This window comes from Carcharodon carcharias, chromosome 2 (assembly GCF_017639515.1).
Source record: "Carcharodon carcharias isolate sCarCar2 chromosome 2, sCarCar2.pri, whole genome shotgun sequence".
In the NCBI taxonomy this organism is placed as follows: Eukaryota; Metazoa; Chordata; class Chondrichthyes; order Lamniformes; family Lamnidae; genus Carcharodon; species Carcharodon carcharias.
Genome location: NC_054468.1, coordinates 161870121 through 162158478, shown reverse-complemented (window position 1 = coordinate 162158478; position 288358 = coordinate 161870121). Strand labels below are relative to the sequence as shown.

At 44.2% G+C, this 288358-nt stretch overlaps 2 protein-coding genes and 1 non-coding gene across 9 annotated transcripts; all 3 read right to left on the bottom strand.

Annotated features, from left to right (window-relative positions):
• Positions 1-39928: 39928 nt before the first annotated feature.
• On the bottom strand, positions 39929-45488 carry tbxtb (T-box transcription factor Tb). 3 transcript variants are annotated; one of them, XM_041180962.1, is made up of 8 exons: positions 45286-45488; positions 44639-44903; positions 43742-43876; positions 43363-43424; positions 43219-43280; positions 42945-43121; positions 41295-41427; positions 39929-40196 (listed from the first exon to the last, which is right to left on the bottom strand). In XM_041180962.1, the coding sequence occupies exons 1-8, from the start codon at positions 45486-45488 to the stop codon at positions 39929-39931; spliced, it is 1305 nt and encodes a 434-aa protein (XP_041036896.1). The 3 variants fall into 3 exon arrangements, with proteins under 3 accessions (XP_041036896.1, XP_041036901.1, XP_041036908.1); XM_041180967.1 differs by having other exon boundaries at positions 42945-43118; XM_041180974.1 differs by lacking the exon at positions 42945-43121.
• A 28450-nt stretch (positions 45489-73938) lies between these two features.
• si:ch211-130h14.4 lies at positions 73939-275816 on the bottom strand. Of its 5 annotated transcripts, none has more exons than XM_041180101.1 (14): positions 275503-275816; positions 270775-270871; positions 236841-236966; positions 215101-215259; positions 193851-193949; positions 192547-192685; positions 188778-188872; positions 152607-152702; positions 119163-119261; positions 98149-98258; positions 95086-95143; positions 82288-82454; positions 76560-76671; positions 73939-74191 (listed from the first exon to the last, which is right to left on the bottom strand). In XM_041180101.1, the coding sequence occupies exons 2-14, from the start codon at positions 270844-270846 to the stop codon at positions 74039-74041; spliced, it is 1485 nt and encodes a 494-aa protein (XP_041036035.1). In that variant the 5' UTR covers positions 270847-270871; positions 275503-275816; the 3' UTR covers positions 73939-74038. The 5 variants fall into 5 exon arrangements, with proteins under 5 accessions (XP_041036035.1, XP_041036043.1, XP_041036049.1 ...); XM_041180109.1 differs by lacking the exon at positions 275503-275816 and adding an exon at positions 275289-275387; XM_041180115.1 differs by lacking the exon at positions 119163-119261.
• LOC121275580 lies at positions 108618-108808 on the bottom strand. The gene has a single exon (XR_005942524.1). It is a non-coding gene; the product is annotated as a U2 spliceosomal RNA (small nuclear RNA).
• Positions 275817-288358: the final 12542 nt, after the last annotated feature.

The window sequence follows — 288358 nt, the reverse complement described above, 5'->3', positions numbered from 1 at the left end:
GGGAGGAGGTCGGGAAGTTTGGTCATCAAGCAGGAAGGAGGTCGGGAATTTTGGTCATCGAACAGGGAGGAGTTCGGGAAGCTTTGTCATTGGGCAGGAGGAGTTCAGGAAGCTTTTTCATTGGGCAGGAGATGTTTGAGAAGGTTGGTCGTTGGGTGGGAGGAGGTCGGGAAGTTTGGTTGTTGGGCAGGAGGAGGTTGGGAAGCTGGGTCATCGAGCAGGGAGGAGGTTGGGAAGCTGGATCATTGAGCAGGGAGGAGGTCAGGAAGTTTGGCCATCGAGCAGGGAGGAGGTCAGGAAGTTTGGCCATTGAGCAGGGAGAAGGTTGGTAAGTTTGGTCGTCGAGCAGGGAGGAGGTCAGGAAGTTTGGTCGTCGAGCAGGGAGGAGGTCAGGAAGTTTGGTCGTCGAGCAGGGAGGAGGTCGGGAAGTTTGGCCATCGAGCAGGGAGAAGGTTGGTAAGTTTGGCCATCGAGCAGGGAGGAGGTCAGAAAGTTTGGCCATCGAGCAGGGAGGAGGCCAAGAAGTTTGGTCATCGAGCAGGGAGGAAGTTGGGAAGTTTGGTCATTAGCAGGAGGAGGTTGGGAAGCTGGGTCATCGAGCAGGGAGGAGGTCAGGAAACTTGACCATTGGGCAGGAGAAGGTCAGGAAATTTGGTCACAAGCTGGGCGAATGTTGGGAAGCTTGGTCATTGAGCAGGAGGAGGTTGGGAAGCTGGATAATCAACCTGGAGGAGGTCAGGAAGTTTGGTCTTCGAGCGGGGAAGAGGTCAGGAAGTTTGGTTGTTGAACAGGGAGGAAGTCAGGAAGTTTGTTTATTGGCGGGAGGAGTTTGGGAAGCTGGGTCATCGAGCGGAGAAGAGGTCAGGAAGTTTGGTTGTCGAGCAGGGAGGAGGTCGGGAAGTTTGGTCATTGGCAGGAGGAGATCCAGAAACTTGGTCATTGGGCAGGAGAAGGTCAGGAGGTTTGGTCCCAAGCTGGGAGGAGGTAGGGCAGCTTGGTCATCGAGCAGAGAGGAGGTCGGGAAGTTTGGTCATCGAGTGGGGAGGAGGTCGGGAAGTTTGGTCATCAAACAGGAAGGAGGTCGGGTAGTTTGGTCATCGAGCAGGGAGGAGGTCAGGAAGTTTGGTCGTTGAACAGGGACGAGGTCAGTAAGTTTGGTCGTTGGGTGGGAGGAGGTCGGGAATTTTGGTCATCGGACAGGGAGGAGGTCGGGAAGTTTGGTCATCGAGCAGGGAGGAGGTCAGGAAGTTTGATCATCGAGCGGGGAGGAGGTCGGGAAGTTTGGTCATTGAACAGGGAGGAGGTCGGGAAGTTTAGTCGTTGGGCATTAGGAGGTCGGGAATTTTGGTCATTGCACAGGGAGGAGTTCAGGAAGCTTTGTCGTTGGGCAGGAGAAGTTTGAGAAGGTTGGTCATTGGGTGGGAGGAGGTCGGGAAGTTTGGTTGTTGGGCGGGAAGTGGTCGGGAATTTTGGTCAACGAGCGGGGCAGAGGTCAGGAAGCTTTTTCATTGGACAGCAGGTGGTCGGGAAGCTTGGTTATGTTATCCCTTTCTTAATGAAATTTTGTGTGAGCATTACTGTTTTGAAATTGAATACTTCCTCTATTAATGGCTCTAGCTGTGGTATACAATCCTCCAATACCTCACTTAAATAGTTATTTGGAATTCACTGCACAGTATAGTGGGGATGCCCAGCCATTGAATGCATTCAAGATGGAGTTCAGTAGATTTTGGACAGTAAGGGAAATGAGAATATGCTGATGTAGTAGGATAGTGATTTGAGACAGAAGTTCAGTCATGATCTAACTGAATGGCGGAGCAGTCTTGAGGGCCAGTATAGCCTACTCTTGCTCTTATTTCTTATGTTTTATTGTTCTCATTGTTCTTAGGTGATATTAGACAATGGGCAAGATTTCACAGTAAGTGGCAAAGTGACTTGCTCGCTGCTGACCTAAAAGAAAGATGTCCACAAAAATCGAATGATGTCTAAGTTACAATTTCCCTTTTCCCAGTGTTAATTTGAATCTGGCACCAAATCTCAGGAATATCCAAGTGTCCGGCAATAGCGATGTCATCAGGTAGGGGTGAGAAGCTAATCACATTAAGGCATTCTCACAGACAGCAAACCAGGAAGTAAAATGCACTGATATTCAATTCTAATTAAAATTTTACAGATAGCAAACTAAATGATTGCAACTGACACATGGGATTAAGGTAGAAGCTGAAATATCATAAGCAATTTTAAAATATATATTATTTTAAAGATGTGCTTTTTTTTAATCAACATGGAGTAATTTGGAATTCCATAAATATACAATTAGTTTATCAGGGACAATGAGGTAGTTCAGCAGTAATTATGAAGTTAGTATGCCATTAAGGCTTTAGTACACATCATTCAACAAAGTGTAACGTTTTCAAGGATTTTTACAGTGAGACTAATGGTAAAAGGGCAACTTCTCATCAATTCAGTGATTTCTACTTGTTCAAAACTGGGGGTACTCCAACAGTGTACCTGAAAGGGGAGCATAGAACCATTGTCAGCAACTTCTCAATTTCTGCATTTAATTGTGCTTCTGTAGTTTTGCCATCATTACCACAGCAAAATCTGGGCCATTGAGTGTTGGCAGGCTATTTGATCATGAAGGACTTCACAGTCACATCAATCTTGGCCATGTCCACTGTGTACGTATACACACCTCCAAGCAGGGGTTATTGAATAGTGGTAAGGTGCAGGACCTAGGGTTTTCATCTCCAGAACCAGAGGTGCTGAAGTCTTCCCGATGTGTACAGCAATATTTCCATGCGATGGACTTAACACTTTCAGTGCATTAGTGCAGTATCTCAGACGTGAAGTATGGCCAATGGGTCTTGTACCAAATGGCTGATGCCTCCCTTGAAATTGTCATCAAATTGAATGCAACTGTTAAATGAGATGGGCAACCATAGGAGGGGCAAGAAATGATGGACTTGTTCGTGATGGTCATACACTTAGGATGAATTTAAAAATCATAGCCCATATGAGTGGTGCCTTCAAGAGAGTAGGAGAGAAAATGGGGGAATGTTTGAGAGAAGTAACATTGTTGAAAGGTTATTGCAGTGACATTGGAACAATGCAGACACATATGCTAAGCACTTTTCTTTTTGGACTTTATTTGCATTCATTATTTTCTGCTTTGTGTTCACTGTGTTGGTGCAATGCGTCAAGTGTATTAGTGTAGTGGCTTGGTCAGCTCTCACCACTGGCTAGTAGTACAGGCATTGCAGAAAACACAGCCGAGTGTGTAAGTCTCTCCCTGCCAGTACATAGCCTCTCCATCAGAAAGCCCTATGTACTGTCTCCCCATGGAGACATGCATAAACTGGTCCCAGATTAGCTACAGGAGACTTGAAGGAGGCCTAGCTCCCAGATGTATGGCATGCAGGCCCACCAGCATGTGGCAATGATCTGGTGCCCATGAACCAGACCCTCAGCCACGGGTAAATAGTCTCACTGCCTTTGGGTATCTTGGGAGAGAAGAGGCTAAGGGAATAAAGCTTGACAGAAATTCCAAAGCAGAGTACCGTGGGCGGTTACTTCGATGAAGATGGTGGTAATGTCACTGGACTAGTGATCCAAAAGCCCAGGCTAATGCTCTGGGGACAGGGGTTCAAATCCCACCATGGCAACTGGTAGAATTTAAGTTCAATTAATAAATATGGAATATAAGCTAGTCTCAGTAATAGTGACCATGAGACCAGCATTGATTGTCATAAAGGCTTATCTGCTTCATTAATATCATTTAGGGAAGGAAATTTGCCTGGTCTGGCCTTCATATGACTCCAGACCCACAGAAATGTAGTTGACTCTTAAATGTCCTTTGAAATGTTCAATTGAAGGGCAAGTAGGGATGGGCAACAAATGCTGGCTTTGCCAGTGATGCCCACACCCCATGAAAGAATTTTTAAAAAGCAGCTTCCCAGCAATTCCAGCAACAGAGCTGGCACCAAACAGTACCGCTTTCATCCTTTACTTTGGACAATACTAGCAATGCTGAGAGGGGAGGTCCTGATGCTTGGGCAACTCAGAGTCGCCGTACTATTTGCCTAGGGGAGGATACTCCAGCTTTGTGGTTAATGTTGGTACAATTGCTGTTGCTTGATTGGGTTAGAGTATGAGCACTATATGATTACTTCCCATAGTGTGAGATATCATTGCACCTGATTGGATAGCTACTGCTGGCCCCAAGCTGGGCAGCACCCAGTCGGTTAAGTGCTGTCCTGCCATGACCTGCTTGCTTCAGTTGGTGCTTGTAGCTTAGTTATCTTTTGACAGGCAAGTCAATGTTCTACACACCAGCCAAGACAAACTCAACAAAGAAGGCATCGGTTTTTCACATTGCAAGCTGGAATGTAAGGACCATGCACCCTACGCTTATTGATGGCCTTCTGCAAGTTGATGACGTGCAAGACAGTTGTGATCGACAAAGAACTTACCATGCTCAATGTGGTCATTGCTGCACTGCAAGAAACTAGGCTCGCGAAATGTGGTTCCCATAAAGAGAAAAATTACATGTTCTCCTAACCGGGGAAAGCCTAAGAGGCAACACGGAAGCATGGAGTAGATTTCACAGTAAGAAACAAGCCGCTTGCAATGATTGAACCTCCCACAGAAGATTCAGATAAACGCTTTGCTTGTGAGCAACTACAGGCCCAGTTAGCTTTATGTGCATAAAAACAAAAAACTGCGGATGCTGGAAATCCAAAACAAAAAATAAACTGTTCTGTTGAAGGATCATGAGGACTCAAAATGTCAACTGTACTCTTCTCCACCGATGCTGCCAGACCTGCTGAGTTTTTCTCTGAGCTGACATTCATCTCCACCGCAGATGTCAAAGATCAGTTCTATGAGGCAATTGACGCTGACATCAGTAGAATTGCCAGCACCAAGGGATTGCAACTTCCAGGGGGCCTCAACACAAGGGCAGGCACTAACTAAACAGCAAAAGAGTATGAGAGAAGCTGGGCCATTGACAGTGAGAGTGTGTGAGAGGAGCAGGAGTATTAACTGTGAGAGAGTGTGACAGGAGTGGAGCAATTAACAGCAAGAGAGTGCGAGAGGAGCTTGGCCATTGACAGGCAGAGTGCGAGAGGAGCATATGCATTAACAGCAAGACAGTGCGAGAGGAGCGAGGCCATTAACAGTGAGAGAGTGCGAGAGGAGCGGGGCCATTAAAATTGAGAGAGCGTGTGAGGGGTGGGACCATTAACAGCGAGAGAGTATGAGAGGAGCTGGGTTATTAAACGTGAGAGAGAATGAAAAGATCAGGGCCATTAACAATGAAAGAGTGGGGGAGGAGCCATTTGAGCTGGTCAATGGTCAGATACAGAAGGGTGTGACTGGCAGGCAGGTATGGGCCCCAGCATATAGTGATGGAGGAGCCTCAGCCTCTGACTTTGTCCAACAGGTTCAAGTTACTTGCTTTCTGTATGGATGAGGAGAAGGACTGCAAAGTGGATGAGTGGACTGACCATAGCACCATGGTGAAGGATACCATTCAAGTTGGTGGAGCAAAGAGGAGATGTGGTAGTGATAGGAAACAATATAAGTCAAGGGAATAGATACTAATCTCTGCTGCCATGACAGGGAGTTCCAAAGAATGTGTTGCCTGCCCTGTGCCAGGGTTAAGGACATCTCCTTGTGGCTGGAGAGGAACTTGGAGTGAAGGGAAGGATCCATTGGTCATGGTCCATCTAGGAATCAACAACCTAGGTGGAACCAGGAATGATGTTCTGTTAAGAGAAGTTGAAGTGTTAGGGTTCAAATTAAAACACAATACATCAAAGGTAATCATCTCTAGATTATGTTTCAGAATAAGCTGTCTGGTATAACTGTTTTAAGTCTAGATCCAGCTGTTGTAACTCCACTAACTTCAATGAACTAATCATCTCATCTTCTCTAATCTTCTCTCCCTGAGTAACTTTTCCAAAAATAGATCCAGCCAATTGAATTTCACCATCCTTCCCTGTCTTTTAGTTTCTTCCTCTTCCCGTTTAAACTTGTGTGTCTGTCACCCTGTCACCACACAATCTGGAAACAATCCATGATGCTCTTTCTGTAAAACTTCTATTGATTGTGCCTCAACAAGCTGCTCTACTACATTAGGCATAATCAATATCTGTGATCCAGCTATACCATTCCCTAGAATAAATTGAACCTCTGCAATGGGCAATTTCTCTACTGCCCCAACAATCACCTCTTCTGTTTTCAAATCACTTTTTAAACTTACTTTATACAATGAAATAGATTTGACTCCTCTATGAATCCCACTAATCAAGATTGTCTCCTGCAATAGCCCTTCTGGACAACAGATGGCACCATCCCATAACATTAAGCACTGGCTAGCCTTTGTCCCTTAAAATGTTGACATCCTTTCCTGCTCTTCTTGTAAACATGGGTATACTTTCCCTTCACATATGAAATCTTTAAACATGTCTACAATTGTCCTTCAGAACTTCCTTGGATAGTTTGTGAACATGTTTCATTTCTCTAGTTACCACAGATTCTTCCTTCTCCAGCTGTACAAAACTACTAGCCTGTCCTGCCCTTGGATCTCAGAGCCCACAGTACTCTTACTTACAGGACTCTTCTGAATTCCTATCACTGCAAACAGTCTCCTGTTTAACCTCCAACAATTTGATCTCATATGTCCAGTCTTATTACAATGGTGATATATCAGTTTCCTTCCTCAACTCTACATTTCGCCTTCCCATCTTTATTAGACTGGAATTCTTCAGTTTGATCCTTATTATTAACACTTTTATGATCACTAGGTTTTCTGTATCTCCAGTTTCCTTGCTGATTTCCATATGACCCTTTTCAACACTAAACAGATTGTGTGATATAACACACATATTGGCTAAAACAGCAGCTTCCCTGATCTTGTTGCTTTGTCTTTCATCTAAATATGCATTGATGTTTACTGGAATACACCACACCAGATTTTAATTGCTGAGTAAACCAAATGCCAGAGGGAAACTTGGCTTATGGGCTTACCTTCTTTTTTTGTATTCTGCAAATGAGAAGAAAACTACTGATCTCAGCAGCAAGAAATCCAGTGACACTTATGGGTTTCAAAAATTAAAAGTAAAAGTTTTATTCACATGAAGAAAAGAAAAATTAAACACAGAAAATTACAATTACACTGTTAAAATTAGCCTTACAAAACATCCCCCCAAAAAAACTCCCCACTTGGTCAAACGCACAACTAAATAGCTTTTAGGCAATACTCCCTGATAGATGTTTAACAATAAAAATACAGTAATATGACCCAAGGCAAACTGTTGAAGCTTTAATAAAGATATATCAAACGACCTCTTAAACTCTCTTCCACTCTACTGTGGAAATCCAAGACTTCAGAACAAGATTGCTTTTTGCAGCTGAAGACTTTTCAGGCTTGACTGCATGGCTGGTACAGGTTGTATCTTCTGCCAGCCTAGAGCTGGGAGAGGATACAACCTGATTCAGGAGATCTTCCTCACATAGCCAACAGCCAACCACCAATAACCAATCCCTAAGTTCTCCACAGTAACTCTAAAATACTTTTATCCCCACTTTCATCTGATGTTCCATTGTTCTCACACCTCTTCAAAATGCAAACCCTTACATAAAATCTTTCATGTTTCTATTTTGTCTCTGCTTTTGTATCAATAAAATGTAATATCCTCTCTTCTATTTACCCATGGAACTCCTATAAGATGCAAAAATGTTTCTTGACACCTCTGACTTCCCTTTGATATTCAAGCAAACTCTCAACTTATCTAAAAATGCACATGTTAGATCCAACTTATTCACTTGTACCTCAAACCCACCATAACATATTACTACAAATGCATACCTAATGTTTCTACCCTTTCATGTTTTAACCTCCCAGACAACCAATAACTTAAGAATAACGCTGACAACTAACTTAAGATTGTCAGTCAGGCTCGCAATGTGGTACATGTGCATGTACTGGAAGCTACATATTTAATAAACAGGGCCCTGCTCTTTGCAGACAAAAAGAACATGTACATACATTGTCCCTTTTCAGCTAAACTAAATAAGTGACAGCGATTTGCTGACTCATTCCTCAGGTCAATGACTTTACCAGTAAGGGTGCCTGGTTTAAATTTCAAACAATGCTTGGCAGTTAACTGTATGTCACCATCAGTGGTGCATTATACATGGCTATGCCAACTGCCAACCAATCAGCACTCTCTTCACATTCAGTATAAATTATTGCTTTCCCCCTTATTTTGGTATTCTTATGAGTGTCCTGATGAGTGCAAGATTTTATCTTTGATATGTCTCTTTTTCCAGCAATGCTCAAGTTAAGGATAGCATTAGATTAAAAGAAGAGGCTTAAAATGTTGCAAAAAACAGTGGCAAGATTGAGGATTGGCAATGTTTTAGAAACCAGAAAAGGACCACCAAAAAGTTGATAAAAAGGGAAAAATATAATGAGAGTAAACTAGCTAGAAAAATAAACACAGATTGTAAGAGCTTTTATAAGTATATAAAAAGGAAGAGAGTAGCTAAATTAAACTTTGGTCCCTTATAAACAGAGGTAGGAGAAATTATCATGGGGAGCGAGGAAATGGTGGAGGCAATGGAAAATTTAATGGACTAAATGCGACAAATTCCAGGACCTCATGACATACACCTTAGGGTTCTAAAAGAGATAGCTGCAGAGATTGTGGATGTGCTAACTATGATTTTCCAAAATTCCTTAGATTCAGGAATGGTCACACTCGATTGGAAATTGGCAAATGTTACATTTCTTTCCATAAAGGGGGAAGAGAGAAAACAATGAACTACAGGTCAGTTAGCCGAACATCAGTTGTTGGAAAAATGCTGGGATCTATTGTTAAGGAAGGCTTAACAATGCACTTAGGAAAGCATATTATGATTAGAACAAGACAACATGGCTTAACCAAAGGGACATTTTCTTTGACAAATGTATTAGAGTTTTTTGAGAATGTAACTAGTAGGGTAGATAAAGGGGAATCAGTAGATGCAGTATACCTGGATTTCTAAAAGGCATTCAGTAAAATGCTATGCAAAAGATTAATGGGCAAAATAAGGGCTCATGGAGTTGGGAGCAATATATGAGCATAGATAGAGGATTGGTTAATGGATAGAAAATAGAATGGGCATAAATGGGGCATTTTCCAAGTTGGCAGTCAGTGAATAGTGGAGTGCCGCAAGGATCAGTGCTAGGGCCTCAGCTATTTACAATCTACATTACTGACTTAGATGGAGAGCCAGAGGGTAATGTATCTAAGTTTACTGATGATACCAAATGATGTAGGAAGGTAAGAAATGGAGGGGGACAGAGAGGCTGCAAAGGAATATTGATAGGTTAGGTGAATGGGCAACAAGATGGGCGGGATGTATAATATAGTATAATATCGGGAAATTTGGTCATTGGAATAAAAAAGCAGAATTTTTTTTAAAGGTGAAAAAGTTGTAAGTGTTGGTGTTCAAAGAGACTTTGACGTGCTACTACAAGGAATGTTGAAAGTTAGCATTCAGTTGCAGCAAGCAATTAAGAAGGCAAATGGCATGTTGGCCATTATTGTAAAAGGATTAGAGTACAAGAATAAAGGAGTCTTGCTACAGTTGTACAGAGTTTTGGTAAGACTGCCTCTGGAGTACTGTTTGCAGTTTTGGCCTCCACATTTAAGAAGGGATATGTTTGCACTAGAGGTGGTTCAGCAAAGGTTCACTGAACTGATCCCTAGACTGAAGGGGTTGTCCTATGATAAGACCCTGAGTAAATTGGGCCTATATTCTCTGCAGTTTAGAGGAATGAGAAGTGATCTCATTGAAACCTACAAAATTCTGAAGGGGCTTGATAGGGTGGACACTAAGAAATTGTTTCCACTGATCAGGGATTCTAAAATATAGGGACACAGTCTCAGGATAAGAGCCAATTATTTAGGACTGAGATGAGAAGAAATTTCTTCACTAAATGTGTTGTGAATCTTTGGAATTCTCTACCCTGGGGGTTGTGGTTGCTCCGTTGCTGAATGCATTTAAGGCTGGGATGGACAGATCAAGGGGTATGGGGAACAGGTGGGAAAATGGAGATGAAGCCCAAGATCAACAATGATCGTATTGAATGGCGGAGCAGGCTTGAAATGCTGTGTGGTCTATTTCTTATGTTCTTATGTTTCCATGAGAACGCGCACAGTTCTACCAGTTACAATGGAGCCACATCAGATGCTTTCAAGATCAGCAGTGGGATAAAGCAGGGTTGCTTCCTGGCGCCAACTCTCTTTGACATATTCTTCTCCATGCTGCCATTGTATGCTTTCAGCATCTCAAATGAGCATGTCCACTTGCATACCAGAACTGATGGCAAGCTGTTCAACTTGGCAAGACTGGGCACCAAAATTAATGTACATAAAGTCCTAATCCATGAGTTGCTGTTTGGTGATCACACTATGCTGACATCTGATACTGAAGCTCATTTGTAGTAACTTGTAGATTATTTCTTTTGGTCTGCAATAGTTTGGACTGGCAGTTAGCATCAGGAAGACCATGGTTATGGACCAGGGCGTAGAGACTCCACCTTCAAATAGCATCAACAACTTCACTCTGGAGGTCGTCAATTGCTTCATATATCTTGGATCAACAATCACCAGCAACCTGCCCTTTGGTACCAAAATCAGCACCAGGATTGCCAAGGCTGCAGCTTTCATGTCAAAGTTGAGAAGCTGGGTGTGGACCAACAGCAAACTAACTGAAAATACAAGGCTCCGTGTGTATCAAGCTTGTTCTCAGCATCCTCCTTTACAGGAGTGAAGCATGGGCAACTTATGCAAGCCAAGAAAAGTGGCTGAACAGCTGCCACCTCTACTGCCTCAGACAAATATTAGGCACTTCATGACAGGACAGAGTGCCAAATACGAAAGTACACCAGCATACAGGGATCCCCAAGCATGTTTGCCGTCTTGAGTCAATGGCAACTCTGTTGCTTGTATCATGTAAGCCAAATGAGTGATCCCTAAATTCATGCTCTATGGTGAGCTTGCTATCGACAAGAGACCAACAGGTCGCCAATGCCTGCGATACATGTATGTCTGCGAGCAAGACTTCAAGTTGATCAGGAGTCGATACATGGGAAGGCCTCGCTACTGAGCAGGGTGCCTGTAGACAAGCAGTTAGGAAAGGTATAGAAAAAACAGAGGGCAAAAGAAATAACCAGATGGCAGAAAAGAGAGCCCAGCGGAAGGAAAGAAAGGCATCAGTTGACCTCAGGCCAATGCTATTCATCAGTGCCAGCTGTGGAAGGGACTAGCACTCTCAAATCAGACTTTACAGCCACAACAGACTATGGTCAATGCAGAAATGACATACAACCTGAGCACAATCCATCATCTCCCAAGACAAATGGATACCAACCATTGCTAAAATTTTTTCTGCTTCTGTCAACTTATTTTTTGCTTGCTTGCTGTGTATAGTTGCAGAGGCAATTGTGGCCCCTATAGCTCATCTTAATGTCAATCATTAATGTGTGAACCTTGACAGTAAGTGTCTTCAGACAGTTGCAACCAATCGTATTCTCACCAGAAGCCCCATGGCACATTTTTAGAATTTATTCTTTCGTGGGGTGTGGGTGTTGCTGGCTAGGTCAGCATTTATTGCCATACTAACTACCCTCACAAAGGTGGTGGTGAACTATCTTCTTGAACTGCTGCAGTCCATGTGGTGTAGGCACACCCACAGTGCTGTTAGGAAGAGAGTTCCAGCGTTTTGACCAGCGATGGTGAAGGAATGGTGATACAGTTCAAGTCAGGATGGTGTGTAGCTTGGAGGGGAATTTGCATCTCCTGTCCTTATCATTTGAGGTGGTAGAGGTCACAGCTTTCAAGGTGCTGTCAATGGAGCCCTGGTGAGTTACTGCAGTGCATCTTGTAGATGGTACACACTACTGTCACTGTGCGTCGGTGGTGGAGGGAGTGAATGTTTAAGGTGGTGGATGGGGTGCCAATCAAGCTTTGTTCCGGATGGCGAAAGCATCTTGAATGTTGTTGGAGTGGCAAGCGGAGAGTATTCCATAACATTTGAGCCATGTAGATGGTGGACCGGCTTTGGGGAGCCAGGAAGTGAGTTACTCACCGCAGAATTCCCAGCCTTTGACTTGCTTTTATTGCCACAGTATTTATATGGCTAGTCCAGTTCCATTTCTTGTCAATTGTAACCCCCAGGAAGGTGATAGAGGGAGATTCAGCAATGGTAATGCCATTAAATTTCAAAGATTTTCTGTTGTTGGAGATGGTCGTTGCCTGACACTTATGTGTCTTGAATGTTACTTGCCACGTGTTAGCCCAAGCCTGAGTGTTGTCTAGGTCTTGATGCATTTGGACATGGACTGCTTCAGTTTCTGAGGAGTTGCGAATGATGCTGAACATTGTGCAATCATCAGCGAACATCCCCACTTCAGACCTTATGATGGAAAGAAGGTCATTGATGAAACAGCTGAAGATGTTTGGGCCTAGGACACTACCCAAAGAAACTTCTGCCGCTTGTCCTGGGACTGAGATGATTGTCCTCCAACAACACAACCACCTTCCTTTGTGCTGGGTATGACTCCAACCAGTGGAGAATTTTTCCCTGGTTCCCACTGACTCCAGTTTTGCTAGGGCTCCTTGATGCTACACTTAGTCAAATATTGCCTTGATGTCAAGGGCAGTCACTCTCCCCTCACCTCTTGTGTTCTGGTCCTTTGGCTATATTTGAACCAAGGCTGTAATGAGGTCAGGAACTGAATGGTCCTGACAGAACCCAAACTGAGCATCAGTAGAGCATGTTATTGCTTTGCTGATGATCAAGAGTGGACTGATGGGACAGTACTTGGCTGGGTTTGATTTGTCCTGCTTTTTATGGACAGGACACACCTGGACAATTTTCCACATAATCAGGTAAATGCCAGTGTCGTAGCTTTACTGGGACAGCTTGGCTAGGGGTGCAGCTAGTTTTAGAGCACATGTCTTCAGTACTATTGCCCTATCTCTGGCAGTACTGAAGGCCTTCCACCATTTCTTGATGTTACATAGAGTGAATCAAATTGGCTCAAGACTGGCATCTGTAATGATGGGGACCTCAGGAAGAGGCTGAGATGGATGAACCACTTGGCATTTCTGGCTTAAGATGGTTGCAAATGATTCAGCTCGCCATTCGCACTGATGTTTTGGTCTCCCCCATCATTGAGGATGGGGATGTTTGTGGAGCCTCTTCCTCCAGTGAGTTGTTTAATTGCTCACCACCATTCATGCCTGGATGTGGCAGGACTGCAGAGCTTAGATTGGATCCATTGGTTGTGGGATCACTTAGCTCTGTTTATTGCATGCTGCTTTCACTGTTTGGCATGCAAGTAGTCAAGTAGTCCTGAGTTGTAGCTTCACAAGGTCAACACTTCAGCTTTAGTCTGCCTGGTGCTGCTCCTGGCATGTCCTCCTGCACTTCTCATTGAATCATTGCCATTAAGACTGAAATAGTGACAAGGAGCAGGATTCTTAGAAAATTATCCCCACAATCAAGTTATTTGTGACCCTACTGCCTCTCTGCTCCCCAAACAGATTGACTCCTTCATTATGTGCCGTTTTGTGGGAAGCAGTTGCCTATTCATAACCCATGAAAATTTACCATTATTTATGTGCTAGCTATCAGAATGGGCATTGTGCATGAACCAACTGTAGGAGACCTCACAGACAAGCACAAACCCGTCCCCATCCACCACTGTCCACAGCAGTGTAATTCCGGTCGGAGTTGTTGTGTAACGAGTACTAGAAATCTTGACCAATGTTTCTAATTTAAGGATCCTGAGCCAATTATGGCACCCCTACCACTTTTCTAAGGAGTAACCATAAATGGAAAGTTGGAGAAGGCAATAGAGCAATTCTGAGATTTAGAGGTGGAGATTGTGAAACAATCCATGCAGCAAAACATTTGGGTAGGCTAGATGCCCTCTCATTTCTCCTGTGGCTATACCTACACTACTTCACTGGCTGAGACATGCTAACTCAGCAAGACTGATGGTGAAACCTGGTCTATATGGCTCCAGAGATAAGTGAGATGAAAATTGGGCATAAAATGGAGGCAGACGATCTATGCCACCAGGTTACCCTCTAGTCTGTCAAAATGATAATTACCCGCTTTAGCTCAAAGGGAGCACTAGAAGGACTGGTCGAGTGAGGCACCAGAGGACACACCTGGTAAACATGTCTGACACTATCAGTCCCTACAGGGGAGAAAAAGAAATGATGCAGCAAAATTCTAGCATGTTTTCTTGCAAAGAAACTGTAAAGTTAGTGTTGAAATAATATTTTCCCATCCAGATAAGACACACATCTCTGTCTCTCTTTCAGCAACTCTATGAAAACAAAGCAATATAATAAATAAATATTTTAAGAAGTGTTGAGTTGATTGATTAGAGTCAGAGACATAAACTTGTTTAATCGCAGGTAAATGTGGAAAAATGTAAGACTTCTTTTTTGGAGAAGCAGTGGTTGTTGTCTGAGTGTGAATTAAATTCTGCCCGAGGATGCTCAATAAAGGTTAATCACTTGATATTTTCTGGCAGTAAAGGGCCTGTGTGGGGCTGGGGCCTGCATTTTTCTCATTGGCAATGCTGAGCATTCAAACAGGCTGTGGGGATAGCTGCCATTCCTCACCTAAGTAGCAGAATGTGCTCATAATGCAAAGTACACAGAGTGGAAATGTTGCGTGCCAGGCAGTGACTAAAACTCTTAACCCTTTCAGGAGTCCACTCCTTTTAGTTGGTTCTAAAATACAATATATGTAACACTGTTAATACCTGGAGGACACTTTTAATTTTGGGAGGGGAGAGTGAATGATCTGTGGTACTTAAGGGATGGATGTCATTGCTGAAAAATTAAGCACTTTTACACGTTTGCCACATCATATTAGCATTAATCATTCACCTGACTAATATAGCACTGTTAGATATGGAGTAAAATTCTCCTATATTCTCCAAGTTCCTCCTTTTCCCTTCCTTTTTCTTCAGGTTTATGATGATTGGCATATTGAAGCTAATCTGTCAAATATCCTCACTCCCCCATTGTGAAATCGAGTTGTATCTTGAGCCAATGTTTAACTAACTATACAATGGAAAGAAATGAAGACTTACATTTACATAGCACCTTTCACAACCTCTGAATATCTCAAAACACTTTACAGCCAATGAAGTACTTTTTGAAGTGTAGTCAATATTGTAAAGTGGTAATGACCAGATAATCTGTTATTTTGGCAATGTTGATTGAGGGATAAATATTGGCCAGGACACCGGGTGGATCACTCGCCTACTCTTCTTTAACATAGTGCCATGGGATATGTTATGTCCAGCTGAGAGGGTCTTGATTTAACACATCATCAGAAAGATAGCACCTCCTTCAGTGCAGCATTCCCACAGTATTAACCTAAGAGTGTTTGTCTAGATTTTTGTGTTTGAGCCTCTGGAGAGGAGCTGCTTCAGAAGTAAGAGTGCTATCCACTCTTAGTGCGAACAATAGCTGACACCAAACAGGTTGATAAAGTGCAAGGGAACCTCCATTATTTGTGTTTCTCTTCATAATTAACCAGTTGATTTTTTTAAAGGAGAAGCCTTGTTTGAGATGTTGCCTCATTTCACTATCAGTGATATCAAATTGGCACAATTCATGACATAGGAAAGACTTAGAGTTCAGCTGTTTGTATTACATTTGCCTTCATCCCTGTGACTGAAATGTTGCACTGTTACACATGTAAGACCAAACTTTGGAGCATCTTGATTATTTGCCAGTTTCCATCAACAGGTCCTCTTAATATAAGTGGATAAATCGACTTTACAACTGCATCACACCTCTGAAATGACCTAGCCACTCAGTTGTATCAAACAGCTGCAACAAAGTCTAATGAGAATAAAACTGTATCAACAAAGACAGACCCAGCCCAGTCGATCCTGTAAATTCCTTCTCATAAACATCTGGGGGCTTGTGCCAAAATTGGGAGAGCTGCCCCACAGACTCGTCAAGCAACAGCCTGACATAGGCATACTCACAAAATTGTACAACAGTTTGTATTTATATAGCACCTGTAATGTAATAAAATGTTCCGAGACACTTCACAGGAGTGTTATCAAGCAAAATTAGACACCAAGCCACATAAAGCGATATTAGGGCAGATGGCCAAAAGATTGGTCAAAGAGCTAGGTGTTAAGGAGTGTCGGAAAGGAAGCATGAGAAGTGGAGAGATTTACCGGGGGCTTAGGGCCTCAGTAGCTGAAGGCTCAGCCACCAAAGGTAGAGAAATTAAAAATGGGATGCTCAAGAGACCAGAATTGGGGAAACGCAGATATCTCAGATGGTGGTGGGACTGAAAGAGTTTACTGGGATAGGAAAGGATGAAGTCATGGAAGGATTTGAAAACAAAAATGAAAATTTAAAAGTTAAGGTATTGCTTGACCGAATGCCAATGTGAACACAGGACTGAAGAGTGAACAAGACTTGTTGCAAGTTAGGGCGTAGGCAGGAGTCTTTTTGATGATATCAAGTTTACGGAGGGTAGACTGTGGGAGGCTGGCCATGAGTATGTTAGAATAGTCAAAGGCATTAGCTTCAATCTTCCCAATATTTAACTGGAGGAAATTTCTGCTCTTCCAGAACTGAATTCCAGAGAAGCAATCTAATAATTAAGAGAAAGTGGATGAGTTGAGAGAGGTGGTGGTGAGGTAGAAATAAAAACAGAAAATGCTGGAAAAAACTCAGCAGGTCTGACAGCATCTCTGGAGAGAGAAACAGAGTTAATGTTTCAAGTCTGCACAACTCTTCTTCAGAGCTAAAGAGAAGTAGAAATGTGATGGAATTTATGCTGTTTAAGGGGCTGGGGCAGGTAAAGCAGGATAGAAGGTCAGTGCTAGGTGGGAACTAAGGAGAGACTGACAAAGTTGTCATGGACACAAGACAAGGGGAGTGTTAATGGTAGTGGTGAAGACTAAAAAAGGTGCTGATAGTGGCAGAAGACAGATCGAGAAGGATGAAGAAGTATAGTTTACCTTTTCCTTTGTGACTGTAGCAATCATTTGTGACTTCCGTAAGAGCTGTTTCAGTACAGTGGCAGGTGGCAAAACCTGAGTGGACTTTAACATGGAGTTCTGGGAAAGATAGACACAGATTTAGGAGGTGACAGCATGTGTAACGACTTTGGATGTGAAAGCAAGATTGGAGGTGGGCCAGTAGTTTGCAAGAATGATGGAGTCATGGGTTGGTTACCTTTTAACCAACATGATAGATTCCTCCATCATCATCCTTGGGTACTTCCTGTCTCATTGACTGGACAGATCCATCAAAGGTTGTGTAGTGATATTGAGGAGTCCTCAAAATTGTCTCTGGCCCCCATTTAAGTCTCATGGTTTCATGTTAAACATGGGCAAGGAAACCTGCTGATTACCACCTATCACCTTCCCTCAGCTGATGACTCAGTGCTCCCACATGTTGAACACCACTGAGTAGAAGTACTGAGGATAGAAAAGGAATAGAATGTACTCTGGGTGGGAGACTTCAATGTCCATCACCAAGAGAGGCTCGGTGGCACCACCACTGATTGAGCTGACCAAGTCTGGAAGGGTATATCTACCAGACTGGGCCTGCAGCAGGTAGTGAGAGAACCAACACAAGGGAGAAACCTACTTGATCTCACCCTACTTGACTACCTGTTGCAGATACATTTGTTCATGATAATATTGCCGACTGTACTGAATGACATAGATTTGGAACAGATCTAGTAGCTCAAAACTGGGCATTCATGAAGGGCTGGGGGCCATCAGCAGCAGCAGAATTCCATCACAATCTTTGACCTCATGGTCCAGTATATCCCTCATTCGACCACTACCATCAAGCCCAGGATGTCAATCCTGGTTCAATGAAGAGTGTAGAAGAGCATAACAGGAGTAGCACCAAGTAGACATAAAAATGAGTCACCAACTTGGTGAAGCTACAACACAGGATTACACACAAGCTAAACAGCAGAAGCAGAAATGCTATAGACAGAGTTAAGCAATCCCACAAGTGATGGATCAGATCAAAGCTCTACAGTCCTGTTACAGCCAACTGTGAATGGTGAGTGGTGAATCATTGGCAAAGTCTTGGAAGGTGACATTGACAATGCCATCAAGCAACACTTACAAATAACCTGCTCACCAATGTTCAGTTTGGGTTCCACCAGGACTACACAGCTCCAGAGCTCATTGCAGACTTAGTCTAAACACGAATAAAGAGCTGAATTCAAAGGGTGAGGTGAGAGTGACTGTTGTTGACATCAAGATAACATTTGACCAATTGTGGCATCAATATTATCTAAATGGTGAGAGATTGCTGAGCTCTGGGATTCAGGGAGATCAGGGTGTCCAACTGCTCGAATCACGAAAGGCTAGTATGCAGGTACAGCAAGTAATTAGGAAAGCTAATAGAATGTTATCGTTTATTGCAAGGGAAATTGAATATAAAAGTAGGGAGATTATGCTTCAGTTGTACAGAGCACAGTTGAGACCGCATCTGGAGTACTGTGTGCAGTAATGCTCTCCTCATTTAAGGAAAGACATAAGTGCATTTGAAACATTTCAGAGAGGATTTACTAGGCTAATACCAGGAATGGGCAGGTTGCCTTATGAGGAAAGTTTGGACAGATTAGGCCTGTATCCACTTGAGTTTAGAAGAATAAGAGATGACTTGATCGAAACCTTTCAGATCCTGAGGGTTCTTGACAGGGTGGATGTGGAGAGGATGTTTCCTCTTGTGGGAGAAACTAGAACTAGGGGGTCGCTGTTTAAAAATAAGGGATTGCTCCTTTAAGACAGAGATGAGGAGAATTTTTTTTCTCTAAGAAGGTAGTGAGCCTTTAAAAGTACGTTCTTCAAAAGGCAGTGGAAGCAGGGTCTTTGAAAATTATAAGGCAGAGCTAGATAGATTCTTGATTAACAAGCGGGTGAAAGGTTATCAGGGTAGGCGGGAAACTACAATCAGATCGGCCATGATTTTTTTGAACGGTGGAGCAGGCTTGAGTGGCCGAGTGGCCTAGTTCTGCTAGTTTGTAAGTTCATTTGCTCTTAAGAAGCCTTAGTAAAATTGAAATCAATGGGAATTGGGACTTGAGTCGTACCTATCACAAAAGAAGGTTATGACTGTTGGAGGCCAACCATCAGCCTCGAGGGAGTGCCCTGTATCCAACCATCTTTAACTGCTTCATCAGTGAACCATCATAAGGTCAGAAGTGGGAATGTTCGCTAATGATTGCACAATGTTCAGTTCCATTTGCAATTCCTCCAATAATAAAGCTGTCCGGGGCTGCATGCATGAAAACCTGGACAACATTCAGATTTGGGTGGTTAAGTGGCAAGTAACATTCTTGCTGCACAAATTCAAGCAATGACCATCTACAACAAGTGAAAGCCTAACTACCTTGCCATGACATTCAATGACATTACAATCACTGAATCACCCACACCCTGAGAATTACCATTGACCAGAAGCTTAACTGAACAAACCACATAAACACTGTAGTTACAGGAACAGGTCAGATGCTGGGTTAGCTGCAGTGAATAACTCATCTCCTGACTCCCCAAAGCCTGACCAACTTCTATAAAGAACGAGTCAGGAGTGTCATGGAATACCCTCCACCTGTCTGGATGAGTGCAGCTCCAACAACACTCAAGAAGCTCAACACCATTCAGGCCAAAGCAGCCCACTTGATTGTCACCCCATCCACCATCTTAGACATTTATTCCTTCCATTTCAGCACACCATGGCAGCAATGTGTACCATCTACAAGGTGGACTGCAACAACTCACCAAGGCTTCTTCACCAGCAATTTCCAAACCCTAGAACTGCAAGGGCAGCAGACGCATGGGAACATAAGAACATATGAATATAAGAAACAGGAGTAGGAATAGGCCATTTAGCCCCTCCGGCCTGCTCCACCATTCAATAAGATCGTGGCTGATCTGATTGTGGTTTAACTCCATTTTCCTGCCTGCCGCCCCATAATCTTTGACTCCCTTGTTGATCAATCATCATCTGCAAGTTCCCCCCCAGGTCATGCACCATCTCGACTTAGAAATATATCACCGTTCCTTCATCATCACTGGGTCAAAATCTTGGAACTTCCTACCTAACAGCACTGTGGGAATACCTATGAACTGCAGCGGTTCAAAGAGGCCATCACTACCAACTTCTCAAGAGTAATTAAGGATGGACGATAACTGCAGGTCTTGCCAGCAGCACCCACATGATATAAAATTTGGAAGTGGTCAAATAACCAATACAAATGCTCTATACAGTACAAATCAATACCAAAAAAAAGTGGCTGTGTTCAAAAGTCAGCATGACAGAATTATGTCAACAACCGAGATATTCTCTTGCTTTATTGCTCCCTTTATGGAACAACCAGACACTCTCTGTAGGCACTTGTTATAATATTACTGATCTTTTTTTCATTTATTAACCTGATTACTAACTAGGTGATCTTACATCTGATTTTGCACAAGATACATATCTGATTGGTTTTCTCAGACTTTGGAGTGAAATTGGGCTTAGGTGAGGACACACAGCAGGCAAGATCATTTTTGTTGCTTGTTATACAATACATCTATTATTCAGTGGTTTGCGGTCAATGAGCAGAACACCCATTCCAAGTTCTGCCTGTCCCCACCTATCTCAAGTTCCAACTTTCCTCATTCCATTTCCTCTAAATTCCGTCTTTCCCCACCTGCTTCAAATTCTGCCTCTTTGCCATAGCCCCTAGTTGGTCATACATGAAGTATTCCTTCCATAGCTGCTCCTCAAGTTCAGCTGCTGGCCTCCCCAAGTTAATAATGAGGATGTTCTGGTTTAATTGTTCTGCTTCAAGAATATATTTATCTTTTAAAAAAGTCTTTCCATCCTCAAACTTAAAATGTTCAAGCACTGAGCTTTGTTTGTTAGAATCTACTTGTTGTATGCTAAGAGGTGACTAAATGTATCTGCTAAAACTGGAGATCCTAGTTTCCACAGCTTTGTGAGGATTGTTTGGTTTTGAGATCTTTGTTATGTTTTGGGAGGGGAAAAGCTTATCAATTTGTTTTAACCAGTTTCTTGTCACTGAGCCCTTTCCTGTATCACAATGCCAAAAAAATCTGCATTTGAATTGGCTAATGGAATTTTTTAAGCATGCAATCTAATCCCCAAAACACTGGTAACAGTACAAAATGCTACACTGCAAAATGCAATTTGACTTATTAAGTCACTGTAACCAATTTCCCTGTTCATAAATTGAAGCCTTTATCTCTCAGTTCTCAATATCCAGGTCTTGAGAAGCAGCAGCATTTGATGTTATTTAATTTACAGCACTCAATCGCTTTATGATTACTGACACCAGTTGAGGAGATGTTTGTGCTCCTAGTTGTCCCACAAAGGACAAGGAGCCATGCAGCATCAATGGGGAAGGGAAACTTAAAAAGGGACACAGATTACATATGCTAAGCAATTACTGTTGTGACCCCACAACAGAACTTCAAATTGCCTCAAAACAAAAACAGAATTACCTGGAAAAACTCAGCAGGTCTGGCAGCATCGGCGGAGAAGAAACGAGTTGACGTTTCGAGTCCTCATGCCCTTCCACAGAACTTCTGTCGAAGGGTCATGAGGACTCGAAATGTCAACTCTTTTCTTCTCCGCCGATGCTGCCAGACCTGCTGAGTTTTTCCAGGTAATTCTGTTTTTGTTTTGGATTTCCAGCATCCGCAGTTTTTTTGTTTTTATCTTCAAATTGCTTCAGTTCCCTTTGCTTGGGCTAAGAATGAAAGTTCCAGCATGTCTCCAAATCTGTAAGAGATAAAGCAAGAAAAATGGAGGGATTCTTTTTTACAAGCTTAAATCATTGGATAGTAACATTTTGAATGTACATGGGTAATAAGAATAGGACAATAGCACCCAAGTAGTAACTCATGCTTTATTAATGCAGGGCATGTGTTTTTGTTCTAAATGCAACAATATCCCTCTTTGTGAACTTAAAGGTATTTGAGCACATAGTCGGAGTCTTACTTTACCAACAACTGAACTTCAGTTCTGCCTGCAAAGAATGGGGTTGCTTAAAAAATAAATAAATTAAAATAAAAAGTAATTAGTTCCTCAATTCAACTAGCTAAAGCAACGAGTAGTGGAAGCACACAATCAGGAAAATGCCAAGCTCGATCCATGGTCTACGTTGAGTTAGATGATCCAAGATGGGCAGCACCAGGGGTTTTGCTTGAGCTGAGCAACCTATATTACTACCCGCACAATAAGCATTAGTCCTGCCACCATCCCCCCACTGCACAGAATCCTGTAATATGCCACAGCCCTTCAGCAAGGTGAATTCCATAGGCCTCTTCCTAGATGCATTCTGATGCGCCTGTTGACACGTATCCATTTGTACACCTTGCTTGCCTCCAGGAGAAAGGAAACATGAAAATTCAGAAGAAGGTCAAAGGGTAAGGTTTATGCTGCCAACTAAAGGAGAAAGAATAGCAAAGGAATGGAGTCACCTCCAGCAAAATGTTCAGAAGTCAAAAGCCATTGAAAGTATCATTCACAATGTACTCCTCACAAATGTCACTGCATTGTACTGGATGACTGTTGCTATACCCAAATACCTTCCTTTACATATTATTGTCATGTCCCCAAATTCAATCATTCAAAGGTCAGAAGGAGCATATCATATTTTATCATTCTTACAGACTGTGTTATATGCCTTCTGGGCTTATTTACTGGAGAACAAGTTCCCCCTATACCATGAGGGCTAGCATAACTTTATTGCTAGCTGCAGGATGGGTAACTCCCATAATGGGAATTCATAACTCCTACAACAAACATCTAGTTGAAGCACAATGGGATTTATTCCAAACAGAATCTTGGGTGATAATCAGCCTCCTTCTGGAAGTGGAAAACTACCATCCTGTATAGAAATTAATCCTGGATCCATACAAATTTTCTAACACCCAAATCATCTCAGAAGAAGATATAACAGATCAGATGTCCAATGGAGAGGAAGTGTGCCCATTGTCAGTGCACCCAAAGCCAAGTATGAACAGTGGACCTAGAAAGCACTGCCACCAGTATTCAGAACCCCTTCTCTCACCACCACCCATGACTTCCACTCATATCCAACTTACCACCAATATAAACAACTCGCTACAACCTTTAACCTGCATTGTATTTAGCATCAGGACATCCATGCTAAGGAACCCAATATATCAATGTACAATAATAGCAACAACAATAATAATTTCCATTTATACAGTACCTTCAGCATAGTAAAACATCTCTAAGGTAACTCACACATATAATCAGTCCAAAGTTCACTCTGGGCCTGTCATGAAAACATAATAATGTTCATAATATTATTGTGGTATTTTTGTAAAGTAGGCTAATAGTGGGGAAAAGTGAGGTTTGAATTAGTTTATCTGTGTGAGGTAGTGTGTGGGTGGGGTTTAATTGAATTGCAGACAGCTAGTCTGGAGCATTTGAGTTATCAGAAGAGAAGCTAGGTTTGAAGTGCTAAATGCGTAAACATGGCTGACGTTTAAGAGTGTGAGGTGGGAGGAACATTTGCATTTTTAAATAAACCAGAGTTGTGAATTTCAAAGAGATGGTAAGGTGTTACACCTAGCCAACAGAGACTAAACCAAACTGTGTATTTATTTTTCCCAAAAATTACTGATAATATGAGTACTATGGAAGATTTATATTATGGAAAAAGTAAAGTTACAAAGACAAAATGGGAAAATGGAATTTACATTAAAAAGGGAGAAACCTGTATAAAGGAGATGAGGTTATGTGTAAGGAGAAGGCATTCTAAGATCTAACAAGTGTGAAAAGCCTCCAGCTTCTATGCATCAAGCTGCTGTCTACAGGGACTGATGCAAAGAAAACTCAGTGTGAATACCCCTGTCCAGGGTATTGTGTATTTTGCCTGGGTCTGTTGAAAGCTATCTTGTTTTACTGTTGCCTCAAATGAGGTGTAACTGGAAGCTAGATTCATTAGGAGATTTAGGAGTGATTATAGTAGTAATTTGTAGACCTATGTATGTGCTTATAAACCTTTTTCTTCTATTAATAAATGTTTAATTTAGTTTTGTAAAATACCTCTAAGTCTTGGTGGGCTCATTACTACTGAATTCAAGGCACGCATCTCAAAATAAAGTACAAATTGCAAACAGTTGTCGCAGCTGTTTCAAGTTTCCCTCTGGGATTTGAGCAGCTCAGCATTTACCATCCGCTGTGCCATAACAAAATTGGGATATATTTGAAATTTCTTGATTGGTTTGGAGTTGGTAAATCTTATTGTTACAAGTACGAGAAGAACTTTGAATTCATGTGTTGGTGTGAGGCATTTTAATAGGGGTAAGACTGCAAAAATGGCTGTATCCATGGCTAAAGCTTTTTTGGAAGTAAAAGATATAACTCTGATTGGGTTACAAAAAGTATCTCAGGATAAGTTAACAAAGATGGCGGATAAGTTGCAGTTGAGATTATCTGTAGGGGCAAAGAAAGCAGACACAGTTGAAGTGATAGCACAGTATTTAAAGTTGGAAGTGATACCTGACACTAGTAAGTCACAGCTGAAGATAATGAGACTTCAGTTAGAAATGAAGAGGCTTGAATTTGAACAAGCAAAGGAACTGAGAAAACTTGAGTTGAAGGCAAACAAAAGGAAAAAGAATTGAAAATAAAAAACTGGACCTGGAGGCAGCAAAGAAAGAATGGGAAAAAGAGAGATTATTTCAAAATGGAAATGCGAAAACTTGATCTCCAGAGGGAAAAGATAGCAATGGAAGAAAAAATGAAGGAACAAGACAAAGAGTACTGGCTTAAAAAGCTGGATTTTAAAAAGGAGACATCAGATGCTGAGGAAAGTTCTGATAATGAGCAAATCTAAAACCCAATGGGAGATATTTATATTTGTACAAGCACTTCTGAAGTTTCAGGAAAGAGATGTTGAAGCATTCTTTATCTCATTTGAGAAGATAACTAAACAGGTGAAATGGTCACAGGACATTGCTGTTACAATTCAGGTTGGTGGGTCGAACACTTGAGGTTTATGCTTCACTGTCAGAAGAAATGTCGGTGAACTATGATATGTAAAAACGGCTATTTTGAGTGTGTATGAGTTGGTTCCAGAGCTGTACAGGCAGAAATTTAGGAATATGAGAAAACAGCCTGGGCAAGCTTGTATTGAGTTTGAGAGAGTAAAACAAAATAATTTTGACCAGTGGGTATGGACATTAAAGATGGAGACAACATATACAGCTTTTAGAGAAGTAATTATTTTGGAAGAATTTAAAGATTCAATTTCCTCAGTAGTTAGAACTCATGCAGAGGAACAAAAAGGTAAGACAAGCAGCAGAGATAGCTGATGATTATGAGTTAGTTCATAGAGCTAAACCTTTTTCTGTCAGCCTTTTACAGGATAGAAAGTGGGAAGGTGAAAGGAAGGTGGGTAGTCAGGGAACAGGAGTAGGTGGAAACTCCCAGAATTTTTTTTTCTCAGACTAAAATGGAAAGTGTTGAGGGTAGATATGAAACTCGAAAATTGAGGTGTTTTCATTGTAATAAAGTTGGACACAAAAATCAGTGTTTTGGAAATCTGTTGGGATTATTGGGGTGCAGAAGTGTTCTGGAAGTGAAAGTACTGTGAGTTCTGAGGTTCAGGTACAGGAAAATCCAATGGTTTGTGTACAGGTAAAAGAGGAAGAATCAGTGATAAGGAAAGAAGTGGGAATGTGTTCACAATTTACCCAAGGGAGTTCTGAGGAGCAGGTTGCAGAAATGTTTAAAGGTTTTATATGTGAAGGGAAAGTCTTTCCATGTGTACAGGTTGGAGTAGGTAAAGATATTAAGAATTTAAGAGACACAGGGGCTAGACAATCCTTAATGTTGTGAAATAGTGATATTTGTTGTTCAGAGGGAGAATGCAGGAACAGGTGATAATAAGTGGGATTCATGGAGATGCTAAACCTATTCCATTGTGGAATATAAATGTACAGAGTAAGTGGAAAATAAGTGAGGTGATTGTTGGAATAGTGGAAATATTGCCCATTGCTCAGGTTCAATTTATTTTAGGTAATGATATAGCTGGGTCCAGATGTGGGTGATGCCTATGGTAGTTAGGCAGCTTATAGAGGTGGCTTCAACAGAAGTCACACAGGCTGACAGGTTGAAGCAACAAGAACAGGAAATTAAAAGGCAGGGAGAAGGCATGTGGAAGTCCAATTAGCTGACACTGTTTTTGATAACATTGTTCAGGAAGAAAGAATGGAGGATAATATAACTGAGGTATTTAGCTCAAAGTAATTGGCAGAGTTACAGAAAAAGGATACACAAATAAGACAGTTATATCAAACAGCTTACTCAGAAACAGAGGAATGTATTCCAGAATGTTATTACCTTAAGGATAATGTTTTAATGATAAAATGGTAGCCCTATCATGTTTCAGCAAATGAAAGCTGGAGGGGAGTGCATCAGATTGTTATACCTTTTGGATATAGAAATAAGATTCTAAGAATTGCTCATGAAATTCCAATGGGGGGACATTTAGGAATTGGAAAGACACAGACAAAAATGCAGAAACATTTTATTGGCCTGGATTGCATAGAGACGTAGTCAAATCCTGTACAACATGTCACACATGTCAGATGATAGGGAAACTACAAGCAGTGATTACGCCTTTAATTCTAATTCCAGAATTTGAAGAACCTTTTACCAGAGTCATGATTGATTGTGTAGGACCCTTCCCTAAGACTAAAAGTGGAAATCAGTACTTACTGACATTAATGGATGAGTCTACCAGGTTTCCTGAAGCAATACCTTTGAGAAATATTACAACAAAGAATTTATTTCACAAGATATGGTTTACCAAAAGAAATACAATCAGATCAGGGTTCAAATTTCATGTCACAACTGTTTAAGGAAGTAATGAACAGTTGGGGATAAAACAGTTTAAGTCAACAGCTTACCATCCTGAGCCACAAGGGACTTTGGAAAGATGGCTTCAAACTTTATAAACTATGATGAGGGCATATAGTCAGGACTTTCCACAGGATTGGGATAGGGGAATTCCATTCCTACTATTTGCTATTAGGGATGCTCCTAATGCATCGACTGGTTTTAGTCCCTCTGAACTAGTTTATGGCCGTGAGGTAAGGGGACCACTGAAATCATGAGAAATTGGTGGGCCAAAATTCAGAAACCACTCTCCTGGATTTTGTATCAAACTTCAGAGAAAGGTTGGACAGAGCTTGTGAGTTAACTAGGGAATGTTTAAAGATATTACAGGAGGTGATGAAAGTGAAGGCAGACAGGAAAGCTACAACTCGTAGTTTTGTTGTTGGGTAAAAAGTGCTAGTTCTGTTACCGGTGCTGGGTGATTCATTAAAGGTAATGTTTAGTGGGCCTTACAGGATTGAAAAGAAACTGAATGAAGTTAATTATTTAATAAGTACTTCAGATAGAAGAAAGATGCAGAGGGTGTGTCATGTAAAAATGCTTAAAAAGTACTTTGACAGGGAAGAGGACCAAAAGGAGGTGTTAGTGGTGGTAGATAAGGATAAAGAGGTAGAAATGCAAGATTCTGAAATTGATTTTCCTCTAATCAAATTGGATATGAGGGGGTAATTGAAAATTTACATGTAATATTGAGTTATCTTCCAGACAAATGTCAAAGTGATTTGGTGAATCTGTTGCAGTCACACAAAGCTATTTGTTGGAATAAGCTGGGGAGGACAAAATTAGCTATACATGATATGTGTGTAGAAGTTTCATCTTCAATAAGGCAACACCCTTATAGATTAAATCCAGCAAAGTTATCACAAGTACAGAAAGAAATTGAATTCATACTTTAAAATGATATCATTGAGTCTAGTTGTAGTAGCTGAAGTTCGCTTATTGTTCTGGTACCGAAACCGGATAGAATGCAAAGACTGTGTGTGGACTATCGAAAGGTGAATGCAGTGATGAAAGCATATTGATATCCTATACCACAATTGAAAGATTGCATTGAGAAAGTGGGACAATCAAAATTTATCACAAAGATTAGCTTGCTAAGGGAATATTGACAAGTACCGTTATCAGAGAGAGCAAGGGAGATATCAGCTTTTGTGATGTCTGATGGGCTATAGCAGTTTAAAGTTATGCCATTTGGTATGAAAAATGAACCTGCAACATTTCAAAGACTGACAAACAAAGTAATTGCAGGACTGAGCAATTGTGCAGTGTTAGTTTTCAGTCAAATGTGGGAAGAGAATTTACAACATCTGGAAGAAATGTTTTGTCGATTACAAGAAGCTAATTTGGTGATGAACTTGGCTAAAAGTGAATTTGCAAAAGCACAAGTTACATATCTAGACTATACCATTGGACATGGTATCGTGGCTCCGAGAGATGTAAAAGTCAAGGTTATTGTGGATTTCCCTGTGCCTACAACAAGATGAGAAGTTTTGAGATTTCTGGGCATGAGTGGGTTTTACTGGAAATTTGTACCAAATTTTAGGGCCAGAATTTTTACCTCGTTGGGCGGGCGTGTGTCTGAACCGAACAAGCTTAAAATGAAACACGATGATGTCGGGCAAGCATCCCAACTGCATCGCACACTTGCTTAATATTTTAGTCGGCGGGCACGCCCAGGAGTCGGAAGCGCACCAGCCAACAATTAACAGGCCTAATGAAGCCATTAGAGTCCCAATTAAATATAATTTTTCATTGCTCGTCCAATCTTGTGGTTGGTGAGGTTCCCAACAGCAATTAAAAATTAAATAAAAATGTTAACTTTTCATTAATAATATGTCCCTGCTCATGTGACAGGATCACATGAGGGGACATATTTTATGACATTTTTAAAACCTTTGTTTTTATTTCTTAACTCAGAGAGTTTTTCCAGCGCGTATGCATGAACTTGCATGCTCACCCTCTGCCTCCCTACACAGGCAGTGCTGAGCACTGCAGTGAGTGTTTTATGCTGGGCAGGCCTTAAATGGCCCACCAACGTGAAATTGCAGTCCAGCCCCAACCGCGGGTGGTGGTCGGCTTCCTGACCACTCCCACCCGCTCCCACCAAGCCTGCCCGACTTGCCCAAAATCCTGGCCTAGGAGTGTGGTTGCTCCATTGACTGAACTATTAAAAAAAACAAGAACTTTCAATGGACACAGGAATGTCAGAAGGCATTTGACAGTTTGAAAGCTGTATTGACCACAGTTTTGGTATTACCCAATTATGCCAAACAATTTAAGTTGGCCATTGACACAAGCGATATTGGCATTGGGGTCATATTGCCACAAGAAGATGACACTGGAATTGAGCAACTGATAGGGTATTTTTCACTGAAGTTGAATGTAAAACAGAGAAGATATTCAACGATCGTAAAAGAGACTCTGAGTCTGGTGTTAGCATTGCAACATTTTGAGATTTGCAAGGCAAAGAATTCGTCAGATTTATACAGAACACAATCCTTTAAAATTTCTGGACAAATTTTGAGACAAAAGTGCAAGGCGATCCAGATGGAGTTTATTACTGTAACAATTTAATATAGAGATTATACATATGGCTGGATGAGGAAATCTAATTGCAGATGCATTGTCAAGAGTTTGAAGCTGAAAGTGAAAATTGGACATTTAAAAACCTGGCCACTGGACTGGAATAATTTCTGTTGATACAAAGGATTTGTATATATATTATGATAACGCATGCAACTGGTAACGTTGCTAGTGTGGATATATAAATAAGGATATAAGGTAATATAAGATGGGTTAAGAAAATGAAGCTGTCTTTTTTTAATTATGATGGTTCATTTTCCAGTAAGGAGGGGTGTGTCATGAAAGCATAATAATTTTCATAATATTATTGTGATTTATTGTAAAGGTAGGTTAATAGTGGGTTTTGGATTAGTTTATCTGTGTGAGTTGTGTTGTTGGGGGGGGGTGCGTTTTTTCAATAGCAGACAGCTAGTCTGGAATTTTTGAGTTATCAAAAGAGAAGGTAGGTTTGAAATGCTAAATATGTAAACATGGCTGATGTTTTAGAATGTGAGTTGTGAGGAACATTTGCATTTTTTGGTAAACCAGAGTCATGAATTTCAAAGAGATGGTAAAGTGTTACACCTAGCTGACAGAGGCTAGGCCAAACAGCATGTTTATTTTTCCCAAAGATTACTGATAATATGAGTACTATGGAAGATTTATATTATGAAAAAAGACATATTGTGAAAATGGAGTTTACATTAAAAAGGGAGAGACCTGTATAAAGGAAATGAGGTTATGTGTAAGGAGAAGACATTCTAAGATCTAACAAGTGTGAAAAGCCTGCCGCTTCTGTACATCAAGCTGCTGTCTTCGGGAACCGAAGCTAAGAAAACTCATTGTGAATATCCCTGTCCAGGGTATTGTGTGTTTTGCCTGGGGATGTTGAAATCTAATTACTGTTGTCTCAAATGAGGTGTAACTGTGAGCTAGATTAATTAGGAAATTTAGGAGTGATCATAGTAGTAATTTGTAGACCTATGTATGTCATTAAAAACCTTTTTATTCTATTAATAAATGTTTCATTTGTAAGGAAGATATCTTTTTATTTCTTTGGACTGTTGTAAAGAACATATCACTTCATTTTTTGTTGGGCTGTGGATTAATATTACAATGGCTGCTGTTTGAAAAGCATGCCCACTGAAACAGGATGAGAGATATATACAATGTTGCAATCCTGGATCAGAGTGAACCATGAAAGCCAGGATGGTGCCAAAAAGGAGTCCTAGACCAAGGAAGTTGCCTGGCAACAATGTTTTAATTGGCTCCTGACCAGGTGACCAGGTTTTGTGTGAGGGCAAGAATAGCTCCTAGCCTGGAAGGAACAAGACTGAAAAACAATTTCTTCTGTGTGGAAGATTCCAGCAATTCCACAATAATAGCTGGCTAGCTTTTTCTCCCCATGTCTCTATAATCTGCTCTCTCTCTGAAAACCCCTGTCAAGAGGCAAAGGGGAAAATCACTGTTAGAGATATAGAAAGGCAAGTGCTTAACCAGTGAACAAAATACTGAAAGTGCAAGAAGACCACCTCATGTCATCAATAAGAATTGAAATGAATTTGGAAGACATCGATCAAAATCAATCCATCGAACCCTCTATTCCAGAATTACTGCTATTGAGCTGTTTTATCCCACCCTTAAAATCCATATTTTTGTGTGTCTTATGTGTCTTGTATGTGTGTATAGGGACTTAAGAAGGGATAGAGTTTAGGTTATAGAGTTAGAAATTAGCAGTTCATATTTCTTTCTTTTGCCACTGGTTAATGACTGTTCAATAAACAGTTATTTACTTTTAAGTTTACAAACCTGGTGCTATATTCTGTTAACCTAAATTAAAAAGTTAGGTAGAATTGGGGCAATCTGGTGGTTTGGTTGAACTTTTCACATTTGTCGTGGCTCAGGGAACATTGGGGTTTGATATTGCAGCGCACTATCCCCAGTGAGTTGTGACAAATTTAGTTTTGTAAAAAAACCTTTAAGTCTTGGTGGGCTCATTACTACTGAATTCAAGGCATGTATCTCAAAATAAAGTACAAATTGCAAACAATTGTGGCAGCTTTTTCAAGTTTCCCTTTGGGATTTGAGCAGCTCAGCATTTACCATCCGCTGTGCCATAACAGAGCCAAAGAAGGAAACATTAAGACAGCCAACCAAATGTTTAACCAAAAATCAAGGTTTAAAATAGTGTTGTCAAGGAGAAGAGAAAGGCAAAGAAGGCTTTAGGAAGGAATTCCAGAGCCTTGGGTCAGACAGCTGAAATTATGGCCACTAATAGTTGAATGAAGTAAGTGGAGGATGGATAAGAGGGCAGAGTAGGAAGAATGCAGAGTTCTCAGAGGATTGTGGGTCTGAAAGTCATTGGAGAGGCAAAGAGGTGTGAGGTCATGGAGGGATTTGAGTGTCAGGATAAGAATTTTAAAATTGACATGTTTTTGGGTAGGGAGCCAATGTCAGTAAACAAATGGATGAATAAGATGGTGTGAGTTAGGATTCAAGCAGCAGGATTGTGGATGGGCTCATTTTAATACACTCATAAGTAACATGCAATCAGAAAATAATATGATTTTATTAAATATTAGATTATAAGCTCCTGAACGTAAATGTATTTTGGAAGAGTTGAGTCCTGTTCCAACCATCATCAGTGTATGTCAAGCTTTGTTGATTGGGTGATCTTTTCCTGTCTAGCATTTTTGTATGTTTAATAGCCATTTAAGCATCACCCTCATTTTTTAAATAGAAATTACAAAGACAGCCGCAGTTTGGTACTGGTTTTTACCAGAACTGCCATTTTGATTTCATTATTGTAGGAATGCAAGGTTATGTGATATTTATATTAGCCAAAGCAGGGCTACCATTCTGGTATCACGTTCACATCTGGTTTGTGAAGCACAGTATAGAACACTTAAGAGTGTGTTGCATAAAAGTGACATTTTTTCATGAAAAAGAGTAATTTTCAACTCAAATATTTCTACAAAAATAGATCGGTGCTATTTCTCTTTTTTTAAAAAGCTTTATTTTTAATATATTTAATTTTTTTTCTAAGATTTTCCTAATTTTATTTAGCTTTATCTCCATTTAATGTGGTTCCTGTACAATATTCTGAAACAACAGTGTATACATATATATTACTTGATCAGCTGAGGCTACAGCAAAGGGACCCATACTCTGCATCTGCCTATATGTGCAGAAGGCCCAAGGCTCAATTCCTATTCTGTGCTCAGTTACTTGATCCTGTTTAGTTCATTAGCTGTTTTCTGCACCCCTGAGCTGGTGAAGAAAAAGTTAAATAGGGTTCCTGTTCCCAGTCGTTATTCATTTACTCAACCCTTCAATCTAGCCCCCTCTCCCAATCCCCGGTAGACATTGCAAATATTGAGTCAAGACAAGGTTTGGTGAGAGAAAGATTGCCTCGCATACCTTGACTGGCACAGGATCCGTCCAAAAATTGGCTCCATATATTCTGTTTCATTTTTGTCCTGGAACATTTATTGATACCCAGCAGGTACATATACAATTCTCAGCTGTATTACAGCACACTCCTCTCTACTAGAGGAGAGGATAAGCTTCGGAACATCTAAAGGAGACTTTAGTGCACACTGAAAGTAAAAGGCGGCACAGATGAGATCAGTGGTTTGTTTGTTTGCTTGTGAATTGAAACGTTATTCGAAAGTGTTGCAGCTGAGTTAATATTTACTCAGAATCACCGATGCTGTACAGTGCCAGCGACCATGAGTTTACAACAATCCCCTTCTCATACTCCACTGCGGGAATAGGAACCACAATTCAAAGTGTACCATTCCCTGATCTGGTGTGAGTTACATTATTGAATTAACGTGTATGAAGGTAACAAAATAAAATTGTTAAATTATGATCCCAAGAGCCCTTGCTTTCATGAAAAGTGTTTGACAAAGCTTTTGTTACGTTTGCTTCCAAACATGTTACATACAATGACACAAATCAGATTGAAACATGTCCGTACGTAAAGCGTACTGACTTCTCAGTCGGGCTTATTGAACACTTTGGCCCTATTTCGCCCAAGGCTGAGGCTAGTTGTAGCCAGAGGCTGTTCTGGCGGAAATCAGTTACCTCAGTGCGGAAGTGATAGCAGTTTGCATCATAAGTGTTGGAAGAATGTCCCTCAGAGTCGCTGTTATCTCTCCTATTTGCTTCTCGCGACCAGATCGAGGCTGGAGAAACCTGTGACTGTTGCTAAAATGAAGAAAATTCACCATTTAAGATATCAATAGGAAACCCAGCAGCAACTCGTAAAACCTGTCATAATGTTCCCTCTGATGACACTGAGACTTCCGATGCCAGAGTAAAGAGTACCTTTCAAACTGACCAAGCAGGAAACAACGTGATAGCCTTGCTGCGCAGCGTTGAATTGAACAATATCTGGGTTTGAAGTGAAAAGAAATAGCCTTGTTATCATTCCAAATCCGCAGCTCTGTCAGGCCACAGACCAATCAATTAACAAATATGCTTAATCAACTACTAAAGATACTTGATTCCTAACTGTTTCATTTTGGAAATAATTACATTCCAACATCCGTTACATATTAAAAAAGATTCTTCGAATATTATATTAGTAATTGTTATCTTTATATCCTATTATGTAGAATTTTGATAGCACCTTCCAAACCCGAACCATTACCCTCTAGAGCGACAAGGGCAGCAGGTAGATGGGAACACCGCCACCTGGAAATTCCCTTCCAAGCCACTTACCACCCTGACTTGGAAAATATCATGGTCCCTGGGTCAAAATCCTGAAACTGTCTCCCTAACAGCCCTGTGGGCATACTAACTACAGCGGTTCAAGAACTACCTTCTCAAAGGCAATTAGGGATGGGCAATAAATGCTGGCCTAGCCAGCGACTCTCACATCCCATGAATAAAGAAAAGTTCTGAGTATATAGAAATAAACTATATTTTCAGTCTCCACGCAATCGGGATGGAGCCGGTGTCGAGAATAATTTGGGATGTGGCTCTGGTTCAGGGTAGATTATTTCAGCATTTCAAAGGATAACTACTCCGTTTGAAATGTTGAGAACATTGATGCTGCAATGTGTGTGATCGCAGCAAGTGCCCGGCGTCACCGAGTGGAGGCTAGCTCCTTGAAGCTGAACTGTGATCATTATAGAACATGCAATGTTGCTACAGAAACTGCTCATCCCATCCATTCAGCATCCCATCCATTAAGTCTGCTTTTCCCTGCGTGAGTCTAATCTCACTGTCCTGTTGGCTTCCTGCAGCCTTTAATAAGCTGTTTTCTTTCAAGCAACTAACCACTTCCTTAAAAAAATCTCCAACAGTTGGTGGTCAGGACTTCTACAACATAATCAACGGTGTAAGGGAATATTCTCTTTTCACCTGCATTTTAATATATTTCGTGAGCATCTTAAATTTGTGCTCTCTCATTATCATGCCACCAACAATCTGTCAATATTTATCCTTGAAACTGTTGAGAAACCTCCATCAAGTCCCTATTAATTTTCTCAGCTCTATTTTTTGACCGATAGAATCCTGATGTCAGTCTGCCAGTCGGGAGGGAGATATATGGACTGATGCAATTCTGCTCTTTAGTGTCGGTTTGGGGGGGGGGGGGGGGGGGAAACTTGTCTCAGAAAACATTCCCTCCAGATGAGGTAAACACCATGAGTGTACATTTCGTGCCAGTTGTCTTATCTGTAAAACAAAAACAGCCTGACCCCAGAATTCTCCAGCAAGCACTGGGCAGGGGACAAAAGCGCGGGTTAACATTAGCCCCATTCTCTCCTGGCGTTTATAACATGTTAATCACAAACTTATTTTAACGGGGTTGCAAAAAGGGAAAATGCAGGGGACACTGAGCAAGACAGACCCAGCACATATGCAGAATATGCAGATTCGGTGTCTGACTTGCTGAGTGTCCAAGAATCCTCCGTCCTTCACCCCACCCACCCCCCACCAACCACCACCCCACCCCACCCCCCCCCCCCCCCACCCCCCCACCCCGCCAGATTTCCAGCACTGGCAATATATTTTTAAAAACTTTAATACGGGGGTGAAAGGTTCAATTTGCTAATGTTTTGTAGTGTAAACCCAGGAAAGGGCCTAAATCCCCGCAGAAAGATTGACTTTGTCAGATGGGGCTCTCCAGCAATAACAACCAACTTGCCTCTAATACTTTGAAATAGAAGAGGCTTTACAGAGCGAAAAAAATGACTAAAAGACAAGACAAGGATTGCCAGTGGGAGGGCTGTGGTGAGTGACCTGTCAAAAAAGACGGGGTTTGAAAAATTGTTAAAAAGTGGAGTCCAGTATAGAGGTGGCAAGGGGTTTCACCAGGAAATTACAGAAAGTAAAGGACCCAGGCGGCCGATCTCTGAATTTACACTACAAAAGTTCAGTCAGTACGACTCACGCCATTTAACGTAAATACAGGAGATCCCCAAATATTGCAATAGAACCTGTGTCTTCAAATGACTCCACTTCAGTGTCCTAATTCCATGAATTCCATGGGGCAGAGTGGAAAAGTGAACATTGGAGAAGTGTAAAGATATCTTAACTACAATTTATGGTTATGAAATATCGCTGAGCTGAAAAACAGCGCAGCACCAAATGGATTGATAAAGTCTTTGATTTAAGCAGTTCAGAACCGGTGATACCGATGTAAAAAGTAACCTCAATGAATGACCGGTATTGCGGTTAGTTTTAAACCCGTACGATTAGCCAATTCTACTTTTCCAGAACTTATTTTATTATTGCCCGAAAATATGTGTGTATGAATTGCAAATGCTTGCCAATGTTTTGTTGAGAGCCTAGACCTTTGGATATTATGCATAAAAGTGTTTTCAGTAATCATTGCTTCTGAAGTATGCCGCAGTTAACGATTCTGTGATTAAAAGCGAACTGCTTAAAGTGAACATTCAATTCGGCGCTGAGGAAATTAATCCGAACATTCAATTTCAGGACGTTAATGAATGTGAAATGTTGAGGCTGCTTTTAAATCAGTATGACCAGTCAATATTCTGCTCTTTTAAGTAATTATATCTTTATTATTTAGTGGTCCGCCGTAATCCAGTTCAGCAATTACTGTCAACTGTAATCAGGGGCAACCTTACACTTCTATAGTGTGAAGCTTTCAGTTCTGCCGATCTCATCCTGATGCGCATTATTTATACCAGCAGCTCACACCATCTTTTCCATTTACAGCATTCCTGCTTGAAAGCTCGGCTGCTTTTTGTTTTGTAAATAATGCAGCTCCCTCCCTGTCTACCGGCTCCCGTCGCATTTACTCACATTCCACCTCACTCTTTCTCACGTCAAGATCTGTGCAGCTTTTATTGTTCCTGTGCGGCAATAAACAAAACGGAAATGATGCCTATAAAAAAGTGCGGCAAGACAGGCACCGCATCGAGTTTCCCCTCAGAGAGAATAGCAAGCAGAATCATGTCGAGACTCAGCATTTTTGGTGCGTTTTACTTTTACTGGGCTCGAACTTAAAAGCCATTAAAAATAGTAATAATACCTTATTCGCTGCCCATCCTATCATCTTTTTTAGTATCTGCGCAAAAATATGCCAAACATCTCGCACTGTGACTCAGAAAACTGTCCTCGGATCTTTGGGAATCGGTCACGATAAAACTATGTTCAAACGGAGCTCTGTTGAAAACTTGAGACCGTCTCGAGGTGAAATGACAGAGGCGAGACTAGTGTTTAAAGTGGCGGGGTTTGCGGCGCTTGGCCCCGGGCTGTTTGCTCTCGCTGGCCTCAGATGTTGGGTCTGACAGTTCGGTGGGTTTGTTTGGAGCTGGAAAATAGCGCGATCTGACTGAATGTTTGCTTTGCGTGTTTAACAATGACATTCTCCTAATGAATACTGCCTTTGTGCACTTTTACTGCATCAGACTCTCATTTAGTGAGGAGTCAGTATCCCAAAGAAAGGACAACTGCCCACTTCAGCTCCCTCTTCACCGGAGAGATCAGCGTTGTTTGAAGATGTAATACTTGGCGTGCAACCCTGGGTATGATAAATCGCCACTTTACTATTTGGAAATTTAATTCGAGCCTCACTATATGAACCCTGGCCGTGCATATCTCTAATTTGAACAAAGCTCTTTACTGAATAATGAACTCGTTGGGGATGATGAAACTTGTGTAATAGGAACTAGGGGACCGGTCCCCCGCGAGTTTGTAATAACGAGGCCAGTTGTGGCCTCAGATGCAGGGACTAATTTACAGCAACCCTTTATCACACACCAAATTTTCTCCCACAAGGACTCCCTGACCGGCCCCCACCACCCCGCCCCCCACCCCCCCATCCATCATCAGTCATGTATTGTGCTTTTAAGATATTCATATGGTACTTATGAAAGTGACACATGCACAAGTGTGGGGTATAAACTTGAAGTCCAAAGCAAGCCTGGCAAAAAGTCCTTAAAATCCATATAATTTCCTTAAAGAAACATTCCAAGTCAACAATTTAGTGCTTAGGGAATGAAAATTAAAATATATTCCATGAATGGGAGATGATTTAACAAATCAAACAGTTCAGAATACAGAATGGGAAGTGCAAACAACGGTAAATTAAAGTCGCATTCATTAGCATTTAGGCATTTTTCAGAACTAATTTATAAAGAAACAAATTACTTTAAGGTGAAAATTGCGCATAGTTTTTTAATGCTGTGCTGATTAATGATTCTGATACTGACCAGCCATTCAATTCCCCAAATGTTCAGTCAAGAACTGTTATAACCTGTCATCACGACTACCTCGGCATCAGTTCCCGACCATGGTGTTGCTAGGATTAGCCTCTCCTCTGAGCTGTTAAGATGTTTCTTTTGGTACCTTACACCCCTTTAAATGTTTTATTGACCAAGTGCTTCGTCATAAACTTTCCTTTTGTTATCCACAAGGTTATCAGCCAAAGTAAACCAACACTGCAAATTACTTTTCTATTACAATTTTTAATGTTTTTTCCAGCGCTGCGTTCCTTCGATGCATTTTCAAGATAACATTTAGGAGGGAAAACAAGAAAGCTTATGGCGACCAAGCATAACACAGTCGTTAACAGAAAAGAGAGACGGCGGATACCTCGAAAGTCAAATGGCACATGTACAATGTTGATCAGTTGAATTTGGTACAGCTAGGGACAAACTACTGGGGCTCAAGTGAGAAAAGTCCAAAATAATTTCACTGGAAAACTGAAATGAAAAGCTCCTACTCAGCAAAGCAATGGTCTGGTCATTTACCGATTGGCAAATTATTTCAATGCAATTCAGAAGATTGAGGGTTTGCAGTGAAATTAAGCCCCATTTTACTATACACTTGACTTGTATATGCTATACGAGTGCAACGCTCGGTTCGTGGAGGAAACGATGAACAGAATGTTGCACACTTTGTACTAGGCAGCTACAATTCTGCATCCCTCTGGGTATCAGAGTTACATATTCGGCTGGGGCTACCTAGTAAAACGCAATTTTAATTTCGAGACCTCCGTCTAAATCATCTATATTTTCAACTAACAGGTGGGAAAAAGTTTCACGAGTCAAAATCAGGTCCGTGAGAAAGGACAGCTTTCCTCCATCTCTAGAGGGACGGAATTTGTCAGCGAGTTTCTTTCTCCACAGACGCTGAGTGTTTCCAGCATTATCTGTCTTAACCTGGAGTTTCAGCGCCGCCGGCATTTTATTTTTAATTGGAGTTTTCTGTCACTTTAAAGAATCTTGCTACACTTATGCATATGCCTAACGCAGGCCAAGTCAATGACAATTGTCAAACAGTGTGGCGCATGGGACGCTTTAATACTCCATCTATTATATATTTGATCCTCTATCTTGAATTTTCTGCGCCCTCCTTTCAGGGCAGGTTGGTGCTTCTGTGATTAATGACGGACCCCAATACTACACCTGCACCTGAGGTTGGTTTTAAGTCACTGTCTACAGCTTACATGACTGACGATTAATTAATTGCATGATTTATCTTCCCAAGTCCTGATGTAGGTTTACGTTTCCTTTATAAGAATTATTTTACAATAATTTCTTATTTCCTCTAAATTATAGTTATGAACACAGAATCATTCTCATTAAAGCATTTGATCATGCCACTTCCGACAAAAACCCAAGACAGGAGGGGCTTTGTTCTGAAGAACACCCATTTCTGACCACCTATACAGAGAACTTACAATCGATCTAAAAAAACAAGTTCGCTTTTCTTGCCATTCTTTCGGATTTCCCACGGAGTATAAACATCAAGTCCAAAAAAGAGTCGGAGGGGGGGAAACTCGCAAGAAGTCCTTAAATTAAATAAATGGCTTGAGAAAGGCGACCGGAGTGCAAGTGCTGTCACATGGATGGGGGAGTTACTGTAGTCCATGTGGAAGTGAGTCTGCTGTGCGGAGAAGCATCGTACTGGCTCTCCGACAGCTCGATGCCGGTTCCACTGTCGTACAGGGGCGACCCCGAGGAGGTGGCGCTCACTGAATGAGCCAAAGACGGATAATGAGCCGGGGAACCCCGCAGGAACTGTGAGCTCAGGCCGCTGGACATGCCCCCAGACTGGGACACTGGGGTGATGGTGCTGTTACTGACTGACCACAGGCTCGGATATTGGCTGCAACAAGAAAGAAAGAGCCGTTAAAAGTTATGAAAAGTCGTTAAACATTTCAATAGCATCGTTTAGGGGACGGAACTTGCTTATAAAATATCCATAATGAATGGGATCAGTAATAATAGCGGTGAGGTGATTCAGTGTAAATATCCTTGCAATTTTGTTAATATGAACCAAGTAATATGTGAACGCTCATTAAGTCTTCAATTCGGTTGAAGATATTCAACTATCAAGGTTGACCATCAAGGCACAACCTACCCTCTCAGCAGAAGTTTGATTGCTAGAGGGATATTCCAATAAGGATTAATTTCTTAACTACATTCCATGCTCCTGTGTCAGTCATTCTCTACTGGACGACAATAGCAGGGTTTAAAAACAATCTAGAAAAAAAACAAAATTTAATTCAAGGAAATGAGTCCACGACTGAAACTGGAGGAAGGCTCCAGGTGAGATGTGGGCTGTACATGGATTGTAACAAGTTTCAATTCCGCCTTATGCATTAGATATCAAGTGAATTTGAAATTTCATGTCAGCTTTTCGACTCGCCGACTATAACGCCACAGGACCCTCCTGCCGCTTAAGAAACCCTTCATTAGAGTTTTCAACAAAAGAAAAAGCTCATTCGTTATTTAATATCCAGGCTACATGGATTTTATATTTACTAGAAAGTACATTTGTAACGTATGCCCGTTGAAAATAAAACTTAGTTGTCAAGACAGATATGCATTTGCATCTTGACTTAAGAGATGTTTGCTCTGATGCCACATCTACCCATCACATTTTTCTCCAATCATTTTGTGGGGAAGTGCAGTGAATTATATATATATTTAATTCACGTGTCAGCATGGATGAAATGTGAATCAATCGAACCGATGCTTAGGTAATTTCGTGGTTTAATTTATATTTGCTTTAGGCAACAGGTTGAGGTCTATGTCAATGAAATGGTTTGAAAAATAGTATTAAAGTATTAGCACTGGGGATTTGGCAACACTGGAATTTCTAAATCTCCCCTGAGAAACAGACGACATCCTCGTTACGATGGAAAGGCCCCCCCGAAGTTGTGATACATTCACTGAGATCTTCCTGCCAATGGTCTCGTACCTAGAGCTGGTGGCAGTACCGGTGTTGTGTGTCATGGGCAGCATACCGGTATGCGTGGAAACCTGCAGACTGGACCAGTTGTCATGGTTGGGAAGCATGGAGAGACAGGCCGAGGAGTTATCCGGATAGCCAGCTACAGAGAAAACCAGAGCAAATTAGTAACGGCACAGATGGCAAAACTGAACATACCACAGAGTGCAGCAAGCCTGCATTCAATGAAATCACCTATAAATAATGACACTGAACATTTTACCTGCCACTATAAAATTGTTGTACTAAAAGTCACGTTTATACGTTTGTAAACAAAAAGCAATTTATTTTAATAATACCATGACTTGCATAAAATCGGCTTTACAAAATAGCGCACATCTTGTTCTGTTTCAAAATAAATTGTCAAATAAATTAATATCCAAATAAATTGTCCACTTGAAAGATGCGTGTATGTTTAGAACTTATATTGAGTATTTACCAAATCATTCCTTACCCCAATCATTAGGTACTTTCATTTTTAAACCTTTGTAAAGTGCAACTGAAGTATGTAGTAAATAATGAAGGATATAATAAAGCTACTGCATACAAATAATTGTCTACAGTCAGTAAAATTAAAACAGTGGAATCACTATTGCTTCCTGACTACCAACCTCTTTATCCATCACAATCATTACGTATATTTTATTGGTATTACAATAGTTAGTGTTTCTAGAACTTTCCTCTCTTTCTGCTACATGTTCTTCCTCCATTCCATACATCGCTGTGTTGAAAATAGGTCTTGTAACACAGTCTTCTGCACTAACTCTTTTTATTCCCTAGTCCCTCAAAATGGTTACATTTCCTTTCTCCCTCAGTCCTTCCACAATCAGCGGGTTTTCCAAACCAAAGTTTACTCACTGCTTAATTTCCCTCATCCAATTTCTCCTCATAGCCTTGGTTCTATAACACCACCACCCCCATCCCCCACACCTCTAGCAAGATAATAACTTTGGATCCTCACTTTAATTTCTAATTTTTTTTTCTTCTTTCATGGGATTTGGGCGTTGCTGGTAGGGCCAGTATTTGCTGCCCATCCTTAATAGCCCTTGAACTGTGTGGCCATTTCAGAGGGCAGTTAAGAGTCAACCACATTGCTGTGGGTCTGGAGTCACAATGGCCAGACCAGGTAAGGATGGCAGATTTCCTTCCCTAAAGGACCCTAGGTGGGTTTTTTTTTAAGACAATTGACAATAGTTTTGTGGTTACTGAGATTCGTTTTCAATTCCAGATTTTCGTGAATTAATTGAATTTAAATTCCACCTGCTGCCATGGTTGGAATTTGAACCCCTGTCCCCAGAGCATTAGCCTGGGCCTCTGGATTACTAATCCGGTGACATTGCTTAAATCCAGTGGCCTGGCCCCCTAAAAATACTTGCATAACAGGTGACTAAAGTATTATAAATCAGGACCAAGTACTGTTAGGAGTCACGTTTTGAAGGAGAGCAATTTAAGTGTTCTATTCAGATAGGATATCATGAAGTTTTCTAAGTGCACTAGTATGACAACAGGCACTATGGCCTTTGACATCCAACGTTTCTACAGTGAGCGACGTTTTATGAATATCCTTCACCAGTCGCTGAAAATTATATCTAGTATATATTAGTGCAGTATTCCACTTACTGGGGGAGTTGTTTCTGTGTGTGTATGGGCTGGGATATGGTGCAGAGCGGTGGTTCCTAAGGGTGGAGTAACGTTCGCAGCCATGAGGAGTAGAGAGTGAGAGGGGTCCTCCGAACTGAGCGTGAGGATTAGAAGGAGGACACAGAGTACCCGTGCCAGGCAGAAACCAGCTACCTACTGGGGGGAAATAGATATCGAGTCAGAGACAAGCAAAACACAATGCGGCCAGGCGACATAGAAAATCAGTGCAAAGCAAATCTCCCAAAAAACTTACATTGGGAATATCCAGATTGTTGACTGTCACTCACATCATCCAGCATTTCCTTGTGATCGCTTCTGGACAAGAAAAGTCCATTAACACAGCGCACAAATTTGTCCTTACACAAAGTATTGTAACATAATATTTTCTTAGTCTCACCTCTCTTTGGAATCGAGGAAGGCTTTTGCAAACGGGTTGTACTTAATTTTAAGAGCTGTGATCTGTAGGCGGGAAAATAAGGTTCATCAGCTTTCGTTCAGTGTTGAGCTGCTTCGTGTAATGTTTAGTCGTTTAATTCGTAAATAATGTAATTTGCGAATGTTAGTCTTCAGTATTGACAAAAGATGGTGAATAAAATTGAAATGGCCTAAGATGTTAAGGATTGAAAAGAACTTTAAGGATTGAATTAAACAGCGACATTTTCATATGGTCACAGTTGAACCTCAGGACGATTTGCCTTTACCGGTAACCTTCAATAATTACATTTCCGTCCTGGTTTTGTGAAGGTGCAGTGTCAGGTTATTTGTAAGATGTTTACCTCTTCATTCTGGTAGGCTGTCACGGCTATGAACTGAGTTTCCGGGAACGAATGACTGCTGATCATTCTCTGGGGTCCCCCAACTCGCACGATGTGAATTCTGGGCTCGTATTTATGCAGCGAGTTCAACATGATCTGCAATTAATATTTAAAAGCAAAATACAAGGTCGTTCAGATGTCACTTCCATTTAAATAATATCTACATTGAAATGTTCCTAGTTACTGTAGAAATGTTTCCGCGTAAGGATAGTGTGCCATTGCGTTTCACCATCCCGAGAGTGCGCCAAAATCTCAGTATCCTGTTGATTCTACGAAATATTTTGAACATTCGACACCATTTAATGTTTCGACATTTAAGCTAATAACGCCATTTGATCCTGTTATGTTGCCTCTTGTTTTACACGGCTTTTTAAAAAAATGTTGAAATAACTTGCTTTAGCTCATATATCATGAAGCAAATGGCCCGTTAACTCGATAAAGTTCCGTCCACTCAGTTCACGCCTTTCTAGTTCTGTTTCCACTATCTTTTGGAGATAGTGTAAAACTCAGGCCACTGCGGAATATCGCGGGGCAGCGTCGAGAAAGTTAAAACCATCAATTTAATTATCGGTATTATTTGCTATCTATACGTTGGTGTTAAATAGTTACTGTTACGCAATTGACGAGACAAAACTTATAAAGTGGTTGTCACAATAATCGAAAGAGTGGCTATTTTACATCATGATTTCGTATCTTCACAGATAATGTGAATCGGTGGGGTTTTAAATAGCTCTGAATTATTTATCAATCCAAGTAAATATAATATCGGGAGGAATTTGGTCTAATTCAGGCTTTGAAAAGCTGGTGTGCGCGGAGTGATTGAGCTGGTGAGTAATGAGTTATATCTACAAGATGTACCTGCCCTCCGCCGTTGAGTTTGTTAGTGAGTTTGACTTTACTGAAGGACACGGGCGCCTTCATCCAGTGCGCCCCGAAGTTGGGGGAGTCTGGGTGGATGTAGACACAGCTCGGGGCCTGAGGCTCCGGTTTGCCACCTGGAACCCACTCCCCATTCACATACTTCCAGCGGTGGTTGTCGGCCGCCACAAAATCCAATACAAACGAGTACATGGCGTTGGGATCCAGCCCTGACACATTCACTTTCAGCACAGGAAACATCCTCCTGAGAACAGCAAAGAAATCAAACCAAGTGAACAAGGAAGGGGGGAGGGTACTCATTATCCATTGCCACAAACTCCCGAGTAATGTGCCTTCTACATGAGCCTGAAAAACGTGCTTGCAAGAGTCACTCTCGTTGGTCACATCGGTTATTGCAACATTTAGAAGAAAGATAATCTCATTAGGACATGGAGAAGGAAACACCATCACTGTCAGCTTTGGGGTGCTTTGTACCGCTCTAATTACAGAATGTACAAAATAGAACCGGTTATAATTCAGCCCCTTCATTTTCTAAGAGTTTTCAAACCTATGTCTCCCACGTCCTGCATAGCGGGGAGGTCAGATGAGAATCCCCAGAGGAAACTCGCATCTCTGCTCGTACCTACCTGCCATTCTTTGTAACGATCATTTCGTTGGTTAGCTCCTTAAACTTCAACCATAGATCCAATTCTTCCAGGTTGACTTTCAGCTCTCTCTCGGTGGGATCTCCTTTCTCACTTCCAGCCTGTAGTTCACTCTCCACCGCACTTAGAAGGTGGTCCACCCGGTACTGGCCGCTCTTCCCACTCTCTGTTGCACTGGAACTCATTGTCCTGATCTCGAGAGCCCAATTATTTCTCCCGGTTGGTTCCTACTGTAACAGCAGGGTAGCTAGTGGCTGCTTCTGGTCACTATAATCCCTTTTACAGTCTTCTCGTTGCTTCTCATCCATCCCAATAAATACTAATCTATTTGGATGCTGACGTCAGGTAGCGGGTTGGATGGGCTCGGATTGGTTGTGTAGTGCTTTGATCTAAGTGATTCTGACTGTGATTGGCTAGTGGCGGCCATATCAGTGAAGCTGGTGAAAGCCTCTGAAGTTCCAGCCAGATGTAATTACCAGAAGTTAAATAGAGCTATTTTATGCAAATCTGCAAATGTTTACACCTATATCAAAGCATGGGGTTCAATGAGGAAATGGCTTCTAGGATATAGAGCCCCAGTCTTCTCAAGTGTCTAATCTGTTTGTCATACAATTTTCACACATGTCAGGACTCATTTCAATTGAAATCGGAATATACCAGTAATACGATTGTTAGAAATATTACTCAAATATTAATAATTGATCAGTCAGAACGATTTATTTGTAAGACAATAGCTCCTTACCAAAATAGCAAAAGATTACTCAACTGACGAAGTATTTGATGGATAAATTACTACTTCTATTGTGAATGGCAACTTTCTCTTTGTTAATCATGCAATATGACCGAAGGTAAGATTTTACAGATATGGGTCATAGGCGAACACACCTCAAAACTGAAATAAAACTCCGGGTGGGCCCCAATCGAGTTTCACATTCAAGAAAATTATACCAGTCTCGCGTTTGAGGGGACATGCAACTGCTGCGCTCCAAAGTACAGTACCGCTGGGCTAGTGTCCAGGCTTTATTACCTTTCTGTGAGAGAGATACATTCAGAGGTTGAGGTGACAATAACCAGGAAATGGTTAAATGGAACCGTTAATCGGGTTGCTCCTAGAACAATACTCTTTGAACTGACCTACACAGTGGACAGCAAAACAGTCACCAAACCTTTGGCCGCAATTATTTGGAAGGAATTGAAGAAAATCTGCAGCATTCCGTTTACAGTTTCTATATTATGTACATGTTAGATCAGTTGAAGCATCAACCAAAACGTTAACTCTGTTTCTCTCTTCACGGATGCTGTGTTCCCAGCATTTTCCCGGTTTTATTTCAGATTTCCAGTATCCGCAGTATTTTATTCTTTCTCTATATCCAGATTATGAGAAGATTCCTCTTTAATATTAGTGATAAGAGAGAAACAAGTGAAATTGGGAATCTATAAGGCAATAATTCTTGAAATGTCCGAGTTAAAATAATTTATTAGCATCGTCATAACTTCTTGAATTGGAAAGTTGGGGAAATATTACCGCACACCACGGTGTGCTTTCCATATCTAACGCACACCGGATGGGCGAGCCGGATAGGATAGGGTTTTGATGACGTATGGCCTTGGGAGGAAAATGATGGATTAACCATGATGGGGCAGAAAGAACGTCTGGAGGTTCACTCGGCATCAAATGAAAGCGAAAAAAAACAAAAAAAGCAAAAAACTGCGGATGCTGGAAATCCAAAATAAAAATCCAGATCTGCTGAGTTTTTCCAGGTATTTTTATTTTTGTTTCAAATGAAAGCGGTTCATTGTGAATAAAGACGGAGGCTGCCCCTCAGGTATAAAACCAAAAAGGCTCTTTTCGATTGACCACCAAAAAGAGAAGCAATTTGTTTTGGGGTCCGATGGTAATTTCAGGCTGGTTCTCATGAGCGAGTACTGCAGGGACAGCTATAGAGCTTTTGACTGTGGGCTGCAGTGCATGACAGTTTACAGCCAAAAAAAACTTCCTTCAGCCCTTCCAGATCATCGCTATAAACATTGGCCAGAGAGAGGGCGAAGAGAAACATTTATCTTGCTGAATTTTATAATACACTTCATACCCAATCTGATACGTCCCTGTGTACCGGATTCCACTACATTATTTTAATGGCGGCACAATGTGAAGTGAAAAAAGCTAACAGACATTTCATATTGGAGTGTGAGTAGTGATAAAAACAAAAAACTGCGGATGCTGGAAATCTAAAACAAAAACAGAATTACCTGGAAAAACTCAGCAGGTCTGGCAGCATCAGCGGAGAAGAAAAGAGTTGACGTTTCGAGTCCTCATGACCCTTCAACAGAACTGACTGTTTTGCTGCTTTTGATCGCTCTAATTTTATTTTACTGAGACAAATCAATGCGACTTTGATCTAAGAATGTCAATGATTTGCATTCCACCATCAATGTTGCTTCACGTTAAAATGATCCGAGAGCATCGATTGCTACAAGACAACCGGTTCACTGTCTGTACAGAGCACTGTGTGGATCATTTCAAAAGAAGATCATGTGAATTGTTTTAATTCAGCGGCAGATTACTGGAAAGTAATTGCACAGGTTGACCGAAATATATGAGATCTTCCGAAAATTTGGAATTATTTGTTTCCCCCGGAAGACAAGGCCACAAGATGTGTATTTAAACACAGACATTTGTATTGTTGCTACTTTGAATTGTTTCTTCGATATCAGCCTTAGTTAGAGTTCTGCCCCTGAAGATTCCCCGTCTGGACAACTCCCATCATTGTCTTTAAGAAATAATATTTTTTAAAAACTCGGCGGTGGGGGGGGGGGGGGGGGGGGGGGCGGGGTGGGGGGGCGGGGGAGGGATTGGGACTTATACCTTATTCATATCACATCGCATAAATTTTTGTATTTAACCAACCATCAAGTGTATTTAGGTTTAATGATTAAATAAAGTGTAATACACTTCATGTTTATTTTTTACTAGTTTGGATGCTCCCTTTTTCTGCCCATGTTGGGTTAGTAGACTGAAATGTCTGCATGAGATGTGACAATGTCCAAATATTGCAATTAATTACAGACCAAATCCACTTGGCTGTGGGTCTCTATATCAAGGGATCAGACATCTCAAAGATCCTTTCAGGCACCCAACAATGACATCAGCGGATTCCTTCCACCAAGATTGGCATAAGATTTGGAGTGATTGAAATAGTTACCGAGTATATGTCAAATTCAATTTGTGCTCAAGTTTCGCTCTAAACGTTGGCAAGACTCACTTCTTGGAACGCGAGAACCAGGAAAGATTGCGCGGTCCACAAACCAGAGTGAAAAATATTTTAAAAAACACAAACAAAACGCTTTTCAAAACGTTTGAAGTAATTGATGTATTTGCTTCCAATCTAATGACAGGTTTTGGCGCTCGTTATTAAAATGTAAATCACTCAGCAACTTGTGGCGAGGCAGAGATGCCTTGTGAATTGAAGTACACTTAAAACGAACACATTTACTCGATTGCCTGAGTTCTGTACAGCGAGCTGTTCCTGGTCTTCTTCGTGAGCGATATACTTTGGAACATCTGAACTCGAACAAAGTTATTGGTGTTATAACCGGCTTCATTTCATTGAAATGGTGGCATAGTCCAATTCTTTAGATAAGGCCCAGAAAGTTACATATCTCCCTTTCTCACTCTGCGGGGTCAGTCAAAATTATATTGTGCGATTACAGGGAAAAAAGCTCTGATATTAGGGTTCGACTCACCAGCAATAGATTTCTTATTCGAAAGCTCTTACAAATGAAAGATAAATACTTTATAGTAAAAGCCGATCTTAATGTACTGTGCTACACTTAACCAGAAGTCACAATTCTGAATGGTGCCGCAGTACATTACTGCTGATGCTGTTAAGTGAAGGGCCTTTCCTCAATTTACCTCACCGAGGAGCCAGATATTATTAATTCCTGCAATCCAACACCTTAAGATGTCGTGTTGTGAGAGCAGATTGTGTGGAAAGCCATTGGGTTTTACCATGCTGCCTTGGAGGGCAGCAGGGCTTCCTTTAATATCAGAGATGTCTCCATATAGAAAAGTGCTCCATTACAACATTATAATCATGGAAATCTGTGGGTCAAAGGATCAAATTCTACATAGGTATCTTAGGGAGAGAGAGATGGTTATCTAGAGCCACTCTCAGGTAACTCAACCATTGGCTTCATAGCAATACTGTCAGAATCCTGAGGGCAGATTACCAGGGATGTTGCGAATGATTCACCAATGAGAAAGGACAGAGAAAAAAAAAACAGACATAGAATTTACCCATCTCTCTAACCTAACATATATGCATATGCACGAACCGTCACACCTCCAGACGTCCATAGCACTCTGATCCAAATTTCTGTCAATGTTTCTTTGGTTGTCCAGTTTGGGGAGAATTTTCGTGCAACTCAAACATGATCCCTGGTGGGCCGAGGAGAAGCTCGACTGCCAATACAATCTTCTACTGAAATTGATTCTTTTTTAAAGGGAGACCTACTTTAATGGGCAGCTAAGTAATCTCCATCAACCATCATCATCACGTTAATGAATTGATCTCCCCGACCCCAAATATTAGCTTGGATTAAAAACCTGAACATCACTCATACACAGAAGAAAATATTATAGGCAAGTTTAAGCCTATTGTTCTGAAATATGTAATTTTAACATGTTTTTTTATTACAGTATTAATCTCAAGATGGATGCTTACGATTGTCTGAGGTTGGAACTCTCGCTTTGTAGATATTGTGGCTCTGATACTTCATGTCGGTTGGCAGTGTTGCTGTACTTTGCAAATAACTGACTTATAAAATGACTTATTAGACTGATGGGGTCAGAAGGGGAGATCTTCGATGGCTAATCTGCTTCATGTCTGCAGATTATTGAGACTGAGGGTTTTCAGCCCCAGAAAGTCAGTTGTTATTGCCAAGCAACATGAAGCATCGGAGCCACAGTATCTGTAAAGTTAGAGTTCCAATCTCAAGCAATCGTAAGAATTCATCTTGAGGTTAATATTGTTTCTACTGTAATAAAACCATTTTATAAGGGCAGATTTCAGAACAATAAGATTACATTTACCTATAAAATTATCTTCTGTGTCTGGGTAATGTTTTTCAGGTTGTTATTCCAAGCTGATGTTTGAGGTTGATATTCCTGCCAGAACTGTCACTTGAAGTGAATTAGCAACTGCACCTGGATTTTCACCACACAATGCTGCAGTTTACCCGTGTACAATGCGGGGAATCTCTCATCTGTGTAACAACTGAAAATGTGTTTTTAATATAATTTATGGCCAAGAATTTACTGTCAAAATAATGGCGAGGCTATTGGTGTTCATCTTTATTTATGCGCAAATACTACAGAAATTTCAGGCGAAGACAGATGCATGGCTAAACATGGAAATCCGAAAGTTGCCTTTATCCTTTAGGTTTTATAGAAACGGATCTTGTTGACCGGTTCCGTCAATGACGTGCACTGGCAGCATGAAGTTCCTGCATTTGCACTGTAGATATGAATTAAACACAACTCAGAAAATTAAATTGTATCCATGTTGGTCTAAGTATCCTTTTAATTAATTCGCTATTACAAGTGTGGAATCTCATCCCTGCAGGTTTTATTATTGGAAATTTTTTAATGTAAATTTTAAAATTAAACTTTTTTTTAGCTTTCCATCCTGTCTTTTCTTGCCAGATCTTAATCCAATCTCTCTCTCTTCCCCCCACACCACTCCCCTCCACACACACACACACACACACACACACACACACTTTATTTCTCTTTCTGTATGAGCAGCTAGGGACTAAATTAAAAAGCAAAATCTTTGGATCACCATGTGAGTCACAAACAAATTGGCAAATAGAAACATAGAGAAATGGAAGCAGGATAGGTCACTTGTCCCTTCGAGCCTGCTCTGCCATTCAATATGATCATGGCTGATGTTCTATCTCAATGCCAAAATCCTGCTCTCTCCCCATACCCCTTGATTCCCAAATGGTAAATAAGATTAGAGAGTTGAATGAATGGCTCAAAGATTGATGTGGGAGAATAGGGTTTTGATTCACAGAACCCTGGCACCAGTACTGGGGAAAGAGGCAGCTGTACCATGGGGATGGCCTTCACCTGACCAACACTGGGACCAGTATCCTGGAAAATCATATAACTGTAGAGAGGGTTTTAAACTAAGTGGTAGGGTGGGAGAAGGTTCATGTGAGGGGATATTTAGAAAGTTAAGAAGAAAGGATAAGGTAATAGTATAGGGGAGCAATATGGATAATAATAATTAAAGTGTTTCAGAAAGAGACAGAGCATACAAACAGAAATGTGATCCAGCAAATAAGGTCAGAGTAGGGAAGAAATGGTAAAAAGAATTAAAGGCACTTTATACTGAATGCTTGGAGTATTTGTACCAAGGTGGATGAGTTGCTAACACAGATAGAAATACATTAGTATATGATAGCTAGTACACAGGTATGGTTGCAAATTGACCACTGTTGGGCCTGAATATTCATGAGTATTTAATATTTCAGAAGGACAGGAAGAAAGGAAAAGGAGGTGTGGTAGCTCTGTTAATAAAGGATGAGATCAGTACAGTAGTGAGAAATGATCTTGGTTCAAAGGATCAAAATATAGAATCAGTTTGGGTGGATAGGGCCGGTACAAGAGTATTAGGCACCCCTAGGTGAACCTTCAGCCTTGCATACACCCTCCCCCAAACAAATTAACTTTTGAAAATGAATACAGTAAAATGGTGCAAACACTTATTCCCCATCAGTCCCGCTGTCACACAAATGCTATAAGTTGTCAAACTCATGAGTTATTCGTGACCTGCCCTCACTCTGATCTCAGCCTCCCACTGTTCTGCAGCACAATGTTCCCTTGACACCCCTCACTAGATTCACGCACTCCATTCCCGCATCTCTTGTGATACCTCAACACTCACATCGCCATGAGATCACGCAGGAACTTTCTGATTGGATGAAAATGCAGAACTTTTAGCTCACTGGCCTTTTTGATTAACCAGCATCACCCATTCTCCAAGCCTATTTGTTTACTTCAGTAGTTCCATGAATAGACAAACTTTTCAACAACAAGAAACTTTTACACTAACCTTTTTAGATTTATATTTTCTAATCTATTTTGATCTAATGTATGAATAATTTCATTTGCATGGTGAACTTTAAAACACAGTGCTTATTTGAAGTTAATATCAGAATGTCATTATTTAAATTTATGGATGAAATATTAATTTGAATTCATTTTACCTGTGTGATTGAGCAGATGTTCACTGGCATTAGGGTGAGGGGAGACAGGAAGATGCAAATGCAGATGAAGTAACTGCCCCTTGCCATTGTTTCTCAGCTTCAGTATATTTTCAAGCATGGTTCTAATATTTTAAACGTTAACTGTATTTCGCTAAGAATCCATTAATTAATGAATTCAGCTGTTTTTACAAAACTCCTTGTTTCACATGGAGATTTCTGCTCTCATGGAGCTGGCCTATAGCTTTTCTTCCCTCTATCTCTCTCCTAAACTCTGTCTCTGTTTCTCTCTCTCTCTCTCTGACTCTCCCTTTGTGTGTGCCTCTCTCCTTGACTCTAGCTGTCTTTCTGTGCTGTCTCCTATATCTCCTTCAGTCCTGATTGTGCTCTATGTGTGTCTCTATCCTCATCTGTTTGTGTTTCTCCCTCTTTCTGTTTGTTCTGTGTGCGTGTGTGTCACTCTCTCTCTCCCTGTGTGTGTGTCTCGTTCTGTCTATGCTAATAACTGCTTATCCATTGGTTATTCATTGACCCCAGGTTAAAGTCTCCTCCCCTGTAAAGTTTGTTTTTCTCTCCCTCTAGCTCAGTTCCAGCCTCCTCCAAGCTGCTAACTTGTAACTGCAAACCTGCAGCCTCTCTGCATTCATTCAACTTTTCCAACATGTTCAAGTACTGTATATTCATGAGAAGCTCTGATAGAACAGGCAACTCCTTCCAAACACAATCACAAGACACTGAACCTAGAGAGACAGAATCTGTGATTGGAAGAGAAGCTCTGTCTCTCCTGCAGTTGCTGCTCCTCCAATCACAACCCTGCAGTCAGTTCCCACTCTCAGAAACTCACTGAAACTGAGGGTGGGCGTTGCTGAGGGTGGGCATTGCTGCTTCCCTTAGGGCAGCTTTATGGTTGTCTGGCTTTTAAAGAAAATTGAACGGTCAGTTTCACTGACAGTTGCTCTCAGTAGTAACTGCTGCCTCCAATCTTTGGGCACCTTTGTGAGGTTCTGGCCGGCTTTCAGTTCTGATTTTTTTAAAGCCTACAGTTTTTTGCTTAGTTTCATGAATAGACAAGCAACTTTTAAGCAACAAAGGTGAATACCTGGTTTGCCTAGTGCTTGCATCAGCACCAAAGTAGGTGGAGATAAGAAGAAACAAAGAAGTTATTGGTGGGAGTGGTTTGTAGGCCACTATAGGAAAGAGTATAAATCAAGAAATAATGGGGATAGAATGGGACTACAAAGGGACTGAAATTATCATTGGGGATTTTAATCTTTGTATAAATTAGACAAGTCAAATTGAGAAAGGTAGCCTGGAGGATGTGTCATGGATAGTATTTGGGATAGTTTTTTAGAACAATATGTTCTGGAACCAACAAAGGAATGGGCTATCTTAAACCTGGTATTGTGTATTGAGACAGGATTCAGTAATGACCTCATAGTAAAGGATCCCCTAGGTAAGTGTGATCAAAATATGATAGAATTTCATACTCAGTTTGAGGGTTTGAGAAATGTGGGTTTGAAACTAGTATCTTAACCTTAAATAAAGGCAATTATAAGGGCACAATGACAGAATTTGCTAAAATGGAATGGGAAAATAGGTTAAAGGTAAGATGGTAGACAAGCAATAGCAGACATTTAAAGAACTATTTCATGCTCTCAACAAAGATATATTCCATTGAGAAAGGAAGACACTGCAAGAAGGATGCACCATCTGTGGCTAATTAAGGAAGTTAAGGACGGTATCAAATTGAGAGAAAAGATGTACAATGCAGCAAAGTTTAGTGGTAGTTCAGAAGATTAGGAAAATTTTTAGAAACCAGCAAAGGATGATTGAAAGAAAAGAGAGAAATTGGAATATTAAAGAAAGCCAAAGAAATATAAAAACAGGCAATAAAAGCTTCTACAGGTATATAAAAACCAAAAGAGTAGCTAAAGTGTATGTTAGTCCCTTAGGTGATGAGACTGGGGAATTAATGGGAAACCAGGAAGTGGCAGAGATGTTGAATAAGTATTTTGTATCTTCTTCACAGAAGAAGGCAAAAAAGCATCCCAAGAATAGTAGGAAAGCAGGTTGCAAAAGGGAGGGAGGAACTTAATACAATCATGATCACCAGAGAAAAAGTACTAGGAAAACTAATGGTATAAAGGGCTGACACGTACCCTGAATGTGATTGCTTGCATCCTAGGGCCTTAAAAGAAGTGGCTGCAGAGATCGTGGATGCATTAGTTGTAATCTTCTATAATTCCCTAGACTCTCCAGTTATTGTGATTGTATTAAGTTTCTCATTCTTTTAAACTTCAATTTTTGCAGGTCCAACCTGTTAAACCTTTCCTCAGAAGGCAACCCCTTCATCCCAGGAACTAGTCCGATGAACCTTCTTTGAACTGCTTCCAATGCAAGGATATCCCTCCTTAAGTAAGGTCCCAGCAGATTGGAAATGTGACACCACTAAGCAAGAAAGGAAGGAGACAGAAAGCTCAAAACTATAGGCCAGCTAGTCTAACATCTGTCATCGGGAAAATTATAAAATCGATTAGTAAAGATGTAGTAGCAGGACATTTAGAAAATCATAACACAGTCAGGCAGAGTTGACCTGGTTTTGTGAAAGGGAAATCATGTTTGAGGATGCAACAAGCAAGCGGATAAAGAGGTGGATAAAGGGGAACCAGTAGATTTAGTGTACTTGGATTTCCAAAAGGCATTCGATAAGTTGCCATAAGAAAGGTCTCATGATGGTTCACAGGAGCTCAAGGCATTGGGTGTGATGTATTAGCGTGGATGCGGACTGACTAACTAACAGGAAACAGAGGGTGGAATCATCCCAGATTTGCACTAAGTGCAGTAGCAGATGGGGAAAAGGACATTCTACCCACCAGCTGCAATGGCAGCTTTTCACACCGTATCAACCCAATCCTGACTTATTAATTATGCAGCCACAGGAAACACACTGTCTCACTGGCGAGTAGTCTCTAAATCACTCACCATGCCATTACCACACCATTTCCTCACTCCAGGTGCCATATTTAAACTGCAGCCGTTCATACAGTTCTCAATGCTTGCAGCCCAGGACTGCTCCAGTGACAACATGGCCCCGAAAACCAAGAAGAGTTCAGTGGCTAATCACTGGAAAGCCTTTAGAGGCCCTCTATGATGTCCTCCGCCCCTCCGCTCTGGCCACAGCTAACTCACCACTCCAGCTTGAGAGGCAGTGACAGTGGTGGTCAATACCAACTCTGCACAGAAGACGTTGGTTATTGAGTGCAGAAAGAGGATGTATGATCTCATCCATGCTGCCAGGATAAGGCAACCATCTCATCACTCTAAACTCACTCACTCACAAGCCCATCACAAATTCACTGGCATCTCACTCACTACCAGCTCAAGGGGCATCGCCACTCACTCTCTCATACACACCCTCACATCTCTAACTGGCCTCATCTCCTCGGGAGGCTGCCTCCTCAGCCCCTACTATCTTGAGGCCACTTGCACAGATCAACATGTGCCCCCCCCACACACACACCCTGCGATACTCCGCTTCTCCAGTGCAGCCCTCGCACTGCAGCCTCTTCTCTTACCTGAGGCTTCTTCTTCCCCCTTCCCCAAGCAAATCCTAGCCCTGCAGCCATTGAAAAGCTTTACGCTTAAAAGCCTTACCAGGTCTTACGCCTGATCTGGTAGGTAGGGACCTGCCCATGAGCCCCTCTAAAAGTTATGTGTTGCTGCCTGTGAAGCCTGGTGCTGATGACCACGAGTGCTGCCCAAAGCAAGGTGGGGGGCAAACAAACCTCGAAGTCCCGAGTGAAATGCAGCCCAAGAGGTGCACGTTGCTCATGTGCAATTGTGAAACACGTTGGTCTTTGCCCAGATGATCCAGCGTGGGGGGATAATTCTGGTGGGCAGGGGTTACAATGACATGCAGATGTATTAAAATGACGTTCCTGATGTCCAGCAGCGAGAAACACAGGATGGTTGGGTGGAGATTGATGGGTGGAGCAGATGATCGCAAACTAGATTCACGACATCGTGGAACCGATTTTTGGCCTTCCCACCATATTGTCTGCTCACGCCCGCCATGATGCCCAACGCCAACGGGAATGGAAAATTCCGGCCAGAGAATAGATGGATAATTTTCAGATTGACAAACAGTGGCTAATGGAGTGCCACAGGGATCAATGCTGGGTCCTCAACTATTTACAATCTATATTAATGACTTGGATAAAGGGACCGACTGTATTGCTGCCAAATTTGTTGATAATACAAAGATAGGTGTGAAAGCGAGTTGTGAGGAGGATACAAAGAGTCTGCAAAGAGATACAGATAGGGTAAGTGCATGAGAAAAAATTGGCAGATGGAATATAACATGAAAATGTGAAGTTGTCCACTTTGGCAGGAAGATGAGAAAAGTAGAATATTATTTAAATGGAGAGAGACTGCACATGCTTAATACTTCCAAGGATGTGTACACTGGCAATGCCCAACTTTACCCCACAATCACTTCGCTCAACTGCCCATGAGTCATCTCCCTATAGATGACAGAGTGCTGGTGCTGGAGGAGAGTGTGCCTATCCAGGCAGATTGCCTCAGGTACTTGTGCTATGGTGCATAGTGGCCTAATGCATTGGGGCCCCCATGTAGTCCCCTACTTGCATCTGTCAAGGTTACTGTGGCCCTGCTTTTTTATGCATTAATGGCATCAGGCAGGTTATGGATGCCCTATTCTAGAGGGTGGGGAATACATCCATTTTGATATAGAGGCGCCAACACAGGCAGAGAGAGCATTGGCCTTTGTCGCCAATGATAAATACCCTCAGAGGGCCGTTGATTGTACCCATATAGCTCATCAGGGCACCGATGGACCAGCCAACAAGATTCCTCAACAGGGAAGGATTCCATTCATTGAATGTGCAGCTGGTCTATGGCCATAAGGGGCACATCTTGCAGGTCTGCATTCTGTGCCAGGGCAGCTATCATGATTCCACATCCTGCAAGAGTCTCGGCTGCTGCACCTTTTCAGGCCGACATCCAGGCTCTGTGGCTAGCTGTTGGGAGATAAAGGTCATCCTCTGAGGAAATAGCTCCTGATGCCTGTCTGGTACCCAGACATGGAAGCAGAGAGGTGCTACAACCAGAGCTATCTACTTACAAGAGCCGGCATCAAGCAGACTATCAACATGCTGAAGATACGCTTCCATTATCTTGCCCCGGTGGGGTGTTGCCCTCCAGTATGAACCAGCCAGGATCTCCTGCATTGTGGATTTGTTGCTGCACACTCCACAACATGTCTACATGGAGCTGGATGTGGAGAAGGGAATGATACGCCACTCTCCCTCTGAGGAGAAAGAAGAGGAAGAAGACGAGGAAGAGGATGATGAAGGAGGAGCTGCAGAGCAGCCCAGCACCCACACATTGGAGGGAGATTGCCAACAACATCCCAGGCCTGATGGCAGTCGACAAGTTGTCATGGCTGCAAGGACCATGCTAATTCATCAACGCTTGACCTGAGTGGCTCCCAGGCCTATGTCACATGGCTCCTATTCTGAACTTGAAGCACTGGCACAAGTTTTCTATCCAGCAAACACATCTGGATAATCCCATTGCCACCCGCAGATGTGGGGCACCACCATCACCCCACTTCCTAGACCTGGCACCCACTACAAGACAATGGATCCCCTGGCATCCCCCTTCCCCCTAACCTTCCACTCAATCCCCACCACAATCTATGAACACACAGAAATCTGAGCGATACCATCAAACAATATATTTATAACCACATAAATCAATGAAGAAACAAACAGAGCAAACATCACCCAGGCGTCCCATGGAGCAAAACTAGCAGCGTGGGGCCTTGCTCTCACACGCACTCTGCCTCGGTGTTCTTCCTTTGGCTGAGAATGAGATGAAGGCAGCCTGCTCCATTGTATCTGCACCTGGCAGAGATGCCTGTGGCTTCCATCCTCGCCCTTGGAGGCTCCTCAACAGGTTGCTGCGCCTGTGTCACTACAGGGCCTTTGTCACAGGGTTCTGCAGCAGCGATGCTTCCTGAGTCAAAGAGGCTGAGGAGCTGAAGGATAATGCCAGTGCCCCCAGGGGAGTGATGCCCTCATCAACCTCTTCGACTGCCCCAGTCCTTTCATGATGTCATTGATAGCAGGACAATACCACCAAGTGGGACGCAGCCGGCGTTCACTTTTCACATCTCTGCCCCATCAGCAGAGAGTCTCACAGTATGGTGATCTCCTGTGCATACGATCATGTGCAGAGTTGGTGGCCTATTACCCAGGTGTCAATTGCCTCTCATCTTCCCAGATCTGATGAGGTCATTGAAGTGCAACAGCACTGGACCCTCATTCTCCTGGTCACAGTGTGGCTGTTCACCTCCTCCACAATCTCCAGCCTTTTGGTCTCCTGCGGGGAATTTTCCATCTAGATGCCAGGAAGAAAATCTGCCACCTCTCAGCCATAACCTTGGTGAGGACCTTTGGGGAGACATCAGGAAATCTGAGGGCTACCCATATCCGTCAGCCCTTGGCAGCGCCAGCCTGAGTCCATTCTTCTCCTTGGGCAGCTATCTCCACAGTAAGTGACAGACCCAGTCATAGCTGCCACTCACCTTTTCAAAAGGCCTTTGGTGACTGGATTCCTCCAAGTGACTTTTGGTGCTGCTGATTAGGTGCCAAAACCGCCCCGGACCAATTAACCTATTTCCATTTGAAAATTGTGTTGCATGAGTGGCGCTGACTGATGACACAGTGTCAGGAACTGGAACTGAATCGGAGCTGGGTTACTGATCCATAAGTGAAAATTCACATTCCTGGAGGACATTAATAAACTTGTAGAATGTGTAAATAATTTGCAAATGAAGTTCAACATAGATAAATGTGAGATAGTACATATTGTTAGGGGGAATAGGGAGGTCACTTATTACTTGGAACGTGGACGTCTAGGTGAGGTAGAAAGACAAAGAGATCTCGGAGTACAAATACATTCGTCACTAACAGTTGCACTACTGATTATCAAAACCGTAAAAAAGGAAACCAAGAATGAGTTTTTATTTCTAGAGAGATTGAATTAAAAAAGAGGGCAGTTATGCTAAACCTGTATTGAGCTTTGGTTAGACCACTCTTAGAGTACTGTATGCAGTTCTGGTTATAAAAAGGATATAGAAGCACTGGAGAAGGTGCAAAGAAGATTTACAAGGATGATACCAGAAACATGTGGATATACACATCAGGATAGGATTGACAGGCTGCGTCTTTTCTCTCTTGAAAAAAAGACTGAGGGATGATCTAATAGAGATCTTTAAAATCATGAAAAATGTTGATAAGAGTGGACACAGAGAGAATCCAGAGGCCATCAATATGAGATAGTCACCAAGAAATCCAATAGGGAATTTAAAAGAAATCTCATCCAAAGAGTGGTAAGAATGTGAAACTTGCTACCATAGGATGTGCATGAATTGAATACGACAGGTGCATTTAAGGGGAGACTAGACAAACATTTGCGGGAGAAGGGAATCTATAACGGTAAATTTAGATGAGAAAAGATGGGAGGGGGCTCGAGTGGAACATAAACATCGGCATGGACTGGTTGGGCCGAATGGCCTGTTTCTGTGCCATACATCCAATGTAATCCTATGAGAGGATGGTAAAGGGAATATGAAGACAACAGTGAAGACATCAAAAACAATTAGGAAGATGAGAAACAATAACATTAAGTTATCAAAGAATATAAAAATAAATAGTATTCTGCAGGCACATAAATAACAAAAGACAAATGCACAGGGCCACGTACAGGGTAAACGCGCCGGTTATGTCAGCGAAATGGCAGAAACATTGAACAATTACTTTGCCTCAGTGTTTACCTGGGTGACGAAGAAAGTAAACCTGCCATTAGTTGGAAAGATCCAAACCCTTACAAAGACACTTAGGGCAGAATTTTTTGCTCGGTGTGCTGGTGATGACATTGGGTGAGCGTCCTGATATTATTATCACTTGCGTGATATTTCAGTAGGCAATCATGCATGGGTGTGGGAGCTGCACCCGCCATTAATTAAGAGGCTAGTTAAGGCCATTAAAAAGTCAATTGACACTGATTTCTCGTTGCCCATGCGATTTTGCCACGGGCAAAACAAGCAGGCGGCCAGCCAACAATTTCAAAAACCTCATCCAAGGGTGGGATAAAAAGGGTCAGCAGCATTGTCACTGTGAGTAGTGAGGAGTTTCGTAGATAGTCTGCTGCTGGTGGCTTATTGGTACTTGGCAGCTTCATCTCTGTTTGAGGCTTCATTCTTAGCATTTCCAGGCTTCATTTCAGGACTCCTTGGTGTGTCCAAGGACCCCAGAGAATTCAGGCCATGTGGGCCCTTCCAGGTTATCAGACAGCCTTCCCTCATCCTGGTAATGGAGATTGCGGTCTCCGCTGGCGGCATCTGCTCTGAGGAGGAAGAGAGGGGCAAAAGGGAGAGGAGGTCAGGTTCCCTGCACAGCTTCCAGGGAAGGTGGAAGGAGAGGCACAGGCACATGGGACACAGGGCCATCTGGAAGTCCAAGGTGTTAGGGGCCGCAGAAGATGCCACTATCCTGCTGCCGGGGTTTACAAGCGGCGATGCAGCGACCTCAATCTGAGGTGCAATGCAGAAGGAGGCTCCGCCTCTCAAGCGAGTGCGTGACCTCCATCTGTCAGATGATTGGGCCTGAGATCAGCTCCTACTGTGTGAGTGGACGCCCCATGCCAGTGGCTCTGAAGGTCACAGTGGCCCTCAACTTCTATGCCTCAGGCACTTTCTAGGGGTCAGTGGGGGATCTTTGTGGAGTGTCCCAATCAGCTGTCCACAGTTGCGTCACGCTGATGACAGAAGCTCTGTTCAGGAGGGTATAGACTTTCATTCATTTCAGTACGGACGAGGCCAGGCTGGCTGAGCGAACCAGAGGCTTGCGGCAATTGCTGGCTTCTCCTGTGTCCAGGGTGCAATAGACTGCACACATGTGGCCATCAAGGCACCAGCAGGTGAGCCTGGAGCCTTTGTCAACAGAAAGGGCTTCCACTCCATGAACGTGCAGATAGTGTGTGATCATAGGATGCAGATTCTGCAAGTCTGTGCAAGGTGTCCTGGCAGCTCCCATGACACGTACATCCTGAGACACCCCCATGTGCCAAGGTTCTTCAGTGCTCCAGCCTGACTGGATGGATGGTTGCTGGGTGACAAGGGATATCCCTTGAAAAGGTGGCTTATGATGCCTCTCTGCCACCCAGGAACAGAGGCTGAGCAGCGGTATAATACCCCCCAGAGAGGGTGTCACTGATAGTGGCTGCATGATGCACTCTCCACAATCTGACACTGGCATGAGGCTCATCATCAGCCTTCTTCTGAGCATCATCCTGGTCTCCAGGAGTCCTCTGACTGCCGGTGCCCTGGGCACTCTATCTCTGCCTGCACTTCAAGTGAGTGTGAAGTGCCCTCACCGCTGTGCACTGACATTTTAGCCAAAGATCTGACGTCCACCGAGATGCTGGTATCTGCACTGGTGCGACGCAGCTGCATGTGGAGCCTGGCAGTCCTCTGTCATCTGGTGGTGCTCTGGTGTCAGGGGTGGCTTTTCAGGGCCCTGCCATTGGGTGCATGGTGGGGGAACAACAACATGTCATTAGTTTAAGTCATCACACTATCACTGTGCACGCCAGGCTCCCTAGTGAGACCATGGAGATCTGCACCATGGTACCATCATCTTTTAATAATCAATGGGGACTCCAGTTTTGAGGCTCCCATCAATGATGAGACTACACAAGAATGTTTGCACCATCTGAAACTCTCACCTCTGTGCACTGCACTTATACCTTCGTCTGATACCCCAGCCTCTCCGCAGCCGATTGACTGAGGTGAGTGGTGCTTCTCCAGCTCCAAGGCGTCCTGCCCGTATCTGGTTAGGATTAGTAGGTTAGCTGGTGCCTCCATTGGTCTGTGACCTTTCAATGTTGTTATGGGCCTTCTAAAAGGTAGAGGAGCATTGATTAGTCCATTCTCTGCAGCGCCATTGCAGCCTGGCCAAACCCACCTGAGGGCACATTTGACTTGTGGCCTTTGAGCTGCAAGGCACTCAGTCTAAGTAACCAGGGCTCACCCCCTTGGCCAGCTCTGGTGTCATTGACAGTTGGCACTCAGATTCTCACATCTGAGCTCCATGGGGGGACGGCCAGAGCTTAATACTTCAACACACTGATCCATGCCAACAGGGTACTCACCCTTCCTGAACGCAGCAGGTTGTTAAACCTCTTGCGGCACTGGACCCAGGTGCACTGCACAACATCATGGCTGCTGACCAGCGCTGCCACCTCCTCCCAAGCTCATTTTGTAAGGTGCGGTGACCTCCTCCTTCCATCCCTGGGGACAAGGCTGTCCCTCCTGGTAGCCACCTCCTCCAGGAAGACCGCAAGGCACTCATTAGAAGACCTGGGGCGGGGGGGCGGTGGGGGGAGGCGGCGAGTGCCCACCTGACCTGCCCTCCCCCTGGCATCTGCAGCCACATTTGAATCCATAATTTATAATCTCCTATTGACAACACCAAAGATGTGTTCATGGCTGGCAGTCTTCCAGGGCCTGACTGTGCCAGTTTTAAACCGGCCGCCAGATCGCTATTGAACCCAGCGGCCAACAGGCCCCCACTCGTCCCTTCCTGACCACTGGGGAACAACCGTTCACGCTCAGTGGGTCCTAATTGGCCCGCCAGTATGAAATCACAGTCAGGGGCCGATCTTGGATGGTGGCCCACTTCCTGGCTGCTCCTGGGCCCATCAACCACGCCTGCACGCCAAACTCAAAATCCTGCCCTCAGAATAGGAAGAGGGGAGATAATTGATAAACTATTCAAGTTTAAGAGATTAGAACACCCTGGCCCCAAATGGATTGCACTGGGATTAATTTCTAGAGGGATAGAATTGAAAAGCAGAGAAGTTATGTTGAATTTGCATTGGGCCTTGGCTGGACCACACGTAGAGTATTGTGCACAGCTTTGGTTTCCATATTAAAAAAAGATGAAGAGGCATTGGAGAAGGTGCAAAAAAAATTCAAAAATAAATCAGAATTGAGAGGACATACTTATCAGGAAAAATTGAACATGGTGGGTTTTTTATTTCTGGAAAAGAGAAGATTAAGGGGTGGCCCAAGTCTTTAAAATTATGAAGGGTTTGATAGGGTAGATGTAGAGAACATGTTTCTATTTGTGAGGGAAATCAAAACTTAGGGCTATAAATAGGGATCAGTAAACCCTAAAAGAAATTCAGGATAATGTTCTCTACTCAAGGTGGTAAGAATGGTAAGACTGGAACTTGATAGCACAAGGAATAGTTTGAGGAGACTGGAATGGATGCATGTAAATAAAGTCTAGGTAAGCACATGCTGATAGGGCTCAATGAAGAGGGGAAGGAAGGTCGTGTGGAGCACATGTTGGCAAAGATGAGTTGGTCAGCACAGTCCGTCTCTGTGCTGTAGATTCTATGTAGCTCTATGAATGTGATGCCATAACACTAATTCCAATTCTGAGATGCACTGTGATAAAAAAAATTAACTTGTTTTGTAGGTTGGTATGCATGCTGTAATAATGGGAAAAACACTACTTATCTGGTATGAGGGTGACCAACTCTCGCAGAGAAAATTAAGGGACACTCTGGCATGGGGAACCATTAGACTGGGGGTTGGGGGACGTTGTGGCATTGACAGGGTTGTGAGAGTGGGGAGGGAAGAGGTTTCAGGGCTATAAGAACCGGAGTGGGGGTGGGGGGGAGGGAACAGAGAGTTGGGGTAGGTGGATGCATCTAGAGCTATGATGGGAGGGGAAACAGGAGGAGAACGGGTATCATGCATGCGCAAGATTTAAAGGTTTGTTTTACAGGAAAACCGGCATCCCAGTTGCATGTAGCCCAGGATACGGGACTGTGGCCTTAGATATGGGACAATCCCATAAAATAAGGGACTGTTGGTTCCCCTGTCTGGTATTATTTTGTGCATTAATATCAAAAGAATGACTTGCATTTATATAGTGCTGTTCATGGCCACTGGTTGTCCCAAAGCATTTTCCAGCCAACTAAGTATACTGGAATATAAAAACAAAAGTTCTGTTGAAGGGTCGTGAGGACTCGAAACGTCAACTTTTTTCTTCTCCGCCGATGCTGCCAGACCTGCTGAGTTTGTCCAGATAATTCTGTTTTTGTTAAGTATATTGGAAGTTGTTTCAAATAATGATATTTAAACTCCAGTAACAATTTCAAGTCAATATGTTTTACTTGGATTTCTCAATTTCATTGACAATTTCTGACTGTGTCTTGAGTTGCGTAGGCCCCAAGGTCTGGAATTCTTTCTCTATACCTCACCTGCCTCTTTTAAGACTCTTCCTAAAATCCTCCTTTTTGACTAAGCTTTTAGTCATCTGATCTAACATCGCCTTATATGGCTGTGCCAGGCTTTTTAATTCTTTTTTAATTCTCATGTAAAACGCCTTGGGATTGTTTATTACTTTAAAGGCGCTACATAAATATAAGTTGTTGTTGAAGAAAGAGGTAGAGAACTGAGTTGGCTGGCGAGTCGGACAACGGCGGAGAGCGGCTGGGCGGGGCTTACAGCACCGCATTTCTTCAAATGGAGAGAAGGGGCGGGAAGTAGAAAGTTTGCAGAAACCATTGTCACGGATCGACTTTAGATGTGAGGGGAAAAAAAATGCCTCCAAAGAAAAATGAGGCAAAAACCCGCCCAAGCGCAAAGAGAGGAGCCGCTGCAGATCCTGAAACTCTTTCAAATGTCAGGCTGGCAATTGAGCGAGAGCGCGGGCTGCTGCAGGTAAAGAGAGGCTGTGGGATGGAACACCGAGTCCCGCAGCGCCGGGCCAGCCTTCCACTTTAGAACGTTAGGTTGGCGGCGGCCGGTAGAGCACGCGTCCCCGCGGCAGGTGTGTGGCGCGCGCCCCCGCGGCAGATGTGAGCGCGGCGGCGGGAGAGCGCGTTTCCCCGCGGAGGGCGTGGGCGCGGCGATGGGAGAGCGCCCGTGGGCCTGGAGGCGCTGCCATTCCGAAATTTACAGTTGGAACATTGGGGCCTTTTGGACGATAAGCCGGAAGTGGCGACATGTCCTGACTTTGAGAAATGTAGTTTAGCTGATGCGCTTGGTGAATGTTCTTTGAAAGTTAAATGTTAGAAGCTTCAACGTATAAGTTTATTGTAACCTTAAAGTTGGGGTTTAGCCTAGTTTTTAAAAATTACCTCCACTTCTCTGGAAGTGAAGGTGTTATCTCCTGGGCTAAAATTCCCCTTTGCCGTTTGTACTGATGCAGAAGTTAGGGCTCTGCTGCACTTGTAGTTACCAACTTCTTGCACAATCTGTGTAAATTGAGGACAAATAACCCAAATTCACCCAGTACTAGCCCCTGCCGCTTTATAGATCAGAACGGTGGGACCGGCTTTGTACACCCGTCCAGAGCCCAATGCAACTTCTGGGTTTTGGTACAAGTGGGATCGCCAGAACTTGCAGCACTCGCGGCTTTCAGGAACAAGGGGTGGTGCGGTTACCCCAAAGATCCTCTGGGGATTTCCTCTCGGAAGTTCCCTTCTAAGGGTTTGCACGGCAATGCTCAGGAGTGTAAACTTCCTCTGGACAACTGCACTGCGCTGGGAACCATCAGAAAATGTGGTTTAAATCGCAAACTTTGGATGGTTCCGCCAGGGTTACATAAATAGTTACTCAGAAAAAGTTAGAAAAATTAAAACCTCTTCTAACTTCTGGATAACAGTTGTAAACACCCAGACTGACTCCCATGGGACTTCCCCACACCCCACCGGACCACCACCCCTACCCCCTGACCTATTACATTCCTATCCCTTGACCCTCCAACCTCCCACTCCTTATACCCTGTCCCCTGCCCTCCGATTTTTCTTTCTCCCCTCCCCAATCCTATCCACTTGCTTTAGACACTCACCTTCACTGGGCCCTTCAAACTTACCTGTTTTACAACAGCTAGTGCTGTAAAAAAAAAAGGGCCGTGGCCTCCTTGAATCTTACGGAGCTGCACTTCGCTGTGGCCTGCTAGGAGTCTGCCCCAAGCAGTTATGCTGATCGAAATGGTCGGCGTAATTTTCAAGGGCAGGTAAATGTGTATTTATTCCTCTAACTCCTGTGGGCCATCTCTTTCTGATGTTAGTTGGAAGTTACTGCCCGGCAAAATCTGGGCAATTGGCCCAAATCTTCTGGTATCCAGATTTTCAGACATGGGACGTAAGTTGGGAGATGTGCATCAAGACCCTGTGGAAGTGCTGAAGCGCACACGTGTTGAAATTGCCAAGAAAGTTTAAACTTGCAGTGGGCTGATTCTGCTGCCCTGGACCCTCTGTGAAAGTCTCCAACCCTGGGCTCATGGAAATGTTACAGAATTGCACAATTGCTGCAGCACAGAAGGAGGCCATTCAGTCCATACATCTGTACTGGCTCTCTGAATGAGCAATTCTCTGAGTGTCATTCTCCCACCTTCTCCCCGTAACCCTGCACCTTCTTCCTTTTCAGATAACAGCCTAATTCCCTTTTGAATGCTTCAGTTGATCCTGCCTTGACCATATTCTCAGGCAGTGCATTCCATCCTTAACCACTCACTGCAAGAAATAAGTTTTTTCTCGTATTGCTTTTGCCAATTGCTTTAAATCTGTGCCCTCTCATTCTCGATCCTTTCATGAGTGGGCAGGGTTTCTCCCTATCTAATCTATTCAGACCCCTCAGGATTTTGAATACCTCTATCAAATCTCTTCTCAGTTGCCTGTCCTCCAAGGAAAACAGTCATAATTTCTCCAGTTATGAAGATAGATTGAAGTTCCTCATCCCTGGAACCATTTTCATGAATCTTTCCTGTACTCTCTCCAAAGCTTTCAGATCCTTCTGAAAGTGTGGTGCCCAGAACTGGACATAATACTCCAGCTGAGGCTGAACTGGCGTCTTATACAAGTTCAACATAACCTCCTTGCTCTTGTACATAATCTCCTTGCTCTTGTACTCTATGCCCCTATTAATAAAGCCCAGAATACTGTAAGTTTTATTAACTGCTCTCTCCATCTGTTCTGCCATCTTCAATGATCTGTGCATGTATACACCCAAGTCCCTCTGCTCCTGTACCCCCTTAAGAATTGTACTCCTTATTTTATATTGTCTCCCCATGTTCTTTCTACTAAAATGCACCACCTCACACTTCTCTGCATTGAACTTCATCTGCCACCTATCTTCCCACTCCACCAATTTGTATATGCCCTTTTGAAGTTCTGTACTGTTGCCCTCACAGTTTACAATACATCTAATTTTCATATCACCCACAAACTTTGAAATTGCCCCCTGCACACCAAGACCTAGATCATTAATATATATCAGGAAAAGCAAGGGTCCCAATACCGACCCCTTGGGGAACTCCACTACAAACCTTCCTCCAGCCTGAAAAATATCCGTTGACCATTACCCTTTGTTTCCTATTACTCAGTCAATTTTGTATCCATGTAGCTATTGTCTCTTCTATTCCATGTGTACACCCAGGTCCCTTTGCTCCCGCAACCCCCTTAGAATTGTACCCTTTATTTTGTATTGCCTCGCCATGTTCTTCCTATCAAAATGAATCACTTCACATTTCTCCACATTGAACTTTGTCTGCCCATTCCATCAACTGCCTATGTCCCTTTGAAGTTCTACACTATTCTCCTCACGGTTCTGTGATTTAGCCAGTGTAACTGGACTGAGCACCACAACTGATTTTCTTTCTCCCCATCACTCCCCGCAACACGACTACCCCCCTACGCCCAAGTACCCACGACCCAACTCTCCCATTCCCTCCACCACCTGACTACCCATCGACTCACTCACCCACCCGCTCATCCATTCACTAACCTGCCAAAAAACTTCAGACCTTTAAAATACTCATCTGAATATGGCAGCTGGTGTTGCCTTTTCATCTTTTCTTGCGCTTGTTTGTCTTCTCTGTGAATGTCCGCGCTGACCCATTGATGCCTTGGCCCGGATCAGAAATCTGGCTGAAAAATCACAAAAGGGCCGGGTCGCTGAAATCTTCACAGGCAGCACCAATGCGTGCAGTATCGATGCTGAGTGGAAGATCTGGGTCATTGTCTTTTTTTCTGGGGCTTCTGCTACTGCCACCCATTTACTTTAACCCACTTATCTTTCAGCAGATAATTTCAATCAATGACTCATTTGTGAGGCTGAATTCATAACAAGTTTCATTGTGTATGTTGTTACTGGGTTTCCGTAAAATGTGGGGAACTAACCGGGGTATAGGAATCGAGATTTCGGAATACAGAGTCATAGATTGCTAAAGGTAGCAATGCAACTCGGTCATAAATAGTGTAAACAAAGTACAGACTTTCTGAGATGAATACAAAAACAGGGAAGTAATGCTAAATTTAGATAGAGAATTGCTTAGCTCACACTTGGAAGCCAGATCTGCATACAGTACTCCCATACAAAGAGGATATTGAAGTATAAGAGAAAGTGCAGACAAGATTTACAAGGATTTTACCAGAGGTGAGAGGATAAAACTATTGGCAAGATCGAGGCGGCTGGCCTCTTTGCAGCCAAAAAAGAGATGACTAAGAGGAAACCTAATACAATAACAACTTGTATTTATATAGCACACTTACTTTAATAAGATGTTTCAAGGTGCGAATTATAAAACAAAATATCGCACCAAGCTGCATAAGGAGATATTAGATCAGATAACCAAAAGCTTGGTCAAAGAGGTAGGTTTTAAGAAGTGTCTTAAAGGAGGGTAGTGTGGTGGAGAGGTGTTGGGAAGGAATTCCAGAGCTTAGGGCCTAAGGCAACTGAAGGCTGCCAATGGGAAAGTACAAAAAATTGGGGATGCACAAGAAGCCAGAATTAGATGAGTGCAGTTATCTCGGAGGGTTGTGGAATTGGAGGAGATTAGAGATAGAAAGGGATGAGGCTGTGGAGGAATTTGAAAACAAGGATAAGAATTTTAAAATAAGAGTCCTTTCTTGACCAGAAGCTAAAGGGGTGATCGGTGAACCGGATTTGGTGCGAGTTAAGACCCAAGCAGCAGAGTTTTGGATGACCCTAAGTTTATGGATGATAGAGGCCAGGTAGTATTGCATTGTAGTCACACCTAGAAATAACAGTGGCATGAATGAGGGTTTCAGCTACAGACCAGCTGAGATACGGGCAAAGTCAGATGATGTTACAAAGGTAATAATGATCGGTCTTAGTGATGGCACAAATATGCGACCAGAGGTTCATCTTGAGGTAAAATATGACACCAAGATTGAGATTAGATTGGTTTAGTCTCAGACCGTTGCAAGGGAGGGGGATGGACTCGGTAACTGGGGAATGGAGTTTGGAGCTGGAACCAAAAACAATGTCTGCATTTTTATTTAATTGGAGGAACTTTCTGCTCATCCAGTACTGGATGTTGTATAAGCAATCTTGATAATTTTGCAACGGTTGAGCAGTCAAGAGAGATGGTGTTGAGATAGAGCTGGGTGTCATCAGCATGCGTGTAAAACCTAATGCTGTGCCTTTGAATATTTCCTTGGGGGAACATCAGAGGTGTGGGATGAGAAAAAGAAACCATTGCAAGTGTTACTGTGGCTCCGATTAGATAGGTAAGAATGGAACCAGGTGAGAGCAGTCTCGCCCAGCTGGACAACAGTGGAGAGGTGTTGGAGGAGGATGGTGTGGTCAATCGCCAAAGGTAGCAGACAGGTCAAGAAGGACAAGGAGAAAAAGCTTACATTTGTCTCAGTCACATAGGATGTCATTTGTGACTTTGAGAGCCATCTTGGAACTGTAGCAGCAGTAGAAACCTGATTGATGGGATTCAAACATGGAGTTCTGGGAAAGATGGGAAAGGATTTTGAAGAGGAAAGGAAGGCTAGAGACAGGGCAGGAGTTTGCAATGACAGTTGAAACAAAGGTATTTTTTGAGGAGAGAGGAGGGGTAAATTTAAAGGAGAGAGGGACAACACCTAAAGAGAGAGAACTGTTTACAATGTACGTTAACACGGGTACCAGGAGGGAAGCTGGGTGGTCAGCAGTTTAATGGGAATAGGGTCGAGGAAACAGGATTTCCTGGGCAACATTAGCTCTGAGAGGACATAATGTGAGTTAGGAAAGAAGCTAGCGAAAGATGGGAGATCTGGGTTAGGGCAGGGGGGAGCTTTAGAGAAAGTTTGGCCAGGTGGGCTAGAGGAAGGGAGAGACACGGCACAGCCTGATTGATGGTCTTAATCTTAGAGACATAGAAGTCCATGAGCTCCTCACATTTATTGTTGGAAGTGAACGTGGAGGGAGATTAAGGAGTGGGATTTAACAAGGATGATCCTGAAACAGCAGTTTTAGCAGTTAAGAGCAGGACCTGATAGCGCTTTGTGTGGTCCAGCCAGATCAGGCAGTGGATGGCTAAACTAGCTGTCCACCATATCTGTTGGACTTAAGTGGCTCTTAGGAAAACCAATTGGACACATGAGGGCCTGGAATCAGGTGTAAACCATGTGAATTTATTGAATTAAATTGCCCACCAAACACTTATGTTACCAGTCCAGTACACAACTCTCCCCCTTGCATAGTTGGGGGATTAGTGTTTGTTGGTGAAACAACGCTAACTCTGCACTGAATGTGCCTATTCTCCCATTTGGCTGGGAATCATAAACCAGCAGAATACATGATGAATGAAAATTTGAAATTGACTTAGAAGTATTTCTGTCATGTTGCTGACCTCCGCTTTGTGCTTGCAAAATTAAGATCTTTTTTAGCAATGTAGAACTCAGAATTGTCTATTGTGTGGGTATTAGTGCCAATGCAGACCATGAAATAAATTGTTATTAGTTACATTCTGTGGACAATTATTAACAAAGTGTTTTTTCTATTAATAGCATGAGTTGGCAAATTTGCAGCAAATGAATTTATCACTTCAAGCTGTCCTTCAAATGGTTATCTCCTTCAACAAGGTAAGGCATTAGAAATTCGTTGGAAGAACACTGAACTGCATCAAAATGTATTCCCACATCTGCTTACTTTGGAATTCATTTAAAAAAAATTTGATTGGCTTTTAAAATACATCTTGAATCAGTTACAGTTCCCTTGTATAATTTGCATAGCAAACTAATCTGTGTAGACTTAATGCCCCAAATCTCTGATAATAAGGCAGAGGGTAACTAATTAAAATGAATCAATCCGATGGAAAATCTAAGCCAATTTATCTAGCTTATGCAATCAGCTATACCTAGACAAACCAATTTGGCCATTGTTTCTTATTCTGCGAAAAAGCCTACTCGTGCACTGTTGTATATTTCAGTAACTATTTGTTATTTACTTCATGGAATGCTGATTGGAAATAATGAGGCCACTGACTAGCATGACAAATCAGTGTGATGTCTGGAAATAGCTTGGATTAAAAATTGGAATGATGACAAGAAGGAAAACCTGTCATATGTTTTATGATGAATTAATTATATCACAACAATATGCAACTCTGCTCTGCGATTACTTTCAGTTTCTTTAGATGAAAACCATTAAACTTTTAAAACTTAAGGCCACTAAACCTATCTCCACCACCTTGCAATAATGTATACAACATGGATGGGGAAGAAGAAAAATGGCTTTTCTTGACCTAATCTTAGTCATACTCAGTGCAAATCGACTAAACCTAGTTATTCTTAGATATGCACAAAATCTATTATTGCAAGAATAACTGGATTCATTGTTTTGTATGCCATTTAAATTGGAGTTTGAAAAGAAGTTAACTGTCTAAACTAAAATTCTTGAAGGTTTTATGAGACCAAAGTGCCTTGTCAACATCTCTACCTGTATTTTTCTCAGTTGAAGATAAACTGAGTCAGGCAACCTGTTACCTGGGCTCCATTGGTTCTAAGCTGAAGAAGTTATCATGAGATTTGTGATGGTGGCCCATTGATAACATTATCAACACCTTTTCCTTTCTCCTCCCTGTGGGAAATGATGCTTAGTATCTGCTGTGATATTTCAGCAGGAATTCAGCAGCATTGGTTAATTCCACTCCTCCGCAACATGCCCTTGGAGTGCTTGCTGTATTACTCAGGCCTCCCCCCTTGTTACTGTGCTTGTGGATCATTCAAACTGATGAGATTTTTAGTTTACTGCAAGTTGCAGGCATCATTGTTCAAATTAATAATAAATTATTAATTTTATTTCAGACTATTGAAGAGGTCAGCCAGAATTCTAATCGCCTTGCAGGTTAGTGCTCAGCAATGAATCATTGCTTAAGGTCGTGTACAAGTGGTTACCTCTTTCTTCCTCCTACTCAGGGTTAGAGATCAGTAGGATCTCTTTGGCTCCAAGATAAAATGCCTGGCAATAGGTGACTGAAACCAAGTCTACTTTTGTAATACACAGTGATCTGAAAGCTGAACTAGAAGGTATTATTGAGTGCTATTAATGATTAATCAATCATTCTGGCTTGATAATGGGATCTGTTGCTGGAGATTGGGTTCTTTCTATTTCATTCCTGCTAATATTGCAAGCAAGTGCCCTAACCAATAGGATGCCCAGGACAAGCAGTAGGCAGTTTACCAGTACACCAGGTAGATAGGTGGCTTTAACTGAACTCCAAGCAGTATACTGCTGTTTTCAACCTTGGTTCACCCTACAACTTTACAATTGTTCCTTTCTCAATCAAAAATTATGATTGTATGTTATTACATCACTATATAGTGTTAAATGACACCAAAAGTATTTCATAAATATAACTTACACCTGCGATTTATTAACTTTTATGTAGAGCTGAATGAAGGATGGTCGACTTTCTTCAGGGTACAGAAGTGATCAAGAATACAAAACTGAATGCTGAAACCTAAAGTTCTGATGCTTGGATGTGGTAACATTACCCTATGCCTAAAATGGAACTATTTTTGAGATGCGCTTTATGTTTTGTATTTACATATTTCAACAGGCAGTAACCTGCTGCACGTTGGCAATAATCTGACAATGCATTATAACAACAATATGACAATGTATTATAACAATGCCTGTTCTTACAACCAGTCTGACATACTTGTCTCCATGACGTCAAGAGGTGACTCAAGTTGTGAATATATTTATGGAACGAGGATAGATAATGTTGTTACAGTAGCTTTGTTCTCATTTTATGCCTAAGCTTGTGATTTCTACGTATATCAAATAAAGCAAAACTGATTAATCTAACTCTTGTTCTGAAAAAATTGTACCCATTTTATTTGCCAAACTACTCTTAGCCTCTTACAAACAAATGCCTGTTTTTAGTAATAACAGGGACAACATCTCAATTGCTAATTGAAGTTTTAGCAGTGTATGGACTTAAAAACTGTGTCAGCAATAAATTTGAGCTATTACCTGATACTAGAATAAAGTAGATTTGACATCAGTCATATCCCTCAATTAAGTGAACACAATGCATGATTTATAAAGTATCTAGTTGAATCCTTTGCCACCTCCTTTGGTTACCAAAATAGTTGGTGTTGTGTTCAAGCTATATTCTGTGCTGAGGGTCTGTTCCAACCCCTTGGCTTCTCTCATTCCTGTGTTTGTATAGTTTATCCAAAGGCTGCTGGGACGTTTGGCTTCCTAAAAGACAAAATTATTGCAAGTCAAACACTATCAAATAAAGTGCTTTATTTGCGCTACACCATCTATGTCAAGCATTCTAACAAAAATACAGATCAAAGTGAGGCAAATAAGAGTTCTCCTTTTTATTTATAATTTTGGTGAAATATGTTGGAACAGAACACTTTTTTTAAATATCTGGTTTGGCTGGTTAGTATGAAAACATTGGATCATACACCAAGTGTAAAGTTAAACCACACCATCCTGCTTGAGCTGTGTTTATTTATTCCAATGCTGCTGTGTTTTTGGATCAGGGATTTAAGAAAAGATTCCAGTTGCCTCATTTTTACTAGTAGTCTGTGAATAGTCCCCAGTAGGGCCTGCTGAAGGACTGGGTTTTCTTTATTGAGTTGCATCAAAGTTGGTACAGAATTTGTATCCTTCATAGTGTTTGGTACTGCTGAAAATAGGGGAATATTGAATAGCAAAACAGCTTATCATCAAGGTAAAACCAGAGTAAGACTCTTCCCTGTACCGAGTTTCTCTATAATGAATATGAGTTTCACTTTGGTGAATGAAATTTAAAGTTTGGGCTCCACACTTGCCCATCCCCACCCCCAATATCCCTGGGGGCTAAATGCACTATTAAGTTGCACAGTATAAGCTAGGGCGTAGAGGAGAGTGCTGTAATTTGCTTTAATAGAGCAGATGAATTGGGAGTACAAAAAGGTGCCGTGCATTTATAGCCAAAAAGCCAAACATGTATTGCTTCTGGGTTAATGCAGCAAGCAACTTGAGAAGACCACATGAAGTCCCCTGTGCCTCTAAAAGATTTGACCCATTGATGGTGTAAGCATAATTAATGACATTAAAACTTTACTTCGTATACATTGTACAACACTAATTTACAAATTAATGAGGAATTATGCAATATGATTGCAACAGTCTCTTATTGAACTTAATTCATTTTACATACAAACATATGAATTAGGAGCAGGAGTAGGCCACTCAGACCTTCGAGCCTGCTCCACCATTTGATAAGATCGTGGCTTATCTGATTGTAACCTCAACCCCACATTCCCACTTACCCCGGAGTACCTTTCACCCTCTTGCTTATCAAGAATCTATCTAGCTCTGTCTTAAAAGTATTCAAAGACTCTGCTTCCACTGTCTTTTGAGGAAGAGAGTTCCAAAGTCACACAACCCTTGAGAGAATTTTTTTTCCTCATCTCTGTCTTACGAGGAAAGGTTGGACAGGCTAGGCTTGTATCTGCTGGAGTTTAGAAGAGTAAGAGGTGACTTGATTGAAACATTTAAGATCCTGAGGGGACTATATGGGGTGGGGGGTGGTTGGGGGGTCTGGGCAACCCATTATTCTTAAACAATGACCTCTTCCTGCTGCCGCTGCCCCCCTCCCCCAAGTTCCAGATTCTCCCACAAGAGGAAACATCCTTTCTACAACCACCCCCACCCCGTATAGTCCCCTCAGGATCTTATATGTTTCAATCAAGTCACCTCTTACTCTTCTAAGCTCCAGCAGATACAAGCCTAGCCTATCCAACCTTTCCTCATAAGACAACTTTCCTATTCCAGACATTAGTCTAGTGATCCTTCTCTGAACTGCTTCCAACATATTTACATCCTTCCTCAAATAAGGCGACCAGTACTGTGCATAGTACTGCAGGTGTGGTCTCACCAATGTTTTGTATAACCGAAGCAAACCTTTACTTTTGTATTCGATTCCCCTTGCAATAAACAATAACGTTCTATTAGCTTTCCTAATTACCTGATGTACCTGCGTACTAACCTTTTGCAATTCATGCACTGGGACATCCAGATTCCTCTGAATCTCAGAGCTCTGCAATCTCTCATCATTTAGATAATATGCTTCGTTTTTACTCTTCCTGCCAAAATGGATAATTTCACATTTTCCCACATTATACTCCATTTGCCAAATCTTTGCCCACTCACTTAACCTATTTATGTCCCTTTGTAGCCTCCTTATGTCCTCTTCACAACTTATCTTCCTATCTATCTTTGTGTCATCAGCAAACTTAACAACCATACCTTAGGTCTCTTCATCCAATTTATAAAAATTATAAGAAGTTGAGGCCCCATCACTGATCCCTGTGGCACACCCCTTGTTACATCTTGCCATCATTTTACAAAACATGTTTATTTTAATACCAGGCTTCCTCATGTCAAAACAAGTGGTGTGAGCTTGGGTGTACATGATCCTGTTTAACCAGTGTCCACTTCAAACTATCTGTTTCTTAAATACACATACAAATGTATATAAGAATTATCTGGTATTCCTCATCGGTAGTCTAAACAATTCCCTCCACTACTTAGTGTCGCCTACATTCATAACCACTCCAATTACACTCACCACAATATAGTTGTTCTGGAGAATTTCTTCAATAGTCAAAGGCACATAAACATTCACAGGGTCTGGAGGAGCCTGATTCCAGCTTTGCTCATTGAGTTTTTGGCTTACAGCTCTGTCAGACAAGTGTTACAAAGAATTCAATTAATTCTGTCAAAATGTCCATTGTTGGGTAAAATATGTTGAAAGGTACTGTACAACCTGCTTGAAATGCAGACTTCTGTCTCTATGTAACAGGACATTGTACAGACCTATAACATAGAGTTATGTTATTTTTATATCTTTATTTATTTATTTGTGGTATGTGGACACCACGGACAAAGCCAGCATTTGTCATCCATTCCTAATTGACCTTCAGAAGTGGTGTGGGGTGTGGGGGGGTGGGGGGGGGTGGGGTGGGGTTGGTGGTGAGCCACCTTCTTGAACTGTTACTCTTCATCTAGTATAGAGACACTCACAGTGCTGTTAGGAAGGGAGTTCCAGGATTTTGATCCTGTGACATGAAGGAACAATGATTTGTTCCTAATTAGAATGTGTGGGAGGGGATCTTGCAGGTGATGGTGTCTGCTGCCCTTGTTTTTCCAGGTGGTAGAGGTCACGGGTTTGGAAGGTGCTGTCAGAGGATCTTTGGTAAGTTGCTGCTGCATATCTTGTAGATGGTACACACTGCTGCCACTGTGCACTATGTTGAGGGGAATGAATATTTAAGCTGGTGGATGGGGTGCCAGTAGATGGGGTGCTGATCAACTTGGCTGCTTTGCTCTGGATGGTGTTAAGCTTCTTGAGTGTTATTGGAGCTACACTCATCCAGGCAAGAGTATTTCATCACACACCTGATCTGTGCTATGTATTGATGGACAGGCTTTAAGAAATCAGGAGGTGGATTATCACCGCAGAATTCTTAGTCTTTGACCTTCTCTTGAAGCCACAGTATTTATGTGGTTGGTCCAGTTTAATTTCTGGTCAATGATAACCCCAGGATATTGATGGTGTGGGACTCGGTGATAGCAGTACCGTTGAATGTCGAGAGGAGCTGGTCAATGCCTGGCACTTGTATGGGATGAATGTTACTTGCCACTTACCAGCCTAGGCCTGAATGTTGTCCAAGTCCCACTCCATATGGACACCAACTACTTCAGCATCTGAGGAGTTGTAAATAGTATTGAACACTGCAATCATCCTACTTCTGCCCTTATGTTAGAAGGAAGATCATTCATGAAGCAGCTGAAGATGGTGGAGGCTCGGACCCTAGGACACTACTCTGAGGAACTCCTACAGCAATGTCCTGGGGCAGAGCTGATTGGCTTCTAATAACCACAAAGAACTTCCTCCGCAATCCCTGTGATGCATGTACACCCACAATGCTATTAGGGAGGGAGTTCCTGATTTCCCTGATTTTGCAAAGGCTCCTTAATGCCACACACTTTCAAATGCTGCCTTGATGCTACTCTCACCTCAGGAATTCAATGCTTTTGTTCATGTTTGGACGTTTTAAAATTAATTCATGGAATGTGGCTTCGTTGGCTGGACTAGCATTTATTGCCCAGCTCTAACTGCCCTTGAGAAGATGGTGGTGAGCTGCCTTGAACCGCTGCAGTCATGTGGTGTAGGTACACCCACAGTGCTGTTAGGGAGGTAGTTCCAGGATATTGACCGAGCGACAGTGAAGAAATGGCGATATATTTCCAAGTCAGGGTGGTGAGTGACTTCCAGGTGGTGGTGTTTCCATTTATCTGCTGCCCTTGTCCTTCTAGATGGTAGTGATTGTGGGTTTGAAAGGTGCTGCCTAAGGATCCTTGGTGAATTCCTGCAGTGCACCTTGTAGATGGTACACACTGCTGCTACTGTGCGTCGGCGGTGGAGGGAGTGAATGTTTGTGGATGTGGTGCCAATTAAGCAGGCTGCTTTGTTGTGGATGGTGTCAAGCTTCTCGAGTGTTGCTGGAGCTATACTCACCCAGGCAAGTGGGGAATATTACGCTAAGGCTATAATGAGGTCAGGATCTGTTGCCTGGCAGGACCCAAACTGAGCATAGGTGAGCAGATTATTGTTGAGTAAGTGCCATTTGATAGCACTATCAATGACATCTTCCATCACTGCTATGTGGAGTAGACTCATGGTGCAGTAATTGGCCGGTTGGATTTGTCTTGCTTTTTGTGGACAGGACATAACCGGACAATTTTCTACATTTGTCAGGTAGATGTTATGTTGTAGTTGTACTGGAACAACTTGGCTAGTTTGGAGCACTTGTCTTCAGTACAACAGCCAGGATGTTGAAAGGGCCCCTAGTGTTTGCTGAATTCAATGCATTCAGCTATTTCTTGACATCATGTGGTGTGAATCAAATTGGTTGAAGACTAGCATCTGTGATGGAGGAGGAGGCTGAGATGGATTACCACTCGGCACTACTGGTTGTAGATAATTCAAAATGCTTCTGCCTTGTCTTTGCACTGATGTATTGCGCACACCCTGGTACTCAGCACTGGGGACTGCTGAGAGTGATAATACCTTCAAGGATTGCAATCCGGACCATGGCACCAATTGACAAGGGACTGCACAGAATGAATTGCAAAGCTTAGAAATGCAGTTGTTACAGGAAATTCCATAGTTAGGGAATAGACAGATGTTTCTGTAACTGTCGTGGAAAGCCCCACATAGTATGTTGCTTCCATATTGCCTGGATAAAGGACATCATGGCACGAGTACCAAATATCTCCAGGAGGAATGGAGTGATCCAGAGGTTGTGGTAAATGTTGATACTAATGACGTAGAGCAGATATTGAGGCCCTAACATCAGACTTTCAGGAGCTAGGGAGGAAGTTAAACGGTAGGACCTTGAAGATAGTAATCGCTGGATTACTCTCAATGCCATCCATCCACGTGAGTAGAAATAGGAAGATACAGAAAATCAATGCATAGCTTGACATAGTGCAGGAGGGAGGGTTTCAGACTCTTGGGACATTGGGATAAGTTATAGGGCAGGCAGCACCTATTCAAAAGGGATGGTTTGCACTTGAACAGGACTGAGATCAGTGTCCTTGTGGGAGGTTCAGTAGTTGGTTGGGGAGGGTTCAAACTAAATTGGGCACCAGCATATAGATGTAGAAAAGAAGAATAAGGTGCAAAAAGGTGTGAGAGTATTGGATAGTACTGGAGAAGGAAGTAGTGCCATATTAGATAGTGGCAGACTAAAGGACCATGAAGAATTCAAGTCTAGACCACATGCGCAATGTGTCGTGAATAAGATTGGTGAGCTATAAACACAAATAATCACGTGGAAATATCCAGTGGCAGTAATGGCAGTGTGGCTTAAAAATGGTGAGGACTGGGCACCTAATATTCATAGATACAAAGGACTGGTTTTTTGCTAACGAGGTGGAAAGCTCAAGTCGGGAAACTTCCTGACTTGACAGACTTGCAACCATATAAATGTCCCCCCAAATGCACTGTTCTCACTCTGGGGAGGCAGGGACAGGATTGAGTCGGTTCCACTGACCCCAGAAGCAGTTTGGAGGTGGCCACAGAGGTGGGCAAGTGCTGAGGTGGGCTGGTTAGAAGGGCTTCCTCAGTTCTCTGGGACTTCATCCCAGCTGTATTAAAGGTTGTGAAGTCCTCTAGCTCACACCCCCTCACCCCTCCATCCACTCCCATGCCCCCTCTATGGGATCTCTATACTCACCCAAAATGCCCTATGCACAGAACCAATGAGCCAAATAATAATAATGGCAAATCTTGAAATGCCCATGGAAGAAAACACCCAGAAATCTGCTTTAAAAGAATTCTGCTGCTCTTACAACCTTACAAAAGTTGGCACTGCCATTCATAGTTAATTTCTTATAACTTCATAAAGATGTCAATTGGTCAAAGCTAACACTGTCCTTCAGCATGTGGGAACAGGTCTCTGCTGTGCTAATTCATTAGATTCTTGGAGCTCAGCCAAACATTCATCCCGAGACCATCTGGAGAAACAGATGTTTGGCCATCTGTTTCTGTTGATACAGTTGCCAGATGGACTAATTGCGGGGTGTCAGGAGATACCTACCCCTGTAATAGAACTAGTCGTTCGGGAGAGCAGGGTGCAGACTTGTTACCCGCACTTTTATCCCAGGCCAGCAAAAAATGCCAGCACCGGAAATGGGGGCAGGAATCCCAGAAATGGGTCCTGCCCACCCCCCATTTTTAAAGGTGTCCAGAGTTGGTCTAACTGCGATTTAAAAAGATGGGGAAGGAAGAAAGGGATGGTTGGGTGGCAGAATTGATTGAAAGAGAGGATGTTTTTGAGGGGGTCAAGGACAGAATCCATTGGTTATAACTGAGAAGCATAAAAATTATGATCATTCTACTGGGAGTGTACATAAGCCTCCAAATAGAGAGAAAGGGGAACAAATCTGCAGGGAAATCACAGATGTGCAAGAACTATAGAGTGGCGATATTCTGGGATTTTAATTACTGAAATATTGATTAGAGAATTCTGTTAGAGTAAAGTGAAAGGATAGAGAGATATTTCTGAAATGTGTCCAGGAGAACGTCCTTGGGTAGTTTGTTCTTGGTCCAACTGGGAGGAAGGCATTGCTGGATCTGGTGCTGGAGAATGATGTGGGCCAAGTGGACCAGGCATCTGTGGGATAACACTTGGATAATAGTGATCATCATGCATAAGGTTTAGATTAGTAATGTCGAAAAGCCACGAACAATCTGAAGTAGAACATGTTGATTAGCTGATCTTAGCTTGCTTCCAGTAGGGTACTGCAATAACCTCAGTGCTTTAGCCTAGGGAAAGCAATACCTGCTAAGATTTTCATTCTTGATTGTTGCCTTTAACTCCTGCTGGAAAAGTACATCAATTTGGATAACAGATGAGGGAAGGATCAGGCTCGACTGTTATGCCTTTTGTGATTGAATAATCTGGTAACATATATTTAGATTCACATGAAGACTGACTACATAAGGCAAGATGTGGGACATCGGTCATACCACAGCAAGGAACATGCCTTCAGGAGTTCAGAGGGAGAAAATGGAAATTTAAGGAAGAAACTACTTGCATGGATTCAAAGTCTATCCAATCACTTATACAACATCTTTTGGAAAAAAAATCAGCAAGTATTGTGGAGCAGTGTGTCCGCACATTTGGGTATCTGAGCTACATGTCAGCTTTGGCTCAGAGGTAGAACTCTTGCCTCTGAATCAAAAGGTAATGTGTCCAAGCCCAATTCCTTAGACTTGAGCACATAATCCAGACTCACACCTCAGTGCATTACCGAGGGAGCGCTGCCATGTCAGAGATGCCATCTTCTGGTTGAGATGTTAAACTGAGACACTTTTTGTCCTCTCAGGTGGAGATGAAAGATCCACTGACACTATTAGAAAAACAAAGAATGCTCCTGGCCAATAGTTATCCTCTGACCAACATTACGGAAAGCAGATTATTTGTTTCATTGCGGTGTGTGGGACCCTTCAAATTTTAGATTGGTTGTCAAATTTCCTTTTTTAAAACAATGACTTTGGTTCAATGAAAATGGTTAATTAGCTGTGAAGTGCTCTGGGATATCTTGGGATCATGAAAAGTACTGTGTAAATGCAGGTTTGTTCTTAAACCACCCAAACACATTTGAATATGGAGCTCGGATTATAATGGTTCTGGGTATAGAACACTTACAATGGAAGTATATCTGACAAAAGCACCTGATCAGCAATGACTTGTTTAATGGAAGCAAAAGATGTCTTCACTTACTCCATATTTATTCCTCCAGAAGTTTCATCCTGTTTTTCAAACTCTTTGAGACTTCTTGAGTTTGATTCCTCACAGAGGTATGCAGCATTGAGAGCTGGGAAAACGCCAATACTTGTCCTTTGGCTTTGGGTAACCCTTTCAGTTGTATCAATCTCTTGACAAAACATCTAAAACAAACAGTTGGTTGGTAGTACAGGACTTGAATATTGCTGAAAAGTGAGACATGTTGCCGAAGCTTTTTGTCTTATACTCATCAGGAGAAAGGCGAGATTTCCATATTTCAAATAATCACAACAATTTATACTACAGGAGAAAAGGGTGCTGTTTGGCTGGCAGGTTGACTGTGATTGGCCAAGGTATTTCCATGGAGAAAGCAATGAGGGACTATAGGCCCTCCAAGCTCCCAGGTAACTAAAAATGGCATAAGGCTTGAACATATTCCTTTTGTTTGCAGAGAACGCATTCCTGCTTATGAACATATGCCACTTCTAGCAAGTGAACCATGTTACAAGCTCGACTGATTATCTTAAATTGCTTGTTAGTGTAGCTATTAGTGCATTCAGGATTTTTCAGCAAGTGCTGCCCAACCATGGAGAGACATTTAAAAGTTGACATTTTGTTTTGAATTTTGCAAGTGCGGGCTCGTTGAGTATAACCAATGCTCTGCTATTACAAACAACCAACTCAATCAGCCAATCGCTGGGGCATACGGCCTACGTACCGGCATTACACTGAAATTCATATACAACTTTGCTCAATTTTTCCACTGATAAGATGCTGCCATCAATCAAAAAAGACGTTCTGTCTGCCACACAATTGAACAATGCCATGTATGAATTTGAGTAAAGTTTCAGTATAAATTTGGCATTCCTGCATTTGCCCTGATGAGTGTAAGACAAAAAACTTCAGCAACATATGTCTCCCTTCGGCAATTGCTAGAGCAAAAACAGTTTTTCTGACTGGTGTTGGGTTTTCAGACTATTCTGTCACAGCTGTTTTACTGAGCAACAAGTGCTGTTTTTTTAGTGCAACTTTTCTTTTGCTTTATTTAGTGCTTGTATCATAATTCCAGAGGGGCCATTATTGCTGTCCGACCCACAGGATGGTGGGCCATATGCCAGTATTTCTCTTGTGGATGGATATGCCTGCTTTGAGTGTGGTGTGGGGCAGAGTATAGCAGTTGCAACAGTTTGAGAGCCTGTAATGTCCCTGGGAAATCCACATTTTGGCCCACATGTTTAGATCCCTGTACATCTATTTTAGTTCCTCACAGGTCAGCCTTTACCAGTTGGGCTAGAATGAAGACAATCGTGTAGTGCCAATGCCAAGATTTGGTAGTGCTGTCTCTCCTTTGCTCTTCTCTTAGGAACACTGTTCTAAGGAAGCTACCCCAGTACAAGTAAAAGTGCGTGAAGTTAATACAGTTCTTAAGTTGCTGTATAGCTACCAAGATATTTTCACTTTTAATACCATTCCTTGTTTTTTCTCTCTCATGGGAATAGGTGCAGCCCTGAATCATAGCATTAAAGACTGTAATAGTGAAGTATGAAGACATGGAGTCATAATAGATTTGCCAAGGCCTTCGGTTTATGAGAAGGACTGAAGGACATAGAGGAGCTGGCGGATGAAGGGTTATAACATGAGTGCAAATAATATGGACAAATACCATGGCAAGTTATAGTGATGCCATAAAATATGAACAGGAGTGGGCATTGAGATGCTTGAGCCTGTTGATCATGGCTGTTCTGTATCTCAACTCCATCTACCTGCTTTGGCTCCATATTCCTGAATATGCTTGGCTAGCAAAAATCTGTTGATTTTGCACATTAAATTAATTCTGCTAGCATCTACTGCTTTTTGTGGCAGAGAATTCCATACTTGTACCAACCTTTGCATGGAGAAATGCTTCCTAACTTCTCTCTTGAATGGCCTAACTGACTTTTAAGGTTGTTCCCTTGTTGTAGTCTCTCCCACCTGCAGTAGAAGTTTCTATACAATTACCATTTAATTTTTAAATCAAAATCCTAAAAAAACTAAATCAACTTACCCCTTAACTTTCTATATTCGAGGGAGTGCAAGTCTGGTTTATGTAATCTCTCCTCAAGCCTTGGAACCATAGTAACATTCTGATGAACCTACATTGTATACCTTCCAACAGAGTTCTTCAAATATGCTCTAATCAGGGCTTTGTATAGATGTAGCAAAACCTCCTCCTCATACTCTAGCTTAATATAAAAGCTAACTTTCCATTGCTCTTTTTGACTTTTTTTGATAGCTGACTGTAAAATGTTAGTAAATTGTGTATGTGAAACCCTAAATCTCTCTGAACCTTCACTGTTCCTAACTTTTCACTATTTAAAAATACTAGGATCTATCCTTTTTCTAGTCCAAAATGGATGACTTCACAATTACCTGTGTTGAAAGCCATCTGCCACCATCTCTTAATCTATTATGTCTCTTGTAATTTAAGCTTCTGTCTACATTACTTACTATGCCTAAATCTTTGTTTCAAATGTGGATATACAGCTCTCTATTTTGCCATCTAAGTCATTAATAAATATACCAAAAAGTTAAGGGCCCAACACAGATCCTCGTGGAGCATCACAAATCACTTCCTTCCAATTTAAATACATACCCATTATCCCTTACTCTGTCTTCTACCACCTAACCAATCAGTTAACCAGCTCAAAATTTACCTTCAATTCCATGAACTTTAATTTTAGCTAACAGTCCTTTGCGTAGAACCTTAGTGAACACCTTCTGGAAATCCACATAAAGCACAACCATAGACAGTCCCTTCTCTACTACTTCAGGTATTTCCTCAGAAAATTCAACTGGGTTCATTAGGCATAACCTACCACTTACAAATCCATGTTCTGATCATTTCATATTAAGCACTCAGTCACTGATTCCAATAACTTCCTGTTATGCCCATAAGACTGAAAACGATCATAAACTGTTTAAATCAAATCTTACTTTCTGCTTATTTAAAAATGGACTTTGCTGGACCAAAAGTATGGCTGCTACAGGTCACATGATTTGCAACTTGGCTACAGTTCTGTAAAGTTCCAACAGTAATTACAGGACAAAGCTCAACCCTCACCCTTGTGGAATCTTACACTTATCAATATGTGGACCCATTACAATCAATGAATCAAGCAAGCAGCAGACGTCTGTTTCCCCAGCCTAGACTTATAACAAAAAGGGAGTCATCAAAACTCATTACACCTGCAGAGATGCTAATAACCACCATCTATCTCCTTAGGTGAACAATGGATTTTGACCGGAGGCATAGAAACTGATTGTTACACTGAAACTGACTCACTCATCAATGAACAACCCACATAACCAAAGCTCCTTTGGAAAGTTTTAATATTATGTTTCGGGACTCCCAAGTTAGTTTGCTGTTTAACCTCCAGCCTGCAAACACCACAGCAGGACTTTAGGCTGACCAACAGCCTGCATCAAGTCTAAGCCTCCTCGAAGCTTGTTTCTCTGGAAGATTCCTGCAATTGCCTGCTGAGTAGACCAAGTCTCTGTATACCAACTTCATCTCACTGTGTCACCATCAACTTTAAAGGGATTCTGAAACTCCTGCTTCAGCCATCTGAACCTGCCTGAATTGTAACTCCTCCATGAAGGAGCCCTCACTAAACTCTGACTTTCTGGACTTTGGCAATCATGTGAGCTGATATCCATATCTGCGGTTTTTATCTTTTCTTTTAAGTTATTCATAGTTATAAAAACTCCTCTTTCCTATCTCCTTACTGAGCTTGTGTGTGTGTGTATTAAGTTGTGGCCATCCCCTAAAGAGAATTTTCCGCAAGTCATGTTAAAAATTGACTTCACAAATAGAGGGATTGGGGGGCCATGACAGCCTATTTCAAAAATTAAAACATCTGCGTATGGACAGATGGCAAGAAAAATAAAGGAGCTCAGTTTGCCTCTCTTCCCTGTCCGAAACACTTGCCCACAACAGACATTAGACTAATAAGCCTACAATTTTCTGCTTTATCTTTCCCATCTTCTGTAAATAATGGAGTTACATTTGGAATTTTCCTATCTTCCCTTTTGATATTTCGAGTGAAATTATTAATGTACTCGCAGAATGGCAGCAATAGCAGAGCTGGCTACAAAACTGAAATCAGAGAGTCAGGAAAACAGGGTCAGACTGGGAAACAGTGAGAAGTGATATTCCACAGGGATCGGTGCTGGGATCATTGTTCACAATTTACATAAACGATTTTGAGTCTGGAATTGGAAGTGGGGTTTCAAATTTATGGATGACACCAAATGGGGCTATAGTTAACACTGGAAGACTTACAAAATGCAACCCATTAATAAACTTGTATAATGGGTGTGTAAATGGTACATGAATTTCAGTATAGCTAAGTGTGAGGTGGTGCATTTTGTTAGGAGGAATTAAGGAGGCCACATACACCATGGAAAATAAGAGTCTAAATGAGCCAGGGAAGCAAAGAGACCTAGGGATGCACATTCATAAATCCTTAAAAGTGGCAACACAAGTCAACAAGGCCATTAAAATTTGAAGGAAGCATGTGGTTCATTTCTGGAGAAATAGAATTGTAAAGCAGGGAAGTTATGCTAAATTTGGAGTGCTGTGTACAGTACTGGTTTCCATGTTACAAGAGGCACTGGAGAACGTGTAAAAAAGATTTACAAGGATGATACCAGAACTGAGAGGCTATAATTATCAGGAATGGCTGGAGTGACCAAAAAGAAGTTTTTAACACTTAGTCCACCCTATCAAATTGCTTCATAGAGAAGATACTTTCACTTGTGGGCAAGTCCAAAAATAGGGAGCGATAAATCTAATATATTCACTAATAAAGGCAATGAAGAATCCTAAAGAGATTTTTTTACCCAGTGTTGAGAGTGTGGAACTTGCTATCAAAGGCTAGGCAGATAGGGTTAGGGGAAGTAAGGTGGGAGGAAGGTTATGTGGAGCATGTTGAGAGAAATGACTGTTTTCTTTGCTGTAGGCTCTATGGGCAAAATTTGCTGAGCTCGCTGGTGGTGGGCGTGATAGGCGGCTTGCGTGGTGCAGGTCGCTTCACGGTCATGATCGTCCGCTCAGCCCACCGACGGCAGGCCACATTTCCTGCCATTGGTCGGTGGGGAGCTAATTGTAATACATCAGCACATAATTAAAAGGCCATCCCGCCAGGTTTCTGGAATCTCGTTGTATCGTCCGTCCACGTCGGTGGGAAAGCCGCCGACATGTTTCACAACAGCACAAAGGTGACGTGCACTTGGCGGCCTTCACTTTGGGGGAACTGAGGTGAGTGAGCAGCAGCGTTCTCCACAGCTCACCTGTTGTTTACAGGCCAAAGGGGCACCGGGGGGTGGGGACAACTGATGCTTGGCCTCAGAGGTGACTGCCGAGGGGAAGGTGTCCGGGGGCAAGTGCTGGCCAGCTTTGGAGGTGAGTACTGAGTGGGCGGTGGTGTCCGGGGGCAAATGCTGGGCAGCCTCGGAGGTGACTGCTGAGTGGACAGAGGTGTTTGGGGGCAAGTGCTGGCCAGCCTTGGAGGCAACTGCTGAGGTGGGGGGGGTGGGTGTTGGTGGTGTCCAGGGCAAATGTGGCCAGCCTCAGAGGCAACCATTGTCGGGGGCGGAGAAGGGTCAAGTGCTGCCCTGGAGCTGCATCCCGCGCACAAGCGATCAAGGTGGGGGGGCAGGGTAAGCAAAGGGAATGGCCACACATTAGGGACACCTGTATAAACTGACCATGCCACTGCAACTAAGACAGGTCAAGCGCAGCCACAGTGATATGATTGGGGTCAGGCTCCTAGCCTGCCCGCCCATGCAAGCATCACAGAGGCGCCAAAGGGCCACCAAGCGCTCAGCATTCACCTCCGAGGCTGCCCAGCATTTGCCCACGGACACCAACCCCCACTCAGCACTCACCTCCAAGACTGCCCAGCACCTGCCCCCAGACATCCCTAACCCCGCCTCAGAAGTCGCCTCCAGGGCCAGGCATCAGTTGCCCCCACGCCCGGCACCCCTGAGGCCTGTAAACAACGGGCGAGCTTTGGAGAACACTGCTGCTCACTCACCTCAGCAGCCCCAAAGTGAAGGCTGCCAAGTGCTCCATACCTTACACCACGCGTGCCCCAACACCCCCCCCGCCACCACTTTATTAGACCACGGAGCAGTTGGATTGCACACCTTGCACAACCTCCTCATCAACGCTGACCATGTCACAGTCACTGCTGAAGGTGCTCACAGCCCCTTGTAATCTCAGCATCCAGCTTGGACCAGTGTCCCTCATGTCGCAGGCTGACAGGGCAGCCATGCAGCACACTCATCTCTGGCCATCAGTGGGGTGACCAGCACTCTCCGGGAAGCATTAAGGGGTGGTCAAGCAGGGCCAGGAAAAGTGCAAAGTACAGCCATGATAACCACATCTCTCTCTCTTTCATGCTGCAGGAGAACCACATCGGGATTCATGGATCCTGGTGACCTAGCTGTATGCCTAATGGCCTACAGAGACCGTAGAAGACGGAGGAGAGAGCAACTGAGGCATCTGGCCGTGCAAAGGCAGAAGCAGCAACCTCATGAAGAGGGGGCAGCAGGCGCTCCCGCACATGCTGCCCAGGAGTGACAGTGAGCTGTGGTTGGTCAGCGCCTAGCCACACCCAGGGCCTATAGATGCCGCCTGCCATTCCTGCAGATGACTGAGAACCAGTGTTGCCAACGTCTGCCCATGTCTAGGGACCTGGTGGCTCGCATCTGCCATTTACTGCACAACTTGATGCCAAGGGGCATGGAGGGCATCCACTGCTCAATTTCTATGCCAGTGGCTTTCAGGGCTCCACAGGTGACCTCTGTGGGTTTTCATAATCCGCCACGCACAAATGCATCCATGAGGTTGCGGATGCCATCTTCTCCAAGGCACACAACTTTGTGCATTTCGCCTGGGACTGGGACAGCCAAGACGCAAGGGCCATTGGATTTGCTCTGATCTCGGGAGTCCCACAGGTGCAGGGTGTGATTGGCTGCGCTCATGTGGCACTCAGGTCTCTGTCGCTGCACTCAGTAGACTTCATCAACTGCAAGGGCTTCTACTCACTGAACGTGCAGCTGGTATGTGACCACCAGAAATGCATCCTGCAGTATGCGCATGGTTTCCAGGGAGAGTGCAAGACGCCTACATACTGAGTCGCTTACAGATCCCTGCAGTCTTCCAGGATCCACAGATGCTGCAAGGTTGGCTCCATGGGGACAAGGGCTACCCACAGAGGCCATGGCTGATGACACCCGTGCAGTGGCCTCATGCTGCAGCTCGCAACTTGGTGGATGCCGAAGATGCAGTTCTGGTGCCTGGACTAGTCTGGTGGAGCCCTGCAATACAGTCTGCAGAGGGTGTCATGCACCGTCGTTTTCTGCTGCACCCTTTACAACCTGGCACTCCAACGGGGAGAGGAACTGGCTGAGGAGGACGCTAATGGGAGTGAGGGTGAGGGGGTCCTCGGTGATGATGATGATGGTGATGAGGCTCTCGTACTGGCCAGACAAGGCAGGCACGATCAGGAGGCCCTCATAGCTGCCAGATTTATGGAGGATGATGACGATATGCAGTGAGGTGTCCCCATAGATCCTCACATCGCAGTTGTGAATGTCTGACTCCAGTTTAGCCTTTGGCAGTGCCAATACCCTCTGTGAGAATGCTCCTGTCATGAAGATGCAGTGGAGGCCCTAATAGTTGGTCGACTGCAGGACAATGATGACAATATGCAGTGAGGGCACTCCATAGATCTTCACATAGCCTCTGAGAATGTCTGACTCCTGTCTGGCCGAGGGCAACTCGCTTGCGCTCTGTGATCAGGGCCATCTCAGAGACGCAGCCATGAAACTTTAGATGCATCTGATGCTGTGTCTGCCTTCAGCACCTCAGCCCTTCAGGAGCTGGTGCACATCATCACTGGTCAGAGATGCTGGTGTGATTATGTTCTTTGAAGTTGTGACAAGCCAAGTGAATAATGGGAATCCTGTAGGTGTAGTATATCTGGACTTCCAGAAGGCCTTTGATAAGGTATCGCACAAAAGATTAATACACAAGATAAGATCACATGGAGTTAGGGATAATATATTAGCTTGGTTGGAGGATTGGCTAACCAAAGCAGAGAGTCGGGATAAATGGGTCTTTTTCTGGGTGGCAAGCTGTAACTAGTGGGGTGCCACAGTGTTCTGTCCTTGGGCCGCAACTATTTACAATCTATATTAATGACTTGGATTCAGGGATAGAAGGTACTATAGCAAAATTTGCAGATGGCACCAAAATATGTGGGAAAGTAAGTTGCAATGAAGAAATAAAAAATTTACAAATAGACGTGGACACGTTAGGTGAATGGGCCAAAATTTGGCAGATGGAGTTTAATGTGGATAAATGTGAGGTTATCCATTTTGGTTGGAAGAATAAAAAGGTGACTTATTATTTAAATGGAGCGAAATTTTGGAATGCTTCAGCGCAGAGGGATCTGGGTGTCCTTGTGCATGAATCACTGAAAGCTAGAATGCAGGTACAGCAGGTAATAAGATAGGCAAATGGAATTTTGGCATTTATTGCTAAAGGAATAGACTGCACCAGGAGTACTGTGGATAATTTTGATCCCCTTACTTGAGGAAGGATGCAGTTGCACTGGAGGTGGTTCAGAGGAGGTTCACTAGATTGATTCCAAAGATGCGGGGCTTGTCTTATGAGGAGAGATTGAGCAGTTTAGGCCTATACTCGCTAGAGTTTAGAAGGATAAGGGGAGATCCAATTGAGGTATATAAGATGCTAAAGGGGATAGACAAAATAGATGTGGAGCGGATGTTTCCCCTTGTGGGGCATTCTAGAATGAGAGGCCATTGTTTTAAGCTAAGGGGTGGTAGATTTAAATCAGAGATGAGGAGGAATTACTTTTCTCAAATGGTCGTGAATCTATGGAATTCACTACCTCAGAGTGCAGTGGATGCTGGGACACTGAATAAACTTAAGAAGGAGATAGACAGATTTTTAATTAGTAACGGGTTGAAAGGTTATGGGGAGAGGGTGGGAAATTGGAGTTGAGGCCGAAATGAGATCAGCCATGATAGTATTGAATGGCGGGGCAGGCTGGAGGGGCTGAATTGCCTACTCCTGCTCTTCTTATGTTCTTATGGGAGCCAGCCCCACCTTAAAGGCGCTGAGAGCACACAGAAAGAATGAGAGAACTCTGTGGCACCTGTCCACTACATTCTGGCAGCAATGACCAGCACTGCCAAGGTGCAGGCAACAGTAATATTTCCAGGGAGTGTGAGGCTGGACCATCACTGTGGCCTGAAGGCCGCACAGAGCACAGGGAAGAGGCCCTGGACCGAGACACTTCCCTTTTATCTCGTGCAGAAAGGTTTCACATCTGAGTGACAAGAGCACTGCTCATCAGAACAAGGAGCCACAGGCAGGGAGACATTCCTAGGACTCTATTGACAATAGCGAACAGTATGTACAAGTGATCAATGCCCAGGCTGTGCAACTACTTTTACCTATCTTTTCTAACCCTGCCGCTACATCTTGTTGCTCTGCGGACATCCACAACGGAGGTGGAGGCAGCCTGCTGACTGTGACACCCAGTCTGTGATGACTTTGGCGGGTGTCCTCTGGAGGGCCGAGAAATGGAGGGCCCCGACCGGCTTTCGGGGTCTTGCTGTGTGGCAGTGGCACTCTCCTCAGCCTATGAATCTGGAGCTGTGCAGATAATAGGAAGAGGGGATTCGGATGGGACGGTCACTCCCAGAGTCACCTGGGTGAATGGCCCTGGAGTGTGCACCTGCTGATCTTCCTCCCTATGGGTGCCCAAGGGCCCCTGGCTGACTCTGTGAACAGAAGGGGTAACTGGAGTTACCTGGAGCTGCCCAGCACCTCTCTCGCTGTTGGAAGCCAACTATCAGTGATGGAGTTAAGCCTGCGCAGCAGTGCAGGAGCGACATCCTGGACCAAGGTCTCCATGGTGGCTGCCATCCTGCCAGTGTTGACCTCATTGCATTGGCATGCTGGCGCTATCACCTCAGCCTGAAGATGGATGGACACCTCCATCGTGCCTTGTAATCTGAGGAGTGCAGCAGACATCCCTTTCTGATATTCCCGAGCTTGCCTTTGCAGCTCCAGCAACTGTGACATGACCGAGTCCAGAGGCTCGTCATCATTAAATTAGAAAGGGCAACTGGGTGTCCTCGGGCTGGCATGGACAAGATAGGCCGAATGGCCTCCTTCTGTGCTGTAACTTTTCTATGGTTCTGTGGTTCTATCTGATTCGGACATAGCAACGTTCTGGTCTCCATCAGTCCTCCAAGTGCCGGGGACCTGGGAAGTCCCTGCCTCCACCTTTTGTGGATCAGAAAGTGCGATGTGCTCACAGATTGTGATCCCGGGGCTACTCTAAAGCTTGGTCCCACCGAGGTGTGTGTCTCTGCACTGGTGGAGGGTGTGGGTGAGCGCTGTGACAGGACTTCAGGGAGGCGGCCTTCAGATTCCTCTGCAAAGGTTTCTTCAGAGCTTGATTCATGAGTCATGGACTCTGTCAGCTGTTTGGCAGATGTGCCAGCGAAACAGCGAAAACAAGGGGAGATAATCAGTGCATGGCAGTGGCCTGTGAAACAGGACACATCACTCACAGCATGGTTGTCTGATGAATGTTGCACTGCTGGATCTTCACTTGGTAGAGCAATGCCGGCTTCACCGTCAGCACAGAAATGGTCCCGGTCATCGCCGGCCAGCTGGATGGTTCTGTTTTCGAATTCTGTCAGACCTTTGATCTCCGGCTTCCCTCCATCTGTCTGCAATCCTTCCCTCGTGTTGTGTGCCAGCTTGTCCTACATGGATAGAGATGGGGAGAGTGTATCATGATGCTTGCTGGGCCAGATGATGAGTCTGCCTGGCCTGTGTAGGTGATAAGTGGTCCCATGGCCAGGATGAGGTCAATGACGGTGTGTGTGAAAGAGTGAATGGTGATGTCCCTTGCACTGGCAGTGAGTGAGGGCCCTGTGGATGTGTGATGGGTTTGTAAGTGTGTGAGTTGGGAATGATGAAAAGAGTGACTTACCCTAACGGAACGGAGGAGATCATTCATCCTCTTGCAGCACTCGGTGGCTGTCCTCCTCCGCAGGGCATTTGCACTGACCTTCGCTACCACCGCCTCCTAAGCCGGGTTGGTGACATTGCTACCCATCCTGTGACCAGAGCCGGGGGGTAGAACAAATCCCATCGGGCCTCCGCAGCATCCAGCAGTTGCTCAAGGGATCCGTTGTTGAAGCAGGGGCTGCAATCTTTTTTCCTTTGCTGGCCATGTCTCCCAGCCAGCGGTGGTGAGCTGATAGTGATGAGCGCTTTGCTGGCAGCTCTCTGTAAAGATAGCGGCTGGCGTGATGCAACGGCGGGGCGATGGCGGGTGAGCGACTGAGAGCCCACTCATCATGGAAACAGCGTGTTTCACGGAAATAAATGAATAATAAGGCGACCTTGGGGCGATACAGCAAGAGAAACCGCCATTTTCGTCAGTGGGTCAGACTCCATCTTACCCACCTGCTATCGCGCTTAGTGCAATTCTGGGAAAATTCCTGCCCTCGTAAGGCGGGCAGGCCCCACCGGCTTGGTGGCAGGTGGACAGCCGACCCATGCCACCGAAACGGGGTCCACCGCCATTTTGAGCGGGCGGGCCAATTAAGGCCCACCCAGCAGCCTGCCCGACAGGAACCGCTATGCGCCTCCTGTGCAGGGTGGGGGAGGGATTCCCCATCCATCAAAGTGTGCTCTTTCATGCATGCACGCGAAAGAGCACACTGCTCCCTGAGGCAAAGTGCTGTCTCAGGGAGATTAGTGACAGGTAAGAAAAGTCAAAAAATAGAAAAATTTAAAAATTATTAACATGTCCCCCTCATGTGACAATGTCACACGAGATGGGACATGTTAATAAAAAGGACATTAACTTTATTAGACATTTTAAAAATGGACACGAAACCTCATCCCACCAGTGGATGAGGTTTCATGTATTATCAGAAGCCCGCTGGGGCTCCTGGCCTGCCCACCAGCCTTAAGGTTGGACAGGCAGGTCTTTAATTGTTTTAATTAGCCTGTCAATGGCCTTAATTGGCCATTGACAGGTCGGCGGGCGGACAACTGATTTCGCTGTCTGCCCCCCTTCCTAAAAATTTAAAGGGACTGGGATGACGTCAGGGGTTCCTCCCAACATCATCCCGCGTCATTTTCTCGTTGGCAAGCAGGCCCCGTCCCCAAATCACCGACGGGAAAATTCAGGCCTATGTGTTTTTTTCATAATTTTACTCCATGGTTTTGTTCCAAAGATCAAGTGGGAAAAATTGTCACCAATGCATTTATAGCATCACTGCACATTGAGCAATTTTCACTCCACACAGTTAGAGAAAGCCCCACATTTCTATACAGATTTTTTAAAGTTGTATTGTAATCATTATTATAAAACAATCTTTGACACCATATGCTTAAATAAAAAGTGACGCTGGAAGCTGAAAAGGAATATGATTCTGCAAGTATTAGATAATTCCCAAGTCTCCATTAAAGTTTGGACATCTTGATGTTATTTGTGTAACAAATGATCATGTAATGAGCATACGTGGAACTGTTAGGCACGGTTAAAAGTATTGTTCAGATTCATTTCAATTATGGCACTGATAGCAGTTACAAATGATTTAATGTAAAACAAATGCATATGTGGGTGCTATGGATGTGGATCCTGATATGGCAAACAGTGCAGTTTAAGAGGTTGGATTACTTACAAAATCTTGGATGCTGGGCTCTTCAAACTCCATGAAGTGGCCACTTCTCTCAAGCAGTCTGTTCAATGTAGCACCCAAAAGAGAAAAACAAATTTTAAATCAAACTGATGTGTTTATATCTTATCGAATAGACTGTACATACTGATATAAAGCATCATTGAAATGAAGCTTTTTCATGTTTCTTCAATAAATGTACAAGTGTGGCCAGTTTTTGATTTACTCTTGTCCAATTAACCTTTAGCACCTGACATATGCAATAATATCTGCTGGTTCCATAATGTCAGTGCATAAAAGCAATGTGCAGTGATATTTGTAGCCAAAAGAAAGCATTAAAAGAGCTCACTGTTGCTAAATATTTAAAATTCAAACAACCTGTGTCGTACACTTTAGGCTTCAGTTTAACCTTGCAGTTAGTCTCTTTAAGTGCAGTATATGTTGGTTTAATACATTTTGATCTAAGTTGAAACTAAATTAAATTAGACCAGTGATAAACAAATAAACATTTATCTCCATAAATTTTGTACCGACATGGAAAAAGGGAAACTTCCGACCTCTGGGGCGTCGTTAGCCGGAGGTACCCCAGAAGATGTGCTGGGTGACCCCCTGGAAGTCCCCACGTAAGGATTACATGGCAATTGCCTGGGAAGTTCAGATTTCAGATGGCCAATTACCCTGCACTGGGAACCATCTGATACTCCGATTTAAATCAGAGACTTCGGATGGTTCTGACTGTCTTGCCAGAATGGTTACTCAGGAAAAGTTAGAAGAATCAAAACCACTCCTAACTACTGGGTAACTAACTATAGTACTGACACCCCCAACCCCACCACCCATCCCCCCACCCTCCCCCACCCCCTCCACCACCAGCTACCCTCCTGACCCTCACCTGCCTATTACCCTCACGACCTCCCTGACTATCTCCCAACCCCAGACTCGTTTCCCGACCATCCCCCCAATGACCACTTGACCACCCCCCCGACTCCAACCCACATTTAAACCTACCTGCTTTACGACAGCTAGTCTTGTAAAAAAGGGGGCGTGGCTATAGAGCCCCTGACTCTACTGCATACGACAGAGAGGCTTCCTAAACAGCTGCACTGCACTTTTCTCACCCGGCCTGGGTCGGAGGGTTGGATGAGGAAGGCGCAGCTCCTGACTAAAGTAAGTAAGAAGCTGCGGAATGGCAATCTGACTGATTTCCACTCCACGAGAGTTCTTAAAAGTATCTTTTGGATCTATACTGGAATGCATAGGTGTTTACTTTCCAACAATACCTAGCATTTATATTTGTTCTTTAATGTAGTGAAACATACAAGGTGCTCCAAAGGAGTGTAATTAAACCAAAATTGACACTGAGCCAAACCAGGGTCTTTAGGACAGGTGACCAAAAGCGTAGTCAGAAGTACCAGATATTGCCAGTGGTAAGATTCAGTGCTGCTGTTTCACTCCACTTAGGAATGCTTTTAAGGAAGGTGTTACAGGATAAGAGAGAAATGGGAGAGGTGAAACAATTTAGGGAGTCAGTTCTTGAGCTGCAAAATTAGACTAAGGTGGCATGGTGATACAGCAAGTTTGATCTTGTTGTCATAGAACAGCAAAATAAGGCTTTGTGCCAGCAATCCTCAACTCACTGAGTTCCTGATGTTTGTAACAACACAGTGGGAAAATAAGTTGGGAGGATTGAACAATATGCCGAATCACCCTGGTCTGCTCATGTGGGCAGTTTCAGAGCAGAGATGAAGGACCTAAGAGCTGGCTCCCTGAACTGTTCTCTTGATCATTGTACAAGAAACAGAGAACTGTTAAATGTCATTTAAAATATCAGAAGAATATTTAAAAGGCCCAAGTTAATTTTTATGTGGAGATAGTGAAATAAAGGAGATCCTTGGATTGTAAATCTGTACGAGGGTAATATAAGATATGGAAGATAACCCTGTTGTTAGCCCTGATAACATGCCTATAATTAAGAACAATTCATAAAGTTTCTATATTCTTGCACATTCACCACCCCCCTCCACCCCCACACTCCCTTCTCCTGCTATCCTGATGACGTTGCTTCCTTCATTGGGCTTAGATCCATGCATGGGGAAGTGGCCAACTTATGGTACCTTATTTATGTATCCAGAATTCATCTGTGAACCCTGGGTGTGCGTGCCAGCACTATGTCCAACTCGGGGGGGACATCACTGCTGAGCCCAATTCGATTCTCAGCTGACATTTGAACATGCTCATTTCCAGTAGCAGCAAGGTGAATCATAGCTGTTTGTGCTGCATTTTGTTTCAAAAAGATTGTTAAAATCTCGAAGCTAACCAGCATTCTGTGTACAAGTCCATCTCTTCTAATATCTAGATAAGCGAGCGCATGGAACTACTGCCACAGAATTAAAGATCCCCAAGCATAAGTAGCTGAAGTGAATAAATTTACATTAAATGGCAAGACGGTGAGCTTGATTCACTTGAACAAAGCTTACATTTACATTTCAGTCAGTAGAACAAACTTTCTTCTTTATTCTCATTTCCATGTCCATTTTAGGTGATAAAGGGGAACGGGAAAATGACCTTGGCTTTAATTGTTACAACAAAGGACACATTTCTCTTTTAAAGCAAAACAACTCCCTCAGCCTGATTCAAATGCTAATAAAGACGAAGCTGAATTGGTGGCTGACTTTCTCTCGCAGACGGCCAGCTTCAATTTTACTGTGACCCATTCATCCATGTGACGAAAAGAATTTATAGTCCAAATTCCAGATCAGGTACTGCAGTTCATGGTTCTGGAGCATGAACCATATCAAAGCCTGCTTAGTCTTTCAGAATCCATTGCACATATAGGTAGTTTGAAGTTAGTGCGCTGACACTGTTGTATGAATTTTCAATAAAGGAAAGTAAATGCCTACAGATTATTTAAAATCAGAGCACTCAATGACAAGACTTAAGAAGATTCCTGTTTTTTTAATTTCCTGTTCATTAAATACAAAGAAAGAGCAAGAGAAAAGTGGGACACCAGAAAGTGTAATGGTATATCATTTGATTTGCATTAGAAGAACAATAAAAACAAAGACTTACCTTTGGGCTTCTGCCATATTGGCAAAGGAGCGCCTGTACATCTGATACAGCTTGTCAAGATACTGCTGTCTGTGATGAGGTTTCTGTTGCATCTTTTTAAGGCTTTTCATCTAATAAATTGGTAGAATCAAAGTAAATATGAGAAAATACTGTGTAAACATTAAGCATACTTGTAATTTAAAAAAAATGCCACTGAAGCAATTATCCCAGAAAACAATTAGTAGTTGCCTTCCCCATGTGGTTTAAAAGGATAAATTGCATCAGGGATGGGTCACCCAGGCCTGCCCTCACATGACAACCATGTATATGCTCTTTCAGTGTGGATCATTGGATAGAGATCAGAAATGAAAACTCAGGCTCGTACCCTGCCTCTGTAGCCTGGGGCAGTCAGGCTATTTATAGCAGCTCTATTGTGACTGAAGCTGAGATTGGCTAACTCAGTAGATGCTTGAAATGAAATCTTAGGCCTCCCTAGTTTTATATGGTCCACAAAAACTACAACTGGTGTATTTAAATACTAAGCCGCAAAGCTTCCCTCTCCATTAATCCTGGGACTGTGATTGGGATCTGTGGTGTTGCATATAATGGTGAATGTGTTAAAAGCTCAAAGTTATCACGTGAATAGAATTTCCTGTGTGTGATATCCTTATATCCCACTGTAAATTCAGCAGAGAAACAGTGGGCAGAATTTTCTGCCTGTCAGGCGGGCGGGCCCAACCCAATCTCAGGCGGGCAGGGAGCCTATCCCTGCCGGAGAAGCGGGCCATGCCGCCATTTTACATAGGCGGGTCAATTAAGGCCCACCCAGCTTGACGTCCGGCAGGAAGCACTATGCACTTCCTGTGTGGGTTGGAGGGGGGGGGGGGGGTGGGATTCCCCAAAAGCGAGAGTGCACTCTTTCGCGCATGCGCACAAAAGAACGTGCATCTCCCTGAGGTTAAGTGCTGCCTCAGGGAGATCATTCCTATGTTGAAAAATATTCAAAATAAAAAAAAATTTCCTAACATATCTCCCTCATGTGACAATGTCACATGAGATGGGACATGTTCATAATTTACATAATAACTTTATTAAAATTTTTGAAACCCTGCATGAAACCTCATCTCGCCAGTGGATGAGGTTCATGTTTTTTATATTGCTCGCTGGGGCTCCTGGTCTCCTACCAACCTTAAGGTTGGATGGGCAGGTACCTTAATTGTTTAAATGATCCTGTCAATGGCCTCAATTGGCCATTGACAGGTTGACGGGCCCGCAGCTGATTTTGCTGCGCCCCTGCCTTCCTGAAAATTTAAATGGGGCAGGATGACATCGGGGGTTCCGCCCGACATCATCCCGCATCATTTTACGCGTCGGTGAGCAGGCCCTGACCCCTGCTTGCCGACGGCAAAATTCTGCCCAGTATAAATGGTCATTTCTCTGGGGCTTTCACCAGCATTACAATGGGGCATCAGGGAGCTGCAGTGGCAATTGTAGTCCATTGTTCATGTTAAAATTATTGGCCAGAATTTGCTTGAAAGAAGTGGCGCACTCTATTGTTTGTGTGTGAGACCAACACAGAAATTTGTGGTGAGGAAGAGCAATCCTGTAAGTGGGAAATTGTCATAAACTAATACATGTTTTGTGTTGTACCTCCATGAGCATTGCAAACATGGGAGCCTGGCACTAATCTCCTGTGACTTCCATGAATCTGTTGGACTTCCACTTAAATATGAATTAAACTCACCACAGCAAGTTAGGATTGCTATTTCATGGCATAAGGACCCTGATAACATATCACTCAATGTTGGAGACGCGGAAAGTGGAAACTCTCCAAGGCTCCTTAGACAGCACCTTCCAAACCCATGACCGCTACCATCTAGAAGGACAAGGGCAGCAGACACATGGGAACACCACCACCTGGAAGTTCCTCTCCAAGTCACTCTCCATCCTGATTTGGAAATATATCACTGTTCCTTCACTGTCACTGGGTCAAAATCCTGGAACTCCCTCCCTAACAGCACTGTGGGTGTACCTATACCACATGAACTGCAGCGGTTCAAGAAGGCAGATAACACCACCTTCTCAAGGGCTTTTAGGGATGGACAATAAATGCTGGCCTAGCCAGTGAAGCCCACATGTCTTGAATGAATAAGAAAAGTGAATCTCACTCCCATAGGTAATAAATTGTTCCAAAAGAGATTTTTTAAATTCTTACTTTTCTTTTTTGCCTGTTTTCCCACTCTCTTAACCTAATCTTTTTTTTCCAACTTTCTTTGTTTTTCTGTATCTAATTTGACTCTAATTCACCCTATTTCCTTCTTGGCCATTAAATTTCAATGGTTAACCCTATATTGACCAAGGTCCCAGATGACCTGCTGAACCATTATCAATTCGTACTTCCAGAAATTGGCCATGCAAATATAACTGCAGGTGAAGGATGAGGAAATATAATTCAAATCTCAGTGCACACCATGAGATGCCCCCACTCCAACAAATTCTGGACCTATAATTCTACTTTTCTCTGTCATTGCTTTTGTAGCTGTACATTAATGAGCTATAATTTAATAGTCAGCTGTTCTGATGTTTGAAGTTATTAATATGCACTTATACATCAAAAGCTCAAAGTTGGCCTAAACCACTCAATGCAATAAGAGGGGAAACCAGTAACAAAAAAGTCAGTGCCCACAGCAAGCTGGACACATGGGGAAGTGAAGAAAAGAAGCTTGGTTTGCAGTTTAATAGTCACCTTCATTATTAGCTTCCATAAATTAAGTTGCTGAATTCCAGCAAGCCACTGAGCCAGAAACATGCAGATAAATTCAATATGGTGCATTCAGAACTTTGAAAATCCTGGAATTTCTGAATTAATTTCCATAAATCTGCCTCCTCGCCCAGCCCTTAAGAGTGGAAGGCAATGACAAACCACCACTGACAAAAAAATTGCCAAAAAAGTGACTCAGGATGAAGCATCAGCAGACAATGTGCCAAGAAGCTGCCTTCAGGCAGAGCACTCATGGAATAGAATGGAGCACACATCATAGATAGAGCTAACAGTCAATCTGACATAAGTGGTGGGAAAACTACTTGAGACCATTATCAAGGACAAAATTAATTTGCACTTGAAGGAGATAATAACGGATCGCCAGCACAGATTTGTTAAAGCAAATTGTGTCTGACTAACACGACTGAGGTCTTTGATGAAGTAATAGGGTTGATGAAGTAATAGGGTTGATGTGCAGAGGACACATACATGGCCTTTCAAAAGGAATGTGATAAAATATCACATAACAGACTTATTCAGAATATAGAAGATGGTGACATTAAAGGGAAGATAACTTGGGTATGTAATTGACTAAAGGATAGGAGGTAAGCAGTAGTGGTGAATGTTTCTTTGACTGGTGAGAAATATGTAATGGGGCCCCCCAGGGGTTGGTATTAGCACTATTATTTTCCTTGTTATAGAAAAATGAAATAGACTTGGGTATAGGAAGTGCAGTTTCAAAACTTGCGGATGATACCAAAGTTTGCAATGTAGTAAATGGGGGCAGGATGGTAGTAGATCTTAAGAGGACATAGACAGACTGCTGAAATTGGCATGTACATGGCAGATGCAATCTAATGTGAATAAGTGTGAAGTGATGCACCTTTGGAGGAACAACATGAAGAAGCAGTATAATCTAAATTTTGAGGGGTGGGTATATATTCACAAATCTTTGAGGATAGCAAGACAAGTTGATAATGTGGTTAAGAACTTGTATAAGATATTTGGCTTTGTAAATAGGCCATTCAGATGTAAGCATGTGCTTTGTCTGCCTCGTGCATCTCTAGATGTGGGAAAAGAACCAAGAAGGGAGACAAAAAGCAGGAAACTATAGGCCAGTCAGCCTAACATCTGCTGTTGGGAAAATGCTAGAGTCCATTATTAAGGAAGAAATAGCAGGACATTTAGAAAAGCTTAACACAATCAAACAGAGCCAACGTGATTTTGTGAAAGGGAAATCATGTTTGACAAATTTGCTAGAGTTCTTTGACGATATAACAGGCGGAGTTGATAAAGGGGAACCGATAGGTGTAGTGTTTTTGGATTTCCAGAAGGCATTCAATAAGGTGCCACACAAAAGATTATTGCACAAAACAGGAGCTCACGGTATTGGGGGTAATAGCATGGAATGAGGATTGATTAACACACAGAAGACAGAGAGTCAGGATTAATGGGTCTTTATCAGGTTGGGAAGACGTAACTGGTGGAGTGCCACACGAATTGGCCAAGGGCCTCAATTATTTACTATCTATATTAATGACTTGGAGGAGGGGGCAGAATGTAATGTATCCAAGTTTGCTGATGATACAAAAATAGGGGGGAAGGCACGTTGTGATGAGGACATAAGGAATCTGCAAGGGGATATAGATAGGTTGAGTGAGTGGGAAAAAAATTGGCAGTTTAAGGTAGAAAAGTGTGAGGTCAAGCACTCTGGCAGAAAGAATCAAAAGGCAGGCTATTATTTAAATGGAGAGAGAAAAAGTGCAGCACAGAAGGGTCTGAGTGTTCTTGTGCATGAAACCCAAAAAGTTAGCATGCAGATGCAACAAGTAATTAAGAAGGCAAATTGAATTTTGGCCTGTATTGCTAGGGGGTTGGAGTTTAAAAAATAGGGAAGTCTTGTTACGACTGTACAGGATGTTGGTGAGGCCACACCTGGTGTACTGTGTGCAGTTGTGGTCCCCATGTTTAAGAAAGGATATACTGGCATTGGAGGCAGTTCAAAAGAGATTCACTAGGCTGATTCCTGGGATGAAGGGGTTGACTTATCAACAACGACTAAACAGGTTAGGCTTTGAAGTTTAGAAGAATGAGGGGTGATCTTATTGAAATGTACAAGATTCTGAAGGGGCTTGACAGGGTAGATGTTGAGAAGATGTTTCCACTAGTGCAGGAATCTTGAACTAGGGAACATAGTTATAGAATAAGGGGACACTCATTTAAAACTGAGATGCGAAAGAATTTATCCTCTCAGAGGGCAGTGAATGTCTGGAATTCTCTACCCCAGAGAGTTGTGAGGCTATATCACTGAAAGTATTTAAAGAAGAGGTAGATAGATTTTTGAAATATTGGGAAGTTGAGGGTTATGAGGAGCTGGCACGATAGAGGAGTTGAGGCCTGGGGAAGATCAGCCATGTTCTTATTGAATGGCGGGGCAGACTTGAGAGGCCAAATGGCCTAATCCTGCTCCTATTTCTTATGTTAAGAAAAAGAAGAAATATGCCATTGAATACAAAAACAAGAAAATTCATCTACCTTTATAAATCATCAGTTAGGCTTCAGCTAGAGTATTATGTACAATTCTGGTCACCAAACTTTAAGGAGAATGACAAAGTCTTGGAGAGGGTACAGAGGTTTTCCAAATGATAACAGGGTTCAGAGACTTCAGTTATGAGGAGAGATTGTGAAAGCTTGAATTGTTCTCCTTCGAGCCAAAAAGGATAAGGAGAGACCTAATTTCAAAATTCTGAAAGATTTTGATAAAGCAAGTAGGAGAAACTGCTTCCTCTGGCAAGTGGATCACTAACCAGAGCTCACAGATTTAACAGAATTACAAAAGGAATTTGAAAGGAAATGAGGATTACTTTCTTCACACTCAGTTTGTTAAGATCTGGAATGCACTATTTGAAAAAGTTGTACAAGTATGGAAATGTCAGTACATGTGCACATAGCTGGAGAGCCTGACCTGATCAATACAAGTAGTGTAGGTAATACAAGTGGTATAGCTTAGCAGAAGAGCCTGACCTGACCAATACATATATGAACATTCATTATTCCAGCTACTCAGACCCCCTCCCTCATCTCTATTCCCAATACATTGAAGATCACTGCCACCTCCTGCTCTCACCATGAACTGGAATATTTCATTGACTTAGTTTCCAGTTTCTAACCTTCTCTCACCTTCACCTGCTTCATCTCTACTCCCTTCCCTTCCTCAACTTCTCTGCCTCCATTTCTGGAGATAGGCTATCAGTTAAAATTCACAACAAACCCACAGATTCCCACAGCTATCTTGACTGTACTTCCTCACACACTGCTTCCTGTAAAGGATTCTATTTCACTCTCCCAGTTTCTCTGGCTCTGTCGCATCTGTTCTGATGATGCAACTTGCCACACTAGTACTTCTGATATGTCTTCCCTTTTCCTCATGCAAGGATTCCCACCCAGAGTGGTTGACAGGGTCCTCCACCATATCCAATCCATTTCACGTACTTCTGCTCCTTCCCTTCCCTCCCAGAACTATGGTAGGGTTCCCTTCATCCTTACCTTCCACACCACCAGCCTCCATATTCAATGGATCATCCTCATCCCTTCCTGTCAGCTCCAGCATGATGCTATCACCAAATACATTCTCCACTGCCCTCCCCTTTCAGCATTCTGAAGGGACAGTTTCCTCTGTGACACCGTGGTCCACTTCTCAGTCACCCCTTACACCCTCTTCCTTCCCCACGGCACCTTTCTGCGCAAGGGTAGGATATGCAACAACTCGTCTTTCACCTTTTCCCTTCTCACCATCTAAGGCCCCAAACACTCCTTAAGTGAAACAGCAATTTACTTGTACTTCTCTCAATTTATTATATTGTATCCACTGTTCATGATGTGGTCTCCTCTACAATGGGAAGATCAAACGCAGATTGGGTGACCGCTTTGCAGAACACCACCATTCAGTCCGTAAGCATGACCCTGAGCTTTCTGTTGCTTATCATTTTAATTCTCCACCTTGCTCCCAGTCTGAACTTTCTGTCCATGGCCTGCCACTGTGTTCCAATCAAGCTCAACGCAAGCTCGAGGAACAGTAGCTCACCTTTCGTCTCAGCACTCTCATATCTTCTGCACTCAACATTGAGTTCAACAACTTTAGATCATTACCTCTGTCCCCATCTTGTTCCGTGTTTTTTTTGAGGTTTTCTTTTTGCTGGCTTGTTTTTTTCTTTATCTCTTCATGTTTTGTTCAGATGGCTGCTATATAACCATTCAAGCCTCAATGGACACAACCTTTGTTTCTTTGCTATATCCATTACCACTCCATTGGCTTTTGCACCATGAAATATTTTGTTAATTAATCTCTCCTGCCCTCCACCCTATCATTTTTCTTATTCATTCATGAGATGTGGGCTTTGCTGGCTGGGCCAGCATTTATTGCCCATCCCTAGCTGCCCTTGAGAAGGTGGCGGTGAGCTGCCTTCTTAAACTGCTGCAGTCCATGTGGTGTGGGTACACCCACAGTGCTGTTAGGAAGGGTGTTCCAGAATTTTGACCCAGTGACAGTGAAGGAATGGCAATATATTTCTAAGTCAGGATGGTGAGTGGCTTGGAGGAGAACTTCGGGAGTCAGGAGGTAAGTTACCTTTTGCAGGATTCCTAGTCTCTGACCTGCTTTTGTAGCCACAGTATTTATATGGCTAGTCCAGTTCAGTTTCTGGTCAATGGTAACCCTCAGGATGTTGATAGTGGAGGATTCAATGATAGTAGTGCCATTAAACATCAAGGGGCAATAGTTAGATTTTCTCTTATTGGAGATGGTCATTGCCTTGCCACTTGTCAGCCCAAGCCTGGACATTGTCCAGGTCTTGCTGCATTTGGACACGGGCTGCTTTAGTATCTGAGGAGTCACGAATGGTGCTGAACATTGTGCAATCATCAATGAACATCTCCACTTCTGTCCTTATGGTTGAAGGAAGGTCATTGATGAAGTAGCTGAAGATGGTTGGGCTGAGGACGCTACCCTGAGGAACTTCTGCAGTGATGTCTTAGAACTGAGATAATTGACCTCCGACAACCACAATCATCTTCCTTTGTGCTAGGTATGACTCCAAACAGTGGAGGGTTTTCCTCCTGATTCTGATTAACTTCAGTTTTGATAGGGCTCCTTGATGTCACTCAGTCACCTGCTGCCTTGATGTTAAGTGCAGTCACTCTCACCTCAGGAGTTCAGCTCTTTTGTCCATGTTTGAACCAAGGCTGTAATGAGGTCAGGAGCTAAGTGGCCCTGGCGAAACCCAAACTGGACGTTAGCGAGGAGGTTATTGTTAAGCAAGTGCTTCTTGATAGCACTATTGATGACCCCTTCCATTACTCAGACCTTCCTTTCTGATCTTCCTGCCACTCCCCTCTGTTGGCTTAAAAACTCTTGCCTCTCTATATTTCTTCAGTTCTGATGAAAGACCATTGACCTGAAACATTAACTCTGTTTGTCTCCACAGATGCCTCCGGACCCACCTATTGGAGACACCCGCTCCCCTCCCCATGATTTGAACCTCTGCCTTTAAGCCCCCTCACCCTCTAAAACATAACCCCCAAGCCCCTCCCTCCCTCACTGGAGTCTGTTTGCCAGGCTTGTCCAAAATCCCTAGACTTGCCTCAAGTCTGGGATCCATGACACTTCTTTGGGGACCGCTTTTCGTCCCAGCGGTGGCTGCTACCTGGTCCTGGCACTGCTGGGACTACAGAGCTGCTGGCTAATCAGATTGGCTGACAGCTCTCCAGGGCAGAACTTCCTCCCAGATATGGACGGAAGTCCCACTCTGACTCAATTAAGGCTGCCCCAGCATAATATTACTATGGGGCAGCTGAGCTTCGGGTAGGTGGGTGACTATAGACTATTTGGTTGGGAGGGGACAGGGAATACATGCCCCTGTAAAATCCAGCCCAAAGCTTCAAGAAAGCTGGGCATGAATTTGGGAGGCAGTAATTTGATCAAGGAGTTTACATAGAAAGGGGAGATTGGAGATTGGATGGTAGGCTGCATGGACAGTGGGGGACAAGGCTGTTTTCTGAGGAGGTGGCTGCTGGCAGCTGATCTGAAAGGGAGGTGAACAGCACCTAAGGAGAATAAGATATTTAAAATATCAGCTAACATGGCACCCAGGAAAGTAAATTGGGTGGACAGCTGTTTGGAGGGAATAAGGTTGAGAAAGCAAAAGGTTCTGATCAATATACGTGGTGCAAGTGGGAGAATGTAAACCTGATCGATACATGTGGTATAGATGGGAAAATGTAGACCTGATCAATACATGTGGTATAGGTGGGAGAATGTAGACCTGATCAATACCTGTGGTATAGGTGGGAGAATGTAGACCTGATCAATACATGTGGTATAGGTGGGAGAATGCAGACCTGATCAATACATGTGGTATAGGTGGGAGAATGTAGATCTGATCAACACATGTGGTATAGGTGGAAGAATGTAGATCTGATCAATACATGTGGTATAGGTGGGAGGAGAGTCTGTCTGGCGGATGATAAGTAAGATAAGTAACAGTCAGCTTGGACAGTTGTGGCACACTCTAATGCAATTCTGATAAACAGAAAAGTGCAGACTACTCTCTCATTAATGTGTGAATGCCTTGATTTTGTTGCAGCATTGTATCATTGCAAATTAGGTTTTACACTGTATTCAATTCTCTTTGATTTTTGTATCCTCAATGAATTTCTGAATGGACAATAAAGTTTGAATTGAATTGAGAAGCCGTTCCAAATCACTGGAATTATGGATATATCCACTATTCCCTCCCCCTCCATATGTCTCCAGGGATAGATACATATCTTAAATCATTGCCCCACCAATAGATTCACAGCCATAAGATGCATACCTAGCACCGTATCCACACCTGTGAAGACTGATGAGACTATTAAAGCAGACATGCATACTTATCTAAAGACTGACAGAGATCAGATGCATCTTTCATCAGATTACTAGCATCTTCAAAGAGTGCATAAGCAGCTGCTGGTAGACTGACAGGGGTCAGATGCATTTCTGGAACCCTGCTAAACCTAACAAATGACTGAGACTTGCAAAAAGCCATGCCACAGCCATTGGGAGACTGACAGAATTTGGATCTTTCATCACTAGACCATTGAGTGCAATGTGTAACATTTATAAATAACATCTGCCATTATTGCTGGTGCTACAATTGCAGACATCTACTATTAACCTCAAAACAGGAAACATCTGATAGGAAGTTGGAAGTAACATTGTGAATGCACAGTACCATGATATGGCACAGCATGTGGTTGTGTAGGTGAAACAAGATGTTAGATCTGTTGTAAATGCATGAATTAGTTTGCTAAAGGGCAGGATTTATGTTCTCTATGTGCCAGTTAATGTACTATCACTATTGTTTGTGTGTAACATTGGAATGTTTTTGTTCTTTTTCTCCCCATTTCTAAGAGTGATTAATGCTGGAGTATGCTTCCATAGGCAAGTGAGTACCTCCCAAAGTGCCCATGCTGAACAATGTAAGGCCATGCTTTTCAACCTACCCAAGCCAGACTTTATTTTTACCAGATGCCCAGTATCAGAAATGGCAACCCTGGAGATTTTAACTCTTCTGGAGCGCCCAGGAGGTGTTGGTAATACCGTTCCAACTGCTGCTGCAGCTGAGATCAGCCACCTCAGCACAGACCAGTAACTGAATCTGTGACCTTCTCACTATGTATATGTATGAGGGGAAGCTGCACCATTCCTGGAAGCACTGCAATACCAGATTGATGCTTGGAGTGGAAGAAGAAAGCCCCTGCTCCATCTCCCTGATCAAAAATTCAATTTAGTATTTGGCCGCCAGATAGGGGACGTATCAGATATTAAACTGATAAGAATGGATATCACACTTGATCTTAGCCAAAAGACTGAGCAGGGGGTTGGTTAGAATAGTTGGCTAGACGGTTGGTTTGTGGGCAGAGTGATGCCAACAACGTGGGTTTGATTCCTGTACCGGGGAGGTCATCCATGAAGGCCCCGCCTTCTCAACCTCACTCCTCACCTGAGGTGTGGTGACCTTCAGGTTAAGCTCAGAACCAGTCATCTCTGTCTAATGAGAGAACAGCCTATGGTCCTTTAGGACTACGATGACTTTTCATGTATATGTATGGCTTAGTACACCACCAGTTGTGATTTGACTCACCAGACTTTCAGGGGTGACTTAGTAATTAACGAACACAATGAGTTTAATTATCAGCAAAACAAACAGTCAAACTTTAGGATCTTCCTCCATTGCTCCCCTCTCTCCACTTGCTCCAAATCCATCTCCTTCTTCCTCTTGCTTAGTACTTGGACTTGGCAAATGGTGGAAAGCTTATCATCAGTGTTGGGTTACGTGGAAGCTACACCAGAGAGACATTCCTTCATCCTGCCCGGCTCTCACTGAGTGTTTCAGGAAAAGCTAATTTTTTGCGTCCTCAGGGTAGCAGATGATTTATCTGATGACTGTCTCCAAACAAGTGCCAGATATCAGAAGATGAATTTACAAGTGTAGGTGAAGTTTCCCATGCAATTTACACTAAGGTGTGCTGGATACTCTTGAGATTGAGTTTCAACCTCCAAGGCTGGTTTCAAAATATCAGCTCTACAGCTGACTGCATCTATTTTTTGGCTGTATTCACTTACTTTAATCAATCTGCAGCTCTTGAATTCTCTTCTGTGCTCTCTCATCGTAAAAGTCTTTGTTTCTTGACTGTCAGCTAACACTGCTTTCGCCATTATGGTCTCAGCTGCTTTTAGCAAATAAGTTGGTGAATATCTTGTGAGAAGTAGATTTTTAACCTGTACCTTGTAGCAATTATGTAGGTGAGGCAATTAAGCTAGCATAAGCGGTTTGCCTGAGACTGAAGTGCCAAGAATTGGTGAATGCATCCCCCTGGTGGCTCAGAGAATTCATCTTGTGAATAGCCAGGCCACGCATTCAGGAAGATCCCAGGTTTAAACACTGAATTAGCTGCCACCTACATTCTGGGGGGGTTACTACTGAGCAGAAACTGAACTGAAATAGCCATATAAATACTGTGACCACAAGAGCAGGTCAGAGGCTAAGAATCCTGCAGTGAGTAACTCACCTCCTGACTCCCCAAAGCCTGTCCACCATCTACAAGGCACAAGTCAGGAGTGTGATGGAATACTCCCTACTTGCCTGGATGAGTGCAGCTCCAACAACACTCAAGAAGCTTGACATCCTCCAGGACAAAGTAATCTGTTTGATTGGCATCCACGAACATTCACTTCCTCCGCCACTAACGTACAGTAGCAACAGTGTGTACCATCTACAAGATGCACTGCAGGGACTCACCAAGCCTCCTTAGACAGCACCTTCCCAAATCTACAACCGCTACCACCGAGAAGAACTAGGGCACCAGATACATGGGAACACCACCACCTGGAAGTTCCCCTACAAGCCATTCACCGCCCTGACTTGGAAATATATCACCATTCCTTCACCTGCGCTGGGTCAAAATCCTGGAAATCCCTCCCTAACAGTACTGTGGGTATACTTACACCACATGGACTGTAGTGGTTCAAGAAGGCAGCTCATCACCACCTCAAGGGTAATTGGGGATGGGCAAAAAATGCTGGCCCAGCCAGTGAAGCCCACATCCCATGAATGAATGAAAACAAAAATTTCAGGGCCATGATTCCGATAGACACTGCAAAGTTTTAATCGACAAGGCACAGGTTCAGCTGCTGACAAAGGTTAAATCCAGAAAAATGCTGGCATGTCAGAAACCCGGCTTGATCCTTCTCACTTCCTGCTTTTACTGCGGCACATTCAGAAGCACACGGGAAACACCTGTGGAGATGTCGGATCTCTAATTTAAGTGTACTAGCGGGCAGCTAATAGTGAATTTAAGCCAGCATTCTGGTTTTAACAGCCAGAACACAGGTCTCTGAAGCTGTGTGAAACTCACCAGGGTCAATAAGGTGAGGATTGATGGCTCTGTGAAATTGACAGGCTAGAGGGCCTTTAAAGGCTGAAACTGTACAGCTGCTTTCCTACCTAAGTGAAAGGCTTATGCTTACAGGACTTGTTCTGCAAGTGTGCTTTCACTACTTTACAGGTGATTGCTAACATCTGGATGTCATTTTGCCGACCTTGGACTTTGCTCACCCTGATCTGCATTTGCCTGCTGCCAACCTACACTGCATCAATGGGAACACCATATACAGCTCAATCTTGGACCTCTGATGAGGAACAGGAGGAGCAGCAACAGCAGCCCCAACAACATCAAGGGCAGCAGGAGCATCACTCTCAGCTGTCTTCTTCTCAGGAGAGAAGGGATGGACCCAGAGCTCCAGCTCGAAGGAAGGGATTCCCCTGGCACAGGGTAAACAGGCAGACAATTAGATTTCTCAACATGACTGAACAAGTGTCCTATGGGCTCAAACTTTCACGCAGGTCATATCTGCTGAAATCTGCAACCTCCAGGAATGAGATCTCTTTCCCAATGGAACAAGTGGGCAAGCATTGCCAATAGCCAGTAAGGTCACCACAGCCTTGAGTTCCTTCACCACTGGCTCCTTCCAGGAATCCACTGGCGACATTTGCAGGATTTCATAATCTGTTGCCCACAGGTGAATCGCCCAAGTGACTGATGCCATGTTTGCCAGGTCTGTCACTCACATCCATTTTGCTGCAGATGAGGACATTCAGAACCCAGAGTTCTTAGATTTGTGGCTGTGACTGGATTCCCCCATTTACAGGGAGTCATAGGGCTAAAAATGTGTTTGTGTAGTTCTGCTTCAATGTCTTACCAATGTTGACTCCCCAGGAGCAGACAGCACCACAGGCTGCTACCTGCACAGCTCACACAGAGTTTCTTCATTGATATTAAAGGAGAAACTCATGCAGGCAACACAGGTAGCAGCTAGCGATGCTGTCTGTCCCTGGGGAATCTAAATAGTCTACATAGCACTGCATTGAAGCGTTGCTATGTGAATAAATTTTAGCCCATTGGCAGCACACTTCTGGCAATCTGCAAGCCCTCAGATCAACACAGTCTTTGCCATTCAAAAGGAATCCCATTCATCAATGTTCAGGCTGTGACTCAGTTAGTAGCACTTCTACCTCTAAGTCAGAAGGTTATGTGTTCAAATCCCACATGAGCACAAAAATCAAGACTGACAGTTTGGATATGCTGTCTTCCTTTTGGGACATTTAGCTACAGTCCTGCCTCCTCTCTGATGGGTGTATATGAATCCATGGCACAATTTCGAAGCACAGTTCTGGCCAGTATTTATCCCTCAGTGAACATCACAAGAATGGATTTTCTTGTCACTATTACACTGCTGTTTGTGGGAATTTGTTGTGCACAAATTAGCAGCTGCACTTCCTACATTACAACAGTGACTATACGTCAAAAGTATTTAATTGGTTAGAAAGCACTTTGAGATGAGCTGACAGTGTGAAAGGTGATATATAAATGCAAGCCTTTCTTTCTGGTTTGTGGCCACTGGAAGGTTTGATGCCTTCAGTTTGCACCATTCACACCTTCCACAGGCCTTTGCACCTCTAAGCACAGTGAGCAGGTGGCTCTTTGGGGAGCTCCTTATCCAGTAAAGAAGTGGCTGATAACCACAGCCAAAGCCGGATGAACACAAGGTCAATAATTGAACAAACCATTGCATTATTGAAGACGTGATTCAGGTGTCAGGACTGATCTGGAGATGCCCTTCAGAATGTACCAGCAAAGATGTCCAGAATTGTATTGCTCTGATGGCTTTGCGTGACATTGCACTGCAGAGAGGACTGGAGCTGCAGGATGAGGAAGGTGAGGAACACTTTGCATTCTCAGAAGAGTAGGAGGAAGCTGATGAGTCCAGAGTGCCTCCAGCCACTCACCCAGCTGCCAGAATAGCCTGCAATGGGCTCATCCAGGCACAGTTCAGATAACTTAAGTGCCTGAAACTTTATGGCCAAACCCACTGCTGCCCCGGCACCCTCTCCTCAACCCCCTCACCGGCCCCAATACAAATCATTCCCAAAGTCAGAAATCCCTCCATCTCTTTCACATTCTTTTCTCATCTTCCTGTTTGGTCATATCAGACCCCTCAAGGTCACAGTCTATTTGGAATACGGGAGGCAACCAAATGGAGATGACTGAACAATGAGCACTTGAAATAAGGTCTATGATTCACTTCCATTTTCCAATACATTAAGGCTGCTCTGACATGCCGGACATCCTCTGGGTTTTTACCAAGGAGAATATTACAGCCTATTCCAACATCCATGTAGGTAAACTCTTTAGCAAGACTCATGAGGCAGTGATTTTGTGCAGGAACCTGTTCTCCTGATCACTCCTTCCCCTTGAACTCAGCTTTGCCATGGCAAACTGTAGGTGCCTTGTCACCACTGCAGTTGAGATTAATTAAATCAGGAGTTGAATCTGAGACCTGCTGGATCTATTAGACTCAAAGGTAAACTTCAGGATAGCCAACCTATTGACAGGGCATACAAAACATTACACTAAGTTGCAGCAGGAGAGAGGAACAACAAAGTGGGAGAGATTTTTTGCCACTTTTCTCTTTTTCTGAAAGGGGTTGTCTTCTGCTTAAACATGGTTCCACAGGCCAATTCTTCACAAGAACCTTGCAATGTAGCCACTTTTCATGAATGGGTCCAATGTTATTTAATCTGAGGGCATTGTAGTTGTGGCTGATCTTCTTAATGCTGAACATCCATGTGTGCATTTTTTAGAATCACACTGAGCTCTCAGTCTCAGCTTGTGGATAGCATCTCAGCTGAGACCAAATACTTATAGCAGAGCACAGAAGAAAACCTGAACACGAGACATTTCAATGGCCAGCCTCACACTTGAAGAATGACCACTTGGATGATATGTTGAAGGACAATCTGTGCCATGGAAACATAACCAAGCATAAATCAACATTATCAGATGGGGGTGAAAGTGTGCATATCATCTCTGGACTCTTTTTATGCCTGTGACAAATATACAAGAATAAAGGACAGATCAGCTGGTCCATCAAACCTTTTCCATACCACATCCATGGCACATTATCATCACCATCTATCCAACCCCCATTCTCCTAGCAGCCATACACTGTTCTAAGGGAGGTGAAAATGGAAAGTACCTTTGGTTAACTTAAAGGGGAAAATAGGAAATTCTTCTTCCACCACCACAGCTAATCAGAAGAGTTTCAAGTGACTGGCAAGCCCATTCCCCTATTCCTGCTGTAACCAGCTGGAGGTTTCCTTACCCATGTTTGACTTAATGCCATGAGACTTCATTGGGTCTGGAGTCAATGTTGATGACTTCCAGGGCAACTCTCTCCTGAATGTATACCACTGTGCCACTACCTCTGGTGGGTCTGTCCTGCTGGTGGGACAGGACATACCCAGGGATGGTGATGGTGGCATCTGGGAGATTGTAAGTTATGATTTGGTGATCATGACTATGTCAGGCTGTTGCTTGACCAGTTTGTGCAACAGCTCTCCCAATTTTGGCACAAGTTCACCACCACCTTCTCAAGCATAGTTAGGGATAGGCAATAAATGCTGGCCTAGCCAGTTATGCCCACATCCCATGAATGAATAACTTTTTAAAAAGATAATAAAAAGGACTTTTCAGGGTTGACAGGGCGGGGTATACTGTTGTCAATTCCGGTGCCTAGAGTGATGCTGGGTGGTCTGTCCGGTTTCTTTTCTTTTTGACTTTGTAGCAGTTTGATGCTGCTCAGTGGCTTGCTAGGCCATTTCAGAGGGCATTTAATTGTCAACCACATTGCTGTGTGTCTGGAGTCACATATGGTCAGACCAGGTAAGGCTGGCAGATTTCCTTTTCTAAAGACCATTAGTGAACCAGATGTTTTTTTCTGATAATCGACATCGACCCTCTTCTAAACCTTTGTCAGGGCCTCTGGATCACTCCATCATGTGAGGGTACTAAAACTGGGCATGGTATTCTAGGTGAGGTGACTACAGGATCAGAATAGTATTCTTTGTTTTACATTTAATTGTTCTAACAATGCATCTTAACATTCAATTTCTTTATAAAATAGCCTTTCAACACTGGTCATGAATGTAATTCCCAGGTTCTTCTCCTAGTCAACGAAAGCTGCTTAGATGCTGCCTCCATCCAAGTTTATAATCATGTTACATTAATACATATTAAATCCATTTGCAAGATATAGGGACATTCTCCATTGTGTCTAGACCTGTTTGCAGTCTATTTTTCTCAACTAAAGTTAATACACGCTATAGATACATGTATCATCTACAAACTTGCCAATAGTTCCCCTGAGTCTTCAATAATGCTTGATGCATGATAAGCAGCAAGACATGCAGAAAGAAAATGTCATAGTCAAGTAGGAAGATAGTTTCCAGTGCTTCCCAGCCTCATGTCACAGGTACAAAAACAGAATTACCTGGAAAAACTCAGCAGGTCTGGCAGCATCGGCAGAGAAGAAAAGAGTTGACGTTTCGAGTCCTCATGACCCTTCCACAGAACTGAGTGAATAAAAGGAGAGGGGTGAAATATTCCTCTCCTTATATTCAGTCAGTTCTGTGGAAGGGTCATGAGGACTCGAAACGTCAACTCTTTTCTTCTCCGCCGATGCTGCCAGACCTGCTGAGTTTTTCCAGGTAATTCTGTTTTTGTTTTGGATTTCCAGCATCCACAGTTTTTTTGTTTTTATCTCATGTCACAAGTACTTTCATTCCTTTCCCCTCCACCCTGACTGCTGCCAGACGTCCATTCCCCACTCCAAACCCTTCCCAGCTTGTGACCCCTTTTCCCACTCCATCTGCACATCAATTTCAACCATTTATTGTCAGTGTTAAACCCTCTCTCTCAGTTACCCTTGTAACAGCATATCTATAACATTTTCACTCTACCTCACCTTCAACCTAGTATATGTTGCCTTCCATCCTTCTACATACTAGAACTTTAGAAAGAAGTGAGAGACAGATGTTGGGTACATCAGTAATAAAATATATGTCCCAGAGAAAAACTGAAGATGTTTGAGGAAGACAGTGGATTGGAGATAGTTACAGAAGATTAACATAAAACAATGTTAGGCAGAATGATAGATGCCAGGATGAGAGAGCATGACAGCTATTGAAACTGAGAAAGAGCGAAAGTGAAACAGTGTGAGTGTGCACGTGTGTGTATGTGAGAGAGGGACAGAAAGGATGTGAACACCCACAGGCATTAGCTAGCTGGAAAGGGACAGTTTCAGGAAGTGAGGTGTAAGTTGTTAATGAGCAATACCACAGAAGTTATTATAATACATCATATATTAAACAGTACAATATCAAAACCACTATCTTCTGACTCATTGTAAGCAACACTGTGGAAGACTACCAACCAATGTAATGATGGAGTTTATGTGAGTGAAATTTCACTTTGGTGATAATGTAAAACAAATGATAGTGAATTGGCTCATAGAATATTGGGCAAGGTGCAAAACACGTTTCAATTATTTATTGCCATTTTATGCTGCCACCAAATTCAAACTGCACCTGTACTCATTGAATTTCTCACAATAGGAAAGCATATTAGCAATTCATGCACATAAGTCAGCATTCCTCTTTGTTTCTCATTTATTAAAATTCAGAAATACCTGCCCTCTCCTTATTGCAGGAGTTCATTTTTTCCTTAAATGATTAACTGTTCTTGTTTCCACTACTTTACATGGAAATCCATTCTACATATTGATCATCCTTTGTGTGAAGTGGAACTTCCTGACACTGGTCCTAATTTTGCATTTTGCTAGAATGAACCTGTGCCCCATTGTCATTCTCTCATAATTGAGCTTTAAGTAACACTCTAGATCTACTTTTCCGTTTCATTTGCTGTCTCACAAGTGTCTACATGATCATCTCTCTGTCATTTTATTTCAAGGCTGAAAAATCTAGGCAGTGGACATTTGGCAGTGCCTGAGTTTAAGTGTAAAGGCAGTGATGCAGCTGCAACATGTGCCAGGACTGAGAAGCCCGAAGCTGCTTGTTTGGATGTGTTGAGCATTGATTCTGCTAAAACTCTTAGGCCTCTTTCAATTTTGGCCTAAATTATTGCAGTATCATTAATGGAGTACATGCATCAATTTGTCATACCCATACTTTACATACATCACACTCTCCTGCATTCAATTCCTTTTAACATATCTCTGCATATTCCATGGGGGTACTTCTAACTGCTACCGGGGAAACTGCTGGTTTAAGTTAGTTCCCTGCCTAACCACAGCAACCCAAGGACAAGGCAATTTTAACCATCTGGCCTCATTATGTCCCACCTTGTCCACTTTCCAAGGTTTCTTTCCCAACCAGCATTCAGTAATGTGAAACAGAAGTTCTGGGGGAGGAAGCATAAACTTTCCTTGTGGCTCCTGATGGAACACTCCTGTTCCTCCTGGCCCCAAAACGGAAAGCCATGGCTAAGTTGGTAGAACTCTCGCCTCTGAATCAGAAGCTTATGGGTGCAGTTATGAAATCCCAGTTCAGCAATTTGATCACAAAATGTAGGCTGATGTTTCAGTGCCACACTGAGGGGGAGAGCTGCACTCTTGGAGGTGCCATCTTTGCATGAGATGTCAAACTAAAGCCTGTCTGCCCTCTCAGGTTGTCATAAAAGACTCCATGCCAATATTTCAGAAAATAGCTGGGAGTTCCCCTGGTGTCCTGGACAATATCTATCCCTCAACTAATATCACGAAAATAGCTTACATGGTCATTAGCACATTGCTGTCTGTGGGGCCGTGCTGTGCACAAATTGGCTGCTGTGTTTCCTACAGTAACAATGACTGTACTTCAAAAGTACTTCATTGTCTGTAAAGCACTTTGGAAGGTCCTGAGGCTATAAAAGTTGCTTTTGAAATGCAAGTCTTCTTTTCTTTAAAAAGTTCACCTGGATGCCCTCTTCAGCTTTTCAATCCTTTTCATGCTAGCTTGCACCTGAGAGCATTGGACCCCAGTCCTCAGAATCACACCAGTTGGTAAGTTACCCAGGGCAATTCAACTGTCCACCTGCCTGGCTTCTGCTGGATGATAAGGGTTAAAATCACTGCACCCCATATTCATCCTTGTGACATCATTTGCTTTGCTTTCTTCATGGTTTTTAAAGAACCTCTTTTCTCTTCATTTTATTTCTGATTTTATTTTGTTCATCAATTTACGGTCATTCATATTAAGTTTCATATTCATCACAGCTGCTCAGATTTAAGTCTTGAAAGGTGTTCCACTTGTCTTTTGATTTAGTATTGAATAACCACCACCAAGTTAATTTTTGGACATACTTGTCCTGATCATAGTAATATTTCTGTACTTCTGTCTGTACATGCCTGCCATTCTTTTGCACCTGTTGTAATGTGACAAACACCTGTGGCAAAATCAAACTTTTCCTTGTATTCAGCTGATCCCAGCAACTCATCACAACAACAGAACACTTAGCTTAGCTAATGGAGGATTACAATTTAGGTGCAATCCATTTAATACACATATCAAGTGTAAACACAATTTTCCAATGTGCCCATAGCAAGGGAAAAATAGGGCCATTCAGTTTTGGAGACAATTATAAATTTACTAATTGATTTGGAATGTCTGCTTGCACATGTCCACGGCAAATATATTTTTAATATAAATTCATATAAAAGTTGCCATGTAAAAATTTGAACATCTGGCTCCAAAAATATTCTGCATGGAACTGGTTCAAAAGGACACCAGACCTAACGTTTAAACACTTCTCTCTATTGTCTTGTATTATAACACAAAGGGCAAACTGATAAGTAGGGAGACTATTACTTTGCAGGTGGCTTGATCTTCAAACTAATACTATACTGGAGAAATCTAGAATTTTAAGGAGTTACAGTATTTTAAGGTATGCATATTGAAAGGTGCCTCACACAGCTGAAGGAGGTGTAGCTCAGTGTCTTTGATGCTGTGAGAACAGTTGTTGAGCTTTGTAGTTCCCAGCTCTGTGTATGTGTTACCTCAGTAAAAGTGTATAGTGACTCCCTGGAGCAGGAAGCAGTTTATACTGTAGTGGCCAATGTAACCCAGTCTATTGTTTAGGCCCATTCTCCACAATATACTAATTGCTTTTACCATGATAAAGAGGAGTATTCGTCTGCTTTTCTTTTTCTCTCATTCATTTCTTCTGCTTGCTTTCTACAAGCTTGGGAGTCCAATTGTTACAGTCACATCTTGTCCTTAACCAGACAGAATCATGAAAGGAACATAAGTAAACATTACAACTTAAAATAAAGACTTACTCCAGGTATTCCTGATTTAGGTCTGGAATTTATCACAGTCTGGGTGTTGCTTTGCTTTGTTGAAAACATTTGGAAAGCAGAGGGATGAGGAACCATAACCTAATTGAAGAGGTACAGAGGAGAGACAATATAATGAATCTTGTACTAATACCATAAAACAAAAGCATTCTAAACTATAACACAACTACTTGCACTATACATTGATGGGTATGCTGGGTTAATGCTCTGTTTTATAGGATGGCATTATGCAAATCCAATGCTGCCACAAACAACTTCAAGCAGCCTCTCCAGGGGATGGAGATACATAGCTACCTGCCCAAATTAAAAGTGGGTGTCAGCACTTATTATACAACAATTGTGTGTCATGGAACTTTGTGGGCCCTACCAATGGTCACTCAGGCAAATACGAGAGATCAAACCTTTCCGATATTCTGCGCATCCTGGGCTAATGTATGGCAAGTTTTGTAAGGCTCAGGAGCAGGACCCTCTGCCAGCACCCCCCTTCCCCCACTACTGCAGGAAATCCTCTCACCTGCTTGTCATGCCCATTGGTAGCCAAAGACAAACATTGTTTGTGAAAAACTTATTCAGAATTTGAGAAGCAACTTCTCAGTTGGAATGAGCTGCGAACTCAGGCAATTACATTTATATGTGGAAAGTTGTCTTATCCTGATCACAGAATGAACCTTTAACATTAATATTGACACAGTTGCATGCTGAAGCGCTAGACACTGCTGTGCTGTGCAGTACACTGCTCTAGGCTCCCTAAGGTGGCAGAAAGGATCCCTGAATTTAAACCCATCCACTGGGGGTACTCGTCCACATCAGGGGTAAAGTTTCTTAGTGGGGATCTCCCTGTGAAAAATGAAAACAAAGAAATCTGCACACAAAATGAAGGGAACTTTCAAGAAACAGTTCAAGCTGTGAAGCATAAATACCCACAAGCCTGTGCAGAAGAGATCATGCTCCATATATCTTCCCTGGATTCTGATAGAAGACAGACAGTGGAAAGCAGGAGGTTCCCTTGCTGGTTGATGTAGAATAGCTGCTTATCACAATTCAGGCCTTGCAGCTGAAGGAAGAGAAGCATCTGCAATGCCAACCAATTCAGAGAATTTGTCTTGTATAGGTGGAAACTTGTCAACTGGTGTACATACATTCCAGTAGCTGTGTGTGATGGGAAATATAGGACTGTTGCAGCAACTCAATGCACGGAATTTTTCAGTTGGCATGTGGGGGTGGGCCCGACACACCGACGTGTAATATGACACGTGATAGCGCTGGGCGTGTGTCCCGACATCATCGCCCTGTCTTGTGATGTCTTGTTTGGCAGGCGGATGCCGGAGTCGGCTGCACGCCCGCTGATATTTAACCTTCTTATTAAGGCCATTAAGGAAGTAATTAATTTAACTGTTAATGCTGCCTGTCCAACTTTAAGGTTTGATGGAAGAGTCTGTCTGCCTTCAGGCTGAGGTGATAGCACCGGCATGCCAATGCACCAAGGCCAACACTGGTAGGAAGGCAGCCGCCATGGAGACCTTGGTCCAGGATGTCACTCCTGCACTGCTGGGCGGGCTGAACTTCATTGCTGACACCATAGTTGGCTTCCAATAGTGTGTACGCAAGAGGGTTGCAGAGCAGCCCGATCTTACTCCAGCTACCCTCCTCCTCAAGGACTCAGCCAGGGGCCCTCAGGCACCCACAGGGAGGAGGAGCAGCAGCTCTAACCCCCAAGAGTGTCTGGCCCATCCAAATACCTGTGATCTCAGCAGCTGTAGCTCCTCAGGCTGAGGAGGGTGCCACTGCTACGCAGCAGGACCCCAAAAGCAGGCCAGGCCCCTCAAAGATTCGGCCTTCCAGAGAGAGGACATCTGCCAAGGTCATCACAGACAGGGCGTAGCAGTCAGCAGGCTGTCTCCAGCTCTGCTGTGGATGTAGGGGGAGGATCAAGATGGAGCGACAGGGTTAGGAAAGTCAAGAAGATGTAACTCTTTCGAGTACAAACACGTTTCCATCTGTTCCTATTCAGATGAAGTTACATTGTTTCATAGTTTGCTATTGTGAGATTTGAACTCTTGATACTCTTTTGAGTAAACCTGTTTCCATCTGTTTCAGATGAAGTTACATTGTTTCATAGTTTGCCATTGTGAGATTTGAACTCTTGATCTTAGGGTTACAAACCCAGTACCATAACCACTTGGCTATTTAGGCCAAGCTCAAAAAGATGTAGTTGCACAGCCCGGGCACAGGTGTTAATCACTTGTACTTAATGTTTACTATTGTAAATAAATTCCCAAGAATGTCTCCCTGCCTATGGCTCCTTGTTCTGATGGACAGTGTTCATGTCACTCAGATGCACAAGTTAAAAGCAGGTGTCTCAGTCCAGGGCCTCTTCCATGTGTTTTGTGCAGCCTTCAGACCAAAGTGATGGTCCGGCCTCACACTCACTGGACACATTACTGATGCCTGCACCTCAGCGGTGCTTGTCATTGCTGCCAGAATGTAGTGGGCAGGCATCACAGAATTCCATCATTCTCTCTGTGTGCTCCCAGCACCTTTAAGGTGGGGCTGGCCCCCATCTCTTCAGCATCTGTGACCAGTAACGTTGTGGTCCTGAGGTGGTCAGGTGCTGAATACAGACAAAGGATGAGATGCTTTTAAAGTTTCATGGCTGCGTCTCTATGATATGACCCTGATCACAGAGCACAAGCGAGCTGCCCTCAGCCAGACAGGAGTCAGACATTCTCAGAGGCTGCGTGAATATCTATGGTGTGTCCTCACTGCATGTTGTCATCATCCTCCTGGAATCAAGCAACTATTACGGCCACCACTGTATCGCCATGACAGGAGCCTTTTCACAGAGGGTATGTGTGTTGCCATAAGCCAGACTGGAGTCAAAGATTCATAGATGCAATGGAGTGTCCTCACTGCATGTTGTCATCATCCTCCACAAATCTAGCAGCTATGAGCGTGCCTGCCTCGTCTGGCCGGTGCGATGGATTCACGCCATTATTGTTGCTTTCGAGGACCTCCTCATCCTCATCACTGTCGATGTCCTCCTCATTGGAGAAGACCTCCAGCTCCTGCATCTCCTATTCAGCCAGGTCCTCTCCCCATTGCAGCGCCAGGTTATAAAGGGCCCATCAGGCAACGATGATGTGTGAAACCCTCTGTGGATTATATTGCACAGCTCCAACAGGCACCAGAACCTCATTTTCAGCATCCCAATGGTCTGCTCTACTTTGCTGCAGTCTGAGGCTGCTGAATGGGTGTCATCAGCCATGTCCTCTGCGGGTAGCCCTTGTCCCCAAGGAGCCATCTCTGTAACCTCTTTGGACGCTGGAAGATGTCAGGGATCTATGATCAATTGAGAATGTAGCAGTCATGGACACTCCCTGGAAACCATGTGTAGACCTGCAGGATGTGTTCCTGCTGGTCATACACCAGCTGCACATTCAGCGAATAGAAGCCCTTGCGGTTGACATAGTTGACCGTGTGTTGTGACAGAGATCTGAGCGCCACATGAGTGCAGTCGATGGCACTCTGTACCTGTGGGAAACCTGAGATCTGGGCAAATCCAATCGCTTTTGCATCCTGGCTCTCCTGGTCCGGGGCGAAATGCACAAAGTTGTGTGCCCTCGCGAAGATGGCATCTGTGACATCATGGATGTATTTGTGGGTGGAGGCTTGTGATACCCCACAGAGGTCCCTTATGGAGCCCTGAAAGGAGCAACTTCCATAGAAATTGAGCATCACGGTCACTTTCATGGCCACTGGCAGTAGATGCCCTCCACATTAACTTGACGCCAAATCCTACAGTAACTGGCAGATGTGACTGATCAGTTCCCTGGACCTGAGCAGTCATCAGCGACACTGGTTCTCGGGCATCTGCAGGAATGAAAGGCGGTGTCTATAGACCAAGGGTCTAGCTAGGCACTGACCAACGACGGCTCGCTGTGGCTCTTCAGCAGCTTGTGTGGGAGACCCAGCTTCCCTCCACTCCTGAGGGTGCTGCTCCTCCCTCTGCACAGCTAGGCACCTCCATTGCTCTCTTCTCCATCGTTTCTGCTCTCTGTATGCCATGAGGCATACAGCAAGGTCACTGGGCTCCATACTCCTGAGGTACTCCTCCTGCAGGATGAAAAAGTGAGAAGCATGGGTTAGCATGGGTATACTAAGATCCTCTCTTGGTTAAGTCTGAAGGCCCCTTAACCCATCCCAGAGAGTGCTGGCCACCACTTGTACGGCCAGAGTTTAGTGTGCTGCATGGCTGCCTGAAACCCCACCCTCCATCACCTCACTCCACCTGACCGATTGGTGGCAGTTTTGCCCATTAGACTGCATGCTGTGCTTTCAGCTCAGGCACAGGCATTCTCCTAACCCAAACTGAAAAGCTGCACTGTTAGCTTGAACCATGGGGGAGACTGGTCCAAACCAAGGTGATGACTTGGCAAAGAGCTGTGAGCGCCTCCACCAGTGACTGCTCCATGGCCGGTTTTAGCAATGAGTTGCCCAACTGTTCTGCAGTCCATTAAAATGCTCATTAGTTTGTAGTCTGTGCCCATGGGGGTGAAAAACTCTGGAGCACTTGGTAGCACTTTCATGCCTCAGCATTGCTTGAGTGGGCAGATAAGCTAGAGGCCTGACTCCACGCATGTCAATGTGGCTGCGTCTGAACTGTTTCAGCTGCAGAGCAATGGTCACTTTATACAAGGTTTCCTAGATGCGTGGCCGCTTCCCTCCTCCTGACCCCGCACGTGCTTGTGCGCTGCCTTTAACAGCAGGGCAGCTCTTGACACCCCCTCAACCTTGAAATCCAACCGGCAACCCTCGCAAGTGCTGCACAATGTTATGGTGCACTCACCTCCGGGTTCCCCTCAAGGTGCAGCTCACGTAGTGCACACCATTTTTATGCTGTTCTGAAACACGTCGGCGTGTTATCATGCCAACATGGACAGACCACTCCAGCAAGACGGGATGATTCCAGCGGGCTGACCATACAATGATACACCGATGTATTACAATGGGGTTCCCGACATCTGATGGCAAGAGGCGCAGCCCGTCATCGACGGACTGAGTGGACGATTACAAATTGGTTTCACGACGTTGTTTTTGGCCTTCTAGCCATATTGTCCACTCACGCTGCTGAGCATGTCTGACGCCAGCTGGCATGGGAAATTCCATCCTATGAATCTATAAACCTATTTACTATGTGCTTAATGCTGATTTTGGCCAACAGAAGGTGGCACTAAGCATAGGAATATATCAATACCTTTGTCTAACAAAAATCTATCAGTCTCAGTTTGAAATTTTCCAGTAACATAGCCACACAACTTTTTGAGGAAAACAGTTCCAAATTTCCTTGATGTGAAGCGTAGATATGAATCGTCTCTCCAAGAAAATGTTAGTGTGAGTTGAGTTCTATTTCCCTGGTTCACATCACAGCTCCCGCTAACCAGTACCAATGGCCATGCTCTGACAGCAGTCCGTCTGCATACTCTCTGAATGAAAGAATGGTGTCTGGTGCAGAGGGTTGTACATTGAGGAGGGAAAAAATATAAAAACAGAAAGAAAAAATTAGATGTAAGAACTAGGTTAAAACTTCACAAGAGTTTGACCTACAACAAACAAAGCCTTATGTTGCAAAAACAATTTACCTCAGTGGTCAACATGTTGGATTTTCAATTAAGTTTTTACAGAAAGGTATAGTTAGCTTACATTAATACTTGTAAACAATGCCTCTTTAACAAAGCTGCTGGATAAACAGATTACATTTACTTACACAGATATTTAGAACTGTTTTTGGATTATCACAGACTGGATTACCCGATCAGCACTTTCATTCCTGATTGAATGTAATTCATTTAGCACAAATATAGATGAGTAATCCCAATTTTTCCAAAATGTTTGATATTTCATTTGGTTGCATGCAGTTTCTATAAACATTTTCCATTATAGATGCCGAGAATGGAAATGCCAATGTAAACATGTTACCAGTGTCACCAGTGGAGTTACTGTGGCACAGATTCCTCGGCAATGTAAAATATAAAAATGTAATTCTTATTTAACTATTACTTATTCCAGTGATGCCAACAATATGTATGTATTTTAAAAAGATAGTTGATAACTATTTTGATTGTTCAGGCCAGTGGAAAAAACCCAATAATACACTTACTTATACAAAGGCTTATTATTCTTCCCTCCCCATTTCTCCTGAAGGCATTCATTAGCTGATAGTGCACATTTCTATTGCTGCTTTTCACCCCCCAAACTCATGTTTAAGTGACTGTTTTTCACATATGGTCTTTGACGATGAGCGTTGGTGGGCTATTTTCCTTTAGGAGATATGACAACAAAGCTCGATCCCATTCTCACTTGGTGGTTCACAACAATTGCAATTTTTGTCAGGTTCACTGAAACATGGTCAAGGTGGGATGCCTGATTGATTTCCCTCTTACTAACCCACAAGGTGCCAATGTCAATCATTGCACTATTGTTACTACTCCAGCTAATTCAGTAAAGATCGGAGATTGGCGCATTCTCAGTCAGTACTGCGCAGCTATTCACTGAATAGAATTGATGAGATATTAGTGCAGGTATAATAACAGCTGCGTGTGATATATATATATATATATATATATATATACATATATGGATAAGTTCAGGAGTTTACTTGAAACATCCCTATGGTATATATGCTCTGTGGTGGCAGCCTTTCCTCTCATAAGATGATGATTTGTGCCATGGTGGTTAACTCTGTGTGAAATACCGCCTCGTGTGGCTCAGGTGCCCAGGTGTCTCTGTCATGTATGGTGCCGAGAAAGAGTGAGCTGAGAAGGTGCATGATTTGCTGGTTTCTGTTTTTTCTGGACCCTCTCCTCAGCCAGGTGAGGTTTTTGTTTCTGGTTGCCTCTTCCAATGTCCTTCCAAACAGTCAGTATGCAGAAGTTACAGTCGTCGGTGGCTGTCTCCCTGTTATCAGTGTGAATGTCCGCCATCTTCATATCTTGCTTGCAGGTGTCCTTGTAGCAGAAGTATGGACACCCAGGAGGTCGTGGCCCAGTGGTCAGTTCATTGTACAGAAGATATTTGTGTATATGGTCTTCATCCATTCAAAGAAAGTGGCCGAGTAGTGCAGAAGTCATTGGCTGAGCAATGAGTGTATGCTGATGGAATTAGCACACTCCAGGACCTCTGAGTTGGTGACCCTGACCTGCTTAGAAATACCAAGGATACCTCTGAAACAATGAAGATGTTTTCCAGGTCTCACGAGTGTAGCGGACTGTGATGAGGACACTGAGTTGATAGACTTCCTGTTTGGTGTTCTCAGGCTCCTGTTGCTCCACCCTCTCTTATTCAGCTTGGGCATAACAGCAGAAGCTTTTGCAAAGTGCTGATTTCAGTATCAAGTGACAGATTGCTGGTGATTATGGAACCTAGATATGTGAAGCTATCAAAAACCTCCAAGATCACAGTCAGTACTGTGGTAGCTGTGTGGACATTATGGGCAGAATATTTCACTTAGCGGCGATTGCACACCCGACTCGAACAAGCATAAAATGACGCGCGATGACACTGGGCGAGTGTCCCGATGTCATTGCGCACTCACGCGATATTTCGCTCGGCGGGCGTGCATGGGAGTCGGCAACACACCCGCTGACAATTAAGCAGTCTTTTAAGGCCATTCAAGTTATAATTAAAAGAAAATTTTCACTGCCTGACCAGCCTTATGGTTGGCAGGAATGCGAATTGGCCAGGCAGCCTTTAGATTTTTTGTGAAACCTCATCCATGGGTGGGATGAGGTTTCGATCAGTGATTTTAAAAAAATTAAAATTTTTGAAAGTAATTTCTAACATGCCTCTGCTCATGCACAAACTCCCATACACACCCTCCTCCCACCCAGCACTGAGCGTTGCAATGCGCGATTCATGCCGGCTGGCTGTTAATTGGCCAGCCAGCATGAAATCGTGATCAGGGCCCAATTGCAGGCGGCGGTCAGTTTCACGGTCATTATCGCTCACCCCCGCCGAGCTCACCCAACAACTGGAAAATCCTGGCCTATGTTTTCAGTTTTGAGAAAATTTGAGCAACAGGTGAAGCTAGCCATTGCACACTGTTGCTATATAGTAGCAACACAAGTGGTAATTCTGCCGTCAAGCCAAAAAGACATTCTGTCTATTACACAAATGAGTATTGTGGTTTATGAATTTCAGTGCCAGTGCAATGCCAGGTATGAAGCCATACGTCCCAGTGACTTGACAAATTGTATCAAACAACATGTGCCTTCAGCTGTTCGCAACAGGCAAAGTACTGACCATACTCAACCAGCCCATTGCTTGTAAAACTCAAAATATAGTGGCCAACATTAGATGTGATTTTGCAATGGGACAACACTTGCTAAACAATCCTGATTGTGCCTAGTATTATACTGAAATCTAATTTAAGATCATCAGTCGTACTTGCAGTGTGGCTCACTTACACATGCTAGAAACTACAGATATTCATACACAGGGCCCTGTCGTTTGCAGACAGAGGACTATGTCCATGTATTATGCCTTTTCTAACTAAACAAAACCTTGGGGGACCACCATTCTGTGGTTCATCCTCATGGCAATGCCCTGACCAACCAGAGTCCACCTGCCTGGTTTGAATTTGAAACAAAGGCTTGGCAGTTAACAGTTAACTGTTCTCTGCTACATTCTCCATGGCAATGCCTCTACCAATCTTGCCAATCAGTCATTATTCTCTTTTCATGCAGTATAAATTGTTGTTCCCTTTACTGTTGGTTTCTCTTGCGTAGCTGTCCTAATGAGTGCAAGATGAAAAGCTGCGATAGCATGTCTCCTTTTTCAGAAATATATACTCCCGCTCTGGCTGAGGTAGACTTGGGACCTGCCTCCATGCCCTGCCCCTGAGTGTGGAAGGCAATGGCAAACCACCACTGACAAAACCGCCAAGAAAACAGCTCAGGATGAAGTATCAGAAGACAAAGAGCCAAGGACCTGTTTTCAGGCAGAGCGTGAATGGAAAATGGAATCATATATACAATAGGAGTTTGAGGTAAAGTCATGAAGATATTCAAATTTTATAATGTGTTCTCAAAAATATTAATTAAAAAAGATTTACACATAATCATAGATTATGCAATCTGTCGCACAGGATGCTATTCAGCCCATCATGCCTATGCTAGCTGTCAGTAAAAGCTAGTCCAAATCCTCTGTTTTCTCTTCATAACTGTAAAAATGATTCCCATTTAGTAACTCCCTTTTGAAAATTACTATTGAATCTCCCTTCACCTCCCTTTCATGTAATACATTCTAGATCATATGTCACTGAGTTAAAAACAAACTTTCTTAGCTCCCCACCCACTGCCACCAATGTCACCCCTGCAACACCCTTTCCCCTATCACCTCTATGGCTTTTTACCAATTTTATTTTAAATTTGTGTCCTCCGGTTACCTCCTGTCAGTGGAAATAGTTTCTCTCTGTAACTCTATGAAAATCCTTCATCCCTTGGAAAATAATTAAACAGCATATTCCTTGTATAGGTGGCTACTCCCTTTCCTGCTGCACTACAATCACTCTACCTACTCCACTGGAACTCACTGACCAAGAACAATCTACTTGTTCATCTCCTTAGTACTATGTTGAATTACATAGATTATATGGCACAGAAACAGGTTATTCAACCTACCATTCCTACATTTATCCTCCACCCGAACCTTCTCCCATCCTTCCTCATTTAATATTATCAGTGTAACCCTTTATTCCCTTCTCTCTCATAGGCTTATGCAACTTCTCCTTAAAAACGTATCTATATTATTCATTTCAGCCATTTCCTGTGATTATGAGTTCCACATTTTCACCACTGTCTGGATGAGAAACTTTCTCCTGATTTCCCTATTTGATTTCTTGGTGACTATCTTATAATTGATGGTCTCTCGGTTAGGATTTCTCCATAAGTGTAAATGCTTTAGCCGCAGGTTCGGCCATCGGGACCAGAAGTAGGAGACGTTTTCTCTTGGTTGGGGATTGACCAGCCGTCTGCATGGTCGTCAGGCGGCCAGCCAATTAAGAGTCGGGAGACATGAGGGCTGACCACTGAGGGAGCTGAGGTGGGCAGAGAGGCAGAGAAGGCAGTGTGAGGTCATGCCTGTACTGAAAATGGTGGGGATTGCCCGGAAACATTTAGGAAGAAGGAAAGTGGCAAAGCGAATGACACAAGGAAGACCCCCTGGGTGATCCCACAGTTCAGCGATGTCTCCTTGCAGGGTCTTCTCCAGGTTGTAAGGGCAAGGCAGAAGGTCCTCTTCCTCAGGGACAGGAGGAGGAGACCGAGCTGCCTGACAAAGCAAGCCTGGGCAGAAGTCACAGAGAAGGTCAGCATCTGTGGGGCTCACCCTCCCAAACCTGAAGTCTGGGCTGCAAGTGCTTCAACAACCTTATTCATTCTGCCAGGGTGAGTATGTCATACCTCTTTGCTCTTTGGGCCTGGCAGGTGGTAATGTGAGAGGGAGTGTTTGGTGGAAAAGAAGTGGCCACCAGTCAGTGGCAAAGGCATCAGGCAGCAACAATTTGTGTCAAAAGCATGGCAGCACCTCAGTGAGAGGTGCCCGTATGTGAATGCTGACTCCCATAAGGTCCCTGGAGAGTAGAGGCATTTGTGTGCCCCCATCATGGACCACTGGGCTGCCACCAGCATAGATATTGTGCTTATCTTTGTGGGGAGACTAACGTCTCCCTGCATCTTTCTGCTTGCAGGAAAAGACAGCCCATAACCTCAAGGAACAGGCCAAGACTGGCAAAGGCATTCCATTCCTGTCCATCCTGACCCGCATAGAGGAGGAGGGGTTAGAACTGGCAGAGCAGCATGGCGGCCATTCCATTCCTGATGGAGAGACACGAGTGTGTCTGAGTACAAAATCACGATACAGCCTCTAGCTCACACAAGTACTGATCTGTCCACCAGTGAACAGATGGAGCTCGACACTCTTCTCTTCTTCTTAGGCAGTCCTGGGGACCAAGGATGATGTGCTTCCACTCTGGTTCGATAGGTTCTGAGCCGGCTGATAAGTCCAATGCACAATCTGCAGACTCTGCCACATGTGGGGCAGGTAGTTCTTGAAGGATTGGGTAGATGGGTTGTTTGGAGGTTTGTGCGCTCCCTCCATACCTCAAATTCACCTCTGCACCTTCCCAGCAAAGTCTTTTGATGCATTCGGTGCCTTCCCGAATGAGCCTTCTCCATATCGGTCAGTCACAAGTCAGGGGATCCCATAAGTCAGTGGGATGTTTCACCTCTTCAGGGCTGCTTTGAGGACATCTCTAAAGTGATTCTGCTGTATTTCAGGGAGTCGCCTTCCAGGAGTCCCAAGTAAAGCAGTTGCTTTGGAACTGGTGTCAGGCATATGAATGACATGTCCTGCCCAGAGGAGCTGGCTTTGAAGGATTAGTGCCTTGACGTTTGGTGGGGGGAGGAGGTGACTTCCATGAAAGCTGACTTCCTCTGTGACCTGAGTCCAGGCTTGCTTTGTTAGGCAGCTTAGTCTCCTCCTCCTGTCCCTGGGGAAGAGGACCTTCTGCTTTGCCCTTGCAACCTGGAGGATACTCTGTGGGGAGGCATCACTGAACTGTGGGGCCACCTGGGGTCTTCCTTGTGTAAAAATTTCCAGGCAGTCCCCATAACTGTTAGTGCTGACAGCCTTTGAAATATGTGCCAGTACCTCCTGCACGGTGACCTCACACTGCTTCTGCCTCCTCTCTGCCCACCTCCACTCCTGCAGTGGGAAAGCTGGCTTGGGAGAGGACATTATACTTGAATTGCTTTTTGTGCTATCAGGTTTGGAGGATCTTGAGAAGGCACTGCTGGTGGTACACCTCTGGTGCTTTGAGGTATCTGTTGTAGCTTGTCCAAGTCTGAAACATATAGGAGCACAGGGGTCACTGCTGCTTGGTAAACTGTGACCTTAGTCTTGGATTTGAAATCCTGGTCCTCAAATAGTCTTTTCCTCAGTCATCTGAAGGTTAAGCTGGCACATTGGAGGTGATGAAGAATTTCATTGTCAATATCAGCGTTTGTCGAGAGGAGGCTCCCAAAATGATCCACATTTTCCAAGATCTCACCGTTGATCTTAAGCAACAGGGAGAGGTATTGTGCTGAGGGAGCTGGCGGGAAGAAGACTTCAGTTTCTGGGTGTTTAGTGAAAGTCCAATTTGCTCATATGTTTCAGAGAAGAAGGCAACAATGAACTTGAACTCAGTTTCTGAGTGAGCGCACATAGGGGCGTCATCTTCATATTGGAGCTCTATAACTGAGGTTGGAATGATTTTGGTTTTGGATGGAAGGAGGTGTTGGTTGAACAGTTTCCCGATTGTTCTGTAGATTATCTCTATGCCTGTGTGTAATTTGCTGGTGGTGAGGTGCAGTATTGCAGTGAGGAAAATGGAGAAGAGATTTGGTGCACTGACACAGCCTTGTTTGACTCCAGTTTTCATTGAGAGCGGGTTTGTAATCACTCTGTTGGTGAAGATCATGGTTTAACACCAAGAGTAACTGGAATGCTGCAATGGGACTTGTATAACACTTTAATCTATCTGTTCTCCGACACAGGTCAGGTGCAGAACAGAGAGCTTCAGTGACCAGGGGACTGCTGCCTGTCTCTGAGGAGGATTAGGGGACCACAGAGGGTGCATTGTTACATCATTCCCCCACGCCCTCCACCAGCAAAGTTACTCTGATGTGAGTGGCTATCCATTCACGCTTAAATTAGGGGTTACAACCTGGTGAGGACAGTACCCAAACAGCAGAGGCTATGACAGCCAAGGCCACTGACAGTCGAAGGACTGAACCTCAAGCTTCTGGAGCTATAGGCAACACAGGTGTGGCAGTTGCAGTGAGGGAAGCAAACATCTGGCAAAGCTTCCAGAGGCTATGCATACTCATGTGGGGACAATGGAGGAGTCCATCCAGGACATGAGTGCTATTATGTCTCTTGATGGGTGCACACATGGGTTTTCTCCGTGCAGAGATTGGCAACCCACCCTGGGAGCTGGATCCAGCAGAGCACTCAGTGGATGTCAGAGATGCATGCAGTTAGGCACAACATTGCTGAGTTCATGATACTTATGCATCAATGGCTGGGCAAGAGGAGGATGAGGCGCTCGGAGTCTCCAACAGGTCCTTGTCAGGTCATCGGGGCCAGGCAAGAGTGTCTTTTAAGGCAGAAGAAACAATTGCATTCCACACCTGTGGGGTCCTTTCAGGGTGCTCCTGGCAGGGGGAACACCATGTAGAAGCACACATAAGAAATTTAAGGAGAGGACTTAGCTCCGTTTGGGCTTCATGGGTGAAGAGACCATAAAGTCACAAAGTCATTTACGGCATAGAAGGTGGTTATTCAGCTCATCAAGACTATACCAACTCTCCGTGCAGCAATCCAGTCAGTCCCATCCTCTCACTGTTTCGCAGTAGCCCTGCAAAATTATTTCCTTCAAGTGCCCTTCAAATTTCCTTTTGAAATCATTAATCGTTTCTGCTTCTACCACCCTTGTGAGCAGCGAGTTCCAGGTCATTACCATTCACTGCATGAAGAAGTTGTTCCTCATATTCCTCCTGCCTCTCTTGTCAGAAACCTTAAATCTGTGTCCCCCAGTCCTTGTATCATGAGTTAATGGGAACAGTTTTTCCTTGTCTACCTCATCCAAAACTGTTATAATCTAGCACACCTCTATCAAATCTCCTCTCAATCTCCTTTGTTCCAAGGAGAAGTCTCACAATTGTTGTTGCATTTAATAAAGGATTAATGGATTGGCGCTACATCTCCTTCAATTTTTTGCTGCCCTTTTGAACTTCAGTCATACCCTGGCTCACATATCAGTGGCTGTCTCCATGCAGAGACGCATTTTGGAGACACTGCTGCTCAGACATTTGAAGCCAGTTGAGCCTCAAATAGTACACCCTCTCTGGAAGGTAGCCCCTTTTGCGGTCAGGGGGCAGGTTGCACGTCCCTCATTCCTCCTCCTCACCAGAGGCCCTGAAGCCTGGTGAATGAGGCCCATGGCATCTCTCAGGTTCCAAGACCTCTTATGCAAATGCCCCACATCCAACTTTCTTGTGTCAAAGTGCCACTGTCTAGTTGGGACTCGGACTGCATGCCCCTGCAATGTTGGCACCTTATTCCCCCACTGCCTCCACTTTTGTTTGTTAATGCCTGTGCTGCTCCTCACTCCCCAGCACGTCATGCTGGTTCTCTCTATGGCTGCCAGGAAAAGCCAGCACTGAGCTTCCACTTGCTTGCCACCTCCTTTTACTGGGCAAGGCTCAAATGACATTTAAACATTGAACACTGATAACATGAAGAACCTAATCTGGTGATCATATGTTATTCAGCACTGTTCTTTCTACCAATTTTCATATTTTATATTTAACTTGGAATGATTGATTGTAAAACTAGCCTCAATTTGACCCTTGATTTTTAAATAAATAAACCTTTGATGAATGAAGCCCCATGGTCCATGTGGCTGTTTGTAAAATTCAAAAGCCCTTGTGAAATTGCTCTCAATTATCTAATTAAGTGGCTTAATTACCTTCCCACCACCTCCATGCGTAATGTCTTCCCACCATGTTGGCCATCGTGAGGAATACCCAGTAGCATTGCGAAGATGTTGGGCTTCCGGCTCTACATCTTCTGCCCTGATATTTCGCTTCCCCACACTTCCACCTCCAAACCTGTTCCCACAGGGTCCGGAAAATTCAGCCCACTCTTTCTGTGTCTACTTTATTAAAAACTTTCATAATTTTGAAGGCTGCTGTTGGGTCACCACTCAGCTTTCTCCTTTCAACAGAAGAGGCCTGCCTATTCATTCTAGCTTGATAGGCATAATCTTGCATTTCTGGTATCATCCTTGTAAATATTTTTGGCACCCTCTCCATTGCCTTAATATCCTTTTTATAATATGATGGTGAGAATTGTACACAGTCCTTCAAATGTGGTCAAACCAAAGTTCACTATAAGTTTAGCCTAACTTCTCAACTTTTCAATTCCATCCTTCCATAAATAAATCTTAGTGCTTGCTTTGCTTTTATACGGCCTTATTAACGTTGCTACTTTTAGTGATTTGTGTAATTGTACACCCAATCCTCTATTGCTCTACCCCATTTAGATTCTTATTTTCCAAATAATATGTGACCTCCTTATGTTTCCTACCAAAATGTAATACCTCACACCTAATTATGTTGATCTGCCAAATTTCAAAAGTTTATTAATGTCACTTTGTAATTTGTTGCAGTCCTCCTGAGTCTTGATTATCCCCCCAATTTGGCGTCATGTGCAAATTTAGATATGGTGGGCCGGACTTTACAGGACAGTATATTCCCCACTCTCTTGACTTTGAAGTCAGTCGTCAACCCACCCACCCAAAAGCCAGCTGCCCCACAGCCATTTTACGCTGGGAGCAGCCTTAATTGTTTCAGGGAGAGACTTGCACCCCGCCCCACCCCTACCAAACGCCCCTCCCCCCCACCCATCTGGGAGGAAATTCCGCCTTGGGGTCTGCCAGCCAATTTGATTGGTTAATAACATTAATGGCTTTAGGGGCTTAATAGGCCGAAGGATGGATGGGATGCCTGAAACCTTCCCTGCCCACCGTAATATGGGAGACAGGCTGGGGTAGGTGGGAAGTCCACCAGTTTTATTTTATGAGCCCCCCTCACAACCTTCAAATACGCCAGCGGGGGCCGTAAAATCCAGCCCAGGGATGTGGTTACAAAATCTAAATCATTAACATAAATTGTGAACTACAATGCTTTCATCTCAATTGCTCTGTCCAGCCATCACCCTTGTCCCTGATGTGTTTCCCTGCACTTTCCAACTTGCCTTGTACCCAATATACCAATATACCTGCCCCACTTGCTCTGCACTGACCAATGCACTTCATCTGTCCTTCTCCTGCACTGTTCAACTTATGCTCATCCACTAGCCTAGTTTCTGTAAACTCCCCTCATTATCTAATCCTTGGAGTCCTGGTGGTTTTCTAGTAAATCTGTATTCCTTTCAAAACCAATTCTTCCTTTCTAAGGTGTGGTGCCCAGAGCTGTACACAGCACTCCAGATGTGGTTTAACCAGGGCTTTGTATATCCCTAGTAAAAATATCCCCCTGTATTTTCTCCACATCCTTCATGCTCTAAGAGAGTGTTGGTGACCACTGGAGTGGTCCATGATGCTTGACAAAGTATTGCAGTGGTTTGCCATTGCCTTCTGCAGTATGGCTGACCAGGAAGCTCTCGTGCTCTTAATGCCTTCCATCAGGCGAAGTGGAAGGATGTACAGGCTGATAATCAACCTGTCTGACCATGTTATGAATGCACATTCCGTCGCCACCAAGTCCTGATGTGGGGCTTGAACCCAGAGCTTCTGGCCCAGAGATAGGGGCACCACCATTGTGTTGAAAGACCTCCATCCTCTGTTTTCTCATCCTCTAATTATGGGGCTAACATTCCATTAATTCTGAGCAATTTTTGTACTTGATTGCTACATTTTAATGATATGTGCACATGGAGCCTTATATCTCCCTGAACCACCACTGTTCTGATTATTTATCTGATCCTACTGTCGATATTAAATAATATCAAGATCTATTCTGCTTGAAGCAGTGGGAAGTGGAAAAAATCACTGAGGTACTTTTCTTAAAATAACCTTAATCTAAATTTCCCCGAGCCTTCTGCTGCTCTGCCATTAGTTTGCAGTGGAAACCCCATGTGCATGTGTAAGCCGGGTTTACATGTTGGTACAGCAACAGGAGGTCCAAGGAAATTCAGGGCCATATTGTTGGAGCAGACTAGAGACATTTTAATCTGTGTTTAATCTTTGTTATGCTTGAACTAAGAGTGACTGGTGGTAACACTGGATACTGTGAATGAAAATCACTCAGTTTCTCAGCATTAACAACTCTAATCTTAACGCTCCACTACAGAGATTTGTACCTCTGAGCATATCGGGTTTCCAGGGTTACTCATAAAAATTCAATTGCCAGGCACATGACAATGAGATCAATCTGAAACATGTGGAACTGGGAGGCAACCTGTAAGACATGGTAGACTTCAATTTATTTTTGGTTGGGCAGTCTCCACCACATTTAGAGGGTGCATTTGGGCTAATATAATTGGCCCACTATATGCAATGGACAGTAAATCCATTGGATTCCTTAATAACGTTCTCCATGATATTAAAGCCCTAAACAGAATAGATTGAGGTGTTGCTGTTGCCTCATCTGAAAGTATCTCCAAACCATACTATGTTTATGCCAATACAGACTACAGGGTCTTAATACCACTCAGCAGAACCACAAGACAACCACGAAGAAAAATGAAACTGCACTGTCTGGTAAGCTTCAAAGCTACTGCCGCACTGTTTGAAACTGTCTTTCAGGAATTAAGTCTTAATAAAGAGATGATTTAGATATATTTGGCTGGCTATTAACTTGGAAGCGGGGCTGAGCGCAGTGGGGGTGGAGATCAATTGAGATCAATAAAGCCAGATGAATGGATTTTTGCCAAATTTAATGGCAGGGCCTGATTATTAGTATTTGCCTCAGTTTCGTGGCAGTAGGCAGCCAGATCGAGAGGCTGGTTGGCTGTCGGGCCAATTGGTGTTTGGCACCAGTCTGCAGCTGGGGAGTGGAGGGAAGCTGCAGAGGTTTAGGGATACCTGGGGTCAGGGAAGGAAGGTTGAAGTTTGAAGACTATCAGACATAAACAAAGAAGCTGGGGTCATGGGAGGCCAGAGGCCAGAGGGAGATCAGTGGCTGAGAGCCAGAAAAATTGGACACTGGGATCAGGGGAGTTTGGAAAATGGGGTCAGTCCAGAGGAGATCAGAGGCTGGGGTCAGGGGACGTTAGGGGAGATCAGAGACTGGGATCAGAGGAAATCAGAGACTGTAATAAGGGGAAATCAGAGACTGGGCTCGGGGGAAATCAGAGACTGTGATCAGGGGAAATCAGAAACTGGGTTCGGGGGAAATCAGAGACTGGCATTAGGGGAGATCAGAGACTGCGATCAAGGGAAGATCAGAAACTGCGATCAGGGGAAATCAGGGACTAGGGTCAGGGGGAGATTAGGGACTGGGATCAGGGGGAGATCAGGGACTGGGGTCAAGGGGCGATCAGGAACTGGAGTCAAAGGGAGACCAGAGACTGGGGTCAAAGGGAGACCAGAGACTGGGGTCAAGGGGAGACCAGAGGCTGGGGTATGGGGAGATCAGAGACTGGGGTTGGGAGAGATCAGAGACTGGGGTTAAGGGGAGACCAGGGACTGGGGTCAAGGGGAGACCAGAAGCTGGGGTCAGGGGAAGTCAGAGACTGCGGTCGGGAGGGATCAGAGATTGGGCTCAAGGGGAGATAAGAGACTGGGGTCGGAGAGATCAGAGACTGGGGTCACGGAAGATCAGAGACTGGGGTTGGGGGAAATCAGAGACTAGGGTCAGGGGAGATCAGAAGCCGAGGTCCAGGGGAGACCAGAATCTGGGGTCAAGGGGAGACCAGAGACTGGGGTCAGGAGAGATCAGAGACTGGGGATGGGGGAAATCAGAGACCGGGGATGGAGGAAATCAGAAACTGGAGTCGGGAGAGATCAGGGACTGGGGATGGGGGAGATCAGAGACTGGGGAGGGGGGAAATCAGAGACTGGGGTCGGGGGAGATCAGAGACTGGGCTTGGGGGAAATCAGAGGATGGGGGCTCTTCATTGCTGGGGCAGAAGCAAGCTATAGTCAGGCCAGCTGATCTGGGAAGAATTGCAGAGGCTTCACAGCCAGGGGGGCTGATGGGTGTGGAGGTGGGCTGTTTGAAAGGCCTGCCTTACTGCCATAGGACTTTGTCCCAGTTAAAATAAAAGCACAAATTCCCTCCATCCCTCACCACTCACACACCCTTTATCCTCCAAACAGCCCCCATGCTCTATAATTGCCACCTCATGTCCCCCACCCACACCCTATGGCATTTCATGTCCCCTATACCAAGCCCCACCTTTCCACTTAACCCTTATGGCCCGCTCATGCCCCCATGCCATGTCATGTCACTTCCATGCCAATTGACCCACTGTACACTCTCTAGAACCAATGAACCCTATAGCATATAGCCAAATCTGATAACATTCTCTTATGTTTGAAAAAATGTCTGCGCTATAATTTAATAAAACTGTCAATCATCCAGGCCCTTTAAAGCGTCAAAAACCACAAACCCTTAAACCACTTAACTTGTGTAAACAAACATTGTGAAATTGACAGCAGAGATCAGAAACCCTGAGCTGTCAATCAAACAATGTTTCCTCTGGAGAGCAGGTGTTCTTGCATTACAATAAATGTCTGAGTTCTCAGCCAAGCTTTGTTAATGAGTATAATGTAGCAAAATTGTGATGTACATCTCTATGTTCCAGGAAAACTAAATGTAATAAAAGATAAAACAAATGATTAGTAGACAGCTGAATTCCAGGGCAGTGAGATTCATTGAGAATGGGTAAGGTCACAGTAGGCCTGGAAGTTTGATTCTTATATCATTTTACAGGTAAGAACAAGTACCTGCCCAATTATAAGACCTGAAAAATCTGGGACTGTGATGGTACTTGAACTCCAGGGTACAAGATATTTTATGAACTTCATTAATGACAGAATTGTGCACCTGCCACTGTTGGCACCTCCTTCTATTAGAAGTACCCAGAGACCTGTTTTAGTATTGGATCTAATTTTCAAGGTATCTGCTAAACATACCCTCATGATTCATAAGTACAAAAGCAAAATACTGCAGCTACTGGAAATCTGAAATAAAAACAGAAAATGCTGTAAATACTCAGTAGGCCAGGCAGCTCTTGTACTGCAGAGAAAGAAACAGAATTAACATGTTGGTTTGTCAATCTTTCATCAGAATTTATGATTTACAAGTCTTTTTTGCAAGTTTGGGTGCTTGGCAATTTTATGCATGTTTTTCACTGAGTTATTTGGCTGTCCCATTATTGGCTGAATAAAGCTGCAGAAACAAATTCTTTTAACAAGTACAATAGGTGAGTGAATATATGCAGGATTTAATCAGCCTGATGAGGGTCTCACCCACCAGTCAGAGAACAGGCAGGCAACACCTATCAGTTCCATGGAGCAGGTCTGATGGTATTAACTGACTTTCAGGCACTTCAGAGGCCACTGTCAGGCCTTGCCCAGGATTCAGGCCCCAGTGGTGGAAATCCTGGCTGCCTGCATCAGTGCAGCAGTGCCAGTAGCCAGCAATGCACCTACCAAAGGCCCAGGATCTCCGAGGGATCCAACACCAAAGATGAATGAGGCCAAGATGGGGATTGTGTATGGGTGTTTTGTGGGGCGGGGGGGTGGGTGGGTGGTCAGAGGCAAGGGCAGAGGGTGTCTTGCAGTGGCCCTCCTCCTATCCTGTCATGAGGAAGTGGCGTGATGACAGCGTGGTGGGCAAATCGGATGAAGTCTGCCAGCAAAATGGCATGTTTCCTGTGACTGCATAAATAATGAGATGGGAGGGGGACGATACCGCACAAAAATTCACCATTGCAGGTCCCACAATTGGGCACAGAGTGCCTGGTAGTGACGGACCCCCACCCCGGGAAGCTGCTGGGGTTGGCTGGGTGTGAAAAAGATATGTGGCCCCCATTTAATCCCTAAGCCACCAATAAATTGTGGTGGGCTCAGGGATAATGAATGTCTAATGAGCCTAATTGATATCTTGCCAGCAGTGACAGGGAAGCCCTGTCAGCTCCTTCTGCGCTTTGACTGAATTGGGGGAGGTTCTCCAGCGCTGGTTGACTGATACAGTGTACCTCCCACGATTAAGTGGGCCTGGTCGCCATGGTTCCTGCCAGATTAAATTCCACCAAGGGTGGAATCATCCCAGAATTGCACTAAGTGCAGTAGCGGGCATATAAAACAACATTTTACCCGCCAGCTGCAATGGCGAATTTTTGTGCCGTATCGTCCCCCTCCCACCTCATTATTTATGCAGTCACAGGAAACATGCCATTTTGCTGGCAGACTTCATCCGATTTGCCCACCACACTGTCATCACGCCACTTCCTCATGACAGGCACCATACTTGAACTGCAGCCATGCACACAATTCTCAATGTTTGCAGCCCAGGACTGCTGCACAGAAGACATGAACCTGAAAGGTAAGACTGCAGCTCACCATTTTTCTGACATGTCCTTGGAATTCCTTTTGGACATTGTGGAGAGCCACTGCAATCTCCTCTACCCCAGCTCAGGCCATAGTAGGCCCATCAGTGTCACCACTCTGGCTTGGGAAGCTGTAGCAGTAGTGGTCAGTGCCAACACTGCACAGAAGAGGACAGCATCCAGTGCAGAAAGAGGATGAATGATCTCATCTGTGCCGCCAGGGTAAAGCAAACACCTCATCAATGTAAACTCACAGACTCACAAGCCCATCACACATTCATTGGTACTTCACTCACTGCCAGGTCAAGGGGCATCACCTCACTCTCTCACACACACCTTGCTGGTTCTGGCAGGAAGGCACGATGATGAGATGCAAATACATTAAAGTTATGACATTGGATGGTGGGAAACGTGGCCCACCATTGACGAGCGCAGTAGGCAATTCTAAACTTGTTTCACGACGACATGAAACTGATTTTTGGCCTTCCTGCCAAATTGCCAGCTCACGCCGCCAAGCATGCCCGCCACCCAACGGGAGTGGACAATTCTGTCCTATGTGTGTGAAAACCTGGCATGAGAAGGATGGATTGAAATAATATGCTTTTGGCTCCAAAAACTACCAGTAGACATTTTGAAAAGCTGCTAGAGACCAGCCAACTGATTCAAGAGCAATTTGGCACCTGTTAAACAAGGCATCAATTGTGAAGTATGGGTTAGGTGATAATTCCACTGGTGTGTTGATCAATTTGCAGTCATTTCGATTGAAGAACCTCATGGCCAGATATGATACATATTTGCACACAATCTGTGTGTACTCAGCAGACACGACTCATTTGGTTATTTCTGCTATACACCAAGGCTTACCCCCATGTAAGATCTGCTGACACGACTTCTGAACCCAATGTAAAACGTGTAATATAATTACTATGGTGCTGTTGCCTCTGAGAGGAGCTGGTCTTGATGCTTTGTAGGTACAAAGTGAAGTTCACCTTCAGATTTCCAAGCACCCAAACAGATCGAGAACCTGGTATGAATCATGAGTTCTGATGAAAGACCACCACCCTAAAATGTTAACTCTGCTTTTCTCTCTGCCATAGTTGCCCGACCTGCTGAATACAGCATCTTCTGCTTCAGTGACGCCAGTTTAACAGTAGCATCACAGGCAAAGACAAAGAAGTGGCAAGAAAGGACATAGCTGCAGCCAGGCTGAGGTGACCAATGCCCTCATGCTTCTCCTTGTTCAGGTGGTGAATCACTTTGGTCACCAGCATAATTCCAGCCATGGAGCACCATATTGGAGAAAAAAATGGTTGTGCAAAATAGCTGCACTTCAGGGGAGACAGTGGCATAGTGGAATTGTCACTGGACTGGTAATTCAGGGACCTAGGGTAATGCTCTAGGGACCTGTGTTTGAATCCCACCATGGCAGACAGTGGAATTTGAATTTAATAAAAATCTGGAATTAAAAGTCTAATGATGATCATAAAATCATTGCTGATTTTCAGAAAAACCCATCTGGCTCACTAATGCCCTTTAGGGGAGGAAATCTGCTGTCCTTGCCTGGTCTGGCCTACATGTGATTCCAGATCCACAGCAATGTGGTTGACTCTTAACTGCCCTCTGAAATGGCCTAGCTAAGTCACTCAGTTGTATCAAACCTCTATAAAGTCTGAAAGGAATGAAACCGATGGACCACCTGGCATCGACCTAGGCACCAGAAACGGCAATGGCAAACTCAGCCCTGCTGACTTTGCAAAGTCATCCTTACTAACATCTAGGGGCTTGTGTCAAAATTGGGAGAGCTGTCTCACAGACTAGTCAAGTAACAGCCTGACATAATCATATTCACGGAATCATACCTTACAGATAATGTCCCAGACACCACCATCACCATCCCTGGGTATGTTCTGTCCCACTGGCAGGACAGACCCAGCAGAGGTGGTGGCACAGTGGTATACAGTCGGGAGGGAGTTGCCCTTGGAGTCCTTAACATCAACTCCGGACCCCATGAAGTCTCATGGCATCAGGTCAAACATGAGCAAGGAAACCTCCTGCTGATTACCATGGACTGTTCCCCCTCAGCTGATGAATCAGTGCTCTTCCACTTGAACATCACTTGGAGGAAGCACTGAGAAAGTAAAGTACAGAAAGTACTCTGCGTGGGGGACTTCAATGACCATCACCAAGAGCAGCTTGGCAACACCAATACTGACCGAGCTGGCTGATTCTGAAAGGACATAGTTGCTAGCCTGAGTCTGAGGCAGTTGATGAGGAAATGAACAAGAGGGAGAAACATACTTGACCTCATCCTCGCTACAGGTGCATCTGTCCATGACAGTATTGGTAGGAGTGACCACCGCACAGTCCTGTGGAGACGAAATCCCATCTTCACATTGAGGATACCCTCCATCATGTTGTGTGGCACTACCACCGTGCTTAATGAGATTGATGTCGAACTGATCTAGCAACTCAAGACTGGGCATCCATGGAGGTGCTGTGGGCCATCGTCAGCAGCAGAATTGTACTCAACCCCAATCTATAACCTCACAGCCCAGCATATCCCCCCCCCAACTCTACCATTACCATCAAGCCAGGGGATCAACCTTGGTTCAATAAAGAGTGCAGGAGGACATGCCAGGAGCAGCACCTGGCGGACCTAAAAATGAGGTGTCAACCTGGTGAAGCTATAACATGGGGCTACTTGCATGCCAAACAGCATAAGCAGCAAGTGATGGACAGAGCTAAGCAACTCCACAACCAACAGGTTAGATCTAAGTTCTGCAGTCCTGCCATATCCAGCCGTGAATGGTTGTAGACAATTAAACAACTCACTGGAGGAGGAGGCTCCACAAATATCTGATCCTCAATGATGGAGGCGCCCAGCGTATCAGTGCAAAAAATAAGGATGAAGCATTCGCAACAATCTTCAGCAAGAAGTGCCAAGTGGATGTAACATCTCAGCCTCCTCCGGAGGTCCCCAGCATCACAGATGCCAGTCTTCAGCCAATTTGATTCACCAGACATGATATCAAGAAACAGCTGAAGGCACTGGATACTTAAGGGTTATGGGCCCTGACAATATTCCAGCCATAATACTGAAGACTTGTGCTCCAGGACTTGCTGTGCCCCTAGCCAAGCTGTTTCAGTACAGCTACAACACCTGACAATGTGGAAAATTGCCCAGGTATGTCCTGTACACAAAAAGCAGGAGAAATCCAACCCAGTCGATTACCGCCCCATCAGTTTACTCTCGACCATCAGCAATGAAAGTGGTCATCAACAGTGCAATCAAGCGGCACTTGCTTAACAAAAAACCTGCTCACTGACACTCTGTTTGGGTTCCGCCAGGGCCACTCAGCTCCTGTCCTCATTGCAGCCTTGGTTCAAATATGGACAAAAGAGCTGAATTCCAGAGGTGAGGTGAGAGTGACTGCCCTTGACATCAAGGCAGCATTTGACCAAGTGTGGCATCAAAGAGCCCGAGCAAAACTGGAGTCAAGGGGAATCAGGGGGGAAACTCTCCGCTGGTCGGAGTTATATCTAGCACAAAGGAAGATGGATGTTGGATGTCAATCATTTCAGCTCCAGGACATCACTACAGGAGTTCCTCAGGGTAGTGTTCAAGGCCCAACCATATTCAATTGCTTCATCAATGACCTTCCTTCCATCATAAGGTCAGAAGTGGGGATGTTCACTGATGATTGTGCAATGTTCAGCACCATTCACAATTCCTTAGATACTGAAGCAGTCCATGTCCAAATGCAGCAAGACATGGACAATATCCAGGCTTGGGCTGACAAGTGGCAAGTAGCATTCACGTCACACAAATGCCTGACCCTCACTGACAAGAGAGAATCTAACCATCGTTCCTTGACATTCAATGGCATTACCATCACTGAATCCTCCACAATCAGCATCCTGGGGGTTACGATTGGCCAGAAACTGAACTGGACTAGCCATATAAATACTGTGGCTACAAGAGCAAGTTAGAGGCTAGAAATCCTGCAGCGAGTAACTCACCTCCTGACTCCCCAAAGCCTGTCCACCATCTACAAGGCACAAGTCAGGAGTGTGATGGAAAACTTTCCACTTGCCTGGATGAGTGCAGCTCACAGGACACTCAAGAAGCTTGACACCGTCCAGGACAAAGCAGCCTGCTTGATTGGCACCCCAACCACAAACATTCACTCCCTCCACCATCGACGCAGAATGGCAGCTGTGTGCACCATCTACAAAATGCAATGCAGGAACTCACCAAGGCTCCTTAGGCAACAACTTCCAAACCTACAACTGCTACCACCTAAAAGGACAAGGGCAACAGACACATGGGAACACCACCACCTTGAAGTTCCCCTCCAAGCCACTCACCATTCTGACTTGGAAATATATCCCCATTCCTTCACTGTCACTGGGTCAAAATCCTGGAACTCCCTCCCTAACAGCACTGTGGATGTACCTACACCACATGGACTGCAGCAGTTGAAGAAGGCAGCTGACCACCACCTTCTAAAGGGTAATTAGGGATGGCCAATAAATGCTGGCCCAGCCTGTGAAGCCCACATCCCATGAAAGAATTAAAAAAAAATGAACAATTTTAAGATCTTTCTTAATCTATTGTTTCCTTTTCCCTGATGTCTTCTAGCATTGGGAAATCTCTGTGCCAGTGAGTGGAATTGAAACTGCTTCAATATCTGCACAGTGAGGTATTCAGCTTGCTCCCTCTCCACCTTTGTTACTGCTAAAAGAAAATGCTTGGAAGTAGACCCTGACTTTGTGTGATAGTGTAAAACGAGGGATAGTGAATTGGCAGCTTGTTTTACATCCCTCCCATTCTTTATTTCCATTGATTTAGGCTGTTAATTCACTATCATGCATTTTACATTACCACAAAAAGTCAAGATCTCTCTTATTCCATAAAATGGGGTGGAATTCAGATTCCTAAAGCTGTTTTTGATGCTATTCTGTGATGAAGACCCTGTGTAATGTTTCCTAGGTTTCTTGTCAGTTTTTGTTTTCTTCACTTCTTCTTGCTCCTATGAGTGCATTGCTCCTCACATCTCTGGACAGTCTCCTTGGAAAACATTTGCTTTCCTACCTCTCTCTCCCAACCCTCTTGCCAAGAAGGAGAATTTGTGTGTTGTCTGTGTAACTAGAGATAAGATGGCACTGCACTACGGCAACAAGGGGTTTTACATTGCTCATTGTGATGTTGTTTTCTTTTTCCATTATTTATTTTATTGTGTGTGACTTTTAATGAATTTCTAATAGACAATAACATTTGAATTGTATTGAATTAAATATTGGTTTACATTTTTTTGGTATATACACAGCAAGCAGGAAGTTTAAAATAAACTACTGGAAAGATAATGGAAATAATATATTAATAGCCATGTTTCTGTGTTGTTCTGAGCAATAGCAACATACAGTGTTGCCATGATTTTATTGGCATAACTGTAGGTTCTGTTAGTCAACATACTGAACAATAATGTAATTCGCATTGAAAATATATCTGCATCCTGAAAATACCGTCACATTGCATTGCTGTTGTGATACAAAATATCAGTCTGGACTTTGGGTTGCTCCCTAATCTGATGATGCTCATTCTGTAAAACAAAAGATTCTAGCAGTAAGGAGGCCATTTTTCTCCCAGTTGCTGAATTCCTGGACATCAGAAATGCTAGGTTAAAAACAAAAAACTGTTTTAGAAATGCTAGGTTGTTGGTCAAGATGCTACAAGCAGCTGGGGGGGTGGTGGTGGTGGAAGTATCTTGACCTTGCCCTGTGGGAAGCTGTTTCTTTGCTTCAGATCTCAGTCTGAAAATACATCACTAGCACTATAAACAACATTAGTGCCTTCAGTGAGGGGAATATTTTGCGCTCGGAAATCCTAACCTAAATCTAGTAATTCTTTCCACGTAAAAGTAATAATGAGAAAGAAGTAAATAGGAAAGCATTTTTGAGGGACTTTATTTAATTAGGTGGTCAGTTTGTCAAATTATCTGAGACAGTTAATTACAAAAAGGAAATAGAAAAGACTCAGCCTATTGTAAACATCAAAGGTAAAAGTGAATCTTCATGATCTTTTCTTCCTTCTCAGATCACTTTCCTGTCTCCCCCACCTTCCCTCCACCCCCACCCCCCCAACAGCTGTTGGCTGCTCTTTAAGTGATTGGTGTCAAACTTGCCTCCTCGCAGCCCATAAAATTACAGTGAATCATCATGGAAGGTGGCAGTATTTTTTGATAAGTCTTCTGTTCTCCTCCCTCCCACTGAGCATTTGACAATGGTGGCTTGTTTGAAGGTGAGATATTCACTTTCAGAAAGTGGCCAATGCCATCACTGGAGTGGTTTTCCAGAGGCAGAGGTGATGACCTTTACTTTAAGCTGCTTTAGTGACTCTTAATTTTACCATTAGCCCAAAAGTGCTCAAATTAAATTGTCCAGTGCTTTTTAAGGTTGCTCTGAGAATGGTCAAAAGAGCAAAATTTAAAGGTATTCCTACTTTATTTAGTTTGAAACAGTCATTACTCAAAAGGGGGTTAAACTATACATTGCACAATCAACCTAGACTGACCTGCTAAAGAATTAATGGAGTAGAACACTGGGGCTGCAGTACAACTAAGAAAAAAACACCAAACAACAAGCTACAAATGATGTCCGATACGCCTCTGTAGTGCTGTGGCATCCAACTTGTGGTGTTGCAGGATAATAAGAGCATGGCATGCATATCTCCCTTACAGTGGGATCACAAACTCAGTTGCACTATTGTATGGAAATCCCAAGCATTTTCCATACAGAGGGAAGGAAAACTGGATGAAGTGTAAAATTAAACACTCCAATGGATCTCTTCACTGCTGGTTATACACTCAGACTGGCAGAGGCTTGGGAATAGGTTGTCAGCCTGTCCTGTTGCCAGGAATTTCAGCAGATGAAGACCAAGCAAAGGGAAATAGGGACAAAAAGCAAATAAAAAGGAGACTTAAAAAATGTCACAAAACCTTTTGTTCGTCATTTTCGAAAGAAGAACGGCCATTATTCTCTTTTTATTCTTCTTTTAAAAGAATACTCTTAGGCAGACCACCTCTTGTAAAATGGCATCTAAAACATGTTTAGTAACACTATTTTTTAACTTATTGTTTCAAAGTTACATACAATTAACCACAATTTCTCAACTAGAATTTCTGTTAGCAATGCATATGACCTCTTGGTTCGCTCAGTTTTATTCTAAAATATTTGAGCAGTCATTTTTGTGTAAGAAGCATTAAGTGCTTTCTGAAAAAAAGCAGTGATCAGAAAATCCTGGTAAAGTAAAGTATTTACAGAGCTGAGTACATTTATTTTTATTCTACAAATAATGTAGTTCAAGGTGCACAGGGGGGGTGAAGGGCCAACTGGGGATTGACAGTGTTAGGATAACCTGCTAGTAATGCATCTTTGTGGATCTTCACAGTTATGCACATTTTCAAGAAACCATTACAATTTCTCTTGGCTACAAATGCAAACTGATGTGAAGCTGGTGTTTTTCTTTATGATATGGGGTTTGTCACTTTGTCACCAGGCACTGTGAAACTGAGTCCTCCTTGTGGGCTTTTTGATTCCCTTGCTGAGCTGCAATTCAGTGTCTTTTTATTATAGTTGGGAGAAAATGAAAAATTTGACTACTTTCCTAGCAATCAAAAAATATGTTAAAACTCATGTGTCTGTGCATTTTCTGTAAACCTTTTCATGTAAATCCACATTTATAATGGACACTGCATGGGTAAACTTGCCTCATTGTAACAATGTCTGCAGCTCATCATCTTTCTTCTCACCATCATATACCTGAAGATACTATAGGCCAGATTTTAGCTCTGTGTAAAGGAATGGGTTTTGAGTGAGTTAAAAACTCACCCTATATCCCTTCCTTTGGCATGAAGTTGCAATTCTAGTGTTGTAAATATACTTAGGCAGTTTCAATTATAAACCTGGACAAAGAAATTTACATTAGAAATATAAAAGTAGGTCTGAAGGCAGAATTTTAAAATTGGGATTGATCTATATCTGCAACCTCACCCATTATTTCCTACCCACTAAACCTGAGGGACTTGATTCCTTATCTGTAATGTCATATGGGGTTTGTTTAGTGTTTCTTTGAGTAAGCATATCCATTGATAACATACTGAATAGCACCTGTTGTTACATGGTCTTCATGGTTTTCTTGATGAAGATTTTAAAAAATATTTTGTGACATTCAAGTTAAATGAAGATCATCAAAAATAATTTTGGGACCCAAAACAATGCTAAGCAGCAGGCAGGATTACTGTGCAAAGCCCAAGGCGCATATTGGCAGAATGATGAGCTCGCCTGGCTAGGATTGAACAACTCATGAATACCATTTAACATGCTCCCAGCACAGCTTAAGCCTTGCACAGGCAACAAAGTGAAAGGGGTTCCACACAATATGATAAGCGCGCAGTCTCCTAAGAACAATTGCTCAAGATCATAAGGTACAATCACTTAAAGGTTAAGGGGCTGCATATGACAATTTCAAAGTCTCAAAAATGCTTTTGCAAAGTTTTTGACTGTTGAAAGTTTGTATAGATGGGATCATGGAGTCATGGCTAAGAACAAAAAGACACTAAACTAAATATGAAGCCATGAAATGGAGTTTGTGAGCAATTGAGGGAGCAGTTTGTGAAATGAACTTACTGTTCCATGAGGTGGATACAAGGAGAGCTGCCTTTTTTCATAATCCCCAGAGGGTAGCTGTGCACCATATCTATCCGAAACTCAAAGCTGTCTACAGTATCTGTAGAACATGGAAACAAATGTGGGAGAAAGACAGTTCTCTTCAAAGAATCTGGAAAGTTAAGACTGCCCAATAAGACTGCATAGCAGGATGACCCAGATGTCCATGTCACAAAGAACTGTGTCATGATGATGTATGTAAACATCAGGTGTAAGAGACGTCAACTTCTTCCAGAAACATATAGCTATGTATAGAAAATAGAGTGTATTTAATCATCATTGTTGGAGCTCCTGTGACTGTCCTCCGCAATGACACGAACATGAACCCTGCTATTCTGTTTCAGACTGTCCATGGAAGCTCCTTCATTGACTTGTAATGTATTGCAGCTGCGGCACACAGTTTGCAGGTTGTGGACACTGTTGGATAAATCAAGCATTCGTTCATCTGCATTTTGATGGAATTTCCTCTGTCAAGGGTCCCACAAATCTCCTTCATGCGCTCATCCGCCAGAAGCCAAAGGCACTTTCTGGAGTTGACTGAGTTACTTTACTACACTTGGCACTTAGGTAATACCATTGACTGTCACTACTGCAGCAGTTTTTAACACCTGTCCTGATACTTGTGTATTTAACAATGGTAATCATGATATAAGTCAGCACTTGCAAAACCATTTTGTCTTCTGTCTCCCTCAAGCTCTGCTCCCTGACACAAAGAACTTTCCGCGGTTTGTCTTTTACTTCCTCTTCTCTTCGCCCAGGATTGAGTTGCAGCCACATCTCCACAGTTCTACAGTCCATTCTCCCCAATCGTTCCACTGTCAACTGGTTCCAGATTTACTGCTTACTCCCATCTCACACAGCACTCATGGGGGTGGTTGGAAAATTCACTCTCAAAACCTCACAAATAGCAATCGATGATGGGGGCGAAAAATCCAAAATATTAAAAGAGAGGTCACATCCGTACTTCAATGGCTTGAACCTCTCCAGGAATCTTTGCACTCTCAACCAGGTGGTTGTACTGTGTCCTTGCTTTTGCACCTTAATGCATTTCCCTCTTCTCTCCCTCACCAAATCTGAGCTGTTTGTTGTTGCTCATGTTATTTTCATCTCATTGTAAGCTGCTAATGGCTCTCTCTCCCTCTTTCCATCTCTGGTTCGTTGCTGGGGCTTTGTAGATTATAGAAAATGAAATTAACATCAGCCATCAATCAAAGTACTCCTTTCTGTCATGGCAATACTGGTGGAGAGAGATTGCACTCTTCACAATTTTAAAAGTGAATGTTTGTGTGCCAAGTTTTCTCTCACTCTTGCAAGGATTGTCAAGAAAGTACTGTAAACAGGTGAGGATTTTGGATATTTTGATTTGCCAGCTATGATTCTTTTAATTGGATCTGTGCTCTTGGTTTCACTCCACCTACTTTCTCACCTGCTTTTGATGTACCTCTTTTAAAATATAAAAAACACTGCCCCCAACAGCAAACAGACACCTGTGGTCAAACACAATTAAAGGCCAATTAAGACCATTGGTTAGAGGCCAACTGGAATTTTCCAGCTGGCCTGCTAGAACCCCATGGTATCAGGAACATAGCAGCTGCGTAAAGCTGCCCAGCAGCAGACCAGGAAGGCCAGAGCTCCAGGGTCACTTTGAGGCCCCTCCCACAGCTGCCATACCTACGTGGCCTCAGCTGCAGCCCCAGGCCTCCATGTGGAGGATTACAACGGTGAGCAGAGAGCTGTGGCCATTTTTAATTTCAAATATTTCAAAAGTGCTAAGAAGGTGCCTCAAGGCAGAAACACCTTCCCTCTCCCCTAAAAGCAGGCTACAACTCCTTCAGTGCTGGTGGGCTTCCTATTGGCCTTCCAGCTACAAGAGCCAGTCCGCTGTCCTTCATTGGACAGTGACCATGCCCTTTGGAGACTAATTGGCCAATCCAGCAAAACTCACTTTGGTGTGGGGTCGAAACCTGCAGTTGATCCGGTTATCAATGTCCCAACCCTAACTAGAAAATCCTACCCCTAAGCTCTGGCCCGTTGATCCAGAGTAAATAGAAGTAACTTGATCCATTGGTAAGTAGATGTGCCAAGGTCTGTAGATATGGTCTAGGGCTGCAAGTCTCCCTCTCACTTTCTACCAGTTCAACCATGAAATGTTCTCTTTGAAAAAAAATTCACATGGGGGACAAAGAAGTTGACATCACAAAGAAATGAATAGAAACAACACAGTGCAACAGAATAAAACATTTCTGATTTAAGAGCTTGGCCACCCTTGCTCCTATTCCAGATAGACGGATAATGCAACCGAGCATATCCGGTGCAAATACAATACAACTCTGTCAGGTGACTATTTAAATATTTTGGTTTTAATGCATGTAAGCGCCTTAGGCCATTTGATACCGAAGAGCAGGCTGGAATTGCAGGGTGGAAACAAACCGGCACAGCTCCTGAATTCTGTCGCTCCTATGTGCCAGTTAAACACCTGCTTTCCTAACAATAGGACCAATGAATTGGGGCCTGTATGAAAACATTAATTATTCAAATAGTCACAGAACTTGAATATTGCTGAAGAAAAGAGACATTTTTGTGAAACTTTTTACCTTGTACTCATCAGGACAATTTGCAAGAAAACCAATGTCTGGGGAAACAACAAACAACTGGTGCATTCAACTGGGCAAGGCCTCTACCAATTAGAGTCCACTTGCCAACCAATCAGCACTCTCTTCTCATATTGTATAAGTTTGTTGTTTCCCATGATATTGGTATTCTTGCAAATTGTCCTGATGAGTGCAAGATAAAAAGCTTCAATAAAAAAAATCTCGTTTTTCAGCAATATTACAAACTCCTTCTTTTGCTGTTGCCATCTGTTCCATACTGCAAAAACACCCACAAAATGGCTGGCTTGGATTTTTCAACAAATGAATGCTGGCCTTGCCCTCTATAAATCTTCACTGCATGTTTAATGAGAAACTTATAGATGCTGACTTCTCAGCTGTCAGTGCCAAAGACTATAACTGGCCAGTGAGTAATGCCTCTTGCAGTTCTGCTGACCGCCAAGTTACGCTCTGTTTACCGACTCTCCAATATAACCTTGCTTCTGTAGGACTGAGTTGACTTTGACAGTAGCATGTGAAAAAATATTGTCAAATAACTTCACCAATCCCAGAATGCCTATGGAGTTCTATGCTGCCGCCAACATCATGAAATGGTGTTTTTTCATCTTCCTACAGATTTTCTTTTGATTGCCTTTGGTTTTGCAAATGTATTACTTCAGCTGAGAATCCAATGTGTTAATGATCTTTACAACTTGGCTGCAGAGAGGAATGCCTAATGCTGGATTTCCCCATCACAATGGACATCCAGCTCCCTCCTGTGAGTTGTAAAAAGCAAGGCAAGCAATGTTTCCAGCACCTACTCACTTCAGGTGACAACAATTAATTAGCTGGAGAGGAAAAGATGTATTAATTCTAACACTGGGCGGTGCATCTACTGTTAAAAACACTGTTAAATAGGGAGCACTGGGCAAGTGGGTTTGGCACCTACCTTGGGAAACATTTGCTCAGTTTCTTCCTGCACTTTCCTTTGTTTGCTCACGAGATGGTTTATGTGTTGGAAGGTTGATAATCCTGGAAGCCCGCCCTGTAAGGACATGAATGAACCAAAACTATAGTGAAATAGTAGATGAAAAAAACTGTAAGCAGTAATCACTTAGCTCATTTGAGAAACTGCTCTGTTATAAATCAGAGAAGCTCACATTTTGCGCTTCAATGAAAGTTTTGTAATTTTATCGAAACTGAAGTTTTTAAAGGAGATCAAAATAATACTAGTGTACTGCTTTATAAAAGTGCTGAAGTAAAACTTTGAGAAAACATATTATTTTGATCTCTTTCAATAACTTCAGTTTTGATAAAGTTGCAAAACTTTTGTTGGCACTGTAGATAAAGAAGGCACTGCCCGGTGTGCTACTTGGCCATATAAACCAGGGGGAGAATTTTCTCCCCGTTGGGGGGGTTGTGCGGGGGCGGGGGCAGGGGTGCAGCCGATCGGCAGCCCCGATTAGCTGGGCGCCTCCATTTTACGTGGGCAGGCTAATTAAAGCCCGCCCAGCATGACATGCGCCCAGAAATGCTGTGCCTCAGGGAGTTTATCTTTAAGTTTAAGTTTAAATAGTTTAATAAAGTGTTGAAAACATTTTTATGACATGTCCCCTCATGTGAAACTGTCACATGAGCTGGGATATGTGCATTAATTTTAATAAAAATTTTTCTGAAAATTTAAAATCATTCATAAAACCTCATCCCACCCGTTGATGAGGTTCCATGAAAAATGTGAAGCCACCTGGGCTCTTTGCCAACCTTAAGGTTGGACGGGCAGCTCAGCTGATTGCCTTAATTGCTTTTAATAGGCCTTTGATAGTTCGCCGTCGGGGTGCACGCCCCTGCTCACCGAGCCGAAGATTCTGCCCCAGGAGATCGTCGATTCAGTTGCTGGCCTGTGCTAAGTTCACCAGCAGTAACTGGTTTGTATAATCGGTCTCAGTGTTCTTGGACTAATGGTTCCCAATCCTGAGTAATATCCAGTGACCTTTGCTGAAAAGTGTGTTTGTTAGATGTTAGTGCACGTTGAGTAAGAACAGGATTGGGCTCAGCTGTGATGCCCTCCACAGTTGAATAACAGCTGCCATTTACTGCCATGAAGAACATGGGGTGGAAGTGTCCATGCCCACTGGTGCCAGGCGTGTTTGGTGGCGTGAGTGGACAATATGGTGAGAAGGCCAAAATTAAGTTTCACGACGTCGTGAAACCAGTTTGCGATTGTCTGCTCAGCACATCAATGGCGGGCCGCGTTTCCCACCAATGGAGTTGGGAACCTCATTGGAGTACATCAGCATATCATTATAAGGCCAGCCTGCTGGAATCATCCCCCCACCCCACCGCTGGATCATCTGCCCATGTCGGAGCACAATGCTGCCGAACACGTCTTGACAACTGTGATATGCAGAAGTCAGGATTTTCTGCCAGGGCCTTCCTCACATTGCGCATGTCCGAGGAGCACACGATGCTGGAGTCTGACAGCAATGACACAATGGAGGAATGTCCATGGCATACTGGGTAGATTCTCATGGACATGGCTCTGCTGTGAAGCAGAAAAGTTGGAAAATCACCGTTGATGCTAACAACAGATGATGGTCGAGGGGGTGGGAGAAGAAGGTCTAGGATTGGCTGGGAGAGGAAGAGGTATTGGGGGTGAAGTTGGGAGTGGGGTAATGAAGGTGTCAGGGGAAGGGAGTATGGGGGAGGAGGGGTAACGGGGAGAATATGGCAGCTGGGGAGGTAGGTGTAAGGCGGGTGTAGGGTGTAAGGGAAGGAGTTTGGAGGGGGAAGGAGTGCAGAGAAGGGAGGGAGTCTGGGGGGAGGCAGGAGTGCGGAGGGGGGGAGCAGGGGTGAAGCAAGGAGTAAGGGTGTAGGAAGGAGTAGGGAGCAGGAAGGAAGTGGGAAGGAGTAAAGCTGAAGGAAGAAGTGAGGCTGGAGGAAGGACTCGGGAGTAGGGAAGAACTAAGGGTGGCGGAAGAAGTAAGGGTGTCTGAGGGAGTCAGGAAAGGGGAGGGACTAAGTGGGGAGGGAGTCTCGGGGGAGGTGGAAGGAGTAAGGGGAGGGAAGAGGGGTCTGGAGGGGGGAAGGGGTCCAGAGAGGGGATGCCAGCAATGGAGGGTCTGATGAGTCCATGACTGTCTCCTGGGGTGCAAACTGAGGGTGGGCAGGATATGAGGGAATGGTGAGAATGACTGAGGGCCGAGTGAGACGGTAGGGTGGGAGTTCAACGGTAGCGGTAGAAGAGACGGCAATGGTGGATGATGGGGACTCAGAGGCAGACACGGGTTCTGGGGGTGGAAAAGAGGGGGTCAGGGAAGGGAATGTGGATGTGGATGGGATTTTTGGGAAGGAAGGGAATGTGCACATTCACCTGGACATCTCTGAAGGAGAAGGGTTGTGGCTGGTAGGTAACAGAGGTGGCGGGGAGGTGGAAGGTGATGCCGGGGAGTGGGTCAACTGTGATGGGGGAAAGGAAATGGGGATTGGGGGAGGGGAAAAGGTGGGGGAGCTGATGAAAAAGTCAATCCTGCCATGATGTCCAAATCAAAAAACAAAAAAGTGAAATGAAAGTCGTAGTGGGTGAGAACAGGTGCTGCATGGGAGTGTGATCAGTGGGTGGGCGGAGATGCAGGTCAGCTCAGATGGACAACTGAAAGCAAACCCCCCAGCAGGCAGCATTGAAAATACTCAGGACAGTGAGGTGTGTGTGAAATGGGAAGGATCTATGCATGGGGGAGTGCTTGCATAAGGCTCCAAAAGAGCCTGCCACACACATACCTCTCCCTCCAGAATCACACATGGGCCAGCTGCTCCCTCTGTGGTGACAGAGGATAAAATTGAGGGGGTCACAGGCAAAGGGGGCTCAGAGGGAGCGGACAGCCTCTGAGATTCCTCAGTGGATGATCCAGGGGTGTCCAGCTGCCGCTCCTCCTCCCTTCAGGTGCCCGAGGGCCCGGGCCTGACTCCTTGAGGGAAAAGGGCACCTGGAGGGATGTCGAGGTGCCTGTTTCCCTTTCACGTTGCCACTTCAGGAACTCACCCATGGCCCCCATGATGGATTGCAGGTCTGCACACATCTCCGTGTTCTGCTAACCAGGTTCTCCATGGTGTCCGCCATCCTCCCCATGGAGACCTCCATATGCGTACGTGTGGGCACCACTTCAGAGAGCAGGCAGACGTACTCCTCTGACTCAAGTGCCACTCTGCTGAGGGTTTCCAACAGCTCTGTGTGATGTTCCCCAGGATGAGTTGGAAGGCCAAATCCAGAGGCTCGTCATCGGACTCGGACCTCACAGCTGCCTCCTCCCCAGCAGTCCTCCAAGTGCCAGCGAGCTCGGCTGAACCTGCCTCCTCCTGCTGCAGACAAGTGTCCGTGTGGTGACCACCAGTTTGTGAACCCGACCCTGTTCTAGATCTAGATCTAGATCCCACCGAGGTGTGTGTCTCTGCGCTGGTGCAGGGTGTGGGTAAACGCTGTGACAGGTCTTCCAGGCTGCTTATTTCTGACTCTTCAATGGAGGAGGTGTCCTCTTGGCTGAAGTTGAGGACATAGATGGAGCTGAGGGACGGCTGGCTGAGGTTTTTGGTTGCTTGGCAGAGCTCCCTGTGAACCAAAGTAGGCATAAGTAATGGATGGTAGCAGAGTCAAAAGCAGGAGAGAGAGAGAGCAGTTATGTTGAGAGAGGGATGATGCTGTGCAGGATCCTCACGAGGTGTTTGCCACCGACCTCACTGTCACTGCAGGCACAGTCCATGTCCTCAACAGTGAGTGTGATGGCACACTCCTCCAACCCCCGGTTTGGGACTCTCCCTGATAATGTAAGCAAGTTTCTCCTGCATGGAAACAGATGGAGAGAGTGTGAGCAGGACACATGGCACTGTGTGGAATGTTTGTGTGGTGAGCGGAGCCATGGACAGGAGGAGGAGGTGAGCTCCAGTGGATATGAGCCTGATGGAGATGTGAGGGTGTGTGTGAGAGTTAATGGTGTTGTCTCTTGAGGTGTGACAACCCTGTTCATCCTGTAGTGGCACTGGGCGGCTGTCCTCTTTTGCAGTGCATTGGCACTGACCACAGCTGCCCCACCTCCCATGCTGGGTTGATGATTGCACTACCCCTCCTGAGGCCAGAGCCAGGGTAGGGGACATCATGGCAGGCCTCCACGGCGTCCAAAAGGCGCTCAAGGGGTAAACCTGAGGGCTGCAGTCTTTTTGCCTTTTGTTTTACCTGCCCGCAAATGCACTTAGTGCAAATCTGGGATGATTCAGCCCTTTGGCTTACGCAAGATACCAGAAAGTTACAAAAATCTGTGCAGCCATAGCCCTCAAGAGGCAGAAATTTTTAAAATGAAAGTATCAAAGATTTTTGGAGTCTCTAGGTTAATGAGAAACTTGCACTTATCATGGGTGAAATTCTTGCAGCTTTTATTTTGCACACAGAAGAGATAATTATACAAACACATGCCCCTGGCATGTAGAGTTTTTCCCCTGGAAGGGCATATGGGGAATTTGGCATGTCTCCCTCCCATAAAATTTTGTCTATTTTCCTATAGCTGTTCAACATTAAAGCAGGCTGTATCAGATTGTATGTCTGTAGGTTTAGTAATAGGCATGGTGTGAAGTTGCCTAAAAGTGAAGATAATCTTTTCACTATTGGCTACCACTCAATCAAATTAACCATTGAAAAACACAGGTAAGCCACTTACTGTAGTTAAACTCACATACACAGTAAACGAAATCATTGACACAGTAATTTATGCAGGCTGTAATAAACTTGGAATGCAGTGCTAGTTTCTTGTAAGAAACAGTAAACTTCACTTACAGACTCCTCATGAGGCTACATGCTTGCTTCAAGGCCAAGGCTAAAAGCTGCACCCTGAAGATTCCCCACGCTTAGGGCTGATTTGTCTACACGGTCACATGATCCCCATAACAGTAAGAAACAGTTTAGTTTACAATCATTACACTCATGCAAATATGAATTAAAAATATTTTGAATTTGGCTTTAAGAATAAGAAATATCCTGCCATTTTATAACAGATTTCCAGAGACCACTATACAATAATGAGAAAATAAGTTCTATGCATCTATATTTTTGACGAGATCCTCACTGACAGAGATAATTGGGAATTTGGCTCATGTTATCAAGGGCAGCAGCAAAAATTACCACATATATACATATATAAAACATATATCTTTTTTGTGCAAGTAAATAAATATCGTGCCTGTTTCTGAAGATTTTTCCTCTTTTTCTTCTCTCCTCTCGCACACTGAGTGGCCACACTGCATAGCCAGCAGCCTATAAACATTCAGGTCAAATGTTCCCTGAGAGGCCTAGAGGACAGAGCTGGAACAAAACCCACCCACTGTCTACACCCTGGACCCCATCCATGTGACTGCTCATCTCAGAGTATATGAGGAAAGATGGGCCAGATTTCAGATCTGCTGCTTTCTCAGTGAACATAAAAACTAGTAGTAGGGGAAGACTGCTATCGAATCTGCTCCACCATTCAATATGATCATGGCTGATCTGGACCTTCAGCTTCACTTTCCCACCCATTCCCCATATTCCTTGATTCCCTGAGAGATCAAAAATCTGTCTATCCCAGCCTTAAATATATTCAATGATGGTGCATTCACAATCCTCTGGGGTAGAGAATTCCAAAGATTCACATCCCTTTGAGTGAAGAAATTTCTCTTCATCCCAGTCCGTAAAGCTCTTGCCCTTACTCTGAGACTGTGCCCCTTGCTCTAGATTCCCCAGCCAGGGGAAGCAACCTCTCAGTATCTACTCTGTCAAGCCCCTTCATTACCTTGAATGTTTCAATGAGATCACCTCTCATCCTTCTAAGTGCCAGAGAATATAGACCCTATTTACTCAAACTCTCATCACGGGACTACCCTCTCATCTCGGGAAGCAATCTAGTGGTCCTTCACACCACTGCCTCCAATGCAAACATATCCTTCCTTAAATATGGATTCCAAAATTGCACACTGTATTCTAGGTGTAGTTTCACCATAGCCCCATATAACTGATGCAAAACTTCTTTATTTTTGTACTCCAATCCCCTTGCATTAAACACCAACATGCCATTTGTCTTCTTAATTGCTTGCTGTGCCTCCATGCTAACCTTTTGGTGTTCATTGTGAGAGCATACCATGTCTCACTGGACATCAACATTTACAAGTTTTACTCCTTTTAAAATATATTCTGCTTTTCTATTCTTATGATCAAAGTGAAAATTTCACACTTCCCTACGTTATACTCCATTTGCCACCTTGTTGTCCACTCTCTTAACCTGTTTATATCTCTTTGCAGCCTCTTTGTGTCCTCCTCACAGCTTTTGTTCTCACCTAGTTTTGTATTGTCAAAAAACGTAGATACATTATTCTGTTCTGCTGAAGGGTCATGAGGACTCGAAACATCAACTCTTTTCTTCTCCGCCGATGCTGCCAGACCTGCTGAGTTTTTCCAGGTAATTCTGTTTTTTGTTTTGGATTTCCAGCATCCGCAGTTTTTTGTTTTTATCTTGTAGATACATTAATCTTTGTCTCTTGAAGTTTTAGCTGGGTGGGCAGGAGTGTGCTTGACCCAACCGCGTGTAAAATGACACACGATGACATCGGGCTAGTGTCCCGACAATATTTCAGTCGGCGGGTGCACGCCGGAGTCGGTAGTGTGCCCGCTGACAATTAAAAGGCCTATTAAGGCCAGTAAAAAGATAATTAAAAGAAACTTTTTGCTGCCTGTCCAATCTTATGGTTTGTGGGCAGGCAAAAAGGTCAAGCGGCCTTTGCATTTTTTTAGGAAACCCACATCTACAGGCAGGATGAGGTTTCCAACAGCAAATAAAAATAAAATAACATTTTTAAAATTTAATTAATAACATGTCCCTGCTCATGTGACAGAGTCACATGAGGGGACATGTTTTGTAACATTTTAGGAGCTTTATTTTTAATTTTGAAAACTATTCATCTCCCCGAGGCAGCTCAGGGAGATTTTCATACGCGCATTTGTGCACATGCACGACGTTTACGCTCACCGTCCTCGCCTCCCCCACCACGCACAGGCAGCACTGAGCGCTAGGCGGGCCTTAATTGGCTTGCCAGCATGAAATTGTGGTGCGGCCCTGCCTGCCCCTGCCGAGCCCCCCCAACAAGGGAAAAATCCTCCCCTTGGTCTAGTCGTTAATATAGATTGTAAATAGCTGAGGCCCCAGCACTGATCCCTGTGCCACTCCTCTAGTTACAGTGGCAATCGATCATCCAACAATTGACTGCCCCAGGAAAAGTGATTTTTGAAGAACTGTTTCCTCTCCCGCCAGAATTTATTATTGTTAAAAAACGGGCTGGAGATTACACCTCAACTCTGCTACATCTTCCTGCACTCCTCCGACTGTCAAAGAAATTACTGCCCTCCCAGACCCAGTGCTCGATGTCATACTTAAGACATTGCAGCTTGTGCATGTAGCAGAGGAATTGTGGGGGTTGATTATGCGATCCATCACAGCAAGCCTGAGTTTGTTAGAACACAATCCCTATAGACATCCGTCCAGGCGCAGGGAACATGCTGATGGAAGAGAAGGCAAACGTTTGTATGGGTGGGGCGGGTTGGCTGCAGGTATCTTTGCTGCAGATAGAAAAGACTGACCTTCTCATTTTGTACCACACCAAACAATGAAATACCATATTTGAGGCACCAATTTTACCTCAAGTTAAAGAGAGGCCCACAAAATATATATTTAAATTAGTACAAGTTTCAGATGTATGGAAAACATGCCAAATTAAAACATTGTTAAAAAGGTACAGTAATCATTGCAAAAAATGTGCTAAGTTTGTTCCCCTTTAAGGATTTCATCACAATCAGTGAAAAATATGAAGTACTTTGTAGTACCATTTTGCTATTTTTGGATCTTCTGAACATTCACCTTGAAATGCACTTGCAATTTCACAGCGAACACATCTAAACTCCAGCTCCTTCTATTCTAGTTTTATCATATACTGCTAAAACTAGGTTTGTATTCTTGTGTTATCTGCACCATGGAGTTGTGAGTAAACACCGCCCATTACCTTGTACTTAGGATCTCTTTCAGCAGACATTTTTGCACCCAGCAGCCAAAGTGTGCCAGCACTGGAGTGAGCAGTGTTATCGGGTGTTAGCCGCACAGCTCAAAGACTCTTCTGAGAAGTATCACATCATTAGCACGCTCCTTAGAACTTTAAAATCCAGTTCTTAGGTCAACTCCAAACCAGATTAAACTGAATAAGGGATCAGTAGCAATTTAGCCAGGTAAATGCAACAAAACAAGGTGATATTTTCTGTCTCATCACCCTGGTTTGCAGTGACAAAGACACTCCAATAAGAGTGTTGCTTATACTTCATGGAAGGAAGTGAATTAATTCATCTGTTCCAAAGTGGCAAAATCCAAATATCTAAAGGAGTTCACTGTAACACTGTCCAAAAGAAGGAAAACAGCAAATGCATAAAATTAGTAGTGTTTTGGCTCTCTGTGTTTTCAGTCCCAATCCCAAAATGACTACCATACATACATGTGATTGGGACATGCACAAGAGGTTGAATTGATTTACTATTAGGCAAGGTAACAAGACAATGGGTGGGATTTTCCACACCCACCCACCGTTGGGATCTTCCAGTCCCGCCGCAAGTCAATGGACTTCTGGCTGGGCCTGTGACTTCAACTAGGATTCTAATCTTTCTTTTTTTCCTAAAAGTCGAGTGACTTACCCACTGACATCTCACCTGAATCCCACCATTTTAACCTGCTGCTCTGAGCAGGTGCCAAGGGCCTGAAGCTGATGCGATCCTTCCTTAACTATGCAGATGAGGGTCTGATGCCGTTGTTGGGTCTTGTTTCTCTGGTTTGACTGCAGAAGCCATTGTGTCTTTCCTGCCAGATGAAGAGTGGAATTGTCCGTGCCTGCTGGCGTCAGGCGTGTTCAGTGGCGTGAGTGGACAATATAACGAGAAGGCCAAAAATCGGTTTCACGACGTCATGAAAGAAATTTGTGATCATCCGTTCAGCCCACCTATAGTGGGCCGCATTTCCTACCATCAGATGTCAGGAATCTCACTGTAATACATCAGCGTATCATTATAAGGCCAGCCTGCTGGACTCATCCCCCTTCATGCTGGATCGTCTGTCCATGTCGACATGATTGCACACCGACGTGTTTCACAACAGCATATAAAAGGCATGCACTAGGCGGGCTGCACTTCAAGGGGAACTTGGAGGTGAGTGCACAGCAATGTTGCAGAACGCCCATGAGGGACGCCTGTTGGACTTCAAAGCTGAGGTGCGTTGGAGGGGTAGGGCAGTAGAGGTGGCTTTGAAGGGAGGGGAGGGAAAAGCTGCCCTGCGGTTGAGGTGATTTGGGGAGGGGTCAAAGGGCTGCCCTACGGTTGAAGGTAGCACGCAAGCACATGTGGGGTGGGGGAGGGTGGACGAGAGGCAGCCATGCATTAGGGACACCTTGTATAAAGCGACCATTCCTCTGCAGCTGAGACAGTTCAGGTGCAGCCACATTAACATGTGTGGAGTCAGGCCTGTAACTTATCTGCCCACTCAAGCAACACAGAGGCATCGAAATGCCACCAAGTACTCCAGAACTTTCCACCCCTCAGGCACAGACTGCAAACTAATGAGTGTTTTAGTGGACTGCAGAACAGTTGGATGACTGGGCACATTGTACAATCTCCTTGCTAAAGCTGGCCATGGAGCAGTCACTGGTGGAGGTGCTCACAGCCCCTTGCAATGTCATCATCCCGGTTTGGACCAGTCTCCTCCATGGTTCAAGCTAACAGTGCAGCCTTGCAGCATGGGTTAGGAGAATGCCTGTGCCTTAGCTGAGTGCACAGTATGCAGTCTAATGGGCAAAGCTGCCGCCAATTGGTCAGGTGGAGTGGAGCGGAGGTGGGTGGGGTTTTCGGCAGCCATACAGCGCATTAAACTCTGGCCATCCAGCACTCTCTGGGATGAGTTAAGGGGCCTTCAGACTTAACCAAGAGAGGTTCTTTGTATACCCATGCGAACCCATGCGTCTCTCTCTTTCATCCTGCAGGTGGAGTACATCAGGATCATGGAGCCTGGTGACCTGGTTATATGCCACGTGGCATACAAACAGTGAAGATGGAGGAGAGAGTGACTGAGGGCCTGGCTGCGCAGAGGGAGGACAGAATCCTCAGGAAGAAGGGGCAGCTGGGGCTCCTGCAGAGGCTGCTGAAGAGCCACAGCGAGCCATCATTGGTCAGCGCCTAGCTAGACTCAGGGTCAGTTGATGCTGCTTTTCATTCCTGCAGATGTCTGAGAACCTGTGTTGCCGATGCCTAGGGAACTGGTCGGTCACATCTGTCAGCTACTGAAGGATCTGGTGCTACGGGGACATGGAGGACATCCACTGGCAGTGGCTGTGACAGTGACCACGACGCTCAATTTCTATGCCAGTGGCTCCTTTCAGGGCTCCACAGGTGACCTCTGTGGGATATCACAAGCCTCCACCCACAAATACATCCATGAGGTCACAGATGCCATCTTCTCGAGGGCACGCAACTTTGTGCATTTCACCCGGGACCAGGAGAGCCAGGATGCAAGAGCAATTGGATTTGCCCAGATCTCAGGTTTCCCACAGGTGCAGGGTACAATCGACTGCACTCACGTGGTGTTCAGATCCCCATCACACACACAGCAACTGCAGGGGATTCCATTCGTTAACTGTGCAGCTGGTGTACAATTACCACAAACACATCCTGCAGGTGTGCACACGGTTTCCAGGGAGTGTCCACGACTCCTACAGTCAGTCACAGACCCCTGACATCTTCCAGGGTCGACAGAGGCTGTAGGGATGGCCCCTTGGGGACAAGGGCTACCTGCAGAGGCCGTGGCTGATGACACCCGTGCGGCAGCCTCAGGCTGCAGCACAGCGACAGTATCATGAGGCTCATGCAGCAACTCACAACTTGGTGGAGCAAACCATCAGGATGCTGATAATGAGGTTCCTGTGCCCGGACTGGTCTGGTGGAGCCCTGCAATATAGTCCACAGAGGGTGTCACACATCATTGTCACCTGCTGCGCTCTTCAAACCCGGTGCTGCACCGGGACGAGGAGCTGGCTGATGAGCAGATGGATGAGCTGGATGTCTCCGATGAGCAGGACATCGATGATGTTGAGGGTGAGGAGGTCCTCACATGATGATGACGGGGATGAGGCCCTCGCACTGGTCAGATAAGGGCAGGTGAGCTCAGAAAGCCCTCATAGCGACTAGATTTGAGGAGCATGGTGACAACATGCAGTGAGGAGACACCATAAGTTCCTAACATTGCATCTATGAACTTTTGACTCCAGACTTGCGTAGGGCAGTGCACATCGCCTTTATGATAATGCTCCTGTCATGGAGATGCAGTGGAGGCCCTAATAGTCGCTCAATTGCAGAAGGATCATGATGGCAACTTGCAAAGTGGGCACTCCGTAGATCTTCACAGAGCTTCTGAGAATGTCTGACACCTGTCTGGTCAAGGGCAGCTCGCTTGTGCCCTGTGATCAGGGTCATACCATAGAGGTGCAGCCATGAAACTTTAAAAGCATCAGATCTTTTGTCCGCCTTCAGCACCTGACTCCCTCAGGAGCACAACGTCACTGGTCATAGATGCTGAAGAGATGGGGGCCAGCCCCACCTTAAAGGTGCTGAGAGCACTCAGAGTAATTATGTAACTCTGTGATGCTTGCCCACTACATTCTGGCAGTAATGACCAGCACTGTTGAGGTGCAGGCATCAGTAATGTGTCCAGGGTGTGTGTGGCTGGACCATAACTTTGGTCTGAAGGTTACACACTGCACAGGGAAGAGGCCCTGGACTGAGACATCTGCCCTTAACTTGTTCAGAAAAGCTTCACATCTGAGTGACATGAACACTGCCCATCAGAACAAGGAGCCATAAGAAGGGAGACATTCTTGGGAGTTTATTGACAATAGTGAACAGTATGTACAAGTGATTAACACTTGTGCCCAGGCTGTGCAACTGCATCTTCTTAGCCATCCTAACCCTGCCGCTAAGTCTTGGTGCTTCCCGGACATCCAGAGCGGAGGTGGGGGCAGCCTGCTGACTGCGACGCCTTGTCTGTGATGACCTTGGTGGGCGTCCTTTGGAGGGCCAAGACTTGGAGGGCCCCAGCCTGCTTTCAGGGTCCTGCCATGTGGCAGTGGCACCCGGCTCGGCCTGTGAAGCTGGAGCTGCTGGGGTCACAGGAAGAGGGGATTTGGAGAGCCTGGACACTCCTGGTTTCACCTGGGTGGTCCCAGGGTGTGCACCTGCTGATCCTCCTCCCTATAGGTGTCCAAAATCCCCTGGATGACTCCTTGAGGAAAAGGGTTAGCTGGAGGGAGATTGAGCTGCCCCACACCCTCTCACGTACACACTGTTGGAGGCCAATAATGGCGTCATCGACGCAGTTCAGCCCGTGCAGCAGTGCAGGAGTGACCTCCTGAACCAAGGTCTCCATGGCGGCCACCATCCTACCAGTGTTGACCTCAGTGCATTGCAATGCCGGCACTATCACCTCAGCCTGAAGGCAGGCAGACTCCTCCATTGTGCCTTGCAATCTGAGGAGTGCAGCGGAGATCCCTTCCTGATGTTCCCAAGCTGGCCTTTGCAGCATCAGCAACTGTGACATAATCGAGTCCAGAGGCTCATAATCCACTCGGACTCAGCAAATTTCTGGCCTCCAGCAGTCCTCCGAGTGCCAAGGACCTGGGACGTCCCTGCTGCTGCCTACTATGGATCAGACAGTTCTATGTGTTTACTAGATTGTGATCCCGGGGCTACTCTAGCTTGGTCCCACTGAGGTGTGTATCTCTGAGCTGGTGGAGGGTGTGGGTGAGCGCTGTGATGGGACTTCAAGGAGGGTGCCTTCAGATTCCTCTTCAGAGGTTTCTTTGGAGCTTGATTGGAGGCTCTGGGTCATGGACTCCATCGGCTGTTTCCCAGATGTGCCTGCAGAAGCAAGGGGATATTATTAATGCATGGCAGTGGCCTGTGAAAGAGGACATGTCACTCACATCATGGTTGTCTGATGGATGTTGCACTGCTGGATCCTCACTTGGTTGAGCAACGCTGACCCCACCGTCAGCACAGGAATGGTCCAGATCCTCGCTGGCCAGCTTGATGGCTCTATTTTCAAAGTCCATGAGGACCTTGATTTCAGGCATTCCTCCACCAGTCTGTGACCTCTCCCTCTGGTTGTGTCCCAGCTTGTCCTGCATGAATAGAGATGGAGAGAATGTAAGTAGGTTGCCTGCCAGGCCAGATGATAAGTATGCCTGGAATATGTGGGTTGAGTGGTCCCATGGACGGGATGAGGTCAATGACGGTGAGTGTGAGAGAGTGAATGGTGATGTCCCTTGAGCTGGCAGTGAGTGAGGGCCATGTGGATGTATAATGGGTTTGTGAGTGTGTGAGTTGAGAGTGATGAGAAAAGTGACTTACCCTGGCAGGGTGGAGGAGATCATTCATCCTCTTGTAGCACTGGGTGGCTGTTCTCTTTTGCAGGATGTTGGCGCTGACCACCGGTGCCTCTGCCTTCCAAGCTGGATTGGTGATGTTGCTGCCTATCCATCAGCCACAGCTGGGGTACAGGACATCCCGGTGGGCCCCCACTGTGTCCAGAAGGAGCTCGAGGGATTAGTCTTTGAACCCGGGGGCTGCAGTCTTTTTGCCTTTCAGGACCATGTCTTCTGTGCAGCAGTTGTGGAAGCACCGAGAGGTGTGCACGTGGCTGCACTTTAAATATGGTGCCCAGCGTGTTGACATGGTGAGGTGATGGTGTGGTGGACGAATGAGAGTCCCCCCGCAATGGAAACAGCATGTTTCCCGGGAATGTATAAGTAATACAGCGGATTTGGGACTATACAGCGTGAAAAGCCCCCATTGCTGCCAGCAGGTAAAATGTTTATCTACTGCACTTAGTGCAAATCTGGGAAGATTCCACCTGAAGAGTAGGAGGTAGATCTGAGATGATTTAAATGCCATTCGCCATTTTACTTTCCTTGTGGGGCCAGGAGAGTCACATGTGTTACTCCAGGCCCCACAAGAAAGTTTTGGGCCTCCCATGCCCTGGAAACCCTGCTCCTCGTGGCCCACAAGGAGAGCTAAATGAGCCACTTAGCTCAATGAGCTGGCTGCTCCTGACTCAGACCAGTTGCTGGGAATCCTGCCACTCGGCCTTCCTTCTCACTTTATTTTAAGTTTAAGTTGCAGTACTGATCATGTCATCAGGCTGCAACTTTGCTATGTTTTAGCAGCTCCCCCATCCCATCCATGCCCTCATCCCACCCACGCGCTCCCCCCCCCAATCCCACCCACCCACCCCCATCCCACATTCCGCGCCCCCCCACCCCACCCCACCTTTCGCAAAAGCTTTTTTCATGGGCTGAACTCTGCACTTTAGTAGAATGTGGTTATGCTGCTTGATCCTGGTTTTTTGGGGAATCCTGAGACCACCAAAGGTGCCAAGTAAATGCAACTCTTTATTTTCTTTCTTTTTTACCTCCCTCCTTCTGGTGTTGCACAGCACTCCCTGAAAACAAGGTAGCAGCAAGAAAAGTTCCTTTTATAACTTAGTTTTTGTGTGCAATCCATTGTTCCATGCATGGTCAAATGTGCTATTCCTTGTAGAACAAGGCCTGCATGGTGCCTTTCAGACTGCTGTGCAGTTTAGCAGGAACATTGACAGCAAGGCTCTCAGATTGACAGAGCTGTACAACATAATACACCCCCCCCTCTGCCACACACCTCTCAATGAGTCGCAATTATGTGGTTCTCCACCAACAGCCTAGCTGAAATGAATTCTCCTGTAAGTTACTGCTTTTTACTGACACCGTAGTTCCATTTAGATGAGATGGACTCTTTTCTGCACTCCCATTGTTCGCCCACCATCTGCTGAGGGTGCTGAGTCATATGTTTATCTATAGTTCCTTCCACAGTGCTGACTGCACTCTGGTCCTATGTGCACCATTCCTCATTTGCGACTACTAGGAAGTTTCTCAAATAGGGGAGGGTGGTTAAGGAACAAAAGGGAAGATTGTGATAGGGTGGAAGATGGGTGACGTTAAAAGACAAAAGAGTTGGTGGGGCAGAGCCAAAGGGAGTGGCAATGGGACAAATAAAGAAAAAAAGATGTGTGTAGAGCAGGTGTGAATGGCAGAATAATGAACAGCCGCTGTCTGAAAGTAAAAATGAGAATAACAGCCGTTGAACTCAATGTTGAGTCTTGAAGGGTCTAAAGTGCCTAATTAAAAAAATGGGGTGCTGTTATTTGAGCTTGCTTTGAGCTTCGTTGGAAGACAAGTGGGCAAAAGTTTGGCAATTGGAATATAATGTGGGAAAATGTGAACTTACCCACTTTGGCCGGAAGAACAGAAAAGCAGTCAATGGAGAGAGGCTACAGAGCTCTACAGTACAGAGAGCTTTGGGTGTCCTGGTGCATGAATCACAAAAAGTTAGTATGCAGGTACAGCAAGTGATTAGGAAGGCAAATGGAATGTTGATGTTTATTGCAGGGGAATTGAATATAAAAGTAGAAAAGTGTTTCTACAGCTGTACAGGGCTTTAGTGAAACAGCACCTGGAGTACTGTGTACAGTTTTGGTCTTCTTATTTAAGAAAGGATATAATTGCAATAGAAGCAGTTCAAAGAAGGTTCCCTCAACTGATTCCTGGGATGAAGAGGTTAGCTTATGAGGAAAGACTGAGCAAGTTGGGCCTATAGCCACGGGAGTTTAGAAGAATGAGCAGTGACCTTATTGAAACAAAAAAGATCCTCGGGACTTGACAGGGTGAATGCTGAAATGATGTTTCCCCTTGTGGGGAAGTCTAGAACCAATTTAAAAATAAGGGTCTCCCAATTAAGACAGATGAGAAGAATTTTTTTCTCTCAGAGGGTCATTAGTCTGTGGAATTCTTCTTCCAGAAAGCAGTGTAAGATCAGTCATTGAATATATTCAAAACAGAGTTAAATGGATTTTCGATTTACAAGGGAGTCAAGAGTTATGGGGGCAGACAGGAAAGAGGAATTGAGGGCACCATCAGATCAACCATGATCTTATTGAAAGACAGAGCAGGCTCATGGGGCTGAATTGCTTACTCCTGCTCCTAATTCTTGTGACCTTGTGTTCTTGTACTGTAGTAGGCAGAGGACAGAAAGGTCAGAGTGGGACCAAGGTGGTGAATTAAAATGGCAAGTGACCAGAAGCTCAGGGTCATGTTTGCGGACTGAATGAAATTGTTCCAGAAAGCAGTTATCCAATCTGTAGGGAATGTGCTACATTAAATTGAAAGAAGTACACAGAAATCGGTTACACCTAGAGGGAGTATTTAGGCCTCAGACAGTGAGGAGAGAGAAGGTAAAAGGCAGGTTTTACATCTCCTGTGCCTGCATGGAAAAGTGTCGTGGGGAGGGGTTGGGGGTAATTGAGGAGTGGATCAGGGTGTCATGGAGGGAATGATCCCTTCAGAATGCTGAAAGGAGAGGAGAGAGAAACATGTGTTTGGTGCTGGCATCACGCCGGAGGTGGTGGAAATGGTAGAGGATAATCTGTTGACTACGGAGGCTGGTACAGTGGAAAGTGAGGGCAAGGGGAACTCTATTGTGATTCTGGGAAGGAGGGGAAGAGGTGAAAGCAGAAGAGTGGAAAATGAGTTGGACACGGTGGGAGGGAATCCTTGGTTGAGGGAAAAGGAAGGCAGAAGTATTATTGTGGAAAGCTGCATCTTCAGAATAGATGCAACAGAGATGAAAAAACTGGGAGAATGGAATGGAAACCTAAAAGGATGTAGGGTGTGAGGAAGTGTAGTCAAGATAGCTGTGGAAGTCCGTGGATGTATAATCAGTATTAGTTGATGGCCTCTATTTTTCCTATCCTTAACTCCTAAAAGGAGAGAAAAAGTTTTTTGTTCAAACATCAGATGAGACAAAGGATGAAATGAAACTGTGGCACAGTGGGTTGATGATGCTGAAGAGAGAGGTGGAGAGTGTGCGTGTTGATGGTGGATAGCATTGAGTGTGGGTCTCAGGATGTACAAGAAGTGGCTTGAGGAGCACTGGTTGTCTAGGAGATACCTGTAATCATGAAGGGTGGAATTTCAGTTTGAATCTATGTGGAACAAGTTGGAGCTGGAAACAGTTGTTCAGGAAGGAAATGTGACTGTGAAAGTGAGTTTAGATAGATACCTCATCCAACACGAGAAGGGAAATAGAAAGCAATGAAGTTGAATAAGGTAAAAGAGATAAATGGAATTCCCATTGGAGAGAAGAGCAGACCTTCAAGCTGGGCATTCCTGGAAGAGAAGTGGCAGTGAATCAAACACTGATTGAAAAGCAAAATACTGCGGATGCTGGAAATCTGAAATGGAAACAGAAAATTTTGGAAATATTCAGCAGGTCTGGCAGCATCTGTGGAGAGAGAAACAGCGTTAATGTTTCAGCTCCTGCCATTTCATCAGGATTGGGAAAAATGAGAAATGATACACTTTTCAGGAGGTGAAATGGGTAAGGGTGGGAAAAGAACAAAAGGGAAGATCTGTGATAGGGCAGAAGACAAATGACAAAAGAGGTGGTGGGGCAGAACCAAAGAGAATAGTAATGGGGCATATACTATTGATTAGGAATCATTAGTTGAGAAACAGAAACTTGAACACTGGGCAGTTTTCCCCCATCTAATTCTAGAGCTGCCAATGCATGAAACCTTGCAATTACCATGTCTTTTCTGCTTTTCTTCCTTCACTGGGCCAGGAGAATTTTGCTAGGCAAAGCTGAAACAGAATGTTCTGCCACCAGGCAGACATGTTTGTCATTCAAGTAGTGAGAATTCACACTAATAAAATACTTGTCAGTACAAGTCACTGCTACTCTTCTTATCCCCTTCCTAATTTCAACTAGACAGATACCTGCTGGCGTTACACACCCTTACTAACATGATACACAATCCTACTAAACGGAGTTAGATACTCATTGACAAGTAGCAGCACTAGCTGCATACCTCACAAGTACAGAGTTGGAGTTGGAATTTCCTGGTAACTAACAGCTAATTATTCCTTTATAAATTTGCAAGTTATGTTACAGGTATTTATCACTCAGTGTGAATGGCATTGTATAGCAGTATGGGCAGCGCATTGGCTGTGGGTATCTAAACTGGTACAGGCCATCAGATCACTGAATAAACCCTCCCCATATATTTCACTGTAAACATATAGACAATATCCCTTTCATACAATAAAACCATTTATATTTTTTAAAAATGTTCTGGAGCAAATACAAGTCAATAATTTAATCTCAAAGTTTAGATAATGGTTATGAACTTAATGTTCATTGCTTGTGATAGTGGTACTTTCGGGTTAAATTACACCTGATAATCATTCTCAAGTATCATTTATTATCCATTATTTCATATCAAGCTTATCCTCCATATTATCTGTGACAGTTGTAAATGAACCTCTAATGCTATTATGATATTTTGTCCGCCATTTTAACTGGTGTTGTTATTTATGTTAGGTCATTATTAAAATAACAAGGACTATTATACAAATGAGCTAAGTTCATTAACAGTATATGGTTGTGCACCCCTACATAAAATTGTAATAATGTGATTGTTTCTCCTAGGACCATTCTAGAATGGACCGTGCAATGTCACATTTCAAAATACAGTGCTTTGAGTTCTGAGACAGGCCATTTTAAATTCAGTTTGAACATATATCACTACTGAAGTATGATTAAAATTCAGAGCCTGGAGTTCTGTACAGATATGCTGGTTTCTTAGGCATGATTCACTCAAAAGCAGTGTAACCAGCATAAAAATTGCAGAATTATAAGCACAAATTGCATTCAGCACAACTCGTGTTTCTGCAATCTTGTTAAACGCATTGCGTTAGGAGCAGGAACACCCCTAGGTTGAATTTGTCACCTTTGGGAGACTTCTCAAATTGCACTCGTTTACACGCCTTCAGGAAGACTCTAAAAATAAAACTGATTTGTTAGATACTAGACATTTTCGAAGGCTTTTGAGTGTCGTTTTTAAAATTTACTAAAAAAACTGATTACTGCAGGTACCCCTACCTAGAAAATAGTTTTGTATATTTTTTAAAAGTTATTTTTCGGAATTTAAAATTGGGTTACTCACAGGTGGTGGACTGGCAGTGTGATTCAAAATACTTGTTTTTTGTGATAAACCCATTTTCAGCTATATTTATCAACTTTTACCAAGTTACTGCTCTTAAATGTTGCAAAGAATGTATCTTAAAGTAACATTTATTTCAAAAAATGTTTTTAAAATGCTGCCTGATTGCGTGGTTCATTGTAGATTTCCCATTTGGCAACTGAGTTTCAGTGGAAACTCAAGGAAGAAAACACTTATCAAAATGGATGTGATTTTGGATACAATTTGCACAAAAATCACCAATTACACTCAAGGGGGGAAACTCTACCCCTAGTTATTTACAATTAAACCATGCTGGCTATATTGCACACTGCAGTAACTATTCTGGGCCCTACAGTGCAATATAACTGTAGAATTAGTGTTATCTGTTGAGAACCATATTGTGCTGATGCCATTTCTATTTTGAGTCCAATGTCCTAGTTGCAGCACTTGGTTCTCTGGAAAGGGTGTTGGAGCTCTTGGTAATGCACTTCCTGGTCTAGTCAACAGGCAGCTGTGGGCATTTGCTGCTGGAGGTTATGAGGTGGGGGCTGGAGATGACTTCCAGAATTTTGGTGCACAGTGTGGGATGCAGGGGGACAGTTGAAGAAGGCAGGCATACAGTTAGTCAGTGGCTGAGTGAACTTATACTTGGGCTTTTCATCCTCTGACTGGGTGGAGATGGAGAATGGAGGGACAGTGTAACTAATTATGGAGCAGGCCTTCAGTTACAGTTCTATGTTGACAGGGTGGAGAGGGACAGCCTCTCAGGCATCAATATTCCTTGTGACCTAGTGGGTAGCAGATGAAGAGCTGCAGTGAGGGAAGTATTATTGGGAGCACTGGCATGATCTAAGAGGTGAGCATATTTCAATATTTGTGTCCACTGGGGTTGGTGGTGAGATCTCAAGTTCTGAATCAGAGTGGGAGCATTGTGAGTGACTGTAACAAGTGAATCAGTAGCAGGATGAGCAATTTAGTCATTGCTGCTGAGATTGTTAAGGACCTCTGATATTTTGAACTCGAGTTGGGAATGTGAGGGGTGTTGGATGGAGAGGAGGCACCGAGAATTGGCAGACCAGCTGTCACGGCATTGGAAGGATTTCCTAGATGGAGTTCTTAAGATGAATTCCAAGAACCAACTTTGCACGAGGAAGTGGGGGCCTTGGATTGGCAAGCGGAATTTGGGAACTGTTACTGGTCTCCGGTTCTTGGGTGATGTCTTATTTTCCTAGTTTCCCTCATCTGGGAGGTGATTTCCAGCAGAATATGCTGCTGAGGACCAGAGTTCCTGCCTTATGCAGCTGCCTGGCTCACAATGTCATCAGATGTCTAACCATGCAGAGATCCCATCACTTACACTGGAGTATAAGCATACCGGAGTTCATGTGGTTTACCTGCTATAAGTGGTGGGCAGTAAAACCACACACGACTGTTGTGATCCCTGCAGGCCTTACCTTAAACAGAAATACAGACTTATGTTAGAGTAGATCCTGTACTGATCTCAAAAAGAGTCAACAGAAAATGTAAGGCAACCAGCAAAAGAGAATCATGGGAGAGAGAGAGTGAGAGACACACACACAGCAGCACTGACTCTTTCTGCAGTCTTTTTTGGGGAAAAAAAGAACATCACATATTAATAAATACTACACAGGTATTAATGAGGTGTGATGGACTATCCAAAATAGTTAGTGTACTTCAAGAGAAAAATTTTCCCCTCGTTGGGGGGGAAGTGCAGGAGCAGGTGTGGGCAGGCATGCCTCTGATCGCTGCCCCCATTTTACGTGAGCAAGCCACTTAAGGCCTGCCCAGCGTGATGATCGCCAGGAAGTGCTATGTGATCCCTGTGCGGGCGGAGGGGATTCCCTCAGCCGAGAGTGCGCTCTTTCACGCATGAACGTGAAAGAACGCACTCATCTCCCTGATGCTAAGTGCTGCTGCAGGGAGATCAACTCCAAATTCAAAAATGTTAAAGAGATGAAAACAAAATTTCCCTGACCTGTCCCCTCATCTGACACTGTCACATGAGTTGGGACATGTCCATCACTTTTAGTGAAATCTTTATTAAATATTTAAAAACCCTCATGAAACCTCATCCCACCTGTGGATGGAGGTTTCATGCTTCTTCTTAAACCTGCCAGGCTCCCGCCCTGCCCGTCAACCCTAAGGTTTGTCGAGCAGGCCCATTAATGATGTTAAGTACTTTTTAAATGGCTTCAATAGGCCGTTGACAGGTTGGCGGGCGCACAGCTGATTTGGCTGCACCCTTGCCGACTTGAAAATGGAAATGGCGAGGGGTGACATCGGGAGATCTGCCCAACATCATCCTGCATCATCTTACACGTTGGCGAGCAGGCCCCGTCCTCCCGCATGCTGACCGGAAGATCCTGCCCCAAGCGTTGTGCATTGTAGATAGTGCCTTTCCCATGATACTTTTGCAGAAGGTTAGGAGAATTTTCGCCAGTGCCCTGGTCAACATTTATCCCTCAACCAACATCTCAAGCAGATTGCTTGTTCATTATCACATTGCTGTTTGTGGCAGGCTGCTTCTTTTCCTATGTTATAGCAGTGATTACACATTGGCAGTAAAACACTTTGGGACATCCCTAGTTGTGAAAGATGCCTTAGAAATGCAAGTCTATTTTAATTTCTTTCTTTGTAATTGGCTCTAATGGGACTGGCAAATGGTTAGCGCCATTTTCCCGATATAGGCACTAGCTGCACCCTGACCCCAATGGGCTATCTGTAATAAACGTGGACTGTGTAAGTATTTAGGGCTGTGATCATTATCTATTTTGCCATTTGGTGTAGCTTTATACTAATGGACAATCAGTTCCTTCTGATCTGATGAGCTGCATCTTGCAATATAAGAAGACACATTCCAAACTGTGGACCTGGGTTATACAAGCTCAAACCCCAAATCTTTTGATCCAAAGGCAAGCTGAATGCCATTAGCAGAGCCTGGCTTACACTTGTTAATAAAAGTAATGTTCTGAAATAATAATGTGTATCTTATACCACTTTCAGGATCTGTTTCAGTAGCTTTTTGAATATAATGCACTAGTTTCCCTTTTGCACCTCCTCCTTTAAACAGAAATTTTCTCATAGCTGTTTCATCATGCATCTGTGAACAATTTCTCTTGCTCAAGTCAGACTCATGATAACAAGGAATGAGTTAAGATCTATTTGTCCTGGGCCAGGCAGGGTAAACAGTGACCCATGTGGCTTACCTTAGGCAGGAGGTAGGATGAAAGACCTGCCTGGCCTCCTCACGGTTTGGTGACATTCCCAGTAATCCTCACAGCATTTGAAAGCAATTACAAAAGTCAGCTGAATGTACTCATAAGAGGTTTAATGGTCAAATTGTGTAGGACCAAACTTCTAAAGAATGTGGTGGATCACACAGCGTAAGGCAGGCTGTATACATGTTCTGATCACAAAGCTAATGATAGATACCATATCAATAAGTACAGTTCTTGATTATAATAACTGTGATGCAAATTATCCAAAATAAGTGGAATCTAAAAATGTATTTTACACCTAGATTCACAACGGCAACAAAAACCATACTGTGTTACCTGTGAAACTTATATCTATTACTATTTGTGCTATCTCATGAAGTATTTTAAATAAATACTTTTCTGGCCTACAAAGATATAAGGGACTAAATTAAATAATCCCCAAAATTGGCATGGTAGGGTCACAATTTGCAATTATCCTGTACCCGTTGATTGTAATGCAGGTAGTAAGGCAACACTTAGCAACCATCGCTATCAATCAGGCCTCATACCTGGCATTCATATGCTTCATCTCACCCTCACACATTGGCACTGCTGTAAGCCTCACACTCAAATCCCACAGGTTGCACATACTACTGGCAATTCAACCATAACAGCCACATCAGCCAAGCATATTGCACAATACTCACTAACACGCTTCTCTCTCTCACAGGATGAAGTGGCACACAACCAAAGATAACAGGACCTAACTGGAGGGGGACAGATTAGTCTTGGTGTCCTGACCCCCAGGGAGGAGACAATGCTGGCCATTATTGGGATAACAGTTGCTGAGCGCACTGAAACCATCAAAGATGAGGGCATCTTCTTAATTATTCCGCCTTTTTATATCCCACTTCCTCATCATCTACAATGATATTCTGATTTACGAGTTGTAGATGGGGTAAATATTCACCTCTTACTTTGCCCCCACCCACTTCCCGTACACAACCTTATCATTGTGCTTTTTTCTTTCAGGTGCCCAAGAGGTGCAACTTGGCCATGCAGTGGAGGAACACTAAGAGGGAAGTGATGGTGCAGACACAGCACCGTCACTTGATTTCACACTTGCAGTCACCAGCTAAGATACTGATATCTTGGAGGATAGATTACAGGCGGGTTCTGCATCTGGTAGGGCACTGGGCCCGAGTGGCTGCAGCCAGGGCAGCGAGCAAGGATAGTCTGGGTGGCAATTCTCTGGAGGGCAATGTCACACATGGTTTGCAATGCAGAGAACTCAGGTGAGACTCTTTGATAGGGCAGCGTACAGAAGGTATACACAATAAAATGTCTGGTGCATTGGGAAACCTACCAGAAAGCCTGCAGTCAATGACAAGGAGTATGGAAGAGTCTGCACCTAACTTGCCACAGGGTTTTGAGCAGCGTTTGGAACCTGTCCTTTCCAACATAGAAATGGTGGTGGCCATCTTTGTTGGCGCACTTGTGGATTCAACCTAAATACAACATCTAATGGCTAACGTTGCAGTTCCCATTGCAGTGCAAGCAGCAGCCATCCAATGTCCAAATGTTCCTGTGGAAGCTCAGACTGCTACCATCATGGTTATGGATGCCAGTGTGCAAAGGCTCTCACAGCAGTCTCCTGCAGGTTCTCACAGCAGTCCACCAATCTGTGCTCCAGCAGAATACTAAGATTGCTGAGATGCCACCACACGGTAGTGGCAGTGGCTCCATGGAGTAAGAACCTGCTGCACTCTCTGAGGATGACAGCATTTGTGCTCCCACCTCCAGCACTTTGCCAGTGCTCTTACCCATGTTGATTGGTATGATCTGAGGCCGGGCCTACTGGGCCCAGAGCCGCTCGAGGTTATCCTGCAAGATCATCTGCAGTCTCCCCCACTGAAAATCAACAGCCTTTAACCAGCCGTGCTGCAGCCGCTGGGATAGTGCTGCATAGGAGCACTAAACAGGCAATGGCACAGAGAAGACAGGCATTAAGGGAATGCACAAGAATAATTGGTTGACCATATGATCGTCTTTATGATTTCTATATAATTTGGCATGCTTTCATTTGTAAATTTGGTTTGGAATGTTTACTTTTTCAGAGGCAGAGGGTAGGTGAGGTGTGGGAATGTTGGTGAATGAGGAATTGGGGTTGTAGTTACTGGTATTGCATTTGGGATGAGTTCTTCACAGACAGGCCAGGCAGAAGGAGATTGCCTAGGTTTCCTCCTCTTCCTTCTCCTCATGCTCCTGCTACTCAGCTGCTTGCCATATAGATGGTGAGGTTGTCCAACATGCAGCAGACCAGGATGACTCTTGAAACCTGCTCTGCCGAGTAATGCAGGGTTCCTGCGACACGGTCCAGGTGACAAAAGTGTTGACAGCTCACCAATGGTCCGTCCAATCACATTTTGTCAGGCAGTGCGGCTTCCGTTGTAAGCATGCTGCACACGTGTGCATGGCATACGCACCAGAGTCATCTGTCATGTGGTTGGCAAATAGCCCGTGTCATCCAGTACCTACCCTTCAGTTTGTCGTGGTGGCTCAAATGCAACTGGCAAGCAGGCTGCTGCAAAATGAAGGCATCATGGCTGCTGCCAGGATGCCAGGCACTGACCTGCATAATATGCTGCCAGTGGGCACATACGGAGGGAGTGGGATCTCTTTCTGTTCTGGCAGAGTTGACATGCGGCTCCCGTGATGTAATGCAGTCAGCAGCACCCTGCACCATGGGGAAACCTGCAATCCTAGCAAAGCCGTGAGCTCGCTGAGTTATGCCAAGTGAGAATGAAATGTAGTTACACTGTGGTTAGTTCTCTTTAAATAGTGGTCCTTAATGACCTCCTTTTTCCAACAATGGATGGCAAATGGTGAGATGTTGCAAATATTGCCACCTCCAGCCTCAACATTCAATGCCATCACCATCGCTGAATTCCCCCATTATTAACATCCTGGAGGTTACCATTGACCAGAAACTTAACTGGACCAGCCATACAAATACTGTGGCTACAAGAACAGGTCAGAGGTTGGAAGTTCTGTGGCGAGTAATTTACCTCCTGACTCTCAAAAGCCTGTCCACCATCTACAAACCTGAAGTCAGGTGTGTGATGGAATGCTCTCCACTTGTCTGGGTGAGGGCAGCTCCAACAACACTCACGAAGCTCGACACTATCCAGATCAAAACAGTCTGCTCAATTGGCACTCCACCCAGTACCTTAAACATTCACTCCCTGTACCACTGGTGCACTGTGGCTGCAATGTGTACCATCTACAAGTTGCACTGTAACAACTCACCAAAGCTCCTTCGATAGCACATTCAAAACCTGTGACATCTATCACCTAGAAGGATAAAGGCAACAGATAAATGGGAATACTACCAACTGCATGTTGCCATCCAAGTCACACATAATCCTGACTTGGAACTATATGACCATTCCTTCACTGTCAAAATCTGGAAACTCTCTCCCTCCCTAACAGCACTATGCGTGTAGCTATACTACATGTACTGCAGCAGTTCAAGAAGGCAGCTTACTACCACCTTCTCAAAGGCAATAAATGCTGGCCTTGCCAGCAATGCAGGGAGAATCAGACTGAATGTAGAAGGACCAGAGGGGAAGTGAAAAAGCTAATAAGAAAAGCAAGGAGAGAGCATGAAAAGAGACAGGCAGCTAATATAAAAGGAAATCCCAAGGTCTTCTACAAGCATATAAATAATGAAAGGGTGGTAAAAAAGTAGGGCTGATTAGGGATTAAAAGGGGACTTGCATGTGAAGGCAGAAGAAATAGTGGAGCTATTAAAAGAATACTTTGCATCTGTCTTTACAAAGGAAGAAGATGCTACCCAGGCCGAGATGAGAGAGGAGGTAACTGGTACATTAGAAGAATTTACAATTCAATAGGAGGAGGTGTTAGAAAGGCTATCTTTATTTAAAATTGATAAGGGACCAGGACCGGGTGAGATGCATCCAAGGGTACTAAGGGGAGGGAGAGTGGAAATTGCAGAGGCACTAGTGATAATCTTCCAGTCTTCCTTAGACACAGGGGAGGTGTCAGAGGACTGGAGAACTGCAAATGTTACACTCCTAGTCAAAATGGGCTGCAAGGATAAAGGTGGTAACTACAGGCCAGTCAGCTAGACTTCAGTGGTAGGGAAACTTCTGGAAACAATAGTTTGGGACAAAATCAATTGTCACTTAGACAAGTGCAGGATAATTAAGAAAAGTCAACATGGATTCATTAAGGGAAAATCATGTTTAACTAACTTGCTGGAGTTTTTTGTGGAGGTAACAAAGAAGGTTGATAAGAGCAAAGCTGTTGATGTGGTGTATATGGATTTTCAAAAGACATTTGAAGTAGTGCCACGCAGACTTGTGAGCAAAATTCTAGTTCAATGGAATAAAAGAGAGAGTAGGCACTTGGATAAGAAATTGGCCGAGCGACAAGAAACAAAGAGTAGTGGTTAATGGTTATTTTTCAGATTGGAGGGAGGTTTGTAGTGCAGTTCCCCAGGAGTCAGTGTTGGAACCCTTGGTCTTCCTGATATATATTAATGACCTAGACTGTGGTATTCAGGACGATTTCAAAATTTGCAGATGATACGAAGATTGGAAACATTGTCAAATGTGATGTGGATAGTCTTGAACTTCAAAAGGACATTGGCATGTTGGTGGACTGGGCAGACAAGTGGCAGATGAAGTTAAATGCAGAGAAGTGTGAGGTGATTCATTTTGGCAGGAAGAATATGGAGAGACAGTATAAGATAAAGAGAGAAACTCCAAAGGAGCTGCAGGAACAGAGAGACCTTGGTGAATATGTACATAACTCATTGAAGATGGCAGGGCATGTTGAGAGAGCTGTTCATAAAGCACAGTATGTATTGATAGGGGCATTGAGTACAAGAGTAAGGAGCTCATGTTGAACTTGTAATTGACACTAGTTAGGCCTCATCTGAAGTACTGTGTCCAGTTCTGGGCGCCATACTTGAGGAAGGCTGTGAAGACATTGGAGAGAGTACAGAGGAGATTGACAAGAATGATTCCAGGAATGAAGAACTGTTGCTATGAGAATAGATTGGAGAGGTTGGGACTGTTTAACTTGGAGAAAAGAAGGCTGAGAGGAGACTTGACAGAGGTATTCAAGATCCTGAGGGGTATGGGCAGGGTAAATAGTGAGAAACTCTTCCCACTCAAGGGAGCATCAAGAACTAGAGGGCATAAATTCAAAATATTTGGCAAAAATAAAAGTGATGTGAGGAAATTTTTTTTCACCCAGAGTTGGGGTCTGGAACAAACTTCCGGAAAGGGTGGGTGGAGGCAGGTTCCATTGAGATATTCAAAACGAAATTGGATTGCTATCTGAAAAGAGAGAATGTGCAAGGTTATGGGGATAAGGCAGGGGAGTGGGACTAGGCAGAAGACTCTTTCAGAGAGCCAGTGCAGACTCGATGGGCTGAATGGCCTCCTTTTGCACTGTCAGGATTTTGTGATGCCCACTCCCTACAAACGAATAATAATAAAGGAAAGATCCAGATGCTAGGGTCATGTTTACAGCCACTGGCAATGTGGTCCTTGCCTACTCAGCACTTATGGTTTCAGCAGGTGGCAGATTTCACTGAGGATGTCCTTACTGAATCACACACATCTCATACATTGTTCCACTCTGAGATTCAGGGGGGACAATCTGGGTAGAGATAGCTTCCTGCTGATAGAACTTCTCCCCCTGCTATTCCTCCCTCATTGAGCAGCTCTGCAATGCCATGGTTCATTCTCCGAGAGAATGCCATATTACCAGGTGAATGCCTAATACTGCATCCCTGTTAGCAGAAACTCCTTCAGCACCTGCCACTATAGAAATCACTAAACACTTGTAGAATCATAGCAACAGCCTGAAGAAATCAATCAGCAACTGGCCTGCAAATAATTGATGATTCCTTTAAATAGCATTGGTGGTAGTGGGGTGGGGTTGGTCTATCCTCTGCTGAACGCATGTTCGACTGTGAGAGGTAAAGCAGGGCATTAACCGCGGCACTGAGCTCCAAAATAGCAGTGCTGATGTCAAACCAAGTTCACTGCGCACATGCTAATGCCTGCATCAATATGGCATTTGGTGCTATTTGCTGCATAATTGACTGTGTGAGCTGCAGATGCCATTTTGGATCCTTAAGGGTACACATGGTGCACAACAAGACCAATTTCCTGCCTATATTTTAAGATAGAATTCAGGGATTTTCACACTCGTAGTCCATCCCCCTCCCCTCCAATGTCTCCATTCTGCAAAGATTGGCTGTCATGTTTACTCACGTAGCAACAATGATACACTTCAAAAGTATTTTGTTGGATCTGAAGAGTTTAGGATATCCTGAAAAATCTAATAAGGTGATTTTTATTCCCCTCCTAAAGACAGGAACATAAGCTGAGGCAAAGTCCCTCCTGCCTCCCAATACCATGTGAGAACTTGGACCTGTAAGCTTCATACAGCTTTTAAAAAAATGTATTCATAGGATGAGAGTTTTGCTGGTTAGGCCAGCATTTATTGCCCATCCCTAATTGCCCTTGAGAAGGTGGTGGTGAGCTGCCTTCTTGAACTGCTGCAGTCCATGTGGTGTAGGTACACCCACAGTGCTGTTAGGGAGGAAATTCCAGGATTTTGACCCAGCGACAGTGAAGGAATGGTGATGTATTTCCAAGTCAGGATGGTGAGTGACTTGGAGGGGAACTTCCAGGTGGTGCTGTTCCCATGCATCTGCTGCCCTTGTCCTTCAAGATGGTAGCAGTCGTGGGTTTGGAAGGTGCTGTCGAAGGAGTCTTGGTGAGTTCCTGCAGTGCATCTTGTAGATGGTACACACTGCTGCTGCTGTGTGTCCATGGTGGAGGGAATGAACGTTTGTGGATCAGGTGTCAATCAAACAGGCTGCTATGTCCTGGAGGGTGTCAAGCTTCTTGAGTGTTGTGGGAGCTGCATTCATCAAGGCAAGTGGGGAGTATTCCATCACACTCCTGACTTGTGCCTTGTAGATGGTGGACAGGCTTTGGGGAGTCAGGAGGTGAGTTATTCATCACACCCTTCCTAGCTTCTGACCTGCTTTTGTAGCTGCAGTATATATATGGCTAGTCCAGTTCAGTTTCTGCTCAATGGTAACCCCCAGGATGTTGATAATTGGGGATTCAGTGATGGTAATGCCATTGAATGTCAAAGGGCAATGGTTAGATTCTCTCTTATAGGAAGTGGTCATTGCCTGGCACTTGTGTGACGAGAATGTTACATTGTGCAGTGATCCAGAGTGTGCATTCTAACTGAACTGAAGAGTCATACAGACCGAAATGTTAACTCTGTTTCTCTCTCCACAGATGGTGCCAGACCTGCTGAGTTTTTCCAGAATTTTCTGATTTTATTTATAATTGAACCCAATCCTGTTCTCACTGACACCCAGGCTCACAGAGACTCACTGGCATGAATCCGCAGCAGGAACACTAACTGATTCTTTCCCTTCTTTTGCCTGGCATGTCACCCTTTGAAAAACTATTTGGTATAGATCAAGGTTTTAATGCAGAACGCGATCTGTGTGGCTGAATTTCACTCTAACCAGTACAATGGTCAACAGAGTTATAAAATGAACCTCTTCCTTCTGCTCTCACTTGTATACACCATTGAAAAGGTTAATATGCTGAATATTATTTCTGGGTTTCGTGCCACCTTTAAATACTTCATACTGTGAATAACGTCAATAGATGACAGTACAATGCAGCGAGAAGATGTACAGTAACAAAGGAGACAATTTTCACATCGGCGTGTGGGGTTGGGTCCTGCACACCGACGTGTAAAATGACGCAGGGTGACGTTGGGCGTGCGTCCCGACGTCACTGCGCGTCCATCAGATCTTTTGTTCGGCAGTCGTGCAGCCAACTCCGGCTGCATGCCCGCCGAACTGTCAAAGGCTGGTTAATGCCATTAAAAAGCCAATTAAACTAATTATCAATGCTGCCCATCCGACTTTAAGGTTGGTGGGCAGGTGGAGATCTACGGATGGGATGATGTTTCCTGAAGGTTTAATAAAATCTATAAATAATATATTCACATTTCATAAACATGTCCCAGCTCATGTGACACTGTCACATGAGGGGACATCTAAATAATTTTGACCTTGCCTTATTTAAATATTTCAATATGAACTTAATTTCCCTGAGGCAGTTCCGTGGCTCAGGGGGGTTTCTGCGCTCTTTCACGCAGGCTCCAACTCTCCCTCTACCTCCCTCAGACCCCCCACCTCGACTGCACAGGTAATTGGCCCACCCACATAAAATGACGGCGCGGAGCCGATTGTGGATGACCCGACAGGGAGAAAATTCTGCAGGGGTTTTCCCAATTGTTTGTCATAACTTTGATGGAAACTCTGGGAAAAGGATGTTAACAGCATTTATGCCGTTTCTCTGGAGTTTCTGCATTCCTCCAGCTGAAATTACAACAAGGGATGAAGTGACACCCCACAGATTCCCCTTCCAAATCTCCCACCATTTATGCTGACTGCACCTAGTTAGTAGTAAAGACCTGCGGCCAATACGTGCTGCGCACAGGAAGCTCAAGCATGAGATGTCCATCTGTTGTCACTCCCATAAATTCCAGGTCTGTGTTCATTTCACTTTATTTCTGCAACATGTCTCATTGTTTTTTGCTTTCCATCCTGAATATGTGCATTCGTGTTGGTATATGTGGTTAGATTCACTGACCCCTGTGTTTCCAACAGTAAGCCATAAAAAGAACAATCTCCAGTTCACATTTTATTCCCTCAGAACACAAGATTAGAGAATATACCCTATGGTTCTGAGAGCTCTCCAAGACCTCACTTAAATGTACATGTTTCATAATTGGGCCCAGACAATGAATGCATTTGAAACCAAAACAGAATTACCTGGAAAAACTCAGCAGGTCTGGCAGCATCGGTGGGGATGCTGCCAGACCTGCTGAGTTTTTCCAGGTAATTCTGTTTTTGTTTTGGATTTCCAGCATCTGCAGTTTTTTGTTTTTATCTCTAATGAATGCATTTGCCCTATTTGACCTCATAGCTAAAGCAAAAGAACCAGAGGGGACATTAGGGGCAGAATTTTACGTCCCGCAGAGTTAAATAGTGCATAATAATGTTGGGCGAGCGTCCTGACGTCACGCACACTCGTTTGATATTTCAGTCCGTAGGCACATGAGAGTCGCCAGTGCACCCGCTGACAATTAAGAAGCCTTTTCAGGCCCTTTAACTAGCAATTACTTTGTATTTTTTGCTGCCCATCCAACTTTACAACTGGCGGGCAGGTGAATAGGCCAGGCGACCTTTGCATTTTTTAGGAAGCCTCATCCACGGGTGGAATGAGGCTTCCAAAAGTAATTTAAAAAAATAAAAATTTTTAAACATAATTTTTAATGTGTCCCTGTTCATGTGACTGAGTCACATGTGGAGATGTTCCCCTTATTTTTGAAATCTTTAATTTTCTTCGTAAAATTCTTCAGCTCCCTAAGGCAGCTCCGTGCCTTCAGGGAGCTTTCAGTGTGCTCTCCCTCCGCACATGCGCAGACTTCAGTGCTCATGCTCCTCCTGACCCCACCTCGGCTGAGGTTATCAGCGCGTGTTTCACGCTGGTTGGTCGCTAATTGGCCAGTCAGCGTGAAATCACGGTTGGGGCCCGATTGCAGGCAGCAGTCTGTCTCGTGGCCACTCCAATGAAGGGAAAATCCTGCCACGCCCACCCGATGAAGGGAAAATCCTGCCCCAGGAGAAATTTTTCATGTAGCAAATTGTAAAGATCTGGAGTGCACTGCCTGGTGGATGCAGATTCAATAGTAACTTTCAAATGAAACTGGATATAATACTTGAAACAGGAAACTTTACAGAACTATTAAAAGAGCAGGGGAGTAGGGCTACCTGGACAGCTCTTTCAAAGGAGCCATGATGGGCCGAATGATTTCCTTCTGTGCTGTATCATTTTATGACTAACATTTGTGAAATGCAGCATATCAAACACTGCTGGTCAATCATTTCTAAATACTCTGCGGAAAGGTGCCGAGTTTTATCAGCAATGATGTTGAAGTATAAAATGTAACACTCTCTGAGTAGGTCTCAAAAGAAATCAAAGTTAAATACCAATTAGAATTGTATCTTTGTAGGAATTGCTCTAGAACTTTATATTCCATCTGATCTTTTTCAAATTATCTTGTGCAACGATACACGGGGAATGTAAACATTCATCTTTGTATAAACCAGATAGTTCCTAATCCCATCCCATTGTACAGATGAAAATGTGTTGTATATAAAATATCGCTGCTTCAATATGCAGTTCTCTGTAACAAAATACATCTGGTGATAACAAACTATTCAATGCTATTCCCGGATATGGAATTACAAAAAAAATGTTTGCATAGAGTAAGATGAAAAGAATGACGGAAAAACATAGTTAACAGCACTAAGTAATCTTTCAATCTTATCAAAGCAAATAAAACATGTGTAAATGTATAAATTCAAATTACATTTGAAAAAACATTTTGATGAAAAAATGCAACTTTAAAAAAGATAATTAAGGGTATAAAATAAATAGGATTAATTCTGAGGAAACCAAGCTCATATTAAGGTAACAAAATAACAAGCCCAATGAGTAAAGTTTATATTGGTTTCTGTAATATTATTATTCCACATTCAATACACACTGCACTCAATATCATTTTCTATTTAGCATGATAATTTTACTCTTTTAATTATTTAATGGCTATAATTTAGGCTTATAAACCTTGATGCCGTGCTAACTACTTAAAAAGATGCCTTATTACAATAAATCCCTGTGTAAATGAATAGACTGCAAGAAAAACAAGCATGATGAAATAGATGAGTCTAATGTCACAAGATGTCCACTGACTTTCTTCCAGGTTATGCAGTACCCAAAGAAAGAATGTGCCCTGCAAATTAAACCTTTAACTGCCTTCAGCAATCACTTGACAAATTGGGCTAAGAAATATTGCCACGTCTAGTAGATTGGAAGACTGATGTTTCAGTCGCACTACTGTGTGAAGGGCCCAACCCACCCCAACTCATCATCCAGGGCACAGCTGTTAGTCTGTACACAAGAAAACCAGGGCTGAGGTAAACCTGGAGTCATCCTTGACTTCCATCATTCATTCTTCCTTCTCTCCTCTTTCTAAACAAATTTCCCTTCCCCCATCACATCAATGTGGAAAAAAAAACTACTGCAAGAATATAAACTACATCTCACATATGGCTATAAGAATATAGCTCAAAACTGGAAGATATGTTTTTGCTGACTTATTAAAAACATCATTTGAAAAATAAGAAGCATTGAGCGTTCAGAAGTAGCTCAGCCTGCATTATATACTGCAATTCAGTGTAGATATTTATTTTACAGTGACATCACATCCTCAAAGAATGTCTACTCCTTCTTTTGGAACAATTTTGCATTCTTCATATAGAAAAGAATATGAAAATGCTATCAAAACTGATTTTCTTTGGATGAAAATATACTCCATCCACTGTGAAACTTCATTCCTCTTCACAACATGTAACCATTAACCACTACTGTTTAAACTACGGCCCAGATCTTCCAGTCTCTGGATCGTTGGAGACCGGATGTAGACTCAAGTTGTATGCTGTATCCTGCGGCAGTCCCGATGCACTGACTCTGTGGGAATTGCCTAGGAAGTTTGCACTTTCAATGGGTAATTCCTCTGCTCCCGGGATCCTGCAAAATAGTTTCCGACTCCAACTCAGTGTCAGATACTTCAGATGATTCCGACTTATTTACCCTAAATAGTTACCCAAAAAATGTTAGACAGAAAAATCCTAGTCTAACTCCTGGGTAACTGTACAAATAACCCCCCAATCACTCATACTGAGCACCCCCCTCCAACTCCCTGACTGCCCCCCTCCACCCCCTCCGAGTCCCTCTGACTCACCACTGATCCACCTACCCACTCACCCACTTTACCCACTTCAATTTCTATCACTCTACCTAGCTGCCACCCTATCCACCTACCTCCCTACCCCCACTACCCTCCTCAGCTGCCACCCTTCCCACCTATTGCCCTACCCATTTACCTCCTACTCAACTACCTCCCTACCTAGCTTCCACCTACTCACCTGCCAGCCTACCCATTGCCACCCTATCCAGCTGTCACCCTATCAACCTACCATACTACCCAACTGCCACCCTACACACTTACCTCACCCACTTACACACCCACACACTCACTCATTCACTGACCCATTCACTCACCAGCTCATGCTGTGAAAAAAGGGGCATGGTTTCTGCACAAATCCTTTTTGCTGCTCTCTCTGTGGATTCCTGCACTGAGGAAGTTCTGCAGGATCCTCCATCAGAAGATTAGAAAGGAAAATCGGATGCAGGCAAGTGGGCAGTTTTCAGCCTGATCAGCGTTGGACACAGGGGTTCCAACATTGACTGGAAAATTTGGGCCCACATTTTTCAGTGGCCCTTATATCTGCACTATCAAAATTGAATGCAGCCATGTGTGCTGGGTTCTAGTTCAAAGCAAGGTAACTACAAGGAACAGACACACTTTGTAGTGGGCGCAAGCAGCATCAGGATACAAACAGTTAATCACTTCATGCTCTGGAAACACATACACCTTTCAAAGACAGTTAAAATGTACATTTGCATAAGGAAAGGATAAAGTGCCTACACATGAAATTGAACGAAGTGAATGTTGGAAGCATATTTTCATGAATTTATGAATTATATTTGCGACGTTACACTGGCATGTCACAATATCATTTGTGCATAGAAATTGTATTTATAAAAAGACCATAAGGTAGTAAAAGTCAACATAAGTAGAACACACACCAGAGAGGATTAAAACAGGCAGCTCCTGTATTTCGCCAAGTTTTATAATTTTCTTTACAATCCTGTGCAAAGTTAAACATTTTTCTGAAAAATGTGGCTGTACATGCATTGAATATTTGTGAATTTCAAAGGGTATGTTCCTTTGACTGGCATCAATCTTCCTAATAAACTATCAGCCCAAGGATCATACAGAAACAATGGAGATGGCTCCCCCGATAGCTCAGTGAGTTCTCCGTAGTGAATAGCTGAGTCGTGCAAGCCAGGAAGGTCCCAAGGTCTCTACAACTGACAACAAATGCCCCAAACTTGGAAAAGGGGGAAAAAAAATTAATCAGGTTTCCCACTCTTTATTGTTATCCAATGGGGTGTAAAAAAATCAGCCAGGGTTCCCGCTCCTGATCATTATCCATCAACTCATGACCATTGCTGAAAATGCGCATGTGTTGACATTGAAGGAGTGAAGGATCAGCTGTGTTTCTCTCTCACGACGAATATCCTGCTGATAGTGAGTGTCAAAGCTCACATGTAAATAAAACCACTTGGGTACTCATAGAACTATACCTCAAGAAAGAGAAGAAAAGAGGGGAGGAGTATCCAAAAAAATTGGTAGGGACAACAAAAATGGAGCTTTTGGGGCACAACAAATACAATATACCATTTATATTGAAAATTCAAGAGAATTAATAGTAAATAATATTTATAATATTAGTAGATTATAATACAAACGTTAACAGGTGAAGCAATCATATATTAATTTAATTTCAGCGAATGAAAAGAAATGTTATTAATGAATTATGTCATAATAATAGTCTCGCTTATAAAGGGATAAATTGCTTACTTTTGTGAGATAGTTATTTCTCTTTCTGGCAACACATGGACTTCTTGCTGGATCTTGCACAGGTCTTTTGTTGAAACGTGGTAATGACTTAATCACTGTCAGCAAAAGAATAGAATTACAACAACAGCCTTTATATAGTGCCTTTAATATCATAGAACATCCCAAAGCACTTTGCAAGAATATTATCAAACAAAATTTGACACTGAACCACATATGGAGATATTAGGATAGATGACCTAAAGCTTGGTCAAAGATGTAAGTTTTAAGGAATATCTTAAAGGAGGGAGGTAGAGATGCAGAAAGATTTAGGGAGGGAATTTCAGAACTTAGGAGCTAGGCGGCTGAAGGCACTGCCACCAAAGGGCCTCTCAAGGGGTTTATATTGGAGACATACAGCAGAAGAAGTTACAGGGAAAGGATGAGAATTTTAAGATCGAGACGTTGCTTAACTGAGTCAGCAGGAACAGGGGTGATGAATGAATGTGACTTGGTGAGAGTTAGGATATGGGCAGCACATTTTTGGATGAGTTTGTTTACAGAGGACACAAAGTGGGAGACTGTCCAGGAGAGCATTGGAAAAGCCAAGTGTAGAGGTAGTAAAGATAGGGATGAAGGTTTCAGCTGCAAATGACCTGATGCAGGGCAAGGGTCAGATGTACTATGGAATTGGATGCAGGTGGTCTTGGTGATAGAAAGGATATGGAGGTTGGTAGCTCAGCTCAAGGTCTGGTTCAGTCTCAGACATAGTTTTTGGTCTTCATAATATTTAGTTGGAGGAAATTTCATCCAGTATTGGATGTCAGACAAACAAAGTGACAAAAAGAGACGGGTGATGTCAGGCGTGCATCATTCCGATCTTCCGTTCGGTGGGTGGGCACCGGAGTCGGTTGCATGCCTGCCGAACTATCAAAGGCCTGTTAAGGCCATCAATAAACTAATTAACCTAATTGTCAGGGCAGCCCGTCCAACCTTCAGGTTGGCGGACAGGTGAAGAGCCCAGGCGGCCTTCGTATTTTTCATGATACCTTATCCATGGGCGGGATGAGGTTTCATGATGGTTTTATTAACTAAATAAATATTTTCATGAAAATTCATAAACATGTCCCAGCTCATGTGACACTGTCACATGAGGGGACATGTCTGAATATTATTATTTTTTCTTTTTTCCAAAGTTTCATTGTGATCTTAATCTCCCTGAGGCAGCTCTGTGCCTCAGGGAGATTTCTGCACTCTTTAGCGCACACGCCTGCCCACGTAAAATGGCGGCACGCAGCTGATCGCGGGCTGCGACTGGCTCCACGCCCGCCAGTGTCTGCTCCCAACCGGCCCGCCCAATGAGGAGAAAATTCTCCCCTATGTATCTTAGACTTAATGAGAGTGGAGATGAGGCCAGAATGGGGAACAACCAGTGTTAGTGAGAGTAATGGTTTTGATGGGGTGAAGAACATCGAAGGCGGAGTTGGGATGTGATTGAGCAAATAGGTAGCTGTAAAAATGTTGTGGTGATTGGAGGGTCCATGGCTAGGCAGTTGGGAATTTGCAAGTGCTGTTTTAAAGTGACTTGAAGGAAAGGTTTCTTCCAGAACCGGACACAGAAGAAAGTAGAACAGGGAGTGAGAAGGGGTGGAGAGTGATACAAGGAAGTGATGAGAGATGGCCTTTTCTGTGATTGACATGATTTGGGTAGAGAGGCTGCAAGATGACAAGTACAAGGATATGGTTGTGAATATGGGTTGGGGAGTTTCTATGGAGGGAGAGATTTAGGGAGGATAGGAGGGCAGTGAACTCAGAGGAGAGAGAGAGCATGATGAATTGAGGAGGTGAGAAGGTGCTCAGTGCAGAACCGAAGGGAGAAAAGCAGTGAAAATGTCTCAGTGAGAAAATTTTTATTGCACTTGGGTGGATGGTAGAGATCAAGGATTTTTAAATGAGAAGTGAGAGGGGCATGATAAAATGAGATGTTCAAAGGAAGGGAAGGTGCCAAAACTGTAAGGGGGCACATCAAGGTGAGGTTTGGTTATAAGAGCCATAGTACCACCTTGACAGTCTGGGCAGGGCATGTAGTGAAAGGTATACCCATTTTGGGAGGCTTCAGTTGGGGGAAATGTCTTTACCCCTCAGCCAGGTTTCCATTAAGGCCTTGGTATCAATGCTATCATCCACAGTAAACTTGTGCATGGAAAAGACTTTGTTCACAAGTTAACAGAACATTCTGGAGGAAGATGCAGAGAGGGGCAGTGTGAGCTGATCTGCTGACAGAGTCTACAGAGTCAGCACTGAGAGGAGTGGGTTAGGCGGGGGAAGAGATTCAAGATTAACACTCAGTGGGCATATTGGGTTGGAAGGTTGGCAAAGAGAGTAGGATGGGACAGTTGGACTTCCTGCTCATAATCTGGCAATGTTGAGTGCCTTGATGGGCCCTTGGAGAATTCCAGAGAGGCTCAGAGGAAGTTCAATGTTTATCTAAGAGGAAATCAAGCCTGGGACAGCAGTAGGGGAGTAGGAAGGCCAAGGAGTGTTGTAGAATTCAACAAGGGATTGGGGAGGGCAGAATAGCCAAGAGGGGAGAAATAAGAGAAGGCATGATGACAGCTGAGAGGAATCTAGCTGGGGTAAAGAGAAAAGGAGTAAACTGGAATAGAAAAAAAAGTGGAAACAGAAGTGATGGGCTCAGGTCCAGAATGGCAGCTAAAACCAGCACATGAGTGGACACAGAAAACTCATGTTACATAGGGCTTGTGTGTAACAATTATCATAATACTAATATTTCAGTTTTAAACAGGGAATAGAGAGGAGACAATATGAAAAGGTCCCAATTTAAAGACAGAGGTCCCATGGTGGGGTAATGGTGACGTAGGTAAGATGGCATTGGCATGGAACATTGAAGAAATATCGTTCAAGATTGGAGACAGGTGTGGTGGGTAAGGGAAGTCCAGAAACTATTAATGGATAGGGTGTCTCTATGCAGATCTTCATTGAAGCCTCTATACCTATGCACCTGCCAACATGAACTTCAGCAGTGACAATAACTGGTATTTTGGTTTACTGGGATCTCATGCATCCATGTACAAGGGAGACGGTGGCATAGTGGTAATGTCACTGGACTAGTAATCCAGAGACCCAGGCTAATGCTCTGGCACATGGCAGCTGATGGAAATTGAATTCAGTCAATAAATCTGGGATATAAAACTAGTCTTCAAGATGGTGACCATGACAATTATCATCAATTTTTGTTAAAACCCATCTGATTCACTAAAGTCCTTTAGGGAAGGAAATCGGCCATCCTTACCCGGTCTGGCTAGGTGTGACTCCAGGCCCACAGCAGTGTGGTTGACTATTAAATGCTCTCTGAAATGGCCTGGCAAGCCATTCAGTTCAAGGACAATTAGGAATGGGCAACAAATCCTGGCCACCTACATCCTATGAAAGAATAAAGGAAAAAACCCATAGTCTTTAGGCTGATAAAATAACTCTGAGCCCCAGATATGTATTGTAGAGTTACTCAAGAATGCAACACTTCAAGTAACTTTGACCCAAAAAGTAAGAGCCATGTGACTAGAGGGTAAGGAGAGAAAGAAGGATGGATGTGGGACTTGAATCCACATCCTTCCTGATAATATAATTGATATTCTATAAAATGTTTAGCTAAATTAATGATGTACCTATATTTTCTACATAGAATAAAGGAGTTCTTTGAACAGAAGTAGCTTCTCCTGGACTTTCTTAGGCATTTAAAGTGATATACATGGGTAAGGTAATACAACTAAACTTTTTAACTTTACGTCCTGGAGTTTTGTTTCAAACTGCATAGCACAAGAAGTCTGTTTTAACAGGCGCCAAAATTCTTCATAATCTCCTTGGTTTTTCAAAATCCCACTCTTAGCCAGTTGGTCTTGCAGTTCTACAATCTGAACAAAGGGAGTTTGAAGAATAGGTTTTAACACATGAAAGTTCTAGGTACCAATTTCACAAATTCTGGTGCAACACTTTAGTCAATTCTCACAAACTCATTGAAAATATTCAAGTGCTCACTGTTGGATTTTTAAAAATACTTGAAAAACATGTACTATTTTCATTCTTGGATGTGCAGCTTTGAAGTGAATATTATTACACTAACTCATTTGACTGCTAATATAATGACCAAAACACAAAACCAGTCATCTCAGTTTCCACAGAGTGGCTTACCAAGTTTAATCAGGATGTAGTTGAGGCAATCCCAGATTCGATCCCTCATCTATGCTGAAGCATATGCAGTACTATATTGAGTGATGAGTATCCCAGCTGAACCTGATGCTATCCTCAATCCTATGTTCTCACAGGTGCTGTTCCAGCAATCTGGAGTGTTCTGAGATTAGTTAAACAAGATTGAGCCAGGGATTAAACCGGGGGGTCCCCTGGTTTTATATGGTTTAGTATCATCCATAAATTGCAGTTGAATCCCAAACAATCAAGGAGCTGGACATTCAGATACAGCATAACAAAAAAATTTCAGGACAAATATATAATCCTGATTAATTGCATCTTGGAACTAAAATTGATGATTAGGTTTAATCTACCCCAAAACTGAGCTCTCCTGATATTTGTGCGGCATTTACTACTTGGCAAATGCCAATTAAGGCCAGGGTCAGCCATTTACATGACGAACAGATTTAGATGTTGTTCATTTTATCTCTGTATTTATAATGCTGACACTAATAGGTAACCCCTTTCTCTTCATATATCGTCAGTGGCCAGCGTTGTTTACATTTATTTAAGTGTTACCCATTTAACTGATTCTTCATCTGCTAAGATAGATAGAAAGTAGCTGAGAGAGAAAGGGAACAAGATGATTTGTACATTTCTGAATTCCATAAGAAGTAAATGATGCTTTTTGATTTCTCATGGACTCGGTCAGTTTCTGAAATTACTTAAAGAAGAATTTAACAGAAAAATTAGTTTGGATGGTAAGGGTGCTAAAACTGTCTTTTGTGACTCTGTTACCAATTTAGTGTATGAAATTTGAATAACAATTGTCTGAATCGATTCAAGACTTTTTGGTTAGATGGCATAAAACAAAAGATTCAATATTCATACCATGTAAAAATGTGACTTTGGAATGGACTGGGGATATTTGATTTCATGACCGAGCTGGGAGCATTCTGACTGCTGACCAAATAACCGTCTTGTTGTATTCTAAAAAAAGACAGATTGAAGAACTTGTCAGTAGTTCTAGTAGCTGAGATACAAAGCACCGAGCAAATGACATGTAAACACTCAGCCACAGGAAGCCATTAACAACACTGGCCACCAATTAGGACCCAGCAGGTAACCTTAACACTGCCTGCTGATGCTGCTCCACCTCTCCTTCTTTCACATAACTCACTGTTTTAACGGAGGAAACAACAGGCTGTTTCATTTATCCAGCAATTTGTACCAAAAGATCCCTGCTGACAAGCCTATAAAACCGTTTGTAGTCCTTCTCTGCCTTCTTTTCATTGTGTGCCATAATAAGCAGCAATTACTGGCTGCAAAACAACTCTGCTTCTTGCAAGAAAAAGGGAAACGAAGATTCGGCAATATCCTCAGACTTCTCTGAAGTCATTTATGCAAAGCGCATGTCTCTCCTTTTTGAAAATAAAAATGTTGTTTATTTTCTGTCCAACTTCTCTCCCTTACTTATTTTATATTGATGAGGATGCACTATTGTGGCTTGATGACCAATTCATCAGATGAAATTCTAATATTTTTAACAATGTGTTTTAAATCTTTATTCTTATCTCAACTTCTTTAATAGTTTATCTGCATCTGCAGCGTGCTCATTATTTGAAGTCATCCAAAAAGATTGGATTCAGTTTGGGGTGCAGAGATTACTGCTGCATAGGCTGATTTTCATACGCTTAATACAGGTAGTAGTAACACCATAATGATTCTCCGATGACAGTTCCCAAATCACTAATTATTGCAGTTTAACTTTTAAAAATTATCTCCCATTTTAAATGGCATGAACTTAATAGAACAAGAGATAAAAACAAAAAACTGCGGATGCTGGAAATCCAAAACAAAAACAGAATTACCTGGAAAAACTCAGCAGGTCTGGCAGCATCGGTGGAGAAGAGTTGATGTTTCGAGTCCTCATGTTCTGCTGAAGGGTCATGAGGACTCGAAATGTTAACTCTTTTCTTCTCCGCCGATGCTGCCAGACCTGCTGAGTTTTTCCAGGTAATTCTGTTTTTGTTTTTGTTTTGGATTTCCAGCATCCGCAGTTTATTTGTTTTTAAGATCTTTTTATGCCGATTAGAATCCTCTAATCAATTTGCTAAAATGATAACTCTTGACAAAAGATTGGTATTGGGACACTTATTCATGAAAGATGTTCCTTTTCCATTCCGCAGACTGCTTCATGCATTAAACAAAGAAATTCCAGCATAAAGTTTTTTTTACAGTTGTGCCTTTGATTCTGGAGACGTGTATTGCACCTCAGACGTAGTCTGCATTCTATGCGCATTTGGGCATGACAGGATGCACTGCAGTGTCAAAGGGCTGCATTACAATAACTTGGGAAGACGGGACTATCTGCTGCCCTCCAGTGACAACAAAATGGTAGTGACTAACAGAAAAAATATTGGCTTCTTCATTTAACACGTGATTCATATTACTACCAGGTTCAAAGGGCTAATAGTACCTGATGGGCCACTAATCCTAAACAAAAACAGAATTACCTGGAAAAACTCAGCAGGTCTGGCAGCATCGGCGGAGAAGAAAAGAGTTGACGTTTCGAGTCCTCATGACCCTTCAACAGAACTTGAGTTCGAGTCCAGGAAAGAGCTGAAATAGTTTCAGCTCTTTCCTGGACTCGAACTCAAGTTCTGTCGAAGGGTCATGAGGACTTGAAACGTCAACTCTTTTCTTCTCCGGCGATGCTGCCAGACCTGCTGAGTTTTTCCAGGTAATTCTGTTTTTGTTTTGGATTTCCAGCATCCGCAGTTATTTTGTTTTTATCTCTGGGCCACTAATCCTGTTATTTATGATAGCATAGGATTTCCACAACATGTTATTCTGTAAGGAGCAATAACATCTTACACTGTCACCAAACATTGACCAGTGGAATTTAATAGACTTATTTCAGCCCACACATGTAGCACCTGCATTGATCATTACTGAAAGAAAACTTTTCTGGTTAATCATTTCAGTTTCATTTGCTTCTACTCTTTTTCTCCTGTGCCATATGCCATTTCCCCACTGAACAAGAGTGCAAGGTGAATTTCTCGCTGGTCTCTGCCAATGCTACTCTTGTTTGTGAGAGCAATGGGAGATAAGAACCTTCACTTAGACCATCCTGTTTTTAAATTAGTGTCATCACTTCAACATATGCAGCTCTTTTCTGGGAACTCATTATGGGAAACCTATAGGTACAAGCTTATATCCCGTCATAGAGTCACAGAATACTCCATCATACAAGCTGGCAGCCATCAGAAACTTTGGCTGGGATTTTCTGTGTCCGCTGGTATCAGGTGTGATCGGTGGCATGAGCAGACAATATGACACGATCAGTTTCACGACGGCGTGAAGCCAGTTCGCAATTGTCCTTGCGGATGAGGCAATTTGTTGGGGGAGGGTTAAGGGCTGCCTTGCGGTTGAGGTGACTTGTGAGGGGGGTGGGGAGCTGTGGGAAAGGGCTGCTCCGCTATTGACTATACCACACATGAATTTGGGGTAGGGGGTAGGGTGCATTAGGGATACCTGTATAAAGTGACCTTTCCTCTGCACAGAGACAGTTCAGACGTAGCCACATCAATATGATTGGGGTTGGGCTCCTAACTTAATCTGCCCACTCAAGCAATGCAGAGGCATCAAAGTGCCACCAAGTGCTCCAAAGCTTTTCACCCCCCCAACCCCCAGCCCGACAGCCCTGGCACAGACTGCAAATTCATGGGCATTTTAGTGGACTGCAGAACCGTTGGGCTGCACATGTTGTATAATCTCCTCCCTAAAGCTGGTCATGGAGCAGCCACTACTGGAGGCGCTCACAGCCTCTTGCAATGTCAGCACCCGGTTTGGACCAGTCTCCCCCCATGGTTCAAACTAACAGGGCAGCCTTGCAGCGCACTAATCTCTGGCCCATTCTGTTGAAGGGTCATGAGGATTCGAAACGTCAACTCTTTTCTTCTGCGCCGATGCTGCCAGACCTGCTGAGTTTTTCCAAGGTAATTCTGTTTTTGTTTTGGATTTCCAGCATCCGCAGTTTTTTGTTTTTAATCTCTGGCCATCCGAGTGGTGGTCAGCACTATCCAAGAAGTGTTAAGGGGCCGTCACACTTGACCAGGACAGCTTCTTAGTACTTCCATGTTAACCACCAGTCTCTCTCTTTCATCCTTCAGGAGTACAACTTCAGCAGTACATGGAACCTGGTGAACTAGCTATATGCCTGATGGTCTACAGAGTGTGAAGAACACGGGGGAGAGAGCAACTGAGGCTCCTGGCTGCGCAGAAGCAGGAGCAGCAGCCTCAGAAAGAAGAGGCAGCAGGGGCTCCAGCACATGCCGCCCAAGAGCCACAGCGAGCCGTCGCTGGTCGGCATCTAGAGACACCCAGCGTCTATAGATGCCACCTTTCATTCCTGCAGATGACCGAGAACCAGTGTCACCGAAGATTGCGCATGTCTAGAGAACTGATCACTCACATCTGCCATTTACCGAAGGATTTGGCACCACAAGGACATAGAGGGCATTCACTGCCAGTGGCCATGAAAGTGACTGTGGCGCTCAATTTCTCCACCAGTGGCTCACAGGTGACCTCTGTGGGATCTCAAGTCTCCACCCACAAATCCATGTAGTCATGGATGCCACCTTTGCGAGGACACACAACTTTGTGAATGTCGCCCGGGACCAGGATGCAAGAGCAATTGGATTAGCCCAGATACCGGATTTCCCACAGGTTCAGGGTGCGATTGACTGCAATCACATGGCGCTCAGATCTACGTCACAACATGGGTTGAACTACATTGAACGCAAAGGGTGCCACTTGCTGAATGTGCAGCTGGTGTGCAACCACCACAAATGCATCCTGCAGGTGTGCGCAAGGTTTCCCGGGAGTGTGTACAACTCCAAATTCTCAGTTGATCACAGATATCTGTGGCCCAGGGGCCACTGAAGCTGCAGGGATGGCTCCTTGGGGACAAGGGCTACCCACAGAGGCCGTGGCCGATGACACCCGTGCGGTAGCCTCAGGCTGCAGCAGAGTGATGGTATAATGAGGCTCATGCTGCAACTCACAACTTGGTGGAGCAGAACATTGGGATGCTGAAGGTGAGGTCCTGGTGCCTGGAACGGTCTGGTGGAGCCCTGCAATACAGACCACAGAGGGTGTCATGCATCATTGTTGTTAGCTGCACCCTTTACAACCTGGTGCTGCAAAGGGGAGTGGAGCTGGTTGAGGAGGAGATGGAGGAGCTGGAGGTCTCTGATGAGGAGCATGCCAACAGGGATGAGAGTGAGGAGGTCGAAGGCAGCGATGACGGGGATGAGGCCCTTGCACTGGCCAGATGAAGCAGGTGTCCTCGGGAAGCCCTCATAGTTGCTAGATTTTTGGAGGATGATGACGACATGCAGTGAGGAGACACCATAGATCCTTACACAGCATTTGTGAACATTTGACTCCAGGCTGGCTTCTCGCGGCGTCAATACCCTCTGTGAGAATGCTCCTGTCATGGAAACACAGTAGAGGCCCTAATAGTCACTTGATTCCAGGAGAATGATGACAACCTGCAGCGAGGACAATCCAAGGATCTTCACATAGCCTCTAAGAATGTCTGACTCCTGTCTGACCAAGGGCAGCTCGCTTGCGCTCTGTGATCAGTGTCATATCATAGAGACGCAGCAATGAAATTTTAGGAGCAACTGATCCTCTGTCCACCTTCAGGAGTCTTTCAGGAGCTGGAGCACAGCATCAGTGGTCACAGATGCTGAAGCGATGGGGGCCAGTCCCTCCTTAAATGGGCTGAGAGCACACAGAGAATATGAGTGAACTCTGTGATGATTACCCATGACGTTCTGGCAGCAATGGCCAGCACCGCTGAGGTGCAGGCCTCAGTAATGTGTCCAGGGAGTGTGAGGCTGGACCATCACTTTGGTCTGAAGGCTGCACAAAGCACAGGGAAGAGGCCCTGGACTGAGACACCTGCCTTTTTCTTGTGCAGAAAAGTTTCACATCTGAGTGACAAGAACACTGCCCATCAGAACAAGGAGCCATACACTGGGAGATGTTCTTGGCAATTTATTGACAACAGTGAACAGTATGTACAAGTGATTAATACCAGTGCCCAGGCTGTGCAACTACATATTATTAACTTTCCTAACCTTGCCGTTATTTCTTAGTGCTCCCTGGACATCCACAGCAGATGTGGAGGCAGCCTGCTGACTGCCACGCCCTGTCTGTGATGACTTTGGTGGGCGTCCTCTGGAGGGCTGAGACTTGGAGGGCCCCGGCATGCTTTCAGGATCCTGCTGTGTGGCAGTGGAACCCTTCTCAGCCTGTGAAGCTGGAGCTGCTGAGGTCACAGGAAGAGGGGAGTCGAATGGGCCAGACACTCTCAGAGTCACCCGGATGGATGGCCCTGGAGTGTACACCTGCTGATGCTCCTCCCTATCAGTGACCAAGGGCCCCAGGCTGACCCCTTGAGGAGCAGAGGTAGCTGGAGTGAGATCGAGTTGCCCAGCACCCCTCTCGAGTACACACTGTTGGAGGCCAACTATGGCATCAGTGATGGAGTTCAGCCCGTGCAGCAGTGCAGCCGTGCTGGAGCGACATCCTGGACTAAGGCCTCCTTGGCGACCGCCATCCTACCAGTGTTAACCTCGGTGCAATGCAATGCCAGTTCTATCAACTCAGAGTGAAGGCAGATGGCCTCCTCCATCGTGCCTTGCAATCTGAGGAGTGCTGTTCCTGATTTCCCGAGCTTGCCTTTGCGGCTCAAGCAACTATGACATAACCGAGTCCAGAGCTTAGTCACCTACTCGGACTCAGCAAATTTGTGGCCTCCAGCAGTCCCCTGAGTGCCAGAGACCTGAAAAGTCCCTGCCCCCATCTGCTGTGGATCAGTGTGATGCGCTCACCAGATTGTGATCCTGAGGCTACTCTAAAGCTAGGTCTCACCAAAGTGTGCGTCTCTGCACTGGTGGAGGGTGTGGGTGAGCAGTGATGGGACTTCAGGGAAGGTGTCATCAGATTCCTCTTCAGAGGTTTCTTCAGGGCTTGATTGGAGGCCCTGGGGCATGGACTCTGTCGGCTGTTTCTCAGATGTGCCTGCGGAAGCAAGGGGGTATAATTAGTGCATGGCAGTGGCCTGTGAAAGAGGACACATCACTCCCAGCATGGTTGTCTGATGGACGTTGCACTGCTGGGTCCTCACTTGGTAGCGCACTGCTGACCTCATTATCAGCACAGGACCGATCCAGATCATCGTCGGCCAGCTGGATGGCTCTGATTTCAAAGTCTGTGAGGACCTTGATGTCAGGCATTCCCCCACCAGTTTGCGACCTCTCCATCTAGTTGTGTGCCAGCTTGTCCTGCCTGGATAGAGATGGAGAGAGTATAAGCAAGATGCTTGCCAGACCAGATGATAAGTATGTCTGGCATGTATGGGTGCTGAGTGGTCCCATGGACGGGATGAGGACAATTAAGGTGTGTGTGAGAGAGTAAATGGTGATGTCCCATGAACAGGCAATAGGTGAGGGCCCTGTGGATGTGTGATGGGTTTGAGAGTGAGAGTTCAGAGTGATGAGAAGAGTGACTTTACCCTGGTGGAGTGGAGGAGATTATTCATCCTCTTCAAGCACTGGGTGGCTGTCCTCTTTTTAAGGGCATTGGCGCTAACCACTGCTGCCTCCCAAGACTGGTTGGTCATGCCGCTGTCCATCCTGCGGCCAGAGCTGGGGTAGAGAATATTCCGGCGCGATTCCATGGCATCAGAAAGGCATTCCAGTGATGTGTCGCTGAACCTGGGGGCTGCAGTCTTTTTGCCTTTCAGGGCCATGTCTTCCATGCAGCAGTCGTGGGCTGGAAACACTGAGATGTGCGCACGCAGCAGGACTTTAAATATGGCATCCGGCGTGATGAAACAGCGAGGTGATGGCAGGCAGGCGAATGAGAAATGTCATGGAAACGACGTGTTTCCCAGGAATGCAGAAATAATGAGGTGGGATCGGGAAGGTACGGCGTGAAAACCCACCACCACAGCCGATGGGTAAAATATTGTTTTACCCACCCACTAATGCACTTAGTGCAAATCTGGGACGATTCCACCCTTGCTGTTCTCTCTCTCTTACACAACTACCTCCATGCCAAAAATGTATTCAGAGACAGCCCAATAGTATAAAGAAAAACTGGCATCATTGGCAGCACTGAAACCTCCTGAGGAGGCAGTTACAATGGGTTCTTCATCAATTAAAAAGTGCTGCTTGTGCCAAAAATTTTTCTGAATAGTATTTGTATCAGGTTTGCCAGTTTGATTTTGACTTGTCAGGCTGAGATACAGGGGACTGTGATCAGGAGAGAGCAATGGAAAAAATGGAGATGGGAGGACTGGCCCAGGAAAGAGCTGGAAAACCAGACTGAAATGTTGAGGGAATAGGGATCTGAGTCTAGAATTGAGAGGAGGGCTGGGTGAAACAGTCTAGGAGACCATGGGGGCTTTGAGACCGAGGAAATCAAGAAACTGGGGCTTGGATTAAATAGCTAGGTTGCAGACCAAAGGCTGGAGTTGTAATTTGAGTTGGGGATGGAGACATTGGGCTAAATTTTGTTGCCATGGTGGGAGTCCTGCCGACAGGTCTGAAAGCCGGGGGCAATCCCGCTTCAGCAGTCTGCAGGACCCAGGGCTGCATTTTACGAGCAGTAGGCAGTTAATTGGTTACCACAGGGGTTCCCGGCCTCACTAAGGATGGCTGCCTGCCCCAGGAGCTGCTCGCCAATTCAAAGAGACAGCAGTTCCAGAGTGCCACCTGCAGTCCTGCTATTACCTCATTCTGCTTTCTGACCTTAAGGCCACCATCAGCACCTCCTTTAGCCAGTACCACTACCATTAACACCTCTTTGTCCTTTTGATCATGACATCTTTGTCAATCTCTCCATTCATCTCTCGCTGGCCTTCTATCCAGCTTCACCTGCTCCACCCCCCTTAAACAGTAACAATTTCATCACATTTTTACTTCTCTTTAGCTCTGAAGAAGAGTCATGCAGACTTGAAATGTTAACTCTGTCTTTCTCTCCACAAATGCTGTTAGACCTGCTGAGTTTTTCCAGCATTTTCTGTTTTTGTCTCAATACTGACCACTGGGGAACTCCACTACAAACTTCTTCTAGCCTGAAAAATACCCATTAACCATTACTCTCTGTTTCCTATCCCTCAGCCAATTTTGTATGCATGTTGCTACTGTCCCTTTTATTCCATGACCTATAACTTTCCTCACAAGTCTGTTGTGTGGCACTGTATCGAATGCCTTTTAGAAGTCCATATACACCACATCAAGGGCCTTGCCCTCATCAACCATCTCTGTTACCTCTTCAAAAACTCCAGCAGGTTAGTCAGACACAAGTTTCCTTTAACAAATCCATGCTGACTCTTCCAAATCAATCGATATTTTTCCATGTGACTATTAATTCTGTCCTGAATAATTGTTTCTAGAAGTTTCCCCACCACCGAAGTTAAACTGACTGGTCTGTAATTGCAGGGCAGATCTTTACAATCTTTTGTGAAAAAGGGTGTAATGTTTGCAATTCTCCAGTCCTCTGGTGCCTCCCCAAATCCAAAGAACATCGAAAGATTATTGCCAGCTCCTCTGCAATTTCCACTCTCATTCCTTCAATACTCTTGGATGCATCTCATCAGATCCCGGTGCCTTAGCAGCTTTAAGTACCGACAGCTTATCCAATTTCTCTCCTTATCAATTTTGACACCTTCTAGTGACTGAGTTTCCTTCTCTGTCACCATGGGCTGGGCAGCACCTGCCTCGTAGGTAAAGACAGATGCAAAGTATTAATTTAAGACCTCAGCCATGCCTCTTACCACCATGTGTAAATCCCCTTTTTGGTCCCAAATCGGCCCTACTCCTCCTTTTACTACTGATGTGCTAATAGAAACCTTTGGATTTCCTTTTATGTTAGCTGCCAGTCTTTTTTTATAATCCCTCTTTGCTTCTTGTATTTGCTCTATCACATCCCTCCTATATTCAGCTGGGCTCTCTATTGTATTTGCTACCTGACACTTGTCGTAAATACACTTTTTCTTCTTTAACTTAATTTCTATCTCCTTTGTTAATCAGGGAGTTCTGGTTTTGTTTGTCCTACCCTTCCCTTTCGAGGGAACATACCTTGACTGTGCTCAGACCATCTCCTCTTTGAAGGTAGCCCATTGTTCAGCTACTGTTTTTTCCACCAACCTTTGGTTCCAGTCTATCCGGCCCAGCTCTGTTCTTGCCCCATTGAAGTCTGCTCTCTGCCAGTTGATTATTCTTACTCTGGGTTGACCAAAGTCATTTCCCACCATCATCCTAAACCTTATGATACAATGATCACTGACCCCTAAATATTCCCCACTGTCACTTGATCTACTTGGCCCAACTCATTCCCAAGAACCAGGTCTAGCGGTGCCTCCTTTCTTGTTGGACTGGACACATACAGCTGTAGGAAATTCTCCTGAACACAATCTAAGAATGCTTGTGCCTCACTGCCCTTTACACTACCACTATCCCAGTCTATATAAGGGTAATTAAAGTTCCCCATTATAACTACTCTATGACATTTACACCTCTCTGTAATTTCCTTGCAGATTTGTTCCTCTATATCCTTCCAATTAGCTGCTGGTCTATATATTACACTAAGAAATGTAATTGCACCCTTCCTATTCCTTAGCTCTAGTCAAATCGATTCTATCCTTGAATCTTCTGACACATCCTCTTTCTCCAATACTGCAATAGTCTCCTTAACCAAAAATGCCATCCCTCCTCCTTTTTCCCCTTTCCTATCTTTTCTGAAAACCTTGTAACCAGGAATATTTAACATCCAGATCTGCCCTTCCTTAAGCTGGGTCTATGTTATCGCTACATCATAATCCCACAAGGCAATCTGTGCCTGTAGCTCCCCAATTTTATTAACTATACTCCGTGCATTTACATACATGTGGTGAAGCCCTGATTTAGACTTCATTACTTGTTCCCTTACTCTGATTCCATCTATTACCGTACTATTCTCTATTTTAGTGCTATCTGCCTCTCCCAACATTCCGTGCACTCTTATTTTACTTTCTAATATTCTCTCCTGGCTCCCACAACCCTGCTGAGTTAGTTTAAACCCTCCTGATGGAGTCCATGACCCAGGGCCTCCAATCAAGCCCCGAAGAAACCTGTGAAGAGAAATCTGGAGGCACCTTCATTGAAGACCCATCACAGCGCCCACCCACACCCTCCACCAGCACAGAGACACACACCTCGGTGGGACCTAGCTTTAGAGGAGCCTCGGGATCACAATCTAATGAGCACATTGCACCGTCTGATCCACAGCAGGCGGAGGACGGGACTTCAGGTTTCTGGCACTTGAAGGACTGCTGAAGGCCAGAAATTTGCTGAGTCTGCATCAGATGATGAGCCTCTGGACTCCGTCATGTCACAGTTTCTGGAGCTGCAAAGTCAAGCTGGGGAACATCAGAGAGGGATGTCCACTGCACTCCTCAGATCGCAAGGCATGTCCGTCTTCACTCTGAGGTGATAGTGCCGGCATTGCAATGCACTGTGGTCCACACTAGTAGGATGGCAGCCGCCATGGAGACCTTGGTCCAAGACTTGCCTGCTGCACTGCCGCATGGGCTCAACTTCATTGCTGATGCCATAGTTGGCCTCCAATGGTGTGTACGTGAGAGGGATGCCGGGCAACTCGATCTCACTCCAGCTACCCCTGCTCCTCAAGGAGTCAGCCTGGGGGCCCCAGGCACCCATGGGTAGAAGGATCAGCAGGTGCACACTCGGGGCCCATCCATCCAGGTGACTATTTTTTTATATTCACTCATGGGATGTGGGCTTCGCAGGCTCGGCCAGCATTTATTGCCCATACCTTACTGCCCTTGAGAAGGTGGTGGTGAACTGCCGAGGGTGTCCGGCCCAACCGACTCTGCTCTTCCTGTGACCTCAGCAGCTCCAGCTCCACAGGCCGAGGAGGGTGCCGCTGCCACACAGCAGGACCCCAGGCTAGGGCCCAAGTCTCGGCCCTCCAGAAGATGCCGCCAAAGTCATCACAGACAGAGCATGGCAGTCAGCAGGCTGCCTCCAGCTCCACTGTGGGTATCTGGGGAGCACAAAGACGTAGCGGTAGGGTTAGGAAAGTTAAGGGGAATTAGTTGCACAGCCTGGGGATGGGTGTTAATCACTTGCACATACTGTTCACTATTGTCAATAAACTCCCAAGAATGTCTCCCTGCTGATGGCTCCTTGTTCTGATGAGCAGCGTTCATATCACTCAGATGTGAAACCTTTCTGCACAAGATAAAGGCAGGTGTCTCAGTCCAGGGCCTCTTCCCTGTGCTTTGTGCAGCCTTCAGACCAACTCGGCCTTACACTTCCTGGACACATTACTAATGCCTGCACCTCAGCGGTGCTGGTCATTGCTGCCAGAGTGTTGTGGGCAGGTGTCACAGATTTCTCTTATTCTCTCTGTGTGCTTTCAACACCTTTAGGGAGGGACTGGCCCCCATCTCTTCAGCATCTGTGTCCACTGATGCTGTGCTCCAGCTCCTGAAGTGCTCAGGTGCTGAAGGTGGACAAAGCACCAGATGCTTCAAACGTTTCATGGCTGTATCTCTATGATATGACCAAGATCACAGAGTGCAAGCGAGCTGCCTTCGGCCAGGCAGGAATCATACATTCACAGAGGTTATGTGAAGATTTATGGAGTGGCCTTATTGCATGTCTTCATCGTCTTCCACAAATCTAGGAGTTATCAGGGCCTCCTGAGCATGCCTGCCTTGTCTGGCCAGTGCGAGGGCCTCATCCCTGTCATCATCACCTCTGAAGACCTCCTCACCCTCGTCCCTGTTGGCATCCTCCCAGTCGGAGGAGATGTCCAGCTCCTCCATCTCCTCCTCAGCCAGCTTGTCTTCCTGTTGGAGTGCCAGGTTGGAAAGGGCACAGCAGACAACGACGATGTGTGACATCCTCCGTGGTCTGTATTGCACCAGACTGACACAGGCACCGGAACCTCATCTTTGGCATCCCGATGGTCTGCTCCACCAAGTTGCGAGTTAAGCCTCATTATAGCATTGCTTTGATGCAGCTTGAGGCTGCAGCACAGGTGTTATCAGCCACGGCCTCTGCAGGTAGCCCAAGAAGCCATCTCTGCAGCTTCTGTGGACTCTGGAAGACACTAGGGATCTGCAAGCGACTGAGCATGTAGGCGTCGTGCATTCTCCCTGGAAACCATGTGCACACCTGCAGGATGCATTTCTGGTGGTCGCATACCAGCTGCACATTCAGCAAATGGAGGCCTTGCAGTTGACAAAGTTGACCGTGTGTTGCAACAGAGATCTGAGCACCATGTGAGAGCAGTCAATCACACCCTGCACTTGTGGGAAACCCACGATCTGGGTGAATCCAATCGTTCTTGCATCCTGGTTGTCCCAGGTGAAAGGCACAAAGTTGAGCGCCCTCGTGAAGATGGCATCCGTGACCTCATCAATGCATTTGTGGAGGCTTGTGATACCCCACAGAGGTCACCTGTGGAGCCCTGAAAGGAGCCACTGGTGTAGAAATTGAGTGCTGCAGTCACTTTCACAGCCACTGGCAGTGGATGCCCTCCCTGTCCCCATGGCACCAAATCCTGCAGTAAGTGGCAGGTGCGAGCAACCTGTTCCCCAGACATGCGCAGTCTTCGGTGACACTGGTTCTCAGTCATCTGCAGGAATGAAAGGCGGTGTCTATAGATGCTGGGTGTCACTAGGTGCCGACCAGCAACGGCTCGCTGTGGCTCTTGAGCAACGTGTGCGGGAGCCCCTGCTGCATCTTCTTCCTGAGGTTGCTGCTCCTGCTTCTGCGCAGCCAGGAGCCTCAGTCGCCCTCTCCTCCATCATCTTTGCTCTATGTAGGTAATCAGGCATACAGCTAGTTCAACAGCCTGATGTACTGCTCCTGCAGGATGAAAGAGAGACACACATGGTTAACATGGGTGCGCTAAAAACGTGTCTTGGTTAAGTGTAATGGCCCCTTAATGCTTCCTGGAGAGTGCTGGCCACCACTCGGATGGCCAGAGATTAGTGCGCTGCATGGCTGCTCTGTTAGCTTGAACCATGGGGGAAGACTGGTCCAAACAGGGATGCTGACATTGCAAGCGGCTGTGAGCGCCCCCAGCAGTGACTGCTACATGGCCAGCTTTAGCGAGGAGATTGTACAACATGTGCAGTTGTCCAATGGTTCTGCAGTCCACTAAAATGCTCCTGAATTTTCAGTCTCTGCCAGGGGTGGGGGTTGGCGGGGAGCTTTGGAGCACTTAGTGGCACCTTGATGTTTCTGCATTGCTCGGGTGGGCAGATAAGCTAGGAGTCCGACCCCAATCATATCAATGTGGCTGCGCTTGAACTCTCTCAGTTGCAGAGAAATGGTCACTTTATACAGGTTTCCCTAATGCATGGCCACTTCCCTCACCCACCCTACTCCCCACTCAAATGCGTGTGTGCTTTCTTCAACGGCAGAGCTTCCCTTGCACCCCCCCTTCCTGACCACCAGTCTCCTCAATGGCAGAGTTGTCCTTGCATCCCCACACTGCCGCCAGTTGCATCAATGGCAGGGTTGCCCTTAACTCTGACCCCCGATGCTTGATTTCCAACAGGCGACCCTGGCGAGCACTGCACAATGTTACTGTGTACTGACCTCTGTGTTCCCCTCGAAGTGCAGGCCTCCAAAGTGCACGCCTTTTACATGTTGTTGTGAAACACGTCGGCAGGAAGGATGGACGATCCAGTGCAGGGCGGCAATCCTGGCAGGCTGGCCTGATAATGAAATGCTGATGTATTATAATGAGGTTCCGGATGTCTGGGACATGGGGCGCGCCATTGGCGGGCTGAGTGGATGATTACAAACTGTAAAACCAATTGTGCCATATTGTCTGTTCATGCCACTGATCACACCTGACGCCGGCAGGCACAGAAAATTCTGCCCATAATTTAAAATACTACAGCAGTGGGCACAGCAATTGGTCTCTGCGGAGGTTAAACTGATCAAGGCCAGAAGTGCAAAATAGGCTCACATCAAATTGATAGCCTAGCTGTTTTAAACCATGCTTAAATTTTCCTTCCCATTGAATTCAATAGAAAAGAAAATTGGCCACAATGATTTGCTGTCAACTTGTTTTATGCTGTTGAGGATGGCCAGTTTCAATGCCCGTATCTCCAGTTAAGAAGTTGCAGTTTAGACAGTGTACTTTTATTTTAGGCTGGAGTGGTGACGGCTATGATAACTTTGTTATAATGATTCAATTGGCAATAGCATTGGTTATTCTAGGTTTACATTAACTACCTAAAAATACAATGCATGTTTAGAAACTTCTGTTAGAAATCCTGTCACTATGGTTCTGTCATGAGAGGAATAGCTCACTGACAAATTGTGGCATAGACCTCTGGAAATGAAGTGGCAGGGGCGTTGAAGAATACTGGCAGCAAAAGTTTCATTAAATAATCCACCTTTAGCTCAAACTTTCATTTTGCAGTTAAAGGACAGTTTTTGCAGAATCTGTTAGAATTATCAGGGGATTGTCAAATCTGTGAAATTTGTGCTGATTGTAAATATAGAAGATGGCCTTGTTGAAGCCTAACCTTCTAATAGTTCAATAAAAAATTCCTAGGGCACTTTGGGATCCAATATCAGGGAGAAAGATCTTAGATTACTGTGCATTTTGTGACATTACTCATCACTCCCAGCAATGGTGCTTAAGTGGCTAATCTTAATGACAAGTCAGGTAGAATCATTGCAAGATCTTAAATTCATGAACAGTCATCCTCGTCTTACTGGATACTTTGCAGCCACTGCTTTCCTATTAAAATGGGTATTAAATTCTGAGGTCTTTCACCATTTTGCTGATCTTCTTGGCTTCAATCAAATTTCATCATTGAAAGAAACACAGTTTTCTTCATGTGAAGCTATTTAACTTTCAAGCAATTTGTTTTTTCTGCTTATTTCTTCAATGCCATGACAATAGAGCACACTAATTATTCTATGGCTGTTACTGAACTCCTTACATATAAAAATCTCTTGCACTGTTTCCTTATCCTTCAAACATTGTAGACAGGCTTTATAGCTGATAAAAACCAGCATGAAATTTGTGCATTGAATCAATTGACACATCTTCCAGTTGGATCCCCAAAGTTCTACATGCCAATGGTTCCCCCTTCCTGCCTCTTAGCATACTTGAAAAAGTCAAGAGGTCATAATACTTGACAAAGCTGACTTTGACTCCCGTGCTGATGAGTAATAGGTCAATCTTCCTTCCAGTTTTCCACCTCTGTTTTGGGGTGGATGAAATGGTTGAGGAATTTCCTTGGAACACTGCAGCTGGTTGAGGACAGAGAGGTCAGTGTGAGAGCGAGGTGGAGAATTAAAATGAAAGGCGATCAGAAGTTTGGGGTGATGCCAGCCGGCGCGCTGAACATACGTGCTCCGCAAAGCAATTTACTTTTTTATAATTCATTTCCCAGGATTCTACTTGGAACAGACACAAATCAAACTTCAAACATTGGCCTTTCCGAGGATCATTGTTTCTGATGCATTCAGCACATAACTTAAGGCCCTAGACAAATGACCACTGCTCCACCAAAACTTTATAAAGTTACTTATTCTATTCTGGAAAAAAAGTATTTTCTTCTCCTGTAATGAATATAGCTATTTTGCTGAAAAAAGAGGCATACTGTCAAAACTTTTCATGTTGTACTCATCAGGAGAGATGCAAGATTGCCAAATTTCAAAGAGCAACAATTATACTGCATGAGAAAAGGGTTCTAATTGGTGAACAAGTTGACTCATTGGTTGAAGTGTTGCCATGGAAAATGCACAGGGAACTATTGTCCCCCGGGCTTTTGTTTAATTCAGAAACAGCACAATGCATGGACATGTTCCTTTTGCATACAGAGGCAAGGTCCCTGTGTATGAATATATGCAGCTTCTAGCAAGCATGAGTGAGCCACATTGCGAGCCCGATTGATAATCTTAAATTGATTGTTAATGTATTTCTTAGCACACTCAGTATTGTTCAGCATGTGCTGTCCAATCACAAACACATTTAACATTAGACATTATGTTCTGTATTTTGTAAGCATGGGCTGGTTGAGTAAGGTTAGTACTCTGCCTTTTGCAAACAGCCGAAGGATTGTGTTGTTTATATGAGCTGCCAGCTGTTGGGATGTAAGGCCTATGTAACTGATTTTGCACTGGCACTGACTGTACTCAACCAGGCCTTGCTTGCAAAACTCAGAATCTAATGTCTTACATTAGATGTGATTCCACAATTTTACAGCACTTACTGAACAGTCCCATGTGTGCTAAGAATTACATCAACGATCAAATTAAGATTATCAGCTGGGCTTGCAAGGTGGCTCACTTACCCTGGCTAGAAGTTACATATATAATCACATGCAGGGACTTCAGGCAAAAAGGAACATGTCCAGGCATTTCGCCTTTTTTGAATTAAACAGAAGTGTGGGGTACAATAGTTCCCTGGTCCATGGCAATGCCTCAACCAAGCAGAGTCAACATGCCAAACAAACAATCAGCATCCTTTTCTCATAAAGTATAAATTGTTGCTCCCATTGAAATTTAGCATTCTTGCATCTGTCCTGATGAGTGCAAGACCAGAAGCTTTGACAGCATGTCTCTTTTTTCAGCTCAATACTCAAGTTCTGTACTATCAAGTGACTATTTAAACATAGCTGTGTTCCAAATATTTGTCAAGAATGGAAAGTTGTTCATTCATATTAGGCATGTTTCCCCTCACCATCAAAAGAAATTCATGCTTTTGGATTTGAGACAGGAAGGTACACTCTTAACGATCCCTCAGTGTGATGGTGGCACAGATACCCAAAGTTCCAAGTTTGATAAAAACATTTTAACATGAATGTACTTTTCTATGGGGTAACATCAGCAAAAGTAGTCTTTCAGAATAGGTAAGCTGAGTCATCTGAGTTCCTGCATGGGATCCAACAAGGCTGACGTTCAATAACTGGATTATATAGTGGACTGGAAGAAATATTAAATTACTTAAGATCTGATGCACATGTTTTCGGACATTTTCTAGACTCACCTCATTATCCAGTCTCTCCATTTGTTCCCTATTTTAATGGAAAATGGAACATAGTGGGATTAAATGATCACAGTGGGGGGCCTGTCCACTGGCTGGAGACCTGGTAGCAACACCAACGCGGCCATTTCCAGGAACTCCATCGGGATTAAATCCCAATTAGGCCACTAGTTGCCAATGGGGTTCCCAGCTCCACTAAGGTAATTGCCTGCCGGACTTTCTGGTGCAGGGCGGATGTCCCCCTCAGAGCTGCCAGTCAATTTAGTGTTTTTCCAAAATGAATTGAGGAGAAGGCGATAGAGCTCACAAAATCAAAATGTGCTTGCCTGCTCATGCTCCACAAAAGGGATCACTAGGCTGAGATGGCCCACCTCTCAAGACTGTTTACTCCTGGTGGCACCCAAGCAGCTTGTTCCTGGCAAGTCTAGTTATTTCAATATCCCAGTGGCATGGTGCTCTAATGGGAAGGGCGAGCAGCCTGGTTTGCACTACACTCCTGCAAGATGGCATTATCAGGCAGGTCAACTCACACTGTTGCCATCCCAATTGCCCCTGTGTTTGTGACCCACCAAGTGGAATGGCGGTTTAATAGCAGCTGCAATATCCTGAAAACCCTGAGGGACAGCAACAAGTATCACAGCTACTAGGCTCTCAGAAGCCTTTCAGAGCGTACTGTACTTTGTAATGCCACCAGAGCTGCAATGTGTGCTTCTGTGGAGGTGGAAGCGGAGGCTGATCCCTGGTTGCTTCCTAGCTGGGGACCTGCTGTCACATGCTCCATTGGTATCTGCACGGAAGAATAAGCTTCCTTGACAGTGTCACAAATGAGAATTGTATACACAAAAGTCACCCCTGTCAGATTGCTGAACATTCTTGAAGAGCGACCTCAGAGCCTACACAACATTGCTGCAGCATTTTTCTTTTCAGGAGAGTACCCATGAGTTCAGGGTCCTATGCCTTGACAGCCATTGACTTGGAAGCATGTCCTCAGCTTCCACTGGGAAGGTGGTATATTTGTACCCGTGTTCCATGGATCACCCAGTAGAGAACTTCACTAACATTATCTAATAAGTTTAACTAAAAAACTCAGACAAACAAATTTATGGTCCTATATCCCCAAAATGTTTGTGAGGTTTTTGTACCTCCTTCTTTAGTAGAAAACATATTTCTACTACGCAAACATTTGTTTATAAACGTCATCAAACTGGTCCACCCTAGCTTTTAATTATTCAATGTTAGTTAAAGATGTGAAGAAGGGACAAAGTACCTCAAAGAAGCACAAAATGCTGCAAGAGCCCTGTGCTAGTGACACAAGACTTAATAAGGATAGTTTTCTATAGGACCAGAATACAAATGTAATAAGTAATGTCCTATTTAAAACAGTCCAGCAACAGCACCATTTTTGGGGTATTTATTCTGTTAAAGCAGCTATATAAATATAAGTTATTGTTGTTGATGGTAGCAGCATATTACATACAAGGTACAGCCTGTGGAACCAGATGGGCCTGAGTTTCCGCTGGGTTGGGACGACTTGCGAGTCTTTTAAAAATGGCAGGCGGGTCCCAATTCTGGGATTCCTGAACCCCATTCCCGGGGTTCCTCATTTTCAGAAGTGCCTTTTATGGGTGTGAGCCCACACCCTGTATTCCCTACCTGGCTAGTTCCATTGCAGAGATAGGCATATCCAAGTCCTTTGCAATTTTCATGTTTTCAAAGGCCAGATTTTCAAAGAATCGTAATTCAAAATACCTGAGAAGTGTTGTGAACCATAGCCTGCATGAGGGAAGCTCAAAAAGTCCTCTTCATGCCAGGCTATGCCCCCCTATGCACCCCTCATGAACTCTCATATACTCATGCCAAGCTATGGTACCTCCTTGCCCATTCACCCACCATACATTTATAGAACCAATGAACCCTATAATGGCAGTAGGATGTGCAAAAAATCTTTAAAACAGTAATTCATTCATCCCCTTCCACTTTCTTAAACAAAAACTCTTTTTACTACAAACCAATAAAAGTGCCAATCATCCAGACCTTTTAAACTATCAATAACTGAAACTGCAAGCTGTTGAACCTCTTAATCTTGTGTAACTAAACATTGTGCAATAAACGGGAGAGATCAGAGAGCCAGAGCTATCAATCAAGCAATATTTCCCCTGGGGATCAGCTGTTTCAGCAGTCTAATGAATGTCTGGGCTCTCAGTCAAGTCCCGAAAGTCGAAAATTAGGGATGAATGACAGTTTTTTCAAAGCTTATCTTCCACAACCTGTTGTCACAATAGAGTTCACTGGTTCTATATAGTGTATAGTGAGCAAATGGGCCTGGAAGTGCCATAGTTTGGAACAGGGCACGTGAAGGGCCATTGCAGGTGGGGCACGGATGGGGAATGAGGAATGTGTGGGGGGTGAAGGGGTGTGTGGGATGAAGACTAGACGGCCTTACTTTTTTCATTATAACTGGGACGAAGTCCCACAGCACCAATGTGGGCCTTATAAACAGCCCACCTTGGCACCTGGCATCCCCTGTGGTTGCCTCCAAACTCTTTCCCGGGTCAGTTGGTCTGACTGTAGCCCACACTGCTCCCTGGCAATGAAGATTGCGCCTCTGGAGTCACTTTCTCCCAAGGTGGGTGCGCAAAGCAGGAATTTTCCCAACTCCCGCCTCGAGAATGAAAATCCAGGTTATTGGTACCATGGTGGCTTCACTTCTTGCTTCTGCAGACAGGTGGCAAAGAGAAATGGATGGTTGTCATTTGGTTCCGATCTCGCAGCTAAACTGGACAGTTCAGCACTAACTGCAGGTTACACAACTTCTGTACTGAAAAATGTTGCAGCACAAATTCTGCTTTAGCAATGGCTGTTATTGCTCTGAACTCACTGGCAGTGGCTCCACGTTTGGGCTAAATGACTTTCCTCATGAATAGCTACATTATGTAATGGGGCATGAATATCTAACCCTACTGTGATGCTGCATTGATTGCTGTTTGTTATTTTATAGTGGTGAAATAAGTGATTAATTGGCAAATTTTTACTAAGATGACTAAGTGGTAAAATTTCCGGTATCATCTTCTACTGAAAATAAAATGTGGGCCTGCATCTTCGGCTCGTTCACCGAGACATAAAATGATGCAGGGTGATATCGTCCTGATGTCACCGCATGTCATTTAGATTTTCAGTTTGGTGGGCACGCTGTACGCCTACCAAACTGCCAAAAGGCCTATTAAGGCTATTTAAAAGGGCAATAAAGCAACTACCTAAGCTGCCCATCCCCAACCTTAAGGTTGGCGGGCAGGTGAAGAGCTCAGGCAGCCTTCGCATTTTTCATGGAACCTCATCCATGGATGGGATGAGGTTTACGAATGATTTTAAATTTTCACACAAATTTTTATTAAAACTAATGCACATGTCCCAGCTCATGTGATGGTTTCACATGAGGGGACATGTCATAAAAATTATTTCTCCACTTTATTAACCTTTTAAAACTTAAAACTAATCTCCCTGCGTCACAGAGGTGGCTCAGGGAGATTTGTGCTTTTTCGCTCATGAGCGCACTCCCAACTCAGGGAACCCCCCTCCCGCACAGGGAGCGCACAGCGCTTCCGGATGAGCGTCACGCTGGGCAGGCCTTAATTAGCCCACCCACATATAATGGCAACGTGGACCCGATTGGAGGCACTGATTGGGTCCATGCCACCCACACCCGGCCCCGCACATCCCACCCGATGGGAAGAATATTCTACCCATGATGTTTTGCATTAATTTTTGTATCATAATCTATTATCTGTTGAACTTTGTTGTATGCCGGCCAACTAATAGAATTTTAAATGCAAAATTTTGATGCCAACTGTGTTCAAGTTATTTTATAGAAGTAGCAAATGTTAGGTCAAGTGTTCCTTCCCCCAAGTATGAACATAACTTTTATCTTAAATCCTGGAACACACTGAAATGTGCCTCCCAAAGGGTACATATCATTTTAACAAGTGAGAATATTCTCAGCTATATGGTGCTTTTCACTAATGCACACCTGTTTCTTCTCCTGCTCCTCAATGTTACGCTGGAACTGAAGATCTCGCTCTTTGATTTCATGGCGTTGTCGTTGAACCTTCTTGCTCAGTAGATCCATATATTGCAAACGCATGGCATTCCACAACTTGTACATGTTCTTGTAAACCTCCAGATGGCGCTAAATAATGACCAATAAACAAGCTTATAACTCACACAGGCCTTAACATGTCAAAAAGTCAACACCTTTATGGCAGTCAATCCAAAATTATACAGTTGTCAAACACAGTTTTTATTTCAATACAGTAAATATGACACAAAAAAAGGATGATTTCACGCCAGACAGGTTCATATCTACTTCACAGTATCATGGTTACTTCATCGTCATCATTAAGAAGCTCTCAGGGATTTTAACAGCTGAGGCCAGTGGCTGAGTTCATGATGAATATACAATTTTTACAACCTTCTATTTGAAAGAATGTTCCATTGTGATTTGTTGGTGCTTGATACAAAGTGCTGCCTGCTCCTTCTTTGAGAATTTCACTTTGTTCTACACTACTCACCTTTCATTTAAAATCATTGTTCTTTACAGCCTACCCAAGGACCATGAAAATATTCTCACCAAGATACCTTCACTGCTTTTTTCTCTCAGCATCTGACTGAGTGGCTTCTTATCCTAGGTTATATCAATCTCCATCTCAATTCATCATGTTCTCTCTCCTGAGTTCACTGCCCTCTTATCCTCCCTTAATCTCCCCTCCATATAAACTCCCCAACCCTTATTCACAGCTACCTCCTCGATCTTGCAATTTTACATGCCCCACTGCTCCCATATTAACCAAGATATGGCCATTTCTCATCACTTCCTTACATCATTGCCCACCCACATCCCTCTTTCCCTCCCAACTCCACTTCTTCTGTAAAATAAAAGCAAAATATTGTGGGCGCTGGAAATCTGAAACAAAAACAGAAAATGCTGGAAAAACTCAGCAGGCCTAGCAGCATCTGTGGAGAGAGAAGCAGAGTTAACATTTCGAGTCCATTTGATTCTTCTTCAGAGCTGCAGAGAAGTGGAAATATGATGAAATTTATACTGTTAAAGGGGGCAGGGAGCAGGTGAAGCTGGATAGAAGGCCAGTGGTAGGTGGGGACAAAAGGAGAGATTCACAAAGATGTCATGAACTAAAGGACAAAGGAAGTGACAATGATAGTGGTAAGGGCTAAAACAAAAAGGTGCGTAAAGGTAAGAAAGCAGAATGTGATAATAGCAAAACAATTGTGTGAAACAGTAGCATGGGACAAGGAACAAATGGCCCTTTTGGGGATAGGGTGGAGGGAGGGGAAAATAAGGATAGAAAATGGGATTGAAGGGGGATAAAACCATAGATAAATGAATAATAATAAAAATAAGTGGATAAAAAATAAAAATGAATGTAGAAAAAAGGAGATTAAAAAAGAGGTGAGGATAGAGATCATGATCCGAAGTTGCTGAACTCAATGTTAAATCCGGAAGGCTGTAAAGTGCCTAGTCGGAAGATGAGGTGCTGTTCCTCCAGTTTGCGTTGAGCTTCACTGGAACATTGCAGCAGGCCAAGGACTGATATGTGGGCATGAGAGCAGGGTGAAGTGTTGGGAGCAGCGAATGCAGTAGACTAAATTGAAGGAGGTATAAGTGAAGTGCTGCTTCACCTGAAAGGAGTGTTTGGGCCATTGGACGGGGAGGAGGGGGAAAGTTAAGGGGCAGGTGTTGCATGGTGGTGATGCCACTACCAAACACATCTTCCCTTCAGCCCCCCTCATTGGCATTCCATAGGGACCGTTCCCTCTGGGACACCCTGGTCCACTCCTCCATCAACCTCAATACCTCATCCCCTTCCCATAGCACCTTTCCATGCAACCGCAGAAGGTGCAACACCTGCCCTTTTACCTCCTTCCTCCAAGGTCCAAAACACTCCTTTCAGGTGAAGCACGCTTCACTTGCACCTGCTGCTCCCAATGTGATCTCCTCTACACTGGGAAGATCAAACGCAGACTGGGTGACGGCTTTGCGGAACACCTCTGGTCTGTCCGCAAACATGACCCAGACCTCCCTTGCCATTTCAACACCATCCTGCTCTCATGCTCACATATTCATCATTGATCTACTGCAATGTTCTAGTGAAGCTCAATGCAAACTGGAGGAACAGCACCTCATCTTGCGATTAGGCACTTTACAGCCTTCTGGACTTAACATTGAGTTCAACAACTTCAGACCATGAACTCTCTCCTCTAACCTCACCTCTTTTTTAACCCCTTTTTTTCTATGTTTATTTTTATTTTTTATCCACTTATTTTTATTCATTTATCCATGGTTTTATCCCCTTTTTATCCCCCCTTCTATCCCATTTTCTATCCTTTTTTCCCCCCACCACTACCCCTCCCCCCACCCCACCCCTTCCCCTACAGGGCCATCTGACACTTGTTCCATGTTGCTCTGCTATTATCACATTCTGCTTTCTTACCGTTACACCACTATCAGCACCTTTTTTAGCCCTTACCACTACCAGTGTCACCCCTTTTGTCCTTTAGTTTATGACATCTTTGTCAATCTCTCCTTTGCTTTCATCATCGCTGGCCTTCTATCCAGCTTCACCTGCTCCACCCCCCCACCCCCCTCCCTTTAGTTGTGCTAAAAGTACCTAATATAAGTAGTCTTGTTTTGTGGTTTAAAAAGTAAAATTGCCTAAAAATACAATAAAATTGAAAATTATGTTGTGCCATTCTTTCAGCTGGAAGTTTAAAAGTTAAAGCCTTTGAAAAGTTATTGGTCTCTACAGAGGTCGTAACAATGCATGGTAAACTGGTTTATCTATTCACTGTCATATTTGGCTAGATTACATAAAGCATTATCAGGTACTGCTCTTTTCTACTTCACTATTTCAGGATCATCATAGAATGCAAGTGCTTCAATTGTCTTGATTTCTGTATTGTTGTGAAGGGCAGCATGGCCAGCAAGCCATGTTGAGGCGGCCTTGTGGTTTCCAACCTGCCTCAGCAGAGTCCACTGTTCCCAGAGCTGGCTGCTGAGGCACCCTGATTGGGCCAGCAAGATTGGGAGCCTACCCACTGTCCTTAATTATACGGGATCCCAGTGGTGGTCAATTCTGAGGCCGTCGCCTGAAGATTGCCCTCTCAGTTTTGCTGCCGGCAAGTGGGATCTCTGGACCCCCACTTGGTCACAGAAAAGTTCAACTCAGGAGTATCTGTGATAAGGCAGAGCTAGAACTTTGTCAATCTATCATTAAGCCCAAATTGGAGCTGGATTCAGGGACTGTGATCCTTCTGCACTTGCTCTCAACTACTCTGGAATTTTTAAGCAACATTTCCCAGGTCAAATTGTTGTTCTTGTTGATCGTTGTCACTCCGAGTTCACTCTGCCTCCACAGGGAAGCTCCTCTGTTGCATCAGCACAGGTGTAATGCCTGACCCTATTACTTAACAGTGAAATTTCACATCTCAGGGCAGAATGTTTCCGTTGGCATGCGGTGGCAAGCCCTGCACGTCCGCGCATTAAAATTATGTTGGGTGAGTGTCCCGACGTCACTGCGCACCATCACGATATTTCATTGGGCAGGGGCGTGATGATGTCAGATGTGCCCCCGCCATTAATTAATGGGTCACTTAAGGCCCTTGATTCACCAACCGACGTCGATTTTTCGGCGCCCATGTGATCTTCGGGTTGGCGCATGGGCACAACGGGCAGGCGGGTAGGACACATTTGTATAAACCTCATGCAGGGGCGGGATAAGTGGGCTCAGTGGGGTCGCGAGTGTGCCCTCTCAAGTATTGATTTTTCAAAGCTTTTGAAACTTGCCTGTGTGATCTGCAATACTTCAACAAGTATACCAGCTGCTTTATCTGGACTCCTAACCTTCAGGTCAGCACTCTGCAGTAAGGAATCTTTTTTGGGCCTGCAGGTTTCTGGAAGCCTTCCCATAGCCTGGGAATGGGAGCTGAACTCTCCATTGGAGGCACCTCCTCTGAGGAAGAAGGGAGGGCTAGAAGGGGGAGGAGGCCAGGAGTACACATTCAGCCTCCAGGGGAGCCACCTTTGGGAGGAGAGGTGCAGACACAAGGGGCACGGGGCCAAGAGGTAAATCAAGGTAGAAGAGACCGCAGAAGACACCACTATCCTGCTGCCAGGGTTTACAGGTGGCGAAGCAGCTACCTCAATATGTCTGAGGTGCAGTGCCAAAGGAGGCTCCATCTCTCAAGGGAGAAAATCAACTACATCTGTCAGATGATTGGCCCTGAGATCTCCACTAACTGTGTGGGTGAACACCCCATGCCAGTGGCTCTAAAAGGTCACAGCTGCCCTCAACATCTTTGCCTCTGGCTCCTTCCAGGGGTCAGTGGGTGATCTTTGCAGTGTCTCCCAATCTGCTGTCCACGCTTGTGTCAAGCAGGTTACAGATGCTCTGTTCAGGTGTGCATTAACCTTCATCCACTTCCGTAGGGACCAAGCAAGTCAGACACAGCGAGCCAGAGGCTTCGCGACCATTGCTGGCTTCCTCCGTGTCCAGGGTGCTATAGACTGTACACATGTGGCCATCGAGGCACCAGCGGGTGAGCCCGGTGCCTTCGTCAACAGGAAGGGCTTCCACTCCATGAACGTGCAGATAGTGTGTGATCACAGGATGCTGATTCTACAAGTCTGTGCAAGGTACCCAGGCAGCTCCCACGACACCTACATCCTCAGACACTCCCAGGTGCCGGGGCTCTTCAGTGCTCCAGCCCAGCTGGATGGATGGCTGCTGGGTGACAAGGGCTATCCCCTCAGAAGGTGGCTCATGATCCCTCTCCGCCATCCAACAGAAGCCAAGCAGCGGTACAATAGGAGCCACGCCTCCACAAGGGCTGTGGTGGAGAGAACCATTGGCCTTTTCAAGATGTGCTTCCAATGCCTGGACGCTCAGGCAGCCCACTCCAATACTCCCCAGATCGTGTGTCACTGATAGTGGTTGCATGCTGCGCTCTCCACAATCTTGTGCTGGAAAGGGGGGACTCAGTGGATGATGAAGATGCTGACCCAGTGGCTGCGACTGCACATGATGAGTCCAGCAGTGAGTCCGAGGATGAGCATGCACAGGGAAATGCTGAGGGAGTAGATGCTGACCAGGGAGGCAGGGACACCCAGGAGGCTTTAACCCAATGAACCTTCAGCTAGCACACCACAGATGAACCTCCAGGACAAGCCTGAGCTATAGGCACCATACTCGATACCCATGTGTCAAATCTGTTAGGTTAGGAATAGTAACTAAGGGCCTTGTTAATAAAGCTGAATGACCCACAAAGCACTCCTAAAGTTTTTGGAAACAATACACATGCAAGAGAAACATGGCACTCTCAGCCATGGTCACATGTCTGAATTTAATATCACAGGCAAAGAAACTTAATGAAACAAAATGACAATGGTGTTTCAATTCAAAGCAAATCATAAAGACCTCATCTCGGGCCAACACAAAAGCAACAGTGATAAATCCGTGGTGTGCCCAAGGTGCCTTATGTTTATGTTTCCAGATGCTACATCTTAGAGCTGCTCACTCTGCTGTCCTTTTGGCCTTGATGACCTTGGTGGTTGTCCTCTGGCCTGTGGAGCCTGTGCTGGCCCCGCCTGGGAGGGAGCTGCCAATTCCACTGCTGGCACCTCCCCAGTCGTCACAGCCTCACTGGATACTACGGTCACTGGGAGAGTGGCGGAGGAGCTGCCACCCTCATCCAGAGGGCCCTGAGAGGAGCCCACATAGATGAAAGGCAGCTGCTACACCGACATGAGGTTGCTTCGGACCTCCCTGCTCACCATGGATGGATGGGCACTGAGCTGGGAAAACTGGTGCCCAGACCATCTCCCACACTGGCACTGACCAGCTGAGGGTTTGCTGGTCCGAGCACATCCCCAGGAAGCCATGATGGGTCTCCTGGAGGAGCCTCTCCACAAGAGTCGCCACTCTCTCCATGGAGGACGCATGGCACTTGGACATGTGGCTCCATTGCTTTAGCGATCGTCCGCGTAGACTCCTCCACCAAGCCAAGCATAGCCTCATGTATCTCCCCCAGATGCTCCCGCAAACCCAGCCGCATTTCATGGCCCTGCTGCGTCGCGGATGACTCCAGAGGAACATCATCAGGCACCGACTGAGCATGTGCCTGGTCCCCTGCTGTCTCCGACTGCTGGTGCCATGGGCACTCTGTCTCTGCCAGCTCCTACAGCGACTGTGAAGTGCCCTCACCACTGTGCCCCAGGACACTAGCCAATGTTCCACCTCCCACCGAGGTGCTAGTATCTGCGCTGGTGCCTGCCTGGCAGAGATGGTATGACACTGTTGAGACTTCAGAGCCCTCACGTGGGAGAGGAGACCTCTGCTGCTTCTCCTCCCGGCCCTGCTCCGATGATGCTGAGAGGAAGAACAAGACATTAGATCAGTTAACGTGGAGACAATGTCAAAGTGCATCCCTGTCCTCCAGATCATTAAGCAATGGTCATGCCATGTTGCAAAATTAAATCAATTAACACTCAGCACTGCTATGGCTGTTGGGAGAACAATGGTGACCTCACTGTTGGGCATAAATACCTGGCCGTGGCACCCCAGCCTCACAGACACCAGTGGACCTAGGCACATGGCACCTCTCCAAATCCAGGGCCTCCTGCTCAAACTGACTGAGAGTGGGTAACTGCGCCTGGCCGCTGCCAGTCCTCACATGCTCTGCCGCGTTATGAGCATTCTTCTCCTGAAAATGAGAGAAGAGCATTGATTTGTGCAAATTGTTCATGGAATCTCTTCGCAAATGGCCCACCCCAACCAGAGTGGGACATATCAGGGCTCCAGTGTCTCCTCACCCCACTGCTGCCGAACAATCACACAAAGATGCTAGGCCTGCTCCCCACAGCCCCTTGACCACATGCTGCCTACATCCCATTAGGGACCACATGGTATACCCTTTCATAGCAAGGAGGCACAAACACGTGGAATGCAGAGGGCAGCAGATGGTTCGTTGCCACACCACCTTGAAGCTCCCCTCCCAGCATGTCATCACCCTGACTTGGACATGTCCTGCAGTTCCAGCACAGCGCCAAGGTGCAGTTCCTCCAGTTTGCCCCCAAACCAGTTATGTGGGACTCGGTGTAACACATGCTGCGGGGGTAATACACATCTCTTCATCACCCTCTCAGGGTGACCTCAGCATGGGCAATATCTGCTGGCCCACCCAGCAAAGGACACATGCCGTCAATGATTCAATGCCGTCAATACACTCAGACTTGTGGGGGTCGGGGGGTGCAACAGGGGCGAAAGCCGACTTGCTGGGTTAAGTGACCAATGTCAACATTGTGCTCACCCTTCCAAAGTGAAACAAGTCATTGAAGAGCCTGTGACACTGGATCCAGGTGCACCGCACCATATCGCGGGAGCTCACCACCTCCTCCCAGGCACGTTTCGTCATGTGGGGGGGGGCCTCCTCCTCCCATCCTGGGGAACCAGCACCTCCCGTCGTGCTGCCACCTCCTCAAGGAGGGCAGCAAGGCAGTCATCGGAAAAACGAGGGGCACACTGGCCTCCCAGCCTACCCTCCAGACTGGCCTGTCCCGAAGGGCTACCCTCCAGACTTGCATAACCTCCATTGCCCTTCTGCAGAGCCCTTTGCCCAGCCATTGCGAGCAGCCTTTCCAAGGCTGCCAGGCCTTCCTTGATACAGGCCGCCGGGTTGCCATTGGACCCAGCAGGCTGAGCGTGCCTGCCGCTGCCCTCCCACTCCCGCTATGCATGGGAGTTGTGGAGTATGTTAGGTGGCCTTAATTGGCGCGCCTGCTCCCACTCCACCTCCCGCCATCAAGAAAATTCTGCCCTAAGTCTTCACCAGAGAAACCTGCTGTCCTTTCTGTGTATGTCCAGAATTATCTGAGTCCAGAATTAGAATTATCTCAGAATTAACTGAGCCTATTTCAGGTTTTCAGCATTTGAAGTTCTTATTAACTTATTATCTCCAGGGGTAGTTGGAGTAGAGTTTTCCTGAGTGATGTCTGGGCCTGGAGAAGATTACAACGACAAGGTTGGGCGGGGAGGGGTGTGGTGGCTGGTGTGGGGCGAGGCCATGGGTTAGTGGGACTTGGTACAAATTAAAATACAGGCAGCAGAGTTTTGAATGACCACAAGTTCCCAGGGGTAGGGTGGCCAGCCAGGGGTGCGTTGGAATAGTCAAGGCTAGAAGAAAGAAAGGCATGGATGAGGGTTTTACGTGATATAATGTTCATCTCAAAGTTAAGTTTAACACCAAGATTGTTGACAGTCTGCTTCCGCTTCAAGACAGTTGTCAGGGAGAGGGTTGCAGTCAGTGGCTAGGGAACAAAGTTTGTGATGGGAATCAAACACAATGGCTTCTATCTTTTCCATGTTTACACTTTTTACCTTCTCTTTCCTCACTGATCAAGACCTCAAACACTCCTTCCTGGTGAAACAATGATTTGCATGTACTTCTTCCGATTTACTATACTGTATCCTCTGCTCACAATGCACTGTGCTCTACACTGGGAAGATCAAACACAGATTCATGATGTGGACCACCTCCTTTCAGTTCACAAACATGATCTCCAGCTTCCAGTCACCTGTTATTTTAATTCTCCACCTTGCTCTGATGCTGACCCCTCAGTCCTTGGCCTTCACTGTTCCAGTAAAACTTAATTCAAATTCAATGAATAGCACATCATCTTTCAATGAGGCACTAGAGCCTTCAGGGCTCAATATTGAGTTCAAAATTCCATCCTGTGATCTCTGTCCCATTTTGTTTCCTTTTTCTTTTCAGGTTTTGGTTTGAATCTAATTTTTCTCTTATTTTGCTTTTGGACAACAGCTTTTCTTCATTCTGCCATTCACACCTCCTCTTGACATATCTTTTGTTTTTGTCTCATTACCGTTTCCTTTGGCCTTGCACATTTTATATCACTATTATTATTACACTACTTTTATAACTTTTCCCCCTTCAGATGAAAGGTCAGAGATCTGTAGTATTAACTCAGTTTCTGCCTCCACAGATGCTGCCTGATCTGCTGAGTATTTCCTGCATTTTCTGTTTTTATCCCCTATGTAAAACACCCAGGATCCCAACTGACTTCACTATGGTCTTTTTTCAGTCTGCACTTTCACTTTTAAAGATTGATGCACCCAAACTCCAAGAACTCTCTTCTATCACTTGGTTAAGGATCTTGCTACTTGCAATATATTTCCTTTCACCTAGCCTCTACTTCCCATATAATTTACATCATAGTTAAGGAGTTATTCACCAGAATGGGTCACACCAAGTTTCAAGTTTTCCAGAGAACAAGTGAAAATGGATTGGGAAATTGTCTGTAATGCTGATTCCATGCTCTAACACTGGTCGGGAAATCACAGGCCTTAGTTTATCCATTTAAATTAAGAGATGGAAAATTAATTTGGCTCTGCAATTTCTAAACCAGTGTTTCCTGCAAAGCCCTATTCTTCGACGGGCCACCAGATCAGCCCTCAAATTTCAAGGTTATGCTCACCTTTAACTTAATGTTGAGCAATGGAAATTTACTAGACTGATCATTTGGTAAAAGATCTGAAGATAGTTCTGGCATGTTTAAGAATTGAATAGAAAAAAAAAACACTTTAGGGGCAATGTCATCTATATTCTAAACATTGAACATCACAACATCAACTGCATATCAGAATGCTCCATTTTGTCCTATACAACTGCACTAGCAAGGATCATTCAAGCACGATGCAAGCTGTTACTTTTTAATTGCCCTACATTTCAGTTGCAGCTCCCAGGCATTGGAAACAGAAATTATGGTCCAACATTGCGAGCCTATTCACTAATGCATCGCTCAAGGAAGCCATCAGCATTTGTGCTGCGTCAGGACAACTTAGATGCACCACCATTTTCTGATTTTACATTCATTGAACTTATGAATTTAGAAAGTCGTGCAGCTGAATTCAGCTTTAATAACACCATGTCTGTTACTCACAATAAGAGGTTGCGGTGGAAGAATTAATCCAGGCTGGTCCTTTGGTTCAGGCTGGTTTATTTTCAAGACAATTCCTCAGTGCTACTGACTTCCAAGTAGCTTCCACACAAAGTGTTCCAGCTGTATCTTTTTATTTTATTTAGATGGGATAACCAATGCCCATCACCTGTTTAACTAGCAATTGTTTTTATCAAGGTGATTGCCATAATTAACAGATTCCCCTCTTTTCTTTTTAAATTAAAACTAAAAAAACTTAAGAATTTTTTTTAAACAAACAGAAGGAAATAATGTCACGAATTTCCACATCTATAATTCCGGAATTTATTTTACCACATATATAAGCAATTATATTAAAAAAAATTATTATTGCATCATTATAAGATGCCCCTCTTCCAACATAGTTAATAATTTCTTACAGCAGGCACTTCTTTTTGTAAATCAATCTGAAAGCTGGTGACTTATGCCAACCTATTTTATCTTAGAGATCTCTTTTCTCTAACATCTGTTTTATGCTGGCTAGGTCTACTTGTAGCCTTTTCTCTGTGACACTTTTTGTGGAATGAACGTTATCCCATGAGACCGGTTATCAAACTAACATTCTATGGGCAAACTTTTCCCACATTGCCCCTTATATAATATTTCTGTCAGTATTTGGATAAGTAAACCCCCAAATCGAATGCTTCTACCTAGGCCAATGTTTCAGCAGCTAAGGTGCTTTTTACTCCCCTTTTATTTTCTTGGCCTCCCAAGTCAGTGGGCAACATTTATCATTCTTTCCCACCAAAAATATGATGAACCCTGCTGTGCTAGAGTTCCCATCTGGAAAATGGCATGTGAAGCATCACTAAAAATGACCAACCTCATCTTCTGGTTCACCCAAGGCTGGAAACTTGAGCACAGATCTCTCAGAATTTAATTTTTTTTTTTTTTAAGTGTTTTATTTGCTCTCAGAACGTACTCAACTGTAGCACGTTTCATCATGGTACTCAGCTCCAACACATCATAACTAGTGTGAGGCCTAGTCTGAGTGCAGAACCAATTCAACTGCCCAATCAAACTTCTCAACTGTTACATTTCTTCTTTGATAGCAGGATCCTCTTTTTGTGAGGACCTACCATGAGTTATTGGGATATGGTTAACATTTTCTACATAAAATTGTTGATTCAATGTGACTCCTAGTTTGCTCTGCTTAACGTCTAAACCTACGTATTTAAAGGTCCCTGAAGCCTGATTTCCGACCTGGAACTCCTTCCTTATCTTCGATTACCCATTGTTCAAATTCTACAGAACCTCCCTACAGGAAATCATGAACACGCTTGATAAAGATTCCAGCTGGTTTCTCCTTATTGTACCAGTAGAACATCGTGGGGTCTGCCTTTAACTGACTGCAACTTGTTTTCAACAAGACAGACCTCACGGAAAAATACCATACTCTTGACACATCATTCAACCCATAAACACACTTGTTCAATTTCCATAGCTTTCTTTCTACATCCCCGGCTTCCTCAGATGGTTTCAAAAAACCGTCCCTTTGAAACTTCTCCCACTGTAAAAACGCAGTCTTTATATTAATCGATTCGCACTCCCAGGAATAGGATGCCAAAATAGCTAAAAAAAAATCTTCAAACTCACTCTCCTCATAGTAGGCGAGTCCATTCTGACATCCTGATCTTCTAGTCTCCCTTCAAAGCCTCAGGCTACTAATCTCACTTTGGCCTTATATGTGCCACCTAGGAGTACCTTTTCTGTACAGATCCATCTGAGTTAAAGCTGGCTGTCTGCGGTCAGGTATTTCAGAATATACCCCAAATTCTTTCCAACTTTCTCTTTTCATTTGGCTTCCTTTATGAGCTTATTTTCCAATTTATTAGCAGCTACTAAAATCTCTTGGTCATAAGGGCTTCTACTTCTGAGATTGCTAGCTTGCTCTTTAGTCCTTCTTGTTAAGCTACGACCTCTACTCGCATTCCTCTGCCTTTCTGGACTACTACTGTATGATCATTCTCCCATGCGAACAGAGCACTGTTCGATAGTCCATGATTTATTTCTGGGGTCATGACCACTTTCTGATCCACTGTCAGAACTCACTGCACTTTCTGGGTTTCCACATCTTTACCTCAGTTTGCCAATTGATAGGTCTTGTCTCCTGTCCTTCATCCTGCACATTTAGCCAATGTTTGTATTTACCAGTGGCCTTTCCTGCTCTCCCTATGATGGTGGCATCCCTCCACACACTGGTCCCTTCTAGCAAGTGTGTTATCTTTGTTCCTACTTTGGGTAGTTGTCCTTCTGGATGAATACGTTGTCCTGTGCCTCAGTATTACTATGTTCATAGTCAGTCAACCCTGTATCTGCTGTCGTCTGCTCCTCATAACTTCTCAGTGTATGTGAAGTGCATGGTGCCTCCTCACGTTCTATTTTCTGTTAAGAACCTGTAAGGGTATAGTCAGTACTAATTAACCATGAATAAAGGAACCTTAACAGTTTGATTGCCGTGTTGCACAATTACTACTTTCCCATCACTCCCTATTACCTTGCCAGGTCCTTTCCACTCTTTGACCTTCCTTTCTATAAAATACCATGTCTCCTTGTCTAAACTGTATTCCTGATGGTCTTATGCAGTGCCGGAGGGCCCACTGAATTTTCTCCAAAACCTCAGCTTTAATGAAAGCTTTTCTGCCTGCATGCAAAGCGTTCAGATGAGCAGAAAAGGTGGAGCTAATGTTAGTCCCTTCTAGAGCAGGGGGAGCATCTGACAACACTGCAGGTAACTTTGGATTTCTTCCGTACACAAACTGGTAGGGACCGTACCCTCCAACCATTTGCAGAGTGTTCTTTGCATGTACCACCCATTCTAGCGCCATTTGCAATTTACAATCTGGTTGATCAGCTAATATTTTACATGTCATCTATTATCGGATGGTTTCTTTCACAAAGACCATTTCTAAATGGGCTCTCAGCTGCAGTGTGCAGGACGATGATGTTTAAATTTTCGCACATCTCAAAATTCCTCATTGGTGAATTCCACACCATTATCTGTGAGGAACTTCGTTGGTGTTCCTAATTTTGTTCCTATCCATTTCTCTATGACCTTATCAACAATGGTCCTTTTGTTTTTACTATGTATCACAGTAGATAGGCTAAATTTGGTTGCCATATCTATGAAGTGTAGTAAAAAAAATAGCCCTATCCGTGTCCCAAAGTTTCAAGCCCATTGCCGCTGCTTCGTTAAACTCCCTGGCTAGTGGCAACCTCACAACAGGACGCAGTGGTGTTTTGCAATATTTAAGGCAAATTTATTCAATAACGAGCCTTCTTCATTGCAGATCAACTCAATAGCAGTATCTCACTAGGAGCCACATCAGTACTGATAATAAGTTAGCAGGGATCAATCTGTTTGATATGATAAAGGATAATCATATCCTTTATCGACCACTCTCGCATCTTGAAGCAGAGTCTTCAGTTTCTGTGGCGCCAGATGTGCAAACTGTCTATGTAATTTCCAAATGATCTTCTTTTTGTCCACCAAACTTATTCTCAGCAGTTAACAAAACCTTATGAATTTTTTGATGAGATATCTCTGGCTTCCTTAGGGGCAAGCAGTAATGGCCTGACCAAGTCAAATGTAGATCCACATTTTTTCCAAACACGACTGCTCTATCATTCTTCATATCTAGCGTCATCTGAGCCTTCATCTCAGATCAACTCAACAATAGCGGTATCTCGCTAGGAACCACATCAGTACTGATAAACTGATTGATCCCTGCTATCTTACAAGGGAGGACCACCCGTTTAGAGGGTGTTAATGTATTGTCATCTCCGAACCTGAAGCAGGTGGAGCTTTCATACTTCTTGACCTTCCACCGGTCTGCCTCATTGAGAGACTCCAGATAGCAGTCAAGCCAGTCCATGCCGCACACTGTAGAAGTGCAACCACTGTCCAGAACTGCACAGTTGAAGAAATCTACCATCAAGATGCTCATCACCGGATTCAAACTCTCAGTGATCAATACAATTCCATCGTGGCAGTCACCATCATCATTTTTAGTTTCAGATGAATCAGTCTCTTGGGTCACTTCAAAAACACGATTCCTTCACTGTGGGCAGTTCATCACATAATGATACTGGGAATCACACCGAAAATTCCCTGTGCATGTTATGGGTTTAAACGCCTACGGTCACCGTCCCAGACACGCTTCTTGTCCCGTCTCTCAAATTGGCTGGGGTTCCGACCATTTTCAGACCTCTTGTCATTAACCCCATCTTTGTATTGGAATGTTTGTCTAATATTTGGTAGACCTCGAAATTCAGCCACCATTGAATCCACTATCCATTGTTTCACAGCATAGTTGTTCACATTTGCTAAGAAAGTGGCAGGGAACGACTCTTACCCCAGAAATTTTTTCAGGGCAGCTGCTATTTGATATAGGAGATGTACTAACAGGTTCAATTCCAGGGGAGAGAACTAAAAGACTATTAACGTGAGAAATGTGAGCACAGTCCAGTAACTTAATTGCTAATAATGATTCCGGAATTTCAAGTTTTGTAGTCTCCTGTACCGTTTATCAAAATCCATGAAATGTTCTTCCATGGATTGATCATCTGATTTCCTAAACCTATCAAAAGATCGTCCAAGTTTCATACATTTCCAATAACTCATCCTTTTTGTAAAACTTATCCAAAAATTGTAACAGAAGGTTTAATCTCTCTTCATGATCCAAATCATCCACTTTCCATTCTGAAAATACCTTACTCCTTATCTTACTTTTGGCTGGTAATGATAACGCCAAAGCCATACCTTGCTTCTTCCAGGGTATAGCAGTAACCCAGGTCCACATTTCAACTTCAGTCTTCCATTGCTGATAAGGTTCAGAGTCATAAAAAAATTGGTGGATAGTCAAAGGTTGCAATTTTGCACCGTCCTTCTGCCATTTCGTAACTTAAATTGTCAGCAACAGTACACTTCTTTTCCCTCAGAGGATTGGGACAGAATCTTCATATAAAGCAATCAATCAGCAAAGCTTAAAGTTCATCCTCTGCTACCATCTTACTCGCAATAAGAGGTTGTGGTGGAAGAATTAATCCAGGCTGGTCTTTTGGTTCAAGCTGGTTTATTTTCAAGACACCTCCTCAGTACCACTGACTTCCAAGTAGCTTCCACACGAAGTGTTCCAGCTGTATCTTTTTATTTTATTTAGATGGGATAATCAATGCCCAACACCTATTTAACTAGCAATTGGTTTTAACAAGGTGATTGCCATATTAACAATGTCTGCCCAAATGATTGTCTTAATATGGGATCCCCTCTAAGCCCAACTCTTGCTAACATTTTCTTTGGTTTCCATGAGAAATTAATTCTCAATGGATGGCCCCTAGCCTCCTACCCCTTGCATATTTCCGATACGTAGATGATACATTTGCTATTTTGAAGCTGTAATTGCATGTAAGAATTTCCTTACACACATTAATGCACTTCATCCTGTTCGCAATTTACCTTTGAAATGGAGCAGTCTGATGAGCTCCCTTTCTTGTACCTGCTAGTTCATGGGTTCTGAACTACTGTCTACTGCAAGCCTATTCACTGGTCAATATATGCGTTGGGATCCCTACATTTCCACTTGCTTTAAAATTGCACTTATTGGCAATCTCATAAATAAGGCCCAAGCCACTTGTGCATCATGCAAGCTTGCAGCTGAAATAGGATGCATCAAAGCTATCCTGCAGGATGATGGCTACTCTGATAAGGTCATTGCTCGCTGTGTATCACGCAACCTGAAAAGTGCCCCAGAAGACTAAGATGTCTCAAAAATTTGAGCAACAGGTGAAGCTAGTCATTTCACGCTGCTACTCTACAGTACCAACACAAATGGTATTTTCCACTAACAGGATGCTGCAGTCAAGCCAACAAAGGTGATCTGCCTAACACACCAATATATGAAATCTATTTCGGCTGCAATGCCAGGTATGTAGGCAATATTTCCCAATGACTGCTGAATCATATCAAACAGCACGGGCAGAATTTTCTGGCTGACGTGCAGGTGGTGGAGCCCGCATGTCAGCAATTAAAATGTCGCGCGTTGACTTCATGCGAGTGTCCTGACGTCAGCGCGCGGCATCGCGATATTTCGGTCGGTGGGCGCGCACAGCAGCGGGATGTGCGCCTGCCATTAATAAAAGGCCTTGTTAAGGTCCTTAATTTACCAATTGTTGAGGATTTTGAGGGACCCATGCAAACTTCAGGTCCACTGGAGGCAGCTCCTCTGAGGAGGAAGGGAGGGATAGAATAAGGAGGAAGTCAGGACTGGACAATCAGCCTCCAAGGGAGCCACCTTTGGGAGGCAAGGCTCAGGCACAAGGACACCCCATGCCAGCAGCTCTGAAGCTCACAGTTGGCCTCCACTTCTATGCCTCTGGCTCCTTCCAGTGCTTGGTGGGTGATCTTTGCGGTGTCTCCCAATCAGCTGTCCACACTTGTGTCAAGCAGGTTACAGATGCTCTGTTCAGACGGGTATCCACCTTCATCCACTTCCGCTGTGACCAGGCAAGTCAGACACAGCGAGCCAGATGCTTCACGGCCATTGCTGGGTTCCCCCATGTCCAGGGTGCTATAGAATGTACACATGTGGCCATCAAGGCACCAGCAGGTGAGCCCGGTGCCTTCATCAACAGGAAAGGCTTCCACTCCATGAACATGCAGATAGTGTGTGACACAGGATGCTGATTCTACAAGTCTGTGCAAGGTACCCAGGCAGCTCCCACGACACCTACATCCTCAGACACTCCCAGGTGCCAGGCTCTTCAGTGCTCCGGCTTGGCTAGATGGTTGGCTGCTGGGTGACAAGGGCTATTGTCTGCCAAGGTGGCTCATGACGCCTCTCCACCATCCAAGAACAGAAGCTGAGCAGTGGTACAATAGGAGCCAGGACACCACAAGGGCTGTGGTGGATAGAGCCATCGGTCTTGTCAAGAAGCACTTCCGTTTCCTGGACAGCTCAGGGGGCACACTCCAGTACCACCCAGATCACGTCTCTCTGATAGTGGTAGCATGCTGCGCCCTGCACAATCTTGCGCTGGAAAGAGGGGGATGCAGTTGACGATGGAGACCTTGACTCCCTGGATGAGCCTGCACATGATGAATCCAGCAGTGCCTCAGAGGATGAGGAAGCACAGGGCGATGATAAGGGCCAGCACGCTGACCCACTGCTACACCAAGGAGCAATTTAATCCAAAGAACCTTCAGCTAGCTCCGCACACATGGATCAGCAGGACCTGCATTGCCTGGCGCTTCCACACATGGCACTTAGGTGCTACGTCTTCCACCTTATCAGCTGCAACTAAGCGCTTAGTACAGAAAGATCAATGTCCACTCAAACACTCATGATATGTCTGTGGAAAAGAAAAATGCAGCACAAAGGAAACAACCTCAGTCATGGTCAGAAAAGTGGACTTTATTATGTCCAAAATATAACAGAAACGTCTCCGTTGCAAACATAAGAATTTTGTTCCCTATTCTAAGGCCAACACAAAATCACCAGTGACATACCTGTTGAGTGCTTAACGTGCCTTATGCTTTCATTTGCGGGTGTTACGTCTAGGTGTTGCCCCATCGCTCGGAGTGGCTTGTGAGACAGCCTGCTGACTCTGCTGTCCTATTGGCCTAGATGACCTTGGCGGGCATCCTCTGGCCCGTGTAGCCTGTGATGGCACCGCCTGGGAGGGAGTGGCCGGTTCCAGAACTGGTACCTCCCCAGTTGTCACAGGCTCAATGGAAGCAACGTTAACTGGCAGAGGAGCGGAGGAGCTTCTGCCCTCATCCGGAGCACCCTGACAGGAGCTCGCAGCGACGACAGGCAGCTGCTGCATCGACGTGAGGTCCCATTGGACCTCCCTGCTCACTGCAGATGCATGGGCACTGAGTGCCGATGCTTGGTGTCCACAACATCTCCCACATTGGGAATGATCACCAGTGGCCAGTACCGCTGTGAGGGCTTGCAGGTCAGCGCGTAACTCAATCAGAAGATTTCCCATCCGATCAACCCCCCTCTCCATGAGAGTCGCCAATCTCTCAGCGGAGGAAGCCTGAAGCTCTGCCCTGAGGTTCATGGCTTCACGTGCACTCTGCCTGGACTCCTCCATTGCAGAAACCAACTGAAGCATACCCTCATGCAACCCTGCCAGATGCAAACGCACTTCCTGCCGCCTTTCCTGCAGCTGCTGCATTGGTGACAACTCCAGAGTCATGTCATCAGTGCCGGACTCAGCATGTGCCTCGTCCCCTGCAGCCCTCCAGCTGTAGGCGCCATCGGCACTCTCTGCCCCTACCATCTCCTCCAGCGATTGTGAAGTGCCCTCTCCACTGTGACCCGGGACACTAGCCAATGGTAAAATCCCCACCGATGTGTGTGTGTCTGCACTGGTGCCTGGCTGGCTGAAATGATGCGCCGCAAGTTGCACTTGTTGGGCCTCAGGTGTGGAGGGGGGGCTGCGGTGTCTCTGGGCGCGGCCATGTGGTGGTGATGCTGAAATTAACAACAAGGACAGTGCATCAGTTAGCATTCAGTCAGTTAAAGTTTTCATCCCTTTCCCTCCCAGCCTCATAAGTCGCTCACCCTTCAAGACCCTAAGGAGACGAACATTGGTGGGGCGGAAAAGAGTCAAGAGAAGGCCCAACCATTAAACGTACATGCAGACAGGCTGGTCAGATGGCCTCAGGAATGCCACATGGCATGTTATGAACCATAAGAATGGGGAGAGTGCAGAGGTACCTGACCTGGATGCATTCTGGCCTGGATAGTTGCGGGGCTGAGGAAACATCACAAACACTTGCAACATTTGCCGTGGATCACAGGAGATTGAGAGGTCACATTATTGACCTTCATGCCGTTAGGAGGGGCATAGACTGGGTGGGCAGAAGGGAACATTTCCCCTTGGTGCAGGGATGAGTAACGTGGTGGTATTTATCTAAGTTGAGTACCATGAGGTTCACAGCTGAGGTGCTGAGGACCTTCTGGACAGAGTAATGTGGGGCGCACTGGCTGAAAGGGTGCTGGAGGTCCCAAACCCCCTAAGATGAAATAACTCTTTGGCTGTGCAGCAGCGATGCCATCACATGTTAGGCCATGGGGATAGTGGTCACAAATGAGATAAGTGACTTTGGAAGGTGATGGAGACGCGAATCCTCAAGGGGATGAGGGACCTTTGTGTATGACGCAGACGTCAGAATGTCTCGGTCTGTGAATGATCATTGTTTCAGCATTAACAATTGCAGCAACCATCAGTGGTTTGGATGGTGGGCACACAGAGTGGATGGGACTGTGGACCTCAAATACCTGCCTGCTGGACCCCAGCCTCACCGCCCCCGGCCGCCCTGGCCTCCTGCCTCCAGCCTCCTGCCCAGCTCCATGGCCTGCTCCTCAAATGTTGTGAGGCACTGGAGCAGGGCGTGCCCCACCTCCAATCCTCTGGCACTCCCGGGCATTGTGGTTACTTTTTACCTGCAGAACAGAGAAGAGGGTTTGTTGGGACTGATCGCTCATGTACTCTACACGCACACGCTGCACCCCAACCACAGAGGCCCATCTGAGGCCTCCAGCAGCTCCTGTCCACACTACCAGTGATCAGTCCCCATAAGATAGTACAGCTGCTCCCAATCCCCTCCCCCAATGGCCACCTTGGACATATTCGGTGTCCATCACTTTGAATGGCACACGGGTCTTAGCACCCAGGGCAAGGAGGTGCAACTAGGCCAGCAGATGGCACTTGGCCACAACACATTAAGGCACCCCCTGCACCATCTCATCGCCATCAATCTGACATTTGTTGGAGTTCTAAGTATGTGTCTAGCGGCCTCCCCTGCAGTTTGCCCCAGACTACTCAAATGCCATAAACACCAACATATGGTGTGGGGAGAACCCATTTTCTCCTCAACCACTAAGGCTGATGTAAGCATGGTCACTATCTGTTTGCCCACCCAGCATGCACCAGGTGCCCTATGCAGTAACGACAGCAAGACACGGTGGGGTGGGCTCAAAGGCTAAGCCTGCCTTCTGGGTCAAAAGGCCAAGGCCGACATGGTACTCACCCTTCCAGAGCACAACAACTCATTGAATCTTTGGCAGCACTGAGTGCCTGTGCGCCGCACATCATCATGAGCACTCACAGCGTCACCAACCTCCTCCCACGCCTGACTGGTGACAAGGGGGGCCCTCCTCCTCCCATCCTCCGGATACAACACATGCTGACGGCTGTAAACCTCTTGGAGGAGGCCAGCAAGGCATGCATCGGAGAATCGAGGGACACAGTGGCCCCCTGCTGGCCTCTCCTGCGGCCTGCGCCCCCCCTCCTCCTGCTCATGCTGTTGTCCACTCGCACCTCCCTCCCTCACTCCACAAGTGGCCATGGTGCACTGCCTCAAGCAGGCTGCCTGACCACTCTTTATACAGGCTGTCGGTTCCCCATTTGAACCGGCGGTCTGAAACCGTCCGCCCCGCGACTATTTTCCTGTTCTCCACGGGAGTTGCTAACCCGCTAGGCGGGCCTTAATTGACCGGCCCGCGGAAAATGGTGGTGCGGCCTGTTTCGGCGGCAGCAACCGGCTGCCCGCCCACCGCCGAGTTGGTTGGACCCACCCGTCAAATGGAAAATTCTGTTCCACATCCTTTCAACTATTCATAATAGGCAGAGTACTGACTGTACTCAACCAGCCCATGCCTGTGAAACTCAGAACATAATGTCTAATGTTAAATGTGTTTCCACAATTAGACAGCACATGCTGAATGCTGTGAGTTTGCTAAGAATTATACTAACAACCAATTTAAGATTATCAGTCGGGCTCACAATGTGGCCCACTTATACCAGCTAGAAGCTACATACACTCATATGCAGGGACCTGCCCTCTGCACACAAAAGGAATATGTCAAGGCATTGCATCTTTTATAAAATAAACAAAAGCCTGGGGGGGAGCAGTAGCAATCTGCTGCATTCGCTATGGCAACAGATCGACCAATCAGAGTTGATTGCCAACCAATCAGCACCCTTTCTCATGCAGTATAAATTGTTGCTCCCTTTGAAATTTGGCATTCTTGGGTCCATCCTGACGAGTGCAATTTGAACAGCTTTAGCAGCATGACTCTTTTTATAGCAATACTAATGTTGTTTAATACTCTTCACAGTGCTTTGCTAGATCAGCAGTATAGCTTAAAAGGCTTATTCATTTCCATTCAGAAGTTTAATAAACATCTTTTGTTAAACATACTTGATTCAATTTGCATTAATCGACTGCTGCTTAAAGTTGTGATTGCATTAGTCACACACATTGTTCTGGCTCTCTCTGGCATCAAAACTGCACCACCATCTTTGGAGTAGCTAATGGTTACTTAAAGGTGCAGGTGAGACAAATATACTGTAAGCACTGCTTTGGAACTATATAAGATAACAGCACTGAATTATATTGTTGGCTGTGAATGCTGAGGATGATAGTAACAGATCATTTCCATGCAGTATACACAATTAGGGTACCTAACCTGCTAGCAGTATACATCAAATGGATTTCCCTCATAAGTGTTCAATTTTGTTGGGGGCAGATTTTCCCCTTGGCAGGACAGAAGCACTTAATCACAAATTTTGGCACTTTTAAGCTGCTCATGATTTTGCAGATCAGAAAAATATGCCCCAGTAATTTCCCCCCCCCTCCAGTCCAATTGTTCTACAAGGCCAGATTAACAAGTACTGTAGATGTCTACCTGTTCCTGGCAGGCCTTCCTTGTTTTCATTTTCCGATCCTCTTCATCCTCATTCAATGGAGTGAGTTTTCTATGCTTGCCTGGCTCTCCAGTCTTTTGCTGCCTGTTCTTTTGACCTCTGTCACACTGCAAAAAACATAGAACACCCAACGTTAAACTGAACAGGAAGTAAGCGGTTTGCTAAAAGAATGTTCAGTACATGTTTTCAAATAAAAAGGGCATATTTATAGGCTAGAGTCTAATATATGGCGACAACAAAATGTTATCATCTATCATCAGGCTGAACAGGTTGGGCCTATACCAATTGGAGTTTAGAAGAATGAATGGTGATCTTATTGAAACATATAAGATCCAGGGGGGACTTGCCAAGGTGGATGCTGAGAGATGTTTCCCCTTGTGGGGAGTCGAGAACAGGGTGATACATTTTTAAAATTAGGGGTTTCCAATTTAAGACTGAGATGAGTAGAATTTTCTTTCTCTCAGAGGGTCATTAGTCTGTAGAATTCTCTACCCCAGGGAACATGGGAGGCTGAGTCATTGAATATATTCAAGGTTGAATTAGTTAGATTTTTGATCAACAAGGGAGAGTCAAGGGTAATGGAGGAGTCAAGGGTTATGAGGGCAGTTAGGAAAGTGGAATTGAGCCCACAATCAGATCAACCTATCAAATGGTGGAGCAGGCTCGAGAGGTTGAATGGCCTACTCCTTCTCCTAATACATGTGATTTTGTGTTCTAGTATGATCATCATCCATTACAATAGGTACTATTCATTTTGGCTATGTACTTCAAAAAATCCTAACATTTTGATCTTAGTACAATATTCTTGTTACAAGTAGATTGCAAATGTTGTATTGATCATGATAAGTGATGTCAGCCTGGCTTTTTTTTAAGCAACCAGTGAAGCTACTTCTGCTACAGAAAAACTTGGGGCTCTTTACTGTTTCCTCTGAGTACATCATGCTAACAAATCTGATTGAATTTTTTGAACAAGTGACTAAAGTAGTAGACAGGGGTTGTATATGCATTTAATTATGTGGACTTCCAGAAGGCATTTGATAAACTCTCTCATAAAACACTGTTGGCTAAAGTTGAAGTACATGGAATTGAAGGCAAATTATTGATCTGGTTAGAAAATTAGCTGAGCAGAAGGAGACAGAGAGTATGGATATGGACCTGTACTCTAACTGGGAGGCTGAGACTAGTGGTGCCCTACAAGGATCTGTCTTGGGGCTTCTACTATTCACTGTATTCTTAAGTCGTGGATCGTGATGGGAGGAGTGCGCAGTTAATTCTAGCCCCACTTCTCCACAGGTCGCAACAATAGTTTAAATATATAATTCACCTACAAAACTGGGTGAGAGAGACTGAACCAGATCAGGCAGAGAGAGAGAGAGAGAGAGAGAGATTGACCCAGAGTGGGCAATGAGAGAGAGAGACTGATCCAGGGTGGGCACTAAGAGACAGAGAATGACCCAGAGCCGGCACTGAAAGAGAGAGAGAGACAGACTGACCCAGAATGGGCACTGACCAATTATTTAACTTTGACACTGCTATTCCCAGCATAAAAAGACTCTCACTAGGCTTATTTCAGTAAACACAAAAAATAATTGATTTGTTGTAAAACCAACTTATTCATTAAAACAAGTTTAAAAACTGGTTGACATACAAGTCCTAGTTTAGAAGTGTAATGATTTTCCCCTTTTTCAAAAAAAGATATTCGAAACCCATACACTTACACACAAACACAAAACAGGACAAATCAAACACAGCCCCTGCAGAGGCTGGAGTATGGGAATATTTCTTTTAAAAAAGGATAAAATTCGATCTCAATGATGTTGATCTAACAGAATTCTAGTAACAATAGATCTCAAAGTTCTTTCAGATGGATTTTTGGTGAAATTGTCCTTGATGACTCTTACTTATCACAACTTTGCGAACTTCCAAAAAAAAACAGATGAGCTATTCTGATGAGACATTTCTGATGAAAGTTTAACTTACTCTACAGCACATGTAACACAAAGGCAAGGCAGAGAGAGAGAAAGAGCTTTCTGCTTACAGCCTGCTTCTAAATCACACATCCTCTCTGACTGAGAGTCAAAGAATTAAATGTTCATAGAAAACTTCTCTCAGGTCAGGTGTTTTTAACCAATCAGCAAGAGTCTTTAACCCGGCAACAGCAATTCTTTGTTAAGTTAGATATATAAGCATCTCTTCCCTGTCCAGGTGTTCCTCACTGGACATCTCTGTTGACCCATGGTTTCTTGAAGAATGGTATATTCACAGCCTCAAATTAATCTTGTTATCTTTTAAAAATAACTCAGGAGGGAGAATGTCCAAAATTCAATGTCCTTCAAATTAGCTGATTGTATAAGAAGCCACATATCAAAAGATACAGAAATAGATGGCATCGAAAACAGGATAAATGGAAGTGTAAAATTACGAAGAAATATTAATAGATTAAGGAAATGGAAGAATCCATGGCAAATGGATTTTAATGTGAACAGATGTGAAGTCACCCATTTTGGACCAAAACTGGAGAGTAGAGGGTGCTTTCTAAATGGTGAAAAGTTAGAAACAGTGGAGGTTCAAAGGGACTTGGGGATTCAGATAATTAAAACATCATGAACATGTATGGGTATAATCAAAAAGACTAATGGAATGATGATTTTTAGAGGAATTTAGAGGAATAGATGACAAAGGGGTAGAAATCGTGCTTCAGCTATACAAAGCACTGGTTAGACCACACCTAGAGCACTGTGAGCAGCTCTGGGTATCACAGATTAGGAAGGATAAATTGGCCTTGGAGGGAGATTTACCAGAACAATACCTTGACTACAAGGAGAGTTTACAAAAACTCGGGGCAAAATTTTTAGCTCAGCTGGGGGGGCGTGCCCCTGACCTGCTCAAGTGTGAAATGATGCATGTTGACGTTGGCCGTGCCTACCGACGTCAGCGAACAGTCGGGTGATAGTTTGGTCGGTGGGCACGTGCCAACAATTAACTTAAATTGTGGCTAAGGCCACTAAACAATTAATTAACTTAAATTTTTCGCTGCCTGTCCAACCTTACATTGGGCGGGCAGGCAGAAAGGCCAAGTGGCTTTTGTGGTTTTTTGGAAACCTCATGTACGGGCGGGTGAGGTTTCCAAAAGCAAATAAAAATAAAAACTTTGCTCATGTGACAGAGTCACATGAGGGGAACATGTTTTATTACAATTTTCAAATCTTTATTTTTTTTAAAAAAACACTTCATCTCCCTGAGACAGCTCTGTGTCTCAGGGAGATTATGAAGCACGCACTTGTGCGCATGCGCGAAGCTCGCACTTGACCCCCTTGCCCTCCTCACCTGCCACCCGCACAGGCAGCGCTGAGCGCTGAGCGCTGCCAATCACATTTCACGCTTGGCAGCCTTAATTGGCCCAACAGCGTGAAATCATGGTCCAGCCCCGATCGCGGGCAGCGACTGGCTTCCACTCTGCCTCTGCCCACTCCCGCCGAGCCTGCCTGCCAAGGGCAAAATTCTTCCCTAAGGGATGTATTCTGTGAAATTTAGAAAATTAATGGGCTATTTGATTGAAGCTTTCAAGATATTAAGGGGAATACATACTATTTTTGGTGGTTGGAGGGTATTACGGAGGCATTAGAACCAGACTTTTCAGGAGTGAAATTAGGTAACACTTCTTCTACAAAGGGTGGTAGAAGTTTGGAACTCTCTTCCACAATTGACACAAGATCAATTACTAATTTCAAAATTTTGTTAGCCAATGATATTAAGGAATATAGGGCAGAGATGGGCATCAGGAGTTAGATTGCAAATCAACCATAATTGTTGTGCCTGGATGTTTACCGACACTTGTAACTAGTGTATTTCTAAATGGCATATAATCAAAAATCTGTGATGAGTAACTCACCTTCTGACTCCCCAAAGACTGTCCACCATCTACAAGGCATAAGTCAAGAGTGTGATGTAATACTTCCCACTTGACTGGCTGAGTGCAGCTCCAACATCATTCAAGAAGCTTGACACCAACCAAGACAAAGCAACTCGCTTGATTGGTATCCCATCCACAAATATTCACACCCTCCACCATCGACGCACAGTAGCAGTAATGTGTACCATCTACAAAATGCATTGCAGGAACTCAACAAGGCTCCTTAGACAGCACCTTCCAAACCCACGACCACCACCATCTAGAAGGACAAGGGCAGCAGACACATAGGAACGCCACAGCCTGCAAATTTCCCTCAAAACCACTCATCATCCTGACTTGGAAACATATCACCATTTGTTTATTGTTGCTTTATTAAGGGCAACCAGGGATGGGAAAAAATTGCTGGCCTAGCCAGTGACGCACTCATCCCATGAATGAATATAACAAAATAATAATAGGGGGATATTTGTGAAGCACACTGCTGTGTGGGCAGAGCTGGGTATATCCTCTCCTCTGAGGAACCATTGTCCTCACCAGAATCTAAGCGTGGAATTTTCTGTGCCCGCTGGGGTCAGGCGTGTTTAGCGGTGTGAGCGGATAATGTGGCAAGAAGGCCAAAAATTGGTTTCACAATGCCTTGAAACCAGTTTGCAATCATCCGCTCTGCCTGTCAGTGGCAGGCCGCATTTCCTGTCGTCAGACGTTGGGAACCTCATTGTAATACATCGCATATCATTATAAGCCCAACCCACCGGAATCAGCCCCCCATGCTGGATCATCCATTGCAAAACCATGTCTATGAGAATCCACCCAGCATGCCATGGATGTTCCTCCAGGATCCCGTTGCTATCGAGCTCCAGCATCTTCTGCTCCTTGGACGTCGGTGATGTGAGCAAGGCCTTGGTGGTAAGTCCCAACTTCTGCATGTCACATCTGAGCAGATTGGTGGGAAAACAAACTGGTGCAGAACACATCTTGACTCTGGTGGGGAGGCCAGGGGAGTGCGAAGGAGTTCCAAGAGGGGAAGGAATTCAAAGGGGGTAAGGAGTTACAAGAGTTGAAGGATTCTGGACAAGAGGATGACCAGGTAAACATGCAAGGGAGGGCTCTAGTGTGTCCATAGCTGCCTTCTGTGGAATGAACTGAGGGTGGGCGTGGTAGGGGGGAATGGTGAGAATGACCAAAGACAGAGTGAGGTGGTAGGGTGAGGGGGTGAGGGTGCGACAGTATCAGTACAAGGGATGGCGAGGGTAGGATGGGGCCTCGGAGGCAGACACGGACCCTGGGGATGGGAAGAGGAAGGTTAACTTGGATGGGGGTGAGATTTTCGGGAAGGAAGGGAACATGCATGTTCTCCTGGACATCCTGAAAGAAAAGGGTTGTGGCTGGTAGGTGAGAGTGGGGAGGTGGAAGGTGATGCCAGGGAGGTTGACAGTGATGGGAGAAAGGAAATGGGTGACTGGGGGAGGGAAAAAGACAAGGGACTTGAGGAACCATGTTAGATGCACTGTGCTGGCTAAATTGAAAGCTAAACTGAAAGAGAACCCCAGCAGGCAGCATTGAAAATGCTCAGGACAGTGAGATGAATGTGATGCAGGAAGGATCCACATACGTGGGAAATTGCTTGCAGGAGGCTCAGAAAGCCCCTGCCACATACACACTTCTCCCTCCAGAATCACTTGTGGTCTGGCTGCGTGCAGCTGAACTGCTGGGGGGCAGGGGGGAAGGCGGTGGGAATGCAGTGGGAGGATTCACGAAGCAGGTCAATGAAGCTGAAAGACACCATCACAAATTATTCAGTGAAAGTGAATACATTTTCCGATTGTAAAGTGACAAAATGTGTTCACCCATACAACCAACAGTGATCAGAATTTCTTAACTTTTGAACGCCTTATACATCCAGGTGCTGCTCTGACATCTGCAGCAGGGGTGGAGACAGCCTGTGCAAGCCTGTGCAATGTTTGGCCCTGCAGCCTCTGATGACTTTGGCATGGGTCCTCTGGAGAACTGAGGCCTTGGGGGCCCCGGCTTGCTTTGGCTGTCCTCCTGTGGGCCGGCTGCTCCCTCTGCAGTTACAGAGGACGAGATTGAGGGGCTCACAGGTAAAAGGGACTTAGAGGGAGAGGGAAGGCTCTGAAATTCTTGAGTAGATGACCCAGGGGTGCCCAGCTGATGCTCCTCCTCCCTTCAGGTGCCTGTGGGCCCTGACCTGACTCCTTGAGCATCGGGGAGGATGATGAGGTGCCCCCTTTCCCTTTCGCATTGTTACTGGAGGAACTCACCCATGGCTACCACTACGGAGTGCAGGTCTGTACGCTTCTCCACATTCTGCTGGACCAGGGTCTCCATGGTGATCACCATCATTCCCATGACCTCCATACACGCACATGTAGGCAACACTTCATAAGAGAGCAGGCAGACGCACTCCTCCAACGCTCATGTCACTCTGTCGAGGGCTTCCAACAGCTCTGCATGATGTTTCCACGCCTTCTGCTGACTCTCCACGATGTGTAGGAAGGTCAAATCCAGACGCTCATCATCTCACTCAGGCCTCACAGATGCCTCTTCCCCAGCAGTCCTCCAAATGTCAGGGAGCTCAGCTGAACCTGCCTCCTGCTGCTGCGGACACGTGTCTGTTCGGTGACCACCAGGTTGTGAACCCGAGCCTGCTCTAGACCTAGGTCCCACTGAGGTGTGTGTCTCTGTGCTGGTAGAGGGTGTGGGTAAGTGCTATGACAGGTTTTCTGGGCTGCTTATTTCCAACTTGTCAATGGAGGTGGTGTCCTCTTGACTGGAGGTGAGGACCTAGGTGGAGCTGAGGGACTGGCTGGCTGAGGGTGTCGTTCATTTGGCAGAGCTCTCTGTGCACCAAAGTAGAGATAATTAGTGCATGGCAGCAGAGTCAAAAGCAGGAGAGAGAGCACTCACAGTTGCATTGAGAGAGGGTGATGTAGTGCAGGAGCCTCGTGTGACTGTTCCCCGCTGACATCACCATTGCCACAGGCACGGTCCATGTCCTCACCAGTCAGCACGATGGCTTGCTCCTCAAAGTGAATGAGGGGCCTACTGTAGGCCAATCCACCTCTGGTCTGGGACCTCTCCCTTCTCCTGCATGAAAACAGATGCAGAGTGTGAGCAGGACACATGGCCCTGTGTGGAATGTCTGTGTGGTGAGATGGGGGCATGATGGACGAGATGGGGGCATGAGCTTGAGAGAATATGAACCTGATGGAGATGTGAGGGTGTGTGTGAGAGTTAGTGGTGGTGTCACTTGAGGTGTGAGATCCCTGTGGATGTGTGATGGGTTTGTGAGTATGTGAGTTGAGAGTGATGAGAAGGGTGACTTACCCTGGCAGAACCGATGAGGCCATTTATCCTGTAGCGGCACAGGGTGGCTGTCCTCTTTTGTAGGGTATTGGTGCTCACCACCTCTGCTGCTATCTCCCATGCTGGATTGGTGACCTTGCCTGCTAGCCTTTGCCCACAGCAGGGGTAGAGGACATCATGACAGGCCTGCACTGCATCCAAAAGGTGATCAAGGGATGCAAAATTAAACTGGGGGGCTGCAGTCCTCTTGCCCTTCGGGGCCATGTCTTCATGCAGTAGTCCTGGTTTTGAAGTGCTGAGAGGTGTGCCTGGGGCTATATTTAAATATGGCGTGTTGAAGCAGATGGTGTGACAGGCGAATGAGAGACTGCCCGCCATCGAAACGGCATAATTAATGAGGCAGGATTGGGAGGATACAGCATGATAAGCCGCCATTGCAGTCAGCAGGTCAAATGTCCTTTTTCCAACCCGCTCCCACACTTAGTGCAAATCTAGGATGATTCTGCCCCAAAATGGATAACCGGTTCATGGGTGAGATAGACTCTGGGGACTCCTGCGCTACCTGCGTGATACCCCTAGACTATCTGCCAGTCACCCATTCCCTCTTGCATTCATGTTCCTAATGTATGGTGTGGCTGTTGTATTTCTATGTTTGCTTCATACGAACTTACTAATGTCACACACAACTAGTAAACTAAATGTAGGTTCTGTTTATTTGAAGATGTAGAACAGGATTGCTCATCAGGCAGACTTACCATAAGGACCTCAACAGCTATTGTTAACAGAAAAGTGCATCTGCAACTCCTTCACACCACATGCTGCTGACTAAACTGAAAGTTACTCTGAACAATATGTACTGGTCACATGTTTTACATCCTGACTACTTACTCATTGGCATATTCTCTCTTAATGTTATATAACAATAGTGGCCACCTCCTTAAAAATGCTATCTACATAGTTCTCAGCTTTGGGGATATACCAGTGTGACTTCAGCTCTCACTAGGGTTCTGAAACTTGGAGCCCAAGTGTCTGCAGCTGATGACACCTCCTGCACATGTGTTTGGTCTGGGCCACATGAAGCATCCACAACACCCATATGCCACAGTATGTACATTCCACGTGGCTGAGCTGCCCTCTCATACGTTAATCATACTTTTGGACTATTTACTACAAACGAGACTAGAAAGTAGAATTACTCACCTTTACTCACCAGCCAGCTCCTTCTCCTGTGCCTATAAGGTAGGTTCTCAAATGTTATGTAAAATGTTACACTCTTCTAAAATGCAGCTATTTACACACCTTTCCTAAAAGTAGTGAATTAATCTAACTTTTTGCACACAAATTCTTATGGTAGATACGCCTCAACCAATCAACTCATGACTTTGCTGTGATGCCGCTGTTGGTTGTTTTTCATTCTTCCTTTAAACTCAGTGTGTGCCAATCCAAGCAGCTGACTGGTCTGCCTCTCCGACTGCCAGGTAACTGTAGGCCTCGAGCCTCATCCCCAGTTTACACGCACCTCCTCCGGACTGGTTCCACAAAGCTCCGCCACCTCTCCAGCTGCCAGGTAAATTCCTGCTTTCATCTGTACAGACTGCAAAAACCTTGAATCTATCAGCTGCCTGTTTTCCTGTGACATCACTCTAGATTTTTCTCAGAACGGGGTTGTTCTGCTTTCGAGCCACAGACACAAATCTGATGCCTTGCCTTCAGTTTTGGTCACAAAATCTTAGGGAAGATGCAATGGCTTTGATGGGGGGTGGCAGTGTGGATGGGTGACAATATATCATGTAGGTTCATCAGAATTATATCAGAATTTAAATGGTTAAATTATGAAGCCAGGCTACATAAACTTAGGTTGCTTTCTCTTGCATTTAAAAGGATGAAGGATGATCTAATTTCAAACAAAGGCAAGAGGAAATCTTGAATTCTCGCAGCCAAAATGCTGTGATTTTTCAGGCTGTGTAACTGGGAAAAGCTCTTTCCACAGTCAGGGCACTGGAACACTCTCACTCGGTGCTTTTCCAGTCACAATGATGTTTAAAATCGATGAAATAGGTTCCCAGGAATCACATGACTCTGTCAGATCTTGACATGACGTTTGGCTTGAGATTTTTGTCTGAACATCCTCCCCCTCTAATGTCAGATGTTGGACAGAGGAGGAAGTTTTGGTCTGTCTGAAGCTCAATCTGCATTCCAAAATGCTGTGGATGCTGGGTCAATTGAAATGTTCAAGATTGGGATTGACAGGTTTTTATTTGGTAAGAATATCAAGGTTAATGAAGTTGTGCTACGGGTCAACCACAATCTAATTGAATGGAGGGAGAAGTTCATTGTGCTGATTGGCCTACATCTATTCCTATGTCCCCAGATAAAGTGAGGTGGCTATTCAGATGGGAGTCGATCAGATGGTTTTACGATGTTAGGCACCATTCACATTTAAAAAGAAATCTGAACATCTCATTTTAACCAGTAGAACTACGCCACAAAGTTTCACATTTTTTAGCATGAATTTTATTGCATATGAAAGAATTAAATAAAACAAGTAGTATTAACTTAGCAATATGGTTCATAACTACACATGTTACACATTCAGGCTTAATTCCCCCAAGATTTCTCTTATAAGACACATCAACCTGAAAGCTATTTACTTATGTCGGGGTCATAAATATGCCTCAGTATTAAGGATAATTTCCATCAGCTCCAGCTATCTCAGAGTTAAACCTCCATTTACCATCTCTTAATTTGGATGCCATAGTCCCTTCATTGTTCTGGTTATTTTTGATTACTTCCAAGCTAATGCAGCTGATTACTTTCTTTTGCAATAAGACACTGAGGCCCACTGTAGATTCTTCCACTAGCTTCAAGCTAGGTAAATCTTCCAGCTTCTGTTCCCTCACAAGATTCAAACTGAGATTAAGCCTCACTTACGTTCCACACGGTCAATGATGATGTTAGTTCTGCTTACAGTGCAGGTCTATCAGTCGTTTTCTTTGGCTAACTTCTTTTAGTGAGTCCCGCAAACTGCGTCAGGTTCAAACTGCAACTAACTCTCTCAGCAAACATCCGGATAAATTGAAACCAGAAACCTCCCTAAGCTCCACCCAATTCCATAATGATGTAGCCTGCCCTGGGCTGTACTCAAACTGGCCTTTAGATTAATTATCCTTCATTTACAATTTCTTCTTTGATCTGATGAAATAAATGGGTTTTGCAACCTTTCAGGGTTCATGAATGCTATTAAAGTAATTTAGCTCTAACTCTCTGCACTGCCATTTTTCTTGCAAGCATTGCAGACATCATGTCTCCAGTTCTTAAGCTACATAAGCCCACCTGCTCTTTTATCGCTCTATCCCTTTTATTCTGATGTTATCAAACAAATATGGATCATTTTTTCCACTGCCATTTTTTGAGGTTTTCTGGCACTCCCTAAAGCCCAGCATTTTATTACCTTACCTTTTTGGCTGTTAGCTCTTAAGACAAAATGGCCCCAAAATTTCAAGTGTAATAGGCTCCAAGCTTGCTTTAATTGCACTTGTCCCATCTTCTACAGGAAGTACTTTCATTCAAAATTTATACTCTAAACACATTGGGAAAGGATTTTCTCTCATCCGGCGGGCTCGGCAGGTGTGGTTGGGAACCCATCCAGGGAAGGACAAGCGCGAACTTTGAGCATGTATGTGAGTGCACGCTGGATGAACATTTTTCAAAATTAAAAATAAAGGTTCATAAAATGTTATAAAGCATTTAACCAGTAGTCCAAAGTGGTGGGGTGGGGGAGGGGGGTGGCTGTGGGGGGGGGGGGGTGGTGCAGGGGTGCAGGGGTGGTGGGGGGCAGTGTTGGGGGGCTCCAAGGTCAGGAGTTGGGGAATCCAAGGTCAGGAGTGGGATGGTTTGACATGTTATTAATTAAATTTTAAAAAATTTATTTGCTATTGGGAACCAGTATTTCTTTATATTTTTCCTCTCTAGCTTCTTTAAAACTTCAAGTTTTTTTCATGGGATGTGGTGGGCATTGCTGACAAGACCAGCATTTGCTGCCCATCTATAATTGCCCTTGAGCCACATGGCTCGTCAGGGGCATTTAAGAGTCAACACATTGCTATCAATCTGAAGTCACATGGAGGCCAGACTGGCAGATTTGCTTCCCTAAAGGGCATTTGTGAACTAGATGGGTTTTTAACAATATTGAATAATAGCTTCATGGTTACCATTACTGAGACTAGCTGTATATCCCAGATCTATTAATTGACTTTAAATTGCACCAGCTGCCATGATGGGATTTGAACCTGTGTCCTCAGAGAATTAGTGAGGGCCTCAGGGTTACTAGTCCCATGACATTACTACTACTCCACCATCACCCCATACAGCAAGCCACACAATCTTCTTCCTCCTCCTTTCCTCACTGATTCATAGCACAGTTACTGATTCAAATTCTTCCAAAGGATGTCAAACTACACGACTCCTCATTTTCCTCAGTCTTCTCTTCCTCTTAAAATCAGGAGGCTTTTAAAACCCAAGTTTAGCATTGCTCAATCATTACTTCCTGATGTACTGATCCTGTCCTAGTCTTTTCAAAATTAGTCATGCATTGAAGGAGCTCCTTTACCTTTATTTCATGATTTACCATCAACTGTGAATGATGTAGTACTGACTGCTAAAGTGGATAATGGACCCCCAGGAGTTAAGGGGGACAGTGTTAAATAAATCAAAAATCGTGGGCTGTAACTTCCGACCAGTGTTGGAAAGTGCTGGACCGCTGAAATTAGAAGAAATAGATACTTACTTACCTGGTCTTGAAAATTGTATGGCCATTGCCATTCGCCGGAGCTGCTCGGGGCCTGCAGTGAAAGCCTCCTTGCAGGCCCCAGCGAAGTGTAAATCCAGCGTATTCAAGGAGGCCGCACCCCCTTTTTTACATCACTTGCTGCTGTGAAACAGGTAAGTTTAAAGAGCCAGGGAAATTGATGGGCCGGGGGAGGCAAGTGTCTGAGGTAAGTGGATAGGGTTTGTGGGCTGGGGTGTATGAGGGTGGCCCGGGGTCTGAGGTGGGGGGGGGGGGGGGGGGGTCCAAGGTCAGGAGTTGGGGAGTTCGAGGTCGGGGGCAGATGGTCTGAGGTCAGGGGTCAGGGTGGTCTGAGGTCGGGGGTCGGGGTGGTCCGAAGTCGGGGGTCGAGGTGGTCCGAGGTCAGGGTCGGGGTGGTCCGAGGTCGGGGTGCGGGGTTCGAGGATGGTGGGGGAATCTGGGTCAGGGGAGGGATGAGGGGTACTCTTGTGGATGGGAGGAGGGGGAGGGGGTGTGGGGGAGTACCGTGGGGTCGGTCTGGGCCTTTACAATAATTACCCAGAGGTTAGAAGAGATTTTAATTCTTCTAACTTTTTCGGGATAACTATTAGAATAACCCTGGTGGAACCAACCGAAGTTTGTGACGTAAATCGTATTTTCGGATGGTTCCCCAGCGCAGCGCAGCGCAATTGTCCAGAGGAAGTTAGCACTTCTGGGCAATTGTCGTGCAAACGCTTGCCTGGGAACTTGCCAGAGGGATTCCCCAGCACATCTTTGGGTACCCCACAAATCTGACACTGGGCAGCACTTAAGTTGCAGGCCTATATTTTTCTAAAAACTACAAAGAATTAGATTTTGATAGATTAGTTAGAAAGCAAAATATGGTTTAGCAAATTCATCTCATGAGCAACTAAGCCACATAAACCAGAATGTCCACATGTGATTGCTGGGTTTGTATAGAGTTAGCTGGTTTCAGTTAGGATACTTGAGGTACAATGAGTTTCTGACTGCTCCTCGACCGGGGAGGGAATGTATTAGAAGCCAAAAATAACTTAAATAAAATAGCTAGAGTTTGCCTGGAATTGTGAATAATCTGGATTCAGCCATGTGGTCTGCAAGGTCAAGTAGCTTGTCAACACTCATTGTCCGAAAAAAACAGGTATCAAACTGAAACAAAAATAAAAGTACCTGGAAAAACTCAGCAGGTCTGTTGAAGAGTCATATGGCCTCGAAATGTTAACTGTGTTCCTCTCTGCAGATGCTGCCAAACCTGCTGAGTTTTTCCAGGTATTTTAATTTTTGGTTTGGATTTCCAGCATCCGCTGTTTTTTGCTCTTACCTTAGGTATCAAACAGAGACTGGTGCCTGCAAAACAATGCTTTCCCGGAGGGGAAAGATCAACAAGGAAACAAATTGTAATGTAAATAGAAAAGAGGATAAGAGACAAAATCGGTGGAAAAGAAAGCAGCTAACAAAATTGAGATAATTAAAACTTATTTTTAATATTGACAGGAGCAGGTTGAGTAGGCTGTGGCAGTGGGGGGAGGATTTGGGGGCATTTGGGGTGTAGTGGGGGCAGAGTTTCAAATTTCCTTGTATATTGTGGAGCTTTAAATCTTGTGGTGTTTGATTTTGTTCTTTGTCAGGGTCCCTGCCTGGAAGTCAGCCTCACTGACAATCGGGTAGGGAGTGCCCCTGAGCAGGCCACAACAGCCTTTGTTAGGGAGCCTTCAGCTACTGATGGCAACTTGGGTGAGGGAGAGGGTGCGATCCCAACTCCAGGAGGGTCCAATTCCAAGGTGCTTCTGATTCGAAATGGTAGTGCAATCCCTGACCCCAGGGAGAAGAACATTCTATGGAGGCGTTGGCATTTTGAGCAATTGGAGGGCACCACCAAGGATCCACGGTAACAGTCACTGACACTTATACTAGTTGATCAGAGGGTTCGGCAGGCAATCACAGTTATGCGATGGGGGGCGTGGGGGGGATGTGGGTGTGGTGGGGGGTGGCTGGTGGTGTGGGGTGGGTGGTGTTGGGGGGATGGTGGTGGTGAGGATAGTGCAAACATCTTAGACAGGGAAGGCTCAAGGTTTTCTTATGGGTCTCAGAATAACAGAGTTCATCCTCGCCCACAAGGAAACATGAAAAAAATTGCAACATCTTCCTTTGCTAGCCTCTTCCAGCTCTTGATGGAGCTCTCAGTTAATGACTGGATGAGTGACTGAATGACTGGGTGAGTAGGTAAGTGATTGGGTGAATGGGTGAGTGGCTATGTTGAGTGGATGAATGGGTGAGTGGGTGAGGGATTGGATAAATGACTGGGTGAGTGAGTGGGTGAATAGCTGGGGGGTGAGTGAGTGGGTGAGTGAGTGGGTGTGTGACTGAGTTAGTGGGTGAGTGATTGGTTGAGTGGGTGAGTGACTGAGTGAGTGGATGAGTGAGTGGGTGAGTGACTGGGTTATGGGTGAGTGACTGGGTTAGTGGGTCAGTGATTGGTTGAGTGGCTGGGTAGGTAGGTGAGTGACTGGATGAACGGGTGGATGGGTGAGTGAATGGCTAAGTGACTGGATGAATGGGTGAGTGAGCGGATGAGTGTGTGAGTGAGTGGGTGAGTGACTGGGTTAGTGGGTAGTGGCTGAGTGACTGGTGAATGGGTGAGTGGGTGAGTGACTGGGTAAGTGAGTGGATTGGTGAGTGGGTGAGTGAGTGGGTGAGTGAGTGAGTGAGTGAGTGAGTGAGTGAGTGAGTGAGTGAGTGGGTGAGTGGGTGATTGAGTGGATGAGTGGGTGATTGAGTGGGTGAGTGACTGGAAAATGGGTGTGAGTGGGTGAGTGACTGGGGCTAGTGGGTAGTGGCTGAGTGACTGGGTGAATGGGTGAGTTGGTGAGTGACTGGGTAAGTGAGTGGGTGAGTGAATGAGTGGGTGAGTGGTTGGGTGAGTGGGTGAGTGAATGGGTGAATGGGTGAATGACTGAGTTAGTGGGTGAGTGGGTGAATGGCTGCGTTGGTGGATGAATAGCTGAGTGGGTGAGTGAGTGGGTGAATGGGTGATTGACTGGGTAAGTAGGTGAGAGAGTGAGTGAATGAGTTAGTAGGTGAGTGAATATGCGGATGGTTGAGTGAATTCATGAGTGAATGTGTGAGTAGTCGGATGGGGAGGCTAGCTGGGTAGTGCTGGGGCATTTGTCGGATGGTTGGAGGATTATCAGGTGGTTGCGAGTGTTAGTCGGGCCGTCGGAGGAGTAGTCAAGTGGTCGGGAGTAATAGGTTGTGTACATCAGGACTCCAGCAGGGTCCTGACCTACAACCTTTCAGCAACAATCCCGAGACTGGTAGATTTGGGCCAAAATCTTCCATTAATTAGCACAATTGATAGTGTAATAGAACATAATTATTTATTAAATAAAAACATAATAATTCATTAAAAAAAGCCTTAATATATTTAAGAGTTATAACCTGGTCCAGTTTTATTTATACAACCAAAATTGGGTTTTGCACAAAAATAAGCATTTTAATAAGTGTGTGTCGTCCACCCGTGAGGAACCTGATTTTAAAATCACTGAAAATGAATTCAAAAAATGATGCTGAACCAGTTCCTAGTTTCCTAGTAAATTAGTTACTTTGTACTATTTAAAATCTTTCAACAATGGAGTGCAGCTGGTACGGAGTGGAATTACTGCAAGTTTGGTAAGTAAGGGAGTGAAATTTTAAATTTCAATGGTTAATCTTTTATAAAATCTAGTACTGCTTGCTTGAAATTTAACATTTAACTTAAATATACTGTTTTCTTTACATTTCATAGAAGCTTGGGCAGGATTAATCAAGCTGGAGGGCAGGTGAGAGCAGCAAATTAAGTAACTGGCCTAATCTGGCTCTGTAACTGCCAGATAGGAGACTCATTTGAATCTCAGTAGTATAAATAAGAGAGAGTAACGTGCACTGTTACAGAGTGCAACAGGTACAGGATAGAATTACTGTGAGTTTGGTAAGTAAGGGAGTTTGGTGGGGAGGTGTTTTTCTTTTCTTTCTCTATCTTTCTCAGCCTCCTGGAGACCAGAGTCTGGATTTCAGCCTTGGTGGGTCTGGGAGTGGCTGGGAAATGGACTGCCAACCGTGATTGGCCCCTGACTGTGATTTATCACTGGCTGGCCAATTAAAGCTACCCAGCGTGAAATGTGTGCTGAAAAGCTCAGTGCTGCTGGGGTGGGGCAATAATGTCACCACAGCCACAGGTGGGCGCTGCGAGAGCGCTCCCTGAAGGCAGGTAGCTACCTCAGGGAACTGCAGACCTTAAAGTAATGAAATAAAGGTGTAAGAAGCTGCAACAAATGTTCATGCATCACAATCAAGCACCTGAAAGCATACCTCATAAAAATGCCGTCCCCAAGAATTTATTTTTATTCTATTTCCTAATGGAGATGCCCTTGGATGAGGTTTGATGAAAAATACAAAGGCCGCCTGGCCGATTCACCCATCCATCAATCGTAAAGTTTGGATGGGCCATGAAAAATCACAGACAATTGCACTGTTAATGGACTTAATTGCCCTCTTAATTATCAGTGGGTGTGCTTCTGACTCTTACCTGCGCCCACTGAATGAAATATTGTGCGAGTGTGCAATAATGTTGGGACGTAAAATTCGGCCCCAGGAATTGAAAAGCTGCACAAGAGGGCTGGGTTTGAAAACACCCAAGAGTGATATCACAGGAGAAACATAAGTTCATTGGTTGGTGAGGAAATTGTTGTTTGCAAAGGTCTTCAAGTAGCTGAAAATTAGAAGAATGTAGTCCTTTTAAAAGAAGGAGCTACTTTGATTTAAGTAAGAAGCACAAGCAATAAGGAAGTAAAGTTAAGTCAAGGTCAGGTAAAATGAAGTAGTATAAATAAACCAAAATAAAATAAAGTTAACATAAGGGAAGTAAATTGAAGCCATGGCAGGACATCTCGGTCATGTGGAATATGTGTCCTGTAATATGTTGGAAGCCGTGAACGCCTCCAATGTCTCCAAATGTCCTAGATGCCTCCAAATGTCCTAGATGACCACATGAGCAGGAAGTGTCACCCGCTGCAGAAACTTGAGCTCCAGGCTTCGGAGCTCGAGCGGTCGCTGGAGTCGCTGTGGCGCATCCACGAGGCTGAGAGCTACATGGTTAGCACGTTCAGAGAGGTGGCCACACCACAACTTAGGAGTCAGAAAGGGAATTGGTGACTGCCAGGCAGCCCAAGAGAACAAGGCAGGTAGGGCAGGGACCCTGGGTTCCTGCTCACTAATTTCCATGGAGAGGGCATTGCTTCCTCAGAGGAGTGCAGTCAGATCCAAATTGGTGTCACCACAAGTGGCTTGGCAAGACAGGAGGGGAGGAAGGAGAAAGGAAGGGCAGTAGTGATAGTGGATACATTAGTTAGGGGAACAGACAGGTGTTTCTGTAGCAGTAGATGTGACTCCAGCATGGTATTTTTTCTCCCTGCTGCCAGGCTCAAGGATGTCTTGGTGTGGCTGCGGGATATTCTTCTTGGCAAGGGTGATCAGCCAGAGGTCTTGGTCCACGTTGGTACCAATGACTTAGGCAGGAAAGGGGATGGGGTCCTGAAAGCAGATTTTAGAGAGCTCAGAAGGAGATTGAAAAGCAGGACCTCAAGAGCAGTAATTTCAGGATTATACCCAGTCCCAAGTGCTAGTGAATATAGGAGAACTGAGCCATTGAACACATGGCTCGAAAGCTCGTGTAGCAGGGAAAACATCAGATTTTTGGGGCATTGGGACTGGTTTTGGGGGAGGTGGGATCTGTACAAGCCAGATAGTCTTCGCCTGTACAGGACTGGGACGAATATCCTCGCAGGGAGATTTGCTGCTGCTGTTGGCAGTGGTGGGGAATGTTTACTAGATTGGCAGGGGAATGGGAACCTGAAGCCATATTCAGAGCAGGGAATGGGAGATGGAGAATTAGTGAGTGACTCTGAAAGACTGAAGAAGCACAGGTTAAAAATGTATAGCGCAGAAATTTCGCAGTGTTAAGAAGTATAATGCAAAGTCAAGGAGTATAGCAAATAAAGCCAATGAGCCGAGGGCACAGATACTCATGGCAGCATGATACCATTGCTATAACGGAAACTTGGCTTGAAGAGGGGCAAAAATGGCAGTTCAACATCCCTGGATATATAGCTTTCAGGCTGGATAGAGGGTGGGAGAAGAAAGCGTTATTGTTATTATCAATTACAGCTGTGAGGAGGGATGATATACTAAATGAGGCATCAAATGAGGCCATATGGGTTGAGCTCAGAAATAAAAAGGCGCAGCCACACTGCTAGAACTGTACTATAGACCCCCAAATAGTGGAAGGGAGTTAAAGTGCCAATATGTAGGTGGATTTCTGAGTGCAAAAATTATAGGGCAGTAACAGTTGGGACTTCAACTGCCCTAATATCAATTGGGATATGGACAGTGTAAAGAGCACAAAGGGTAGAACATTTTTGAACTGCATTCAAGAGAACTTTCTCAGCCAGCAAATAACAAGCTCAATGAGAGGGGCTGCAATTCTAGATTTAGTCTTAGGAAATGAAGCTAGGCAAGCGGTGAAGTAGCAGTGCAGGACCATTTTGGAGACAGTGACCATGATACAGTTAGATTTAGCATCATTATGGAAAAGGGCAAAGACAAAGAGGAGTAAAAGTTCTAAACTGGAGAACGACAAGCTTTACAAAGCTGAGAGTTGAACTGATGAAAGTGGACTCAATACAGCTACTGGTAAGGAAAACAGTGTCAAATCAATGGGAGGCATTCAAAAGTGAGATTCTACGGGCACAGTGTAGACATTTCCCCACAAAGAAAAAGGGCAGTGCTGCCAAATCTAGACCCCAACCCCTGGTTATCCAGAAGCATACAGGCACAAGATAAAGCAGAAAATGAAAGTTTATGACAGTCACAAAAAGCTTGATACTGTGGAAAGCCTAGAGGAGTATAGAAAGTACAGGGGTGAAGTAAAAACAGAAATTAGGGAAGCAAAGAGAGGATTAAAAAAAATATTGGCAGGTACAATCAAAGAAAACCCAAAGATGTTTTACCAGTACATTAAGAGCAAGAGAATAACTAAAGAAAGGGTAGGGCTGAACAGTGATGTACATGGTAACTTGATGCTGAAGATATGGGCAAAGTTCTCATAAGTACTTGATCACTGTCTTCACTAGGGAGAGGGATGATGCAGACATTCTAGTTAAAGAGGAGGGGGGTGAAATATTAAATACAAAAGCATAATGAGCAAGGAAGTTCCTTGAAGATGGATAAATCACCAGGGCAGGCGAATTGTATCCCAGGCTGTTGAAGGAAGCCAGTGATCATTTTCTAATCCTCAGTAGATACAGGTGAGATACCAGAGGATTGGAGGTCTGTAAACGTTGTACCAATATTTAAAAAGGGTGCAAGGGATAGGCCAGAAAATTATAGGCTATTCAGTCTGACTTTGGTGGTGGGCAAATTATTAAAATCAATTCTGATAGGCAGGATAAACTGTCACTTAGAAAGGCACAGACTAATCAGGAACAGTCAGCATGGTTTTATTAGGGGAAGATTGTGTCTTACTAATGTAATCAATTTTTTTGATGAATGAACAAGGAGGATTGATGAGGTCAGTGCAGTGGATGTTGTATACATGGATTTTAGCAAGGCATGTTGACAAGGTCCCACATGGTAGACTGGTTAGAAAAGTGAGATCCCATGGGATACAGGGGAAGGTGGGAAGTTGGATCCAAAATTGGCTTAGTGACAGGAAACAAAGGGTAATGATCAATGGGTGTTTTTGCGAATAGAAAGCAGTTTTCAGTGGTGTTCAACAGGGCTCAGTGTTGGGGCCCTTGCTGTTTGTTGTATATAGTAATGATTTGGTCTTAAATGTGGGAGGGGGGGGTCATGATTGAGAAATTTGCAGATGACACAAAAATTGGCCGTGTAGTTGATAGTGAGAGGATAATTGTTGTCTCCAGAATGGTATCATTGATTGGTTAAGTGGGTGGGAAAGTGGCAAATGGAATTCAATCCAGAGAAGTGTGTGATTTGGAGGGCTGAAAGCATGGGAATACTCAATAAATGGAAGGATATTGAGAGGGTTTGAAGAAGTGAGAGACCTTGGAGTGCATGTCCACACGTCCCTGAAGGTGGCAGGACAGGTGGATAAGGTGGTAAAGAAAGCATATGGAATGCTTTCCTTTATTGGATGAGGTATTGAATACAAAAGCAGTGATGTAATGATGGAACTGTATAAAATGCTGGTTAGGCCACAGCTAGAACTTTATGCGCAGTTCTGGTCACCACATTACAGGAAGGACATAATTGCTATGGAGAGGGTATACAGGAGAATATACAAGAATCAAAGGCTTGAAAATTGCAGCTATGGGGAAAGATTAGATAGGCTAGGATTGTTTTTCTTAGAACAGAGGATGCTGAGGGGTGACCTAATTGAGGTGTACAAAATTCAATGGCCTAGAAAGGGTATATAGGAAAGGTCTGCTTCTCTTAGCTGAGAGGTCAATTACACGGGGACTTAAGATAATTGGAAGAAGGATTAGCGAAGACATGAGGAGAAACTTTTCTCACCCAGAGGGTGGTGGATGTCTGGAATTCACTGTCCAAATTGGTGGTTGAGGCTGAAATGCTCAACTCATTTCCAGGTAATTCTGTTTTTGTTTTTGTTTTGGATTTCCAGCATCCGCAGTTTTTTTGTTTTTATCTCTGTGTTTAATTGACTGCCACTGCTCTTCAAGAAATGCCTACCTCCTTGAAGAAGTTCTGTTCTTTTCTGCGACAAGATTTCCGTTCCTCTCTTTTGCCCTGCTCACCTTCCTTGCTTTCCATTTCCCTCCTGGTGTTTGACAAGGTGTTTACTAAAACCCGCTTTCACAGCCATATCTCCTTTCTCAGTGCTATTGTTGTTGACATCTTTTGATGATCTGCTTCTATCACTGCTTGTTTGTCCCTACAACCACACCCCCACTCCACTTCTCTCTCTCTCTCTCTCCGCCCCCCACACACACACCTTAAACCAGCTTATATTTCAACTCTTTCTTGGACTCGAACTCAAGTTCTGCCGAAGGGTCATGAGGACTCGAAACGTCAACTCTTTTCTTCTCCGCCGATGCTGCCAGACCTGCTGAGTTTTTCCAGGTAATTCTGTTTTTGTTTTTGTTTTGGATTTCCAGCATCCGCAGTTTTTTTGTTTTTATCATTTAAAAGGTACCTGGATCTGCACCTGAAGTGCTGTAACCTGCAAGGCTATGGACCGGGTGCTAGAAAGTGGGAATAAAATGAACGGCTAGTTTCTTTTTTTCTCTTTTTGGCCAGTGTAGACATGATGAGCTGAATGGTCTCTTTTTGCACTATAACATTTCTATGGCTGCATGGTTCTATATGCCTGTAAGTGTCTTTGCACCTAAGAAAATCTTCATTTTAAGAGCCTTCTTGAATGGTCATAAATGATGCAAACTCTCCATGCCTATTATTTTGATCTGTGAACATATCCAGTTTTATGAGCAATCCCAACATCCAGCACAATGTTTTTAAAATCCGCATTAACAATATAACAATTATACTCGATATAACTTGGGCTTAAAATTCCTCAATCTTTTACATTGTCTGGGGAATTTCTGCTCAAGGTCTCCATCTCCTTTATTTATCCCTTTTCAGGGTGTTGGTAGCTTAGGCCAGTATAGTACATGTAGCACATGGTGTGGTATAAATCACAAAGATAACTAATTTGATTTTTGATCCATGTTGAGTTAAACAGGAAGTAATTTTAGCCCACAGTAACAGGTGGTTAAGGGTTAGTTGGGAAGCTAAAATATAAAGAATATCAAAGTCAAATCCAATTCACTTCAAACCGGTCCATTTCTAGTTTTAATGGAGGTGAAATGGTAGGGGTGGCAGGAAGCAGGCAACCACCATGCTCCCAGGATGCAGGTCACTGATTAATGAGACTGCATGCCTGAGATTTTATCTGCATTTCAGGTTTAACGCTGGTTGACTGGGCTTCCCAGTCCTTGGAAAACTTCTAATCTGAAGTGAGGTGAGGGCAGCTGCCTGGAACAAGTATATGTTGTTCTAGCACTGCATGAGGAGCCCCCCCACCCGCCCCCCCCACCCCCCTGCCCCCCACCCACAAGAAAAGCTATTAACCTTCCCAATGATCGGACCTCCCTGCGAACAAAACCTCCACAATCTGACTCTCCCCCAACTCCCCCATCTCTCCCACTGATCTCTCTCCAGTACCCCATCTCTGCCCTTGATTTGCCTTTGATATCCTCTGCAAGCATGCCCCCGATCCTCCCCACCACTCCACTGACCCTACAGGCCACGTTGTATTCATCCCCACCCGCACGATCTCTACCCCTAAGAGCAGGAAATTTACCTGTCCCTCTGCTGCATACTCTTCTGCAGCGTTCCCTACCTGAGAGGGAGCCAAGCCTGTCAAGCTGGCTAGCTTCCAGGCAGGGACTCTGGTTTAAAAAAAACATGCGCCCATGGAGTTAAACTTGAGTTCAGGGAAGACCGGACTTCTGAATTTCCAGAATTCCTCCTCCTGCTTGGAAATCCCACTCCTGAAAATATGGGCAGAATTTTCCGGCCCCGTTTCAGCAGGGATGGGGCCGTAAAATGCGGTGAGACATCCTAAACCTCATTGGCTTCGGCGGCAGCATAAACTCCCGCTGCCGTAAAATTCCACCCTGAGTTGAATTTCTATAATTGGCATCAGTATTCCTGGGCTAAGTGGGAAATAAATAAACTCAGGGAAAAATCCACCCCCCCCCCCCCCCACAACAAATTGGGTGTGGGGGGGGGGTGGGGGGGTGGGGGGGTTTGTGTGGGACATGGTGCAAACCCAATTGGCACTTCCGATTGGTGCTGCGCCGCCATTTTACATGGGCAGGCCAATTAAGGCTTGCCCAGCATGACGCTGGCCCAGAAGCACTGAGCACTCCCTGTGCGGGTGGAGGGAGGGGGGGATTCCCTGAGTCGGGGCCTGCGCTCTGTGTGCCTCAGAGATCAGTTTGACATTTAAAATAATGCAATAGATCACATGAGACGTACACTCATAGTTGATGACTGCAAGAGTTTAAAACATTCTCCCTCATGCCAACTTCAAATAATCGACTGAGGCATTCCTGTGCCTTTCGGCACTTTAGCAATACCGAACAACGGCCAATCAAAATAAAAACACTTCAACACTATGAGCACTCTACAGCATCAAACTTCCTCCCAGCAAATGGAACACTGTCCCACATATAAAACAAGTAATGTAGTAATGTCCACACAGGCTAATACAGAATGCAACCATCACAACAGCAGAGGACAGTGCAATCTTCACAGCAACCATGTTGATTCACAAATAAGACAATAACATAACAAGCCTCATCCAAAACACACAAAAGAAGTCAAACTGCTGATTAATAGTTAGATTGGGGACTAAGTAGAAAACATTCCTCCTCGGCATATAGGTTTCATATATTCCATTCTATATTTATTAAAAGTTGAAATCATATAGTATTCATATATGCTCAAAAACAGCATCATTTATAGATAGAACTCCAAAATGATATTATCATACTTGCGAACATATGAATTAAGAGCAGGAGTAGGCTCCAACAATCAATAAGATCATGGTGGATCTGATTGTGGCCTCTACTTTCCTGTCTAACCTCTATACCCTTAGATTCCCTTGTCAGTCAAGAATCTAAAATAATACACAAACACAGATAATGTCAAACCTAACAAGGCTGGAATTGTACCATTCGGCTCCTAACCCCAAATCAAAGATGGCCTAATGCACAAACCGCAATTATAAAACAGCTTATACATTAGGATCCACAGCAAACATGATCGGTCGGACATGACAGAAACTACTCGCTATTCAGTCACAAAACATCTGATTCAGAAAATAAATACAATTCAAAATGAACTGTCAGGAAGATATAATAATTCTGATAATGTTATTGGAATTGATCGTAAATTCTGTGGTATCTGTGTCTATATGGTCAGAATCTTCGGGTTGGCTTGTGGGGGTGGGCCCAGCTGGGCGTGCATCCCGACGTCACCGCGTGTCGTTCTGATCTTCAGTTTGGCGATTGTGCATCAGAGTTGGCTGCGCGCCAGCCGAACTGTCAAAGACCTATTAGGGTCATTTAAAAGCTAATTAAAATAATTAACTGAGATGCCCTTCCAACCTTAAGGTTGGCGGGCAGGCAAAGAGCCCCAGGTGGCCTTCGCATTTATCATGAAACCTCATCCACGGGCGGGATGAGGTTTCATGAAGTGTTCATAAATTGAATAAAACTTTTTATTACAGTTCATTGACATGTCCCAGCTCATGTGACATGAGGGGACTTGTCTTAAAATTCTTTTATATGAACATTTTTGACAGTCAAACTAATTTCCCTGAGGCAGCACTGTGCCCCAGGGAGATTTCTGCAGGCCCCTTAACCTACTCCCCCCGCCCACACAGGGAGCGCACAGCGCTTCCAGGTGCACGTCACGCTGGGTGGGCTTTAATTGGCTGCGTGCCCGCTCCCACTCAGCCCACCAGACAGGGAAAAAATTCTCCCCTATGGGCAGAATTTTCTGCCTACTGGGCAAGCGGGCCCGACCCAATCTCCCGTGGGGCATGTTCATAATTTACACTATAACTTTATTAAACTTTTTAAAACCCTGCATGAAACCTCATCTCGCCAGGGCTCCTGGCCTGCATGCCAACCTTAAGGTTGGATGGGCAGGTCCTTTAATTGTTTAAATGAAACTGTCAATGGCCTCATCGCAGCTGATTTTGCTGCCCCCCTGCTTTCCTGAAAATTTAAATGGGGCGGGGTGAAGTCGGGGGTTCTGCCCGACGTCATCCCGCATCATTTTACACATTAGCAAGCAGGCCCCGGCCCCTGCTCGCCGATGGCAAAATTCTGCCCGATGTGTCTGTGTGTGTCTGAAGACTTTGATGTAAACATGGTAAGCATGGGGGAAGTTTAGAATGTAAGGTGTAAAAGGACATTTTTATTTTTAAATGAAGCAGATTAGATTGTTATCAAAGGAGGGGTGAAATGTGTCACCTAGCCAGGTGAAGTTTAGAAACAGTGGGCTGAATTTTGTGTTTCAGGCGGGCAGGCCAGAATTGGCATCGAGCAGGCCAATCGCCGCCACCAAAACGGGCCCCGCCCCCATTTTACGTGGGCGGGCCAATTAAGGTCCGCCGAGCGTGATGCCCGACAGGAAGCGCTATGCACTCCCGGTGGTGGGGGGGCAGGGGGGCGTAGTTTCCCCAACTGCGAGAGTGCACTCTTTCACGCATGTGCACAAAAGAGTGCACATCTCCCTGAGGCGAAGTGGTGCCTCAAGGAGATCTCTGAAAGGCTGTGAAAGGTTAAAAATAGAACAATAAAAAGATCATTAACATGTCCCCCTCATGTGAAAATGTTACAAAAGATGGGACATGTTAATGAAGTATACAAAAACTTTATTAAACTTTTTAAAATCTGATATCGAACCTCATCCCGTCATCTGTGTGCCGAGCCGAAGTTCTCACTGGCTCCTCAAAATCCTCATCAATTGGTGACCTAATGGCCTTAATAAGGCCTTTAATTAATAGCGGGCATGTGTCACGCTGCATAGCGCGCCCACCGACCTAAATATCAGTGCGCGACATTTTAAGCACTGACATGCAGGCTCCACCACCCTCACGTCTGCCAGAAAATTCAGCCCAGTGTGTTTATTTTTTTCAAAGATTACTGGTAAAATTTAGGACTATGAAAGATTTTTATTATCAGAAGGGTAAAGTCCAAAGACATAGTGAAACAATGGAAATTTGCATTTAAAGTGGAAAATATATATAAAGGAGTGACTGCTGTGTGTAAGGGAAGGCATTTTAGGATCTAACAAGCATGAAAAGCCTTCAGACCCAACGGCGGGATGAGGTTCAATATCGGATTTAAAAAAGTTTAATAAAGTTTTTGTGTACTTCATTAACATGTCCCATCTTTTGTAACATTTTCACATGAGGGGGACATGTTAATGATTTTTTTATTGTTCTATTTTTAACCTTTCACAGCCTTTCAGTGATCTCCTTAAGGCACCACTTCACCTCAAGCTGCTGTCTGCAAAGAACTGAAGTTAAGAAAACTCATTTGGAATTCGACTGGTTCAGGGTATTTTGTGTCACCTTGCCTGAGTCTTTTAAAATCTATGGGCAGAATATTTCACCCACTGGGCTGGTGCGTGCCCAACCCAAACGAGTGAAAAATGACGTGCGATGACTTCAGGCAAGTGTCAGCAACGCACCCGCCAACAATTAAGTGGCCTATTAAGACCATGAAGATCGTAATTAGAAGAAGAGCAACGCAGCATTTACCATTGGCTGTGCCATAACAAGAACTAACTCATACACGCAATTGCTAGAGCCAGACAATATCCTCAGCTGCAGCAGCGCACATGCCAACTGTCTTTGTTTGAGATGGGCAGTCAGCATTTTGGAGCATTGTCTGCATTTCCAGATGAGGGCCAGGCTCCCCAATGCCCAATCACCCATCAGCCCTATCTCAGGGCCGACCTCTTGCTGTTACTGCTGCTGTATGTGACTGAGTGACACTGAAAACTGTGGGTATGAGCCTCATATCATCAGGAATTGTGGCCCACAATATGTGGCGGCCTTCAGTCAACTGCAACAGCAACAGTGGGTAGGAGTATGTGAGTGATACTTGTGGGAAACAGTGCTGCAGCTGCGCAAGGAGGTGCAGGGTTCCAGCATTTTGCAAAAAAAAGTAAACGTCATATTTTAGGTAACAATTAATGCAATGCCCACGTCCAACGTAAGTTTAAAAGTTTTGGAAAATGCAAATAAGCTATCAAAAATGAACGTTTTCAGCTTAGGGGAGGTGAAGAAAGGTGACCCCAAAATCTCCTCCCCTGCTCCACAACACCCTCACTATAAATAAACCATCTGCCATCATCACTTGTATTCTTTTACAGGCTATCATGTACAATAGTTTTCTCCTCTCCAATACAACTGAAGAAATGATAGGTATAACTACAGCTTCCCATATCCCACTGCAATCTGAGCTTAATTACTTGTTTTAATGTCTTATATTTAGGTCATTTCTTTCCGAAGCTGTTAGTCAGCCTTTGCTAGTTCTGACACATATGCAGCAGACAGTGTTGTTGATAACACAAACGCATCAATATATCAGCTCAAAACTTCCACCACAGAAATGCAATCCCATCAAAATGACAAACAACAAATTGAAAATTTGGTTCTAACATAACAAGACTACCTGGAAATTCACCAGTCACAGGATGCATTGAATATTTCACTCAAACTTTTCTTCTATCATCTCCTAATGTAGTAGAGTGAGGCCGATGATCATAGGTTCCCACCTCAACATCTGCACCTTTGAAGAAAAGAGGGGGAGAAAGTCCCTAAAACAAATTGCACCATGTTGGGGTACAGTAGGGCCATATTCATTTTAAAGAAGGGCCTGCAGTTGAATCGTTAACTGATCTGTCCTCTCCACAGATGTGACCTAACCTGTGAAGTATTATTAGCGATTTTAGATTTTTGTTTCTGATACCTAGCATCTGCAGTATTATGCTTTCTCATCTCTAATTCAGCCAGCTGACTCTTCAGTTTTTACGCAAATGATCTGATTGCGGCAATTGTGTAGATGTATTTCATCAATCTAAGATTCAACAAAGCTCAGTTAATGATTTTGCATATGTGACTGAAAATCTATTGCAACACCAGCTAAACACCAGAAGCTGTCAGGTAAACTGGAACAGCTTAATTTTCTGCGAGAAGCTGTTCTGAAGCAAATTTCAGGAGCAAGAGACTTCTGAGAGACAGCCTGGAAATAGTTCATTTGGATGTTTGATAGGGAGGACATGCAGTCAATTAGGAAAGAACTACTGAGGATTCTAATGTTAAATGAAAGGTTTGAAGGTAGACATGTAACATTTGGATATATTTAACAGTAATTTGAAGGCTCTGTTTTAGTGCTTGGAAATCTAGAGACACGTGGATGTTCCAAAGACATCTGGAATGCGCTTCCACTTGACAAGGTGCAGAATATTTCAATGAACAAAACACCTAGCCAAATTGTAAATCAGTTGGTCAATCGTTCAATGAGGATTGAACAAATGCTCTATATTTTTAGAACAATAAATCTATAAGTATTTGGCAAAGATAAACAAGATTTATGTAGCAGAAAACAAATTGGTAAACTTGAATTTATCGACAGTGCCTGCAGTGAGCTAGTTAACTCGTTCTATCCAAAAAGGCACTTTGCTGCAATTTATAGACCACAAATTCTGTGGGAATGTGACTGAAGCAGCTCTAATTGCCCCACATTAGGTGGGAAGGGATTTTTTCCTGACCCACCACAAAACAGCCTATGCCAACAAGTTCTATCATTCTTCAGCTATTCATGCAATGTCAAATGTGCCTCTCTGCATTTAAGTAAGGAAGGGCTTTGTCCTTTCATTCCATTTATGTCCCTGTTGCTCTAGCAACACTGAGAACCATGCAGGCAGGCCAGTAAATAATGCTCCCATCCCTCAGGCGGTAATTACCTTGTCATTTTTTGAGGATGCCCATTGTGTGCCCAGGCCTTTGAATAAAACTGAGAAGCAGACAAGAGTCTGTTTTTCAAGCTTGTGGTATCAATTATGTATAGATGATATGAGCTGTCCAAGTTACTATAGTTAAAATAAGTTTAGTAGCCAGAAAGTCTGTTTCTCTCAAATCTATTTTTTCCCTTTCATGCCCTCCACAGAGTTAATCCATTATACTTTCATTCGGGAGCATATTGTGCAGTGACTTTCACTATTTAAAAACAAAGGCAGGAGCTGAATAAGAAGGGAATGTTGTGAGTTTCCATGACAAAGTGCTTAGCAATGATTCTTGGTGTTTTGATTGATTGTGTTCTGGCTCACTGTCATGCACCATACCTGTGAGATGAAAAGCATGTACTAGAAAGGCCAACCTACAGATAATAACATAAAGGTCTGGCATTGCATGGCCCCAAAATCTAAATAGTGGCAAGACATAGGTTATATTTTGGATAGGAAAGAACATTTGGTAATTTGTCTAATTAAATGCATGTAAATGGGAATGGAAAAGAAAAGGCTTTCATGAACCTAAAATTTCTCCTCATAAGGAAACAAAAATAACAGCAAATAGTGAAAATCAAATAAAACTGAAAATACCAAAATGTACAGAAGAATTTAATTTATTTTAAAATTCTATTTTAGCTTCTAAAATAGCATTATTAAAATAGAATGGAGGCAGGGCAGATCTGCTGCATCATCTTGTATGAGTCAATATTCTCACTGCCTATTGTGCTCTGAGATGACCTCTTTGGCATATATAAGCCTAGTGCCTGTTTAAGATGGCAGCCAGGGCACCTGTAATATCTTCAGTGCCAGTTTTGGGTCGATGGCTTTCAGGCATTCTTGGGGTGCTGGATCGTGGTCCCAGAAATTGGGTCCTCATTGTGTCTGTTTAAAGAGCCATATCCCATCATACTATGTTTAACTTGCATTTTCTGTTATCATTTTGGTTTATTTGCATTTGTAGCTGTCTTTTCCCTTCTTGCACTATTTTATCTGCTTTCTCTCATGTTTTCCTTCCACAGATGCTGCCAGACTTGCTGAATATTCCCATCATTTACTGTTTTTATTTCAGATTTCTACCATCTACAGTATTTTGCTTTCATGTTGATAAAGTGCAGCCATTTTGATACTCCATTATGAATCAGCACCTTCAGGAAGAGAGGGAAGAAAAGGGCATCAAGAAGTAACAGCCGTTTGTCTTTATATAGGGCCTTTAATACAGAAAACCATCCCAGGCCACTTAAGCACAGTCAGACAAACTTAACAAGCCAATGAAGGAGCTGTTAGGTGGAATGACTAAAAGTTTGGTATCAGCTGTGTTTTAAGGACGCTCTCAATAACAGAAGGGGAAGTGGAGAAATGGAGCTGTAAAGTGAGGAAATTGCAGAGCTTGGGTGCTAAATAACTGTGAGATGAAGAACATGTATTAGAAAGGCCAACCCACAGATAGCAACAATATGACCTGATAAAGGCCTGGAGTTGCATGGCCGCCCCCACCCACCCCCCAAATCTAAATAGCAGGAAGCCACCATTGAAGAGGTGAAGGGATCTCCAGGTACACAAGAGGCCAGTCGGGGTTGGAGTGCTAGACAGGGTTACAGGGATGAGAAGGGCGAAGGCCATGGATGGATTTAAACATAGGGATGAGAATGTCAAATCCAAGATGTTGGGGACTGAGAGCTGGTGTAGTGCAGCAAGCACGAGGACAATATGGGAACAACACTTATCCCAGCTTGGGATATGGCGCAGAGTTTAGGATGAGCTCAAGTTTATGGATGGCAGAGATTGGGAGGGCATTGGAATAGTGACTTTTAGGGTAACAAAGACAAGGATTAGGATTTTAACAGTGCAGCAGAAGATAACTGAGGCAGAGCAGAAACGGGCAATATTAAGATGATAGTCTTTGTGATAGAGATGACATGGGACCAAGATGTCAGCTGAGGATCAAATTGGACACTGAGCTTGTGAATTGTCTGGTTCAGCCTGAGACAGAGAGCAGGCAAGGGGTTGAAGTTGGAAGTGGGTACCAAGGACAATGTCTTCAGTCTTCTCAATGTTTAATTGGAAGTATTGAAGCTTATTTCTGTGAAAATACAATGGGTAAAGAACCTGGCAAGAATGGGCACATGTTCTTAATGGAAGGACCTCTTAAGATCTGTTTTCCACCTGGCAGCTGATCAATTTGACAATAACAAGAATAACAAGGGAAGTTAATGATCATGGCAGCGGGACGAAACCTCACATTGTGCCAGTTACGATCACGGGTGGGGCGGGGGAGATTGGAAATCTCAGAGATGGAGAATGGGAAATTACACAAGGGAGGGAAAGAGGGTATCAGGGCTGGAATGCAGGTCGGGCAGGTAATGGGGGCAGCGATAGGAGAGATGGGAGGCTGGAGGCTGCCTCGTGGGGCAAGGGCAACCACTCCTCCTCCTGCCGGCCCACTAGTGCATCCCAGAAGGATCTGTTTTGGGGCATTTATTACAGTGTCTCATAACAGACTTGTGAGCAAATTTATAGCTCATAGAGTGAAAGTGACAAATGCAACATGGATAAAAAATTACCTGAGTGACAGGTAACAGAGTTGTGGTTAATAGATGTTTTTCAGATGAGAGGAAGGTTTGTAGTGGAGTTCCCCAGGGATCAGGACTCTTGCTCTTCCTGATAATATATTAATGACCTTGACCTTGGTGTACAGGACGCAATTTCCAAATTTGTAGATGGTACAAAACTTGGAAGCATTACGAATTGTGAGGAGAATAGTGTATAACTTCAAAAGGACATAATTGGTGGAATGGGCGGACAAGATGAAATTCAATGCAGAGAAGTGTGAAGCGATTCATTTTGATAGGAAGAACATAGACAGACAATATAAAATAAATGGTACAATTGCAAAGGGGGTGCAGGAACAGAGGGATCTGGGTGTATATGTGCATAAGTCATTGAAAATGCCTGGACAAGTTGAGATTGCGGTTAAAATATACAGTATCCTAGGTTTTATAATAGGGGCATAGAGTATAAGAGTAAGGAGGTTATGTTAAACTTATACTGGATCAGCCTTTACTGGAGTATTGCAAACAATTTTGGACACCACACGTGTGAAAAGATGTGAAGGCATTAGATAGAGTGCAGAAAAGATTCAGTAGAATGGTCCCAGGGATGAGAAACTTCAGCTATGTAGATAGATGGAGAAATTGGGACTGTTTTCCTTCAATTTGAGATGGTTGAGAGGCATTTTGACAGAGGTATTCAAAAGGAGCAATTGGTGTGCAGTAATAGCGCTCCTTGGCTAGGGAAAGGAAAAATAATCAGCCAGAATTCCTATTCCTGATTATTGTGTATTGACTCCAGTGGAAAATATATGCATTAACACCAGGTGAAGACAGGGTTAGGAGTGGTCATGACGCCTCCATGACTTAACTCACTGCTTGAGCTCACATAAAGAAACAGACCTCTTAAACAAAGTGCCATAAAACAGCAAACATCTCTGAACCTATCACCTAACTTGAGCCAGTGCCTTTAATAATCATTATGGGAAGGATCTTCCCCCCCCATCAGGGGTGTTGTGCGGGAGTGGGCACAAGCGGGCAGGTTCCTGATCGCCGCCATTTTACGTGGGCAGGCCAGTTAAGGCCCACCCAGTGTGACGTCTGCCAGGAAGCATCCTGTGCGGGCAGGGGGATTCCCTGAGCCGGGAGTGCACTCTTTCACATATGCACGCAGAAGAGCGCACGGATCTCCCTGAGGCAAAGTTCTGCCTCGGAGATTGGCTCAAATGTCAAAACCAGTTTAAAGAATAGAAAAAAATTTACTGACGTGTCCCCTCATGTAACACTGTCACATGAGTTGGGACATGTCCATAACTTCTATTTCAAAATATTCTGAAATTTTGAAATCCCTCATGAAATCTCATTCCCCCCTTGGATGAGGTTTCATGTTTTTTCACAAGCCCGCCTGTGCTCCCGGCCTGCACCACCAACCTTAAGGTTGGACGGGCAGGTCGATTGATTCATTCAATTACTTTATTAATGGCCTTAAGTGGCCATTGACAGGTCGGTGGGTGCGCAGCCAACTCGGCTCTGAAAATGTAACTGACGCAGGATGACGTCGGGATGACCACCTGACATCACCCCGCGACATTTTACGCGACCAGAAGATGCAGCCCACATGCTTCAAAGATTGCTCCTTTGGAGCCTTGCCTGTGTTATTTTGTACCAAAAGGTGGCCTTTCACTTCGCATTCACAGAGCTTCACCCCATTGACCTGACACTAATACTCTTATTCATCAGTTTTTGGTCTCGCAACTGAGTACACTGCATAATTGAAAAAAAGATTTTCCTCATTTCACAGCTGCTGTTTCACTGTTTAAAATCTTCTATAGAGATTATTTTCTCCCACCCCATTGCTAATACTTTCTGGTATTTTGCATGGCGTTTTAAAGGAGTCCAAAGGAACAAGTCCCAGCAATTTATTTGCTGAGCAATGATAATTCTAATGGTATAATAGTACAGATCTCACTGAATGAGAGAATTATAAGAGAAGTTAACTTGTAAGTTCACACTGTCCCACTCACAAAAGAGCACTATCTTTGCTCCAGTTTAACATATCCATGTGTAGTGTTTGAAGAAACAGGAAATACTCTGATAGTGTTGAATTTGCATGATGCTAATCAAACCTCGTGGCCTTTTTGTTATAGGTAAACATCTTTGTGATGGCAAGCCATGCATGTTATCTGTGCACAGTACAATAATATGTTCGAATCGCAATGATCTCTGTGATTAGATGAGATACAGTTTGGCAAATTTCACTCAAGAGATTTCAAAGTTAGTTGGTGTAGGAAAAAGAGTGTCACACTGGTGGGATCATACTGCATTGGGACTGCATCACTGGGGGCAATGTAGCAGCAGATTTACTGGCCATCTGGCCCATGCTCATGTTAGAGGACTCACTGATAGTGTACAGTACCAAAATTAGGGGTAAGAAGTTCAGTTTGCCTACATAAGGATCAGTGCACTTCATCAAAGTAATTAACTGTTAACTAATTGCTTTGAGATGCTGCTGTGAAATGTGGTAAGCCAAGAGATAAATGCAAGTGCTTCTTCCTTTTCATTTCCCACACCAAATCTGACATCCTTTACCTTAATGAATAGACAATAAATGTTATACTTGCAAACTTAACTGGTAATATGCTGTTGTATTTCTGAAGACTTATGGTCATTGCTTAGAAGGTTTATCATGGAAATCAGGTCACAGTTTTTACCTGTTTCTTGTGCTGAGGTGGAAGGTATGCATCCAAGATAGAAGGAAGGGTGCTTTTTTTATGTGTAGACATTTGTAGTTGGGGAAGATGAAGATAGCTGAAATGAAAAAATAACAAATAATTATAAATTGTCATACATTACTTCAGGGCTATCAATAGATATTGAAAAATGAGACAGGCAGTTGGAGTACATTGCTCCTCTTACCAGTCTCAATTGCTTTCATGTGTTGTAACCTTTCTCTAAGTCTCTCCTCTTCTGCATCTGTCTCTTTTTTGCTATATCCTTAAGTCTATTTTTTTGTGTTTTTCTTTATTCGACCATGGGATGAGTGTCATTGGCTAGGCCAGCAATTGTTGCCCATCCCTAAATGCCCTTGAGAAGGTGGTGGTGAGCCACCTTCTTGAACCGCAGCAATCCATGTGGTTAGATACACCTAGAGTGATGATAGGGAAGGAGTTCCAGGATTTTGGCCCAGCGACAGTTGTTATGACCCCCTCCCAAGTGAGGTTCCCCAAAGTTGTTGATCCAGGCGAGACCCCTCAATTTGTTACCGTCTGGCTGGGCCAAATTGTTATGCCCTGGTAGAGGGGGGATGAACTGGCTTCCTGTCTTTATTCAGCATCTCCCCCCTTCTGTTGGTCAAAACAAGATTTAATCTAAAAAGGATCCCTTTGACAGATACCTTTCTCCCAGACCCAATCGTTCTGGTTTTGAAGGAGCCAATTTGATCAGAATTTCTTGAGTTAAAGGTAAGAGTAAGTTTATTAACTATTAAAGGCAGGAAAGGATAAAATACATGCTTATATGGGTCCTACAGGTTAAAAGTAAGGACTTAATTTGAAGTAAGGTTCCAGTAGAGTTGACTGTACTAGACAAATAGTTGGCTTTGAGGTTCTGGTAGTGTTGAATTTGGCCAAGAGGGAGAAAAATCAGAATACCTGCAAAATGGCGATTTGCAGGGATGGTGCGTGTCGCTGTTACTTCTGTGTCAAACTTCCAGCACTTGCTTTCTCTCAGAAAACCCACCAACAGACAGACACTGGGGCAGCTTTTCAGCTCACTTTTAATCCCTTCTTTGTATATTCCAAGTGGGAAGCAAATTCACAAATTTGCCTGGGCATTGCACACAGGATTTCTTGATGAGATGATACTCATCTCCCATTATGTTCCAATTTCTCTACTGGAGGGAGCAATTAGTTTCTGGATGGCTTTAGAAGTACCTTGTCTGGCAACAGGGTGGGGTATCATTATCTCTTAGGGAATCACCCTGCAGCAGTCCAGCCAGTGGATTGTGTGCATTTTTTAAAACTCATGTCTTATTTTAAAGTCCAATACTTCCCGACACAATTTGGTGTTTTTCCTCCATTATCGTGACACAGTAAAGGAACAGTGATAAGGAGGATTGGAGGGGAATTTACAGATGATGTTCACATGCACTTGCTGCCCTGTTCTTGTATAGGTCATGGGTTAGGAAGGTGCTGTCAAAAGAGGCTTAGTGAATTACAACAGTGCACTTTGTACCGTGGTACACACTGCTGCCACTGTGGTAGTGGAGTGCGTGAATGTTGAAGATGTGGCTGGGGTGCCAATTAAATGGACTGCTTTGTCCTGGATGGTGTTGAGCTTCTGGAGTACTGCTGCACTCACCCAGGCAAGTGGAGAGTACTATCATATTCCTGACTGGTGGAGTCAGGAAATGAGCTACTTTCCACAGAATTCCCAGCCTTTGTGCTGCTCTTGTCACCACAGTATTTATATGGCTGGTCTAGTTCAGTTTCTGGTCAATGGTAAGACCCAAGATGTTAACAATGAATTGATGGTTCCCTTCCTGTTCTTCTGTTTCTATCTCTCTACTTTTTCCTTTAGGTGTGAGTTGGTGCATGGCAAGGCATGATGTGGTTTAGTACGGCAGGGTGTAGTGATGTGACACAGGGCAGAATCATCCCAGATTTGCACTAAGTGAGGTAGCAGGCTTGAAAAAGATGTTTAACCCGCCAGCCGCAATGATGGATTTTTGCACCGTATCAATCCCTTCCGGTGCCACCACCTCATTAATAATGCATTCAGGGGAAACATGCCGGATCACTAGTTGGCTCAGATTTGCCTGCCACACCGTGACATCAGCGCTTCCTCGCTCCATGCACCATATTTAAGTTGTACCAGAGCACAGCCTACTTCATGTCTACACAGCAGGACTGCTCCAGTGACAAATAGCCCTGAAAACAAAGGTGATGGAAGCCCCCAAATTTAGTGACGCCCCTGTGGGGCACCTGCTAGATGCAGTGGAAGGACACCACGATGTCCTGTACCCCAACTCTGGCTTCAGGAAGTCCACCAGAGTCACCAATACAGCCTGGGAGGCAGTAGCAGTGGCGGTCAGTGCCAATGGAACACAGAGGAGGTCACCCAACCACTGCAGAAAGAGGACAAATGCTCTGATCCATTCCACCAGGGTAAGTCAACCACCTCATCATTCTTAACACACACTTCCAAACCCATTACACATCCACAGGGATCTCACACCTCAAGGGACAACACCACTAATGCTCACGCACATACTCACACCTCCATCAGGCTCATATCTTCTAGAGCTCACGTCCTCATCCCATCCATAGCTCTGCTCACCATAAATACATTCCATGCAGTGCCATGGGTCTTGCTCACACTATTTTCATCTGTTTTCATGCAGGAGAAGCTGACTCACATTAGCAGGGAGAGGTCCCAGACTAGTGGGAAGTGGCCCACATTAGGCCCCTCACTCACTTTGAGGAGCATGCCATTGCACTGACAGGTGAGGATGTGGACCATGCCTGCTGCGATGGTGAGGTCAGCGGTGAACACCCACTTAAGGATCCTGCACCCCATCATCCCTCTCTCAACACAACTGTGAGCGATCTCTCTCCTGCTTTTGGCTCTGCTGCCATGCACTAATTATCTCTACTCTGGTTCACAGGGAGCTCTGCCAAGCGAATGACACCCTCAGCCAGCAGTGCCTCAGCTCCATCCAGGTCCTCACCTGCATTGAAGAAGACACTTCTTCCATTGAAGAGCTGGAAATAAGCAGCCTGGAAGACCTGTCACGGTGCTTACCAACACCTTGTACCAGTGCAGAGATACACACCTCGGTGGGATTGAGGTCTAGGACAGGCTCAGGTTCACAATCTGGTGGTCAGGGCACAGACACGTGTTCACAGCAGCAGGAGACAGGTTCAGCCAAGCTTCCTGGCATGTGGAGGACTGCTGGGGAAGAGGCATCTATGAGCTCTGAGTCAGATAATGAGCCTCTGAATTTGGCCTTTCAACTCATCGTGGAGAGTCCAGGAAAGGCGGGGGATGGGGGGGGTGGGGTGAGTACATCACACAGAGCTGTTAAAAGCCCTCAACAGAGTGGCAAGTCAGAGGAGTGCATCACCTCTCCGGACACCTTCATTCCCCCTCCCAACCCCATACCCCTCCCCGGACACCTTCATTCCCCCTCCCAACCTCACCCCCACTGGACACCTTCATTCCCCCTCTCAACCTCAACCTCACTGGACACCTTCTTTCCCCCTCCCAACCTCACCCCCCACTGGACACCTTTATTCCCCCTCCCAACCTCACCACCCCCCCCCAATACATCTTTCTCTCCCACTAATACCTAGAACGTTCCTCTTTAACCCCAACTTTGCCGATCATCCATGGCGACGTCCGTGATGTTCCGAAGCAGGTCTGAAGCATCAACGACCATGGAAGATGGTGCAAGCTCACGGCAAGGTTCATGAAGGTCCAAACCCTCAGCAAAGTCGAAGCTGCTGCCTGGAGACCTCCCACCTCCCGAGAGCTGCTTTGCAGCGAAGTCACATGCATGAAGGTCTACCCAGCAAGTGATGCACGTGTTCCTCCTGGGCCCGATAGCTGTATGGCTCCAGCATCTTCTGCTCCTCGGATGTCTGAGATCGGAACAAGACTCTCACAGTAAGACCCGACTTCGGGATGCAAATTGGGATCATGCCAGCCTCCAGCAGGATTTGCGACCTGCCATGGCGGACACCATTGGATGATCCTGCTGTGATTTCATACAAATGCAAAACTGATTCCTGCCCCTCACCTTGAATTCTCCTCCCGCCCGCCATGATTCCCGCTGCAAATGGTGTGGCATGGCAGGGTGTGTCTGGTGTAGCAAAGTGTGCTGTGGCATACCGTGTTGTGCTGTGGTATCACAGAGCAAGTACGTAACAGCCAGCTGCATTGGAAGTAAGGATTGTGAGGGAATTATGGCGCTCGGCAGTTTCTGTTGATTTTAAAGCCTGTGCTCTGTGCTATCCAGCTGTGCATCACAATATTTAACATAAATGCATATTTTTGATTAAATTACATATTTAACATTAATTTTAAGTATACATTTTGAAGATAACTTAATTAGGCAAAACTAATAATGTTAATTGAAAATCATATCATATTTGGATGTATTTAGATTGACATACAATATGCCTCTTATTCGTTAAGGGGCATATAATGATCAAATTCAACTTACCAGAATGAAACTGAGGTTTTTAAACAGAGCAAACTGTGCCCTAGGGATTGTCTCGACTTTCCCCATAAAACCGGTGAATTAAGGGGGGCATGTCAGTGAAATAAAACTTGGGGATAGCTCGAAACCAAACCCCCTGCCAGACAAAGATAAAATAATTAAAGCATACCAATATATCACAAGAGATTTCATAGTCCCAGTTAGTAAATGTACTTACTCACAGAGGAACCGAGCAGTCAACTTCCGCAAGTTTTGTTGCTCTGGGAGACTGGAGACGCTGCATTGAGCGGATCCCGCCCTCTGCCTGGAAAATGTGGCCAGCTGCAACTCTGGTGTCTTGGTTTTAAAGCGGACTATGTTATCTTAATGTTCCTGCGCCCTGCGGGATGGATACCCGAGCACTTCATTCCGAAGCCGCTGCTAGTGACTCGGATCGTTACTCTTTCGCAGTTGAGGCACAACTCACCTTCCCATTCAGACTGGGGAGAAGAGTAGGTTTGGAATTCGAGCATCACCCGAAACAGTAATCAAATTATCCTAGTAAACCAGCATTTTCTCTGTCGAAATAACCTTGCGAGTGATCTAGTTTAGATAATAAAAGTATTTTTCCTGCAGGCTTGTTTTTCTTGTTATATTTTTTGAGCCTTTTACAGCATTGCATAACATTCTGAGGACTCACCACTTTATCATTGCAAATGTTGAAAAACACGTATCTATTTTTAGCAATCATTGTTAGCTACTCCCTACAGTCAAAGCAATTCTGTCTCCTAACTTCTACATTGAGGTTATCTGGAATCTCAGTTTCATTAATAGCCCAGTATATGCTGGGGCTGAGTCATGTCCAGTGGGGATTTGGAGGGATGCTTTCTATCTGCATTCATTCAATTCGGGCATTTCCATTATAATTTCTTTAAAATCTATTAGCAAAATATAAGACTAGAAATCTTCAGCAGAGGAAACAGGCTGAAGGCTGCTCTCTCTCTCTCTCGGAATGAATGTTGCCTGATTCAAGAAGCCAACTCTACCAGAAAGCTACCACAAGCCAAAACCAAAAACAATAATAATTGCAGCATCTCCTATACCGGACCACACCCAAGAAACCAGCTAACCTAAATCGGCCACAGCATTTAACAGTATATTCTTTTATCTTTTTTATTGGATTCTAACTCCCCTTATTTCTGATACCTGTGTGTGTGCGTGTGTGGGCCTGAATGATTGCATAAGGGCCAAATGCTTGGCATCGTGTTTTTATTATTTTTCTCAGGTTTAGTGCTTAGTAAATATGTTCTTTCCTTGACTCACTTATTGCTCATGGCAAAAATACATTTTTGATTTGGAAAAGGCATTTCCTCGTGAAGAAGAAAGTTAAACCTTTGTTGTGACCAACCTAGGAGATTGAATAGAGGGAAACAAGTTCACCCCTTCTCACCTAGTCGTAACAAAATTGGGGGCTCATGTCTGGGATGGTTCCCACAGATTGACAAAAGAATTGGAGTGGGGCAAGTAAATTTTTCCTTCAAAAGTAACAAAGCCTGCAAAAGGCATTCTTACATCAATTATGCTAAAGTTCTAAAATACCTACATTCAATGTCAAAGCTTTCATAGAACAGCATGAGATAACTGGCAAGGAGTTAGAGGCACTATCTTTGGAAGAATTTAAAAAGTGTGGCTAGGCACTTAGAGGTGGAGTTCCATCCAAAAGCCAGAAAAACTGAAAATTTAAAACAGGAGGTGAAACATCTAGAAGTGGAAATTGAGGAGACTGAAACAGATAAATTAATGGCAGAGAAATTAAGATTGGAGCAGCGGAAATTTGAACTAGAATCTGAGGAAAAGGAAAAAGAGAGAGAGAGGCAGGAACAAAAGGAGGAGAGAAAATTCCAGGAAAGGGAAAGAGAAAAGGAAAGGGAGTTTAAATTAAAACAGCTTGAGCTGAGAAGGGAGGATCCCACTGTATTCATTGAAGACACCCCTGATGAGTAAACCATGCCTAGCTCAGACTTAAGGGCTGACATATTCAAGTTGGCCCATTTAATCCCTAAATTTGATGATGCCTTCTTTATCTCTTTTGAAAGGGTAGCACAGCAGTTAAAGTGACCAGCCCAGCACTGGTCCCTGCCATTGTAGAGTAAGCTGACAAGAAAAGCTGATGAGATTTACTCCCTCTTGCCTGAGCAAAGCTCAACAAACCATGAGGCAGCAAAAAGGGCTATTTTAAGTGCGTACCAGTTAGTACCATCAGAAATTCCATACCATCAGACGTACCTGGAATTTGAGCGTCTTAAGCAGCTTGCTTTTGATCGTTGGGTACGGATGCTTAAAACTGAGGCCACCCACGTTCATGAAATAATTCCCCTCAAGGAGTTCCAAACCTCCATACACTTCCCGATAAGAATTCACATAGAGAAACAGAGAGTAACGGGCATGATAGGCAGCAACCATGGCTGATTGATTATGAGTTTTCAACAAACCCTCATCCCAAATGAAACCCTTCCATAGCCAGCCCCAACCAACTGAGGAGGATAGAAGGTGGGAGAGTGATAGGAAACTGAGCACCCCTGGGAGAGAAGGGACAGCTGAAAACACCGGGGGCCCTTCTCAGGCCAGAAAGGCCTGAGAAGTGGAGTGAGACCAAGAAGCCTACATGTTTTAACTGTCACAAGGCATGATCCCTCTGTGCTGATTGTTGGAGGTCATGGGAAAAACCCATGGGATTTGTTGGAGCACACAAACCCAGCACAGAAAATGGGAGTCAGATAGAGAACATAGCAGACCAGGCTATGGCAGCAAATCTCTTCTGATGCATGACTGTGAGTGTGAGTGAGTTTAAAACAGATCTGTGAGAGTTACAAGGCTTTTGCATTGGAAGGAAGAGTGGCCACATTTCTCCAAAGCGTGGCAAGAAAGCCTACAGTGATACTAAGAGATGCAGGGGTCTGCCAAACTCTGCTGCTGGGACCTTTCCACCAGAGAGTCCAGTGAGTGCCAAGGTGTTGGTAAAGTGTATTGAAGGAGGGTACATGCCCATCCCCTTATACCAGGTCCACCAGGAGTGCAACCTTGTGTCAGGACTGGTGACTGTGGAAATTGTCCCCAATTTGCCAGTGGACAGGGTTGACCTGGTCCTTGGCAATGACCTGGCAGGATTTAAAGTGATAGCATCCCCAGTAGTCTCGGAGAAGCTGCCCAAGGTCAGGGAGATGGAACAGCTGCAGAAGAAAGTGCCTTGCATTTTCCCTAACTGTGTGGTGACCTGGTCTATGGCAAGGCAAACTCCATCAGAGGAGACTGAAGTGGCGGTGCATACAGATAGCCCCATCATCTGGTTAGCTAAGACCATTTTGAGAATCAAGAGGAACCTAAGGAGGTCTTTCTTTGTTGTGGCTCAGCAAGTTGAGAACATTACCTGCCAAAACAGTGGTGAGGGAGGGAATTGACCCAATTCTTTACCTGGTATGTGCTGCCCTCTGAGATTCAGTCAGACTAGGATTCAAATTTAATGTCCAAAATATGCCAGGAGGTCATGGGCAACCTGGGTATGACCCAGCTGAATTGCTCAGCATGCCACCCACAGTCACAGAGGGTACAAGAACGATACCACCAGACCCAGAGAACAATGGTTTGAGAATATTGGCATGAGTACCTCTGTGACTGGGATAAAGGACTAGATTTTCTTCTGTTTGCTACCAGAGATTCACCCAATGAGTCTGTAGGGTTTCACTCCATTTGAATTTATTTATGGACACCATGGGAGAAGTACTTTTTGAATCCTCCTCCCAAGGAGAGATTTTTAGAACAGAAGGAGGAAAACGCCATGTTAGGCTACGTAACCGAGTTCCATGAATGACTCATGAGAGCCTGTGATGTGGCCTGAGAACACTTGAAAATCTCCCAGACAGCTATGCAAAAACATACAGACAAACGTGCCAGGGCTCGAACCTTTCAGTCAGGATACTGTATGTTAGTGCTCCTACCAATACTGGAAGAACCTCTAAAAGACCGGTTCAGTGGCTTAAACAAAGTAGCAAAGAAGCTTGGGGAGATAAACAATCTAACTGACACCTCAAACTGCAGGAAAAAGCAAAGGCTGTCATGTCAACCTGATAAAACAATTTCACAGCCGAGTAGGGGACAAGTAGGTAATGGTCTTTCCGGTAACAACAGGCCGGGAGGACAAGAGGAGGATGATTTGGAGGGATACATGGGTGAGGCCCATATTAAACCCTCTACTGTCTGACTAGCAAATACAGAAATTCCAGTGAAATTGGACACCATATTCACCCACCTAAATGCAGAACAGCGAGGAACCTTAACAAAGCTGCTCTCTGTATTTAAGAACAAGTCAGGCTGCACACAACTCTAAATGATGTGGATGTGGGTGAGGCTGCTCCCATAAGGCAATATCCCTATCTTCTAGGCCCAGAAAAGCTGGCCCAGGTTCAGGAGGAGGTTAACGACATGTTGGAGCACTAACTAATGGAGCCTAGCAGCAGTAGCTGGAGCTTCCCAGCTGTGCTCATGCCCAAGCCAGATGGCTCCATAAGGTTTTGCATTGAATACTGAAAAGTTAATGCAGTGACCCGAGCCAACTCCTCCCCAGTACCCCAGCTGGAAGACTGCATAATTGGCAAGGTAAAGCAGCCTACATTACAAAGATAGATTTACGCAAGGGATACTGGCAGGTTCCCCTTTCCACCCGCGTGAAGGAAATTTCAACCTTCATAACTCTGGACAGGTTATACCAGAGTCGGTTCATTCCATTTGGACTCTGAAATGCCCCAGCCACCTTTCAAAGTCTGATGATCCAGGTAGTGGCGGGCTTATCCAATTGTGCAGTGTACCAAAATGACCTCCTAGTGGACAATACCTGGGAAACTTACTTAGAGGAGCTGGAAACCCTCTTCCAGAAATTATAGTGGGCAACCTTGCAATGAGCGAGTTCTCAAAGTCTCAGGTGACCTACCTAGGACATGTGCAGTGTCAAGGACAAGTACAGCCTAGAGCTGCATAGTTACAAGCAGTAGTACAGTTTCCCAATCCCATAATAAAATGGGAAATCATGAGATTTTTAGGGATGTGTGGTTTCTACCTAAACTTCAGCACTGTAGCTGCCTTGCTGACAGGCCTACTACAGAAAAATAGCAAAAGTAGTAAAGCCTGAGAAATGCAAGACAGCTTTTGAGAATCTGAAAGCCCTTTTACTAAACAAACCAGTGCTAGCAGCTCCAGACTTTAACCAAGCATTCAAAGTAGCCATCGATGTGAGTGACCTTGAGGTAGGGGCTGTCCTCCTCCAGGAGGATGAAGCAGGAATAGAGAGACCAATCAGGTACTTCTGAAAAACTTGAACAAACATCATAAGCGGTATTCCTTGGTAGAAAAATAAACACTAGGTTTATTACTGGCTCTCAAACACTTTGAAATATGTGTCTGAAATGGATACAGAGAGACCATAGTCTATTTGGATCACAACCCTTTGACCTTTGTGGAGAATTTCAAAACTCAGAATGCAAGGTTATTCTTTTGGAGTTTGTTTTCCAAACCTATCAACTAAAAACTAAAAATCACCCGCACTGCAGGGAAATTGAATGTGATTGCGGATGCCCTGTCCAGAACTTAAAGAGACCCAGTTAGAACAGAAAAAGTCTAAGACAGTAAATGGAATTGAACATGTGTTTTTTTGTTTTGTGTTTTTATACCTTGTGATGAAATGAGAGTGAATCTCACTTCATTTTTTTTTTGCGATAGGGAGGTATTATGAGGCTATTATCCTTTATTTTAGAAAATATGTTTTTTCAATTTTCAACTGACTGGAAATTTTGCACTTTGAACTGAGACAGGACAAACTGCTTAAAAATGCAAGGCTACATTCCAAGTTGAAGTTGAGAAACAAATAAATCACCATCAGAGGAGTGTGAAAAGAGAAACATTTCCTTTCATCCAGACACCCAATGAAACTCATGACTGTCTAAGTAAGAGGCATTAAAAATGCTGAATATTGAAACAATGGCTGCCACAGACAGACCCATCCAAAACATCTTGGAAATACACAATGGATGAAGTATTCCCAGACTGCCCAGCCACTTGAGAGAGATTGCAAGTGACACATGAGGTGTCAAGAAAGTCTTCAGCTAAAGAAACAGGCTGAAGGCTGCTTTCTCCCTCTCCCTCTTTCTCTTTTGGAATAAGTGTGTCACCCAGTTGGAGAAGCTGACTCTACCAGAAACCTAATTACACCATCTTCTACATCTGACCGCATTCCAAGAAACCAGCTCACCCAAGTCTGCCACAGCATTGAAAACCTATGCCTCAGGACAATCAAAGGACACTTAACTTTTTAACTCTGTATTCTTTTACATTTTTATTGGACTCTAACTCCCCTTATTTCTGATACCTGTGTGTGTGTTTGTATCTGTTTATGTGTATATGTGTGTGTATGTGTCTGTATATATGTGTTTGTTTTTGTGTGCGTATATGTTTGTGTGTGCATATATGTGTGTGTATATGTGTATATTTGTGTGTGTGTGTGTTTGTGTGTGTGTGTCTATGTGCGTGGGGGCTAAAATGACTGTGTGAGGGCCAAATGCTTTCTTTGACTCAAGGAAACCTTGTTTGTTTGGCTCCTTATTGTTCACAGCTTATGCAGTTAAATACATTCTGATTTGCAAAATGCATATCCTCATGAAGAAGAAACTTAAACCTTTGTTGTGACCAACCGAGGAGATTGAATAGAGGGAAGCCAGTTCACCCCTTCTCACCTGATCGTGACAACGCCAAGACTACACAGATCCTGGGGGCAACACAGAGCAGACATGGCAGCTAGATTCAGTCTGTCAACAGCAATACTTGGTAAAGACAAAATGTAATTGCGGACAAAGTAATGGGAAAATGGTTAGGAACTGGACTGGGAGCACCGGTTAAATTCCTAACCAACAATGGTGGTGGTGCTGGATTTGCCAAGGACGAATTTTAAAGTATGTGTGAAAATGTGAACGTCGTATTAATGAACACAGCAGCAGAAAGTTACTTTAATATAGGGGTTTGTGAAAGAAATCACACAGTTACTGATGAGATGGTTCACAAAATCTTGGCTGACCAATTGAGTTGTAAACTGACGTCTGCCCTGGCGTGGTCAGTCTATATGAAGAATTCACTTTAAATTGTTAGGGGTTACAGTCCCTATCAATTAATTTAAGGGTGAAATCCAAAAATACCCTCAGTGATGTGAGAATTATCTCCAGCCTTGGAAGGGACTATGCTTAGCTCATTTTTTTCTGAGTACTTAACTGCTCTGCAGGCAGGGAGAAGGGCACCTTTCAAGACTGAAGTTTTAGAGAAGATACAGCGAGCCTTATGGCACTGAATAGGTCATCAGAAATAAATTTTAATCCGGGGACGTGCAATATTAAAAAGGGAAGGGTAGAAAGAGTAGAAAGGCCCTGGTAAGGCGATAGGCAGTGATGGAAAATCAGTAATTTTACAACATGGGAATCAAACTGTTCGGGTACATACCTCAAGACACTGATTATATATTTACAGACTCGGAACAAGTAATATCTAGAAAGTGAAGAGACACCATGCATTTCACATACACATATGTTAAACAACTATGAGGAGCACATTATAGCAGGTCAAGAGCTGACTGAATGTGAACAAAGCGATACTGAAGTGCAGGATAAGGCTATTTATCCCAGAGGACAACTACCAAAAATTGGCACTAGAGTAGCTTATGTGCCAAAAGGGGTGAGTGAATGGAGAGATGCCACCATTTACAGGGAGAACTGGAAAAGCCACTGGCAAATATAAACATTAGTTGAATGTGCAAGGTAAGGGACAGAAGTTAAGACCCATGGATTGCCGTAATGAGGTGAAGATGTGGAAGGCCAGAAAATGCAGTGTGCGTTCTGAAAGTGGACCTTGAAGTGATGATAGCTCTAGGAAAAGATCATGGACTTGTGAAGGGAACTCCGTTTGTAGGAGGAAGAGCTTGTTCAGCAGTGGTTCAGAAAGAGATAGGAGGGCACATACAGGTCATTGTTTGACAAGAACAAGGACCATAGAACAGGCTATGAATGTCACTAGAAGTAGAGGCCATTACATTTGAGAGGTTTTAGTGGCTTCTAGCAAATTAGAAGATAAGTTGATAAAGGATGACAAACAAAAGGAGTTGGAAAAAAATTGGTGTATACACTGAAATATCAGACATGGGACAGCCAAACTTATCATACAGGTGGATATGCACAGAAAAGATACTTCCTGATGGCATGTATAAGGCTAAAGCCAGACTAGTGGCTTGGGGTTTTGAAGAGAGACTTGGTGATCAAGATGTTAGAGTGGATGCCCCCACTGCAGGAAGAGTGAGATTGAAGATTTTCTTAGCTCTTTTAGCAATGTATTTCTGGGAAAGTAAGTTGATTGATATAAAAGCTGTATTTTTACTGGGTGAGAATTTTCAAAGACAAGTATTTTATGAAACAACCTAAAGAAGCTGGTGGTATCGCAGGGAAACTGTGGAAATTAAAAAGTGTATTTATGGGTTGAAAATGTGTTGTACTCAGCTAAAGGCAGACCTGGCAATGTTCTATTAGTATCACAAGGAGAAACAAACAGGCATCTTTATGGTGTACATTGATGATTTTCTTTGGGGTGGTTCTGCAGAATTTGACTACTGGGTAATATATAAAATAAAGGAGTTTAAGATTGTAAGTCAGGCTTCAAGGGCCTTTAAATATACCAGGCTAGACCTTAAGCAGAATAAGTTGGGAGTGGCCTTGAATCAATAATCTTACTTAGAAAATGTCAATTGCACCCCAATAAATAGGGCCAGGCCCTCACAAAAAGAGGATCTTGCATGCAAGGAAGAAACAGACCAATTAAGAAGTTTGATTGGACAATTGAACAGGTTGTGCACTCAGATTAGACCTGATGCCGGCTATGACATATTGGAACTGACTACTGTGATGAAACATGCTACAGTTGAGGAGGCTCTGAGAGCAAATAAAACATTAAAGAAATTAAATTCAGAGAAATGCATGCTCACATTTCCAGCCTTGGGTGATCCAGAAGACATGAGGATAGTCACATGCTAATCTCCGGATGGATATTCTAGAACAGCAGGGTTTATCATATTCTTGATGAGAAAAAAAAATGTTGTCCATTAGCCTGGGAAGCGAAGAAAATAAAAATGGTAGTTAAAAGTATCTGCACTAGTAGAAGCAATAGATATGGGGGTGTACTTATCTAATATTTCGTAGGAAATCCTATAAAAGGGGCAATCTGAGAAAGGTTTGCCCATAAAATGCTATGTGGATAATCATTCTCTTTGGGACAATGTTCAGTCAACAAAGGGTGTCACTGAAAAAAGATTGAGGATTGACCTTGCTAGCACAAAATAAATATTGGAAAGAAGAGAGATTTCCCAAATAAAATGGGTAGTTGCAAGTCATCAATTGTCAGACTGTTGTACAAAGAGAAGTGCTTGCTCCAAGAAATTATTAGAGGCACTGGAAGAGGGAAGTCTTGTGTTATAATGACAATATGGGAAACCAATATTTTCTTTTGCTTTGTAATTATTTATATGTTAAAGAAAAAAGCTGTTTAAAGAAAGACAAATGTGGGATCTGTTTAATGGTTGGTTGTACTATAATGTGAGACATGGAAAATGAAAAAGTATATGTATCCTTTTGTTTCTTTTTGATTCAGTTTTTTTGGAAAGATTGTTTTCGTGTTTTCAAAATTTTTCATTTAAAGGAGGGGAACCTGTTAATGTCTTGTCAAATTGCATTGTTATGGTTTGTTAATTACATTGTTATGGTTAGGAGAAACAGGTGATGGGTATTAATTAAGCACATATAAATAGGAGAAAGTTGGGACACTGGGTTTAGTGAGGGGACAGCTGTGACACTATACAAGTCAATAAACTCTCGTAATAATGAAAAGCTGTGTGTCTTGGCTTGGATCCTATTAACAAGGTATATTGCTGTGCTTAACTTGTCAGTTATGAAAAGGATCCTTTCCACCTCAGATCAAACACATTTTCTCTTTTGCCATAATTGAGTTTCCTTCCTCATACTCATAAGGTTTTACTTTTGCATCAAAGTACTTATTGATCTTCCTTTTCAACACTCCTAAACTCTTTGCAACAAACTGATTCACTAAAGCTGTCTGTTTCACTAACTGCTCTAGCCATTTGGAGCTGCATGGTCCCTGTGTAATAGAACCTGTTACTGTTAATGTCAAGTGACCTGTGGTTTTCATAAGCCTTCCTGTCATTACCTGATAATGGGTGACCCCTGTTCAGTTGGATGTTGATCTTATAGCCATGAGACATAATGTAACATGTTAGCCCATTTAGTGGGGTCATCTGTGCACAACTTCTGTAACATTGTTTTTTCAAAGTCCGGTTCCCTCTTTCCACCACCTCAGAAGGAGGTGACTGATGTGAATCTTGTATGTGATTCTCAAAACTTGTGGCATCTGAGTGAAAATTTCTCCAACAAAATGTGATCTTCGTTCACTATCTATCTGCAAATGTAGTCCCTATCTATGAATTACCTCACTCAATAAAAGTTTTGCAGCAGCAAGTGCAGTGTTGGACCTACAAGGGGAGGCCTCAATCCATTTAGTGAATTGGCTTATCATGACTAATGCACACCTGGCAGTTACTTTGGGTTTTTTGTAATGATCCAATAAAATCAATTTGCAAATATGTCCATGGTCTTTCTGGTGGAGGAGCTCTCTTTAAAAGGGCTGTTAACACAGGAAGGTGGATTTTGCTGGAGGCATGGTCTGCAAGGTGAGACATACAGATTAGCTGCATCCCAAATACCTGGCCACCATGCAACTTTAGAAACCTTTTGATAGGTGACAGCCTACAGGGTGTGAGTGCAATAGGTATAACAATTTATGTCCTATTTCAGGAGGGACGCATGCAGTTGGGACCTCATCTTTTCTTTCATGCATCAGTAACTGTTCTGCATCTGACAGGCTTGGGACAGGCTGGTTTCTGTGGCCCAAGAGGTTGCCTGAGGGAATGGTTTACCCTGCATCTGCCATTCAATTACATAAGTGTGTGATTCATACTATTGCTGTACGGTAACAAAATCTACTGAATCTTTTACTTTGACTGCGGCTATCCCAGCACTTTCACTTGGTGGTTCTGTGTCTACTTCCCCTGTCAGTGCAGCATGTTTGACTACTTAATTCACTTCTGAGTTCCCTTCACATGGGGCTATGCTGGTTTGTGGGCAGCCACTTTCCCAATGTAGCAAGGTTGACTACGATTGTAGAAGGCTTTCCACACCCTCTTACATAAGGTACCATGAATAAAGATTTGCTTGCAGTGGTACAATATTTATTTCTGTGATATAATGGGAGGGCTAGCATGGCATTAACAGCCCAGATGTTAATTGTTTGATTAGACGTTTCCCTGATGGCTGTTAAGAGGGCACATATCTTTGCATATTGAGAATAGTGTGGGGTACATTGTCTATGAATAACTCTTCCTGGCGGAATAACTACATAACCTGTGTGTGGTGATCCGTCAGTATAGTAACTGGAGCCATCTGTAGCGCCCTCTGTTGGTTTTTTCATGACTGGGTGTGATTCAAAATCAATTAAAGGTAATGGGCAAAACAAAAACAGAATTACCTGGAAAAACTCAGCAGGTCTGGCAGCATCGGCAGAGAAGAAAAGAGTTGATGTTTTGCGTCCTCATGACCCTTCAACAGAACTGATTTTTCTTTACTAGGAGAGGGGTGAAATATAAGCTGGTTTAAGGTGGCGGGGGGGGGTGGTGGTGGAAGAGAAGTGGAGGGGGGGTGTTGTAGGGACAAGCAAGCAATGATAGGAGCAGATCATCAAAAGATGTCACAGACAAAAGAACAAAAGAACACAGAGGTGTTGAAGTTGGTGATATTATCTAAATGAATGTGCTAATTAAGAGTGGATGGTAGGGCACTCAAGGTATAGCTCTAGTGGGGGTGGGGGGGGCATAAAAGATTTAAAAATAATGGAAATAGGTGGGAAGAGAAAAATCTATATAAATTATTGGAAAAAAACAAAAGGAAGAGGGAAGAAACAGAAAGGGGGTGGGGATGGAGGAGGGAGCTCAAGACCTAAAGTTGTTGAATTCAATATTCAGTCCGGAAGGCTGTAAAATGCCTAGTTGGAAGATGAGGTGCTGTTCCTCCAGTTTGCGTTGGGCTTCACTGGAACAATGCAGCAAGCCAAGGACAGACATGTGGGCAAGAGAGCTGGGTGGAGTGTTAAAATGGCAAGCGACAGGGAGGTTTGGGTCATTCTTGCGGACAGACCGCAGGTGTTCTGCAAAGTGGTCACCCAGTTTACGTTTGGTCTCTCCAGTGTAGAGGAGACCGCATTGGGAGCAATGAATACAGTAGACTAAGTTGGGGGAAATGCAAGTGAAATGCCGCTTCACTTGAAAGGAGTGTTTGGGCCCTTGGACGGTGAGGAGAGAGGAAGTGAAGTGGCAGGTGTTACATCTTTTGCGTGGGCATGGGGAGGTGCCATAGGTGGGGGTTGAAGAGTAGGGGGTGAAGGAGGAGTGGACCAGGGTGTCCCGAAGATGAGGTGCTGTTCCTCCAGTACTTTGGGTCATGAGGACTCGAAACATCAACTCTTTTCTTCTCTGCCGATGCTGCTAGACCTGCTGAGTTTTTCCAGGTAATTCTGTTTTTGTTTTGGATTTCCAGCATCTGCAGTTTTTTGTTTTTATCAAAGGTAATGGGCACTTGTGAGAGTCTCCCCCATACGACAGTGAGTGAGGCAATAACATTGTTTTGTCTGCAGTGATGGCAATATCTCGGTGCATTAACTCCAAAGTCCATTTACTTAATCTCAGTAATGAGACTAAGGAGTCTCTGGGCTTCATTAGCAAGTTTCGTGGTGTGTGTGGAGAATGCAGAATAATAGGTGTGATGTAGGTAAAGGATATAGCTAGCAGCTGACGCAGCTGTTCTCTGCTTCCCGCAGTATCTTTTTTTAAAAAAATATACTTTATTCATAAAATATCTGGAAGAACATTTCAAAATCATAATCACAAAAGTACAATC

Coding starts and splice junctions, on each gene's coding strand:
- tbxtb (XM_041180962.1), bottom strand. CDS start 45,488: ATGAGTTCCAGTGCAACAGAGAGTGGGAAGAGCGGCCAGTACCGGGTG. Junction 44,904..45,285: donor ATCGTTACAAAGAATGGCAG/GTAGGTACGAGC, acceptor TGCTGTTCTCAG/GAGGATGTTTCCTGTGCTGA. Junction 43,425..43,741: donor CAGCCTACCAGAATGAAGAG/GTAAACATCTTA, acceptor TCCCGCCTACAG/ATCACAGCTCTTAAAATTAA.
- si:ch211-130h14.4 (XM_041180101.1), bottom strand. CDS start 270,846: ATGTCTACACATAAAAAAAGCACCCTTCCTTCTATCTTGGATGCATAC. Junction 95,144..98,148: donor AATATGGCAGAAGCCCAAAG/GTAAGTCTTTGT, acceptor TACATTGAACAG/ACTGCTTGAGAGAAGTGGCC. Junction 82,455..95,085: donor AGCCCAGCATCCAAGATTTT/GTAAGTAATCCA, acceptor TGTTTGTTTTAG/ATGTTTTGTCAAGAGATTGA.